This window comes from Pempheris klunzingeri, chromosome 6 (assembly GCF_042242105.1).
Source record: "Pempheris klunzingeri isolate RE-2024b chromosome 6, fPemKlu1.hap1, whole genome shotgun sequence".
NCBI classification, from domain to species: domain Eukaryota; kingdom Metazoa; phylum Chordata; class Actinopteri; order Acropomatiformes; family Pempheridae; genus Pempheris; species Pempheris klunzingeri.
Window position 1 is genome coordinate 25,887,792 of NC_092017.1, and position 288,358 is coordinate 26,176,149.

Consider the following 288,358-nt stretch of genomic DNA (forward strand, 5'->3'; position numbering starts at 1 on the left):
TTGACCTACTCTATAGAACACTCACTGAACTGTCCTGTACGTCCTTGGGGGAGGACTGGCCCGCCGGCACAGTGACCATTTGAGCCCAGAGGGTCAAAGCATTGATGGGAAACAGCAGCAACTCTTGTCTAATGTACAACTCAGTTTATTAAAACAAACCCACCGAAGCCCCGAACGAACCGTGTCTTCTCACTTTAACGTTAAATGGGAAATAGTCCTCTTGGTGGGCAGGGGTCCATTCACAAACATCGTTTAGGTCAACACTGACATACTACATTTTGTTTTCTTTTATAAATGTGATAGCATAGTTTACAGTGTCCTAAAATAGGAAAGAATGAACAGGATTGTTTTTCTCTTTGACTTTGTACATTTAAACACAATCTAATCATGTGTTATCACTGACGCAGTAGTGGGATGAAGCTAATGTCAGTTAACCAGTAATTCAATTATATCATTGCTCTGTGTAGTGGAGGTGTGCAGCAGATTTGTGTTTGTTTTAGTTGATTATATCACTACTTTTCACAGTACAATGATAACAAAATCCTTTACAAGAAGAAGACGAGAATGCATACCGTATATTCATATATAAAATGTGACACAGGATTTTTAAGCAGTTTAGACACAAAACCAAATTGGGCATTAGAGGAAATGATGATGTGCCCAAGATGGAAAGTTTATGGATTCTTCTTTCTCTTTTAGATAATTGAACACAACAACCCGTGTATTGGTTGTGGGAATACACAGGCAGCTCCAAGCCACAAAATATGCAAAATATGAATTCACCAACTTCCCATTAAGTATTCATAGTCTGCTCTTTATTTATTGAGTTCAGTTTCTTCTTTTTTTTTTTCTCTCATCACATCTGAAAGTCAAAAGGCATGAAGTGTCTCTCAGTCCCGACCCTCGAGCAAGAGCCACAGTTGTTCAGCATCTTGCTCACCCTTCTTCTCCTGCGCTGGTTACAGGCCCTCTGATATGAATCACTGTCGATAAATCAGCCCCACTGGTGACATCAGACATATGTCTCCTTTCTGCTGCGGGCGAGGTGATGACCTCACATGTGGTCACTGATGCAAACACAACCATGTCATTTTGGTGATGGCCGCGCACAGGGTCCAGTGGGAGCTAAGAGGGGGTCCGAGCTCCCAGGAAAGCAGTAAAATCATACATCTGCAGGGGTCATTACCAGCAGCCATTATTCTAATGACAAATAATGCATTTTTCAATGTAATGAGCATTATTTATGTTAAAAAGATAAAAAGGCTAAAAGGAAAAGAACTACACTCAGTGTTATCTCATGAATGACAGTGTGGCTACACTTCATCACCAAGGATACCTCTAACCTCTATGTGTGTGTGAGATGTTACAGTATACTGTAGCGCCACCTTGTGTCCAATATAAGACAGTGTACACTCAAAGTAAACCCATGAGAACTGACACAGCTCTCTCCAGAGAGACTTGGCTTTACCTTTATGTACATCAGACTTTATGGCAATTGTATACACAATATATACGTATGCAGGATCTAAATCCTACACCTTGTGATGCAAGCAGCGTGTTTTCTTGGTATCAAAGCAAAAACTAAACTCTTCCATCTTCAAAACCAAAATGTTATCCTTGTAAGATAAGAGGTATATCAGCTGTTCTTCCTGCTCTGAGTGCCAAATTGCTCTTTGCTCTTTTTAAAACCTACATTTAAGTCACATCCGCAGACCACTTGGTCATCTCAGACGGCCCTTTGCTCTCGATGGATTAATTATCAAATTGCAGCAATGCTGTTCTTATATTCCAGATGGGGGTGCAGAGCAACAATAACAACAAGAGCAGCTGTTTTAATGACAATATGACTTATAATGAATGACTAATAAAAACAGATATAGCTAGTATAGGTCAACTACTGGATCTTTCCACAACATAATCATAGCATGTCGGTATTCCATCCAACAGTTGTCAAGATTAGTGCAGCTATAAGTACAACAGACTGACCGACCATTAGTGTGGATGAAAATGAACCCCAATCCTAAATGTAACCCCCCCTGTGCAGGGTAGAGGTGCCTCTTCTTTGTGTCTCGTCTTTGTGCAACAGAGCTCTACCTGTGTATCATCACATAAAATAAGGAAAAGTTCTTTAAAACAAGAAAATTAAGGCTCTTGGGTTCCCACAAGTCCCTCTCCTCCTCACATCATAAGTTTTTTTAACTGTACTGTTCTGTGTCAATGCCCTGGGAGTCACTACTGAAATGGGTACATTTCACTCTTTTCACCTTTTGACAAATAAAACAGAGCTGTAGGATGTCACACTATTTACCAGTGTATACCATCCGGGCAGATAAAAGTGATAAACACTTTTTTCCACCATGAGAGACGTGTAGAGTGACTTTGGAAAGTAAATATATGGTCCTGGTTTTGAATGTCAACCTTCACCTCCACTGGCTTGGCTTCTCTTCTGAACTCGTGTTGTGAGGTTACAGTTTTCATGGTCACCCAACCATAACTGGATGTACAAACATTTTCAGATGAGACAAATTGCAAATTCTAAGTCAAACAGACTTTGACTCGAATTCTCATTTGTAAATAAACACAAAGCACACTCTGCTGGTCAAATACATGCTTCTCTCAAACGGAGCAGCATGCATCCAAAAGCTAAAAAGTAAGGATCAGTGCCAGCTGACATGTTGACTTCATGTTTGTGAAACATTTCATGCACCAATGTCTGCAGATAGAGAGGAGGAAAGTTTTATTTGTTTCAGGTGCTCATCCTTAACTTTCAGATTTTTCAGTTTGTTTTTTTTAACTCACTTAATGTAACCAACAGCCAACGTAACAAATTTCACTTCTTTAATCTGAGGAACATCATGTTCATAACCTATAATTTGCATTCCCTGCATTCTCTCCCAGAGACATACCAATAACCTCCATCATGACTCCAGTCAATCCTGCTGGACCTGTTCTTTGCCATCAATTTCAAGCACTTTGAATTGATTGGTACACATGAGCAATCATGTTTCAACAATTGTTACGCAAGTGTACCTGATAAAAGTTGCAACACAGCGGCAGTACAAGAAATGTCGATTTGTAGCCTGGTGACTCCATGGATTGTTTATTTTATTATGACAAAGGTCAAATGTTTCACTATCACCGCAGCGCCTGCACCCACTGCGAAAAGTAACATATTCGTCCCTTCAGTGCAGCTGTTGATGTACGAGGACCGAAAACTTTACAGGTGATTTTGGGTCAGAGTTTAGGAATGTGCTGAAGCATAATAGGCCCTTCGTGGCCATTTTATCCCCAGAGCCTCCTATAAACAGTCTAATGAACGCTATGACATAAGAGTGATGCTTTAAACAGCTGATAACATTCAGTTTTTCTTTCAGTATCTGCACATGGCTGCTGAAGCATTATTGAAATGAGGTCATAGCTATGGAATTGAAAGTATTTGGTTAAAGGAGGGGTAATGAAAGAAAAGAGTGAAATGAGACACAGACCTGGGCCTCTGAAGGTTTTATTCACCCACTCACCTCTCAGACATTCACACCATTACTATTTACTGTGCTGCATAAACATTGCACAGCTTAAGACAGCTGCATGACTGAAGAAAGTTGTTGTCTGGACAAACACTAAATAAGTCATTGTGGTGATTCATAAGGGTAGTATGCAGAGGTGTTAGGAGCATTCAGGTCCATTACTTAAGAAGTACCGAAGCGTCAATGGGAAAATACATTCAAAAACCCTACTTAGATAAAAAGTAGTAGTTTTATCACCACAGTGTTTTTATGGTATCAAAAGCAAAATGCGTACTACATGTTTTGCAGAATAAAGGCGTGTTTATAGCTGTGGGCCAGCAATGTCAGAGGAGATTTAAAGTTTAAAGCCTAATATTCCTTTTTAAAATCACAGAAATGCACCAGTCGACGGGAGGTCACTACAGCTGCATTCCTGTCTGCTTCACTGTGACATTTTCAATGTCCCAGAGGTGTTATTACATTTATTGGTGACAGTAGCTGTCTTGAGAAAGAGCAGTGTGTCTGGTTGGACTTACTGAGTGAACACCACTCTGTTTGATTATCTAACACCTTTCTTAACTCTTAGATTTCGACTACTGTGTTAACACTTTTCGTAAATGCTGCTTTCAGGAGCAAAGATTAAGTCTAAATTCAGAGGACAGAGTGGATCAAGTGACTACCAGCCTGCTGACTGTGCCTATTGATCCCAGAGAGGAGAATGTGGCTGCAGGGTTGATTATCTCCTGACTGATAAGCTCCATTGTGTAAGTCTGTACAGCAACTGATTGGTGGGCGGATATATCAACTGATGCAGCATTCCCACACAGGGGGTGTGTGTTTTCGGAGAGGGTGAAGGTCAATGGTTATGTTTACCTGAGATGCCAGGAGGGGCAGTGATTTTGTGAGTGGGTGTGCTGACAGTTAGCAGTCGGAGGATATAAAAGGTCACCCCGTCCCTCTCTGGGCATCTCTCCTAGCAGCCGTGTGTGCTCGTGTGAGTGTGTGTTTGACAGAGACGGACAGGGTCGTCCCGGGCTTTTACCATGAAGCACTGTGTGCTGTTTTCACTGTTGTTGGCGTTGGGGTGTGTGCACGTCCACGGTGCACCGGTGGAGCAGGATGGCATGGTGCAGGGGTCATGTGAAGACGCATCGGCGAAGGGTGCCGCCGAACAGGCTCTGATGAAGATCAACCAGGACCGGAAGGAGGGCTACGTCTTTGGCCTGCATCGCCTGTCCGACGTCCACATGATGAAACACGTGAGTCACTATGACACTGAACACAACACAACTTATTCGATGTTCTTGATGAAGTATTGTTTCTCTATAGAACAAACCAAGACTTTTTAGGAGGGGGGGGGGGGTGCTATTATTTGTTTATTTTTGATTATCAGGCTACTTACTTACAATCCATCTCTTTCAAACTACTTTGCATTTCCTTGCTGAGATTTGGAGATACAGAAACATCTAACCAATAGATTCCTTTAAATAAATCAGCAGGTTGTTCATGTCGTTGTAAACGGTGTGAGTGTAAAACATTGTAGGTTAAAGTTGATATATAAACATAAAGATGATGAATAGAAATTGACAGTTGGGTAATACAATGAGTGAAATGTTCAATCTTGTTTTCACTTATAGGGAAAAGGTTTAGATAATGAAATAATAAAGATTTAGATATAAATATGATTATAACAAATAGACTCAGAGGCCAAAACTGTCCAAATAAGTTCCAGCTTGCATTCAGGATTTAATAACCCAGATATCTAAGTCCTTGATTCCTTGATAAAACTCTCCATTGAAGCCTACACTGGTTCTTTCTCTGGTGACCAACCACAAATGTTTAATGGCAGTGAATCTATAGTGCTCCAGAGAAATGACAACAAGACAGTTAAAGTATTTTTACAGTTTCAGGACAACCTGAAAAACACTAAAAGAAAGCAAGATGATTGAAAGGGAAGTAACTGAGGGTGATGTTTGAAAAGAAAATTAGAAATCAGGATTCAGGCTTTTGGAGCTCATCAGACAGGTGATTATTGGTGAAAGATTATTTTAGGGGTGACAGTTGTCATCAGAACCGGTTTGTTAGGGCTTCATTTATCATCAGACTTTCTAAATCATCACACAATGACACATTTTCATAGCAAGTGGAAGATGATGATGATGTTACTGAATGTAATTATTATTATTATTATTATTATTATTATTATTAATAATATTGTCATGTGTGTCACAGGGAGAGACCGGCATGGTTTTCTACTTGACTCTGGATGTTGTTGAGACCAACTGCAGCGTTCTCAGCAAGAAGGACTGGAAGGAATGCGAGGCTCGTCCCACCCACGACACACCGGTTAGAAAACACACATTCACACACACACACACACACACACTTTTGCACGCTGTAATACTCGGGAAAATTCATTCACAGCCTTCCAACTAAAAAGTACAAGGCTTGTTTGGTCAAGTCTTAAAGTTTTTCATTATGAAGTCTCGATTTCATTCATTTAAATAGCTTTTCACTAAGTTGAAACAGGATGTCACGCTGTATCAATGTACCCAGCAGGACACTTTCGTTCTATAAGAAGTAGCTCTTTGGTACCATAACACATGTTGGTTGGAAATAAACATCTATAACTGAAGCCTTTTTGTAGATGTACAGCACACTAAAATACTGAATGCTTATTACTGTATTGGTCTTTGCAGGTATATGGACAGTGCAAAGCCGCCATCTACATGAATGTGGTGCACAGAGTGGTGCGTCTCTACAAATACGACTGTGTTGTCAGACCAGGTAAAAAAATATTACTAATAAAAGCAAATGCAGGCACTCGTGATTTCTTTTTTTTTTATTTATTTAATTGAAATTGAAGTTATCTGAAAAAGACAACTAGTCTCTACTACTCGCTGAGTTAATAATTGAAATTTGTAGGGTGAAACACATTTTACTCAGTTCAGTTTAAGGTTTGTTTTGGAAATAAGCAAAACATCTGACAGATTTCTTTTGCTTTTAATGAAAAAAATCTACTTTTAAGACTCCAAACATCAAATGAGACCGAGATCAATCTTGTGATATGTGCACAATCCAAATGGCTTTTCTCTCTGCTCAGTTCCTGCAGTTAGGGTGAGTCAGCTCTGTCCTGACTGTCCATCTCACGTGTCTTTCGATAACGCTGAGGTCCAGAAGGCTGTCACTCTCTCCCTGGAGCAGTTCAACGCGGAGAGAGGTTTGTCCAAACGCTTCGCACTGCTCAAAATCTCCCGTGCCACCAGCGGGGTAAGTTCTCCATATATCCAAAACACCAAGATATCACATGACTATTCTTAACACATGAGCAGAATATGGTGGCTAAACATTTACTGCAGAGGGTGATGTTGGCAAGAGGTAGGGATGTGGTTAATGCTTGAATTCTAAAAAAGACGAGACAAACTCAAAAATGAGAATGTAAAGTTGAACCAAATTAAAAAGACAATTTGTCCCAAAAACATTTCTGTGGTCAGCTTGGATTCACGTCAGCTATTGATTGAAAATTTACCAGGTTTCCACCGTGAAATTAGCATCAAATCATCAAACTCTCAAACCACTACTGCAGAAAAATCAACTTCTGTGTGAATAATTCATATGCTCACTATGTAACACACAGCATCTCTTTGACAATCATGGCCTACCTCTTTGAACTTCTATCTAACGTGTGTCCATTTGCCTGCAGCTCTTTAGCTCACCTACAGGATAATTGGACAAAAGTCTCATGTTGATATGCCCCTTCTTTGGTTAAAAGTTTTCTTTCTTTTTCTGTGTGTTTGTGTGTGTGTGTGTGTGTGTGTGTGTGTGCATCCAGATGGCCATGTCAATGTATTACCATGTACAGTACACCATCCAGGAGACCGTTTGCGAGAGCAAGAGCACAGAGGCAGCTGATAAGTGTCCTCTCATGGAGTGCGAGTTCGCTGTGAGTCATGATAAATTGTTATTTCACAGTATTTTTGTTCACTTTAAATCAATCAAATGGATTGTTTGTTTCACCTTCCAGGCTGTGTTTGTTGTTGCATGTTGAAAAGAGGCATAGCAACCCTCCATGTTAATGAGAGTATTGGTCCATCAGTTAAAGTTCAGTCCATTCATTACATCTACTACTTCTCTATTAAAATTAAAGACCAAAATGTATTCTACTTTTCAGTTTTAAGTAATAAACCCTTCTTCTTCTGCTCATAGACATGGACCAGTATGTTTTGGGTTCATATCAGTGAGCAAGTTCATCATAGCAAAGGATTACTCTGAAATTCAGCTTGTTTAATTATTAAACTCTAGTAAAGCCGCAGGCATAACCATTCCTCTGCTCCCTCCTTGCTCACATGTTTTCTCTTGTTCTTGTCTTCTCAGCACAAGGGCTTCTGTAAGGCATCCCTCTTCCACTCTCCCAGTGGTGAGGCTGAGACCAGTGTAGACTGTGAGATCTATGAGCCTGAGGTAAGACTCACCAGATAAAACACAATCTTACACTGATGTACTTGTTTTATTTCTTGTGTGAATTTACTTGAGACTTGGATTAAAACATTTACGTTTCAAGTCCAGTAAAGGCGGGTCTACAGATATTGAAGATTTATTATTAGTCCCAATTACATTGAAAAATGTGATGATGATCTCAGCTATGTAAACTCTATTTGCACCATTTGCATCACCAATTGCACTGAAAGACTTAAATTCATTCTCTGCATTCTTAATGCTTCAGGTCAGTAGCCATGGTGGATGTATTATCGGTCCAAACACTTTAGCATCAGTAATTTTATGTGACACGTGTTCTCCAGGCTGCCGAAAGAGAGAAGAAACAGCACCTGCTGGGCGGAGAGACTGACCACAGCCACAACGACTCGCATCCTCACAGCCACGCCCACGAACATGACCAAATGGACGCTGCCGACCAGACAAACCCACACGACCACGTGCATGACCACACCAAGAGCCACAGTCATCACGACAAAACCCACAAGCACGCTGACGGCAGCGACCACCACCACACACACGACCACGATGCAGACAGCGGCCACAGACACGCTCACGCCCACTCCCACGACCACGGGCACGGCCACGATCATGTGCACACTCATCACGCCAAGGCGCACAACCACAGCGGCGACCTGCCCAACCAGCACCACAAGTATGAGCACGCGGACGGCCAGTACACCCACGAGCACGACCACGAGCTTGCTCTGGACCACGACCACAAGCACGCTCACCTGCACGACCACGAGCACCACCACCATCACCACAACCACAGCCACGATGCCGAGACCCACGACCACCCAGAGGGCACGGTGAGGATGCTGCCCGCCATGGACCAGCCCATGACCCTGCCTTCCTTCCCTGATGTCCCCGCCGGTGGCCCTGAGGTTGGAGTCACCCTGCCTCTCAAGCCGGACCCCCAGATCCCCGGGCAGACAGAACCCACCATCCACGCCTTCCCCACCTCAGTCTCAGCCCAGTGTGTCCCTCCTCTGGCAGGAGAAACCCTGGTGGAGAAACTCTTCGCTGAGGACCCCATGTTCAAGCCAGCTGCATAAGGTGGCTCACAGAACTTGCTTGGGGACTGAACTGACCCTAAACAAACTCACACAAAGACACTGAAGTGTAGTTACAGCAAAACATTTAACTCATTTGCTCCAGACACATTGATAGACAATGTAACACACCACAACAGCTCACCGGGGGCCATTCCTCTGTGGTGGTTTATTATAAGCACGTGACATGTATCCTTTCTTGTCCCGCTTTACCTCAACTGGCTGCACAAAACAATAAATGTTATCACAAATACTCATCCAGTGTTGTTGTTTTTTTGTATTGCAAAATGATCAGCTTGTGGATGTGTGATAAACAGCTCAGATCTGCTGATAGTAGCAGGAGTAAATCAAAATTAAATGCATCAAAATATCTTTTTCAACAGGTTTTTTCCTGACAAAATCCATGTATATGTGTTCCTGTAGTACATCATGTAAATAATTAATTCAAATCAATCATCGTTTTTTTTTTTAATTAAACAGATTAAGAGCATTAAGTAATGTTGGCAGGTCTGAGTTTAGCGTCTTTATCTGTCTGTGTGAACGAGAAAAGCAGGATACAGGAATGAAGCAAAAAGTCCATAAAAATATGAAGCACCACAAAAAGTTATTCAATTGTGCAGATCTTCACAGGCTGTAGATTTCACTTGCAAAAGAACAAGTGAATTAAACTCATGACCACTGAGTTATTCCATTTAAAGTTATCACGTTGGTGTGGCACCATCTAGGGGTGAAGTTCTTCATGGGAAAATGGACTTCACATTTCTATATTTCAACTAAATTTGTTTGCAGTGGCATAATATGCTAAAAAATGTGACTCTTTACATGTAATCAACTAAGTTAGTTCTATGAAAATAGTGTGGAGCGTTAAAGGAGGAGTCACTGACATGTGGTGCAGCTTGATTATGAGATCCTGCTAATAGACGAACATAATCTCATGATGTCAAATCAAGATAATAGTGAACTTTTTGTAGTTTTTACACACCAGACTCAACAACAGCAGCTCTAGAACACCCACACAGTGCATGTACATGATCTTTGTGGACATTTATTGGTCACGTCAGCTTTATGCACTCAAACAGCAAACAGCTCTTATCTGTGTTCTGTTGCACTTAACCGGCTCATAACTGATAAATGCAGTTCTAGTTAGATACAAATCTGTAATTACACATTTTGTCCTGTCTAGTTAATAATGTAATTTGTGTAATAATGTGTGTTCAAGTTCATGTATTCATGGTCATTTTATAATCAGGTAAGATCACATGATGCTTTCAACTTAACATCATTACATTTTTAAATAAAGAAGAGCAAAAGCTTTTATTTTACCCCTTAGAGAAATATTCCACTGTAGAACATGATTCACAACTAGAACGATTTAAACATCCTTCAAAACCTTTTAAACCTCTCCTGCAGCATAACTCGGTCTGCTGTTATTCGGTATGTTCATTGTGCTCATCAAGATATAAATACATTTTAAACAAATGACAAAATGTCAGAGAAAACACAGCAAGTGGGACGGCTGTCTTATAAGGAAATACTGACTGAGTAAATAGTACTCTGCTTATGTTGCTGTGTGACACAGTGTAGAGTAGTCTGGCCAAAAAGGTCAAGGAAGGTGGTAGTGGTGATTTTATTCTACAGTGCTCCATTAAGTGCAACTTAAATTACAAAACAATACAAAAAATTATTTACAAAGAAGCTTAATTTCAAATTTAAATTGTAGCTACTCAAAGAAACTGTCACAGCCCTCACCTCTCAGTGGAGCCAGCCACATCTCTGCTCATTATATAGGGCGTCCAATTCACACCGTGCTCACTTCAGCTCTACCATTCTGCAGCAGGGTGACCTGTTCTGCACCCTGAATGCAAACAAATCTGCACATATCATCCTTGTACACACTACAAACTTCTAGGCGTTTCTAAATATTTCCCTGCAAGCTAAACAAGTGAAATCAATACTAGTTGATGCGTTTTAATACCAAAAGAAACATTTATCAAAAGGAAAAAAAACCCCTCCACTTGGTCTGACCCAATGATGTCACTCTGACATCACCAACACCATAAATTCAGGAAGTGCTGGGCCGGCCTGTTCTCTAAACACCACTCCCACATTGTGAGCCAAGACAAGTAAGTATGAACAAAGGAACAAACAATTGGACCACATTTGACCTGGAACTTAATAAAGGATAACTGAACTAATTAATGACTGTTTTCCTTTAATCCTTCCTGTGATCGATGTAAACTGTAACATAATACTAACACAAACAAACCCGGGATAGTGTGTGCTTCAATGTCACGCTATGGCCTGGTTAGATTAAAGTAAAACACACATAGGGAAAACAGTATGTAGCGTGAAAGTAGTCAGGGACAAGTGGTGTGAGGAGAAATGAGCGTTCTCACACACACAAACACTGAACAATTGATCCTTTGCTAATGTCGGACTAGAGGGGCTTAGCACAGGTCAATACTGCTTTTAGGATGGCTGCCCCTATAAAATGTTTACCCACAGTAGCTGGCTGTATTTGTTGGTATTGGGGTTAGTTAGCTGTTTGACTTTGGCATTTGGACCCAATGTAAGCAGTTAACTCCAACAAAGCTGCGTGTGTGGCAAAGGTGGAAGAGTTAGGGAGGGAATGAACATACAAATGGACAGTGAGGGATGCTGCAGTCGGTCTGCAGAGTTTCTAAATCTTGGTCTTTGTTTTCACCATGAGTCATAGTTCTTTTGTAACTGTTCTGAGTCCGAGGTGACAACAGCTTCCATCCTCTGCTCGGCCTAAAAAAAGAAACCTTTCACAATATACCTGATACCCAAAACACACAGTTCAGTGTAACCTGTTGCAGCATTTTCAACAATCATAGTGTCTCATCAAAGAAAGGGAATTAGATGTGCTATATCTGATATCTGCTTGTCTTTGACGGAGTTAATTTTCCCTGTTCACCAGTGCACTATGACCCCTCAGCCAGTCTGAGTCAGCCATTGGCCTACAGAGCAGCAGATAGCAACTGTTTGCTCTTCCTTTGGGAAAGAGGGTAAAGTCCAGAATCAGCCTGACGTTTGTCCAAACCGTGGCCAGAAAAACTTGGATTACAGGTCTTGGAAAGAAAGACTTGTTGACTGAGAGCTTTGTTTGTCTAAATGTTAAATTATCTTCCCACATAGGCTTTAGTTATTCAGTTGGGTAAAATTAGGGTTTTTATTTGGCCCGATCTGTGTGTGTGTGTGTGTGTGTGTGTGTATTAGAGGATGGGTGTGTACCTTCTGGTTCTGTGCCTGGCTGTGCTGCAGCAGGAGGGAAGAGCCAGCCCAGACCCTGCAAGCTGCAGTAGTCCTGAGGCAGTGAGGGTGGCCGAGGAAGCCCTGGAGCAAATCAACCAGGACCTTACAAGTGGATACATCCTAAGCCTCAACAGACTGTACGACCTCTCTCACACTGCAGAAAAGGTGAGGGCAAACACACACACACACACACACATGCACACACTAAAACATAAGCAGGGTTCAGCACAGTCTTACATCCTGAAAGATGCATCAGTGTTTACAGAAGGAAGGAAGGAAGCGAAGTGTGCAGAGCCTTAGAAAAAAAATACTAAGAAATAAGAAAATAATGTGAAAGGAAACATTTGGTGTGTGTGTCCGTGTCCGTCCAGGAGAAAGAGGGGTCACTCTACAAGCTCACCATTGATGTCATGGAGACCAAATGCCACATCATCAGCAGGAAACCATGGAAACAATGTATAGTCAGAGATATTGGTGAAGTCCCAGTAAGTACCACGTGGTGGTGCATCTTCTCTGCTGACTTATCTTATCTTCATCCCGAGGCCCAACTTTAACTCGCTTTAACACTTTGGATATGGTTTGAAATTGATGCCAAAATGATGCTTTAACATTTGCATATGCTTTTTTTTAAAATACGTTTTCACAAGTCAAAATTCCAGTCAGTGTGAAATCACTTTCCGGCCGAGGGAACCCCTGAGATTTGCCTATTTGATGATATGTGCATGTGTCTGTACCCTTCAGGTGTACGGGGAGTGTGAGGTATCTGTTCACGTCGACTCTCAAGTCAAACTTCAAAGCTACTCCTGTGCACTTCGTGAAGGTAGATCAATAGAGTCACTTAGACTCATGTGGGAGTTTCTTTTTTCTTTCGTTTGATAACACAAAAACACATTTAGAAAGTCTGTGATGGAGCAGCAACTTTGTTGGTGCTTCTTTGTAAATGTTAGTGAGGTGTGAAATTAAAGCTGCTGGTATGTATTGAATTCTCTTTGCCCTTTCCCAAATTATCTCCCGATGGCATCCATGAGTGATTATGCAGGGTTGCAGTTGGAAATTGAAGCGCATATACAGTATGTTACTGACAAAATACTATTAGTTTTATCCCTAACATTTTTTGAGTGAAGAAAAAACTTGGATAACACAAGCTGTCAGAAGGAAAGGTGAGATGCTGAAAACAACTGAAAAGGATATGAAAGCAGGATGGCGCTTAGGAAAGGACCATCTGTCACCGTACACCACTGAACAAACACTCTGCCTCAGCTACCTTCCACTGAGTTTTGACTCTGTTAATCCTTGTCTTTAGTTCCTGCCACTGCAGTGGTGGACGTGTGTCAGGACTGTCCCACAGCTGAGAACCTGAACGAGCCCGTCGTCAAGGAGACAGCCAATCTCTCCCTGCAGAGGTTCAATGAAGAGAGCGGCCTGGCCAACTACTTTACTCTGGAGAACGTTACAAAAGCCAGTTCACAGGTTATTAAGAGAAAAGACAACATAATCAAGTAATCAACTAAGCAATGACAGGACAGGCAGAGAGAGAGAGAGAGTGAGGAAACAGGTAAATGATAGCGTGGATCACCACCTGAGCAGAGGTGAGTGGGCAAAGAGAGAGCAGGGATATTCATTTTGAGTGGAGATTCTGTTTACAGAGATTACAGTTAATGTTTTCAAAAATTAAGACTTCCTCTTGTTGCAAAGAAGGTGATTATTAAGTTTAATCTTCTAGTCTTGAGGAGGATCGGCCACCTGAGATGGATTTAATTTCATAACCACCTGAGTGAGAAAGTGTGAGTTTTAGAAATCTTAACAGAATTACAATCTAAAACTTTCCGACCTAATTATTTTATGATTCTTCTTCAGGTGAGCAGTTCACAGGTGTGTGCTGTGTGTGTATATGCATTATGTCTTTGTGTGCTTTGTCAGTGGGTTGTTGGCCCATCCTATTTTGTGGAGTTCACCATTGTGGAGACGGTGTGTTCAAAGAAAACAGATGCCAGTGAACTGAGCCATTGCCCACCTATGGACTGTCAGTTTGCTGTGAGTCTCACACACACACACACACACACACACACACACGTTTCATGTGTTTTAATACACAAGTTATTGTACTTACCCTGCACAAGTTCTTCAAACAGCTCTTAGATCCTTGTTTTATCCTTGGGCCACACTTTTACATATTTTTCATTCAATAACTGGTACAAAAAGTTTTGGAACTGGTCCAGTAGATCACCTCAGCCAGAAAACAGGCTGTAATGTGATCCTTTGGGGCAACTGTGCCCATCCAAGTACATCCACTAAAAGTGCTTGTTTCTGCTGCTAGGGGGGCTCAGATTGTTAATACATGAAGGATCCCTTCACAGATACAACACTAGATAAACCATTGACGATCATATCTCTCGGTTCATTTAACTCACAGAACACAGGAATTACTAGTTGTGTTGCTGATAACACATAAAACGTAACGCATGATAACACAAACTAACCAATTGAGGCAGCAGTACACCAACTCCCTGCTTCTGTGAGATAAAAAACAAGGTCTGGTGTCTGGTGGCTTTGAACTGAGCGATGTGACGGCTGTTTCTGATGAAACAGTGGATCTTACAGGTCTGACTCTGTAGGGAACCTTTCTGTAATGTTGTCAGAAACTTGGAATAACAATCTGAGCCTGTCGGTGGCAAAAAACGAGCACTTTTAGTGGATGATTTGATCGTGCAGGATTAGCCTTCATTGCAGCCATCGTAGCCTGTTTGCAGCTTCCAGCTGAGGCGATCTACCGGACCAATTCCAACATTTTGAACTCAAATTATGTAAAAATATGGCCCTGCACTCTGCACTGTTTCTTGTGCGAAACCAAGTTGCTGGAGGTGCGTCGGTAAATCTTTTTATGGCTCTAAACATGATGCCACCACATGTTTCTTTTTCCCTCAGCATAGAGGCTTCTGCTCGGGCTCACACATGGCCCATGAGGAAGAGTTTGAAATCAGACTCTCTGTTGGAAAGAAGGACGGCTCATTTCAGAGTCACAAGCCTGTAGAGGTGAAGTGTGAGATCTACGAACCTCAGGTACTTGGCTTAGGTAGCTGCAGAGGTGCACCACAGACTTCACATTAATACATCTGAAAGTACTTCACTTCCTCTTCCCCTGTAGGCTGCTGCTGTGGAGGAGCAGCTCCATGTGACAGCAGACAGCGGGCACACTGCTCATGAGCATGACAACCACACGCACTTGCACCCCCATGAGCACACGCACTCAGCCACACCCAGCTCAGACCTCGCTGTGTCCAAGCCACGGGGCTCCCTCGGGACAGTGGTGGCCCAGCCTGCCCCCCTCAGGTCTTCCCCAGCAGCCAGCGCCTGTCCCGGCCCCCACAGACACAACCTGGGTTTACGGAAACTCAGGCTCTGATTGGCTGGACCAGGACGGCTGATCTTTGATCAGATATTTAAGCTACATGTTTCCATCATGTTATTGTTAGCTAAGAAAGACATTGTAACCTGGCACTATAATATGGGAGCGCAGTAGGTTACACCAACAATAATCCTTGTAAATAATCAGATCGCATTAATGGCTGATTAAAATATTAACATAGCAGGAAGCTGCATCATTGTCTCATGTCACACTGAATATGCAAATATATTAAAAATTAAACTTTTCCCATCTGAAATGACAAGTTAATCGTTATTTCACTAATTATGAAAGGTCACTTACAGTACACACACCTCAGTAGTTCATGTCAACAAGCCAAATCAAAGCAACAATAATATTAAGTAATAGACCAAAATGAAGTATTAAACTTGTTGAACTAGTTGTATTTCTCAAAAATACATCAGTTTCAGTAATTTCAGCATGACTTAATATAAAATTGATAATTTTGTTTAAGATTATTATTATTATTATTATTATTATTATTATTAAATCATTTGTGCATGTAATGTTTAGTACTTTATTTAGTAACTTAATATAGTTTCAATGAAAATAAGATGGCAGACACCTTTGTGGGCTGCATGGTTTATTCCATGCTGATAAAATTTAGGGATGTTTTAATCTGGCAGATTATATCAGTGAGAAAAAACATTTACAGTGTACAAGTGTGTGTTTCTGTTACTGATGTATTAACTGATACAAGTATCCCCTTAGTTCAACAATGTGTTAGATGAAAGTGAAAGCGTTCATCTTTCTGACTCAGGGTCATGTGTCCATGGAAAAAGGGAAGAACAAACAGGATAAATAACTGAACACATCAAATGACCAGAAAATCCAAATACGGTAAAGAACAACTAAACATGTCTTTTATTTTACTGTCTTTTGGTAAAATTGAGTAATTGTTGCCGTATGGCACCTTTAAAGGACCTTTTCAGGGTCCAGCTGGTGAGATGAGGAAACTGAAAAGCAGAGTCACATGTTGCTGATGTGAGATAAAGGACTGACAGTAAGGATAATGTCTTATTTTAAGGCACCATCCATGTATTATTATCCCAAGTACTAATGCTGTTTACCCTTTAGAGGACTGGTATCTGTGTGGGGGGGTCACAGCTGAGGTTGGTGACGATCAGGGTGGCACCCACACCGATACTGTGATACTCTTTTGGTTTAAAAATCATATATAAGTGTGTATCAACACTAAATCCCAACATGTCGCCAGTTTCTCATCCACCTTGGTGCTGCTGGAATAACTGCTGACAGCTTCAAACTGTATGTTTCTTTAGCTGTTTGAATATATTTCAATATTCCTGTGATTCGCCGTGCAAACACGAGCATTATGAAATAAACACATTATTGCGGCTGACTCTTACCTGAGGCCTCCACCTCCTTAATGATGAAAACCCTCCACACTTCTAAATATGAAATATCTTCCTCGCTCAATTAAGAGCCTCCCACTGAGATCAGATGATTATGACTCAGTTCAATGACTAATTAGAGTTCATCAGAAGGTAACAAAGACACAGTAATGCAGCATCAAAGTCTTGCTGTTCTACTCTGAGGAAAGATTCTGTAATATCAGGTTCATCAGTAGCTCGCCGTGATCGTATAGTGGTTAGTACTCTGCGTTGTGGCCGCAGCAACCCCGGTTCGAATCCGGGTCACGGCAGTGTTTTCTATAGCTGCAGCTCTTTCTGGAGAAAAGTGTTTGTGAGACACTGCTTGCTGTAAAAAATGACACGAAGCAGCAGTTCAGCAGAAAGTCCTGCCACAAATTGATTGAACTCTAATAGTAAAGTGCTGAGGTTTTATAACTTCGGGCAATTTCATTGGCAAATGCGCTTCAACAGCAGACTGTTGGATGTTTCACTGCACCACATTTTGTGTAGTTCAAGAGCTACAAGAATAAACAATAAGCACATAAAATGTTAAATATATTCATGTTAATGCACCTGGAAGTATGTACTATTTTGCTGTTCATGTTTTTGCTGTTAATGCTAATTCTGAAATGATAAATGTTGGATTTAAATTACATTGCTACTTTCTAAGTAAAGGAGTTGCACAGGCCTGCACAGTGCACCAGCTTGAGTTGATTAAAAAACAAGAAACAAACACAGCATGAAAAGTACATCTCAGGGAAAGTGACAGCTCAACAGGACCATGGATCAGTGATCACAACTTTACTGTAGAAGTGTCAGAAAGTTAGTTTTTATGCAATTTAGAAACTTGAACTTTAATTTAGAGACATTAGAAATACATAAAGTAAAAACTTAAAAGACAGGAAATGGCAGCAAGACAAATCCTCGGGGCACTTTGAGTCCTCTGTGTGGTAAAAAAAGCCTTTGAAAACGTACAGCTGGCACAGGAAGCTCTAGTGAGCCAGCTTACTTGTCTGTAATACTCCCTTTTAATACACAAAACCCAGAAAACAGCAACAGGTTTCGGTGCTCTGGTCCAACTAAAATGTGAGTTATTGTGTGTGCATCTCAATCTGAGTGTGAATGTGTGCGTGCAGACATTTCTCATCAAGACTTGTCCTCTTGGCTATTATATTACAGTAGACTGAAAGTGAATCACACCTCTTGCCCTTGATGGCTTTACTGCGGTGTTTTAGGCACCAGACTGAGTCGAGAGCCCACAACAGAAGAGCACCGCTGTGATTTGTGGCGACAGTTTCATGGGCCCGTTAAGGCCGAAGCGCACAATGTGCCTGGTCGACTGAGAGAATGTGAAGCAGCTCCGGAGGAGAACAAACCTATCAAGGCTCAGTCTCCAGGGGAAGCTGGCTGAATACAAATTCATCTATAAAAGAGTCCTCTGGCTGCCAAGTAACAAAGTGACTAATGTTACTTTTACACATCACAGAGCAACGCAATGAAAAGAAAACTGACTTATACAGGAGCAGTAGCTCTTACAGTACGTGTTGCAGTGCACTCTTGGCTTTGGACTTCATCTCTTTCTAATGTGCAAATAAATGTTTTGTTTTCTTTTAAAAGTTCAACTTAAATCACGATAAGGCAAGAAGTCAAAGACGCGAGCGTTTGTGTGAAAGTCAGCCCCACTTCACTGATGTTTTCTTACCTTAGAAATGATAAGACGTCGCTCTAACAGTCAGGAAAGAGGATAGATTATGAAGTAACTCAAATAATATGCAAATGTAATCAGCATTGTGCTGCTTTACCTCATGCTGTCTGACTGTTTCACTATTCTTATTTGTAGATGTCCAACTAAAATATCTAATCGTCTATTTTTCTAAATAGAGTTTAACTTCTTAACATGAATTTACTTATACATATGGTATATTTAGTGCTGTCACCTCACAGTAGGAAGGTTCTGGTTTGGTTTCTGTGTGGAGTTCTCCCCCGTGCAATTTCACATCATTGGTGCCTCTAAATTTGCCCATAGGTGTGAATGGGAGTGTGAGTGGTTGTCCGTCTTGATGTGTGGCTCCAGCCCCCCCTGAAAGGATGAGCAGTATGGATAATGGATGGAAGGTATTTCACAGATAACTTTGGTCGGTAGAAGTGTTCTGCCCTTTGTAATGTGTCCACATGGTGTCACCCTCGCTTCTGTTTTCACTTCACAGTACACCGAACAACCCACACCTCGGTCAGGATAGGATATAAGAAGGCACTGACATACACTTATTGATATATTTTGTCTGTTTCAGTGGTAATCAAAGTTGTAGTTGGGACCATTAGGGCTTCTCAAAATAAAGGGGGGGCTCACAGAGCTTCAAGCATGACTGTAGGCTCTTAGTTTAAACAGTTTTGAGTGACAAGTCTCTGATGGATGCTTCACTTTATCTCTTAAACTGCTCCACACAGCGCCCACCTCAGTATTATTGCACTGAGAATGTTCCAAACTTTTTTGGCATGCACATCATAAGCAACGCTTAAGAAGACCAGTGTGGTAGGTGCTGGGTGCTCTGGGACGTCGAAGAAGTTATTACAGAGTCCTCTGGAGTCATTGTCAGCCTAATTCGGTTCAACATTCTCCATGAAGGGATCCTCTTTTCCAACATCTAAGCCATCCAAGCGCCCGGTGTTAATCATCCTATTTATACTGTATACCCAGCTCTCCATTTAATGCCTCAACAAACACAACAAAGAGTCATTTAGCTGCAGTCCAAGCACATTACTTGATTAACATGGGTTTGGAAGAGCCGTGTATGTACACAGATAAAAGATTTAGTTGGCTTTGTTTGTGTATCAGAGGCAGTTTATCTGTTGTAATCTACCGCTGCGTGTGAGCTGCACTTTCTCTGTTCCTTTAATATCCCGTGTTGTAACACTGCTTCAGGCACAGTTCTAAATGTATTGCTGTCATCATTTGTCCCATTGCCTCCCTTCATGTCTGTCTTCTTCCCTGAAACTCTCCTAGGAGAAGTAGGTTTACTCCCCTCGTTGTGTGCCCCACATTCTTTGAAAATTGCCATTATTAATTCATCTTAAGAGGCCCTCAAGATGTGTAAGGCTGTGTGTGTGTGTGTGTGTGTGTGTGTGTGTGTGTGTGTGCACGGTCATTGTGTGTGTGCTTGCTCATGCTCGTGGGTGAGATAGGTGCTGGAGCGAGGGTATCCAGGCTGCGGGGCTCCGGCTGACACACTGACCTCACAGTGAATGGAGCCGGCACCAAAAGAGAGCCAAAGCTCTGCTGCACACTGCGGAACATGAAGCTGCTGCGTTCAGTTTGTGATGTGAGAAATACAAGCTTAGCGAGGACGGAGGAAAAGATTTTTCAGATATGGCCTGATTAGTGTGAAAATGGTCAGAATCGCCTCTATTTTACTATATTTTCTCACATCTTAATATTTTTATATTTGTTATATCCCTTGTTTTTGCACTACTTCTGTTACTGACACTCTTTTCTGCTGCTGTAACGAGTGAATTTCCTCAGTGTGGGATACATAAAGTCTCTCTTATCTCTTATCTTATCTTATATAAAGCATTACATTTACTGCCTGTCCACGGCATGCACAAAACCATCTGCTAATAATCCCACAATGCAATGCACAACTCTACAGCTGTCAGCAATAATGCAAAATGATGATGATGATGTGGAATTGACCAAAATCTCTACCTGTAACGATGCTATAATCACATAAAAATCTACTTTAAATGATGCAAATGATGCATTTTGGGTCTGCCATACCAAACATGAGAGTTTGTAGATGCTGTTAGACATTTTGAGATTCTGTCCCCCTGAACATCAGCTTTCAAACTGCAGCCATGCATTTATTTTTCAAAACACATGTTTTATGCAGTCTCTTGAGAGGCTGGGGCCCAGCATGCATTCAGCCTGAGTTTACTTTAAAGTTTTATCAAATCCTCACCTGAGAGCAAACACATCATTACATCTGACTTGTCTAATACGTGTAACACACTGGGGCTTATGTAGGATTACTGGTGTTGTTAAATAAAGGCCACCTCACGCACCGGCAGGCTGAGGTCTGCCCAAATTGTAAAAAGCTTTTGTGACGTAGCTCTGTCAGTCCTCTGCAGAGAGGGGCTAATGTAAGGCAGCCATGTTTTTGCTACAGTATGTGCCTATAAAAGCCTTATATGTTGCTTTTTGGCTTTAAAGTGGAACCATGCTGTTATTGTGCACTCATCTCCAAAACCTTCTTCGTGTAGGGAGCATATGCTTCAAAATCCAAAGCCCTAATCAACAGATCAACATGTATTTGAAGACCAGGCAGGGATTAGGTTGCTCGCTATCGTTTCTAAAGAGCCTTAAGAGCGCATGGGGTCCCTGAGAGGGGGACTGGTTGTATTCAATGATTCCTCATGCAGACACAGCATCTGTTCTTGTCTGGCGTTTAGCTGTTCGGCTCTCATGAGAGTAAGGTGTTCATGACCTCAAGAAAAAACGGTTACACTGCAATCTTAATGGAGACCTCCTTCAAAACACTGAAAAAAGAGGCAACAGTGTGAGCTCTGTGCGGGCCTCGCTGTCAGCATACGCTTGAAAACTTTTTGAACCTCAGAGATCTCGCATTGTTTCCGTTCAAGAATGCTTCCTCTACACAGCTTTCAAAATGAACACAGCTGATGAATTTCACTTCATTTTATTGCATTTCAAACCTTTATTCAATCAGGTAAGTACCACGGAGATCGAGATTCAATTTTCAAGGGAGACCTGAGTACATAATATCAATAAAACATTTTAAAATCTAAAAAGAATTTAAAACGTACAATTCAATTCAATTCAATTCAGTTTTATTTGTATAGCCCAATATCACAACAGAGTGTCTCATAGTGCTTTACAAAGTTCACTGAAATAAACAAGTACACTATAAATTGTGATGTTAAAATGCTTGAAAATGGTAAAAGTAATTCAGTAATGAATCAATAAAACAAGTTAAAAGATAAACACAACTAAAATCAGTTAGATTTTGACTAGATTTCTGAATTGAACCACTGGAAACAGAGTATCATGCTCCAAGATAACACTGCAATTCATTCTAAATGTAGGATATTCATTAATTTTCATGAGTGGCGATATGTATACACTTTCTGTTTACACTGCATATAGTTATGCAAGTCAATAACCCCGGGCCAAATGGTGCCCGACAAAATTTGGTGGCCAGATGCCAGTTTTGAACCCATAACATCCTGAGTAAATTACGAGCACCATCATCCTGCTATCAGGCCTCAGGACACCATTAGCAGCCGTACTTTATATATTTTCAAAGAGGTGCTGAGAATGTGAATTACTGCTGCCCCACTTCCCCTCCCCTGCCCTCCCCGCCTGGGACCACCTTCAGGGAAGCGCTGCGTCTTTATTCCCAGGGTGACACAGATGGTCTGTGCATTATACAACATGGCAACTGCATTAAACATGAACACGGCTCTGCTGCGTCTGCTGACCACATATCACCGTGCTGTATGGAGGCTCTCTCGTACGGGAGGTGCTTTTATTCCACATGCTTGAACAGAATGTGTGGATGGATGTTTTTTTTAAATGATCGGCAGCACGAGCATATTATCACTGTCCTACGTTGGCAACATCAGCTGTATGTTTGTGCCACAGTGGGAGTGTTTACACTGAAAGTATGAGAGGAAAGCCACTTTTTGTAGCATTGTTCAAGTCCCATATTGATATAACTGCACCTGCGGACAGTCAGATACACCTCTCATCTGTCTATGTGACTTTCCTCCACGCATACTTGCCTATTTAGCATACTCACATGCTTATTTCTATGAGATTAAGGTTAGAAAACTGAGTGTTTGATTAAAGCAGCCTGCACACTAATGATGCAAAAAGGGAAACAGTAATTGATTTCAGAGATTTAACAGACTTTCAGTTTACATTAAGGGGTTTATGTATAAATAATGGGATCGGCTCACAGACAGGGTGGTTTATAGAAGCCTTTCTTTGAACAATTGAGTGGTTTCATTTGATGTGCACATGGCAGAGAAAGAAAAAGTGAAAGCGAGACATTTCTTACATTTTAATCTTTTATGACCCCTCAGTAGGTACTAGCAGATCCGGCCAGTAGTTGGTAGCCTTGGCCTCTTTTATTTTAGTCACAGGTTTGCATTAGCCAACAGGTAATTTATCTTCCTTGTGTCCAAGACGCTGCACGTTAATGTGTCACCTCTGTTAATACCAAAGCGTCTGCAGAATAGAAATGTGGATCTACAGTAGGCCACTCCTTAGTTTGCATGAACGTTCAGGTTATTCCCATGAGTGCCTGTGTTTGCATGTGTGTGTGTGTGTGTGTGTGTGTGTGTGGAGGGTAGGAGGGGAGGAAGGGGGCAGGTACCAGACTGTGGGCCCCTCCTCCGCAGAGCCACGGCGGCCTCTGTTCCAATGGAAACAGGTGGGATTCCCGGACTCCTCCAATCACACCCTCCCTCAATGCTGGAGGTGGGTGGGGAGGGGGGCGGCGGGGAAAGAGGGGCAGGACCCAACCAACTTCCACACACTCACCACAGGAAAAGTCGGGAAAAGCACATCTGTCCCCGCGTGTCGCAGCTTCTGGTCGCCTGAGCGCGTTTTTTTTTGGAGCCGTCGCGGTGAACGTTCCTCTCCCCGGAGCGCCGCTCAACTTCTTCCCCGCCGCTTGGCCGCTGCTGACGGCGGAGCGGCGAGCGCTGCAACGCCGGGACGCTTCGCTGCGATGGAGAACATGCAACGTTACTAACCGGATTTGGAATTGTGTGTTTTTTTCTTTCTTTTCTCTCTGGATTACTCCCTGTTAAACCGCCCCGTTGGTGCTTTCCAGGTCTCCCCCCCCCCTCCTCTGATACTGCGGAGTACCAAACAGTTTGAAAATGCCTGGAAAAACCAAGTATAACCTCGTTGATGATGGGCATGATTTGAGGATCCCGTTGCACAACGAGGAAGCGTTCCAGCATGGGATCAACTTCGAGGCAAAGGTGAAGAAAAAAAAAAAAAAAATCCCATTTATAAAGTGGAGATAGTTAAAATGTAACGTGTTTTCGAGCACTGCCACCCTGAATTAACAGCTAAATATTCAATGCTTTATTGCCATTTATAGGTTTTATATTCAAAAAATGGACAAGATATGTGAAATAACGACTTTTTGGCCCTGGAATGTAATCCTGAGTCATTTGGCTGGCTGGTAAAGGAAGTTGGAGTCGTTGGGAGATTGAATGTAGAGTTGCGCATTACTTTGAGCGCACACTTGAACCGTTCAGGTAAATGAAGACCAGGTGAAATCCCACCATTGCTTGATTAACGTGTTGTCCGTCCCCCCCCCCCTCTCTGACAACAGTACATCGGCAGTCTGGACGTGACGCGGCCGAGCAGCAGAGTGGAGATTGTGGCTGCGATGAGAAGAATCAGGGTGAGTCGAATCTCGACGAAACTCCGTTTCAAATCTGGCACATTTTCCACGTCCCCGCTTGTCAGCTAATGAGTGTGTCTGCTAGGACAGGATACGACGTGTTTTACCATGAACCTTGACCCGCTGCTGTATTCGGCATGTGTGTGATTGTCTAAAGAGCAACATAACTCTGGAAAACATCAACTTTTTGAAATGTTTTACTGTCCTCCCTGGATGGAAGCCCGTGGGAACATGAGCCGACTAAGTTATGTAAATTGAAACATTGCTGACGTGCTTGTGGTTTGGTTTTTTATCTCTGATGCCGAATTGAGGAGAGCACCGTAATTGTAAAAGTGCACTGTTACTTTGGGGAATTTTGCCCGTTTGGCTGATAGAGAACTTTATTCAGCTGAACTATGAAATATTGTTTGACCAGATGCACAAATTGATTATCTGAATGACTTTTCCCATTGAATCTCCAGAGAATGGCATGACAGACGACCAAAGTAAGGCCCACAGTGGTTAGTCACACTACAGTGTCATCATTAGAGCTAGACGGTATGAATGATACTTATAAAAGCACCTTAGAGTTTATATGTGCAGACTTTGTCTGGTGTCGGACTTTTCTTGCCTGAGGTTTTGTCTCCCATGTGCTCCATCACTGTTTTGAAGTTTCCTTTGAAGCAATGCACTCGAGTGTGATCGCCCTCTCCCTCCGCCTCTCCCTCTTTCTGCTGTGTAAACCTAAGATTTACAGCTTTTTCAGCTCCACAAAGTAGACTTAATCTTAATCAGTGTGTCTGCCAACTCGGCAGCGGTGGGCTTAGCAACCTAATATAGGTTGTGCCAGTGGTGTGGAGGTATTTGAGGATTATGGTGATGAACTGGTAGGTGTGCTGGGATCAGTCGACGATTCCTTCAAAAGCACAGACGCCCGGCTACACAAGCACACGTTCGTCTGTATTGTATGATTTAAAGACTTTAAAGGAATTTGTAAGCAAAACTTTACAGCAACACAGCAGGGTTTTACAGAATCAGATATTTTTAGTTCTGTTTTCTATTACAGTGAGTGGAGGTGAACAATGCCAGTGGCAGTCTGAGTGCAGTCTGTATCCGCACATTGTTATGTGATGAAATTCATTACAGCGCACGACACCCTTCCTCAACCACACAGACGTACACACAGCTGAAAATAAGGTGCGAACTGTTCTCATTGCGCCTTTCAGAGAAGTGACCCGCTCCCATAAAGTGGACCTCCCAGTGTGCTGCTATGGCAGCAGCTGTTGTTGGCAGGAAAACTGGCTTTGGTTTGGCTCCTCCAGTGTGAAAATGGTTTGACTCTGGCTTGACAACACAATGGAGGGAAACCACAGGTATCTAACTTGGAAGAGAGGTCACACTGGACAGCGTGGGCCTGCTGCAGCAGCTCCGAAGGCATTTGTTTTACTTGGGTAGCAAGTGAGCCGAAGAGACTTAAAGTGAATGTTGATTTACGTAAAAAAAGAGAAAGTAAAGCCACAATGGAGGGAGCAAAGTTGTATTGGGAAATGAACAGTGATTGGCTTATTTGACAGTAAGAGCAGATAGTTTTCATATTGATTAACACATGCTCACACCATCGACACAACTCTCTGTTTAATTAGATATAATGTCGCCTAGTTTTTTTTTTTTTCTTTTCTATTCTGACTCAGACTCTGCTTGTGGATTCCACCTTTGATTGAAATCTCTTCAATAAATCATCAATGCTTTTATGTCGATCATCGTATGTTGTGAACTAGTGTGTGATCTGACTGCAACTGCGGACCTCAAAATGAGTGTGAAGTAATATCACGGTCTTGATTTATACTGGACAGATGCTATAAAAAGAGGTTTTCGTCACAGACATCAGTGTTTTTACTCATTAAACTGCCGGATATTTTTACTGTAAAGCAGCTCCAGAAAGTTCGAGGGAAGTGCTCGTTGGTAAAGACACAGATCAGCTCGATCTGTTGAGTTTTTTTCTTTCTCCATGATGATGAACAGAAAGATGTTTCCACACATCAGCGCACCTCCTCAGCAACCTCAAGAAGAAGCAGCTTAACGAAAGACGGAAAGTTTTTTTTTTTTTTCTTTTTACTTCTTCACTTTGTAAAAAAAAAAAGCCAAACCTGACACTCCTCCTGGCCGCACCAAGAACCTGTCTCTGCTTACCATTTCCAAAGTACTGAAGCAAGGACAGACTCGTCTAGTTTCTAGTTTGCACTTTCATGTAACTTTTGATGCCTTGTCGAGGTTCTAAAAGAAAGTTTTGCAAAATGATGTTCCCCACAGTCTCTTCACTTTTCCAAGATTTCAATCAGCCTCTCGTTCTGCACAGTCAGTCGGAGCTATGCTGGTTGCCAGGCGACCGGTTGATGTATGGCATCATTGTTCATTGTGTGCATGAGTCACCTGTGAGCCAGAAGCTGATAACAAACTAATGACATGGCAAAGCAGGAAATAGCTAACCACAGTGGAGCAATACGTGTAGCGCTGCACGACCAGGTGTCGCTTGTCGATCTGATAGGCACACACTGATACACACACACTGATACACACACATACACACACACACACACTGATACACGCATGCACTTTGTGTTGTGCATGCTGTTCTTGCAGATTTAATTACTCTTCTCAGAAATGAATGGGGGAAACTGTTGATTACAGATGGAAAAACAATTCAAGTTCAACTCGCTCCCAGTAGAAAAAAGTGTTGCTCAAAAAGTTGTATTTACTAATTCATCAAGTGTTTCTGGAATGATTATTTCCATTATTGATTAGCATTGTTTCATTTCTGCTCAAAAGATGAATTGACAAAATTGTTCATTCATTTTCTGTCTGCAAACAAACTGAATGATGGACTAACTATTGCAGAACTCTTTCCGATGTTCCCCGGCTGTGCGAGATAAACCATTACATATGGATTGAGAGAGAGAGAAAAACCACTAAATAGCCATTTAATCTTGCTTTTCTGTCGCCGTCAGATGAAATCCACACTGAGATTACCTTGCTGTGTAATATAAAGGCCCTTCTAAATTACACATATTACTATCATCATCTGACTGAGTGTGGCAGCAGCTTATCAGGTTAAAAGGAGAGGAGGCCTCTACAGTGAATTAAACAGATTAATTTCTCATTAATCTGGCTTTGCTGGCTGTAGGAAGATTGAGCAGCATGGGATGAGAAGATTAGATGTGTCTGAGGGGACGTCTGAGGGGACTGGAGTGGGAAACGGGGAGAAATAGCAATGTTTTGTCTGCAGCCGCCAATTAACTGTTGGTTAGAAAACACAATGGAAGTTTATTAATCTGGGATTCAATGTACACTTAAGTGTTCTCTTATCATAGAAACACTTTTCATGAGTGTGTAGTTATGTCGTGAGTGCACAAATTGACAGGAGGAAGGATATGTACATTTTAATGGTGCATCATTGGAGGGTTACAGGGTAAACGGTGTTGGTGAGGTGGCCGGTTGGGGGCCATCATCTGTACGGTGTTGACCTGTGACCTGTAAAGGCCACGTGATCCTGTAGCTCTGGTGATGCGTCTTTATCTACCACAGAGGTCTAATCTCACCCACACCACACATAAACAGCTACAGTAACTGTTTTCATATATCATATAGGTTAACGGTTAACTCTAGGTTTGCTTTAATTTTTTGCTAAATGATTATTCCACTAATAGTTTCAGCCGTTATTCTGACACTGACATTCATTTCAGTACATGAATAAAGAAGAGATAAAACTGTTAACAGATAAAATAACTAATGGAGAATGTTTTTTTTGGGCTGATTCAACGAATTATGTAAATCTGACAAATCGGGGAACTTTATAATGACAGAGTCCTTTGAATCCAGATTGATAAAATAATGATGAAAACTTTCTATCTAACTCTCCAAAGATAATTGATTTCTAGGGATGAAAAAAAGGCAAAAAAATCTTCACATTTTTAAAAGCTGTAACAAGCAAATGGTGTTTTTACTCAATAAATGACTGCAGTGATTAATAAATTTTTAAAATTCATAACTGCCTGCACTGATTGGACTCAGTTGATCGTTTTATAGAGTGCTTTTTTCCGCACTATGTATTGTGACATGATTATACAGGTCCACACAGAGGCTTTTCCAACACGACAAGTATAAAACCTTTTAGCATCACACTGAAAACTCAGATTACTTGGCAAGAAAATTGGTGACAACTTGGATCTTTTGCTAAGAAATTTGTGAAATTACAGCAAACACTGACTTATTATGAAATTGTCCCTGCAGGGATCAATACAGTAACACATTAACATGAGAAGCTGTAATCATTGCAGTGAGGCAGTGCTATTACCTGATACAGCTAAGCTGAATGACTCACTGAAGTAATTACATGGTTGTTTGTGCATTTGACGTAGACTGTGCATATAATACTCCAGCTACTGTGTGCAAAGGGAAATACACACATCCACTATTTGCACTCATAACGTGGCGGTTGTTGTATTTACTTAAGAACTGTCTCCGCATATTTCCCACCACCCCCTTTGTCTGGTATTTATAATGGCACCCTTATTTGTGAGCCCTCACAAGGATGTTTAAACACACATCCAGCAGGAAATAGGTGGGAATGACGGATAATCACAAGAACAAATGTCGGACAAATAAATGAAGTAGAAAGACGGATGAACTCTGCAGTGTTGTTTTGGCCATTGTCTTACATATCACCTTTTAATTAGTGACAGCTGGAGTTAACCTGTCTCAGTTTATTGACGTTAACAAGATATAGAAGCTCAACTGCCTATCCAGTTAATCCAGCTGGATTAATAACTGTGTTCCTCAGCTGACGTGTCTTGCATTAAGACAGTTTTTTGTCTTTACTTCATGATAAGTGCATTTTATCAGCACACAGCTCTGCCACACTATGCAGCCTCTTAAACACAGCAAGGACATTTGTGAGGCATTTCTTTTTTATAATAATGGAAATAATGTTTTGCATTCTATTTATGAAAGTGACTGACACGTAGAGAGATGCACGCTAACTCATTTACTCTAAAACTCACTGAAAAGTGGTTTCATCCATTAAAAAAAAAAAAAAAAAAGTGTCTTTAAAGAACCAGCTTTTACTGTGAAATATAACCAAAGCCAGTAACAATGAACATGTCCAGAAGCCACATGGGAACTCAGCCAATTCCAGTTTATTAAGAGCTTGGCAAACTTGGCTGCCATTCTCCACACACGCCTGTGCACTGTCCTCGCTCACCGCAGCAACAGTGGAGTAACGCCTCCGTTTAAACACATCTGAGTAACAGGCCGAGTCACTTTTCTGAAGCATGACGCTGCAGACGTAACACTGCCATGTCCTGTTTGGCCAGACGAAACAAAATCGTGTCTCTTGGGCTGCTTCCTTCTGTATTAGGGTTGGGCGATGATTTCTGCTGTCATACCATCTAGTCGTGCTTACTCGAGATTGCAGACAGGTGATGTGATCGCCAGGGAGTGGTGGGAGTCGGAGGGGGGGGTTGGGGGAATAATGTCATAGCACGCCAGTGAAATGTCAGCATGGATCAGTGTCTGACGGAGCTTTGAAATAATCAAACCTTTATGCTTTCTGTAGGCAATAGAGTTAAAGTTAAAGCCATGGAGTGTGAACATTTATTCAAAATATTTAACTTATCTTCATGATCAGATGAGGTGGAGAGTTTCCCATTGCGTGGCACAGGAGAGCGCAGCAGGCCCGGACTGCCCCTGTCGAGTTTTACACAGCAGCAGGAGCTATACATGCATCTCCAAATTCAGAATTTACATTTTTATGGGCAGGTGGTATTGATAATTATTAAGTATACAGTCAGGGCGACAGGATGTAATGGTAAATGACATTGACACAGAGATTCCAAGTTCATCCAGTCAGATCTTTTGGAATGAAGGAGCAACACCATTCAGGATCGGTCCAGCGCACTTTATCCCACTTAATATCACAGTCCGAATCTAATCCATAACATTAACTACTCTTATTAAGCTCAGAGCAAAGTTTTGGTGAGCGGGAACATGGAGAACGAGCCCAGTCTGTACTTGTCATCTGCCTCACACACACACACTAATCACACTTATTAAGTGTTAGATGAAGTGTCTTTAGGCAGGGGAGCGCAAAGCCCATCGAATTGTTGGAGGGTTTCTTCAATTGCACCCTTAGCTTCATATTTTTGTCCGTGACTGATGTTGCTCTCTGCCGTTTAATTCCCAGTGAATGGTGCCTTGAATGATGGTGCCCTTCACTCACAACTGGAGATGTTATTCATTCCCTGATTGAATACTGTCCACTGACCCCACACAGCTGTGGCTCTCTCTGCGTGCCATTTGTCATTGGGTGCCTAAAATTGCTCTTATTACGTGGGATTGGACTGATCAATCAATTTGGGCTTCAAATAAGTATTATTTTCCGTTATGGATTGATTAACTGATGCACCTTACTTCTAATAGTCTGGTTTCCTAGTGGCCAACATAATGTCTTCTGTGTTCTTATGTGCTAACAATACTAAAAGACCCAAAGATACTCAGTGTACTCTTAAACAATGAACCAAATATCCAAATAGCTGATGAATAATGTTCTGTTGATTGACCAATTAATCAACTCTTTGTCTTGGCTGTACAATCAATTACTGTCACATGCTGAGTGGAATGAGAGAGATCTGGTAACTTTCTTGCTTTGAAGCTTTAATTGTTCAGTCATTAGATATGTGGGCTCTGCTGTGGGATGTGGAGACTCTTTTATCGTAGGTGTGGTGACTTTTGGGAACCCTGTAAAGTATAATGCAAAAATGTTACAGCCACCATCTGCCTGATTCAGAACTTTCACTTCTAGAGAAGTTTAGAACAAGATGGAGAGTCTTTCAGTGCACCTCGCAGTGGAAAGCACAGAACAGGGCCATCTGCTAGTCCATAAAGGTTATCACCACATTTTTCAGACATGATGACCAGGGGCCTATTGAAAACCATGCAGTCTCAGACACCACAGCACACGATGGGATCTAGAACTTGTGCATGCGAAATGTGTTTTTCAGTCAATAAAACGGCATGAATTTTGCAAATTGTTATAAAAGGTTTTTCTCAGGGAAGATTAGAGGTTTGTTTGTCATCTCCCTGTGGTGAAGATTCTTGCTAATAAGATTCTTGTGTAATATCTTTCATTTTAAATCATCTTATTGTCTTCTTGGAGCCCTTTCTGTTGTCTGCCTTGAGCGCAGAGATATTGTTCAGAGGCTTTTTCTTAAGGTCACAGTTGAAAGGTCAAAAAGTGAGCCAAGAATGAGCCGTGCATGGTTCGTTACCCTCCCTCTCTTTACTGCTGCTACCCCTCTATGTCTGATTTTCTGCATTGGAGGTGGGTGGATTGTAGGATCAATTGAGCGTGATGGGTATTTGTGTCGCTTTTATCTACACACTTGCCACTTTCTCCTGTACTGACTTGCCGTCAGGCTGTAAATCCCACATAAGAGTGCATTTAAAAAGTGGCTAATGCTTAACTAGCTTTAGTTCACCAGATAGTAAATGGGTTGGTTCGGATATGCAGCCTGTGTGTGAGTCAGAGTAGAAACTGTCAAACCCTGAAAACGTGCTTCCTCTGTAGCTACCTATGAATTGGCTGCCTATTACAAGATGCATTATGGAAATTGCTTATAGCGAAAGGCACAAGTATGCAGAGCTAACATAAAAATCTTAATTAACTCAATTGCCAACAGAGTAATGATTTATTTGTCACTGCAGAAGGCAACCTTGCATGCCAGCAGATCTGAAAGGCAGAGTGAGGTAAATTGGTAAATTGGACATTGGTAAAGTGCACTCAACAAACCTAAGCAAGACCAGATGTCAGAGTCAGAGTCATCCACATTCGATGTTTAAGATGCAGTTTATTATGTATTTTATGTATCTTTCTTTTAATGAATCATTTGGATGAAGGTGTGCTGATGGTCCAGGAGTTTAAGGCACCGAACATGTTCTGTAACGTCCCCGATTCAAGGCCCTCGTTGCACTCTGGTCCCCGTGTTTCTCTCTCTCCTCTCATTCCCTGCCTTCTCTCTACTGTAGACTCACTAATAAAACATAAAATGGCCAAAAACACTCAGGTAAAACAGATCAGGTAGCTAGAATAGAAGAGCACCGACATTAGCAATATATGCTGCTTGTTGGCCTTTGAAGCTGGTTTAAAAGGTTCTTTACTCAGAGTGACGTTCATATTACGACAAAGTGTCCTCACCACTGGATTTGGAGGAGGGATTATTTTGAGTGGTGTAAATCTCTGTAAGTTTCCCTTATCATACTTGTCATAGAAGAAATTGCCTTTTTATAAACAAAATCTGTCCGTCCTTGCTTCTTCCTTCTTATCCTTGATGGGGTTGCAGCGGCCGCAGGCTCAGACGTTCTCGTGTCCAGCCACGTATTCCAGCTTCTCTGGGGGATCCCAAGGTGTTCCCAGGCCAAAATGGATCTAAATAATAATCCCTCCGCTGCGTTCTAAATCTGCCCCAGGTTCTTCTCTCAGTTGAATCAGCCTGGATTACCATGAGAGGAGGTGTCTGGGAGGCATGCTGATCAGATGCCTAAACCACTTCAACTCCCTCTGGATGTCCAAGCTCCTTACCCCCCCCCCTCTAAAGATTCACACATCCAGCGATTCGGCTGCATGCATCTGTAATTTCACTCTTTTGGTGAATACCCAGAGCTCATGGCCGAGTGTTTGGGGTGTAAATCGTCCTGTAAATTGGAAGCTTCACCTTCAGGCGCTGCTCATTTAGCACCATAACAACAACATACAGAATATGCTGTTATGTATGCTAACACATGCTGGCTGAAATAGGCTCAGGGTCGACGTTAATTCTTTTTCAAGGATTTGTGAGTATTTGTGTATTCTGCGCAGACAACCCATTCCCTTTTCGTTATGTACCCACTGTTACTGTACTGTAAACACACCTCCTGCCTGGTTTCCCCAGTGAGGCTCAGCGCTGTAGATCAAGCATCAATAACATTCGATCTTGACCATTCTGTCCCTCTTCAATACAGCGTTGTGTTTTTCTTTTTTCAAATCCTCCTAATCTTGCTCTCCAACTCTATTTGCACCCGACCCGAGGCTTTTATCACCTTTTTATTCTCTCCCCCTCTCTGTAAAGTTCGACGGCGCCCAGCCCCTTTCTGTCCCCCACGCTGTCCTTTTTCCTCGAACAATCTGTTAAGCCCTTCACATTGTCCTGCCCTTCATCAGAGGCCGAGTGAAACATTGGCTGATTCACGGTTTCTTTTCTCAGAAACGGGGGAGACTTTGTCAGCCCCTGCTGTAACTAATGGAGACACAGACTTAATTTGATCCCTCCCTTCTCATAATTAATGTCGGCCGTGCCACTGAAATAAATCTCGTCCCGCAGAATTTTTATTAACATTAAATAACCTCAAGATAAATATCCGAGAACCATGTCCTCCCATTTGCTCCTGCTTGTAGGAGAAGGGATTGTGCTGCTGACAATGTCGCTGTAGACTTTTTCTGTTTTATTTATTTCAGCCTTGTGTGGATATGCAACCAATAAATGACAGTAGATCTCATAAACTTTTAGGATCTTTTAGAGCAGATCGTGTACCTCTGCATTGGTGTACAGTATATTAACCGCTGGTTTCGGCAGTGTATTAATCCTGATCCAGTCAGTTAAAATGTTTGTGCATGATGAAGATATCCTCCTGTTTGAGGGGAACACACACCACCCTCCTTAGCCTCCAAGCTGGCAATGACAAAGTGGGAAAACAGCCCCAAACTGACTTGTCAGCAGTATTAACTGCACTCCAATTACATCTCTACCTCCTTTGATCCCTCCCTCCATCTTGCTTCACTTGTTCATCTTCTTTCTCTGACAAGATAATGTACTGTAATAGCACACAGATGCTGCAGGATTCCCTCCCAGCGCTCCATGTAGAATCCTTTTCCCGCCCCACACAGATACTACAAGCATCGCCTTGTGAACAACACGACTCTCCACCACCCCCCTGTAAATGTCAGCAATAAATTGGGAAATGAGTCTGGGTTGTGCCCTGAGCCAGGTGGTGAGACTGTGGTGATCTTGGAGATTTGGAGGGGGATGTTGAGTCGGTTGCAGCTTTGACACAGTTGCCCTGCAGCGTCAACATGGGAAGTTTCAGCAGAAAAGATGCTGCACATGGCAGAGAGCAGAAGTAGGAAAGGTCAACTTCAGAGGAACATCCCTGTGTTGTAGGGGTGGATGGTGCACTGGTGTCATAATCATCACCAGCGCGATGTTGTGCCACACAACAGGGATTATGCAATACCATCATAAATTAGTTTAAAAATAAATAACACGGCAGTAAAACGGCTGATTGAACAAAACAGAAAAGTCATGAATGTTTTTATTCATCCTCCTCCTGTGCACTGAAACCACTGAAGTCGTCTTCTTCAGTGTCGGAGTTGAAGAGCCTCAGAACATGTCTGTCACACACCTTTGGTGAAAAATATTTTGCGTGTCGTGCTGTGTTTTGCGTTGAGTGCACCAAAAACTAGCGTCGTCTTCTTTGCATTGACCTCTTGCGTCTGTCTCGTTTTTTGCACTTCCTGCGCCCCTGATGGCCGTTAGTGAAGAAAAATCTATAGATTAGCCGCATCGTTGTATAAGCCGCAGGGTTCAAAGCGTGGGGAAAAAGTAGCGGCTTATAGTCCGGTAAATACGGTATATGTCCTGTCATCTTCCTTCATCTTACATCTGGTGCATCTTTATGATATTTTAAGCTGAGAGAGAGTCCATTAAGCTTGCAGCACAACATGTGAAAGCAGCCGAATCTGTAACGTTTCTCCATGTGGTGCACCAGGGCCGATGTGGGACTAATTTTCAGCCGTCGAGTTTCATGCCTCAGACCACCCACCTCACTTCACAGCCTGTTATACTGGAGATTTATAATGATAGTGTTACTGTGCAAGTCTCTACAGCCCCTTGCCATTCACAGTGTATGTCTCTAGAACACCATCATCATCATTTCCAATTCAGTTTCAGACAGTAAGAAAAAGAGCAAAATAAAGTAAAACATACATATACATCCCTCAGACATGAATAAATGTGAATGTTTCTCTCTTTGGGAGTGCACTGGCCTCTGCAACTTAGTTCATAACAGTTTATTATAGATAGGCAAAGTATTGGACTGTTCTCTGCAACTGTGTTCCACAGTATAAGCTTTTAAGGACGCCATAGTCTATTTTTCCCTGTACATGAGTGTAGCTTCAAGGAAACATGGCCGACTGTAAAACAGAAAGAAGGCTTGAGCAGGGCATTGGTCTGTGCCACTTTGTTTATGACAGTGTCATCGTCCAAAGACATGAGACTTTCTTTCCAGTGCACTTTAGCATGAATGCCTCCAGCTGCTTTTGGGTTAAAGTGCTCCTGTTTTTTTTTTTTTTTTACTGTTGAGGAGCCTCTGTCACGGGCTACTGGTGTGGTGGACAGTGTAAATTGTAACTTGCAGGCCAGTCCAGTCACATGGCAGGCATCAGTTAGGAGAGGAGGAAGTTTTGCTCTTTAGTTCCTCATCCTGCTGTTCTCTGGAGGGTTCATCCTCACTTCGTTGTAACACCTCACTGGTTGTCCTGACAGTGTAACCCTTCAGAGCGGACATCCTTAGCCTGTCCCACTGGGATGCAAGACAGCTCATCATATAATGTGCACACTGTCGCTCTATTGTCAAACCTAAGCAGACCTTTCCTTATTTCCCAGGAAGCTGAGTTTGGGAGCCTGTGTTCCCCCACTTTAGAAAAGTTTCTTGGGTCCAGCCAGACAAAATCTGAGTAAAGTTTTGCATCAGCAGAAAACCTCCTATGAATGCTGTCTGTCACAGCGTCTACCATGACGTTGGGTACTTTGAACATGAAGTCAGTATCAGGTGATGCTAGTGGCTCATCTTCTACAGGCTCTCCTGCCATTTTCTTTTCTTTTTTGCTGACCCTTTTCTCACTCTGGACAGTCGGCATTTCCAGTTCACAGACTTCTCTCTCTTGCAGCTTTCCATTGGCCCACTCCACAAACTCGTCAGCTGCTCTCTTGACTCCTTTAATGTCCCTTGCAAACTTCCCCTTGTCTGTAACTATTTTAAAGAGGAGACGTATGTTCTGAAATGTGGAGGAAGATTTGAGCAGTGAGCACTCTTTCATACCTCAAAAGGCATTCCATGAATCTTCAGAAGGCCTTCTATGAATCCCTTTGCCTTGGCTCTCACAGTGGGTTTTTGTCTACTGTCTTCTGCAGTAGTATGTGAAGTCATCAGCACTTCAAAAAACAAGACTTCCTAAAGATTCCCGTGGCACCAAAACACTTTACTGAGAGAGGCTGTTCCTTAGTCCACCAACTAATTTCCCCTGTTGGACTCAGTCATCAGTGATGCTTGTCCTGACTCATCTCCTCCCACGTCCGCATATGCTCGTGTTGCTCTCTTATGAACATCGCTGTGTCATTAAGCAGGGAAAACAGTGATGCCCTTTCCACAACACTGTCCGATGTGTCTGCCGGTGCAACATTCAGAGGATGCACATGACACCACGTCTGAATTTGAGTAGGAGAGAAGTGTGGAGAACCCCCGATACTGTCCCTGCATATTAGCTGCACCATCCGTTGAGTCGCCCCCACATGTCATATTTAGCTCAAGGTGTACTTGTTTACGTCGCTCCGAGCCCCTTAGATAATTCACAGTCCACCGTAGCAACCAGTCCTTCACGAACGACAACTGTGACGTATATCTATATATGACAGAACACTGGTGCTTTGAGCCATTTGGACTGAAAACATACTGCCTGTCTGCCTAACTTCCTCTGCAGGAGAAGTTTTTATCATTTGGCTGATAATATCCACAACTTTGCTGATTTTTGTCTTTAGATAAGAGGGTAACAAAAGATCATCTGCCCTTTGCACCAGTTTCATGCTACTTCTCACTATTCTCTATGCAACTGTTTTGATTTTGTTGGAGGAAAACGTCATATTTGCTCAAGAATAGAAGCAATTCTAGGAACGCTGCTTTGATTAACATCAATGTCTGTCAAAGATATAAGCTGCCTCTGCTTCATCTCCCCTGTAGCTCAGGCCACATTTGCCTGTAGCTTTAATGACATCTGCAGTGTGCTCCATTATCTGTTGTTTCTTCTTCACTTGCTTGCTATGCAATGACATTTGGTTGCCAGTCATTTACATTTAGAAAGTAAGCCTCTGCATTATCTCTAGGGATCTTACTTCCAGGCTATTACTAACCAAGAGTGCAAATGCCAACCAGACAGACATTTGAGAGATTTTTTTTTCCTCCACAGCAAGTAAACCACTCGTCTTTTTGTGTTGAAAACTTTTGGTATAAGACGTTTTGTCATTTGTTCAGTATGATAACAGTCTGTCAGGGACTCTGCTGTGATTTCCAATTCCACAGGCAGCTGCGTTGTTTGTCTTGTCATTGTGGGTTATTTTCCAAAAACCGAGCATTATTCACATCAGCTTTACTGAAGATGTGGCGAGATGCACTTGAAGTCTCAGTGTCTGACAAACAGCCAAAGTAATCAAAAAGATGAATTTAAAACGTACACCATTGACCTGGCAGCCGAAATGATGCAAAAACATCAGGCGCTGCTTCTTTATTAGCAGTTATTTTATTAAAGTGTGTACGATGTACCCCGTCCCTCCACACTGCCAACACCTCTCTCTAAATTAAATGCTGTTGAAAGTCCCTACTACATTCCCATGTCTCTGTTTGATAAGGACACGTCGTTTAGTTAATATCAAAGTGTTAACTTTAGTCACATGAAACGACAGGCTTCTCCTCCCAAAACTTAAAAAAGAAATTGAATACCATGATAAAATATTGCCACCATCCAAAAAGTGAAAATAATCTTCAATCCTTAGTGACTTCCCACAAAGGCAAGCTGCTCAGGAGAGACACTTTTGAACTGAAACATTCCTGCCTAGCTTGTGTTTTTTGGCATAAAGTACGAGTGGGGGAAAAAGTTGACAACTTTTGCAGTGCAAGGCATCTGTCAAAGTGTAGCAGGCAAACAATGAGTGATAGTGACGCCTGCAGTGCACCTTGTGTTTCACGGTCTGAACGGGACCACATGGAGCAACAGACTTTCTGTTTTACTTCCTTAACGTTGGGTATGAACCCAACGTTACTTTTATATGGTGATGATGATGATGAGATGTGGGTTCATCCCTGACTGCTGCCAGTAAACATATTTCCAGAGACCTGTCCTTTAACAGCCGCGTTCCCTTTTCCTACTGGGGTCACTGTCTAACTGAGATTTTCACAGATTATGTGTAACCGGTGTGTTACATGTGTTTGTAATGTGATATGAGCTTTGTTTTTTGATGGTTCAGGTGTTAAAGTGAGCTCTTCAGTCCAGTGTGTCCCAAATGTTATTATTTTTTTACAGAAGGAAGGTGTTTGACCAACCAGGGAGCCAGAAAACTGATATTACCTTCAAATAAAGTCATCAGCTCTCTGTCAGCCCACCGTGAGGCAGTTTTTCATCTTTAGCCGTTGACCTTCAGCACTGTTGTCTTTACCTGCTGTAGTGTGAAAGTACAGGATACACTGCAGTTGGCACAAAGCAAACCTTTAATCAAACTATTTCAGTAGTGGATAATCATACAGGTCACACAGTGTCGAGCAAACATACCAAGACTTTCTGGTTCCAGTCTGTCAAATATTAGGATTTACTGCTTTTCTATGTTTTGTGTCCTTGTAAAGAGAATATCTTCAGGTTTTAGATTCTAGGTTGGACAAAACAAACATTTGACTAGAGATTTTTTTACTGAATAACTGACGAATTGATGTGGATTGATTAATTGAAATAATCACCAATGTCAGCTGAACCACTGGAGTTTGTCCTGTTGGTAACCAGGGTGGTCTGAAGACTTAGTGTGTGTGTGTGTCAGTGTGGCAGACCAGAGGAGCCTGAGGTGTGAGGACGCAGACAGTTGATGGCTGATGTTTAGCTGCTGTCTGGGTGGCTGTGTGTCTACTGCTCTGGGGTGCCACTCACCTCTCCCACCTTACCCCCCTTAATTTTCTGTCTGTCTGTCTTTCATGACACCATCTTACCCCTGTGCTGGACAGATGATACTGAATCTTTGGTGGGAATTACGAGCTGCAGACTGTCTGGCTCTTCTTCTGCTCGTCTTTGGCACATGTTTGCCTATTGATGTGCTAAAGTGTGTCTAGTCTAAGAAGATTCAAGGAAAACAAGCACTCAGACACAAATTACAATGAGGTTTTGGCTCCTGCATCCAGCAAGACTGCTCCTCGATTACACTCACTGGCTGACCACACACACACACACACACACACACACACATGATTTGCCATCTGTTGAGCTGAACTGCTCCCCTCCACTTTCACTGGCCTCTTTATTAGCCCAGCAGCATCCAGTTTGCAGTTGAAAGTGGAGTATTTATGAACGCCCTCAGGAGCAGCCGGAGCATCACAGACATCTAGAGCTGCGCAGGAACAAAGTTCTCCCTCTGGCTGCTTTTTCGACTCTACCTCCTCCTCTTTGGTGCCCTCTCATCTTTTCCTCTCATCCTTTTCGCTTACCTCTAGATTTCTCTTTTTAGGTTTCTCCTCCTCTCCTGCTGCCTCATCCTCAGCTGTCTGTCCCCCGTCTCCACCCCCCCTTTACTTTATCTGTCCTGCCTCCTCCTTTCACTCTAATCCTTCCCCTGCCCTCCTCCCTCTTTTCCGCCATTCTCATCCCAAGCTCCCCTTCCCCCCTTCACTCCTCCCCCTTTTATTCTTCTATCTTCTTGTCCCTCTCCTCTTCATTCTGCGTTCGTTTTTCCTCCCTCTTCATTCCTCCCCCCTCCATATCTTCACTCCGGCCCTTCTCTTTCACTTCATTATGCTCCTCTACCACCTCCGCTCCTCCTCTACTCCCTCCCTCCCTCCCTCCCCAGCGTAGTTTCGATCATTGTTGGAGAGCTTGCCTTCCCTGCATACCGCCTGCATACTTAGCATGGTTTTCATAGCTCAGCTCTCAGCGAGACTGACTCCTCCCCCCTGTACACACAGAGCATGTGCTTATCTCTGTGTTAACTAAAGGTGCACCAATTAGTCCAAGAGGTGAGGAATGGACCATTATTTACCTTTTGTGCATGGAAATGAAAACATTTAGGAAGTTGGCATGAAAAAATCCTTAAACTGCTCTAAACAGAACCAAATAACTCATCATCTCTTAGATTTTTCAGAGGCTGACGCTTGTACAGCACACATAAAGGCGACCGTGTCTTTCACACGCTGGAGGGAAAGGAGGACCTACTGTAACTGGATAGATATTGGACTTCTACCCACAGTGCACTTGTTTAGCCTCAGAACACTTGGATTAAGCTGCATGGTGTTTTTAGAGTCATTTCACGGTCAGGCTTTGGTCTTTTTTTGGAACTAGTCTGGAGTGAGCTGTTACTTTTTGAGTCAGCTCTGTCTGAGTTGAAGGCATTCCTGTTTCTTTGTAATGTTTTGCCTGGAAAAACATACAAAAGCATAGTTTGCGTACAAGACTTTGTACCTGTTCGTCCTGCACACTCACAGATTTGGATGTATGAAAGCAGCCACTTGGTGCCACAGTGCTGGGTGATAATGTTATGCAGTCATGTGCCGCTCCTAGGCTGACCTTGGAGCTGCCCTCATCTATCAGCGCCGGGCCTCGGCATTATCTCACCACCGCAACCGTCCCCCCTCCTATCTCCTCTCTCTGGCTGCGTCTCAATCCTGCAGCTGGCCCTCCTGTCGTTATCTGCTTCCCTCTGCTGTATCTTAATGCTGCCACTGGCCTATCCAAACACCTCTTCTAACCTTGGTTGTATTCCCAGTCCTCTCCATCCTCCACTCCTACTAACCTCCTCGCCTCCTTCTGCATTTCCTCAAGTCAAATTCAAGTGGACAAATAATGGCCCCCGTTTCCATTATTCCTTTTAAAATGGACGTTTTTGGGCTAGACGTCTCGTTGCTGTGCAACTTAAGGAAATATTGATGTTTGACAGCAAAGTTAATAACAGTGTTGAAACCATCATCTCCAGTACGCCCATGGAACAATTATTAGCTGCGATACAGCTGTCTTTTAGTTTCTCCTCGTCTGTTCCTGGGAAGGTTTCCTCCGGCTATAACAGCCACATGGGCTGCAGTGTCTTTTATGCACAAAAAAACTGAACGGGCTGAGGAGAGCATCAGAGCACATCTGCCAAGCATTGCTTCCAATGATTCCCCCCCTCCCTCCGCCTTTAAGATCAGCACAGATGAAAAGACAGTCAAGGAAATGGGATGATAGGGAAGTTAGAGAGACTGCTAGCTCCCCGGAGATTGTGTGTGTGGGGTGGGGGTGGGGGGTGCTGGAAGGATGAAATGATGTTGCCCTCCAATATGGTTTTAATGAAACCTTTTCCCCTCCACAGACACTTTCATTAAAGCTGCAGGCTGCTGCTGTCAGCCCTGCTTCACCCACAGCCACCGTGTGGATTAACTCCTCCTCAGGAACCCACGAACACACAAACATTCTTCATTCCATTATTTCTTTCTGTCTTTTGTCTTTTTCTGCTCTCTCTCAAACACTATTGTTGTTTCTGTCTCCAGTTTTTTCTCCATCTCTTGTTGTTTTTCTCCCCTTTTAACACTTTAGCTTGTTTCCATCTCTTTCTCACATTTAATTGGCAAAACAGTTTATCGAGAGCAACACGAAACAAAAAGCCACTTTTCTTATTTACATTCATGTGATTATATGGTTTAAAAATGTTTAATAGCAGAGAGAAATCTTTTAGGAATGATTTAAAGTTGTAATCAAATTTAATTTATGATGATATAAACCATCACTTAGAGGTAATTATGTGATCAACTGCCACTGTGAATGTTATTTTAGTCGTTCAGTTAAAGCCATGCCATTAAAACCACAATACCTGTACATCTCCCACTTACAAGTACCGCCACGTTTACTACTCATTTACCAAAAACTTGATAATATAATATATTGGAATCACTCAGAATCCTTAAAGTTACTCCAATTTATGTTTGTGTTGTTGTTAATCAGTTCCATAAGGAACACTAAAGGTAAACAAACCACCTGCGTCAGACTTGATTGATGTCAACAACAATTTTAGTGACCGATTAATGTTTCATTTATCAAATAAAGGCGCCACACTTCTGCAGGTTGAAGAATCTACTATGTGAAGTTTCATATTGCTGTGAATTGAATAATTTTGGACTTTGGTTGTGTAAAAACTATCAATCTGAAGACCTCACCTACAGATTACTGTATGCTGACATTTTATCAATTAAACGATTCATCGATTAATCAGGAAGAGGACAGAAATGGTCAGATAATCCGATAATGAAAAGAATCGTCCCTTGCAGCCGTATCTCCATCGTAATGATGGACGACAGTGACTGCATGGTTTGATATTAATCTTGGTATCAGCCCAAAATATCGTCCCACTCACTTCTCTGTCTCCCACCGTGGCCTCGCTCTCAGCTTTTCGCCGCGGTTTTTCACCCCGTGTGACGCGCCCGTCATTTTTCCTGCCGTACACGGTGTCACGGGGGGGGGGGGCAGGGAGAAGATGATGTATATCTTGCCGATTGTCTCATTCACAGCTCAGACGAGAGCACACCACTTAATTGATTCTAGTTTAGTCTGGGGGGAGCCGGCGTGGGGGGTAAAGTAGCATGGAGGCCATCCATCACTGTCATCGTCATCCATCATCCCAGTGCTGGAGGTAGGAAGGATTAAAAACACAAGTACACCCTCAAAGTGAGAAGCACTAACTCAGTGTCTCATCTCCTCCCTCTTGCCTTTTCATTTCCTCTCAGCCTGCCCACATTTGTACGCTCCCTCCTTTCTGCTTTCTGGGTCTCTCCAGGTCCTCAAAAGGTCTGCATACATCTTTAATCGGTGTTTGGCCGACATCCCATGCTGTGTTACCATGCAGCCCTTTGTGTCACATATATCCAGATAATGATCTAGTAAATTTGAGTTGTTGGGTGTGAGTTTAGGCACGATGCTGAAGATACCTCAGTTTTGAATAGTAAATTTGATTTATTTATGCAGCCAACCAGCAGTAGCTGATCGTGTTTGCCTCTAATAGGGAAGACAGCATAGAGTATAAGCATGCAAACAAGTTCTGAAAGCTTTCCCCAAACCTTTCTGCTTTTCAGTTGCAAAAATGATCTCGAATTTCATTTTAATGGACGTTAAATTATCTGAAAATTGCTGACATCCTTACTCTGGCTGTTTTTTCTGTTCTCTCTAGGTTTTTCTGTTAAACAGATGCACAGCAATTAGTAAACCATGAATTCACATGCCTGTCACACTGTGTTTCTGTGCTATAGGTATGCTGGCAGGGCCAATGTAAAGTTTTGGGCCGAGCTCAGCTGCTAACATTGGATTTCTGCAAATGCTGTATGATAAAAACATCTGCAGTTTCCACCACTGTCCTCTATTCAACACTTCTTTTTTTCTGCGTTGGTGAAGAGATAGATGATGCAGTTTGAAGGATCCTGAAAGTCCAATTATAACTTACTCCTCACCATGGTGATCGAGCCGGCTTTCTGTCCATTCAGCCAAGCTGCTGTTTCCCACCATATTAGTTTGGTTGTTGGGCTGTAAATGTCTGAATCATTTGGGCTTTTTGAGATCAGGTTTTTTGCCGCTGACAAGAATCGACCACAAGAATAGCTTAATGATTAAGAGACTGAGTGACACATGGAGTATGTGCTGGGCAGCAGCCAGGGACTCATGCCAGCCTTACATTATGGTGCTAGATGTGCATTAGAAAAAGCACTGAGAGTTTTCGGGACACAGGTCCACATGGAGTCAATTTATTGACCAGTCTCTGTTGTTTGGAGATGAGGACGTGAGCTGCAGAGAATAGCAGAGTGCTGTGTACTCAGCTGTTACTGAAGACAGGAATCCTGCCTGTTACTTCAGGCTGGCAGAGCTACAGCAGTGATATCTTTCTGTGCTGCGCTATTTCTATACTCACCACCATGTAGGATGACACGTGTATGTTGGCAAAGAAATTACTGAGTAACTAGTGGTTTAATTATGATTAATTATCATTACTTATTATGTGATTATGTCACAGTGGCTCTGTTTTTGAGAAGGAAATGGCTTTGAATATATATAATAGCACATTTGGTCTGTAGCCAGGTAACGAAAAAGGAAAGCAACGACCGTATGAAGGGGTTTTAAAAATACACCAATATGGTGTTTGACCTTCACTTAACTGTAACATCACACACATCCTGATAAAAAGCTGTAAGCCACAAACCCCCATTTGACAAGATTTCATGTTGCACAGTTTGTTTTACTCTAAAAGGGCAGATTTGGCACTTTAAGTTAATAAATGAATGAATGAATGTCTTTATTGTCATTGCAACAAGTACAACGAAATTGAAGGTGCGACCTCCTTTAGGTGCCATTAAGTCCACACCGGTCAGATTGTTAAAGCTGCGGTCTTTCTTGGCCAGCTACCTGCATTTTATTTTAATCTCGCATCAATGCACAGAATGTTTGGCAATGTTCTGTTTTTGAGCTCATTGAATTGATGTTGCTGTATGATGATACAATTACGGGTTAAAACACAGCACTTAGCATTGCAGCTTTCTTTGCATTAATTTAATTGAATGTGTTAATGGTCGACCTCTTCAACATAAAGATCCATAAAACGATACAGTCTCATTCTTACCACCTCCATTGAACCTGAGCCGTAAGCGAGTGTTCAGGGTGATCATTTTTCACAACCCTCATTCATTTGAAGTGGGTGATTAGCATTCTCTACTGCTTTCTCTGACTTTTGTGTCTCGACTCACGCACTCGAATATTCCTTTGACATTGTGTGCCTTTTCTGCTGATATGCTGCATTGCAGAGCAGTGCCTTTAGCCAACCCTTACACGCGTTCAGGCGGTCAGAATTACTTCCTGTTAACAAACTCCTGTCTGGTGTTGATATTCACATGAGTTATCCAGATCGATGATAACAAAATGCATTATGCACAGTGCTTGTCGTTTGCAGCAGATGTTTAAATATTTAATTTGGAAATTCAGTGTTTCCTCCATAGTCAGAACTCCCAGTGTTCATAAGTCGGTGAAGTGCAAAGTGAGAGGTTGTTATCCAGGTGCAAAGCTAACAAATCTAATGAATGCAGGAAACGGTCACTGAGGTATTTCAAATAGCAATGTTCTCAACACGTGCTAAGTTATAAGACCTGATGCTGCGAACAGAAAAGAGGTAAAAGCAAACAGACATGTGAAATGTCTGCATGGTTCAACTTTAAGACTCTTTGACATGCAGTGAGCTCTGAAAGTTGCAAAAACAAAGCCGTTAATCCGGTGCCCTTTTCATCCCGCAGGTGAGTAAAAATCACTTTTTGTGTCTGCTGTGACGTTTCCAGCTCATTTCCTGTTAACAAGCTCCTGTCTGGAGTTGATATTTACATGAGCTATCGAGATCAATAATAACCAAACTCATTCTGGCACTGCTTTTCATTTGCGGATGTTAAGATATTATAGTTGGATAAGCAGCTTTTCCTCTATATTCAGAACTCCTAGTGTTCGTAAATCACTGGAGAGCAAACTGAAAGGCTAGCCAAAACTATCCAGGTGTTGCTATTAGGTTACTATTAGTTGTCTAATGAATGCAGGAAATGGCCTTATAAAGAACCAGTGTGTATTAGTGGGGCATTTGTTTCTTTTCCAAGTGGGTAGAGGAGCTACAGTGGCCGAAGGATCCAGGCTCCGTTGCCTTTTCTTGTGTTGAATTAGAATGATCCTCCATTTGTCACAAATGGATTCTGCATCTTCATCTTCCAAGCTGCCACTTCAGTGGAAAAACGCCAAAAGACCGGGTTTGTCTGTTCTGTAGAAACATTGCAATGCTACATGGTGGACTCTGTGGAAGAGGACCTGCTCCCTGTGTAGATGCACTGAACCTTTAAGTATTTCAAATGACAATGTTGTCAAGACATCAAACTCTTTGACGTGCACCAAGTCCTCTAAGTTTCACTAAACACAACTCCACCAATCCAGCCCCCTTTTTTGTCCCACAGGTTTTTTCGAAAGACAAACTCGGCGTGAGGGAAAATCATTTTCTGGGTCTGCTGTGACTCTCCCAGCTCAGACTTGTCACACAAATTGCCCTTGCAAAGCAGTATGATGAAATTTCATCAGGATTTCTCTCTCCCCCTGCATTCTGTCGTGGAATCAGAATAACTTCAGGGGCAGCTTCAGACCCCGACTGCACTCGGTTAACCTCGCCAAAGTTTTCAAAACTGAGTCTAATGAATCAAGTTGTGCTGTGGGTTTTGAGCCATCAGAGGCCAGCTGCTGTGTTGATAAGGCAGCATCAGAGAGCAGACATCGCAGCACCCATGCACACAAGGAGCACGCATGATCAATCATTTAACAGATGCATGGCTGCTATGTTTGTGTGCCTGATTCGCTCTCACTGATCCAGGCTGCTTGTTTCAGTGATGTGGGGTTTTTATTTTTTTTATCTCATTAGCTGGTTGTGCGAAATAGAGCGGGTTAGAGGGCAGATCGTGGCTTCACGCCTGCCACCGAGGGAGACAAAATCCAAGAAGCAGAATATATGCCAGAAGAAGAGAAGGGATGGAGAAAGGGGGAAACTAGACTTATACAGAAGGTGAGAGAATAATGAAGGAAGGAGAACAAGTTTTCGAAACACAACACTGGTGGGACAGACCACAAACAGACTCTTGTAGAGTATTGATACAGTTATCATCCTAGTGCCATCTGTTTGGCCCATAATTCAATTCAGTTCAATTTATTTGTATAGCCCAATATCACAACAGAGTTGTCTCACAGTGCTTTGGAAAAAGTTCACTGAAATAAACAAGAAGTGTAAGCGAACAAACAATCAATAAAGAGTCCAGCAGTCGATGAGGCCAATGGATCAGTCCGATGGATCAGTCCGAGGCATCACCTGCCCTTTATGACCCTCCTTCTTCAGGAAGGAAAAACTCAAAAAACCCAGTGGGAAAAGAGAAACCTCCGGGAGCACCACAGTGAAGGAGAGATCCAGCTCCCAAGGACGGACAGGCTGTAGCCTTGGACAGACGCACATCCATTGGCTGATGGAGAACCACATCAGTGGGACCATAATACCATAATACCAATATGGGACTCAAAGGCACTTTTGTACCTGTTCCCAACGATCAAAACATTCTCCTACACCAAGAGGAAATTGTTCATCATAGTATGATACATAAGGTCCTCTCATAGTTGAAATCTTATTTTGTAATCAGATTTCTACACATTTGTTGTCAAAAACATGATTACAAGAGATGCAGCTTACAGTGTTGTTTTTAAGTCGGTTACCTGTTTTTTTTTGTCCAGTAAAATACTTCCAAGAGCACTTGGTAATGTCCTGTGATTGTGTGCTCTGTCATGATGAAGCTGTTCAATGACTGCACATAAAGTTCTGGTTACACTTTGCAGTTCCCAGCGTCTGACAGCCTCATGCTAGATACAAGTGTTAATGTGTTTTAAATGAAATGGTTGCACAAAACAGCTGCAGTTATTCCGTCACCCTCTGGGAACTGAAGGCTATTCAACCATTTGCACCTTTTTAAAACTTAAAAGCGTGAGCAAAACCAAAGCAAACCCTTTTCTACCACAATAATGGAGTATTAAGCCGTGGTGAAGTGAACAAGGTTTGTTTGTACTGAATCCTGTTCTTTTAGATTGATTTTCCTCACTTAAGAACCCCCTCTCAGTCAGCATTGAAAAAACTAAACACGCATTGTTCTATTTTGGCACACGCTTTGGTGTCGTGTTTACCCCGAGACAAGTCCCATATTAGCAGATGGAAAACAAAACATGCTGAAAGTAAGCCGGCAAACAACATGTCAGAGTATTACCATAAATCAACAGAGATCAATAGACCTATGTAATGTGATATTTATGCAGCGTGAATAAAATGAGATGTGAAAAGTCGTACTCACACGGGACGCTGAGCAAATACCAGCAAAATGGCAGGACATACACATAACAAGATGCTGCGGGAATGTGTACATTGTGTGTCTGTGTGTTGTGGGTGGGTGGGGGTGTGGGGGGGGTCTGTTGTGGGTACAGAAGTGCAGTTAGACTTGTTTTTGCAATGCTTAAGATGTGTGTAATGTCAACATTTCCACTCACCCTCCCTTCAATTTTGTGATAGCTGTCGTATAGTTAGTGTGTGTGTGTGTGTGTGTGTGTGTACTGGAAATATATGTCGGTTTCAGGAAGGAGATTTTATGGAGGGGAAATGGGAGAACAATACCTCTGGCCTCAGCACAGTCGGCTCAGCGGTGGGGCAGTGAGCTGCCTGACTGCGCTGCAAAAAATGACGCACTCAGCAGGAGAAATTCTTGTGTTCAGGCTCTAAATCTGCACTCTGCAAGATTTTATAGCAACAAGACCCCAAATGTAAAGCCCCAGTGGCTGCTACAGAAGGCTGTCAAATATAAAAACAGTTTTCAGGTTTACAGCACATCACTATTGGTAGAGTGTTGTTATGTGTTTGCACAGAACAACTTTTTTGAATTGGGTTAAACTAACTACTTTTGTTAGTCATGGTTACAATAGTAATAACTGGGTTAAGGTCCAGGACTGACCACAGTCATGGTTTGAAGAAATCAGTGCTGACTGTTGGGGAAATGGGAATTGTACAGCAGTGTACCATGTGTAAGTCTGATGGTTTGTTGACGTCCACGCTGTGCTTGCATCGGGATCAGTTTGGGCTCCAGGGTCTTGCTCAAGGGCGTTTCAGCATGTTGAGGAGGAGACACTGGGGATTGAACCAACACTCCTTATCCTTATCACCTGGTTGCTACGGGAGCTTCAGCTGCCCCCTTATCAGGAAACCCTCCATAAATGTATAAAAGGACACAGTACTTGTGTGACGTTGGTGTAGTTAGACACAATAGTTATCTGACAGAGAGCACAAATAGATGATTAAATACTTTATAAGGTCATTTTTTGCAGCGCTTCACTCCCTCTCTTTCTAATTTAAGAAAGGAACATAACAAGTGATGGACCTTGAAGGAAGAAAGAAAGGAAGTGGAGGAGGAAGTGGGTGAAGAGCTCTGAGACCAAACATCACTTAGATACTGATGGAGATAACAGAGCCACAAGCAGGAGAGCCAACACTGCAAGTGTCTTTGAACGACTAAAGTCATTTGTGGTTTAAGGTAAATTTTATAACTTCTCTACTTCAGGCCTCCTCAGTGGATGTTTTCTGTTCTTTAAACCATCTGAAACATCACTCTAAACTTCCCACGGTGCAGAGCGGTTGCAGAATTGAGCTGCTGGAATGCTGTTAGTGGCTACAGTCTGATCCTCAGTGCTCCTTGGAGCTAGTCTAATTTGCCATCTCACCAGAGACTCAGGATAATTAGTCCCAATGAGGGATTATCTTCCGGCTACTGCACATTTCTCATCGGCCAGACAAAATGGCCGCCCTGCGTGACCCCAGATGCCACAGATCTGTGGGTGAACTCTTGACTGGCTGGCAGGAAGGCTGGTTGGTTGAGACCGGCTGACCAGGTCCGGTTTAACTGACGAGCTTAAAGTGTCTCTCATCAATAAACAAAGCTATTGTGACAAAAAAACCAAACTTTTGCATTCATCAGTGTCAGAGTTGAATTGATGCATTACTGCCTAATCCCTTTGGTTTTGTGGTTTTCTTGTAGAGCTCTACATAATTCGCAAAAATCTTAATTGTCTTGTAAATAGTGTGTGTTGATGTTGCGGCCCCAACCGACATGAGAAGCCAAATGTTTAACGTTAGACTAACTAACTGTATGGGGGACTGATTGGCCGCCCAGCTGGGTTATTGGTTTAATGTCACAGGCAATGTGGAGGAGTGACTCTTAGACTGTTGGTAGACTTACAGGCCAAGGAGTTATGAAAAGTGCTGACTGAATTGCTCAGTGCAGTTAAGTCCAGCCGATGCACGTGAAAGCCTTTGGTCTGATTTTGCTCGGATACACTAATGCACAATCCCAGCGGAGGCAGAAATGAGCAGCTCAAGAGATATTGTCCACAAACAGCTGGCACTGCAGGCTTGTGAACATATTTACATTGTTTTGTGTGCATTCATAATAACAAATTACTCAGTAAGCTTAGTGGTCTGTTTTATGCTGACAGCACTGTTTCCACATGTGCTGGATTAACAACATCAGGAAAAAAACGTGTAACATGAAAAATTGACTCATTTGAAAGTTTTTAATCGAAGCGTTCCCGTTTTTAATCAAAATATTTAGTATCAGAAACCATTAATAACTATGACAAATCATGATAAACTAGATATAGAATTGAGTTTTATATACTTCAGCATGAAATATGAAGTAGCATTTTGTTTTAAAACATTATTTGTCATGTGGATTTCCCCTCACAGTCCAAAGAGGTGGAAGTAAAGTTAAGACAATAGGTTTAATTGTCAGTGTGAGCATGTGTGACTGTGTTTGACTGCACATGTTAAGTCATGTGTGGTAGGTACACTGCAGATTAAATCTAATATGCTAAACTGGCTGGTTTCCTGCCAAAAACCTAAAACTCAGCTGGTTTGGTTGTTGGAATATCCACACAGATGTTTGTCCTTGACATGAGCTGATGCTGACACCACTGTACAAACTCCACTGATAATATACCTTATGTTATTGGGCCAGATATCTGCATTTCAGCCCATCTTCCTCATTTTGGCCTCCTTGTGACCTTGTGGACAAACACTATGTCTTTTTTTTAATCTCTTGCAACTGTCAAGCTGTGACTCCTGGTGTGGACTCTTAAATTATCAGTGCACAGACAGGTTTACAGTCAACTAATGATTTCAGTGTTGGATGAATAGACGGACGGGCAGATGGGTGGATTGATGATTGATCTCTTCACATTATAAGCTCATAAATGGATGGATGCATTAACAACTGTAACAAATTCCTGCCTTGACTGGACAGTCTGAAATTTGACAGCAATTTTACACAGTGCAAACATGTTCTAAGGTCATGAAAGTAAACACAAGATAAGATAAACTTTTATTCGTCCCACATTGGGGAAATTTGCAAATTATGCAGCAGCAAAGAAAAAGAACACCAGTGCAAAGATAAGTTAAACAACAGGTGCCTCTGTAAGTAGAATATGATATGAATAGCATTAAAAAGCTATGCAGTACATACAAATATAACAAAGACTGCACTTTAGTCGAATGGATGAAGTGATGAATGGTAACACGGCAAGGTTCAAATGTCTGTTTACTGCTTCGAAGAATCTCTTTTAAAAATGTTTGTTTTATTTGAAGAAAGTGATTTTTGAATGTACAAAAAGGCTCTAAAGCAAAAATACCAACTACAGAGATGATGTTCCTTAGATGATACAGAATGAAAAGTGTTTATGTTTGTGTTTATAGTAATATTAGTCACATTTAATTGCTTGACTTGCACCACGCTGTCACTGTTAATTCGGCTGCCGTATATTCATTAGGAGATCCTTAGCGGTTGTACGGTTTTGAAGTCTGAGCTTAACATTATAACCTGTTGCTAAAATATTCATAAGCCCCACTGTGAGAGAGCTTTGAAGTGTGCCGGCACCTGTGGCAGAATTTTCTATGAAGAGGCTGCTGTTAAAAACACGCTGCATATCCTGTTTCCGTTTGAAACCACACAATGGCATTTATATTCCCCGAATCTTCCTGAAAAAACATTGGGGGGGGGGGGGGGGGACTGATAGCCCTGGCTTGTGTCACAGCTCTCTCAAGGGACGAGCTCAATTATGTGGCTGCTGTGAACAAAGGAGCTTGGCCAAGTTGAAGAATCTCTTGAGTTCCTGTGGCGAATATTCAGAAGACATTATGTGAATATGCAGCTTTCTACACAATTAAACAGTGGTAATTCAGGCCTACATCTCAAACGCTGCTCAGAATTTGTCAACAACATAATCCTGCTCCTGCGAAAAGGGTCTGAGTCAGAGCCTGACAAACAATAGTGGGTGAGCAATTTTTAGTTCAATGCAAAAGTCCTTTATTAGGAATCTTATCCTTTGTCCTCGCTGGCTCTCTATCTGAACAGTGGTGCATTATAGTGTATGATGACACAGGAGGACTGGGCTCATGGTAAAGGTCTTCCTGCTGCAGCACGCTATACTTCTTCTTTAGCTGTGCTATTAAACATTGATCGTGTGCTAATAAGGAGGATTGGGATGCGGTTCACTGACTCCCCCCCCTCTCCCATGACCACCCCGATGATGATTAATTGCCTGACTCAGTGAGCTGTGATAGCTTGGTTTATTCACATAATTATCCACCACAGATCACCTGTGTGCTTTTGCTCATTGATGACAACCAAAAGGCTTAGAATATAAATTGGGATCAACTAGAGTCAAATGTCAGCTAGAGCGGTTAGATTGGGTGTTCATTCTCTCAGTTTTTACTTGATATGCTTTGTAAACTGTGGCTCTCAGCTGCGCTTTGCTAAGATGCGAAGATTTTCCTTACATGCTTTAAAATGATTGAAGTCTAGTGTGATGCGATATGATGGGAGGTAGCACCACGTTCAGAGCTGCAGGTTCAAGGTCCTCACTGCATTAATAATGAGGTGGACAGTGTGAGTTCATGTAATATTTAGTTGGACATAAAGCTACCTTTGATTCATCTTTTTACCTCTTTAGTGTTCTGCTCTTTTTTAAAACCTCAATTAGGAATGAAAATACCTGAAAATAGTCTGAATTTGAATTAAGTCTTAATTAAAATAGGCAGTTACAACGCTGCTAGATAATCTGAGCAGCTGATACAGAAGAATCTGCAGCCACAGTCCACAATGTTTATAATTACAGCCTTTGGAAAGGGCCATTGCAAATAGCAATGGTGTTAATGTTGCTGTAGATTTGCCTGAATGCTCTTGTGTCCAAACCTTTCATTAAGTTTAACACATAATACAAGTAACCTGAACCAGTATTGTGAAAATGTACATAGATGAAGGTGTTGAATAGTGCTGCTAATGATAGTAGACTTCATTCAGAATGATTAAAAAAAAAAAGACACACAATTACAGCTCGACACTGTCCAGAAGGCTTGAAAATGAGCATTCAGATATTCGAGCAAGTTTGATTTGAGCAATTCATTGAAAGCATTAGTGGTAGTTTTTCTCAAAATTAAGTCTTTGTTTCCAGCAAACCTTGTTTCTTGGGATGTTCCCTTCACCCCTGACTTCTTTTTCATTGTTCACTTTCCTTTGAAATCTCCAATTCTGTTCACTTCACTTCACTTAACAGCAGAGAAGCATTTTGAATTGATTCCTTGGATTCTTTTGTAGTAGTTTAGAAATGGGGCCCTGCTACAATAGGAAAGGTTTTAGGCCACACTCTCCCACCTCACATAAGAGCTGTGACAATGAAACTAAAACCATAAATATACCACTAAGTGCATCTGAAATGCAACTAGTTACACAGCTTTAACTACAGGCTGTAGCTTGGCAAGTATCTGACTTTTGTTTTTTTTTTTAAGCATACATTTACATGTATGTTCCATGTTTCCATAATGTCTAGGATTAAGGCAGAGAGCTGCATTTTCAGAAAAAATAATTTGTTAGTGTTGTGCTCCCCTTTCTACTCTAACAAGGGAAGGGGTATTGATTAACACCTCCAGCCAGGTAGGGAGGTTTTGTGTTTTCTTCTTCTCTTGTCACTGGCTCAGCAAGTCCTGCTGCCATAGTCTGAGGCACAATTAAATTCTGCCAGGCGAGCACTTGTTTCCCGTTTTACTAGACAGGAAAACATTTTACATGGGCAGGGTTTCTTTGACAATCTGGGAAGTCAGCAGATCTTACAACATGTATCATTTTCAGCACAGAGCAAAATCTTCTACAAAATCTAGAAATGTGTTGCATGCCTGAAAGACATTTAAAAAGCACTTAAGAGCTTCAGTGTCACTATTAATACAAGCTTGTAAAACTTTTCTTTCTCTTCAATGTGAGGGATGACGTTGTCAGATTTTGCTCATGCACTATGAATCAGAGACTTCTATCCATTCTGTCTTTTTTTTTTTTTTTTCTCCTTTTGGTTTTTTTTATACACCAGCTTTAAATCTAGTGATGTTTCTGATGTGATTTCTTATGGCTGGCACAGCCTGTCCTCACTCATTTCAGCTCCATGTCATCTCAGCGTGAGACTAAGTGACATCCAATTGGAGAAATGAAACTAAGTGTCCCGCCTGGGTTGTCTGGTTCCCCAGGCGAGTGTCATGCGGAGCTGATCAACAGCAGGATGCTCGCAGCCTCTTGAACACTTGAACACTTTATTAAGATGGATCTGTGTAGCTCGCCTTGTATGGATGACAATGACACAGGCTGCATGTCTAAGCCTCAGGGCCAAGAGTGTAACATCTACCTCTGCATGAAGGCCTTTTCATTTCAGAGACAAATTGAGAAGGGCCAACTCCGTTAAGTGGCTTGTAAGCGCTTAGCAAGATTTAACACTTTTTTGGACGCTACATCCCTCCACCTCTCTCCAATCTTAACTCCCATTCCATTTCATGAGACCAATCTCTAATCTCCTTCTTTTCCTTCATTTTCTTATGATTTGTTTCTCCCTCCCAACTCTTCCTCTCTGTTAAAATACTATATCCGTAGTTATGAGCCAGAAATGAGAACATTTTCTCGATCTTTGGCAGGAGACACACATCATTTGCACTCTCCCTCTTCCCTGAGTGCTGGATCCAACTCCTGATCATGCTAATTAAAGTAGATATCACCACTGATGCTGAAAGAATTAAGAGATTTTCAAATTACACTCCCCCCCCCCCCCCAAATCTCTTTCGTCTCTTGTGTTTATCACACGATGGGTAATAGATTGAAAACGTGGATCTATTTGCATTACTAATTTTGTTAGGATAAAATGTTAACCATGCCCAAAGGCTCAGGCCAACTGTAGAAGGGAAAAGGAAAGTGAGTTTGACTCATGTGAGCGGTAATAATTAGAAGCCTACAGGTTTGAGAAGTGGTTTTGATACTGTGGGTACGTCGTTCATCCTAAGGAAACAGAAACCTCTGTGGGGAAAGGGAGAATTCATGATAGGTTCCTTGAATGAATGTTATATCCCTCCACTGCCTTAACTGCTCAGTGGCCAGCTGTAAAAAAAAAAAAAAACCACTGTGATTATACAAGTGTTTGTAAGAGAAGCTGTGTTTTGAGCTCAAGAGACTGACCTTGCTTAGCAAAACCTCCCCGAGAAATAAACATTTTATCTTTTTGGACTTGAGGTGGAAAAACAAGCTTTCTGTTTGAGCATGTGTATGCAGCTGTGCTCATTACATGTTGGAGGATTGTGGATGTGCTGTCTGGATGTTGACCTGTTGTTGGGCAAGCAGCCAACGTCATATTTAACAAGAAGGAACACACAGTTCCCGTGTTTCTGGCTTTATCTTTCCTCAATCCAACTTTGTCTGTATAATGACATGATCAAGTAAAAGGACTGTGATGGGATATAAACGAAGCAGGCCTGGTGTTTAAAATGGTCCCATACATTTATTTCATTTGATTCTGTGAACATATTAAAATAGCCAAACATATGGGCTCACTTTAGCCAAGTCACTCAAAACACAACTCTGGATAACTTGTTTTGTATCACTCTGTGCTTCATTCACACAACTTTGTGTCGAGCACTGGTGTATTTTAGAGGTGATGCCACCGCATACAGAGTAAATGGAAAGACACAATTAAATACATTTTCACCTGGGGCTAACAGGTGCGCTAACAAGTGCCAAGCAACATATGCAGTCCAGTGGTCCAATTTTGCAGGAATGAAGTACACTGAAAGTCACCATGCTGAATTCACAATTAGAAGATGGTTCTAGAGTTCTAATGTGAGTTGAATGTGCAATTTCGTTTTACGTGTGTCAACATGTTGATGCACTGCTTGTTAAAACAAAGAAAAGTTTAGTGGCTCTTGTGGGGGAAAAAAAAAAAGGCAATTCTGCAACTGTCAGATGGATTTTGTTGGCAGACAGCACATCTCTTTGTGCAGGCGAGGAATTAATGCCCCAAAGGCAGATTGAAAACCACTTGGACTCTTATTAACACCCGTTTAAGACCAACGAGTCCATCTCCGTCCCACTGCGAAGAGCTCATTTGTTTTGAACTATACTTTGAACTGTTACCCAATGACAAAGATGTCTACAGCTAATGCAATTTCCTAACCCCTGTCTCACTGCCAGGACTTTCAGTAGGCCTCAGTCCCATCCATCAGAACAAGCCTCATCAGGGCAAGCCAGGCAGTTGTATCAGAAATAATGTGCCCCTTATAATGGGATAGCCATAATGTACTTCACAGGTTGGGGTATTAACTGGAGTTCATACATCACCTGCATTGCAAGAACCGAGGGCTGGTTTGACATGGAGGCACCACTGGGATGATAGCGAGGTGTACTCTGCATACCATAGGTAGCTAATGATCAAGGTACGAATGGGAAAAGTAAAGTGGGTGAGTAGAGTTTTCCTCATGGGTGTTAATTAGAGATCAGGTTGTTTTAAAGTTTTTGCCCAAAGATACTTAAAATGTCTCAGATGGTGTTCAAACATGAGGGAAAAAACCTGGAAAGTCGGAGAGAGTTGGTATAGGAGAGAGAACTACCGTTGAGTAAATGACATTAAATGTCAAAAAGGAAATGGAAAGAGAGGGACACGAGTCCTTGGGACAACCCCTTTCCCCAAGAAGTGTTTCTTGCTGCGTTGGAATTTGTTGGAATGGGAATTTGAGGAGCTTCACTCCAACAACAAGATATCTGGTATCTCGAGTAAGCAGTATCCACTTTTTCCACATAGCTAAGCTTTGTAGTACAGAGCCAGCTGAAATGATAAAGAATTAATTAAAGAGTCAGTTGTCTTCTTGTAAAAGCAGAATGTACTTTTCCAAGTTTCTACTCGCAGAGATAGTTTGAGACGATTGTTTTCCACAGGCATCCTTTGCCTGAATGTAGTTTGGACTTACAGTGGACCTTTGGCAGCACACTGATGTATCGGCTGATCCACAACTTGTGGGTCCTGCAGATTGGTTCGGCTTTCTAGAAAATACCTTGGGTTTGAGGGGGCGGCTTTCAGAGTAAGTTAATTATACCTTACAGATACATTATGTGCAATATTCCACTTTCCACTTCTCTTTCCTTCTCTCTGTCACCTACAAGTTTTTTCTTTAAGTGGTATCCGTAGCTTTTGTTCACATCACCGATATAATGCATTTGCAGGTTGGGTTTAGGTGGTTAACACATACTTTTGCAGGTATGGCAGTGTAGATTGGCTGCCACATGGGTCAGGTTGGTGTTGGTATTAAGAAACCCTGACCCTGGCATCACGAGTATCCGCTCTGTCCATTTGCTTGATGTGACAACAATTCTAGAAAACTAATAGCTGTATTGACATTAAGTGCTCGCTCACTCCCCTGAAACGAAAGACTTTTTGCCATTAGACATCTGGGATGTGCATTCATGCTCTTAAGGGACAGAGAGCCGGGGTTTTTTGAGACCACATGACCTTTCCTGCATGGCTACTATAAGGTCAGCCTAAATTTACAGATGAGCATTAACAAGAAACTCAACACAAGACAAGTGGTCTGCAGTCTTTTGAGTCCTTTCTTGTTTTATGTTTTATTCTTGCTCTTTTTATTATACTGTCCTTTTTTATTTCAAAACTTTTTCTTACTTTTAGTTGTAGGAAGGTGTTGTCAGCTTTGGTTTTATTGCTGTAAAGTCAGCTTCAAGTTGCATCGAACAATTGTGCTGACTGATATCTTTGTGCTGACTGATATGCAGCAATACAGCGTTGTTTGTGTGTGCGGCTGAGTTTTCAGCTCTGTTTTTCTTACCCAACTGTACCAATAATACACAACAACACCTGCTGGGTGTTTGGTGACCTCATACTGGCAGTGGCACAGATATATGCCAAGAGAGAAGGCTGAGTACAAGAAAAGAAAATTGAGAAAATAAGGCAAAAAGATACACATTCCTACTTCAAAGTTAACATCATAATAAAAACCACCTATTTTCAGATTAATAGTGCACAAGAAGTGTGTTGACATGAGTCTGTGTTTGCCTCTAGAGACACTAGAAGGAAAATGATACCAATTGTCACCATGGTAAACAGGCATACGAAGAAGGAGGCTGTGTTATTATGCAAGCTTTGGAATATAGTCTATTTACAGTATGTGTAGGATCAGATTTAGGCACGCTCATGTCTGCTAGACGTGTGCTGTATATAGACCAGCATGCCAAACATTTCCTCATGTAAACCCAGTCATCTACTAGGCATCACGCGTACTAAATCATTGGGTCCAAGGAGAGATTTGCAAAGTCCTCTTTAGTCTGAATTGTTTTCTCACCATATTTAGTGTGCATATGTTCAGTGTTCCCCCTAGGAAGTTTTTCAGCAGCATTCTTAGACCTTTTCTTACAAAAACAATATCAGTCACAGTGAGAGTACCTGATTGAATGAAGGATAAATGAGAAACCCATGCAGCTTGTGCCATATGGCGGAACCTCTCCAATCTTGAAGCAAGATTGGAAACATAGAACTTGATGCACAGTGTTCCTTACGAGCCCAACTATTCCCTTTGGCTCTGGCTGCCAATAACAGCTCCCCGGGAGACAGTGAAGCGTGAAGCTGGTAGTGGAGAGGGAAAACTTCTGTAGGTCATCCAGGGCAAACACACACAGCCAGGCGCTCACACCTACACCAGAGGGGGAAAAAAAAAGTTACCTGTCAATGCTGGTAGTCAGGAGAAGATGGAAAAAAAAAAAAAAAAAACCTCCTGGGAGCAAACAAGACACACTCACATGCTCCTTCTCACCTTTCCAGTGACAATGTTCCCATTTTTTTCAATTACTGGGCTTCACATCTGCTGATCATTTTTCAGTCAAGCATGAAGCCTAGCCAGCCTGTCCCCGCTCAGCATCCACGCCATTCTTCACATTATGCAAATCAGGCGAGGATCAGAAGATTGGGAGAGGTCCCGCAATCTCAAGATCGACAATGGTGGCAATGATAATGAAGGTGATGGCAACAGAAGTCCAGTATGGTGGTGTCTGTTACCATAGTTACCATGCTAAGTTGCTTAAGGGTAACAGCTGGAGCTGTAGGAGGAAGTGTAATTGAAGAGAGAGGACACAGAGATAGAAAAAGCAGCTGAGGTGGAGACGGAGACGGATGATGAAGGCGCATATACAGAAAAATACACCCACTCCGCAAAGTGTTTTTCGATTTGGGCTGCGGTTAAAGTTCACTGTAAATTAATTCAGTAGTGTCCCGCACATAGAGGATCACTTGTGCTCTTGTCTTCTATGATGGAATCATGTGATCATGCAAAGGCAACATTTATTTGAAAAAGATGCTGATTTGCAGATGTCTTACAAATGTAAGTATCATTACTACCTCTGTTCCTGAGGCCTCTGTAAACACGTTCCAGAGATAATTTAATAATTAATTCACTAGTTAAAAGAGTTAACAGACACAAAAACACTGTGACAGATTTTCTTTTTAACTTCAAACAGTTAACATAGCCACAATCATTTTGTTCTCTGCAACATTAACTTTCCTGTTCACCTCCAAATTGTTGCGACAAAGTCAAAATCTACCAGGAATGAATCTGATTGCACTGTAAGATGATGCTGTATTACACAGTGCTTCTTTCACTGTTTAATAATGTTATAAATCATATTGATATTCATCGTTAGTGGTCCAGAATGACCAGATTCACCTTTGAAGACCAAAGAACACTACTTTACCCCCACTAAAGCTTCTCAGCAGCAGAATATGTCTAACACCATAAAATGAGGAAGAAAGTGAATTAACTCAGGCATGCCTATTTTGTGCACGCAGTGAATTCCTGAACTTCCACCAAGAAAGTTAGTCCTGTCTTGAGACCTGCGCTCATTAAGTCATATTAGCAGTCCTGTCATGTGCTGACCCAGCAGAGATTTGGCCCCTGCCCCTGTTAGGACACAACCCCAAATTTCAAAGGCATTGGTTTAGATAATGAGTAACAGTATTGTTTGGACAGTAATGAAGATCTCTCATTAGTGTTTGTGATTAAATATTATTTTCAGTCTCTTCAGTAAAATGAGATTAAGCCAGAGCTGGGCGTGGTGTGGTTTCACATTGCTTTAAATTCCCATCTGTTTGAAGCCTCTATACCATCACATTTAAAGTGCCCAGCTTTTTACCCAACTTATCTAACAACCTTGTGTAACAATAGAAAAAGTCCATTACAGTCTGGAAGCATTTTAGGACTTGAAGCAAGATACCACATGAATAAACTACCATGGAATGGTGACTGAATTGAATCAGTATTCTGCTTTATATCTATTCCCTTTTTACAGACGCTTTGGTAGATGTGTTTATCAAATACACACACCTGTTCCACTGGGGTATTTCACCTGTTTAGCTTAACTGTGTCTGTTTCTTTGACAACTGAGTCTAGCCAGCTACTCACTCTGACTGACTTCAAGTGTTACTGGAGGAGAAGAAAAAACAATTTCAGTTCAGCTCTGATGCCAGAGTTGGTAGTTGAGTAGCTGAGAGCGGCGCATCGGCCCGTGAGCTCGGCAAAGAGAAATCCAGCAAATGCTGTCAGCTTTGATACCATTCTTCCCGCTGAAGCTGAGGCTTTGAAAGGCACTCCAATTACAGTAACTTTGCCTTGCAAAGCAAAGCCCGTATCGCCGCCTAAGCCTGCCAGCCTGCCCTGGTTTATGCTCCTTATAAGTTCAAGAGAGCTGTCTGAGCATGGCTCTACCTGCGCGAGTGCACGGATGAATGAAAACTTGTGTGTCAAGTATGCGAGAGAGGCCCAGTGTAACTTTGGCGGCATGTCAGAGCATTTGCTGACAGAGAGAGTGGTGCAGGGGTCTATGGCTGCTCGCTGCCCAATTATATCAGCACATGGAGAAGATGAGTGGGAGAGAGGGGAGGTGACATGGCTTAAAGCAGGACCAGACATAAACAAAGAGACTTCTACTTGTTGTTTGTTGAATGACTCTGCTAAAACAGATGGCCATTTAAAACTGCTAGAACATACAGGAACACTCATTAGTCCACTGATTAGTCCACTTGACAGCTAATTTAGTAATCATGTACCATTTGTAGGATTCTGTTACTCAAGTGAAGAGTTGCAGCTTTTTCTCAATTTCATGCCTCTACAAAATGATGAGGACAAAATAATCAGTTGGAAGAAACTTTGGATCTTAATATGCAACAAGAGGAGGTGACACTCAGTGCACACAGACCAATGATTCAGATAAAAGCTGTTTATTTACCCTTGTTATGGTGAACAAAGTAATTTGACCATACTGAGAGTATGACTGACAGTGAGGAGGAGGAGGAGGAGGATTATGCTGCTGGAGTAAAAAAGAAAGTTTGAATCCACTGAAACCGAATGAATTCAAGGTGACAACATTCACTGGGCTCTGTATGACATTTACATTTACTGTGGATGGTTCTATGATTCTGATTTTTGACTCAACTGAACGGGTAGCAGTTTCTGAATCAGCAAGTCATATGTTGGTGTATTGAGCCAGTCTGGGCAGCGTTCAGGCTTCCTTGGTGGCAGCGTTTTTTTGGCTGAGGCACGCAGGTCTTTTCACTTCTCCCCACTTCACTCCCTGAAGAAGAAACAAACATCAGGAGCACATCAAGCTGCTGTTAGTTTGCGTGACCAGATGTGAAGGAATTTTATTTGAGTCCCTGTGTTGAAACGGGATACAAGGAGAGGCGTTTTTCAACCCCTGAAACCCTTTGGAATAAGTGAAAATGAGATTACTCCAATCTCTGTGAAGCAGTTGAATAATAATGTTGCAGCATTAAAGGAATTTGCTCAAAGGCGCTTTGACATAACTCTCTTAATCATGGCCTTTCTTATCAGGAGAAACATCGATGGGGGAAATTTACGATGCCCTCCGCTAATGAAAATGCCTCTATGTAATGTTTGATGTTTGCTTGTGTGGTAATTGATAACCATAGTGGCTTATTGGGGAATATTCTTAAGAAAGCATTACTGAATTACATCAGAATCTGCTTTCAAGACTGAGATTGTTTTTTTCTTTTTTCTACAAGCAATATGCAGAACTGAGCATCCTCTCTTTGTTTGTTCTGGGCTTATCTTTCAGTTTCTTATATTGTTTGAATCCTGTCGAGAAAGCCTTATGCAGAGCTGGGTTCTGCTCTGATGGAGGGGATCACCTAGGATCTCTATCGCTAATGCATTATTCTCCATCCCATTACCTGCCGGTGGAAAGGAGGCTGACGAGAACACAGAAAGCTTTTTTTCCCCTGCTAGGTTGTACTAAACTCTCCGATTTCCTGTCCTCAGTCTCCTGCCACATCAAGCTTTAAGTACTCTTTCCGCTGTAGACACAAAAAGCACCGTTTTTAATTAAGGTTTCACCGTTTCTTTCTCTCTTTCTGCCAGTCACAGAGCCCATCTCATCGGATTGAGGCAGCGCAATTTCTCCATGCTTTCCTATCAGCGTCGCACGTCCAAACCATTCAGGAATCTCACAGCTGAGCGCCGGACTTTTCATATTCAATCTTGTGCGAAACAGCTCGCCTTACCTTTCTCGCTCCCAATTTCCTGCAGTCTCGTAATTTTGTTTAGACAAAAGATTTCCCCCCTACTCCAAATCCATTGGAATTCAGCAGCAAGTGCCGTGAGGGAAATCCAATTCTGGCCATCAACCTACGGAGGGGAAGAATAAAGAAGGGCATTTGCATGGAGTGCGGGGGAAATGGTGTGTTGTGTGGGAGATGAGACAGAGAATTCCCCTGATTGCTTTGCTGATCTGGATATTGAATAGGTGCCGTGATGGAAGTTAATGAAGTGCTCACAGAAATTGCCCTGAGAAGAGGAACTGGCTAAATAAACCAATAAAAAAAATAAATAAGAAAGAACAAGAAGAGTATGAGCTTGATTTTACTTAAGTTATTTTTTCAGACCTTTTTCTGAAGCTTTCAGTACATAAGAGCTGCTTCCCAGAATGAAATTGGTTTGAAAGTTCATTGGAGTGTGACTATAGATCAGGTATAAAAGCATTTTCAAAGTGGAAACGTTGTAGTCGGAGTTATTGGAGGGTAATTGGAGCGATTTGTCCAGTTGAGGAAAAGTAAGAAAATAACAATAAATGTGTCACTGGAACCATAATCTTCTCTGGAGGTACAAATAACCGTGAAACCGCACAAATATGTTATATGTTTGGGAAGCAGTGGTAATGAGATGACTGTGGTTTACAACCCTGGGAAATAAACAGAGTATTAGACAGTTTATGCTGCATTTTTGAGCAGCAGGTGTCTCACACTGTCTGCGTTGTTCAGATGGAATAAACACGATTCCTCTATTGAAAACACCACCTGGTACATCTTATTTGGGGGAAATCATCTAACAGGAAGTTTTGTGTTTACAGTTGTGTTTACAGGGAAGTGAAAACCACCACAAGTTAACTGCAAACTAAACTAAATCAGCATTACTAGATTTTTCTGGCCACAGGGAAATAAAAATATTTGTTTTGGTGAATGTGCTACAGACAACATAGTTACCTATTTACACTGAGCACACACCCAGAGCAACATTAGCATTCAGTTGCAGTTGTGTTGCTGGCCACACGACAAATGCTAATCCATTATTCTCTTTCCCATCAGCCCTGTTTTGGTCTCTAACTTCTGAGGGAAACGCAGTTGATGATGCAGTATTTAGATTCAAATATATATCTATAAATACCACTTTAAACTTAAATTTGAGTGCTAATACAGTTAATCAATTCATTGATTAGACAGAAAATAAAGTCAAGTCGCCAAAACATCAAACATTTGCTGGTTCCAGCTTCTCAAATGTTTTTTCCCTCTATTTCTTAAATTGAATATATTCATTTGCAGACTGTTGTTCAGTGAAAACAAGCACTGAAGGTTTTAGGGCTTTGATACATTGAATAATAAAATCAAAATAGTAAAATTGATATAAACTATACATTTTATTTATAGAGCACTTTTAGTGAAAGTCAAAGACACGGTTAAAACAGGAACAGCAAAAAGATGAATCCCTCGTGAAAATAATCATTTGCTGTCCTAATTTTGATTTGATTTGTTTTTTGTTTTTTTTAATCTGTGATGATTATGTTAAAACTGAAGAATGCCTCTCTCTGCCTCTCTGCGCTGGAGCTTGCTCCCTTCTATGTTTCCCTGCTGGGAAACCAATGCTACAAGCTGATAAGATTGTCCAACATTGAGCCTCTGGCCACGACTCACCACAGCTCTGGTAATAAGACACAGGTCCTTACTGGCTCATAACAGCAATAGCATGTGATAAGATAGCAGAGCAGAACACAGGAACTCTTCTGCCTCTAGTGTCTTGAATATCAGTAACAGTGCAGAGGAGACATCCACTTGGTACAGTTACACAGTGTGTGTGTGTGTGTGTGTGTGTGTGTGTGTGTGTGTGTGTGAAGGTCCCCCACCCACCCCCGGCTCACTGTGAGCTTCCTCCCTTGTCAGGTTATTTCAGGCTTTGTTTGGCTTTTGGGTAGAATAATCTCACTGGAAGAGGAGCAACTGCTGGGAAAAAGTGTTTCCTGGAGCATCCATCCTCCTCATATGTGTGTCTTTTCTGTCTTTTCTGTGAGCCGTGACATCTGTCTCCTTGTTCCTCCTAGTCGAGCAGTTGCATTTGAGTGTATGTCTTTGCTTGTATATACATGCCTGCGAGCATCCATGATTGTGTGTATATCTTCCAGAGTTGGTGTGTTTTTACTGCAGGGGTGTGTGTGTCTTTCTGATAAGTGAACTTGTGGCAGCAGTGGCAGTTTGGAACAATAAAAAAGACCATTTCCTTGACTCTGCAGGGAGCAGGAATGCTGCGGTCATCAGTCCAATGGCCACATTACTGTATGCGCTTTAACCGGAGCCTTTATAGACGGAGCAGAAGTACTGACCCCTGTGACCAGCTGTCGCCGTCTTTGTTAGCTGCGGACAATAGGCCAGAAGGAAAAAGCCCTTTGCCTACAAGAAATAATGGTGAGAAGACAGAGACATTTTCAAGAGTGGAAAGTCTGGAAGTAGGGGGGCATTCATGCCTTGGTATCTAATTCTGGATGTATAACCACTTGGTGAAGGCTCTTATCCAAAGTGCCTTACATTAGCCTAATTAAATAACATTCCTAGTAAAAAAAATGCCCCGGTAGGAGAAAAACTCTGCACCCTGAAAGGTCTACCAAGTAAGCTGCAGCACCACTGATGAATCGTAGGAGATGATACCGCGAAGCTGTAAGACACGCTAGTGGTTAGAAACAATGATAGCCAGTTACATAACAGGCATTTTTGCATTTTCAGACTCGCAGTCTAGAAGTAAATAATAGCCAATGTGACATCCAAACAACCTTAATGGCCGATAATGAGCAACTGGTCTTGCCAAACAAAAGATGATTCTGCTCTGTTTTCCCTTCCTGTCTTGTTTCCTCAGCACACTCGGTGCAGCGGGGGAAGAGTGATACAGACACAACTGTCTTTGCAGATTATTCGGAGTAGTCGGTTATAAGAAATGAGTTTTGTAAACCAATTTGGCACTGGCTGACTGTTACTGAAATATTGTTGGGAAATTCTGATTAGTTGCCAGCTGTACCCATGCCTGCAGTGGTACGGTTGCACTGCATGCTGTTGTCCGTACCCACAAGTCCCAGTTTAGTGCTTCATTCTGGCACATTCTGATCTCCAAGCTGGTACAGCTGTGGTTGTTCGCTTGTGTGTTATGAACAAGAAGCAAACAAGGGACCAATTTACTGATTAAATGCTGGTAATGCTTATACTTCACTCAAAATATATTTTAAGTGCAACAACTTTATAGTTTATTTGTTTTGTGTTCATGTTAAGCTGGTGAATAAAGCTTTAAAAGGATATAGATAATTCTATTCTTTGAGGCTCAGGCTGTAATGCAGGTAAAGGTGGATGAGCTTCACATGGCAAAGCTATGCATGGAGCATGTTGCTTGATGTTTAGTGAAATGGGAGGCAGTTGCAGTTTGACTTGTGGTTTGCAATATGTATCAGCCCACAATTCCAAAGGTGACGATGTACCATTAAATGTATGGCAGTATGCCAAATGTCGACCCCATTGCCCGAAGCATTGTGCTGTATGGGTTCATTTCAGCAGCACTGACGTGTTATAGCAGCGTAAATGAAGCCAGCCACAGGCAAATTCCTGAAGAGATCTATGAGAATGGATTGGAAGTGAACTTTTGCATTACATTATATTACATTCATTTGGCAGAAGCTTTTGTCCAAGGTGACTCGGGGGGCGCATTCAAACCACATAGGAGCAAGAGCTGTGTAGTGTGGACCGTATCTCTTTTAAACAGATAACTAAAAGCATGTTCGGTGCTGCAGTACACGTGCTGGAGGAAAGAATCTTCAATGGGGGTAGTTGCTTAATCTGTCTCAACAGAATGATTCACATCCAAACCATACTTTACCACTGGAATGACTCCAGAATGTTGAAGTCCTCCAAGAATGTGTGTTCGAGTAACTTCAATCCCTCTGGAAATATGTGCCATGACCAGAGGATATCAGCTCACAGACGCTCAACAGCTTGAGCAAATCCGCGTGCAGGAATATGCGAAAATCCCTAAATCCAGATGTGCCAAGCTGATGCAGACACTAGCCAAACTATTGGAAGGTGTAAACGAACCCTACCTAGATTAAATACTTTTTTTTCTACAACTCGTATATCATCCTCATTTTCAGAACATAACTAATTAGAATTCAGGCAGCAGCTCCACATAATGCAGAAATGGTGTTCGACTACCTTAAGGCACCGTATCATTTTAGAGAGAATTGTGATATAGTCATGTGTTGGAATCCCCTTTCACGTTTGAAAGCTATATTTACCTAAGGCCTGGTGGACTATTATAGTGTATAATCTCCTCATTAAGCTGCCATAAATCTGCCTCTGGGTTCTCTTCAGACCTCCCTCGTTGGCAGGTGCCACTGTTTATAATCCCCTACTAATATTCCCCGTGTAATACTAAGTGTACATTGAGCTTTTTGTCAGCAAAACTCAAGCGGACTCTTCCTCAAAAGCGATGGCATTCCCCTAATCCAATACTAATTGCTCTTGTAGCAACACAGTTTACCATTGTTAATAATACTGTTGAGAAGGTACGTGACACATTTTATATGAAGCACTGCTTTATTAAATGGGAACTCTGCTAATGATGCACTTTGCAGTTCCCTATCAAACTAATGTTTCACCCCAAGGTGCATTTGAAGTGTACTAACAGGATGTCCGCCTTTAATGCCTGTCAGATACATTGTGGGCGACTCTATTAAACTGCCAATTAAAGCTGTAAGAGCTGATAATCCTTTACTGCGTCTTTTGAAGGGCTTTATCATGACAGCCAGTAACTGCTCAGCCCACGCTGTGATTTAATTCCAGCCAAGACCACCTTTTCCTCCCTGTAATTGGTTGTCTGGTGGCGCTGCTTTTTTTGCCTCCTGTTTGTGAGTGTGAGTGTGTGTGTGTGTGTGTCTCAACATGTGTGTTTCTTACTGAGGTGAGGTGATTTAAAGCTGCAGTGGGAGCCTGGGTAACACAATACTCGGCAAGTGTTTTGTGTTTCGTCGTTCTCTTGTGTTCTGGTGTTGTGAAAGTGGTCCAGGTCTTGGCTGGCTCTGCTGTCGAGGTTTCCAGTCCAATGTGTGGTGCAGCGATATGGATGAGTGTTAGCAAGGGGATGTGGTGTCTGACAACTTGGCTCTACAACAGTGTCCATACAGGATACCATGACTTTCTGAACCAACAACCCAAATCCCGATGGACTCGGCCAGCTTCTCAAACATTTGTTTTGGGGACTGCTGGTCACATCCTGTCTCCTACAGGGAGTCATTGTTGATTTCTTCTAACCATGACCACAGTCTTTCCATAAACCAAGTGCACACAGTAAAATAAAAGCGCCTACTAGACCTGATAATGGTTCCTCTGGTGGTTTCCTCTATGCTTTAGATGGATTGGATTCACAAATAACTGAGACACTTGCATGACTGAGATGCCAGTTTGTGTCTGGTTACAGTCCAGTGCTGCTCTGGTGTTCACTGACTACTGGATAGCTTTGGGTAAATTAGGGTGAAATACCAATGAACCCTGGAATTGGAAATAGCAGCCTCTTACCCACCTCTCATTTGTCACAGCCTATACACTACATAATGGTAGTACAGCGGTACTGTTTGCTTTACAACTTTAAACCTTTTTGCAGAAATGCAACAATTGATAAAAGAAAGTGGAGAAATCTTTAATTTGGATCCATCTCTGTCTGCATCCTCCTGTCTGTGCTTCTATTCTATTGCTCTCTTTGTGCACTTCCTTATTTGTTTGTTTTGTTTTTATTTTTAGCTTTTCTGATTTACTCAAACCACAGACATTACCTTCAGTCACTCAGACTATTAAATGGACCCGATGCTGGAATAAAAGTCTTTTATTAACTTCATGGTGAAAGACTCAAACTCTGCTGATATAGATTAAAAAAACTAAAATGAAGGTCTATGAGGGAAAGCCGTCAAACCACATCAAAGCTACTGTCGTCTGTGGACACACACACAGATTGCTGTTTGGCACGTGTGTGTGAGGAATTCAGAGTATGACTGACTGGCAGGTTTTGACATGGCAATGAGTGTGTCTCTCATCAGACCAGACGTTCACTGATGGAGAATCTTCACACAAGAAAGGCTGGTTTAGCTAAAGAGACAGTTTAAATCACTACCGTCTCTACCACCTAATTGCAGCCTATATTCACACACATTTGGCTCAGTGCTTGTTGGGAGTTGACCGTACTGTCATTCATTTTACCGAACATGACCTAATTCATGTCATTATATCACATTGAAACCAACTGTTTAGTTTATGTAGATTGGTTTTGGTATTTGAAATTACAAGCTGCCTCTTCAGCTGCAATACAATCAGCCAACTGAAAGCTTTTGTTGGCCTCCTCTCTCTGGTCCCAAACAGACTCTGTAGACATCGAAGACATTTGCTGTCACAGCCTTCTTTTTGTTGGGACTAGTCCATCTGAAAAGTACAAAGAGATAAGGAAACACTGTTGATTTCAGATTTGACATATATACAGACAGAAATAGACAGATAATGAGACGAAAGGCAGACAGAATCTGTCTTCCGTCCCTCTTGATATTACGCTGCGTTTGAGTCAAACGACTGGAGGAAGGGAAAAAGAGTTTTCATAACCTACTTTCTTGGCCCTTCAGGCTTTTCATCCTGCTCTTGCTTATTCAACAGGTTGCCTTGATACTGATGTGGGTTCTCAAGTGCCACCTCATCTTTCAATTACAATATCTGTGTTATTGATGTAAAAACGATGCTTGGCAAAAAAGTTACTTTACTTTGTGTCTCCAGTATAATGCAGCAGAAACTTTTTGACTATAGTAGAAATAGGGTTACTGTCCCAGTTCCAATATTTTATTGATACATAATATGAAATATTTAGTCAGGGTCAGAAAATCTGAGGCCACCACTGTGTCACATTTGGTACTGGCTTATTCTACCCAATCGGCTGTTAACCCCTCACCAAAACAGCGGTTGTCCAGTCATGGCTTAGGAGCTGTAACTAGGCACTGCAGGAGTGTCAAGCCAAAGTGGTGTGCATGGGGCTCTACTAAGACTTGCCACTTCAGAGGCCAAGGGGCATCATCTGTCTAGGTTTTTAGGGTCCTTTCAAGACTGAAACATCCACTGCATGGAAGCTGTTCCCAGATGCTAGTATTTCAGAGTTTGGTCTATGCTTAACAGCTCTGATCTGCTCTCTTTTCCATTTAGGGTAGTTTCCATACCAGCAACACCAGCCAAAACTGGCTCTAGTTATGTTTGGCAAACTTATCCTCAAAGCTTTTATTTTTCTTTTAAACATTTTTTGGCATCAATTGCTTTATCTGATAGCAGAGTGCAGGCACTGACAAGTCTGTTTGGAAAAAATTAAACATACTATTAAAAAAACAAACAAACAGTAAATCATAACTCTAATCGGTGTTGCTTGTTGAACATTTGAACAGTAATGTCTGATGTTACGTTTTTATCACCAGGCCGTACTAATACCAGCTTCATGCCGCACTAGAGAAACAGTGCCTCTCCTCATTTCCTTGTCTTCTCATGGATCATAAAGTGGTGAGGATGCTGACTTCTTGTCTGGGACATACAGCTTTAACGTCAGTCTTTTAGTGTATAATATGTGATATCATCTGCCAAATGCAGCATATTTAATACCCTAATAATAGTTTAAAGTAGTAGAATGATAATTTAAAGTAAGCATAATGATTAGAGTAGACATCTGGTAGTGGTATGTCTCATGAACTGCACACATGCTGCTCTAGAATAGAGAGCAACAGTAACTAAGGGGGTCAGGGCTTCAACTGGCAAAATGTCAATTGACTGTGATAATAGCTGAGTTTTACTTCACTTCTATTATTGATTTTCTATAAAATGACTGTTTTTAAACTGGTGTGCATCCATTATAAAGAAGAGTACAATAGAATTGCATTTGACATAACCAGTGGTTCCCCTTTCATTTGACATGTTCATCATCAAATAAAATCTATTCTGAGTGAAAGAAAGATGTAATCTCTCTAACCAGTGAGGGCCATTAGCCACTTCAGCTTTTATATGGCAGGGCCCTGAAAATGAGAGCACGCTGGAAGTGATTTGTCGATATACCAACTGCCTCTAAATTGAGTTTGTGTCTGTATCCTTTTGGGGAAGAGAGGGATTTCTCCTCTGACATGGTTCAATAAGAGCAAAGAAAAGCCTCCGTAACTCATCCTGCTCTTACGTCTGTAGGTGGAGGAAAACTGGAAAAGGTAAAAGCTGATAAGAAAGACTGATGGAAAGGCTGAAATTACCTGAAATGACATTAGCGGCTTACTTTGATCCATGCCTTTGATAGTAAATTGGTCCTCTGGAATCCATCGTCATATAATACATTTGTCTGCAAGATGATACATCTGCAATTCAGCTTCCCACAAACAAGTAGAGTATTGATCAATTTACACAGAAAATCCACGGACTCAACTGCACTACACCCATTGTAACAGAAGTAGAAGCCGTGCTAGCTGAAGAGATTTCTAATGAGACTATATAATGTATTTTTATCTTCTGTTTTAGACAGTAAGTCAGGTTTGTATTGATCGGCCTGACAGGAACCTCTCGCACTTTCAAGTGAGACTGAACGTGATATCTCTGATTCTTTAGACGCCATGATAAGCATCTGCTGGCTTTGACTGTCTGTGTCTCTGTACGAATCCATCCAACATGGGTACAAATGTATGACCTCAGAGGGAACAGATGGAAGGAGAGCAAAGAGATCGGTCCAACGGGAGGCAGAAAATGTGGAATCTAGGAACTGAGATGGGAAGACAGTGACAAAGCTTCAGAGCAGAAAGTCTTTAACTATGCATTAAGACTGTGACAGTCGACAGGAAAATGGATTCGCCTTGTTTCTTACAGGTCACAACAGGAAACTGTGCCATCAGTGTTGGAAAGTCTCATCCATCAAGCCTAAAGACTGAACTTCCTTTCAGAAGTTGGAGTTTTCACACTGGAGACGGTCCAGATGCTCAAATGTCTTCTTCAATGGATGCAGACCCTTTTTATGTTTTAGTGATGCATGTGGGCCCAAACTAGATTGCCGGCTTGGCAAAGACTTGTTTGTTGGTTGCCTATCAGTTTTTATGTTTGTTTTTTATATGCTTCAAAACGTGCTCATGAATCCAGTGAACAGGTGTTGGTGCAGAATACAGCAACTGACAACTCACTGCAAACTGCCGCTGTCACTGAACTAGCTTGGAGGAACCAACAGCAACGGCTTCCTCCTCACTTTTAATCAACTGTGCTCCTTTTTCATAAGCACACTACTCTATACAAGATGAAAAACTATGTGACTAAAAGTCTATTGACAATAGAACAAAATGTATGGACACCCCAATAATAGCATTTCGTCCCAAAACCGCTGTTACAGCCGTCACTCTTCAGTGCCAGATTTAGGACCCTGACTGCAGAAATGTTCAACCATTCAGCCGCAAAAAGCATTAGCCAGGTCATCCTCTGGTGTTCATTTTTGACATGGGAAAGGTACAATCAAAACCTCCAGAGCAGCCGCTGAGTGGACTTTTGATTGTTGTCCAGATTGCTTTGTTGAGTACTGGGTGGGTCTTATTTGTATGAAAGGACATGCTCAAAAGAGAACTTTTTTATAACAGTTTAATGTGAGTTTAAATTGTTTTTCCTAAGGAGTTGTATAATGTATTGCTTTTCTCGTTAGGCGCTAAAAGTACGGCCCGATTTGTATTTTTGTGGGAGTGTGTGTTTGTGTGTGGTGTTCCCACGCATGCCAGAGTATATTGAATAGCAAATTTTGGCTCTGATTCAAAGACACTGCTGCGTCACTGAGATTGATGAAACATGATGGACCCTGTAGCGTCTTAAACACAAATGGTTTTGGAAAATGAAATGCCTTTTCATAAACAACGTTGCTTGAGATTGAATCAGCCACCGGTCTGTGGAGAGAGAGGGAGGAGGGGGGGGGGCAGGGGTTGACGTGGAAAGAAAATACAAGGGAGGGGGGAGAGGGTGTGAGGAAAAAGAGAGAGAAAATATGATACAAGACAAGAGGGTGGCACACAAGGGGCCCGATGCTCCATCAATATGGCCGTGGGAATGGGAGTAAAAAATGACAGAGTGGTTAGAGAGGGGAAATGAACATACACAGATCCACTCGAATGACCAGCAGTAAAAGAATAAGATTAAGATGGATGGTTAAAAGGAGAGAGAAAGGGATGAAAGCTTTGTGGTTGGCAAGGAGGAGAGAAATATGTAGTACTGTAAGATTCTGAGGAAAAGTCTGGGGAGTTCATTTGGGAACTGGCTGTTGCTTTGGTACCCTTATAGAAAAAAAACATTTAATCCCATTGAACTGTTCTTTCCCCTGTAATTTTGAAGTGGAATTGTGCAAGCTCACCCATATCTGAGGTTTCCTGACCCCCAGATCTGTAGTCATGTATCAGGAGTTGGAGAATCTGTGCACTGGAAAATATCTTGGAGCTCATTTGTGGAGCTGTTGGATGTGATAATAATGAAATGTGATGATTTGAAATGATCTAGTCAAAGCTCACACATATTGTACAAGTACAGCTTGTTGTCAATGAAGGCCTGTGGGGCTGTTTTACTGTTAATTCAGTCGTGAAATCGAACAACAGGCCAAATGTGTCACCCGGTGTGCAACAAGCTGACGGACGAGCAGGTAGCTCTGACTGCAGGCAACACGGAGAAAAGTCAAACACTGTTTATTTCCATGAACTACCCACATTGTAATGATATACCGCCAGCTGAAAATCAGCAAAGCAGCTCTTTAAACTACTTTCAGAAAGCAAGTTGTTGCCTCCTCCCTCTGTTTCCGCTGCAAACACGAGGACAGCAGAAGTAGGCTGCAGCGGCACGGAGAGAGGAGGCGGCTGCCATTCTTGTGGATGCTCACGGGTATTTGTCACTGCGGTCTGATCTGATGATGGTCGAGCTTTTTTCAACTAGTGTGACCATGGAAACCACAGAGACCACATAGAGGAAAGCGATATATGAGCCGACGTGGCTGGCGCTCTCCTCAGCAGCAGTGGACGGACGTCTCAACCAACAGAAACAGTTTTGGAGCCACATTAGCTTCAAAGTGTATTTATCCAGTCTGAGCCAAGCTAATATTGCTGTGGTATTTATATGAAAGTGCCGTTCCCTCTACTTTAAGATCCAACCGGCTCTGTTTAGCTACACGATGATAGGATTAGAGCAGGTGGACAGCAGCAGCCTGTAGATATTGATCGCCCTATGCTGCTGTACAAATGTCCCGCTTGCTGTTTCCTCTCCTGTAGTTAATATGATGTCATAAATTCAAACAAACACACCTGACACCAAGAGATGCACAAGGAAAAATAGATAAAAGGATAATGATAAAATGGCTCCATTAGGAGTAATAATGGGGTAATAACTTTTTCATGAGTAACAAATAACACATCAGTTTCCAAATAAACAGATCATACCGACAGCTCCGGTCCAATTGTCATAACTTAAACATTGCAATATGTAGATTGTTATTTTTGCAGTTGTTAATTTCACCTTTCATTAAAATTTTGCGGCTCATACTGTGACAGCTTAGATGAACAATGTCAAACACAGTGTGTCTTGTGTAAAAGCTTTAGTGAACTTGTGGTGTAAATGAAGACACAGCTTCTCACTGCAGGAGCTCCAGCTTCTTCCTGTGGTGAAGAACAGATAGATTGAGTCTTTTGTGCTGGAGCAGCGGAGGCCCGGCTCGTCCTCGAACGGCTTTGATTGTTGGTTTTCTCTGTCTTCGCCCGGCATCCCTCGGGCTCCCCCCTGGGGGAAGCGTTGGACGTCTTGTCTGCTTCCTCCGAACCATATGTGTGGGTTTGCCCCATCTATAGTTAAGGTGTGCTGACGGTGTTAAAGCATATGTACTGTACTCCTGTTTGTCAGGGATTGAGTTAATGTTTCATTTAAAGCTACAGTGAGTGCTTATGTGTGTGCATATGCCAATTAATTTAATTATTCATTTAATTTTCGTTTTTATCTGACTTTTCTTGGACGCTTCTTAGGTTTTCCCGACGAACTCCCGCTCTATACCTTTTTTGATTTAAGCGCTTGGGCTTGATTTGGATACGAGCTGAACTGTTATACATAAATCACTGATCCTTGCACACCTCCAAACTATACTGTTGTTATATTTGGCCGTTCCAAGCACAAACTAAAGGTGATTTAACAGTGGAGCGCCTAAGGTTGTATGTAAGAACTCCAGATTTCGTGGATGTTGAAGTTGTAAAATGATGCAAAAAGAAAAGTTAAGGATGTGCTTCAGTAGAGAATATTTAGCTTCATCAGTCCAGTGAAATGAGCCCTTCAGTAGCACTGTAAGTGACAGATCATTAGCTCTTTCAGGGATCTCCATACTGATGTACATCGGATGTTTTTAAATGACACAGCTGACTGTTCTACTGGCTGAATGACTGATTCAAGCAGTATATTCAGGTGAAGGTTAAAACCACATACATATTAGTTCAAGTGCTTAATGGCAACACAACAATTTGCACATTTAAGAGACCTTGACTTTCAGTTTGTATAATTATGTGCTTAATGATCTGAGCTGTTAATTAAACTTTATATTCTAACTGTAGCATTTGCTCCTCCCTCGTCCTCTCTTGGGCTCCCTTTCTCTCCCCCTTTCCCTCTCTCTATTATTCTTTACAGCCCTCTTTATCCTCCTTCCTCTCTCTTGAGTAGACATGTCATTGAGATGGATCTGTGCTCGTGATTGGCCAGGGAGAGAACTCGCTGCCCAAAAGGCACTGGTTTGGAACAAACTGGCATGTGACATATTGGCTGAGTGTGGAGTCCTGGTTGACTTAGCAGAGCTGGGCAGCAGAAACTGTGTCCCCCTGTATAAAATACGGACAGGAAGTTGGAAAACAGCAGCACCATAATCACATCAGAAAGGCCTTTGTCAATGAGCTGAATAAATTGTTTGTGTAACAGAAAACCAGGTGGCCTTTACCACAGCAAACTCTCTCTCTGCTGCCCTGCTGAGATCATTGAACGGTCGAATTGACTGCCGCTGGTTGACCTCAGTGGTGTACTGTATGTGTGTGTTGGCATGTGCCTGCATGTTTATTTGAATCTTTTATTCAGCCCCCCGTACATTCATCCTCCTTCAATGAATTGCAGGCTTTTATTGTGCTCTCCTGGCTCTTGCCTGATATTTCTGTGAGTGAAAATAGCTCTGCTGGCTGAGGACCCTATTGTGTCGATGTGTTGGCGTCTTTGTTGCCAAAATGATGGATTATACTGGAAACAGGGGGAAAGGACCTTCAGGAAATAACGACCCGTTTATCAGGAAATGGTGGCTTCAAATGTTAGACGGACTTATTTGCATGATGGATGAGCCTATTTTTGAACTGAGGTATTCATTTCATTTTAGTTTGTTTACACGTGCGCTCATGTCCTGTCACTGCTCGGCACACTGATGCGGTCCATCTCCAAGCTGCTGCTCGTAAGCAAATCCTGTTGACTGTTCACCTGGGACATCCTGTAAGGTTTACTGTGCTCTTAATCATATGTGAATTTCTATTATCATTAGATATCAAATAAGTCAAATACGTTCACTTTTACATGCTTTTTCTAAACTGTGTAACCATTTCACAACCTTTGCCTGTCGGTGACGATGGATCCACAGTGAATCCTACATTTCTAACTGTGAAACATAATTAATCACAGCCTAATATCATAGGTTTTAATATAGCAGTTAAAGCAGTAAACTCACATTTACAAATATATGCAACTTTTTAATCCGAAGGTGCTCAGTATCCGTACTTGATAAATGAGATGCTTCTCAAAATTCAGTTATTTTTTTGTTAATTGGCCAGGTATTGAGAAATCAATCAAATAGTAATTGTTCACCAATAATTTCATTAAAACTAATAATTTCAGCTTTAAATCACACAGCTTGTATTATGACTTCTTTATGTTAACAGTCCAGACCAACATGATATTTAACCCCCATGAAAGACACTTTAACTTCAATGAAATGCTTAAAAAAAATATCTCATTAACAAAGTAAAAGCACTTTATGAGATCTTGAATAAAAGCACTGGCAGCTCGCAGCACACCTGGATTAATTAGGATCCAGTTGCTCTTGAGCAGCAGCTGTCAGTGTGACAGACAGAGACGAGGCTAAACTGAAGATGCACCACAGCTTTAGAGTTGTGTAAATGTGCACATATTTTCGAAAATATAGGACTCCTCAGCATCCCTGCAATTTTCTCACTGCTTTTTTTTTCTTCCTCTTGTGCCAGAAATTCTTGAGGCAGCTGTTAAAATGATGTATTTTACAGCATTTTAGGTGCAAATTCAGGAGGCTCATCCAGCAGAGACATTAGGGATTATCCTAAATGACCTAAACTGTGTTGTACGCTGTTATCTGTGCTCATTAAAACAACCTCACCGCCTCATCTGGTGCGAAGGTGCTGCATTTGGGGGGAAAAAAGTCAGACTGAATAAATTGCTAGTCGTGTAAAATGAATGCCACTGCGATTCCTCAAGTGCTGCACTTTCTGTGGTACAAGTGTTTTAATTGCATGCGTTCATATTCTCATATTATACAGATGAGGTGATATTATAAATCATATCGCTGCTGTATCTGAGAGTGGGGACACAAGGGAGAGTGTGAGCGGTGTGGTGGTTGGTATGGATTCACTGATGGGGACCTATTAGACAGGCTTATTACAGTTAAGTGTTTTCTGTCTTATTAAGCTGTATACACTCAGCCAGTCTAACCCTGCGTCAAATCTGTTTAAGTGCCGCTGTAATCATCTCTGTGGAGGTCAATCATACAATCCATCAGGCTTACCAACGTGTAAATCTTGCATGTGCAGTCAACATTACAGCAGATTACAACACAACCATAAAACCGCTCGTAAAACTGTGCCACACAAACGTTCGTGCACTTTGAGACGTGAGAATAATGGCTGGACTGCCGCAGCTTTCTCTATATCGCTGTATGAGAATATATTCTAAGAACCATGATAATAATAATAATAAATATCACATATCAAATGTGGTAATCTTTATGTCCAGGGTTTCTTGTAAAATTCAGAGTTTTGTGTCACATTCAGTCTCTCTAATCTTACCCACTTTCCTGTTCCCATCCTTAGAGAGTGACATTTTCAGGCCACGTGGAAGATGCGATAGCGTTGTAGTTGCTTGGAGAACCTCACATTTTTCAGGACAATTGAAGAAATGTGCCAGTCGATGAGTTGTTATCTTTGAAAGTGGATTTACAAAAGCCCGCATTGCTACGTGCATGCCATACATTCTTGCTGTCACTTTGCTTCGGGGGAACCAGCCTTCAACGAGCACTTAAGACCCTTTAAGTCGTTGAACAAATCGTAGATGTCGGTGGTGATTCAGAGGTTTGGAACCAGGCTAACTTGGTGTATTGTGAAGAACTTCTACCTCATGAATATTTGCAAAGGTTTCTGAAAAATAGCTTGAAACCTGAGTTGTTTGCATGAGTTTGTGTTCAGATTGGCTTTGGAAACTCTGTGGTACCTTGGACTTTGTGAGGGACTTGGTTAGCCAAAAGGTTTTTCAGTGACTCAAATGGAATAAAAAAGGGAAAAGATTGAAAAATCACACACACACACACACCTGTCTTTCTTTCTAAGGACATTCATTGATGTAATGCATTCCCTAGCCCCTTAACCGAACCTTAATCATCACAACTAAATGTCCAACCCCAACCCAAACAGTAACCTAATTCTAATTCTAACCTTAAAACCAAGTCTAATCCCTCTAATGGCCCTTTGAAGTTGTGAGGAAGAGGCAAAATGTTCTCTCTGTGACGGCGTAACACCAAAATCTGTTTTCATAACAACACAAAGTCATTTACTACACGACACATTACCTGTGAAAAGATTCAGAGAGCTGCGGTGTAGAATAAATCATCATTACAGGCCACTCGTCTGAAGAGAACAATGATTCCTCCTCAGTGTACAAACTGTAATTCACACTAAAACAAGTCCGTGTAAAACAATGATCGTTTTTCCGCTTGTATCGGCTTTCCTTGTGACAGCTCGTGTTGTTGCTGTTTAAAATATATGTCCTCCTTTTAATGAACCTTGTACACTTTGTCATAGAAAACTGCTGCACAACAAGCTCACTATTCTGTGTGTGTGTGTGAGTGAGTGTGTAGGTGAATGTGAGGTATTGTGACTACCTATAAAGTGAGGTTAAAGGTGTTGTATCTGGCACTACATGTCCTATTTAAGAAAAATACCCAAAGTAACAACTGAAGCACATATTTAGTGTTTCCACAGAATAGAGACTGAACTATCACTTCTCTCTTATTTATAATTAAGCTATTGATAGAGTGTTTAGTTTGGGGCAAAAACTCATACTCACGTCATGACATGAGTTTGAGAAAAGCTGCAAATCCCCTCATTGGAGAAGCTGGAACCCAATTTATTCTTATTTGATAGAGTGATGCCGACGACGACCTAAGTTCTGCATTCAGAAACTTCTGTTACACTGTGACCATTCACACAAAGAAAGCCACTTCAAGTCATTTAAAATCTTCTAGCTTTTACTTTCGTCTGTGTCGAGGGCACATCAGACTGTGTAGATGCCGAACGCTGAAAATGAATAGAAACAATGGCCTGACGATGAAGCTGAGCTGCACTCCTTCGCTGGCTACGAAGATTCGTTTTGTTTTCATTTGCTGTGTGTGTCAGGTGTGTGTGCTACTTCACTGCGTTCGTGTGAACTGGAGTCTTTCGTCTTTTTTTTTTTTTTTAACCATTGAAATGCAGCTAAATTAGAGAAAACCAAGTCAATATTAAATAAGTCCAGAGTGACACTACAGGGAACGGAGCAAAGAACTACTGACTGACGGCTATAATAACAGGAATATTGACAGATTGACTGACAGAAAGCGCCAGCGAGCAGTTGTGAAAACATGACGTATAAAGTTAAAAAAGCATCCAGATTAGATTTAGAGGTGATTGAAGGCTCAGTGATAAACACAATTTATAGAAGCACACCTTGACAGTGCAGAATTTGTGTCCCCAGTGCTGCCAGAAACCTTGAGTTTCTGCAGCTCCAAGTGAGACCGCAAGGTCACTTTAGGAAACTTGAAGAACTTTATTAAACAGAATACATACAGAGGTCAGTGTGTTTTTAATGGAGTGAACTTGTCCGTTTGTCTGGACAGCACTGTGTCACTGCTGCTGTTGCTTTCTCACGGTCTTTAACTTTCAATTTCTCACTTCCTCGCGCTGAGCACATTTACCAAAAAGCATCAATGGCTGAGACCCGAATTGAATGTGAGCCAACAGGGTGAATCTCACAGCATCTCAAGGTGTAAGGCTTCATGACGGAGGCTCATAACACAGTTGCTTCGCTGCATAGAATTACTGGCTAGTGCAGCGTAAATAAGCGTCCACTTTTAGAAACACAATAATGTGTCACCCGGCAAGACACGGCAAGTTGCCGACTCTGCGAGAGTGCTGACAGACGGAAATAGACGCACGGGCCGTACTGTGAGCTAATATCTCTGCGGGCTTCTGTGACAGGTGGTTCTATACCACTCAATTACATCCCGCTTGTTCAGAGTACCAGCAACATGCAGAGGATTGTGGGAGAGCGAGGTGGGCAGTCACCCAGCTGTGTTTGCATATGTCCTTGCTCTTAAACATACGCACAGGATTCCTACAATTACATAAAAGCCACTTTCTCTAGTTGTTTTACAACCGCTCTGTATTTAATATGCAAACAGTGTGTTTCCATGCTTTATTGACTGTGGTTGCCCGCTGCATTGCTGTTGTTAAACAGTGCTCACAGCTCCATTAGAGGAAGTGGAGGCGATGGAGGCTGTCTCAGTCTGATCTATGGTGTGTAAATTGACAGTGGCAGAGGTCTGTGGACCGTGGTGCGTTTGTTCAGCAGGGCTGTTTGTCATCTTCCAGGACAATTCTGTTCATTATTAGTGTGAAACGTTGAATTAGAGTAAATGGGAGTGCCTGCTCTATTATTATGATTCATAGATGGCAAGGTGTGACAGAATACAGCTTTTAAATGTTTCCCTGTATAATTCGAACGGTGGACCTGTCGCACTCTCCCTGCTGTCGGCCACAAAGCAGCTTTACCCGAGCACCCGGCTGGGGTCGAGTGCCTTGCTCAAAGGAATTTTATGGTCATTCAGTTTTTCCAAAAGACTTTAAGTGATTTCTCATCAGTATCTCTAGAGCTGGATGTAAATCCTCTTGTGGTGCTTTTTGAATACTGACCGTCATAGAACTGTTGAAAAACTGTCAAAGCACAAAGTTAGAAAACTTTAACATTTACACAACAGTTTTTTTCTTTATCTGTAGCAGGGCTACACCCTCTGGTTTGGCTAGTCAATATGCTCTTGTTTGTCCAAATCCTCACTGGTTTTCGCTGTTGTTACCGTCAAAAGGAGAAATGCCTTCTGAATCCACTATATTCATGTAGTCATTATGCTGCAATACTATAATTCACCACTAGTGGAGGACTGGCACTGGTTTGAACGGAGTGATTGATACGAGAGAGCAAAGAAGAACAGAAGAGGACACATGGACAGAGCAGTGAATGAATTTGCGTGGCTGTGGAACAATAGTCTGTTCCTCCCATCCCCAATAGCTTTGTTTTCCCCCCATCGACCAATTGATTGGTTGAAGAGTAGGTGGAATTTTTAATTTGCCAAAGTTTTCTTTTAACTACTTCGGCGAGGCAGCTGGATTCTTGAGATCACTATCAGACTAGAGTCCTTTCCACTTAACAAACCATCTGGCACGTTCAGGACATTTCATGGAAAATCGAGACTCTTAAATCCAAAGCGTGTACAGTGACAATAGGATTCCCAAACAACACAACTCACACAGTGTGTTTTCTGAGCATTAATCTGCATTTACGACGTCTGTCATGTGTTGTCAATGGGCAAAAACATTTCTATATTGGTAGTGAATTGCTGTAGCAGCATATTTGTAAGAATATATGGTTGCACATAAATGGAAACAAGAATGTAAAGATGGTATCACATGATACATTTTATACATTCACATATTATACGTACATATTCTTCAGCTGGAAACTATTAAAATTCTGTCAGTTGTATCCTTTGGCAATCCATGTTTTTACGTCCACAGCAGCTCTATTTCTACCTGTATGTCATGGCTTTTATTCCATTTTAATCTGGAGTTTGATCAAAATGTGCAAATGAGTATTTCTTTTTCTCATATTCTGATACTGTCCTTAAGCTCCGTAATGTTTGTTCTGCCTCCAGACTCATCAAATGGGCTGACCCATCTTCACACATTTGAGAGCCTGTTACAAAGTCAGCCTACCTTAAGCCTCTCAAATATTAAAACATCTCTGTCTGTCTGTCTGTCTGTCTTCTCTCTGCAGTATGAGTTCAAGGTGAAGAACATCAAGAAGAAGAAAGTCAACATTGTGGTTTCTGTAGATGGCGTGAAAGTCAACTTGAGGAAAAAGAAAAAAGTGAGTGACCTTTTTTGTTTGAACTCATTTCTTACCTGGAAAAGAAAATCTTCTTCTTGGGTGCATTTAATGTGTTTTGGGAACATAATTTGAAATCAGAAGGAGGTGATTGTTGATACTAGAGCAGTATATACTCCCAAGAAGAAGGCTTATCTGAATATTTTTCTTATTTATTATTTATATTATATTTTATATTATTATAGTTATAATGAGAGATTCTCGTGTTTTTATGTAGGTGGCAAATGTGCTTCTGATCTGATTCTGTCTAGGAGCAAATACGACATTACGTAATCTTCCAAATAGTGGATAAACCCACTCGACCACCAACACAACTGCCCCTAAGATTAAGATTTCTGTGCTTGGACAATGTGTGAAATGTGAACATTATAAGAAATTAATGTTTACAACATGCACAAAGAGTTTATTTAGATGGTATGTATGATGATAGCTGGCTGCATTAGCTGTCTTAAGTTCCTGCAGGTGTCCATTAAGAGATTGTTTATGAGATATTAACTCAAGTTATGAGAGATGGAGCCACTGTAGTCTAGTGAACAGTCTACTTTGTTTGGTCTGTCCTTGCCATAGAGCTCATCAGCTGCCCACAGATGTCAGGCTGATGTCAAGAAACACAAACAGGAGGAGCAGGTTAATTAAAAAGTGATTTGGCTTTGTGTGTGCTGAAACTATTACACTGGATGTCTCTCCTCTTCTAAGGTGAAGCCTCTGTCCAAAGACAGACGCGTTTTAAAAACCTACAGAACGATGGCAGCCTTGTAGCTTGTGCCACTCTTGTAGAATTACTGAGAAAACATTTTAGCACACGCAGGGATATGGTTCATGTCATATCCAGATAACGATACATATCACACGTTTTCTGTAAATTCAAAGTATGAGTTTATGCCACACACACCACCACACACAGACAGGGGCTGACATTTACACCTACATATTACAAGAAAATATCTTAAAAAGTAAAGTACATTTTTAAAGCCCAAAAATACTCAGTTTGAGACTTACTGCAAAATCTGGCCAATGGAAGCAAAAGCAGCTGATGCCTGTGGGAACACTGCAGTGAGGTCCATAATCCAGCTGCTGTGCTGCATTCGGCTCCTGGGGATGGATGGCCTGCAGGCTGGGTGGCTTGTTGGTGGATTTATGGAGTGGAGGATGAAGTTGTCGCAGGATAAAACTACAAACGATAGACTTTTTGACCTGTTACCAGGGGTTACCAGTAAGCCAACGGCTATCAGTCTTAGGACAGATTGTGGCTGTGATTTGTGACACGATGATAAACGACAAACAGCATCTGTTGTCATCTTGTCTTGTTTAGATCTAAAATATTGTGTTTGAATCTTTTTTGTAGTTTATTACTGTCACTTTACCAAACACCTTTGCTGAATGAAATGTGTGACGTGAGTATTTGGTGCTAAGTACTAGATATTGGGTGAGTCATTTTAGGGAACCTGTCCAGATCGATTTCCTGTATCCTAAGTGGAGGTGGTGATCGATCTGTGTCTTAATTAGACGGCAGACAGAGGTGAGGATGGAGACATGGCAAGAGAGCACAAACGGCTTGAGAAGAATTGAAAGTGTGTGGGCAGAAGTAGTTTAGTAAAGATAATGGATGAAAAGAGACGGGAGAGCTAAAAGATGAGAAAAGGTTGAGGAATAAACCGGAAGAAACTGGAGGCAGGAGCAATGAGACAGGAGACAAGTGGATCTGTGTTTCCAGGTGTGGTGAGGCTGACAGCTGGAATCCACAGAGACGGACTGGACTCAGCTTCACTCGTTCAGAATCACAGGAAGTATGACAGGCGGAAAACCAGCGGATGGGAACAAGGGGATTTTTCTTTTTTTCAGAAGCATGTTCATTGATTTAAACAAAAGGGCCAAACAATTAAGGATTAAAGAGGTCTTTTCCTACTTATCCTCAACATAAAACACATTCTCCACACGTACAAGAGAACCAAAAAACACCAACAACAGCAAAATATTGGAAACATCAAGTGCATGTGAAATAGAAATGCACCTGTTAGTCTATGGAGACCACATTGAAGGGCTTGGGCTCTGTTGTCCCCAATATAGTATATATTGAATATTAAAACATGTAAATGGTTTGTCCTTGAGCCAGAATCTTGTAATTTCTAAAGGGATAAGTTCCATAACACTCTGAATCCAGTGTGAGTCTGAAATACCTTGAAAAAGAACACATCTCCTTACATAAAAGAAGGAACCTTAAGCGGCTCCAGTGGGGACGAGCAAAGGTGATTGTACAGTGTGATTCATTTAGTGCTCACACCCATTCAGTTGTTCATCTCATGCCATTAATCACATTTTGAAAGCACTCACTGTTTTTCAAGTTTGCAGACTGCTCTCAAATGTATTTAATATTTAATACAAAACATTAGGTGCTGGCAATCCATCCCCTTATGATTCAACTGTTGATCTGTTCAGACAGATTATATGTGCAGGGGCAGAGACTCTTGTTGAATTGTGATACCAGTCAGGATGTTCATAGGGACACAAAGAAGCTTAGAGATCTGATTGGCTGCTGACAACTATTTTACTGTAAAAAGGTGAGCATTGGCAGATTTTCTCAGACAATTTGTTTTTGTCACTATCCATTTAGAAGTCAGGTTTCTTAGCACAGCAGGACCTCATATGTCCTGTTGCTCATTTTGCATTGTGTGTGGGTTGAGATGTACACAATAATAGCTTTAAATTCACTCTGCAAAGCTTAGCTAGAAAGTTTCTGCTAAAAAAATGTGAAATATAATACATCTAAATTGACGGAAGCTGTAATGTAAATAAGCTATTAGAATTCATGATCTTGATAAATTCTGGAGCTTAAAGAACATCTGTTGAAAGGTTACTTACCAAACATTAACGGAGTATTCAACTCCGTTAATCAACAAATTAAAACATTAAAAAATGGTACACTGAGATATGTGGGTTTTCTCTATTGCATGTATGTAGCAAAGGGAGATGTTTTGGCCTTGACTTGTTGTCACAGGCAGATGTACACCACAGATATTCATTAGTGTCTTGGTGAAAGGAGGCTTAATTGAGTCGTTTAAATTGTCCTCCAAGGAGCAGCCTATTCATTACACCAATGAAAATGCTCACTTATGGAAATGTGTCTGTGTGCATATCCACATTCTTGTGTATGAGAAGAGTGTGGGTGGGACATGATTTGGAGAATATGTGGAATATGGTGTATGCCACCCTTAATCTGACTTCTTAGCTGTTTATAGGGATTTGGTATAGTCGAGGTGGGACGTCGACGTTATCAGAAAGGGTTGATATTAGGTTACTAATTACTGAACTGGAATAACTTGAGAGATCAGTCGTGATTGAGTATGTCTGCAAACTATAATCTCCACTCAGCTATTGTACTTCTGCTTTGAAACTGAGGTCTGCCTGTGGGTCCGAGTAGCTGAGACCGTTGCCGACAGTAAATTGGTGGCTGCTGCTGCTGCTGCTGCTGCCAGTGATGGTGTTTTCCTCTGTATTTGGTTCTGTTTGGGTCCTCCGCAGTTTGGATGGGGTTTAAAACAGTGACAAAGTAGTAGTAGCTGCTTCGGGCACTGTGTCTAGAAGTTAGAGAACTTTTGTTCACTTTCTCCACGGTGTTTGGTGACTCAGCTAGAGCACTTGTATGGCTTGAAACTCTCTCATTTCTTCAAATGTTGATTAGAACAGAAATATAGCTTAGAATTCTTTACGTTACGCATGTCGCTAATGGTGGAAAAAAGCTAAATATTGTATATAAATACTCTAAAGAGTCTGTTTTGGATGAATTCAACAACTAGGACAGTTTTCTTTTCCCAACAGCAACAACAACGAGCTTTTTATTTGCTACATTTGTGCCTCTGACATGCTTCTTCCTGAGAGCAGCGGTGGCTGAGGCTCATGGGTATTGTAGATCTGGTCATGCGCCAAGGTGAAATAATTAAAACTGACAGTAATTACATAAACAAATCATTCTATGTTGAGAAACATTGAAGATATCATTCAAAGGAAACACTTAACTGAGAATTTACAGTTGAGAAAGTCAAGGAACCAGTGATCCCTATAAAGATCTGACTGTCCTTGGCTCCCTTTCAGATTCTGTCGATTTAAAAATGGATATATTTAAAAGTAATCATTTTGGGTCCAGGTAGGAAGGCTTTTCAGCGGCCCATGTTGGATCTTCTCTTGTCTGAAAACAAACCAAGAGAGAGATAATGTGATTTGAATGACCGTCCCTGCTGCGTTGTATTCATCGATGGGGTAAATATTAAAGCCGTTATAGAGGGTTCAATGTTAAATTAATTGGCTGGCTGAAATGAAAGGCTGGTTGATAGAAGGACATCTCTCCGCCGCCTGTTTTCTCATCTTGTTTTGCTCCCTGGCCCAAAAGCTGAAATGTCAAGTGTGATAGTCGGCGATCTATTTACATCTTTGAATGCCTCAGAGGCAATGAAAGACTGGAGACTGGTGTGATTGAATGATTAGGTCAACAAAGCTCTGTGGTGACTGAAATCAATATGAATAATTCCACTGTGCTCATGTGTTGACATTTTCATTATGCTGGAAGGTAGATTTAATCAAATGGACGGTCGGACAGACGGATGGACAGAAAAAAAAAAGAAGAAATGTAAATAAATGTCTCAAAGGTGGAGGTTTTATAATAATAGCTATAGCAGTAAATCTCTTGATTAAGGGACAGAATTGTAGGAGCTTATTTTTTTTAATCTTTCAGTCCTTAAACATCTTAAATATGCTGCGAACTAACTGTTTTGTTTTTGTTTATTTCCACAGAAGAAGGAGTGGACATGGGATGAGAGCAAGATGATGGTGATGCAGGATCCTATTTACAGGTAAGCCGGCCATCAGTTTATTTTGTTCAGAACATTTCACTCCTTTAGTGCAGCTGAAAATTCAAATTCATTCTGTTTTTTTTTTTAATCCTAATTGTAACGTCTTCAGTCCTCACAACTCACCGGGCCTCTTCCAAATGCATTATAATCCAAACTTGATTAAATGCTCCGTGGTGGCTCAGGAAATTAGAATCTTTTGTCTCTGTCACTGCAAGCGTTGACATTTTGGAGAAAGAAGGATATTGTAGTTCATTCGCGATAACTTTCACTGGCTGCACAACAGAGCAAGCACAAAGATTTCAGAAAAATACACGAGTTATTAGAAATTGTTGATGCATAAACATTGTATATCAGAGGGTAGAGGACCGCTGATAACATGGAATAAAGACGTGTGTTGTCAGAGATGGGTTTTGGCTGAACAGTGCTGCAATAGAGGCATTTTAATTTTAATAATGCATGTGATAAATGAGTGAAGCAATGATGATGAAAACGAGTCGTGAAATGCAAAAGTTTTAACACTTTCAACCACTTTGTAGCGTTTTTGGCAGATGCTTTTTGCACCTCTTCTTCCCAACATGCACCTAAGTGTAAATAGCCAATGTAGCTAACCCTAACTGAACCATTCTGCCACGACAACACATTAATCTGTGTTGGGATTTATTGGTCTTCATATGAATAACCAGACTGGGTGTTTATAGCCAAATAGCAACTGTCTCAATATTTGCAGGTGCAAAAAGACACTCTGTTCCCTCCTCCACTGCTGTACGTTGGGCATTGTCCAACCATTACAATGACCCTGAAAATTATTTTTAAGTTAACTCAGTATCCTTTTTAACAAGCCAGAGCTGTTCTCAGTGTATCACATCTTTCTACAGCGGCCGTCTGTTTTTGTTGGAGCAACACAGTTCTATCAAAATCACAGTGTGATGCTTTATCTACATCTTACAACAGCCCGAGTAGTTTCACAGGGGCTAAATTGAGGCAGCTCATTTGCTCCAAATGGTTTCGATCAAAGCACTGCGACCTCACCCTTCCTCGTCCTCCGTGGTTGTGGAGGTGGTTACGTTTGGGTGGGGGCTCTCTGATGGGTTCTCGATGCGCTTGTGTGGGGATGACTGCTTCATTACCGCGCCATCAGTTAACAGCATGAGGTCTTGAATCGCGTTGAATCGTTGGGGCTAGAAAAGGGTCTGGGTCTGTTCGCATCTAGGTATGACTGTTTCTTCAGCATATCCTGAAAAAAGCCCGCTGAAGAGTTTTATAAAGCGGCTTGAGGTCACTGACGGGTCTCTTTGTGTTTGCCTGGCCATTCTTACATGAACACAGGTCATAAATTACAGATTTTTTTCAAGGTGATTTTGGGTTTAAGGCATTTAATTGGAGAAAAATAATCCTGATAACATTTATATAGCTTAGGTTAAAGGGCACAAACAGTTTAGTCAGTTTATGTATTGAGAAATGAGAGGAATACTTTAGTATGTCTGCACCATTAATCTTGTACAAACACACACACACATGCATGCCGTCACACAGACGTCAAATCAGTGAAGGGTGCATGACTAAACTAGTAAGAGACAAACACTACATGAAAGTTCATATTCTGTATTGAATGACTCATATTTTATCCTCTCTCTCTCACTCACTCACACACACACACACACACACACACACACACACTGACACTCCCAGGCGGGCACAGCTCAGAAGTGCATCCAGGAGCCCAGTTGGGGCTTCTGGCTTTGGAAATGATTCTGTCAGAAAGATGGATTTCAGCCGGCTGTTTGTGTAAGCAACTCTGAGCTTAGAAATTCAGAAAGATTTTGTTTGGTCCGGGATGCCTTCGCTTGTCCCGCTCATCTTGTGCACAGATTTTGATATTACAGTCACAAAGTTTCCCCCCTGGAGGAGGCTGAGCACCGGGGGGGGGGGTGTGTGTGTGCAAAGCAGAGTGTGATAGGTAAGCCTCATCGATCAGCCGCTGTCGTCTGCTGAGTTGCGTCTGATGGATCCTGATGACATCTCATCTTTTCTGTTCAGCTTAGTCACTGGAAGGTGGCCCAACAGTAGTCTCACTCGCTCAGTAAATATTTGGTCTTTGTGATACAAGACCTCTAATCTTTTTCCTTGAAGGGTAAAGATTTATATTTCACACAAGTGTATAAATCTTCTGATGTTAGCAGACACTAGGGTTGGTTTTTTTTTTTTGATTTTCATCATGTTCATAGATCTTAATTTGAAGCACTGCCTGGTTGCAATTCTTGGTAACCTATTAAGAACAAACAGATAAAAATATATAGAAAACAATCAACCTTTACTCTATTTCCATGTTGTGGCATCTATTATATCAACACTTCCAGATTCTGCTTTGCAGGAAGTGGTTTGTCCCCCTCAGAGCACACGAAGGCCAGAGTCCCAATCGTTAAGACAAATTGCTTGTTGATTCTGACCCGACTGTGCTTTCCATCAGCAAACGTGTTGTGTAGGACCGCCTGCCAAACTTTCATTAGTTTTAGTTTTGGAGTTTTAGCTTGGTAGCTAATTTGTATTTTGGTTTTCAATAATTAACCTTGAATTTAGGTCCAAGTTGGTCCTGATAGTGTCGGCCTTCAAACTTCAACACTTCAAAACCACAACTGTCTGTAGTGTTTGAAGACACCGTCAGTGTTTCAGTCTTTTAACCCCAGTCTTAAGCACCTGCAGTTGTCCGTCATATAAATACACACTGGGATATACGTAATCAGTAATTAATCTGTAGCAATAAACACATTGAACGTGCTTGTCAATTAAAGAAGAGGTTCAGATTTTTTCCAGTCTTAATATGACACTAACACGCCATTGAGAGAGTTATTTTTCGCAGACTTGGATGGTGTTTCCTTGCTGAGCCACCGCAGAGGGATTGGTGCTGTCAGCCATGTGTCGGCCTCTTGATGCTGGTTTGTCCTGGAAACAAGCCGACTGTAGATGTGAATGCCAGAGCGTATCTGTCAGCTGCAGCTCTGCAAGGAAGTTGCATGTGTTGATAGAACTGAGAGAAAAAAATCTGAACCTCTGCTTGTTTCTTATAAAGTTTCATTTTCATCCTAATCCATTTTGGAACCAATCCCAATAGAGACCCAGGGTCTCAATACCCAACCTGAGCAGAAGCAGGTGTCAGATGGGGAGAGGTAGCCCACTGCTGCTGTGAACAGCTGTGGAAAACCCTGAGTCAGACCAGACGAGAGTGGGAGTGAGCCTCCGTGATTATCAGTCAGTGTATCCTCCGGTGGCCTTGACTGATAAAATGAAATGAAATTAACAATCCACATTCACAAATGAATACCTGTTAAGTTACAGCTTCCACAAGGCACTCCATGACCAGACAGCTGGGAGAGTACTGTAATATCTATGTCCTTTGCTTCTGTCAAAGTTATGATACACTGGAAGGCAATTTGTTATCAAAATGCAAGGAGTGCAGTTTATATCTCACAGTTTGGGCATTTTATATCCAAACTTTATATGAAAAGTGACCCCATGCAGAGTGCTGTCCAGGAAGATTAGTCTGCAAATGTGAATGTGGGAAAGACTTAGCAGGTATCAGCCTCACATCATTTATGTGTAAATTAGAACACTTCCCTCGGCCACTGGAAAAATCCCCATGTGAGGAAACATGGTGCAAATGCAAACTTTTTGTGATATATTTGAATTAATGTGCTCTAAAAGCTAATGTGATACATATTCAGGGAGCAAAATGCACATCAAAGATCTTCGCCTGTGTTAAAATGCTTGTGTGTGGGTTCTTCAGACTCATGGCGACTGGGCGCCGCATGTCTAAGTCATTTGGGAGGATTTAGCTGAGCGCTTTGCATTTCTTCTGTGCATCGCTTTTAATCTTCAGCTGCTTTATAGCTGCTGCTGCTGGCTCACTGCCACTGAGGCTGTCCGGCACGGCGAATGCCAGATTTGCGCTGGCAGTGATGGTATGGCAGCAATGGCACTTAATCGCATTTACACATTTACTTGTAAACACGTCTAAGGACACTTGTGGTAATATTCCACCAACTTCCAATTTCCAGAATCCTAACTTTAACTCTGACGTAACCCAGTGACAAAGAGAGGGACAACAAAATATCTTCACTCTGAGGTTCAAAAACTGTGTTTCTCAAAAGGAACGAATAACAAAACATGCATAAACATATATATAAGTGTGTCTGAGAAACATGCACACACAGGCAAACACAAGCTCACACTCATACATATTCATAAGTGTGCACACACACACTCACACACGCTTGAATGATTTATGTACTGTCCCATAAAACAAGCCTCATGGAGGTAGACAAGCAAACTAGAAGACTAGAAGGCTGTCCCATGCTGCACTATAGCTGTAAAAACATCTTCCTGTCACCACCACCTGCTAGAACAATGTAGCATCACTGTCAGCAGGCTGCTGTAGCTGTCGGACTCCTCCTCCCATCTGAGTGCCGCTACGTCTACCATCAGTACTCGTGGTAGTTATCGTGTGAATTGGTAGAGAACTTTTCAAAATCCAAGTCACAAAGTGCTTCACATCAGTACAACTGAACCAAAGTAAAACCAAGCACAATTGTCTTCATCAAAATTTCACGAGGAAATGTCAGAGGTGATGCTGGTGAAGAGAGGTGCAGACTGTTGTGTTCAAAAGTGACAAACACTCCAAGATGAGAAGGGTGATGACGAGCAGTCAAAGTGAAGCACTCTTTTTGAATTAGTGGGCCTCACTATTGTTCAGTGGATACAATCTGTATTGAGTGCATGTGTCATCATGTTGGTCCTTTGTTTGTGTTTGTGCCCACACTGGATGAGTGTTTGATTGGTGGCTGCTTTCAGCTGTCACTGACATCAAACTACTGTATAATCAGTCGCAGCAATCATATTATCTCACTTCTTAAGAGTGGGATTGTTGTAGATTATGGTATTGCCATGAGTTCTGTGATAATTATCAGTTTTTTTTGGTTTTTTTTGCAGTGATCACCTCAGACAGGATGCAGGATGTTTGCACTACGTGTCTTCTAATTCACTTTATTTTTACTAGAAACAAGACGTAACATCACACAGAACACATATTAAACCAAGTAAGAAAATATTGTTAGTAATGTTATTAATACTGAAATGAGTAAATAGAAACAAACAAATAAAGATAATTAAATAAGCACATAAATACACACATGGTAATTATTGGCATTACCATTATTTGTATCATATTACTATGACACACTGCAACATTAACATGCATGGTATGCACTGTATGATTATCAGTCTCCAGAGCAGGTATTACTGTACATACAGTATAGATACTGTATGATATAATGGGAAACACCTCATACTGATAGCACCTCATTGGGCAAACTTCATCCTACAGTTATCATAAATGTCATAAAACAAGTAAGACGCTCGAACCATCGTGTCTTATCACGTTTCAGTGGCTCACATATAGTAGTAACGTCTCTCCCGGGTGGCAGTGCTCTTCCAGCGGCATTTATCACTTCACCATCAGACATTTACCATAATGGTACTATGGTACTATGGCACAGGCTGTGTACTTTGCACACAGCCTGTGCTATGTCAATGCTAGAATAGTCGTCAGTAGTCAGTAGTGCAATGAGTTGATGATGATGCAGCTCACAGGCTGTGGCCTTGATGTGGACATGAGTGGGGAGCAGTTCAGCTCAAAAACTCTCTTATGGTTTCATTTGAAAGTTTTTTTTTTAGTGTTTTACAAGGAAAAAAGAAACTTAGTTGGAGAAAAGTGCATATATATATATATATATATATATATATATATATATATATATATATATATATATATATATATATATATATATATATATATATATATATATATATAAAGTATATTCGTATATTGTGTCATGTTGCTGACCATGTTCCTCTGTTTTAAATCATAACCTGCTCCACTTAGCAGCATGCATAGATTATACTAGCTGGATATTGGATAACAGCGGCTTGCGGCACACAGGCTGGTAGGATCATAGGTTTTCATGCACCATACTGCTGCTGATTCAAATGACAGAACACACACGCTGCCAGGTGGCGACGGCGGTGGCGCCAACTGCTTGCTTGTTTGAGAGCACCTTGAATGTTGCACGGCAACTAGAGGGATGCTCTGCTCCTGCAGGTTTCATCTCCTGCCGTCGTTGTCAGTGATGTTCTCAGCTGCTCTTCGCCTCTAGTATGACCATCATGTGTCCTTTTTGATTAGCGGCTTTGTTTGAATGTACGTGTACATTTAGGGCATTTACTGCCACATGTGCCACAGGTGAATAGACTTGACTCCACCAGCGTAGTACAAATACAGCAATCCTCTACAGCTCACTCAATCCTTAATCAAACACCTTCAGTTTGAACATTAATAGTAATATCAAATGGGCTTTTCTTTGGCCAACATGTACAGAACTATTAAGGCTGTAAACTGCATCAGGTCTCTAATAATAAAGTAGCTCTCAAAATACAGAAATTAGAAATTATTCCAATGTGATTTTTTTGGCTGAACATTTTATTTTCGAGTTTACTGTTCTGATTTTTTTTTTCTGTAAAGTCTGCTGAAAGAGAGCGCAGTAGAAAGAGATGAAGATGAATCCAGAATTGTTCTGTGACCTGCTTCATAAGATTCTTTTTGCCAGATTCATAAAGCTCTTGTGTATGTCTGAGGCGTGTGCATGTGAATCATCCATGTGCCAAGTCAGGGTCTCCTTCTTCTTTTTTTTTTATATTTGAACTACCACAAAAGAAATACTATATCATTGGAAATGAGTTTTTGAATAGAGTTGGAGCCTGACTCACACAAAGTGAGTAGCATGCTGCCCCAAATGATGGAGTGCACTGCCATGCGCTGTTCTCATTGTATATTTTCCAGTAGAGTGACCAAAATGATCTCCAATAATTAATGACCAAATCTGTTATAGAGGAGGTTCATGCTGCCATAATTTGGACCCGAGATGAGATTCAATTATACATCAGAGGAAATGTCTCCTCGACTCCTCAGCTGCACACACCATCTGTTTCGTATTATTCGCCCGTACGTCTGCAGAAACACTGGATGGCCACGAGTCATCAGACACTTGAATATATGAAATGGATCTTTAAATCAAGTCTTGTCATCTATTTGTTTTTCTTTCAGTGCACATAATGAATATTGCACAAGTAGTCATTTGCCCACTCAGATGAAACTTACTGTAAAACATTTTTTTCAAAATGACTTTGTCAAACGATCTTTGCAGTCTGAACCAGTCAATACACCAGTAGTACACTAGCTGCTTTAGAGGACCTGTGAGTCAGTTAAGATGATAAATAGTTATGAATTTACTGTGTGTGTGTGTGTGTGTGTATATATATATATATATATATATATATATATATATATATATATATATATATATATATACACAGCTTTTTTCAAAAACAAAATATGTGTTTTGTGTCTCCAAGTGAGTTTGTTGATGCAGTGCTCACTGCCCCTAAAAATAAACAAAGTATGACCAGATATGATAAGATATTCCTTTCCTTTATCAATCAAAATGCTGGTTTCACTGTAAATACTGACAGTTTACATTTCAACAACAGCAGAGGACACAGGTGCAGCGGTAAGAGAGCTTTACTGTTGCTGATGTCACGTAACATTTAAAGGTGCATCTGTCTGCTCTGTCTCTGAACACACACAGACAGAGCATGTGTGTGTGTGTGTGTGTGTGTGTGTGTGTGTGTGTGTGCACACTTTACGTTCCACCTGCCAGAGAGCCACGGCCTCGGGGCAGAAGCAGCAGACCGGCTCAGTCAGGAGTGAATCAGAAAGAAACACACACTGAATCTTTACAGTCTCTGAAGCGCACATACACACTTAACACACACTATTATGATTGGAAGCCACCCACCAGTTCAGAGCTGGAGCTGCAGGGCTGGGGGGCAAAGACCTCGGAGGGGTAAAACAACAGCACAGCCATGTCCAGAGTACTAAATAGTTTAATACTGCACGATCTATACACTTTTCCAACTTCTAAACTTTTATTTAGGAGTGTGTCTCCAAATCTGTTTTTCTTAAGCTTGAAATACAAAGTCAATGTTGTTATTTTCTTTTATTTAGCTTATTATCCTGTCTGGTCCCAAGCTGCTGACTGAGTCTGCATCTGGAAACCAAATGAGCACATCTACTTCTGTTTGATCTCTGCTCTGTCAGAACAGTCCAGACCCTACCCCACACAGACCGGCCAAATATATGGGTTATAAACTCTGGAATGCATATATTGTTATTCCTTATGGTTTTGGATGGTTTGATCAATAATTCAGACGTATGTAATGATCTCTTCTGATGTCAGAGATGGCTGAAATAATTCTTTGCAGACAGATATTTTAAGCATCCCCTAAATCTGTCAGTGTCTGTCAGGCTCACCAGAGGAAAAAAGGCTAACAGTTCACTTTTGGTCAAAGGTACAGCAAATCCGTACAGCGTACAACGCCCTCCGTCCTCAGACCATCGAATCAGATCAGGGACAACTCCCCGAAAGCAACAGAGGAAGGATCCTTCTCCCAGGACGGACAGGCGTGAAATAGATGTCACGTGTACAGAACAGGGCAACAAAATCCCAGTGGCCAGTATGCAAATTACAGCGATAGAGCCGGGCTGTTGGATGTTTGTGATTTGAGTTACACAATTATTCTTCAACCCACTTACCCAAACTTGGTCAAATTAGACTCTCGACCATTAGAGTAAGCTCTGAAAATGTCTCCAGTGTTTATAGTAATGTGCCATTTCTCATCAGATCACAGTACAGCAGATCCTTCCCATAGACGAGCGATTAAAACTTGCTCATAATGTCAGTTTTGAATTGGAAATTGTACAGTAAAACTAGTGACATTTTCTCCCCCAGAAGAGAAGGGTAATTACATTTTCATCTCAAAAGTACTGTGGACATAACAGTTTTCTGTGTGGACACGACCAAGTGGGCCGTGGATCACTAACACAAAGCATGGCTGCACCACGCAGTTATACATGACCTGAGAACTGTATTTGCCAGTGTGTCTCTGTGGGTGTGCATCAGAGTGATGCTGGAAGGGAGTGAGAGTGTGTGTATTTTATTTGTGTGTGTGTGTGTGTGTGTGTGTACATACAGGATCTGTCTCTGGTTATAACTTCTCCGGCCTTCATCTGTGGTAATTGCTGTCATACTCTGAAAAGCAGCCCGCCCTCTCTGACTTCCACCTTAACACTCTGTAATAGAAGTGTTTGGCTCTGCCCTTTATTCTCACTTCAAACCCCTCTGGTAAGAAGTTCACACACATCCAATTAAAGTCAATCTCGTGTTTGCATGTCCTAGAAACACCCTGATTACGAGATATGGAAAACAAGCTCCGATATGGAGCACGCGCACACACATTTTGCTTTGATATTTCAGCGTGCCCATGCCATGCTGATTACACGCTCATTGTGCACACATACCGTGAGCACACACACACACACACACGTGTAAAAGCCCATGAAGTTTCCCACAACCTCGTTCAGTCCTATACAATCGCCGTCTCTGCAGCATCCTTACCCGTCTGTGCTCTGAGCTAATGGACTGTCCAGTCGGATTTGATACTGCGCTCACTTCCCTGAAGGGGAAGAACTCAAAGAAGGAAAAAGAAACATTTCCCTTGGACAGAAAGTCTACCTGGAAATATAGCTGGTACCATTTGTAAGGGTCAGTTCACTCAAATTACAATTTGAGCTTATGACTCAACTGAAATACACACACACACACACACACACACAAACACATATATCTTTAATAATACTTTCGAAAAGACAAATTATTTATACTTGACTTTTCCCTCCAGTGGCCTTTCTTTGAAATGCTTTGAGTACTACAAAAACTATTACAGTCACCTCTGTTGTACTGGGGTTGCAGTAGAAATCCATGACAGGCATATATCAAGCCAAAACTCTATAAAAGACTAGATGCCACTTGGGTTGAGTGAGAAAATGCTTCTGCAATTTGTCAGCCACAACATTCATAGTAAGGAATTTGGAATCACATAGTAGTGAAAACATATCAGCAAGTCTGTTTGACCTTATGGGGGGTAGAGCTGCAGTATAGTATTATTGATTTTTAATTTTCAGGATTTGTTTGTTTGATAAAAACAGTGAATTAAGTGACCTACCCTCTGGCTGTTGGTAAAAACAAACACACCGCTGTGCTTCGTAGAGTCATACCAACTTATTTTGAAAATAACAAAGTCCCATCACCTTTTTAACTGCTCATAATATGGCATTTGAAACCAGCGTTTCACCATTTTCCCATTTCATTGCAAACTGGATACTCTGACTGGATTCTTCAAAGTTGTAGGCGTTTAATTGTTACTGTGATGTCCAGGAAAGCAGTTGTGCACACAGCCAGTCGAGTCTCTTCCCACACCCAGATCAGAGGGACCCTGTGGTTCACTGCATTATTACAGTGCTGGGCACCATCCAAATGCTGAGAAAAACAACGTGAGCCAGACTTTTATTTTATCATCGACAGTCTCAATGCATAACAGTGCCCCCCCCCCACGGCCTCTCCCAGCGTAAATCATGAACGGGAAGTTTAAAAAGAAGCACCACATCAAACAAAACATCTGTACGGCACCAGGTTTTGCCTCTGCAGCTGGTTCGGAGTCCTGTAATATTCCTCCAACTGCTGCTTTGTCGGATTTTCCTTTTTTTTTTTTAACAAGAAGTAATGAAACGCTTGACTATGCCGACAGCCATCATGTCTGTCCTGAGGAAACAGATGTCTCTGAAGAACTGTTGCTTTAATTTACATGATAACGAAGCTCTATTGATAGCTGACGTTTAATTGTGTATAAAATATGGGACACCTTCTCAATTCAAATGATGTTCTGAATCTCACAGTTAATTCTAGACACACACACACACACACACACACACATTTAATTGGAGTTAGTTGTTTTGTTGTGCAGGTTGTGTCCTTCCAGACGTTTCATTAGTTGTGCTCTCAGACGGCTGTATTAACATCCTGCTTTCTACTCATTTAAGTTCTTAGATTCTGTCTTCAATTTAATTCCCTTTTACCTCTGCACATGCTTTGTGAAGTTTTACTTTTGTCTCTCTGCAGCCTTCAGATGGCCAGAAAATAACAAAACTCAAGAAAAGAGATGTTTGTAGGCACAAAGCAGTCCAGCCATTTGCCAGAGTAACTTTTGTTCATGGCTTCTATAACGCTGATCACCCTGAAATGAAACTGTAACACTAGATTAGTTGTTTTGGAAAGAGGAAAGTGCCAGCCGAATGGCAGCACATTAGTTCTACAGGCCAGTAATTGTGTCTAAAGTGACCTTTAACTGTTGACGGTGCAGCTCAGAGAAAACAGCACTAACAGGAGAAAAGGCTGTGCAGCTGCCACAGTTATTGGATTTACTGTCCTTTCTAATCCAAACAAACAAACATATCTGGAAAGGTGTCTGTTTTTTCATCACCGCTCTTATACGACACCTAGTAGGCGTTTAAATGTAACATTCTTTATGTTTCTCATGGTCTACAGCTTCTCGTATGCAAAGATGCAATCCACTATATGTTTGGACTGATTCGGCATATTGATCATCTCAGTCCTCAACCGGATTAAAAGGACCCAGAGGGTTTAGTACAGTTATTACAATTGCTAACACTTAAAGAGATTGCATTCCCAGACAATGTTAGTGTCTGTATTAATTTATTTCTTCACACTGATCCGACCTCCTGCCGCTGCAGCAGCCACTTTAAACCTCTTTCAATTGAATGTAAATGAAGATGAAGACGGTTCAGTTCTAGTTTTGCTTCTCTCTGCCCAGCCACTGCTTTCCACTGCCTATGGGCTGTGTGTGTGTGTGTGTCTGTGTGTGTGTGTGTCTGTGTGTGTGTCTGTGTGTGTGTCTGTGTGTGTCTGTGTGTGTCTGTGTATGTGTCTGTGTTTGTCTGTGTGTGTCTGTGAACATGACCTTGATTTGTGTGTCTTAGAAGACAGTCCACATCCTCATGAGTAGATGTGGGTGTGTTGCTGACTACGACCCCACACACACACACACACACACACACACACACACACACACACACACACACACACACACACACACAGAGCACACACACACACAGAGCACACACACACACACACAGAGCACACACACACACAGAGCACACACACACACACACACACAGAACACACACACACACACAGAGCACACACACACACACACAGAACACACAGACACACACACACAGAGCACACACACACACACACAGAGCGCACACACACACACACACACACACACACACACAGAGCACACACACACACACACACACACACACACAGAGCACACACACACACACACACACACACACACACACACACACACACACACACACAGAACACACACACACACAGAGCACACACACACACACACACAGAGCACACACACACACACACACAGAACACACACACACACACACACACACACACACAGACACAGAACACACACACACGCACACACACACACACACAGAGCGCACACACACACACACACACACACACACACACACACACACAGAGCACACACACACACACACACACACACACACAGAGCACACACACACACACACACACACACACACACACACAGAACACACACACACACAGAGCACACACACACACACACACAGAACACACACACACACACACACACACACACACAGACACAGAACACACACACACGCACACACACACACACACAGAGCACACACACACTGATCAGTATTGAGAGCAGAAAACTGTGGTTGTCTTTGGGAGTGAGGACTTACTGTTGAGTCAGTTCTGCCCCTTTCTGTCATTTTTACACAAATATTCTCCACCTTATAGACACGACTGTATTCGATTTAAACTTGAGGCTCTCAATTTGTATTTCTTACTTTTTTTTGTTGCAGAAAAATACCAAAAATTCTGAAAAGGACATTTAAATATACATATTTTTCCTCCAGAAGTTGTTTCATTGGCTGCTGAAAGATTTATTGGCACTTCGTTATTTGACCTGCACTATTTATACCCGTCAGCATTGTCTCCCGGTGTTGTGGTGATTCTTTATTGGCCTGTTGGACGAATCAGTGTGTAACTGTGCATGTTTACACATGTGCATGATACAGCAGCATCGTGTCCGAGGCCGTTTGCAGTGAAACCATTTGCTGCAGTCATGCTCTGCATTTGTGTTTTCACACAGCTGTACTGTGAGCTTCTGTAAGGCTCGAGCTTCTAAAGACCTGACTGCGGTTGTAAGGAAGTTACCCTCCCACTCAACTGAGTTAATTTCCATAAACAGTCATCACAAGCGAGAGAGCTGCACACACTCATTCATATTTATTCACAGATGGACGCTGTGGAATAGATGTTGTGCTTAATTTGAGATCTGCCTTGACAGACTTAACATGTTGCTCCCCAAAGTTCATTCACATGAAATGAGAGAATGCATTACCACTGTAACGTATCATTAGATTGCAGATGCATCGCATTTGATTATTTTTACATATTCATTGGTAATTGAGTGAGTTTACTTATTTCATTTGAGTGTTTTACTGAAATTACAGCTCTGAATTGTCAGACAAGCTTGAAAACTCTGAAAGAAATATGAAATAGACCTTAAAGTTAAAATAGCTTTAACAGACTGTTATCAAGATGATAATTGTACCTCTAAGTGTAGAAAAGTTCCACAAATGTTTGTTCATGTTGGCTTAAGAATCAAGATTGAAAGATTATTCGTCACCTTGGGAAAAGCAATTGACCCAATCTCAGCACACAGTCCATTTGTAGCTGCTGCGGAGCTTTCACTGGTGTCTTCCATGGCACGTGTGATTATTATGACCTAACGGACATAATGAGGGTCAGCACAAAAAGGTTTTAAAGGTTTTAATGTCTCTAAACGAAGATAAGGGCCTCCTGTTTAACAGATGCTGGACCTGGTATCCCGCATGCAATGTTGAAGAATTACACTGACTTAAAAGAAGAGTGGGAGGGCGAGAGGAGTGGAAAGTAAAATGCTCCAGAGGGAGGAAGGGAGGGGAGTTATGGGAGAAGAGGTAGAGAAAAGGACACGGAGGAGTGGTAGGGCTGGAGCCTTATTAGTGTTTAGTAGGTGTGGTGAAGAAGGGAGGACAAGAGGGCAAAGTTAATGAGAAAACTTCACTGTGCAGCAGTTTAACTTCACTAACAGAGTTTTCAGCTTTCAGATGTTTTTACCTCTTACTTAAAGCCGACAAGGAATTTCTTGACAAACTCAGATGTGACTGTATGATTAGAATTATTAAATATATCTCAGAGTAGTTTTTTTGTCTGGGCAAATGATCAAAAAGCTCACATAAATTACACATTTTAATATGAATAATATGTTGCATTTCTCTGTATTCAGTATTGTACTTGAGTCCTTCATTAAATGTTAAATATGCAGAAACTTAGAAGTCTGTTTAAAACACATGACATCTTACTGTATGTGGTGGAAGAAGTCAGAATTACACTTTGAGCAGCAGCATCAACAGATTTCATGCCTCTCCATGTCTCCCTCTGTCTGTAATCTTGTATGCATGAGCTTCCTTTTTCTTTTCAGTTTCATCCCTGGGAGTCCAAATAATGTTTTATTGGTTTAGTTTTCTTTCTCCCTCTCACTCTTCTCCTCTTTTTGTTGTCATCTGAAAAGAAAGCGAGCCAGTGCGCTGCTTCATCTGCTCTTGAGTTAATAAAACTTCCATCACACATGCCATCCAGTTGGTGACCTTGCACGATGCTGTTGATGTTGATGCGTGCTGTGTTCTTATTTCAGTGTTATTTCAGTGTTGCTGATTGCACGAGTGTGTGTGTGTGTGCACATGCAGTAGCTCAAGAGCAAATATGCAGTTTTTGCAACAAGGACAACAAATGGCCTCTACAGGGAGGACAGGAGGGGGAAATGGAAGAAAACAAATTAAGGAAAACAAGTATTGAGAGAGAAACAATACAGATAAAGAGGAGGCTAAACAAGCAAGCTGTGGAATGGCAGCCCCTTAAGACAATTTAATTTCACAGCTGGATGTTGAGCAAAATTTATTGTAAAGTATAAACAAAGTAAAGGTTCCTGTTGGGCTGGACCAACACCCCCAGTAATCTCTCAGTTTGCAAGGAAGTGCTGCCTGAGACAGCTGATTTTACAAAAACCTCAATGAATATTCTACGATAGTCATAGTGCTGCAAAATGCAGGTGCTTATGGGGAAATTAAACTGATGTGTCATCCTTGTAAAACTCCAGGCATTTGTTATCTGTTAAAGGTTTTAGGGTCCGCTTTGCTTTGAGGCAGTGTGGACAGTATCTGTTAAGTGAGAGCCTTTGTTTTAGATACTCCAACATGTGCACATGACCAAAACCAGGCCCACACCCCTGAGGCAGAATACAGAAGTGCCACATGAATATTTCACCTGTCTTGATTAGTTAATAGGTTTGTGTTTACGTGAAAGAAAAGCGAGAGTTATGTTCAGTTTGTCTTCCCTGGCACGCTTCCTTACCTTTTAAAGTAAAATAATGCATCAAAGAATAAAAATGAGACTGTGTTTCTAACTTCTCCCGTTGACTTTAATAAGTCCAGTAGGAGCTCGCCTGTCTGCTTGATGATTAAGTCTGTTTTGTTGTGCTACTTTCAGATTTACCAAGTCAGTGCTATACATTTTCAGGGGTTTTTGTTGATGTGCCCACAGAGGGGTTGTGCTGATACAATAGCTCTCTGATAATGAACATTTAGAACCTCTTTTATAGTTATTTTTAATCAACATAATGTCTGATTAGTATGCTGTGTCATTAAGTTTTGTTTATCTCAGCAAATCCATGCTGTTCTGGAAAAAGATTGTAGGTTGAGGCTATTGCAGAAACGTGTCCGTGTAACACACAGGGAAAGGAACAGGCCTTGTTATTGTAATGCAGAACGTTGAGTCGTTTTCATTTCACACAGTCAAAAGCTTTTGCAAATGTCCTTTTGTTTATACTCATACTCCTTTAAGTCTACAGCTGAATTCAGAGGCAAATTATCCGTCGCAGTTATACGTCAAGAAACATCGAACTGACGAGCATCAACAGTTTAGATGTTTTCTAACATAACTGTCAAAAGTAAAGGAAAACTTCAAGCTTCATAATCGCTCACACACTGATGTGTTAGTGACGGGCTGCTTGGCTTTCGCTGCCAACATGGGGAGGAAAAAAACCACTCAGTCTCAGAGACAGGAGTGATAGTCAGTGAAAGACTGGACAGACGAGAAGAAGAATCGAGAGATAAAGGAGAGGGAGGTGAACCACAGGTGAACTGTGGCTCTGTACTGAAGCCTGATGAAGTGGATTTTAGAATAGCAGCTCCTCTCCTCCTCACAGCACACTGCAAAAACTAAACTCCTGGTCCTTTACACCCATAACATGTCCCACCTAGTCTAATGGATGCTGTAATTACTAATCAGAAGGCTTTAACTTTAGCATTGTGCAGCTGATAGACACTAAACCTGCCACTCATACCTTACAAATGGCACCAATAAGCCTTAAGAGGTCAGCCTAATTAACTATTAGAGTTTTAACACACCATAAATATAACTGGCATGTCAAGATCCACCTTTCTTTTCCCGCTTCAGTGCAATGAAGTAGCCATAGTTACACAAACGCCACCGCCTGTAGTTTGACCACATTTGCAGAGATTATAAAGTTTATCAGTGATTTGTTTGTTGCGTACAAATCCACTTGATCTCTCGGTGGTGGTTTGGTGGAAACTGGTTGGAAAGGATCTGTTTCAGGTCTCTTTAAGATGTTTCTGCTTTATTTGCCTCATTACATGAGCCCGCATCAGTCAGCCAAGGCCAAAGATATTCAATGTCCGCCAAAGAGCACCTGGTCGGTACTCTGCTGATGTTTTCATGGATCTACATAGGGATTCACAGAGTCAATGTTTTCAGGGTGACCTTAGTATGTAGCTATCCCATGTATGTTTCATGTTACTGGAGCTTTATAGATTTCAGGATGGTGAATGTTAGGAGGTGTTATGCATTTGTAATTCAGATGTGCTTGGCTTTTATTCCTGAATATGATGCTGCTGCTAACATACACACATCTAGGGTGTGATCTGGCGCAGGTGGGTTATTGTATTGATTCCCTCTAACTGTGTGATTGTCGATGCTGTGTGTGTGGTGCATTGCCTCTTAGCCTTTGATTTATAACAGCTGTGTTTCCCAGGCAGTAATTTATCAAAGGAAAAATGGCCGAGGCCTTCTACAACGAGCCCACTTCATTACTCAAACATCACATCACAGCCCCCCGCATGATAGACTGAGCCTGTTAACAAGTAGGGCTTATTAGCAAGGTTAGCTGTGTGTGAGCGAGCGTGTGTGTGGTCATTGAGTCTTGTTAATGCAGCATTACACTTCCTGTCAAAAGAGTGAGTTTCATGTATATCTGTTCATGCACATGTAGCCTTTTAACAGAAGCTAACTGTTTTCCTGGACGTGTGTTGCTGATGAAGACGAAGCTGCGACAGGTTAAATGTGAGGGAGTGTTTTGTCAGAGTCTCGACGCTCAGCCGAACTTACCGGATGACTCATGAATCATCTTGCTTTGCTCTGCTGCCTCGCTCTCTCTTCAGCTCCTTACTCATGCACGATCTAACCCTTCCTCCCTGCCACTCTCCATCGAGCTATTCACTCGTAATCCTTCGCTCACTCACTTTCTGCCTCTCTCCATCGTCTTATTTACTCTTAACTGTCCATCTCTCTATTTGACTCTCTGGGCTTTCAATCACATCTTTTGCTCTTTCAGTCGCTGGCTGCCTCATGCACTAAACTCTGCAGTCTCCTGATTTGATTCTCATAACCAATACATTTGAAATAGGCGCCATACGCCAGTCTTGGTGGCAAAGTCTTTTGCTTCTGGCTTCTTTTGAAGAAATTAATTTATGTTGTTTGCTACTTGGAAGAATCTTTAGATACAAACAAGAACAAATGTTTTGGGTAAAAATCGGGTAAAAATATCTGACAAATGCCACTGAGGTCAGGCAGGATGTGGTAACAGCTAAGGGATGGACCTCGACCTTGATAAAGATAAAATGATTGAAACAAATCACACCACTTCTACTTTTTAAATCCTAAATCAAAACTAAAAAACAACCGCAGCTCGACAGAATATATGGAGTTTGAGGTGAATATCAAAATAAAACAAATCATGACAGTTTGGCAGTGATGCCAAGAATTACAGTAGGTTATTAAAAAGTAGTGACAGATATGTTGTGAGCCAAGATATTTTATCACTGAGCAATAAACTTTACTATCACAGATGACATTAACAGTTGCCGTAAGATGGGGGTACATTTACAACTTAACCGTAAATTAGATGAGTGTAAATAACCACTGTAGATAGAAAAACTTCATCTAGGAAAACCTATAAAGCATTTTTGGATTGATTTATCTCTCTTCATACCTTTTCATACCAGCCAAGATTTCCCCCCTTTACTTTAACCCTTTCATGCACAGAGGTCATTACAGTGTGCAGCTCTTCAAAAGCTGTTTTCTTGTATATGCATGAGTTTTGATGACATAGCTGCACATCAGCCACTACTGCTGCAAGGAAGCTGCTCATTTTCTTCTGTTCAAACCTTCTATAAAAAGAAACTTTGCAGGTAAGAAAAATATGGGGACATCAAGTAACATCTAAGGAGTCATGCAGTTGCTAAATTTTCCAAATATTGATTTTATATTGGGAGGAAATCATGATTAATCACATGTCCACTGAATTCATAATTCATGCATGAAAGGGCTAACAAACCCCAGAAAGACCAAGGCTCAAATTTGTATTATTTGAATTCCTCATTCGTCAGCAATTATATGGCCTGTCAACTATATTTCCCATCATGAATATCTAAGCATTGATTTCAAAACTTTCTTCACACGGCCAGCAACACAATCCTGATGAGCTCTGGCTCCTTTTTGCATTTTCTACAGCCTAATTGTTGTCAAATATGAATACAGAGTCTATATACTGGAAACACTGGAGATACAAGTGTTCACTGCAGAATGTAAACAGTTACAAATAAAGTCACTGCATTCATTTTTGCCTCTGATGTCTTCGTTGTGTGACGCCATGATTGAGTAATAGGATGGTACCAGTTCATTTACAGGTTTAGTCTAACTGCTGGTGTCTCTGCACCTTTTCCTCTTTGGATTTCTCCATTTCTGATGTTAAACGTTGAGTGAAGAGAGAGGCACCTTTTAATCCAGAGGCACTGATGGAAAATCATTTCCAAGAGATGTAAGGGCAGATTTTCATTCAATTTTTTATCTCATTTGTAGATTTGCCCTCCAGAAGTCTCTGATTATCGAGATTATCTAAAATGAAAATTGATTAATGTAGGTGCTGGACTATTTGATAGAGAAGTTTTACCTCTTATTTAACTTCTAAGTTCTTCTCAATTCTAGCTGGCTTGTGTTGCCAAAGAGCCATGACTAAGTTGCAGTGCTACTATACCCATTGAGAGAGTAGGGAAGTTGTATGTAATCGTGAAAATTTTGTTGATTGCTGTAGCTGTTAACAGGAAAAGCAACCCCCCCCTGAAACACAAGATAAGAGGTTTCAGCCTTGGCAGTATTTGTAGTCTGATTTATTTAGCTGTTAACCATCTTTGATGCCTTTCATATCGAGCCTGCTTCTCTTATTCTAAGATCTGATCTATCTGACGCAGCTTCACCTGGAAATTTGGCAGCTTTTCCTGTTAGACACCCTTGATAGAGATGTATCTGAGCTGTCATCTTTGCTCTGCTTGGGGATTTGTCTGCTAAGCCAGTCAGCTAAACTCACTTTTGCTCACTCTGTGTTGAGCTTCAGTTGGCTCGCAGCATGTAATGTTGCTTTTTATCACCGCCTACAATTTTTGAATACGGTTCAGTTCTCTTTAGGCAACGGCTGGCAGAAGACCAGACCTTTTCCCCTGCTTTAGATTTCAAAAAGAGAAATCTTTGGGGACGTTGATTTTTATCATGTTGATTGGGGGTTGGTGGGGGTGAAAAGGGAGGCCAAAGAAAGAGCTGAAAGGGGAGACATCTAAAAGGTTTCTGCAAAGTGCAGCCGGATGGGAGCGGTCACTTTTCGAACAGTAGATGACACGACTTGATAAAAGAGACCCTGTTAACCCCCCCTGTGTTTGTTGACACAGACATGTTTCTACTACCCTCACTGAGCTGCGGCTACTGACCGCCGCCTGAATATGAAGTCCTCTGTTAACTGCATTGTCGCAGCAGTGCCAGTCATTAGCTATGGGAAGCAAATGGTGATGTTTAAAGCTACAGATGATGCTAACTTAGGCCTGCATGTTTTTCACAATAAGGATTTTAATGTTGGCAGCGTTAGACCCCTGTGAAGCTGGACGTTTTGAGGTGTGCTAACTCAATACAAATGTTGGTGACACTGAATTAATGAAAACAATGTTAGAATTCTCCTTTTAAAAAAAAATCAGCAACTAGTTTGATAACTGACTAACCTTTGCAAGCGTTTCATGTTCTCAAATGTGAAAATTTGCTGCTTTTCTTGGTTTAATTTATTTATTTGATTAATAAATTGAACATTTGATACTAGGATATTGTGATGGTACATGTTTCACTGTTTTCTAATATTTTATAGTTCTCATTGTTAGTCTTCCACACCAGCCGGATGGATTTCTCTATATTATTACTTCTCTGCTCCAGAAATCAAAATGAAACTCTTTACCTGCCGTCTCATTATCACTGTCATTATATTGCATCTGTTTCTGCACTCTACCACATGTAGGGAATATTTCAGGTAATGGGAAGCAAGACAAACCACTTCTAATGTTTTGTGAGACTCTGTAATATCACAAAAGTAATTTCTGCATGTGTGTGTGTGTGTGTGTGTGTGTGTGTGTGAGAGCCACTGCAGATAACTGTGTCTTGAATTTTGACAGCATGCTAAGCAGGGTTGACAAAGACACTGTCCATACCACGAGACCTCAGCTAGTCCGGCTCCCAGGGAAAAGGCCAATATAAATACCACAGAAATGTCACTGAGTGTATAGATGAGACCCCTGATACACAACAGATACACGTACACACAAATACACACACGTAGAAATCCAACATGGATGAAAAGTCGCCCAGACACACACAGTTATCCAACGTCTCACAGTGATAAATTACCCCGAATATACCAGCCGGCTCCCTAATTATGGCCCTAATTGCCCAATTAGGAAGCTGTTCTGTCTGAGGTTCTTCTCAAACTGTTGATATTCCAAGTTATCTATATCAAGCAACACGAACAGCTGGCTTCAGAGAGTCATTCACTCATTAACCTTCAAAACCCAGTAAAACATTGCAGCACTTAATTCTCAAACAATCTCAAACAATCAAAAGGGAGGTATAATTGTAATGATGATGAGTTGACTTATTGTGCTCTAATGAATGTTTGCATAGACGAGGCTACTTCGCTCTATGTTAAATTCTGTACATATTAGGTGGAGCTGCCACTTCAAGAGAATGTTAATTTATCCATTATGTTTTGTACATTTAATGACTGCAATCTCTAACAGGGTTTGTAAAAGTCTGCACGTCTTGTTTTCTAAATAATAATCTTGAAAGACAACCTTTGTGGTAATGAGCTTTAATCATCAAGCTCTGATAAAGGCCTCCAGGTCACAGCTGTAACATGGATGATTGGGATTTCTATGAGTAAGTGTGCTTCGGAAAACATTTCACTTCCTCCTGTTGGGGAACAAATTGTTGCCAGTGAACATGTTCCTGGCACAAATAACGTTTCTTACAAAATGCAGTAAGTTATTTGCTTACATTTATGGGTGATTGTTAAACACACACACACACACACTGCTGCTTTCATGAGGTCAAAACCAACGACCTTTAGTGTCCTCTATACATTATTGAGGAAATGATTTTCTGTGTACACATTAGTTCAGAGACAAAGACCATCCTTGTCTCATGGAAGCATCCAAAAGGTTTAGAGTCTGAACAGGACAGTTTCAAGCTTCTTGGTTTCAGTCATGTCACCATATTGTCATCTGCAGTGCTTTTTCTCTCCAGCAGTGTTCTTTTGTCACCATAAATTAGATCCAGTGCAGAGCTCAACTCATGCAATGTTCTCCCGCCTGCAGGTTTTTGTGTGTTATATCTCGTGCACTCCCTTTTGCTCCCAAACTTATTTCTTCCTATTTACCTGCTGTGCAGGATATTGTATGTCTCTCCCTATAGGGAGAATTCTATTATTATGTGAAAGTTTGCTCCCCCTGCATCTTTTTTCACAGGATATTTTTAGTTGTAATAGTTTTAGATTCTCTTTCGTCCTCACACTAGAAACACTATTGTCACTGGAGGTTTTTTTTAAACTCTAAATTAAAGTTTACCTAGCTCTTAATACGTGTCGCTGAACTTTCTGCTTCAAAGTCCCTTAGAGTAGAGAAGTCTATGAGGGAGCCAGTTCATTTTATTTATATAGTGCAGCTCCTCCCCAATCTAATCACAACTTTCGTCAACCCTTTTTTGAGCTTGAGAGCTATAACTTGGCCCCTTGCCTTTGGATTAAAACAAGCTTAAAATAGTGTTTATTTTTGTCGCATTGAAACCCCAGAGAAACGGGCTGAGTGCCTGTTTTGCATCTTAAGATACATTTAGAAATGCTGCCAGGCTCTGAATCATACCCGGATATATATATATATATATATATATATATATATATATATATATATATTTATGTATGTATATTTCTTTAATTTCTGACCTATTTTGTTCTACCTTTCAGGATATTCTACGTGTCTCATGACTCCCAGGATCTGAAGATTTTCAGCTACATCGCCAGAGATGGACAGAGTAATGTCTTCCGCTGCAATGTCTTCAAGTCCAAGAAGAAGGTAAGAAAGACAGAACTTTCAAGCTTTGAAATACACCTGAAATGATACGTATATGCAAAAGCCTAAATTGAGTTATCAAGTTAGGAAACTCCCTAATAATTTCTCATAAAGCCTGAAGGTATTATTTTTCTATAGATCAGCGCTCAGAACATGCTACAGTGGGATGCTCTATTTTATTGTTAAGTTGAATCCCAAAAAAGCTGTTTTTCCTCACTGTAAATATGTTTGGACGCACTCTGTCTGAATGGACTAAATGAAAGAGCGCATTACTCCTTCCTCATTAACAGCAGTTGTAGTGAGAGGCTTCTATTTGTGAGAAAAGCTTTTAAAATAAAAACTAACCTCAAACATATTAGGAAAAAGGCTGTAAATCTTTGTTTTTGTGAAGCATATGCATTAGAGAGGAACAGCTACACTGCTTGTGTGTTTAAGAAATGTATTGAATCAGCACATCACACTACTGTGTGTTCTTTGTAGACATAACAAAGTTTCTCTTATAGTGTGAAGTGAAGTAGATTTGTCAAGTTTCCTGGTGCACAGCGTTTGTTCTGATTTCATGTTGATTTGGTGAAGGAAATGATCTTTATCTTAACTCATTGACTTTTTTTTTTTTCTGTTTAATGGGAAGATGGGGAAAAAAAAGCTGCCACTAAGTGTTTCATCTCCAATGTTTTCACAGTCAGTTAGCTGTGTATTATTCCTCCTCCTGTCTTAAATCATGTCACTGTCTGCCTCACACCTGATAACCTATAATGAAGGGACACACGGCTGCCGGCCAGTAATAATTCCCTCTGACGCTCGAGGCTTGTCATTGTTGAGGTTTGATGAACAAGTTTGAGAACCCATTTGGGGTCGATGCGTTCCTGCAGAGCTGAGCTAAGCAGAGTCCAGCGGTGTGACACAGTTAAGGAATGTGCTCCACAGTTTTCCACTTTAGCTGCCAGTTTGCAGGACTCGATGGTTAAGTCCAGGGGTTAGCCGAGTGAAGCACACACTTCCTCATTATCTCTTACAGACAGGCCGACACTGACACATGAACACACACGTGCACGCACACTCCGACACACACACACTCTGTTTGGAAGACAAAATGGAAAGTGGCGCTTACCAAAATTCTGTGGAGCCACTATGGCCCCAAGGCCATTAAGCTGGAAACCAGTGTGTGTGTGTGCTTGTGTGTGTGTGTGTGTGTGTGTGTGAGTGTGAACATTGAGTGTTTTTTACAGCATAATGGGGATGGAGAAACTATGGTCCAGATTGTTTTAATAGAGAACATCATTATGTTTAGCAGTTACAGCTCTACTATGACCGTCCATGTCTGGGTAATATTTCAGACCATTAACGAGTTTGTCATAGCTGTTAAAAATACACAGTTTATGATGGCAAAACCAGCTTGAAAGCACCTGCTGTGGTTGCTCACAATGATAATAGAAAGTTTAATAGGCATTCTGCATTTTTTTTTATTCCGCTACAATAAAATCAGGAATAAAGTAAACAAATGTCTCTTCGGTGTATCTGTGATGGATATTTTCACCTGCTGTAAATACAACATTGCCACCGTATAAAGCTGATGTGGTAAACTTGTCGGCAAGCAGCTGCTTATTTACTCAACAGAGGCAACATTTACTCCATTTTTATCTTTGTTTTGGTCTCCACCACTTTCTGAGGGAAACATTTGGTTCTTTATATGTTATTTATAGTCATCTTGTACTGTTTGTCTGTTCTATAGTGTTTACCAGGTCACTTTGTTTAGTGCTTGGTCGTGTACAGTGCATTTATTTATTTTTTGCTGAAAACAGCTGCATGCATCAGCTGAAAACGACACTGATTAAAGCAGTAGGAGTGAACCAGGCCATAAAACTAAATAATGAGCTCTAAGATGCTAAAAGCTGAGGGGAACTACAGTACAATGCCTGGTAATTATCCTCTCTGTGTTTGTCACTACATATTAGACCTTTTCACATTACACAGTCATTTCATTCAGTGGTGATATAAAAGTATCGATTAGTGTAACTGTAAGTAAAACATTATGACTTAACATGATCAAATACAACATTAGGTCTAATATGCAACAAAGACTTGACATATATACATACAATGCATGGTCTGTTATTTGTTTACAGCAAATAAACATTATTTTAAGGGCTTAGTTTAATATCATTCATGCTTACAGTACTAGAAAAACAGTGGAGAAAACACTATTATTCTTTAAACCAAACAGTTTTTCTCAGTATCCTTCAGACCACAGAGGAAGGCAGCCCAGAGATAAGTACAGGAACCCCGGAAAGATTAGGAGAATGACAAGGACAGTAAGAGAATGAGACTCTCTTGGCATAATGAAAAACGAACAGACATATACATATGAAACATGCAATAAAACTGTCATGCCAAAGCAATGGTTTTGTGTGAGTGAGTTTTGACTTGTGGAAGGTTGCGGGTGCAAGATTAAGTAGAAGATTAAGCAGACTTTATTTCCCTCTGAAGTACCAGCAGTGAAAGAATGGCGGTGATTTAAATCACAGTGGCATAAAAAGGCTGTAGTGTCCCATGAGTTCTTACACTGAGACAAGCTGTGTGTGTCGCTCTCTCTCTCTCTCTCTCTCTTTCGGTCTTCCGTTCTGGCTCATACTCTCTCACGCCTTCCCTTTCTTTCTGCGATCGACAGTTTAAAGGAGGCTAATGAATGACCTGGCCATTATTATGCTGAAGTGAAGTGAGAGTGATAATGTGACCAGTGAGTGTTCATCAGAATACTGAGTGCTGCCTCGGCTGAGAGTGTGTGTGTGTGTGTGTGTGTCGCTGTGTAAACCTCTAAAATTAGTGCATTTTTGTGGGTTTTGTTTGATTGGAAGCAGATTTTGGTGAGAAATAACACTGAGGGGGTCAGGGCAGTTTGTCAACATGAAGGTCAGAGCCCACATCCAGTGGGGAGCCCAACTAAAAGTATTTTTTCAGGCTGATATTTGTAAAGCTGCCTCCTAATGCTCCACCAAATGTTAGTCCATGAGAGGAGCCTCAGTTGAAGTTTTCATTGGCCGCTTTGTCGCAGGAAATAAATAAACTCAAACTTAATTCTGCTCAGTTGTGAGTTGTCAGAGTTGTGTTATAGAAGATGCCAGAAACATTCAGTGTAAAAATGACAGTGAATTTTGAGCACTAAACTACACTGGAAGAATGAATACAAAATTCTATTCAACTTAAATGAAATGTATATAAAAACGAAGCCTATGAAACTTTCATTGCTTATCTCCAATTTCCTCTTGCGTACTTGTCAGTGGGTGAACCCCCGCCTGATGTCAGCTGGGATCGGCTCCAGCCCCTTAAGGATAAGCGGTACAGACGATCTATATTTGTGATCACTAAAGGATGAAGCCTTCCGGTCATCTTCAGGTGAAGCTTGCAGGCCCTGGCGCTGTGCGTCGCAGAGCCGTTCCAGCTCTAGATCATATCATGTGTCAGTGTCATTACATCCACTTTCCAATCTTTACTTCATATCTTCACCAATGAGGCTGTAACACATTAACAAGCCAAGCATGAAGAGATAAACATGAAGATAATAAAGATGATGCATAAAACCTGGTTACGGTCTTTTAAACCTAATAATTGACTACAGAACAACACATCCCGTCGCTGCTGCTAAATGGAAACCTTGCGGCTGACAGCTGTGCCTTTTATGTTTGTTATTGTTCTAATTATATTGATGGGCCACATGATTCAGTTTATCCGTAAGGGAGGTTATGCAAATGCACTTAACCTCCACTGGATTAAAACACATAACAGCACATACAGCACATAATGGAGCTTGGTGTATTAAAACAACAGTTTTTGGGCTGCATGTATTTGTGTATCTTCTGGTTATGGTGGATACAAACTCATCTGTTGTCCACAGCTGGTTGATGAGATAGAGAGAGAGTTGTGCGTCTTGTGTCAAATGTTAATTGAGTTCTCTCTCTCCGTGGATGGACGCCCTCCAACCATATGCTGTCATTCATTGTCGGCTAATGGCTTCAACTTGTTCAGCCTTGGATGCAGATGACACGTTGAATATTCTGCCTTCGAGGATGATTGAAATATGAAATGCATTTTGAATAATTCGCTGAGACTTTGCTCATACATCGAGAAGTACTGAGTGAGCTGCGGCATAAATAAAGCCCGTTTCAAGTTGTACGTTATGGTCTAAAATGATGGTTCAACTCCGAGAAGTGTGGTGGATTTCTATCTTAACACAGCGAGTCTTTAAATTTAGCTGGCTTGGATAAAGCTCCAGAACCTGACAGGGGATCAGTGATTTCTTCATTGACATTGAGGGGTGCTAATATAAAATGACACATGGCTTCTTCCTGACATATCGGTGATAAGGACTCGCATCATTCTAGACACGGCTTAGTTAAGATAATTGGATTTAATAGCCTTTCAGCACTTTTTATTGAATATCCATATCTCAATGAAATGATCTTGCTGTCTTAAGCCTTTTGTTTCTCCCTCTCTTTCTTGCCCACTCAATCTAATGTATGTTTTACTCCTCTGTCACGACATAGTGTATGTTTTCCTTCACACTGCTACTTTCCAGATACGGCATGTGAGTTGTGAGCTATATTGATCATGAGATCTCAGTCCTGAGACGTAAACACAGGAAGCAGTCAATAATGCTTCCTGGTTTTATAGGTCAATGTGCACTTTCTGTGAGACAAGATGAGGTTTAGTTTGTACAACAACCCTGCCAGTCCTGTCTGCTGCACTCTGTCTGTTTTTATCTCCAGTGTGTCTATTGCTGTGTCTCTATTTACAACTCACAGTGTAAGCTGCGGTGTCATGAAACTTGACCGACATTACCCTTGGCATCTACACGTTGCTGGTTATTTGAATGCAAAATGCCTGGTTTACAAGAGGCTCCCTGATGCACCGTTGGCTTTATTCTCTGTAAGGCTCCAGACAATCTCGCCTGAGGAGGAGGAGCAGGTTCATTCTGGCATTTAGGGCCACAGCAGGACTCATTTTTTATAGGCTGTGTCCTTATCCAGCCTCAGAACCGAGACTCAACTCAACCAGCTCTCTGTGAAGCGACACATGGGGCTTCATCACATTAATGTATATTAAATTATCCTTCCTTGTATCAGGATTTTTGGTTTCACAGAAACATGTTTCCTAACTTCTTTTAGAGGAAAAATCCTATATTATCTAAGGATAGAAACTGAGGTATTACAGAACCATCCCAACTGAAGAATTTAGCAAATTAGGAATGGCAGCGTCACTGTTGGTGCATCTGAACGACGCTGATAATGAAGACGGCGAACGGCACGAACACTGAAATATTAGGATTGAAAGGCTACTCGAACTGTACGATGCTTTAAATGTATCCTGGGCCTAGTAGTCCCCAAAAGGGTGTGGTTGCCTCTCTTGCACCTACACGAATAACGCTCGGACTAAAATTGAGCGCCAGTTTTTTCTTGTCCATTAGCAAGCTAGTTATCCAGTAACCACTGAAATAAGCCAACTGTTGGTTTTACATCTAAACACAGACAAGCGCTGACTGAAGGAACAAGTTTAAAGTTCTAGATAGATAGTATAGCAAGCATCCATGAGTTTAGAAATAGGAAGATATGATTTTCTTTAGTCTTTGAAACTTAAGTTAGGACAAGCAGTTGTTTCTGTAATGAGGCCCCTGAACTCTTTCTTTGGTAACAAGAGCCAATAATCACCATATTTTTTCATATCCATTCTTCCTGTGGGTAGAACAGTTTGGACAGGCCACCACTCTACACAGAGCTAACAGACATACAGTCCCACATCCACACTTACTTTCCAACCAATTTTTGAGTTCCTGTCAAGTTATTTTAACATTGCAATGTCTTTAATTTGAAATTTAGCTAAAGTTTTCCAAAGGTGCCATTTCTTTCAAATCAGTTTCTTTAATACAACCTGCCATAATGTCTATTTAGTTTCTCTGAATGGGTCAGTGCACATCAGCCTTCATCATTAGCCTCCTTCTGACGATAAGCTTCAGATGCTTTGCTGTTGTATTGGAAGGAAATTAATTAAATGATACTGACGTTTGAATGTCATTTAAACAGCTCAGGGGGAAAGGAGTAAAAAGAAAGAGAGACAGAAAGATTGAGAACATGAGAGAGAAATAGGAACTTTTATTTGGCAATTGTTTAACAGATTTGATGTAATTCTGTTTTTTAGTAGAAAGGTTTTTGTACCTAAACCTGTTTTAACAAAATATGATGAAACTTCTCAATGCATCAATGCTTAAAGCGGCCAAAAAAGAATATGAACAAGTCAAAAAATGTAGCTTAGATGTGGCCAAACACTTAATACTGTAATAATAGTGTGTGTGTGTGTGTAACACCACTATCCTTGAGGCAATTAAAGTGTTTGATGAACATCAGACCAGGTGATCGGGGAGGCTCAGCTCTCTAAATACAACTCAGTGGTTTAAGTTGCTCCAGGAAAACAGTTAATAAGAGGAGCAGAATAAATCAGAGGTAGTCCGCGCTGTAATCTCTTCTCTTATATACTGCACATACTGTGTGTGCACTGAGTGATGCATGTGTGAATTGTGGAGGGATGTGCTTTATATGTAAATACAGGATGAGGAGGAAATGAATGAGCTCATCAACGGGGGAGAGAGGCGTTGGAAAGACTTAGTAGTAACTCCCCTGCCATCCCCTCATTGTTTACCCTGCTTTTTCCTAGATTGCATTATATTCCCTTTTGTCCTTTATCTTTCCTGGTGCCAAGACTTCCAGCAAAAGCACCGCTGAACCTCTGTGGTAAGGGATAAATAATGTATCACGTTTTTTGACTGGGCTCTATCCTATAGACGAGAGAATATTCTGCTGCAGGGACCCAGCTCACTGGCAGCTTGATATATAGAGAAGAGAGAGAGAGAAAGACGGAGATACACAGAGGGTACAATTATACGGTTGGCTTGACAGAGAGGAAAAGTGATTGGTAGAGCGATAGAGACAGAAAGATAGCCAGACAGAGATGTTGACAGATGTCCAACTGAAGAACTATTTTGTGTCTTTGCAGCAGGATATATACAGGCTTCGCATTTGAGTGACAAATCTCTTAGCAGTCTTGTCAGCTGCCAAAATTGGAGATCCATTGGAGAATTTGCTCCGGGCGTAAAATGTCTAGATACAGGACAGTCATCCTGATAAAAAGTGAGTTAAGTTAAAAAAAAAAGAAAAGAAAGATTAGCGTCGGAAGGAGCTGTCCGTTTGACAAAGGTATACATAACACTGCAGACTCTGACAAGGCACATTTGTAAGGCGATAACGAGAGTCTTCACCAATAACTCTTGCACCAAACGACCAAACAGGGTCTTTCTCTGTACCTCCCATACACAGTGCTCCAAACAGGACCCGCAGTGAGCGTTTAGTGGTCTGACACCTTAGTGGTCACCTTTAACCAACCAAATCCACTTGGTTACTGTTAAAGGAAGATCGTGGTCATGGTCAAGGGGCTGACATTGACAAATATGATCCACAAAGTGGATCCATCCTTGGTAACAGATCCATGAGTTTGGTGGTTTATCAAATTTATAAATGTATTTGTGATATTGCGTATTTCATTTCATGCCCGTTTCCAATGTAGGGTTGGTTGATATGACAGTATAAACCGTGCAAAGCTAGAAATGAATCCACTGGTAGAGATTTGGCAATTACGTTTCTACCGCAGGAGCTTTTCTCACGTGATCTGATTGCAAATCCAGCTGCCTCACAAGGTAACGTGATTTGGGGAGACATAGAGGAGAAGAGTGAAATTGTAAATAGCCTCCAGAGCAGGAGGAGGAGTTAGTTTTTACTGGTTTGAATCTTTAGTTTTTAACAGTCTCATGAGAGGCAGTTGTTTTTGTTAATCAACAGCGATGTCTCGTGATTTTGGCCATATTGCTCACCCCCGTTCTAATGTGGTAGTCCATTTGGAATGAATGAAGAAGCAGTGTAATTGTCTGTTATGTTAACAAACTCGTGCTACTTGCACTTTTGCTACTCAGAGAGGACAGTAATTACTCCCAAGGCCATGAGAGGTCTACGGGGTTCAAACAAATGGCCAATGCTGTTTTTTTTATCTGCTGAAGACAGTTTCACACTTGATCCTCCTGATTGTAGCGTTACTGCTTTGAACTTTGCCTGAAAGTCATCCTAATTCAGTGCAATCAGGTCAAAACTGAAGTCCAAGTTATTGGTGCAGAAGAGCAAATTGACAAAATGCGCTTATGATTAAACATAATGTCACTGCCGGAATAGAAAAAAGGGATTTTATCGTTTATTCTGATCCAGTTTTCAAATCGCATAAAAAATGTAACCAAAATGTCCCTCTGTAATTTAAAGACCACGGCAAAGGTCAAAGCTTCTCTTTCTCCCAGAGAAACAGCGTGTGCATGCTTTTATTACAATTAGGCTTAAATAATTTAATACATGACTCTCCAGGCTCACCAAAAAGTCTATAAAACAATTTCAGTTTAAAAAAACGCTGCTGGCAGAGTTTAACTGGAACAAAGAACTGAGCTCTGGCTTCGAGGTTTCTTTGGGATAGATTTTTGACAACTCTGGCAACATTAAATATATTTTCACTTAACACTTTATAGTGGGAGTGCTCCAGTGATATGTCCCTGACCTCTGTTGACAGCTCAGATCTACAGACTGTCTGCTGCTCAGAGTACTAAACAGGCCCAGCGCCTGGTGAAAATACACACAGCCGGTGTTCTCCTCATTGTAAAACAATCAATCTGATTAGAGCTTTGTAGGTGGGATTAAGAATGAGGATGTCATTTTATGTGTCAGAAGCAGACTACAACACGGATGAAGTCTGGATGAGATGAGTACAGTTGAACAGGTTGTTGTTAGTTGGTGCATTTCTTTGATCGACCTGACAGACGTGAACGTTTCTGCATTGAGGTTGTTGAAAAGTTACGCTTTGGGTTTAAGTTAAACTTTTAAAAGGACAAACTGAGGAAGAGAGTCAGGTACACCAAAAAAAAGGGACGGAGGGGTAGAAACAGAGAGACACAGTTTTTGGTGTGTTCAATGTGTCCACCAGCATCTGCTCATGTGTCTTGGGTTGATTGATAACATTTCCACTACATTCAGTTAAGAGTTCATACAACTTCTGACAATGACACTGTGATTAATGGGCTGTAGTTTAGATCTAAGTAAGGCTCCACATTACAGCTTTAATGGCCTCAATTTGTTTTCATAGACTTGATGGGCTCCACTGAGTTTTCCCTGTCAGTTACAGTAGCTGCAGCAGGTCAGGGCTGCACTGGATGATCATTTGAGTCTAATCTGTTTATTTGAATATATGGAAAACATTTGTGCTTGCATCAGGGAGTCATTCCTGATTACTATGTACTTTAAGTACAGTGCTTTTTTTGTACAGCGTCTGTTGTTATGATAAATGGGCTGTACTTTTATAACGCTTTTCTCACCTTTTCGACCATTCAAAGCACTTTTATACTACATTCACACACATTCACATTGCTTCAGGAGCAATTTGGGTTTCAGTGTCCTGCCCATGCAGACTGGACGAGACGGGAAGGGAACCATCAACCTTTCGATAGCCACAGCCGCCCAATAGCCTCCTGCTGTTGGGAACAGTCTAGGGACACGTAGTTTTGGAAGTTTGATGATAAAAGCTTTTACTTCTCCCAGACTTCCGTTAAATTGGACTCCATACAGCCAAGAAAAAAGTGAACAAGTGACAACATGTTGTCAGTGACCGTCAGTGAGGTGTCATAGTTCCTGTAGAAGCCGTTGCTCTGATTATGTAAGATTCAGTAGGTTTCTAGCACATTTCTCAGATCTGGACATAAATTCTTGTTCTGCTGATACATAATAGCTGCTGGCTAATCACTATGAAAACAACATCAGCACTAAATGGAGCTGAGGCAGCATGTTTTAATGGAAAAACTAAATAATAATAATAAATTACACTGTGAGAACAGGAAGACTGCAGCCAAATCTCATCACTGTACAGAAAGTGAATATGTACGACCTCCCCCAACACCACCCTTGCCCCCCAAACCTAAAACCTCTATGGACTGAAGTCCAGGCCCAGAATCCCAGACATTTCTAAATCCAGTTATAATTTTTAATGTAATAAAACACTCAGATGTAGCTAATGAATTACATTTCTCAGGCTGGTCTCACATGATGGTCTGACACTGATCAGAACTGACTGCTCTGTGGGACAGGCTTCAGACTGGGCCAGAGTTGATAACCTGGACAAGGTAGGATTTTGTCCTTTGGAAAAGCCTTGATTCTCTTGTGGCTTTTAGGCCAGGCTGGATCTGTTCTGCTCATTGAGCTGAGGACGAGTGGTGTTAGGGGGCTAGGCATCAGTGCTTTAAAATGAAACCTTTTCTGCCTGTGCAGCTCTCTACTGTGACAAGAGATACTAGACAGAAGTCACCTAAGTCGCTTTCGTTTGACCTGCCTTTTCAGAGCAGGGCAGAAAGAGCAAGAGACGAGATAAGCAGACACTTCCAGCTCTTTGCGCCTCAGGACAAAGGAAACAGTCAAAAATATAAATGATGGGATATTCCACTGAGTTTACAGACAAACACAGTAAACACAGACGACCCCCCTCTGCCTGAGACTCGTTTTGTGTCATTATCAGGTGACACTGAATTAGTAACTGACTCTTTGACCCATCAGGATATTTTTTTGACTGCATTTCCTGTCTATTGTGTCTGTTTGATACAAAATAGGCATATTTCTGGGACAAATATGCATCCAGTCTGCGTCTGACGCTAGTGGAAAAAGGCTCAGTACATCTGAACTTCAATATTTCCTGGAGAAAAAAAAAAACCCTGGCACATGAGAAGTGACAGTGTTTTATCCTTTCTGGCTTGTTTGGAATGCCCATGAAGTGAACTGAGCTGCAAGAGCACCACCTACAGAAACTCAGTCAGAAAAAAAGACATCCCAATACTAAATAAAATGTTTTTTTAAGAACACTGCACAGCGACGAGTGTGTTGAACCAACCGGCCATATAAAGTAACCCAGAATTACATCTGCATTTCTTTGTCTGTCTCTTCCCACCCACCCAGAGTCAAGCCATGCGTATTGTTCGGACAGTCGGCCAGGCGTTCGAGGTTTGTCATAAACTGAGTCTGCAGCACACGCAGCAGAACGCAGATGGACAGGAGGACTGCCACAGCGAAAAGAACGGCAACGACTCCTCCATCAAAGGTACACACACACACACACACACACACACACACACACAGCATCCCTGCATTGTTGGCTTACTTTTTTATCAGAAGACGGAGTCACTTGTGCTTTTGCATGTTCACTTCTGTGTTGTAACTTCGAAGAATCACAAGGCAACACGTGACAGAATAGCTGCTGAAGAAGCAGGGTGAATATTTGTGACTGCTGCATTTTAATTTTAATAGTTTCTGAAAGGGGAAAACATAGCTGATGCAACCTTGTATTAGCTCCTTGAAGGTTCCTGAAGTCAAGTCCGTGACAAATGGAAAGAATGAAAAAACAACTATAAAGTGTTTCTTTATGAGGATATTTTTTATCCCTCATTTGTTGTTAAACCTTTGCCCAGAGTTGTTCTGGTGTTCCTCGGGTATCACTGAACACAGATACGTTTTCCAGCCAGGGGGTCAGTGAATATTTCTGTGGCAAAGGCAAGAAGAAATTATGGATTTCATTTACATAATTCTTTAACACCTTTCGTACACGAAATACAGCAGGTGATTTAACAGATGTAAACACAACAAAACATAAATCCTTTTCTGGACAAGCAAAACAATGGAGAAAATTCATGAGGCAGGCAGGCAGACGTGTGGGTGGAGTTGATGTAATGGTTCAGGGTTCCTTGTGCTAGAGCGGTGAATGTGCTGATGGAACAGACGGAGACTCTGTTTGATTGCAAAAATAAACTCTCTGAGACTCCCAGGATGGAGCAAAACAACGGTAACACGCCTGGCAGAGTAGCCAAGCTTGTGATACCGACTGTAGCTCCTCTGCTGCTGTGTGAATCTTCTGGCTCGTAGGTCTTCTCACAGTGTTACCTGGGTTTAAATCAATATCATCGTTAAAGAAGGTCCACGACAAAACGTTGTTACACTCAGCGTGTGGGAATCCAACCTTTTCCTTTCATGTTAGTCTTAATTAAAGAGGTACAGCCGTGAACTGAATTATACGTCTGAAGTGTGCATATCAAGGCTGGGTTGAGCTTAACATTTCATAATAAATGTATTAAAAAAATGATTTCCATTAGCTGAAAATGGTTCAACATGCCATCTCCTGTTTTAAATCAGCTTGAACCTTTCAGGACCGCTGCTGAGATGGAGTTGTTCAGCTGGGACCTGTCCGTCATGAATTTTCTGAAGGAAAAGAGATTAACACCCACGTTCGTTAAACCGTATTCATTTTCAAATATATGCTGATCGAGGGTTTCTGCAATTTAGCCTCACTAGTTAGAACGTTTGCTAGCATAAGCCCTCCTAATAGCATTAGCATTATGTAACCACTCACCGTTCACAGGCGTTTATGCTATGGTGAGAGAGAGAGGGAGAGAGAGACCTCCGGAGGGAGAGAGAAAGCAGAGAGCCAAGCTCTCTCTCCGCCGTGAGAGGGAGGTGAGAGCGCCAGCTTTGGGCATTACTAGGGCTTGAATTGATGCGGCTCAGGACCGCGGCCCTCCACCACATTAATGTCTGCTTCAGGGGATTCTGGAGGGGAAAAGTCCTCCACCTCCAAAGAGCCCTCTGCGGTGGAGGTGCCTTGTGATTCAGTGTCCAGGGGATCATATCAGTGAGCATCTCCTGCCTCACACAGCCGTGCTCCCTCCCCCTCCTCAGCCCCTTGGCTCTGTCTTCGGGGTGAAGCTACACTAACAAACGGATTATTACGCATCCGTGTCTGATTAAATGTATGAGCTTTCCCTGAAGGTTCATGTTTGATTAACGCTTTATATTTTGTATCATCAACATCCAAATATTTACAAGGTTATTATTTATCTCCAAAAAGGTGGCCTAACTGGTGCTCCGTCTATAAAGATGAAATCAAAGTTTTCATGAGCTGCAGTGTTACTTTTAAAGAAATTGAAGGAGGGCTGTAGGTTTTGTGTTTGGGACAGGAAGGAAGATTGAGTTGCAGGAAGACAAAGGATCCATTCACCTCAGTATCAACAAAGTTTCCATCCCAGATGTAGTGCAGAGCAGAGAGACCAAACAGATATTTTAAGGTCGTTGGAAAAAAAAAACTAAAAGAGAACCAAACTGTATCATCAAGGCCATGATGGAAAATTTATATTCAGTTTCCACCACGGCCTTGATGATACATTCCAAAAATAATGGGAAATCTGGAGTCTTGGCAACGTATTTCCTAGTCGGCAAACACACCTACAAACACCTACATATGTCCTCAGATAGCACAAACAGATTGTATTCTACCAGCGCTACACACACACACACACACATTTATATGCATAAACATATACATTCCTGACCGCATTGTGCCCAAGTTGGCAAGCAGGAGAGCAGGACGATGTCACGGATGAGTCAACCCGAAGAAAGAAACCACCACACAACTACACTGGTGGGCTGAGCTACTTTTATCCGTTGCCTCGTGCCCGGACAGGATGGGCTTCACTGCAGCACAGGGACACGTGGCGCTGAGTGGGGTCTGAGAGGACAGACATGGGGATTCAGCAGTTGTTGTAAGAGTCCACAAACAGAACTCTTTCACACCACCGTTCCAGTCTATTACAGCAGCCAGCACTGGTCACCCTCCCCACCCCGATCTGAGAGCGCCAGGCTGGGGTATGTTATCTCCAAATCCCCCCTCCAGCCCTCCAGAGACGAGCTCTCTTTCAGATGCTGATGAGCCCGGAGATCACACACACGCTGTAACTGTACGTCCATACATAGTGAAGGGACCCCACACATATACAAACTCAGGCCTATACACACTCTGTCATGGTGTGTTAGGCAACACAAGAGCTGTCATGCACAGCCAATGAGCTTATCTGGAGAACTAATTATCATGGCAGTGAAAGGAGAAGGGGTAGAAGAGTGGGAGATAGCGGATTAGGGAAACGGAAAGCTGGAAGAAAGCAGGAGTAGTGGAGGGGAGGAGGAAGCAGGGATGGATATTAAAGGAAAAGGGAGCTTGGGATCATGGAGGACGAAAGGAGCAAAAAAAGAAAAAGTAGAAGTGAATCAAAGAGGAGGAGAAAGACTGGAGAACGGGGTGAAGCAGCAGGGAGTCGGATGAAAAAGAGCAGAAAACATCATTTCAGAACAATCATACAAAATGCTGCAACATAAAATGACCAATATAATCTTATTAGCAAACAAATAACTGTGAAAAAAAGGACTTGCGTCACTGGAACTAATAAAACCCACTCTATGGAAACTGTGGAACAGTAATATAATCACTACAGTGCACATTAACATAAACCATAACGGCGCCACAGGCAGCTCAGTGATCACAGGATTAAAGCCTACAGGATATATGATGGAGTGTCCTACTGACTGGTCAGCAATCCCCAGCAATGTTAATATACTGAACAAATATGTACATAAGACCAGTCTACCTACAGCACTCTCATTCAGCTCGACTTTTACACTTACTTTTCCATACAGAGGACAAAATGTTCTAAATGTTAGTAGCTTGAATTACACACATCATTTCAGTTAGACCAACGGACCTCATAGGAGCATAACATAAATGTCATGTGAGGGCAGCTGGAGACTTTATTCATGATAGAAACAAGCAGTTAAAGAACTTGTTGAGGTGGATACTTCTTGTATTAAACAGAAAAAGTGCTTCAGTTCAGTAGTTTGCAAACAGAAATTGAATAACGTCACATTTTTTCTATCCGATGTCACTTATCCAACACAATTCACATTCATTTGAAAGGCTGGACCCGTGCTGTTCAATTTGAGTCTTTGCATTTCAAGTTCATGTACAAGTGAGGGCGGAGAGGTGAAGCCGGAGAGAGAGGGGGGGGGCGGGACAACAAGACATGTCAGAACAGACAGCAGGAAGAATGGAAGGACTGCACGGCGCTGATAGCTGCCCACAAAGAACGAGTGAGAGGAGTGGTAATGGAGAAGGAGTTGCGGGTGGTGCTGGCAGCAGGTTATCAAGCGTGAGGTTTGTGGGGGCAGGTGGAGGAGCGGGGTGCGGTGTGCCAGAGCCAGATTGTTAAGACGTGAGGTTTAAGTGAAATGGGAGGACAGGACTAATAGCTGAGTGCACAGTGGGAGCACAGAAGGGGACCACAAATGGAAGAAGAAGCATTTGTGAGGATGAAGGTGGAGGTGGGATGGACGGTGGAGGTGAGCGGTTGAAGGAGAGGAGGCAGAGAAAGATGGCACTGCAGCAGAGAAAATGAAAGGGGGGGGAAAGGAAGGAGGGAAACAGAAGGGGAAAATGTAGCAGATATGGACCTAATTGCACAGAAATGCATATTGAATACTCAATCAGATTTAGAATGAGTCAGTAAATCTGCAATGAAGTTTGTTAAAACGTGTGGCAAAGCAAATCAAACAGACTTGAAGCCGTTGACCTAATTTTCCGTTTCCCTTTTCATCAGGAGCTGCTGCGAGACGCAGTCTAGTTTGTGTTCGAGGTAAAACAATCAAACATATCAGTGACCTTGTAGCGAAAAAACGAGAATATTGCCAGAGGCGGAGGAAGAGAAGGAACACTGTGGTCATCAGTACTAGAGAGAAATGAAGAGAAGGAAGATTTCACCTCCTGAGTGTCTCTCTCGGGTCGTCGCTGCTCATTGTGACCCTTATATATGTGGGTGTTCAAACATCCCTGCACACCTCAGGTCTTCAGCAACCCTTTCATGGATTTTTCACAGAGAAGTGTGTAGCCTTTTAAAATGTATTCAGAAATAAAAAAATACAAATTTAATTGAATATTTAAGAAATAGTTTGACATGATAGGAATCTTCTAATTAATTTGAAGTAATCTTAATGATTACTTTTTTAATAAACTACTTGTTTGAGAGGCGGCCTCTAAACTTGAGGAAATACTAGTGATCGCCCACGAGTCTGGATACAAATAGCTTTGCCACTGAAGTGACCACGTCCCCAAAAGCTTCCAGTGCAATCATATATTTTTAGCACAGTCAAGTAGTCTGGAAGCAAATGCAGTTGTGAATAACTCTGTGCTCAAACAACAAATGCATCACATGAACTAGAATATTAACGCTGATGTTTCCCCTGCTATGCAATTTACTTTGAATTGGTTGAGATGAAGATACACGGCAACTTGGGGCTTTGTATTCAGGGGAAGAAGTGCTCCAACAGCTGTGACAAACAGGGTTATAGCTGTGGTCTGGTGAATTATCTGGTGAGGCAAATCAAATGCCCTTGAAATATTTAACAAAATTCAGCCTGCCAAAGGCAAAGAGAGTTCTGAGACGGGTTTTTTTTTTTGAACATCCGTTTAGTCAAATCAACCTTTTGCTAGACTTGCTGTGTTGACTTGTATGCTTATGTTTAGTCTTTATCAGTGTTATTCAAGTCTTCCAGTGTCTGCTCCATATTGCAGCAGCTTCTCTCAGTGTGTGACAGTGAACTGAACTGAATCGTTTAATAGAGATAAGATAAGATAAGATATTTCAAAAAGTCTAATTTAGCCAAAAAGCAGTCCAGTTTAGTTTTGACTAAAGAGGTCAAGTGGAACCCAGTTCCAAGGTAACACTTATCATTAATCAAATGCAGAAGAGGAATAGTAAGAATGCTCAAAGTGAACTGTTTTATTGTAGGCTGCATTGATTTAGTTTCATACACTGGCAGTATTGTTGATCTACATTGTTACCGACATCTGCGCCAGGGAAAACATGGAAAACATGGGCTGTATCCAATTTGTTCCACTTTGTGCCATTAAATATGTATCGACAGTAATGAGAATGCCGTTTATAAACTTAAAACACAAGGGGGGAGAGAAAATACTGGCTGCATTGTTTTATATTTACATTTGCATTGTATTATAACACTTTGTGTGGGAACTTAATCTCCACCGAACTGCTTGGACGTATTTAGTCTGTATAATCATGCATACTGTATAATGTGATTCTGTGGATAATGTTTCTTACTCGAATCCATTCATGTGTGTCCCATGTGTGCGTGTGTACATGCTCATGCCCACATGTGTGTATGCAGGCGTGCGTGCTTATCCACCTGTATGTGTGTGTACTTTCCTCGGCTCAGCTCGGGAGCTGATGGGTGAAGAGAAGTCAGCGACCGTCACAGAGGAGACGGATATCGATGCGGAGGAGGCGATCCAGGTGCCGACAGCAGAGGAGTTAAACAACAATAGAGGAGTGACTGATCTGGACGCCACAGCCAAGACACCTGACCTGAACCAGTCAGAGAGCAAAGTAAGTCATGCTGCATTTGTGAAAACCTTCTGCAGAACTTCCTGCAACAAGTTTTGATATTACTTCCCTACGGTGAGTATGGTTTATTCTGAATTGGATTAAGTAGATCTGGCATTTTATTTAAATTGAAAACTCTTAAAATGGTTTAGATGAATTTCTTTTCACTGAAAGATTACATTCATTAAGAGTCAAAGTAAATCTAATTTGGTTTTTATTCCAGCTTTCCTAGTTCTTAGACCTCAGTCCTTTCTGCCAGTTTGGTGGAAAGGTTACTGACCCTTTTGAGAAAGTAATGATTTTAGTAAATGCAAACCAGTCAGATAATAGTTTTCACATAATACCATGTGTTAATGAGCAGAGTTTAAAACACAAAGTCTAAGAGAAACACTGACTGTGATCTCGGTTCCTTCATTAGCAACTCTGGGCATCCTTTTTGAGAGGTGATGTTAGCTTTCATGTACTAACATCTGACGTTCTTGTGTCTTTCCGACATGATCGCACAAAGGTCAAAGCTCAGCTACCAGCCGTTCCCTAGACAGGTATTTGTAATAATAATAATAATGATAATCTTTTTTTTTAAACAGCACTTTTCTAAGTCCATGTTACAGCAAGCAGTTGATTAAAATAAAGCAGAAGGCAAATAAACCAAATAAAACACATAAAACCAACTGGCAGCTAAAGGGTTAGTCAATAAAATTGGGAAAAGCTGTAAGATAAAAGTATGTTTTAAGAAGAGTTTTAGAATAGGTCATTCCAAGTTGTGTCACCCCTCTATAATATAAAATAAGACATACTGTTGGTGGTAAAGGCGACCGACTCCTTTTTAAAGTGATATTTTAACGTGCTGACTTTCCTGCAGCACATCTTGCATTCAACATCATGAAAACCCGGGCGTAACAATGAAACCTGTTGGCACCCTGGTGACACAGAGGTTACGGCAGAGCCCATGAACCATAACAAAGCCGGTTTGTTGCATGTCATTACCCAGCCTCTCTCTCTCATCTAATTTCCATTAATTTCATCGCTGTCGGTTCTCCTTTAAATGCACGAAATGGCCAAAGAAATTTGCACAAAAAGGTTAAGAAATAATTACCTGAGCGTGAAATGTTATTGGCTTTTGTGCATAAAGTTAATTTTATTAATGTTAGAATTGGGATCTGGGTTAAGAAAGAAATGAAAGAAAGGTCCACACAAGGACAGCTCTAAAAATATGGCTGTGCATTAAAATCTAAAGTCAGTCCAGGTTAAGGGTTGGAAACCTGGCAGGAAATCAAATATGTGCTCAGTCGCTCCTGGTCAGGCTGACCCGAGTGTAATGGTGGATGTCCTGAGTTGACACAAGTCCTCAGATCTTCTGGTTTATTCCTTCTTGTCTTTGAGGCTTGAAGTGAAATTTTTTTTCTCTTTGATTCAAATATACAGTATTATATAATATATTAAGCACCGGTAAAATCAAGAGTGTCCGTGTTTATGTATGACATGAGCGTAGAAATAGCTCCCACTACTTGGTTTTTATTCAGAAGCTGTCAGCAATATGTTGGCAGCTGAGCTCCATTACAAGTATGCCAGTCATCCAGTTTATGTGTTTGTGCAGCCTCATAGTGTAAGAGATTTGATACGGCTCAGTCAGACCATCGGCTCTCTGGCCTGTGAAAACCCACCACCAGCAGTCTATCTATAACCAGAGAAATGCTGTCTGGACGTGTGAGAGTGCGGCTGTCTGGCTCAGCTGGCAGAGCACCACTCTAGCTGTTGTTTACTGGAATTTACAGTAGTATGCAGGGGCATAATTGTGCTTTTTTTTTTTTATTCGAGGCAGCAGTGGAGGGACGGTGAGGTCAGGGAGAGGGTCAGGTTATGTTTTATTACACTACTCTTTGGCTTCAGACCTTGGGCTCTGTTTCAAGTTGGCAACAATGGTGTATCATAATCATTTCATTCTGTTTTTATAGTTTATTACTTCCCACCACCTGGAGAAAGGAGGGCCTGGATTAGCTCCATTGGCTGCTCTGTGCCCTGCAAAATATTTTCATCCTCATAGTTATGTTACAATGAAATATTTGTTTATGTTCATTGCAGTTTGTTTTTTTCCCCATTTCCTATCCATTTAGAGAAATTGTTGCTTTTCATAGTTTCAAGATCCACCTGTGTCTTTAAATTTACTATCACCCAAATCTCTGCAATGTTATTGAATCCATACAAAGTGTTCACTCTGAATGCAAAATGCCATTTTCTCTATATAGCTGCCTAAAGCATCGATTTTTATGTAGGAAAATATAATCTATAGTTGTAACTTCCAACAAGAATCAGTTTGCTTTGAACAAAGTGCTTGTTGGATCGTCTAACAGCATCTGCAAATCTCCAACAGCAAAAGCAGGTGGGCTGCCCTCTGCCATGCTCGCCTCCTGTCTGATTATAGATAATCGGATAACATTGCCCTCTTGACACAGCCACTGGCCAAGTAAGCAGGGTTTAAGTTTCTCTCTTCAGCTCTCTTTTTTTTCTCCACACTATGCCATTTGTGTGACTAACTGTCAAACTATGAGACTATGCAGAAACAGAGATAGATACTTTGGTCTCCAGTGTCAAAGTCCTGTCATCATATTTCTTCCACAAAGTATTTGGCAAAGACGTTTAGAAATATGAACATGTAAAACACTTTGTAGGAGACAGGATGGAAGATAAGATAACACCCCATATACAGTATTTGCAAAGATGCACCACACTTCAAGCGATTGTCAGGTTTTCTGAAAGCTTTTTCTAAAGCTTGTGTTCATGTAGGTTTATTTCATATATTGTCACTATATTTTGTACATCAACAGATCAGAAATATAACTAAAGTAGTCATGACTGGTAGATTTACAAAACTGACCTTCTCTCCCAGCAGTAATGTGATGAAAATGTAAAATGATGCACAAGGATTCATCACCGGACAACAGAGAAGCTGAGTTGTGAAAAGTTGCCAACTTCTGTTGCAAGCTGCTGCATTAGCCAAATGCGCTGTTTTAGCCAAGCAATTATCTCAGAGGGCATATCTGCCAGCACAACCAATAAAATGTCTTGTGCTGTTACTTAGCCAATTACAGACTTGCATTATTTATGCTGTCTCCTGGTCAAACGGTCACATGCACCAAAACCAATTCAGGGGAATGTTTTTGTTTTTCAGTTCTTCGTGTTCTTTTTCACCTTGTCGCCAAGAGTCAAAAATACCCTTTTACAGGAAAAGCCCTAAACTGTAGTTAACTCTGGGTAATTAGGTAGTTCCTCAGGCATTTTCAATCTATGGTAAATAATTAAACAGACAAGCTGTTAGGCAACACTGCAGGCCAGAGTTTATTAAACTTTTCATCAGGACCCAAATGAGAACGTTATGTCACCTTAGGCTTCAAGCTCAGTGAGACATACCCGTTAAGTCACCACATGGAGCCTCACCAGAGCGGGCCCTGAGACCCATTTTGGGTCCTAAATCAGAGTTACAAAACCAAGCTATTGAGCTGTTTAACAGTCCTTGGGTCCCATTAACGTTAGAGTTATGAGACCTTTCATTACAGCCCCTGATTGAAAGCAACACGGCGTGAAATCACTGAAACAATGAGCGCTCGACGACGACCTCTATTCTGGGGTCATCGGAGGAAGTGTGTGTCTGTGTGCGTTACAGTTGGTGTGGTTATTTTTGCATGTACATGTACCTAATGCATTATTTTAATTTTTTTCTTGGACACATTTGTCACTCTTAACAGCTTGACAGATTAAATAGGAATGCTCTGGGACAAGTGGGGGAAGGTAACATTGAACAAGATGTGCGTGCAGCCGTGCGTCTTTACGTTAGTGCCCAGTGGGAATGGGTTTTTATTACACAACCGTGTGTGTGTATTTTCACAAGCAGAGAAATTTGATTCACTACAGGGTTCCTCTGGAAGCTCATGAAAGGGAAAGCAGCCTGTGAGTGTTAAAGTTCATTCTCTTCCTGTCAGCTCCCGTTAGACTGACAAATCCCCGGGCTCCCTGTGCTCAAACGATCCCGGAGGAGAGCACGCATCAATCCTACCTTGAGCTTTGTGTCCGAGGTTGAGTCAGGACGTTTACTTTTAAAAGGCTTGCCTCCGGTATCAGAAAGAGTATCACCACAAGACAAATTGGAGAAGACAAGTCACAGTTTAGAGATAACTGCATTTTACGCATTTCAAGAGGCTGCACTGGTTTTTTTTTTTTGTTAACAGACAGGTGCTCATTGACTTTTTCAACAAAAAGTCAGTGCTGTGAAGATGAATTGAAATAGACAACAGATCAGACTGTGCATGAAACACAGGCTCTCCTCCCTATCCAATTGACAGGGAGAAGAGGGGGGATGTATGCGCTCATATGTGCATGTGAGGCTCTACCACATAGACTTATATAGAGGCTTTGCCGCTGGCCCACTTTCAGGAGCAAACAGTCAGATCCATGAGTGCAGTGCTACAGGCAGCACTCCACTGATGGCACTCTTTCTGTTTCCCTCCCATCATCACTATGGCTGTTTTAAACCCTAAAGTAGTAGCACGGCCTAACGTGGACTGAACAGGTCTACCAGGCTAATGGGCCCAAGGGGTCAGTGTGCCCCTGGTCCAGAGCAAGTTACAGGGCTCAGTTAACAGTAAGGATGTCTTTATGTTATGGGAACATCATTTCCAAATAAATGATTAATCATTTCTGGAAAAGAGCTATGGAAAGTGGTGCTACTGACAGGGAATCTAGAGATTGTGTGACTTTTCAGTGAATAAATTCAAAGTACACAGAGGAAAACAGCAGGTCAGCTAAACATGCAAACATGTGAGATTGCAACAGTATAGAGAAAAACTTTTACCGAAGTAAATGAATGAACATGTACTTAAATAACACTATCAATATATATTTAAATTCTATATTCTAGTTCCTTCTGGGAAACGTCTTGCTAAATGGACTGCATGTATATAACACTTTTAGAATTTGATTAAAATACAAGTAAAACTAGTTAAGCAATTTAAATCAGAACAAGATCAAATCAGAACAGCAGAATATCTTTGCTTGAACCCACAGCTTACGTTTCTTTCATTGATTTCTTATGACAGGTTAGGAGGGTGGGGGGGGCCTTTGTCTCATTATCCAAGTGTCATTCAGTCTGTCCAATACACTGATCTAGTATGAAGTTCACACTTTTTGTCCCAATAGTACCGAGAATTGTTGTTTGTTCTGTGCAAACTTTTGTATTTTCAGAAGTAATAAACTCTGCAGCCTCACTTGTGTAGTTTTAGACTCATAACCTGGTTCGTTCTGTCGAAGAAGGTACTTATATGTTGTGTAGTTGGTATCGTAATATCGATCATGGCTGTGCATGCACAGTGTGTTTCAGTATTCAGTTACTGGTGAAAAGAGGAAGTCTTTTATGTCATGTAATTTATCTCATGCCAAATTAAGGTGGCAGGTGTTAACTCCGTTCACTGATTATTTTGTCTGCTGCTTTGTTTTACAACATTTGATGTTCTTTTTTCAATAATCAGCTCATTTAAATGGATGAAAATGAATGGTATTTGAGCAATTGATATGCAAAACTGACATTATTTTCCATTTTAAATTCTACGGATGGACCGCATCACTATCAAACACCCTCCAAACATGACCACAGTGTGAATGTCTTGCTGCCAAAGCTTGGGCAGTCATTGCTTTTATCCGGTGAGACCGTAAACATCCTGAATGCAGCTTTCACACATATGATTACTAACCCTGCCTCAGGACAACAGTGTGATGATGACACGAAGACTCATGTATGATTGAGGAAGGAGGTGGAAGCATGAAGTGAAGCCTAAATGTGAAATGGTAGAAATCACATTCTCTGTTTGTGTGTGTGTCAGTCTAGCAAAGATACTGCAGCGCCAGGAGAAGTAACAAGAGGTTAGGCGTGGAACAGCTACCTAAAATGTAATCGATATGTTTTTGCAGTTTGCTCACACAAACCACAGATGCTGCATGTGACTGTGAATTGGAGAAATAATTGCCCAAAAAAGGCTCTCGTATGCAGTGTGCTTAATGTGGGCAGTCACAAACGAAAAAATCTTAGGATTCATCCAAATCTCTACTCTATGGAAGCCCGTTTCCGCCAGTGAAAAAAAAAAAAAGATGAGATAAAAAGTCATAATTACGAGATAAAAAGTCGAAATTATGAGATAAAAAGTCATAATTACGAGATAAGAAAGTCATAATCACGAGATAAAAAGTCGAAATTACGAGATAAAAAGTCATAATTACGAGATAAAAAGTCGAAATTACGAGATAAAAAGTTGAAATTACGAGATAAAAAGTCATAATTACGATATAAATAGTCGAAATTACAAACAACGGTACAACTGAAGCGCAAGCGCATTTCCTTTCTCGTAATTTCGACTTTTTATCTCCTAATTATGACTTTTTATCTCGTAATTATGACTTTTTTTATCTCGTAATTATGACTTTTTATCTTGTGATTATGACTTTTTATCTCGTAATTTCGACTTTTTATCTCCAAATTATGACTTTTTTATATCGTAATTATGATTTTTTTATCTCGTAATTTCGACTTTTTATCTCGTAATTATGACTTTTTATCTCATCTTTTTTTTTTTCACTGGCAGAAACGGGCTTCCATACTACTCTCATTAGGAGAGTACAATATTTTGTAGGCATAAAGACGTGACTGTGTTTGTCTACTGAAGATGCAGAGGGGGCTTTGGTGGTGTAGAACAATGAGTCTAAGTGACTGGGGCACAAAGCTGACAAGAACAGATCATCTAGTGGACGTAGACTGGAGGCAGTGGACTTCTCAGTGAAGTATGGGAGTTATTTGAGATTATTTTTGTTTTAAAACATGTCTGGAAAGGATCTTATAAAGGCAGAATCAGTCTGGTCACAGACCCTGACCCCCCCCCCCCCCACCACCACCACCACCCACCCCGATCCGCAAGACCAGTTTTTGCCCTGTAGCCGCTACTCACATCCAGAAAGCTTACAAACCCCTGGTTTAGAGTCTCCCTCTATCCTGCACCCTTTCACCCAGAGCTAACAATAACATCCACTTCCCCTCAGTGTTAACTCATGACCTCAGCCACACACACACACACACACACACACACACACACACACACACACACACACACACACACACACACACACACACACACACACACACACACTGAACACTTGGCTGTTTTCTCTGGTTGTCTCCTCAGCAGCCTTAGAGGACAGAGACCTATCTTTCCAATACTCTTCGCAAACAAGCAGGCAATAAAAAGGCAGCCCCTCATCTCTTCACTCACTGTAAACTCAGTGGCTTTGTGTGAGAGAATCGCCTGACCCATCTGTATTGGAGAGACGAGGTACGGGGACTGCTTCCCCTGATAGCCTTGAGGTCTGATGATTTGAATTCTTTGTAGGTTTTTGTGTGTGTGTGTGTTGACTTGTACAGTTGTGATGAATGAACTTCCAGGATGCCAGCCAGTGAGGATCCACAAGGCCTGTTGCCCAAATCCTGTCATCATGCAGGGCTTAGCATTTTAGCATCTGTGCACATCTGCTTTCATACATGCAAATCTGGTAATAAATGTTTACCTGGATTCACCCCATGTAGGAGGCAGTTCAACCTGAGCCTCACACATGGGGATGTTCTCCTATGAGCTGTCAGCTGGTGATGGACCACACGGAGTGACCTTTTTACCTGTAGGCAGAGCTGAGTCAGTCCAGGATGGATCAGGATTTGGGGACGGGCTGAAAGGGTCGTCTTTTCTGAGTTATCAAACGATCGCGGGCTTTGTTTCGCCCCTTCTCTCCTTCTCTCTCTGTGTCTCTATCATTTGACTTTCCACTCCACTCTCATTTTGTGCTGACGTGGAGTATCTTTTTTTGTGTTCATGCCAGGAATGTTAAAGCATTCATTACAGAAGCCTCCCGTAGATGATTTAGATAATCATGTGCCACTCCACTTCTCAACCAGAGTTACAAAATCTTTTCAGCCGTTAAATTCTGGGATGCATTGCAGCCTTTGAAGATAATATGGACAGTTTAACACCCTTCAAAACAGGGAGTGCCTAATAAGTGTGCATGCAATCAGGCAGTACAAACTTTTATTAACACGTCTGAGTTTTACTCAGTCTGTTTTAACACAATTTACATATTAAAAATGACATTGCTTTGTGTCTTTAACTCGAAAGACAGAACAGTTAATGTTTTATTCTCTAACAATTTCACAACTAACACCAGGGGAATCTGTGCTTATTAACTCTGCTCAGTTATTATTATTATTGTGGTTCTGTTTCTTCACTCTTTCTAGAGGTCAGCTGGGCATCTGAATTCAGAATCTAAGCAGGTTTTCTTTTGTAATCCAAGACTATATGAAACGATTTAACTGATAAATTCAGTACTGAACATCTCAGTCACAGATCCGCTCCCGGGATGGAAGGAAATGTTCTTAGCAAACTATGAGATGGGCAAAAAGTGACATCAGGAGGTTTTAAGGTAACATAAACTGAATTTATTCCAACAGAAAAAGGATTTTTCCATTCAAGTCAATACAAACCCTGTTCGACCAAACATGGTGCAGAAGTCATTTTTCGCTCTGCAGAAGATATATAAATGAAATGACTCTGCGGACACCCATGGCTGCCCTGAATGCTCCAATGCAGAGCAGCACCTCATAGTTTCTATTGACTTTGAAGGAAAATATCTTTCTCTGTCAGAATAGAGATAATGCCTTTGTTACTCTACAGCCTCCTGACAGGCTTCTAATAATATAATATAAAGGCACAGAAATCCTAAATATTGTTGTACAACAAGCTTTAACAAGTTGTGTGAGTGTAGCCTCATGTCGGCGTTAAACTTGAGAATACCTTATCTGAAAGGCAACAGCCGTGCCACGTGATAGTTTGGTCAGCAGCAGATTGTTTGTGATTGTCACCCGATGTGATGAAGATTTGACCAGCGAGCCTGTTCACACCGAGAGCTCCAAAGCAAAGCGATGCTTTGATTTTCTTTCTGTAAGACCTTGTCAAAACTTGCTCTTAGAGAGTATACCATTGTTTAAATCATATTGAAATCGATCCCCATATAATTAAGTAGAAAAAATTGACGATACGTGATGTAAATTGCATTTCACCATCCAAAAGAGATTCAATGAAACAGCTTTATAACCCGCAGGTTCTTGGAGTATTATCAAATGCTTCATATCCCTGCAAGCTGTGCAACCTAAGATAAATGGGTAAACAAGTCAACAAGCCATAATAATTTATACAATTATTGAAATCGTGCTATAAATAAACAATAATAAGCGGAGATGTTATTTCAAATCATCATATTTGTCTAAATAAACACAAAAAAACATAATTATCCAAAGCAATTCTGAATCTAGAAACATTTTTTAGCCTTTGAGTTGATATTTTTATGAGCAGAGTGTAAAGGCGATTTGAGAGAATAGAAATACTTCCTCAGTGCCTACGGTGGTATTTTTGCTTATTGTCACTAATAAGCCAAGCTAGGATGACATGGTTGGTCCCAATAGATACCACGGAGCTTCTAGTTTAATTTGATCCAGCTTTAAAATGGAGCCATCTACACCTGCTGAAAGACTGTGTGATAAGAGCGGTGATAATGAAGGAAGTGTCTAGCAGAAAAAAAACAAATAAATACGGTGAAAGATGCCAAAACATGAGGGGAACTGCAGAGTGTGGTGATTATTCTGTGTGGGTTCATCACTACAAGCTGCTCCTTCTGCATACAAGTACTCATATGTTCCATCATTACTGTAAACATATTGATTATAAAGGCAAATACCTATTTAGATGCATGTAAACATCCTAACTGGGGTAGAATAATCCTGCAATTCTCTGTCTACAGAAAACCTTCCCACAGGGATTAAAGTTCTCAGGCACAATACGGAGTTTTAAATTCATAAAAGGCTCATTTCATCCCTTCTTTCCTGTTCCCAACATGCCTGACTTACTGCCATGTTAAACATCATGCATTACAGGCACGGTTTGATGTCACATACACTACTCACAAAAAGTTAGGGATATTCGACTTTCAGGTGAAATATATGGAAAATGTAAAAAGTGAATGCTACAGTGATATTATATCATGAAAGTAGGGCATTTAAGTAGAAGCATGCAATGGTGATTTCTTCATCTTAAACAATTTATTTGAAGAAAATCTACCAACAGTGGTAGGTATACCACAACAAAACATGTTCAGTGTCTCAATAAATTGGGACGTGGCCAAAGGACGTCCACTCCTCTCCTTTCTGTGACTCTTCCAGTCTCTGTATCACTGTTCCAACCTCCTGATGACACTCTGTGACCCTCTAAGCTCAGTGAACACCTCCGTCTGAGGACTTCCTGTTTGAAGCCTCCAGTGTTGAGGTGCTGCTGATCAACTGTTAGGTGTCGTCTTGGTCTCATGATGTCAGAATGTGAACAGCAGGATGAGGAGGACTGTTTAAATACCAATTCTAACTGAAGCAGGAAATGTATTGGTGGATTCATGGATCAAACCTGTTGTGAATGTTGCTGTTAAGCTTCTTGTTAGAGAACAGCAGCTGGTGCAGAAAGTACTGAGACACTGAACAGTTGGACATGTGCATTCAAAAGTTTAGAGAAGGTCACATTAAGTTCACCTGGAAAGGTGAGAATGCATTTTAGGTTCATCCTGAAATTTCACCTGAAAGCCGAATATCCCTAACTTTTAGTGAGGAGTGTATGTGAAGGTGCAGCAGCACAAGTTAGCGTTAAACAGTCAAACACGATGTGGGCAAATCCTATGAATTGATTTTTTTCATAAATACAGGAAAAGTTAACCCGAAGGTGTCAAAGTTTAATGTGAACGTACTAACCCTCTCTACTGTATTTACTATTATACAATGACTGGTACAGTTGCTGCTACGATCTGATACTACAGGCAGTAGTACAGTAGAGTGATTTCTGAGCCTTTTTCTCGAGAGCCCTTGAAAGTAGTAAATCTGGAGATAAGGCTGTCGGCAGTGAAGGAAGCCAGACCCTGTCTAACATCTTGGTGTTTTATTGCCTCTGTGTGTGAGTGTCCCTGTGTGTGTGTGTGTGTGGGAGGGGCAGCTAGTGTAATCACAGCTGGAGGAAGAGAAATAAAGACTTCCTTTAACCCATGTCATCTATCTTTAGTTTCCTTTCCGTCTCACTTTCCCCTTTCTTTTTTAAAACCCTCTTTTTCTTCCCTAGTTTCTTCCTCGCCTCTTTTGGAGTATAACGAAAGGCTTAAAGATAAAGGGGGACTCCAGCTGACTGCTAAGAACCTGTATTAGCATGTGTGTGTGTGTGTGTGGGGGGGAATTAGATGGTAATAGCGGAGTTTCCCTGTGGCAGGCCAGACTTGAGGAGTTAACATGAGGAATTTCAGTAGTAGGCCGTTTTTCTTCCTCTGTATCTCCCCCCCGCTCACTGTGAATGTTCCACCCTGCTGTCTTCTGTAATTTGCTTTGACTGCGGTTAACAACTTAAGGATTCAGGGGACAGGAATGGATTGTTGTTTGTCACTCTGTCCCGTGAACACGGTACAAAGGGGCTAAAACAGTGTTTGAATATGCAAGTCAACCTAACAAACCACTGTGTGTCTGCATATTTGTACATAAAGCTTCATAAAGTGTTTTCACTTTTTGTCTAAAACTGAAATCTCCTGGTTAAATAAAGGGAGTTTTTTTTGGTTTTTTTTATGACTGGACTTTCTGTATCCCCACACCTGCACAGAAAAAGAAGTGGTGTCTCTCAATAATCTTCATTCACTGAACGTCTCAAACAGCCATATTTTTCTGCCCTATTAAAACCCAAATGACAGTTCTTCATATGCTGCAACCCTTTCTAGCTCTGTCATCCATTTTTGAGAAGGCACTCCAGGCATCATGAAGTTCCTATGAATAATTTGTCATCCAATCCTCATAGCTGTTTGGACGTTTTTTGAAATTCCAGTGATTGGCTCAAGGGGATGCTGTAATTACAGGTCAAAATAAGGTGGCATATTTCAGTAAAGGATTTTGTTTGGCCTAGACCGTCCTGTTTCGTTGACTCTATATATATTTAGGTTGCTTCTTTAAAGTGCTGTTGAAGCTGCATGACAAGATTTGCAACCTCAGTAGGCAGAAATACTCTTGATATAATTAAATCAAGTTCTGAAGTCATTAAACTGCTCAGTCAGTATCTGATCTCTCCTGCAGCTGTGGTGAGGTTTTACCTGCCTGGTGTCAGACCTGTGAACTGCTGCTCCCTCATCTTCCATGATTTCAGGGTTTTAAATGAATGGAGTGAAACAAATTGATCAGTTTGATTAGTAAGCTGAGTTTTAACTCTAGGGAAACACACCAGGGTCTTATGCTGCAGATGCTAAGCTTTAGTCATTTGCGAATATTTCACTTGTGCTCTCTTTTGTTTGGTGCCGAGCAGGTAGCATATATGCATATACTGCTGAAACACTGCTTTCACTGTCATGTAGAGGTTGTGTTCAGAGCCTTGGGACTTTTACATGCAGTCTATGTTTCAGTAAATGAGCTAAAAGAGCCTGAAATCTACTTCTTCCGTTCCCTACCGCTGAGAATGCTTCCTGTGTCCACGCTGCTTGAAAGGCAAACATGTCACCATTTCTCCTCGCTGTTAGTTTGACTGCTGAATCATGTTGTTCACTCTTCCAGTTACTCACCCTTCCCTGTTTGCCTGAGAACGCCTGACACTCACCGTCTATAAGCTAAAACCGGGAATCCTGTTTAGTATTTTTTTTTACTTAGCAGGCTTAGTGTTCAGAGTGCAGTGTGCACATAGCATCTGTGGAAAAAAAGGTGAATGATGTGTCAGTTTAAAGAGCGAAACTGAGCTCATTTTATGTGATCTTACGTTCTTGCTCTTTCCTATAACGCACCCATACACACACACACACACACACACACACACACACACACACACACACACACACAAAGCCACTAGAGACTTCTGCCTCGCTATTCATTACGGGATGACACCAAACAACCTGTCAGCTTGGATAATTTGCTCACATTAACCTAAAAGATCCAGCTCAGACAGGCCATCAGTCACATATTCCTCTCATGGAGAGTGTGTGTGTGTGTGTGTGTGTGCCTGAGCACATGTGCATCATTGTCTGTGTGTTACCAGAAGGTGCTTGAGGACAGACAGATGGCGAAGTGTTTTGGCATCCTTAAGGCAGGTTCAGGTTCAATTTAATCATGTGTCGACCTGCCAAATCCAACACAACTACAGTCACTTCAAGTTGCCATGAATCTGAATCAGTGCACTTGTTTTGCCGCAGAAATGTTTATTCATATGTTTTTATGAACAGTGAGTTCATAGTTTTGGTTTGTAATGTACTGCTGTGGACGAGGACCACAGAAAAAAGCATTTTAGCCACCTAGAAAATTTACCCACAGAGAAAATAAGTTTCATTTTACGCAATATTTAGAATATTTTCACTGCTTTCACTCGCTGCCGTCAGCCAATCTTCTCAAAGGGGAATTGAGGCCATTCTCTCTTTCTCTTCACTCACTTCAAAGCCACCAGACCCCATTGACAAAAACAGTCCTTTTACCTCCTTTTACATGGGAGTTTGCTGAGCCACTGCTGCCCCCAGTGATGAACTAACATGTTAGTTTGGGTCCGAAGCTTTTAAAACACCAAAGTCACACAATAACACAAGCAAACTAAGATCGAGGAAGTGGTAGACTAGCAACTCCTGTTAGGTTTTTTTCTTTTTGTGAAAGAGAAAACTGTCTGAAAGCAACGTAAAGCAGTTAAAATAGTCTAAACTTAGTGTACACTTAAACTGATGTTGACTTTTTAGGTGGTTATAATACGTTTTTCCGCTCCTGCTGTCCACACGACGTTGCTTATTGTTTGTCAGCCTGCTTCTCAAATCTGGGCGACGCTGACCTCACTTACCTCATTCAACCCTACCTCAAGTAATCCATACTGTCCCTTTAAGGAGGAACATTTGCACCATGGCTTTCACGGTGTGTGTGTGTGTTCGGTAAAGGTGCCCTCACTGTATTCCTGTATCCACTGAACAATGGCAGGAAGTGGTTGAAACTGTCCACTTTGGACCGACGGCCAGTTTTCGGTATCTTTCGTTCCTCCCCACTTTTAGATGTTGCTAGCTTGGATTTAATATTTACCCTCAAAGGCCAATGGTGCTGATTAAGGCACCATATCTGCATAACACCAAGATATTTTTGAGTGGTTGAATGATGGAGAGGGCGCAATGTGTGACTGGTTACCAGAGCCTTGAAACAATTAGGATGCTTGATAGCATTAGATGAAGGAGAACTGAGTCCCAAAGCTCATTATTGTTGGAGTGGAGTGCTTCAGTGCTCCTGATCTGCATTCTCAGCAGCGCTCGTACCACACTGGTGCAACTAATCAGTAATTCAACATTTCAAATTCAGATTCTTGTTTTGATGATGACTTGTTCTCTAAGGAGTTTTATTGATGCTGTTTCTTGTCCTGATTATATTTATTTATTCATTAGTCATTTCTTTTCTGTTTTTGTGTATTTGCATCATCAGCCTCGTAACTTCTTGTAAGCAGAAGTTTTAAAAGCTAATATAGTGTAGTTGTGTAGTGTAGTTTTTCTGAACTTACTTTCAGACTGATATCACCTACCTGAAAACTTTTGCTTCTGCCAAACCATTCAGTGTACTTTTTTCTGTCTACCTGCAGAATGTGTCAGTTGTTCTAGGTCACTAAATATGCTGACTTCATCTCTCTCCTCTCCCGGGGTTCAGGCTTCAGAGGAGGCCTCTCTGCTCATGTCCAGCCCCAGGATGCTGCTCCCTGCATCTGGCACGCTGCCCCCAGGTGCCCCCCTGTCTGTCCACCACCAGATCCAGCTGCTCCAACAACAACTCCAGCAGCAACAACAACAAACACAAGTGGCGGTGGCACAGGTGCGTCTCTCCTGCATATACACAAAAAACTGTTGTGAGTTGAATGTGTCAACCAGAGAAAGTAATCAACTTTGAACCAAGCAGTGCTGAAAACATCACAGTAGTCTAAGCATACATAGCATACAGCTGCTGCTTATGACTTCTCCCTTAAATGTCTGTGAAATATACCAAAAAGCAAATATGTATTTTTTTATACCCCACTGTAGCTATATATTTGTCTTTATAGCAGTATAAGAGATGCATTTTATACTTGGCATGTTGCCTTTTGCACACAATTGCTATAATAACACTGTGGTGGTAATCAAAGGTCATATTGAGTATATGATGCCGTGGGAACTCTTGCACCGCTTTTCTGTTTCTCTGCAAGTATCTATATATAGATCTATAACAGAAACAGTAGGACGGGAATATTACTCACTTCTGCGTTCCTTCAGTTTTGTACATGTAAACACACACAGGCGTGCTTCCATACTACTAGAAGACCTACTTGTGCTTCTGTACGTGTCAGTGAGACCACTTTTAAAGTCTGAACCTTGAAGCAGTCCTTCCAAGTTGTGATGAATGGCCAAAATGTCCTGACTGGTCCTCACTATGTAGCACACACACACACACACGTTTAGTAGGTGAATCTCAAGAGGATCACCCAGTGTTGAAAACCAAGAATTTATGCAGAGAGAGAAAAGGCAGCTGTTTCCAGCTGCTTTCTGTCTCCATCACTCAGAGACACACTCCCTCTCACAGGTTAGGCTGAACCTACACAAGGCTACTTTTGAAAAGCTGTAATGAGCTTATATTAAATAAAAAAAAAATAAAAAAAAAAAGTAAGCCATTGCTGACCACACTACCCAAGAAAAAGAAACATGCGATCAATTGGAAAGATCTGGGGATGATTGACAGAGCAGATCACCACCTCCCTGCAATCCAATCTGGATTAGAAAAAAAAGTTAGCACAGAGAGCAGCCAGCGTCAGACATCAATCACCCAGCTTGAGTGGCTGCAGAGGGAGAAGTGAATAGTGACAGCGGTGGTTTCAGGCTTATGAGCTGGATCAACACACACACACTCACACACACACACACACAGTCAGTTTGTCAGCCTACTTGCTAAAGGCCTCGAGACTTGAAACTGTAATTTCACAACTCAGCACACCCTCTTTCTCATGCGCACTCACACACCCCCCACCTGACCCAGAAGTGTCCCAGATGGTTAAATACTGATGTCTCATGGCTTCCAGAGATGGATGCAGGGGTGCTGATTAAACCGCCTGTTCACACTGAACTTAGCTGTTCCCTTGCCTTGACCTGAACAATGTTACGCCGGCTGCTGCTACACCTGACAGCTCACACATTCAGACTGAGCGTGCCCAGACATAAATACCATTAATTATACCACCATGAAGCCAGAGGTCACTGGCCGCAGGCAGAGATACTGGTGTAGATTTTAAAACTGCTTTTGCTCCTGAAAGGAAGGATTTTTTTTTCTAATGTGGGATATTTCACATGAGTATGTGCTACCCCGAGGTGGTTCTCATGGTCCTGGTTCTGACCTTGGCTCTTTTGCCATTTAGCAAGGTTTCCCCAGTGGTCCTGGCTTGTCTAAGCTGATGCAGCAGCTCCACACAGCATCTAAATCAGTTTCCACTGCTTCTCTCTCTGTCTTTGATTCTTTCGAGCCTCATTTGTCTAGTGAGTCTAAGGCCGGTAACACACAGCCACAGTTTGCCTCTGATAACGGTCATAAATAGTCAAATATTTCACCTAATTTCATTATAAATGTCACAATAAATGAAGGGATTCTGTCCACAGAAACGTGACGGGGCCCTCGTGGACGTCCAAGCATATCTGTACATTCTTCCACACACACACTGAAGTGAATCTCAAGAGCATCACCCATTGTTACAAACCAAGTGTGCATCACGAGAGAGAAGGAAACTGTTTTGTGGCTGTTTTCTGTCTCTTTCGCTCTCAGACAAACTCCCCAAATCAGCTGTAATGAGGAGGAGAGCTCACTCCACCACTGAAGGTCAAACACTAGAAAGAACCAAGCTGATTAGTTCTGCTTAAATAAAGCGCTCTGTGGATGAAGACATAGAGGAGGAGAGGGATTACTTGGCTGACATGCCTGCACTTCTTCATATGTGTGTGTGTGTGTGTGTGTAGTGTTATTAAGAGTTCCAAAGTTTGTAGTGTTTTTGAAACAAATAGGCTTTCCCTCGTGTCTCCGCCTCAGTTTCACATCAGAAAATAAACTCACATTGATCTGTTTTCACTTTTCTGGCTTTTTCAAGTGATGAAAATATTTTTTGAACACCGAATGATCAAATTGAATCATTTTGAAGACGGACTTTTCTCTTGTTTATGATCTGACCATCTCAAACAGCAGGCCCCCGCTGATTTGAAGAGTTCTGAGGTGTGAGTGCAGCTCTGCCTTAACAGTGTGTCCGTACAATACCAATGCAAAAAGACACAACAGTGAATGAGACGTGCAGCCAGGAAAAACTGATTTATCTCAGGAAATGGGCATTTTGCATCAGTAATATTCAGCTGTTTTGACTCCGAAACAATCGCATCATAAGCAGCACTTTGATTTAATGAAAATCAGACTCGTTAAATCAAAGCGTGTGTGAGAGACATGAGTATTTGTTATCAGGGTTAGTGCTCACAGCAGTCCGTCATCACAACAGCAGCTAGGGAACAAGAAGCAGGAGCTGTTAGATGAAGAGGTTGTGCACATGGAAGTCCTCAGTGATATACCAGAACATACAGTACGATTAGCTTCAGTTTCATCTCAACATTCAGCGCTCATCCATCTGGACTTGTTAGGTTTTTCCATTTATTCATTCAGTTATTTGTTTTTTCTTTTGAGCTGAAACCTTTATTTGTTAATCTGCAACTATTTAGAGAATTGATGCAACTTTTGTCTCATGAATTGGTTCCAGCCTCCCTGATGTAAGAACGTGTTGCTTATATCTTCATGTCTTTTGATTATATAATGCATAAAAGCGGATCTGGTAGCTTTGATTTGCATATTTAACTGCTTCCTAATGTTTCGTAGACTAAACGAAGAACAGGTTAATCATTATAGAAACCATCAGATTTATGGAAAGTGATTGTTTTTCTTAGTTTGTCACCTGTCGTCTGTACTTTGATCATCTCAACACCTGTATTTCAAAGTGATGTTGCAACATGGCAGCATTTTTTTTTCATTCTCGTTCATCGTGAAAGAATTTTCTTGGATGGGAGATGCAGTGATTATTTTCACTGTTGCCCCTTTTGCACCGATGAAACCAGGCAACTGGAAAAATACTCTTGATGTCAAACCCTGCTGCAGAGCCTGAGCAGAGGTCACAGCAAATGGAGATAAAATAGCGAGCTGGCCAACGCTAATCACAAGTCACTCAGGGACGAGTGGAAGAGGAGATGTTTAATGAAGTCAGGGAAGTGAGGGAGTAAACCACGTTCACTCTACAGATACTCTTCTGTCGCTGCTTAATGAAATTTGACCCCTATCCACGTCTGTGTCTCTCTCTAGCTCGGTTACTGATCCTTCCTTACTCCATTCCCTCCCTTCAGTCCTTCCTTACTTCTCCTGCTTTTGTTTATTCAATACTTCCTTCTTTCTCTTCCTCTTATCTACATTTCAGCTTCCTTGTAATTATTGTCACCATTGTTTTCTCCCTCTGCTTCCCATCCTCCTTCCTACATTTCTTCCTTTTCTCCTGCCACATCCTACACTTTTGATTCATCCGTCTGTCCTTCATTTCTCCTTTTCCCCCTCTTTGCTCATACATCTTCCTTTCATCCCTCTTTTTGTCTCTGCCTGTTTTGACACATTCATTAACGCTCCCTCCCCTCTCCCACAATTTTCGCTTGGACTTCATCAACACTCTTGCGAGTTTCTTTATCACTGCAGCAGCAGAATGATCGTGTCCCCCTCAGTTTTATCCTCCAAAAACAAGATGGAGAAAGACAAACCAGAGTTGGAGGGGTTTCAGATACTTCCACATCAAAGGGACCTGGCGTGGGCAGGGAATGCGATGACGGTAATCCTGTGTGAAGAGTACATCCTCAGCAACCAACTATGCGGTCGCAACGCACAACCAACAAACCTAATCTACTTACACTACAAATGGGAGAGTCACTGTTTTTTAGTCTCGTCTGAAAAGGAAATCATATCATTTAAACGGCCTCATCTTCCCGTTTCTAGCATTTCTGCATTTTTACAAGATTAGGAGGTATTCCACATGTTCAGATTTTTCTTCTTTTATGTTCTCATTTTGTCTCCATATGTAGTGCCAGCTGCTCTTTGCTGTAGCGGTTTTGCAGAACAGTTTCCAGTGATGAGAGAATATTTCTGCTCGCAATATTGCACCATTGATGTTGAAGTTTGTATTTTGTTTTGAGCAGAAAACACACAGTAAAAGCTTGCGTGCACTGGGTGACGGCGGAATCGCTTTTTTTTTTGGTTTAACAAGTTGGCAGAGTGCTTTATGAAATATCAATGTTTTAACAAGAAAACAGTGTGCTGTATGAAATATCTAAAGTTATGTATCTTATGTTGAAATCAGTGAAATAGAGATGGTTTTGGCACTGTAAAGAAAATATGAAAGGAAGCCAGGAAGCAAAACTGTCAAACAGTTGTGAGAGAGGGAGCCGGGAAGAGGAAAATTGTCCTCAGGCACTGTTCTGTTCTGTTCTGGGTGTAGTTTAGAACAAAGAAAGCAATAAAATGGAAGATAGATGCTGCTCCCTAATTAGAGCTTTAAGGAGTCATTTGAGTTGCTTGAAGCTCCTTCAATTTCACGACACTCAGATAAGAGGGCTGAAAACACTGGCTAGCAGCAGGTTTACTACCAAGGGACCACCACAGTGAAACACAAGTGGAGCACCTTTTTAATTGGCTCTTTTGTCTGGGTTCTGCTTTTAGAAAGAGGTTTTAGATCTTCTCTTGTCAGGTTTTAAAAGGAATGTCGGCATTATTGTCTCTAAACTTGTGAGTTGAGGTCTGCGAGTGGGTTGTCAGACAGACGCTTCTGGCAGTCTGGTTAACTGTGTCCATACTTTGTGCATTTAACTGTGATCCCTAGATGTGGTTACACCCGTAATCTAGTCCTATCATACAAACAGAGACAGAGAATTTCCTGCAGACCGCATGAGTTGTTTTTATTAGGGCCCGAGCACCAAGCGGTGCGAGGACCCTATAGAAATGTGAGTAGGAAAAACGTGCAAGGGAGGAAATGTGCCAGTACCCAAGAACCAAGAGGTGTACGGACCCCATAGGCCCCGAGCACGAAGGGGCTGAAAAAATATATGAAATGCAAGCAACCAGGGGGCCGAAAACATAGTTGAAATGCAAGGAATTCTTCTTCTTCTTCTTCTTCTCCTCCTTTTCCCCAATGAATTGCATTTTGGGGGCCTAAACATGCACAAAAACTCATGAAAGTTTGCAGAAAATTCAGTCATGGTGAAAAATTCCATAATGCCCTGATTTTTTAAATTTTTTTATTGCATTGCCCTGAAAATACAGGTTTTACTGAAAACGGTCCATGTCACAGCCATAAAGTGCAGACCAGTGGACATAAGAGAGTCTCCTGAACACGTAGATGTAATCTAAGGTCTATCTGGTGAAATGAGCTCAAGAGAAGTGTTTCTCTCTCCCTCCTCTGTCATTTTAACATGGCAGTCAATGAGGCGTTCGGTCGGTGCTCCCGTCGCTCCGAGGCTCGTGGGACGCGCTGCGTGCGTTTCTGTGTGTTGTGAGTCACATGACTGCGTGTCCAAAGACTTAAGCTACATTTTGAGTGATAAACTGTGACTGTGGGTGAAACGGTTCGGCCAAACCAGCGAGTTAAAGACAAAAGTTTCATGTGATTTTTCCGCTCCTCCACACTCTAGCGATGACGTCACCCACTCTAGCGCGGCCACATACACACTCATGTAAAATGAGAAAAAGTTTAAAAAATGTTTAAAAGACGACTGTGATGAAGTGGTGAATGGCACAAAGGAGGTAGAGGTATGTGCTGAAAGAGGGAGAGATGATGAAAGTTTTAAAGCTTCAATGGAGTTTCTAGCTAAAAGCATGAAGGAGCTGCGAGGGCTAGAAGTCTTGAGATATCTTGTCTTGAGATATTTCTATGTGATGAACAATACTGGAAAAACTATTTTTCAAACAAAAACAAGTTTGTAAGTAACCAGAATGTTGGCTGAGGGTGTCACTGATGACCTCAGAGGCTTCCAGAATGTTGGCTAAGAATGAGAACCAGAATGAGGGTGTCTTTGATGACCTCAGAGGCTTCCAGAATGTTGAAACGATATATATAGAGACGAAACCCAAACTGAGCCGAGGGAGATAGACAGAGAGAGATAGACGAGAGAGATAGACAGAGAGAGATACACGTTCACCACACATCCAAGACACACCACCGTTCGAAGAACACTTCAACAACCATCGAAAACCCGTTACAACTGCGATCGCTTCCATTAAGAAGATCAATGAAAGCCAACAGCAGTCCAGTCGAGGCAATGCTGCCTGCGGGTCTCACCTGGGGAGAGATCATGGATTTGGAGGACGAAAAACAGGAGTTACTAGCTACACTACCTGTTGATGGCAGCAGCGCTGTCGAAAATATGGATTGGGAGTCCAATGAGGTCTCTCCTGCTCCGATGGGTGCAAGAGAGCCTCATGAAAACACCCAGAGGGAGCAGCCACCTCAAAACAACGGGGATGGCCAGCAACCTCAAATCAACGGGGATGGCCAGCCACCTCAAAACCACCGGGGTGGCGGCCGACCTCAAAACCACCGGGGTGGCCAGTCATCTCAGTACTACTGGGATTCCCGGTCATCTCGAAACCACCGGGGTGGCCAGTCATCTCAGTACTACTGGGATTCCCGGTCATCTCAAAACCACCAGGGTGGCCAGTCATCTCAAAACCACCGGGGTGGCCAGCCACCTCAAAACCACCAGGGTGGCCAGCCACCTCAAAACCACCGGGGTGGCCAGCCACCTCAAGGCCACCGGGGTGGCCAGCCACCTCAAGGCCACCGGGGTGGCCAGCCACCTCAAAACCACCAGGGTGGCCAGCCACCTCAAAACCACCAGGGTGGCCAGCCACCTCAAAACCACCAGGGTGGCCAGCCACCTCAAAGCCACCGGAGTGGCCAGCCACCTCAAAATCACCGGGGTGGCCAGTCATCTCAGAACCACCAGGGTGGCCAGCCATCTCAATACCACCAGGGTGGCCAGTCATCTCAGAACCACCAGGGTGGCCAGCCATCTCAGAACCACCAGGGTGGCCAGTCATCTCCATACTACGGGGGGAGGAATCCATCTCTGCACCAGCGTCTGCAGAAAGCCCTTACCGACCTTCACCATGAAAGAGGTTTGAGACGTAAGGAGCAGCAAACTTCTTACAATGAGAAGTACATGCGTGAAGAAGCAGAGTGGAAACTGAAGCAGCAGCAGAGCTTGAGGTTCGATCTAGACAAGGAGGTGGAGAGGCTCAAACAGGAAATCAACAGTCTCGCCCTCGCAGCCGAGCCCCTGGACGGGTCGAACAAAAACAAAGACGACCTGATCAAAGATCTCACAGATCAAGTCCAGGCTGAAAGGCAGAGAGCTGACCTCCTGAAAAAAGAACTGGAGGAACTCAGGCTTGAGTTTAACGAGAGAGTCACCAAAGTCCTGAGCCTGGAAGAAAGGCTGAAAGGCGAAAGAGACTCTCTGTTGGTCTTCAAACTAAAGATGCATGAACTGCAGAAACAAGTTGATACCTACAAAAACCCAATGATGCTCCAGGTGTGTGAGCAGATTGGAAAAACCCCCATTTCAGAGGTAAACAACTTGATCACAACTGACCTCCATGCACCACAGAACACTTCTGTCGCAGAGGAGGTTGCCCTTCCGGAGGAGTCCCAGGTCGCTCCACTGGAGGAGGCCCAAGTCACCGAAGAGGTCGCCCCACTTGAGGAGGCCCAAGTCACAGAGGAGGTCGCCCCACTTGAGGAGGCCCAAGTCACAGAGGAGGTCGCCCCACTGGAGGAGGCCCAAGTCACCGAAGAGGTCGCCCCACTGGAGGAGACCCAAGTCACCAAAGAGGTCGCCCCAAATGAGGAGGCCCAAGTCACCGAAGAGGTCGCCCCAAAGGAGGAGGCCCAAGTCACCAAAGAGGTCGCCCCAAAGGAGGAGGCCCAAGTCACCGAAGAGGTCGCCCCACTGGAGGAGGCCCAAGTCACCGAAGAGGTCGCCCCACTGGAGGAGGCCCAAGTCACCGAAGAGGTCGCCTCAAACGAGGAGGCCCAAGTCACCGAAGAGGTCGCCCCAAACGAGGAGGCCCAAGTCACCAAAGAGGTCGCCCCAAAGGAGGAGGCCCAAGTCACCGAAGAGGTCGCCCCACTGGAGGAGGCCCAAGTCACCAAAGAGGTCGCCCCAAACGAGGAGGCCCAAGTCACCGAAGAGGTCGCCCCACTGGAGGAGGCCCAAGTCACCGAAGAGGTCGCCCCACTGGAGGAGGCCCAAGTCACCGAAGAGGTCGCCCCAAAGGAGGAGGCCCAAGTCACCGAAGAGGTCGCCCCAAACGAGGAGGCCCAAGTCACCGAAGAGGTCGCCCCAAAGGAGGAGGCCCAAGTCACCGAAGAGGTCGCCCCACTTGAGGAGGCCCAAGTCACCGAAGAGGTCGCCCCACTGGAGGAGGCCCAAGTCACCAAAGAGGTCGCCCCAAACGAGGAGGCCCAAGTCACCGAAGAGGTCGCCCCAAAGGAGGAGGCCCAAGTCACCGAAGAGGTCGCCCCACTGGAGGAGGCCCAAGTCACCAAAGAGGTCGCCCCAAAGGAGGAGGCCCAAGTCACCGAAGAGGTCGCCCCAAACGAGGAGGCCCAAGTCACCGAAGAGGTCACCCCACTGGAGGTGACCCAAGTCAACAAGGAGGTCGCCCCAAAGGAGGAGGCCCAAGTCAACAAGGAAGTCTTCCCACTTGAAGAGGCCCAGGTCCCTGACGAGGTCACCCCACTGGGGGAGGGCCAAGTCACTGACGAGGTCGCCCCACTGGGGGAGGGCCAAGTCACTGATGAGGTCGCCCCACTGGGGGAGGCCCAAGTCACCGGCCAGCCGTCTTTGTGGAGGCGCTTCAAGAAAGCTCTAACACCGAAACACCGCCGCCAGTACAAGAACAAGAAGCAGAAAAAAGGAGGCGTGAAACAAGACACGGAGGTTCAGTTTCATGTCCTGACAGACGGGAGCGATCCGTCTGTCAGGATCTGATCTGTTCCTCTGTGTTTAAACTGGTTTTCTCCGGGTGCTCCGGTTTATCCAACATACAAAAAACAAACACGAGGTTCAGTTTCATGTCCTGACAGACGGGAGCGATCCGTCGGTCAGGATCTGATCTGTTCCTCCGTGTTTAAACTGGTTTTCTCCGGGTGCTCCGGTTTATCCAGCATACAAAAAAACAAACAAACAAAAAATATGAAATAATTTGAAATAAAAACTTAAATTAGAAATTAAATATTGATTTCCTGTGTAGTTGTTCCTCTGTAGAGCATCGTTCAGAACTCTTCAGACTGGTGTCTTACTGTTCATATTATACTGGGATACAATCAAGGACTGTTTACTGAGTATCAGCTGATCTGATTTGATTTAATGTTGCACATAAAAATAATATTATAATATTATAATATGTATCATATAATAAAATGACATGTCATTTTAATTTAATTGTCTAATTGTAGCATGAAGAAACAGTTCAACATTTTCAGAAATGTGCTATTTAGCTTCCTCTCCAAGAGTGAGATGAGGTCACTCCAGCACGTAACTCACCCTGAAACCACTGTGTTATTTTTACATTTCTGTTTGTGTTCACACTCAACCCAGACACAACCTGTTTTCATCTATGAGTTTTAGAGGTGTTCACAGGTGTGTTTTTGAACTCTGGACAGATCCAGGATGGCTGTTTCAGGTGTGTGATCTGGATGTACGACACATGCGGCCCATCTTCTGCTCTTAGTATGCGACGGTGTGAAGCGATGAGGTGTCACGTTTAACCACAAACAGCCGTTATATCGCTCTCTGCACACACACCAGACTACATTCACTAAAACAGGGATTTTACCACACAGAACACAGGAATCTACATATTCCTTCATAATCCTTTGTATGGATGAAAATGTCACAGTCAAGGTCCTCCCAAATTTAATCCTATCAAAAAATCCGTATTGAATATTGTATGTTTCAGTGAGTTAAGTGATAATCCAGTTCAGGTGGAGTCATTAAAAGACAATGAGATGGAAAAGAACATAACCAGTTAAATCTATCATTTCTCATCTCATCTCTCATGGTATCATTTTTTTTATTCCATATTTGGATTCCATCTGCTCTGCTTCCACATAAACTGGGTCTGACCATTGGCAGAATAAAACCAAATCTGACCTTGTGTCGCCGCATTACAATGAGGCGCTGTGCTCTTTTTTTGATCAGCTATCCAGATGACGAAGGAAGGTCTGACTTTTAAAAGAAAATGTTTTTTTTTTCCTACCTCACTTTGCTTATCTTTGCTCACAGCTGTTTGTGAATGAGATTATTCAGTGTCCTGTTACCAGGCGGTGTGGCTCAGGGAGACGTTCAACATGGACAGCGTCGGGACAAATGTGACACTTACTCCCAAGGCCTCAGTATAAACCATGCAGGAGTGGCTGATGCTCTATTAGAGTTGTCAGTAGTGCAGCATATGTCCAAGTCAAGCTCCACTCCTCCATAGCACACGATGGGGACCTGTCGGCTGTAAATTACACCACCAAAGTCATCATCAGGGCATCGGGCTTTACAAATGAGGGCTGCAGAGGCAGCCTGGCCTGAGCACAATCTGGAATCACCGCTATTTGTTTCTAAGTGCAAGGATAATGGAAGTAGATGACTGTCTTCCGACTGTCTTGTTTTTTTGTCTGGCGAGTCGATGTGAGGGAGGAGGGCGCAGAAGTGGAGGAGGTATGGAGGCCTTGGGACGGAAGGTGTGATTTTTGACTCCATCTGTGTCTCTCCCCGCCCCATTGGTTCGTTATTACGGTGGAGAGACAGCGATGGGGTTTCATCTTCGATAAATGCTGAAAACTGCTCTTATGGCCATGAAAGAAAAGGGGAAAAGAGGCGATGAGAGAGGTTTGTGAGAGAAATGAGACCTGGAAGAAGCAAAATTAACAGAAAAAAGAGTAACAAAAATGACCCTTTCTTCATATTTAGTTCGATTTTACAAATATTGCTGATGGCGAGCGGGTTTCACTGTTTTGATAGATTTGATCTTTTAATCTAATCAAGTCAGTGTAAGTCAGAATGAAATATATACATATGTAATGTGCTTTAAAAAAACAAAACTCTGCAGCATCGTCAGCTGAAAGTTTGTGTTAATGTCCATGTATTACAGATTTATAGTCACCCTGAAAATAAGAAGGAGATGGATGATAATGATCATAATAATAAAAGAAAATATGCAATAAAATAGGGGATAATGGTAAAAATATGCATTAGAAAAAACAATATTGTGCTGAATGATAAGATACAGCACTAATTCATCCAGCAGAACAATCTGATTTATTACCACAGTGAAATAAAACTGCATAGAAGACATTTGGACTTAAATTTGAGACTAAATATGAAGTATTTTCTGGATCATTTTCGTATTTCAGAATGTGACCTTGGCTTTTTTTCCTTATTTGTTATTTGGAGATGACAGCCTCCATGCTACCACGGCAACGAGGTCTGTGTTACCACATTAAGTTGAAATGAGAAATCAGTGGTTCAATACGAGTTATGACTCCACACGAGGCCCTGTGATTCACTGCTGCTCTTGTCAGCCCCTCACACCAATTTCCTTTGTAGAAATGTTATGGGCACCTGTTGAGAAGCATTCTAGTTTTGATTAAGCTATTAGAAAAAGTAGGAGACCTATTAAAGGTGACTTATTATGGGCATTCTCAGGTTCATACTTTTACGTGGGGGTCCTATTAGAATATGATTACATTATTTTTCTTATACTGGACAGGGCCGAGCAGGCGCCGCTCATCATCTCCCTCATCAGCTCTGCCCGTGTTTCCAGTGGGGAACCACATTAGCTGCACGACATGCCAACACCAAGTTCAACAGGCTAACCTGCCAAATAACCAGCAAAACGTATAACACTGCAAATCATACATCATTATGGGGACAACTCCATCATAAACAAACAGTTACTGGCATCAAACCTTCTCTCGTTGTCTGGTTGGCTTTACTGCATCATTACTTTAGTCCATCATTACGGCAGCCTGTGATGATCACAGTAGCTGCTCGTCACATCAGCCGTGCGACATCATGCTAACACCAAGTTCAACAGTCTGACCTGCCAGATACACAGTAAAACAGCATAAAACTTCCAGCTTCCAAGTCTGAAGGGTCACAGGCAATCGGTATCAATCCACCCTTCAGCTTGTGCCGTTTACAGCCGTCGTTAATAAAGCAGTCAGGGTAAAAGTCATTGTGGGAACATTTCTGTCATATTACTAAATTCCAAAATAAAGTAAATCAGCTGGGTCTTCACTTCCCCTGATGGTGGGAGACCATGAAGGACTGCTTGGTGGATTCAGGTTTTCAGTAGGCGGGACTGTCAGCAAGCTGAAGAAGGGCAGAGGGAAGTCCAAAGTTCAACAGACCTGTTTTTTTTTTTTTTTTTTCTTTACATAAGAAGTGGAGTCAAATCTGAATGACACTATTGCACTGACAATTAGTGAAAGATGGAGGTGGAGAAAAGGAGAGAGTTTGGTCTCTTCTTGTAGATTTGGGAATCTCTAGACACTCATTTCTGTAAATGATATTTAAAAGTGCATCTTTTTTCTGGATAGTAAAATGTTTAACAGTAAAACGTTCACCGCCATGAATGCATTGACACTGGATGAAAGCATTTTACACACTCTCTCCTTCAATACCTCTTTGGCTATTAGTCGGCTGACATTTGAATTCCTGCTGGACCACGTTCAGGGTTAAGCTCCATCAGACTATTGAGAGCCACACCACGAAACTCATTAGTGAGTGGGCTCCTTCAACACACTGGACTTCCTCTGAACCATTCTTGTGATTTGAAACCAGGAGAATTTCTTCTTTGAAATTTTTTAAAAGCAATTATGTGCTCTGGATAGGAGATGTCTGAATAGGGTGGGAGGTGGGGCCACTAACATTTGATTTGAGAGAGTACTTTGAAGTAAAAAAAAAAGGGGCGTCATTGCTGCTACAAAAGCTGCAGGAACGTGCGTATGCATATTTGGACATGTGTGCGCAGCGTGAATGGTGTCTGTCTCCCTTCCCTCACCCTCTTATATAAATGATTCAGAGAGTAATAGAAGTTTTATCCTTTCAGTCTTAAATTGAAATAGAGTTTCTGCTTTAATCTTGCAGTCCACAGCAGACTGTGGCATTAAGGTTACATGAGGATCAAAGCAGCCACTGGAGCTCTGCTACTCCTGTCATAAAAATTTAATAGAAGGATATAAAGCCACAGTAATTAAAAAGCTCTATATCTATCGCTCATGTTTTTTCAGTACGTTTTACCTGTCTGAGAGCGTGTATTGGCATTTTTGTTTGTATGCATAATAAAGAGAGCTCAAATATCAGAAAGTCAAAAGTAGTTAAAAACTTATCAGTCTGGCAATTTCTGTGATTAACTAACAAATCGTTTCGTCTGTAAAATCCCTGCAAATAGTGAAAAATGTCTCACATAATTTACCACAGCTCAAGGTGACATACTCGCATTGCAAACTGGTTTGCAAGATGTTATTGAAGGTCACCGTTTCCTTTATTGTCCTTAAATTGTCCTTAACTGAAGGAGTTGTTGGGTAGAAAAACAGATGTAACAAAAGACTAAATGAATCAGTAAGAAGTGCACACTTGCAAACACTGTTCACAAAAACATTTACACAGTTGTAAAACAAATTAATATTTGTTACAGCTGTGATTAATGGGAACCTGTGCCTCTTACTAGAATCATACTGAGAGTTCAATGCATGAGAAGCGTCACATATGTAGTAATCTTAAAGGTGTGCTGAATAGAATTAGCCAAGTATCAAAATCAAATCAATGTCCTTAGTGATGTGGTCAGTATCTAACTCTAAACTGCTTCATCACGCTGCTGCGTGTGAAACCTGCTGATCTTCAAACCTTAACTTCAGCCTCTGCTTTGTGCTCCTCGTGTTTGTGAGGTGAGTTTTTCTTCACACATCCCCTCTGGAGTGTCACCGATCGATCTGTCTCCCTCCAACTGGAAAAACAGTCTGGTTTTCCGTATTTTCTCGACACTGTTTTGAATAATTACCACACAGTAAAAATACAGTGTGATTGATCAGTCGCTGCCATTTGCTAAGCCGAGTCAGCAGGATCCTAAAGCCTCTCATCGCTGATCAATTTTAGGTGAGGGTCTAAATAATAGCTGCATTTGTTAAATAAATGCCTTTTGAAGTGTGCAGTGTAGCACCTTTGATCATTTCCATGTTTTATTTAGTACAAGTGTACTAATTACTTCTCAGAATCTACCCAGATGTTTCTCCCATATCTGATGAATTCCTCAGAAGCAACATTGATAGTTTTCTTACTTTAGCTAAGAAATGTGTTCCTTCCACTCCCCCCACAAAAATAATGATTCTCACATATTGGAAGAACTTTGAAGACAGGGTTGGGATCCTCCTCTGTTTATTTTCTTCTTCTTACTGCTCCCTTCTGTTTTCTCTTACTGATTGATTGATACTTGTATAACACATCCTTTTGCTTCATCAGTGTTAAACGGAGTCACCGCTGATTCATTGCTGCCTGCAAATGAGCTCGATGGAAAGACGTTTGAGAATTGGAGTGTACTCATTTTTTTTTTTATGATGTTGGAGGAGGCAGGCTGCATTTCAGGCCGGATATTAAACACTGCACAGAATCCCACAATGAAGCACAAAGTGTATTTTAATTCGCATATAAAGGCTTGAATTCCACAGAGCATTGGTGCCACAATTTCAGGCATTTAAAATGTATGCATTTATGCAACACTGCACCACAAAAACCAATGTACTGCTCACCACAGAGTGCATATGTTTTTCATGGAGGAGAAACATGAGGTCGAGCTCAACAAAGGCTTGCGGGACTTCGAGTCTGCGTTTGTTCTTTTGGTGTTGTCTTTGATCAAATATTTGAAACCAACAGCACTCACTCCTGATTTCCTTGACAAGCAATATATGTTTGAAGGGTCACACAGTTTGGCCTTCAAGTGGAGTGGTGTGTGTTTAGGGAATACAGATAAGGGGATGCAGTGGTGATTTTATGGTGGTGACCTGGGCAAAATGTTTGTGTGTGCTGCGCTGAGCATGTGTTCCTTTCCCTCCCAATTCTCTTCTCCTCTACATCTCTATCCTCCCCACCTCTTCCTGTACAGGTCCACCTGTTGAAGGACCAGCTGAGTGCGGAGGCCACGGCTCGGCTGGAGGCCCAGGCTCGAGTCCACCAGCTGCTGCTGCAGAACAAGGACCTGCTGCAGCACATCTCCCTGCTGGTTAAACAGATCCAGGAGCTGGAGACCAAAATGTCTGGACCAAACTCCAGTGAGTGGATCACACAGGAGACTCACACACCTACACAGAGTTTATATACATGAGAGCACGCTTGCGGACATGTAAAACTACTCACACAGGCATGTATATGTTTTATTTGAAGTACATTTTGTAATACTACCAATAGAGAATCAGCAAGGTGCATCCCCTTTAGCTATAATGGTCTAATTTTGACACAGTCAATAGACAGATTAACAGTAAGATATCCAGCATATGTTCGTAAGTGATGAATCAATTCAATGAAAAGTATATTCTGATCATTTGCTGTGCTTTAATGAATTCATAGTTAATTAATAGTTAAACCCTATGAAATAGAAAAACTTAGAAAGCCCTCTAAATGTTAAATGTTATTTCAACTAGATGAATTATTTAGAAACTTTTATTCTGCTTTAGGACCAAGTTTTGCATCATATTACACACAGATTTCTTCCACTCCAGTAAGAGCAGTAGTGAAGAAGGTAGAAAAGTGATCAAAACATATTGTGCAGCTAAACACACTCACTTCTCACTTAATTTCAGTGGCGTCTGTATTAATTATACCACAGTTCAGCTGTGAAATGGGATGAATTCAACTTTACGTAAAGACTACTACTACTTAAAGACCCAGTAGTCATAAATACTCATAAAACACAAAGTAAAATTCAGTTTTTTACTTAATCGAAACAGACAAGAGATGAATCAGCATGTTAGAAAGACTCTCTGTCCTGAAGATGAAGCCTCCTGGTCAACAGACCACCACTGTCAGGTAAAATCCTTTCATGTGACGGAGCAAACATCCAGTCACACATATCCATACTAAGCATGGCCTGCACACTGAGAGCACAGCCATACAGACAGCAGACAGACTGTCCTCTCCGCCGCCACTCTCCCCCGCAGCTTCGCATATTGTTAAGCCTGTTCATCAACTATTTAGCCAGACAATCTCTGCACTATCTAAGTCCAGCCTGCCCTCCAGTTGTCACCCCGTGAAGAAACAATACTTTATCTTATCAGCCAACATTGTAGAAATCTGTCATTGCCACCTCTGCGTGTTGGCCGTTTAAAAAGCAAGGTCGGAAAAACTGTTCTGTGGACACATTTGGAGGCAAATAAGTATAAATATACAATAAATATACAATCAAATTTAAAGCAAGAGACCTTTCCCATGACATAATGTGGCCTGAAGAACTAATAATATAAATATGGCTGCATTTCATCTGTACCGTGTCCGTTTCAGAGAGCTGGGGTTATGCATGTTGGATCCCTACCGAGGCTTATTGACACACTTAAATTGAAAGGAGCCATCGTTAATGTTGTTAGTTCCACCTGTCCTTTTCCTGCCGCCACAATCGAAAGTGTCCACCCTAAGAAAAGTCTATTTTACAGCATTTTTACGGCATTTAGTAGACTTTAACAGCGTGAAACACTGTCTGGGGTTGGTGAGAAGAGGTGGGGAGGTCCTATCCAGGAGGTTTAAGCCCAGTTCAGTGTGTGATGACTAGAAAGCCTCCTAAAAGAATACTCTTCTTAAAAAATATGTGTTTAGTATCCAGTATTTGAAAGGCTCCAGGCTCAAAGCTGTCTCTGAAAAGTCTCTTTGCTTTATTTAATTGGATATTAGCTGGAGTTAACAGTTACACAGGATATCAAAGTCCAAGAGGTTTATTATTATTTTACGGAAAAACTATGAGGAATGTTTACTAAGGCTGTTTTTACTGTAATTACTGTGTGGTGCTTTTATGTAAAGCGCTTTATAATTTGCACTTTACAGTCTCTTATTCACACCTATTCACTGATTCACAGTCACAGACCAGTGGCCATAGACTTGCATTGTTTTTTGTCACAACCCTTCGACATGAATCGTTCCCCTATGAGAATTTGATTCTTTTGATCCAATAACATTTGGAAAGTCTAGAAGAGAGGCAGGATTAGGTGATTTTATCCCCATTCAAGTCGGCAGAGGGATAACCGGAAGTTAGTCAGTAGTGCACCAGCTCTATGGGCCTCTCAAAGCAGAATATTTTAGTTAAACTTTTTTGCTTCATGCACCACTGAGCAGCTTTCATAGGAATGAGCAGGGCTCCACGTCTAATGCTGTATCCAGTTCTCTTTACACATCCATGACTGAACCACTGATTCAGCGATGCCATTAGAGGACAACACACTCTGCCTCCCGAGCCACAGCATAGCAGTGATAGTAGTACTTCCCAAGACTAACCATGTACATGAGGCCAGCTGCACTTCATCTGATTTGCATTAAGTGCTGTTAAATAAGACCTGATGTGGGGCTGTTTTGATGCACGTTGCACATGTCTGGAAAGGAATGGAGCACAAAAGAAAGTGTATTCTGCCACTAGAGTACATTCATCCTGCAAAAAGAAGGCTATTTGTTAGGAAATATTATATGGCTGTATGTCAGCTCGACAAAAAGATCAGTAATTGAAACCTTTTGACTACATTACGTCTTCAAACAGGTTAAAAAAAGTAATAAAACAGCTTTACTTAAGTGTTACATGCTGCTTCAGTCATATCGCACCGAGCAAGAGCAGCATTAAAAGTCAATAAAGACGCATCCAAACTGGGGACAACTGCAGGAAACAGAAAGGAATAGGAATGTGTCAGAAATAGCATGGCTCCTCTTCTGTCTTGTGCTGTAGTGCTGAGCCAGAGAGCTTCAGTAGAGGAAGGCAGAGTTCAGACCCAGAGCCAGTCTGGTGAGAACGCAGAGTCGTTGAAACTACTTTTGGAAGTACATCCACTAAAACTTTTCACCTTGCAGTTTTAGTAATAAATGATAAATTAGTTTGCCGGCAGAATTCCACATTTGAGAAATCCTCCCTCTGCTGTGCAGCGTTTTTGCATCTGACATTAATCCGTCACTCCAACTGGACCTCCTGGATCATTCATCATGTCTCACCAGTGCTGTAAACAACACAGCCCCCCCACCACCACCACCACCACCACCAACACAGTCCCCTGAGATGTTTTAACACAGTGCTGTCTTCTTTTTTTTTCGATCTGAATTCCCACCGCCGTTGTAATGCAAATTTTAGTCAATGTTTCTCTCTCGCTAACAGGTTCAGCCTGACTTTGTCACGCTCCGTATGTCTGATATAACAGCGCTGCAGATTTTACACGTACTTGTCCCCAGACTTTAAATGCCAGATGCACAATAGAGAGTAAGCAGATTATATCTATACTGCCGGGGTGGTTTGAGAAGTTTCTTCAGATATTTTGATAGATGTTGTGACTGATTTTGGAGACCACTGCCGTCCAGCATGAAGGAGCGAGCTACAAACCTTATGTTGGTTATTATTTGAGTATTCTTTTTAATGTATCCTTCTTTCATTTTAGAGTCTGTGGAAGCAAAACATGTTTCGCTGATCAGCCCTGGGGATGATGAAATACTAGGAAACGTGTTTTTTCCTTTCTTGCCCAAATACAGAAACATGTTGACTTATTGGCAGCTGATTTTGTTACAACTTTCAAGGGGCAGTACTTTGCTGTCCACTACATTTCACAGACATCTGTATCACAGACGTTATTCTTCTGCCGTGAACCAACAGATTAATTTAAATCAAGGCATAGTGGAATGATCTGTCTCTGCTCATTCATCACCTTCTGCTTCCTTTCTCCCTTTTCTTCCTCATTTCCCTTTTCCAGTGGGATCTCAGGACAGTTTGTTGGAGATCACCTTCCGGTCTACAGTACCTCCAGTTATCTGCGACCCCACAACGCCGAAGCCAGATGTGTCAGCCCTCAACCTGCCTGCACTGGGCACTACTGATGGGACGAGCAACGTCTTCTCATCCTCCAATGGGACTCTGGGCAGCCCCCTAGGTAGGGACCAGTGTCTTCTCAAACTGGAGTGTTTCCGTTTCCTCCCGGGGCCTCCGCCTCCTCGAATCCCCTCGCCTCCCCCGCTGCTCAAGGCCAACAGGCCAGAGAGCAAAGTTCAAGAAGTGTCTGAGGACACAGGAAAGTTGTTGTCCCGCGACGTCAAATCTCTTGGGTGCCTGGACTTTGCCAGGTTTCGTGAGTCAGGTATCGCCTCAGAGTACGAGTCGAACACAGACGACAGTGATGAGGATGAGGGGGAGGACGATGAGGAGGAGATGGAGATCTTTGGCTGGGGCACGGACGAGGAGACGCTGAGGCTGCTTAATGTTCTCAACAAACAGGGAACTCCTGACTGTCTGGGAGATGAAATAGCGGTGTAACGCACTAACCTGCTCCTCTGGACAATCCTCTCGAGACAAAACACAACAGTCTTGACCTTTTCTTTCCGTTCACTTCAAACTAATGGTAGGGATAACCATGTAGCGAACTAACCTCCGTCAGATGTGCACAATTATATATACATCACACCAATATATTGGTGTAATATAGTTGTAATTGCATATAAGAGAAAGGAGAGGCTCAAATAGGTGAGGAAATTCTCTGTATACAGCCAGAACTGAGGTGAGGACAACTGGAGTAGCCCTGATCTGTCAAACTACATGTTACAAGCTTGGTCGGTTATCATACAGATTCTGAACGTGTCAGTCACTCAGGCATTCATGACATTTGTTCCGTATAAAACTTTTAACTCCGCAGAGGGAAGGTTATCTGAGTTTTGCTGCCACTAGTGGCTGAATGCTATCATTTATATATTTATTTATTCATATATTGAAGTGGTTAAGTTGCTGTAAAACCATCCCTCTCCCCTCCAGTGTGTCTGTTTTGACACATCTCATACAAAAAGTATATATATTTTATTTATCAAATTATTTATTTACTAGTATTGCTATGTTGTATTATGTATCAAGACTGTCAGACGGTCCTGGATCAGGGCTACAGCGTGAGTTTGAAACGGAGCCAAAACTCCGACCTGATCCCTAAGCTGCAGCGCTCTGCGAATGAATGGAGGCGCCAGAACCCACTGGGGGTCTCCTGGTAAGTTTTAAAGTCGGTCTGAGTCCAAGCCGTCACACTCACGCAGAGAGTCAGCGCACATCGCCAGCTGTGTCTGTAACTGTCACATCTGTTGGGTGTTTTCTGCCAATAGGATGATAATTCGCTTCACATTCAGTCAGAGCACACTTTAAGAATATTAGTATCACCTGAAAAATCCCCTTATTGGTCTCACCCGTAACACCTGTCTCAAGAGACAGTTGTGTTAACCTGATCTCTACATTTCTTTCTTGAAAGCTGTTGCTTGTTTCCTTCCTTTTCTTTTGGCACAGACCTCTCATCCGTACATCACACACGCTCACACTCCCAAAATCTCCTCCCAGCTCTCTGTTGCTGAATTTCAATTTGAGTTTTGGGAGCAAACAACAAAATCAGGGACTTTACTGTAAAAGTCTTTCCTCCTTTCAGCAGTTTGTAAGTTCCATCATGAAGATGTCAGGATGTAGCATGAAGTCAGACCAAAAGCTGAGGTTAGTTCAGGGGCAAACTGTGGATTTGTCAGCAGGGGAAGTGGAGCTGTCAGTCACGCTGGCTGGAACTGGACGACAGGGTTTGGGATTGGAGAGACTGACGAGCTCTCGTCCTTGCTGAAGTTAAACGTGACTCTTCTGATGAGCAAAGATGAACACTTGAGCCACGTCCATGAGAGGGACAGCCCTTTCATGCTCAGCTCATAAATACTCAAGGACTATTTTTAGACAAATATCTGTATTTGTTCAGTGTGTGCAAACTTTGTTTTCTACATCGTCCCACAGAACTGTTGAACTGTTGAACTGCTCCATCCTTGACTTCTGCAGGCAGCCCCCTTTTTGTCTCCTCACAATCTGTTGACTTGGTAGTCAGAGCATGTTTGCACTCTTCTCACTTGTCCGCACATTTCCCTGCTTTTTAATTTATGTAAAGCTGGGATTAGTTGGACCTCGAGGAACGCTGTTTGTTTCTTTTATTCATCCCGTAAACAAAAACTCTTCGCTCATGCCAGAACAGCAGCTCACGGATGAAAGCTGAAAGTGGTCTCGTTTGTTTAAACCCAGCTCTGTGTACGGCCTCCAAGCACAATGCAGTATTAAAGTGTCTTTTTGTTTCACGTGGAAAGCTGCAGAGTTTTCTTTCTATGTACTGTAACCCCGGTTTATCAGAGCACGTCTGACAAATCAGTGCACGAAGGCCAGTACTTGGCAAAGGTAGATGCTGCAGAGATTTAAAGGGGAACCAGGCCAGTTCTCAATGTGCTCACTATCTTTTGCAAAGAGTTTTAGCCCGATAAGATCAAACCAATCTGGCAAAAGCTCAGTAAACTTACTCCCAGTTAGCCACTCTTTTTCTGAGGGTGTTTGTATAAATGGATAACAGAGATTCGATCTGAGATGTTATTTCTCTGAAAGTTTGTTTGGAAATTTATACCAACTTTGCTAAATCAAATCTCTGGAGAGTGTGCAAGGGCCAGTGGTTCCAGCATGCTTGAATTCATTTTCCCTAAAAATGGAAAAAAGACCAGATCTGAAAGAGACCTGAGGATAATTAAACTCGATCCAAACTGCAGGCAACCTGAACAGACAGATCACAGACAGCATGATACCTCACAAATTAGAAACTGTCAAAAACAGTGGAAGTTAGTTTTTGAGAAGAGACAGTTCACACTCTGTCTCACCCCATAAAACCATGTTTTTTTTTCTCCTGTGAGGATGATGACATGTCTGATCAGAGTCAGTAGTAAGTCCACTTTGATCTACTTGGGTGTTACATGTTGTCACACAGACCTGAGATCTAAAGCAATACAACAGGAACCTACTCTGATGAGAAAAGACTGAATTTAATTTAGATTCGCCCCAATTTGCGTCCTGGGTTTGGTTTACGGTTACTAGAGACCAAGTGGACCAGTGAAGATTGTCCCAAATACACTAACCAGAAGATTTGACATGTTGAATGATATAAATGCCCGTTGGTAATATGGTCTAAAGAAAGGACAGGAAATGAAAGTAGAGTCAGATCACGTGTGCAACCCGTCATCACATTTTCCAGTTTTCTTTTTATCTTAAAATTGAAACTAAACCAGAAACATCTGGCATAAATTACCTCAAACATATTTACAGATTACTCGACCCCACATAGACAACCACTGCGCTCTTAGCTTTTCTTTCTTTCTGTCGCCGTCAGTGAGAATTTGTCAGTTTCTTTGAAGCGCTCATTTCACACAGACAACAGGAAACACACAGATCAGACATGTGTGTCAAAATAGCAACAGTATGATGAAGGGTGTCTTCTAAAACTGACACCCTCTCCTCCACATCTGCTCTTCTCTTCCCCTTTTTTTCTCCTCTCTTTTCTCTTGTTTCTTTGGGTTTGATGTTTTTTTTTTTTATAATATGCCAATTAGAACTATGACAATAACACAGAAAAATCTGACTTTTCCAGGTACAAAATTGTACAAAGGTAGAAAAGTGACAGGAGTGTCAGGTAAGAAAGATGCTCACGGATAGAAGATATAAACAAACAGACGTCTCATCTTCAACTCAGACCTGTGAACTATTAAGTGGCATTTAAATCACATTTCAGCGACTGATTTAACCAACGTCAGATAGTTGAGGAAGAGCTGAAATGTAATGAAACAGCCCTTGAAATCTACAAAAAATATAGTCAGACTTGTTGCTCTAGATTGCAGTAAAATCGTTCAACACATCTCCACACTGATATTGCAATAATTTAAAAAGATGACCCCATCTCATGATTCAATAATCGTATTCAATTAAAGTATGTATTACATTGTCAAGCAAGAAATTACTTCAATATCAGACTCATTCACGTTTTTTGACTTGTGTAGAGATAGGTTATCCAGACGGGGCAGGAAGTATGAAAGTGATAATGTAAAGTTATTTTAGATTTAATTACATACACCCTCCCTCTCGTGCCCCTGTGCGACCATTTAATACGGAGTAAAGCAGAGAGAAAGTCTGTGGCGTCCAGCGGCTCAGCGCTCATCAGTCATCTTGAGAGTTGTCGCCTCTCAAGTGGAGCAGTTAATAAGTAAGGGACGATACCCAACAAGTACTTTTCTCAATTGCAATGAATGACAATGAATAACACAACACAAATTCCAAGCCGTTCCATTGGAAAGGACGTTGTCTTTGTGGTCCTGCTTCTTGGACCCCACACATGTCATTTCATGCACTAGAACAAAAGACACTTTGAAATTTTGTAGTTGGAAATATGTTCAACCAGTTAAAAAGAGTCGCTATGAGCTTGAGGACAAGATCATGAGATTAAGTTTAACCTGCCAAGTCTACATCGAATTTCTGAATCATCACCACATGCTGAGTCTTCTTTAGTCACCAAGTAAATCCATTCAAATCCAACCTAAAATGTGCTGCTAATTCGACAAAACTCCTCATCCCAGTGCCACCTTGCCAAGACTGCGTGACTTTGTCTCAATCGAATCCCCAAATTGTTTCCATTTTGCATCAAACGTTGGTCCAGACGTGTTGTGGAGCTGCGTCCCTGTCTTCAAAAGGTCCAGTCAAGCTTTCCTCACTCACTGTGTTTTCCTATTTCTTCTGTTCCTATAAGCACATTTTCATAAGTAAAAATAAAGTATTACAAAAGAGCACAAACTGTTTTCTGTTTCAGCATCTCGCCTTGTGTCGAAGCCACTGCCATGTTTTAACTTGCATTTCTTAACTCCCTAATCTTGACACTTTCTCTGTTTCTAGCCTCTTTGGTAAATCCTCTGTTTTCTCTCTTCCTCCTTCCATCTATATTTCTCTCGCATGTGTTCGACCTTAACCTTATTCTCCTGTCATCTCTCGAATCCAGCTCCTCCTCTAATGTCTCCAAAATGCCAGACATATTGTATTTCTAAACAGTTTTCTTGTCACTGATTTATCAGCAATCCAATGTTGTGCTGTTGAAAACATAAGTAAAGGCCTTGGTAGAGATGCTGGATGTCAGTAATCCCCATGTGAAGGACGTGTGGTGGAGTCAGGATTAGAAGAAGCAGCTTTGCAGAAGGTGTTGACTAATATTAACTAATATTTCTTTAGGAGGTTTAGTGAGATCACATGCAGAAGCAGAAGGGGAAATTGCTTTTGTGTATTTGTGTGATGGATCCAGTGAAGTTTGGAAGTTTGAACTTCATTCTTAACTACTTATTGATCCAGCCTCTAATGAATTTATGGGATACAGTCAAATTCTGCCAAACAAGGAGCTTTGTGTGTATGTGCGGTTGCTGATGAGCATATGTGAGGGCAGTGGTGGTGATCGACCAGACTTCAGTGTCAGCAAATAACTCCAACAATTGGCTCAAACCATAATGACTTTTCAGCATCCATAGAAGACCTTCTGGCAGCCACATTTGTGCTGCTGGGCTCTAGTGTAACAATAAGGATAAGATCTGTAGCTTCAGATCTCAGTTGGGGGGGGGCCCACGCATGTTTCTTTCATCAGACTTTCTGAAAAGCCGAAACGTGCTCACATTGGTTTTTATTTTTTTGATCATACTGTAAGATTCATGGGCGGCAGTTTCTGTACTGGATAGGAAAGTGTTTGAAGTCAAGCCTTTTTTCAGGTGTGTGCTTTGGTTTTCATTATTCATTTTGCGCCTTATTGAACTCAACTTGTTCATGAATAATGACAAACAATAAAAAGAATGAGCCAATGCCACAAAGTTGGATCCAAGCACAGCACACCTCTGTTTTAACCACTTGTCACTTTCTGACACTCTCATGATAACATACATGTTACTATGGTTACCCAATGATTTGGTCCCACTTATTATAAGAGTGCCTGGTATTTGAATGATTTTGAATTCACGCTGTGGTCGGCTTTGATTTTACACAAACATACTGCACCAGTGTTTTGCGTTGGGCATGCAGGGAGACCGTGCTCCTTAACTTAATAGACACCAGCCCAAACAAATCACATCAAACGTGCAAACCCACCAGAGTTCATTTAAACCAAAGCCAAATTGCGATTCTTTTTTTCTGAGGTAGTTCTGTTATAGATGAACCCAACTCTCTTTATACATCCCCGGAGAGAGAAATCAGAAATGACAAAGCAACCTTTTATTCCATTAGAGAACCGATCAAGGTTGTGACGACGCTTCCTGCATGACAACTACTGTATATTGAATACGTGAATCCTGAAAATACTGCAGCTCATGTATATTGAGCATATATATTTGGCTTCCATCAACAAATTAGATCCTCTCCAGAGAGCTCCATTTTAGGATAAAGAATTAGAAGTTATCTCAGTTGTTGACTAGAACCTTTGGCCCATAAATGTGTCTTATATTTAGTATTCAAGAGGTCTTTTAAGCAATTACATTCCTCTCTCTAGTGTCAGACACTATGCTTTAAACTGCTCAGCTGCTGACTGCAGTCTGATCTCAAATCTTTATCTCTGTCTCACTTTTGTGTGTCTCCCACTCGGTGGCTTCCTCCCTTCCTCTCAACTTTAATTAATTGTCTGATGGGGCTTGTCGTTGCCATGTGAGGGCCACGTTGCTGACCAGCCCGACCAAGCAGAGAGGGCTTTTGTGACTTGTATTGATTTCCCCCGTCACAGGCGTGTGTTGTTTGAAACTGGGGTTAACTACTGGGACAGCAAGGGAGCAGCACAGATCAATACAGTTCTTTACAAGCTCAGTCCGTCACCTGCAGGGAAATGTTCAAATACACACATAAACACACAACACATGTCTGACACAATCGTACCCGCGATATCAAATATATTTCAGCTGTTTGTTCCTTTAGGAGCACAACAGTGTTTTACTTTTTTATTGCTTTGGTAATGAAAGAAGTTAAAGCACTTTATTTTATTTTCGTAACTGTTTGAGGATGTTTGCTGCTTTTTTTAATACACATTACCCATTTTAAGGACAATGTGGAAGGAAAATGATCCTAAACATAAGACCCCAAACAGACTTGTTCTTCACCGGAGTCAGTCACATGACCATTTCACCAGACTGAATACCGAAAGCCTCCAAAACAAGCAAGAAGCAAAGATGGGAGCATCATGGGAGAAGATACCAAAGGGGAGATTTGCTAAACCCTCTAAAAAATTGTCTTACCACAATTCTTTGAATTTAGATTAGTTACAAAGGCTAACAATGTAAAGAGCCCAGTTCATCTGTTTTCTATAAAGTGCTGCAGCGGTTAATATAATAAGATCTGGAGCTGAGCTCTTCTAAGATGTGCTGCATGTCTGGAAAGCACTGAAGCTTTTCCACAGATGTTTAATCTTGCGTACAATTCAAGAAATGAATAAATCAGGTGTAGCATTTGTAAGAAATTCCACTTCCTTCCCCCTCGTTTTGGGTTGTTAAACAAGAATGTCTTCCCCAACACAACAAACTCACCAATATGACCTTGTTGCAACAGTAAGTGACGACAGACACCAATTTGATTGTCTACAACAGCAAGTCCTTATTTCAAAGAAACTCCTTCATGCATCAACTAGCATATAAATACAATATTGTTGTAAAGGACTCCTGTTAATCAATGTCATCAAAGTCGCTGGATGTCATTGTATCTGCACCCAACTACATCAGTGGGCGTCCTCACTGACCCTGAAGTTTCTGAATCGCTGCAGCCAGGTTCCAAAATCCTAAAACCAGACCGCATGGTGTTAATTCTGATATTTTCCCCCTAAAAAAATAAAAGTTTGTCAATCAAATAAAAGTGCGCACACAGTAAAACACAAACAGCAACTGGGCTTTAAGTGTGCGAGGAGTTGGCTTTGGCTGTTTTGTTAATGTGAAGTAGTGCAGACTGAGTCGCGGGGTTAGTGGGTCACATATAAACAAGCACTCACAACGGACCGTCACAGCATCACAGTGCTGAAATTAATGACTGTGTCTGTGCCAGTAGAGCATGGAATAAAGGACTTTAAAAGCTGAGGCATTAATCTTCTGAGCTCAGCATTAATGATGAGAGCCAAACAGGACTCCTCCTAACAGCCAAGAGTTGAACAAACTTATCTGCTGTGGGCTATATTAGTGTAAATGTGCGTACGTGTTGCCTGAGCATCTGTGTCATCCCCAACCAAACATATATTTCTAGGGTTTCAGGATACTTTAGGGTTCAAATAATGAGTCTGTAAGTCGACAGTAAAGGTAAAATTAACAATTCTCATCATCAGTTGTTTATTTATTAAGCAAAAATGGCAAATCTTTTTTATATTTCATAGACTCTAATGGTTAAAGATCAAAAATGCTTTAAACATTGGTGCCTTTCCAGTGTAAGCTTAGTCTGCTGTAGTTTGCACTACTGGCTGCTGCCCTCTACAGCATTACATCCGCAATCCCTGACTGCATTTCCCATCAGGTCGCTGGATTTGAACTGGCAACCCTCCACTCACATCTCTAACCTCTTGGCTGTCACTGCAAAGTCAGATTAGACTTCCTCGTGGAGGCGCTTTCCTCGTATTTTGCCTCATTAATAAGTGTGAGTGCACAGATAGAGGCGTCAGGGACTCGAGCAAAGCTGCGCTCGTGTTCTTTGGCTGTGTGTCGACATCTGGATGCGGTGGCACTTGGCTTTGATGCTCCTATGATGCACAGCTACAGGCCACGCTCAGTGGCGGCTTGGCATGGTACATAATCTGGAACATGTGGAGCTCCAAATGTACCGTAAGGGGCTAAAAGAGCAAAGAGATCTTGAATCACAGCACAGCTGAAGGCCTGTCCCGGCCACATCTGTCCGTCAGTCCATCTGTCCTCTCCCATTTCTTCCCTTTCTGAGCAGCTTTCTTTGTGTTTCTTCACAGATACGCTGACAAAAGCAAGCTGACAAATTTAACACACACTCTGCATTTAAAATGGACGTGAATGTCCCACTGAGACGAGCAAGAACTGAACGGAAAGACAAGAGACTCCTTTGATCATTTTTAGCCTTTAGTCAGTAATATTTAACTTTTTTAGTGCTTGATGTGTCATATTAAGACTCCAGATAAGACGCACTCAGACACGCTCCCCTTGATTCACTCCGTCTCGTTAAGAACAAACTCAGATTGAAGTCTGTTTGTCTTTGTGAGCCTCTTCATTCCTTTGATTAGCTGCTTCACTCACCTGTCAACATGTGTGCTTATGTTTGATCTTGGGTTATTTCTTTATGGTTTGGTCTTGATCCCTTAGTTCCAATCAAAGGAATCCTTAGTGTTGCAGCACATAATGATGGTTCAGACAATGGTATTCTTCCAATTTAATGTCAGCAGCTTTGTGTCTCTCACTTCCCTCTTTCATCATGACTTTGAGTTTGGCCAAGACCTGCACAGGTCGCTGACTGTCTAAATGGGAGCAAATCACTGCAGCAACGTTCAAAATATTGTGGAAAGGATGACGACAAAGAGAGGAGGCTGTTATAGCAGATGAATGCCCTTGGTTTGGAAACACTACGATCAATGATCACCTATCCTCGTTCAATTAAATTCATCATTCAAAATCTTGACTGCTGCCTTTTGGAAGACTCAAGGCTGACAACATAATTTCACATTTTGCAAACATCCTTACAAGGCTTGAAGCACAAGGCCAGAAATCACACAGCGAGACACAAAGAGAATCAGAAAGGAGGAGAAACCCGGTGCCTGGAACAACGGACTGGTTATTTTTTTGCTGTCTCATTTCCCTCGCTGCTTCATTCATGGCTACGCTCGTACTTCAGTCTCTCAGACGTTCACACTCCAGGGAGCCTTTGGGTCAGACGGACAGCGATGTGGCAAATGGCTGAATGAATTATTGATCTGAAGACTTTGATACGGAGCAGACTGAAGGCACCCAAACATGTCTGGCAACAACCTGCAGTCGTGTCGTCTGCTCATATTATGCCTTCCCATTTGTAAGAGAGGTGAAACCTGTATTCCAGTAGTGAAGTTATCTCGTAGTTTGGATTAAGATCAGTCTCCTCCGGTGTTGTAGTCAGTTGTGATTCTGAATTAATTACAGTGAATTAAATGAATTTTCTGATATAGTTTTGTAATTTTCAGTAAGTGCAGTGATCTCATTCCATGTGGGCTCTTACATGCATATGAAGAGGACAAGCATGATATTACCGTAATAGTGTAGCAAGTTAAGCTTCCCCAGCTGAGAAACTGTTCCCTCTAATTAGAGCACAACATGCTGTGGCTGCAATGCATTGTGGTCTGTTGAGGCTGCAGTACGTTGAATGGCTGAAACAGTATCTCCAGCATCTTGGCTTTTTCTTTGTGTGTCATTTTAAAATAGTGAGTGTGAAAAGATTTACTGGTGCTGTTTACTGTTGATGCAAGTCAGGAAATGGGAACAACACATAAAAAGTAGACTCAAAAGTGCAAAATACATCACTTATAGGCAATATTATATACATACATACATATAATATACATACAAGGATGCACAGCGTGATACATGACTGCTGGATTGAAGCTATTCTGCCGAGAAATGCGCCATAAAGGTTTGTGTTTTTGTGTGTGAAAGGTACAAAAGCAGCCTGCAGAGACTGCCAGTCCTCCCAGTGACTGTTCTTTTATGTTGATAACTGCACTAATGGATAAATAATAGTGGTTTGTCTGTCTGTCTGAGGTGCCGTAAAGATGATTTGAAGGTAAAAGGCTGAGACAGAGGTGTGCTGCAGTAATTGCTCCTCTGTTGAACAGTCAGGCAAGTCAGCTCACCTCATCTCGCGTCTGCATCCTGTTCTCAGTAGTCAGTGTTGGATTCAGTGGAGATTATGTGAGATTATTCACTGCATGGTTTAAATTCTGTAGCAGCGTTTCGTTAGTATTAGCTGTGATAGAGAATTTTAGTATCACACATTCAGAGGCTTGTTTCCAAGCTTTACTAGCATTAGTTTCTCTTGACAGTTTGGTGCTGTGTTGCCTAAATGCTGTTCTTGCCCCAAAGGGAACAAACCAAAGGCAAAACAGAGGTGCAGTTTGTAAAAAGGTTACTGCAGGTAGAGGAGGAAATGGTAGAAGAATAAGAGGAGGAAGAGGAGGAGGAGAGGACCGGTTGGTTTTGTTAATGGGACTCCTGTTTTCCCCTGAGACTGAGAGGTCAGACCAGGAGCCTCAGCCTGTCACCACAAGATAGATGCTGACTGATGATTTTGGGGGATAGAATTCAAAGTTTGCTGCCCTTCTCTGTTTACGATTAGGTAGAGCCTTTTTAAGAAAGAGGAGGGCAGGTCGGCTGTGACACAAGAGGAATAGAGGTCAGCTGTGTCGATGGAGCCTCTGGAGTTTATGCTGTACTGTCGGCTCCTCCTGATCCACGACCGAGTGCAGGAGAAAATGTGGCTAATTAGATTAGATAAAACTGAAACGATGTCCTAGGGGGGAAATAGGCTGTATATAAGATGGAGACAGCGGGTACAGAGGATAATTTAACTGATTAAAGGGAACATTGATAATATGTCAAAATATGGTGTCTTAATTTCAAGATGTGTTCAATCAATTAAGATTCCTGTAATTTTTTTTGGTTTTTTAATTAATGTGTGATTGATTTTATAAGCAGAAGGGGAAAATGCACATACTAATCAACCAATCTGTCAGAGGCAAAGATAGAAGTAGGGGAACACTCGCTGTCATGACACCCCAAAACCTTGTAAGATGATTTTGTCTGACTTTGACACCTGAAATGGTGGTTTGCATCCTGTCTCTATCAGCGTTGGCTTCTTTTAACCATGACTGTGATCTTCCTCTAAGCTTAGTTTAAGTTGCCTAAACTTAACTAGGCCTTGGTTAGACTCCTTTTAGAGCTGCAAGTAACAATTATGTTCATTAGAGGATATTTTCTTCATTAATCAAACAGTTTAAAGCCCAAAAATATTACATTTAGGATGTTCTGAGAAATAAAAAGACTGGAACCAGGAAATTGTTGGTCTTAAATCTTTTGTCATGACGATTATCTAATCGTTTCAGCTCTCTGACTCTTAAGTCTTCAGCTCTGGTTGGTTCGGCAGCACCTGTAGTAACTGGTTGTAACCCCGAGACTGTCTTAATAATAGAAGTCAGAAAATGTTGTTTGAAATCGAAAGTCTGTGTCTGGGGGGCTTTGAGCGGCAACAGAACAACAACAGGAGAAGTTACGCAACTCTCACAGATTTGATGTTGTCTTTATAAACCACACACCACACCACTACATGTCTTAAAGGTCCCATATTTTGTTCAGTTTTAAGTTCATCTTTGTATGTGGAGGTCCTGCTAGAGTTTTGTCACACCACACATGGTCGCTGCAGCCTCTGTCTGAACGCTCTGCTGCTTTAGACAATCTAAAGATGGAGCAGTAGAATCAGGACTGGATGGTTTACTTCATAGTTTCAGTGATCTCTGGGCACACCAGGGACACACATTTATGTTTAAAAGACATTAAAAAGCTTTGCATAATATGAGGCTTTTAGGTATTAGGAGTCTATACATTCTTTCTTTAGACAGAAAGTCATGAATGTTACATCTGGTGCTCCATAAAATTGGCAGTGGAATCCAGACGGTGCCAGTTTTCTGAGTAGAAAATGACTAAAATCGGACACAAAGTGATGAAGGCAGCATGTCAGAAACGTCTTCCATTAATCCTGTCCTGCACACAGTCCCTCTTCAGTCTGAGACAGCCCCCCCACCAGATCCCACCCACTTAAATCATTCATGTTATAATGAACCCAGGTAAAAAATTGATGAGCAGCTCTGCCTCTCATCTGCTTGTGACTGGGAGGTATTTTTCTTCCCTCCTTTCTCACCTCAGACATGATTGGCCCCACTTGCACTAATACCTTTTCTCACACACACACACACACACACATGGAGACACACATGCATATCTTAATGTGGTAAAGTGAGGAGCTCTGATTTAATACATCAGTGATAATGACCCTGTCTGGCCTGAGGATTAGTGTGTTTGTGTCTTCGAGTGAGTGTGCTTCAGGTCATCCTCTCGTCTCTCACACGGTGTCTCGCTCTGACGCAGATCTGTTGCACCAGAACATCTTTACATTTCTGTTCCTCTGGTCAACACGCAGTCAAGGGAAAATATTAGTACTGCAAGAACTGAATTATCACCATCATAGATGAGGATTTTGTTGTTCCACTGTTTTGCACATAAGTGACAGAATCACAATTTCTTCTTCTTCGTCTTTTTTCTTTACTTTTTTGAAAGAACTTTCTTAGCTGTCATCACCATCAAAGGACCTGTTTACTTTAAACTGTTTCAGACATCTTGAGGATGGAAACAGAACTTTTTTTTTCTATCTGAGCATCGTCTTTAAGTTAGAGCATACTTTCCCGGGCTTCACATTGCCGAATGTGCACAGGGATCATTCAGAAATGTTTGAGTAGCTTATGTACACGTACATATAACTTGTATAACTTTTACGTTTATGCTAATTGGTTTCTTTCAAAGCTAAAAAAAAGAAAACTGGGTGTTTTTCTGTTAACATTGTTCACAAACAAAAAATGCCACTTAATCTGTACACTACAGATCAGCGAAGAGAGGGAAAAGTCAGAGTGTCTGCAGGGCGCAGTGTGTGTGCTGTCTCGGTGACAGAAGTGGGTTACCCTCAGCAAAGAACAAAGCTAAGAGTTTGGCACTTTGATCGGTGATGCCAAAGCAGAGTCGAGCTAATTACAACCTCACGCTGGCTGCCTGACATACTTGAGCCAAAGTCACAGACAGGCTCCCTGTGAAGGGGTTAAAAGCTGGTTTGGCCAAGTGCGACTTCTTCATGAGCAAAACTGTAATCATAATTACATCATAATTCATCCATGTTCCTTATTAAAACTGAGGAAATTACAGCGCAGTGAAAAATACACACGACTGTGGAGCAAGAATCTGTAATGCGACGAGCTGAGGTGTCGATCTATGTCAGAAGTAATCACACTGTGATAAAACACTACATAGGATGTGTAACAAACCCTCAGTCAGTAATTAAACATGGTACTGTGGATACAGAGTATGTTGAATTAGTTTTACAGCTACAGACGATACCCAGTTAAATGCTGAAATGTCCAAGAGATATTAATGTACTTACAGTGAAGAGTTTTTTCACCTGCTACAAAGGTAAATCATCGTACTATTCCTTTAAAACTGCACTGTTGGCCAGTTCCCCTGTTTATCTTGTATGTATCAGCGGAAATGTAGGAAGGAATTGCACCTTGTACTCAAGAATCAACCAAAATAAATTGTATCTCATGCAATTTGGGCTCTCATACATATATATTACATAGAAATATACATATAAATGTGAGAAAGAGTTCCACAAATCAGTGTGTTGCACTGCAGAGCCGTGGCTTTGTGAAAGGGAGCAGCGCAGCAGTACTAGCGGGCAAGCTTGTGATTTTTACAAATCAATCAAAATCGATCCACTGGACGTTTCTACTCGAAATGATCAATTTTCCTGATCGATTTTATTCACGAGCCGTTTAAAGCTTAAAAGCACGTCTTTTTGTTGAAGGTGAAACAGAATAATGCTCTAGATAAGAGTTAAAATGACATCTTCCCACATGGACACAGTCGAGCAGTTCCCACATCTTTTGTAATCGTTCTGTAGGATTACCATCAATTTTCTTTTTAGGGCAGGTTTTCCAATTTTGTTGGTGTTGCAGAAGATTGCGTTATCACTTCAGCTGATTCAGTCTGGCCGTCTGCTGGCGCACAAGTGGAAGTGAGAGCTTTCTGCTCAAGTGCTGGTAACCACTTTGTTTTGAGTCCAGTAAATGTCTCTGTCTTGTTGTTCTCTCTCTCCTTTTGCTCTCCTTCCTGCTTATTCTGCAGGGTGCGGAAGTGACGGATTACATGTGAGGAAATCACTGAAATGAGCAACAAATCACCTTATATTGTGTGTGTGTGGGGGGATTACACACTGGATTACACCCTGAGAGTAGCCTTCCCAGCTCTGCTTTTCTAACAGCATGAACGTTCTGTATCTGTGTTTGTTTCTAATCTGACTGTTGTTTGAATAATGCTGTTAATCCATAGAAGCTCCTGAAGAAAGAAATCCTCCTTTTAGTGTTAACGAGCGGTAATTATTACAGATGGGATCCTTCAGGCACACACACACACACACACTAAAACACATAATAATCTGCAAATGTTACACAGTCCTCCAGACCTAAACAAACAAGCTGCAGGAGTTCTCGCTGATTACAGGCTGGTGGGGAGATGCAAGGCAAAGATACTCAATCATGTGAAATGTACACGCACATGCTGGTTCCTTCTGATCCGCTGCTGAGTTGGAAAGTAGTTATTGCAGTTTAGCGGCTTAGTCGACCCACTTATCAAGGCAATCAGCAGCTGAAGTTCAAAGCTGGAAACACAGACGCGATACACATACTTTTATATTCAGTGTGACTTACACATACTGGGGATATCATTATCTCTGATGTCCATAAATGTCCATTAACCTTCAAATCATAGAAAAAAGAAGCTCCTTTTAACTTGCCTGAGAATCACCAGATATTTTTCTTCAGTCTAAAAGTTGTTTGTGCATCTGTCAGTATTTTGCACACAGCAACTGCTAATTAGCAGCTTTTAATGCTGCTAATTTGCCCAAATGTAATCAAATACGGGCTAAAACACTCACAGCTCAAGTCGTAGCTCACAGCTAGCTCGCTGTCTCCATGGCTACAATATGTGTCCTGGGTTGGGGGGCTTAATAGTCAGCCATTAAAAACTGCCGACCCAGTACATACTAATAGTGATTTGTGTACCAATAGTACAAGCTAAAGTCAAATTTAGATTTTCTAATGCTGCATCCATTGTATTTTCTATTTAACATGTCATCGTTGGAGCTGTTTCACCGATGTCCAAAGCTTGTTTTGTAGTTTTTATGGTTGTGAGTTGCTCAGTTCTTTCTCTCCACTTAAACATGAAGTGGATTTGATTTGCATGTTGGTATTTTTAAATTCAAACCATGGGTGTCTTTGGTATACTCTACAAACCAGTGACTCAAGGACACGGTGCTCTTGTGTGAGTGGTTTTAACAGCCGTTTGTCAGGTAAAAACTTAATTCATTCACAGCATAAAACTGAATGTGTGACAGGCCTGCTGAAATATGCGCCACACTTTTGATTTAGAGCAGACTGGTGTCTGAAATATTGTCCCTGCTGAAGCTGCAATGCAGGATGATTTAACAATTATTTCTCTAATTTTAATGCTTCAGTAGGCAAGATTTGTTGAAAAAAATCCACCTGTTTCGTCAGCCTAAATCACAGTGGGGCTGCAGCACAGACGTCTGTCCCAGCTCCACTAATTGGGAGGACATAGATTAACTGTTGGAAACAAATTAAATTCTCAGTTGTGAGGTGGAGTCGCTGCTGGGAAATCTCGGCACAGGAAGTGATAAATCGAACAAAGCAACTGTTAATCAGCAGCGAACGAGCATTGTGTCAAGAGGAAACAGGACTCCCAAACATCAGATCTTTCAATTTGTGGGTTTTGATATAGCGTTGTCTCTGGAGAGAAGTGACAGTGCCTTTATTAATGATTCAATCCAGTGAGAGATAAAAGGAAGGAGCAGGCATTGTGATGGACCGGGAAGCTTTAGCTGCACATGGTGCCGCCCGTCTGCCTGGTGGTCACTTAAAAAGCACAAATTAAATAGAGAGAGATGCGGAGGAGGAGGAGAAAAACAGAATAAAGCTCACAGTATGAATAACAATGAAATACACGTCCTCTCTAATGCAATTTGACAAGATTGTGACCAAATAAAAAGCCATCGGCCTCTGATCACCAGAGTGTGCACTGCTGGCATCCAAACTAATGTCTTTATCCTGATTTCCAGTACACGTGATTAGTTACGGTACCTTACACCAGCCATTGTTGTCCACTGGAGTTAAAATGAGGTGCTGGTTGGATTGTACTCTGATCGGTCTTTGACCTTGTTTGCTGGTAACCTTTCAAATTCACAACTAACGAGACTGAGACGGCTGAGTGTGACGTAGCCTGAGAGCGAGCCAGAACGGACAACAAACTCAATAACGACATAATATTCACGTACAAAAACCCTCTTGATCATCAGATTTCTGCCTTTTGTGTGAAATGAAAACCAGAGTTCTCAGATGGTCTTCAATAGTCGTGTCGTTCTGTTTTACTGCTGCTTCAGTGATGTAAATCTGTGCTGCACTGATACTGATACACAGCTGTTGTCACTAAACCATGTGTGGTCAGACTTCGAGTCAGTTCCATGAACAATCTGATCTGCCATTTCCTGAACGCAGCAAACTGAATATCTAGAATGAAAAAGTACCATTTGTGAATAAATTTATACAATTTGATATCGTACACCCTCCACATCCCCAGTCTGACTCTGACCTTAGTTGCATGGCTTCCCTCTCTCTCCCTCTCTCTCCCTGCCATTTCATGTCTTAACCATCACTAACAAATGAAGGCAAAATGCCAACATTTAAGATCCTTAGAAAATCTGGCACCGCAGCCATGTCGAAATCATCATCCTTCTCCTGTATGATTAGCTGTAATTTAAATATCACTCACATTCAGCATTTCTCTGGTATATTTCTAACGTCATGTCCCTCGCTGCAGCTCGCTTGTGGGTACAAACTGACCTCTAGCCACCGTGGGTATACTGGCATTTGCACGCAGCACTTTATTTGACAGCCTCTGAGAAATCGCTAAATTTGCATTCGTTTAGAGTATAAAGGCGTCCTAAGAGCAAAGCGTTTCAGAGCTGGCTCAGGGGCGGCCAGTCCACCGGAGTAATGGTCATAAATAGTGATGATAAATCACATCTGTGTATAAATGAGCCAGACTGAGACACGTGGGCTCATTTCCAAACAGCAGGTTTCACCTTTTCAGCAGCGTGGCAGCATTCTGAAAGACGAGTTCAAAGGAGATGCGAAACATGAAATGTTTGTAATTATACTTATACTGCAGCAAACATCTTTCCCTCATATCGTCACCAAAGGGGCTCACAAAGTCCATACATTACTTCTCCATTAGGGGTTAAAGAGGGAGGAATATGTGGCCACATTGTCAGGTGGGATCAATAGGATGTTTTATAGCCTGTGTAAGGTGTTACCATCGATCACTCCATGACCTTGCTGTACAGTCCGTGCACCCTGAATGACCTTGGTAGACAGGCAGAGCATTGAACAAAGATGTAAGGCATGTAAATGAAGTTCCTTTTGTACCACAGTAACAGGCAAGAGGGTTTTTACAGCAGTGTGAAATCCCCCAGTTGAAACAAGGCACAGCCATTGAATATTTGTATTATGTTTCACCACTGTAAAACTGCAAGTAAAACAAATAAATGCTAACAGAGAAGAACAGTCAAGCCAGTGCACCATGTGGATCATGTGGTAAGCAGCCTAACAACTAGCTGACAGCCTTGCTAGCTAACAAGTAAGGAACCTGCAGCAAAATAAAAATTACAGCACCCAATGTTTGGTTTAATAAATAAATAATTGCAGACCAATAGCATCAAAGTCAAATTTATAAGAAGTCAAATCACAGCCGAACCTCATTAAAGCTGAAGGAAGTTTCTTACACTAAAGGTCACACCAGAAAGTAACATCCACACAACCTAGGAAAATATTTGATTCATTCAGTGAGGAGTTATTGAAGGTCGCAAAGCTCTGCAAGATAAAAAGGTTGCTTTTAAAACTTTATGTTGTGTTTTGGTGTCTGACAAACTCAGGGATTGTTGTGGGTACTTATTTCTGTCCTTTGCATCTTTTAAATGCGGTGCTGTTGCTAAGTGGCCTAATAGCACCAAGGTCGTGTTCGTACATGCGTCAGTGCTGCAGGAAGAGATGCACAGGGAGCCCCATGAGAGGAGTCAGTAGTGAAGTAAAACTTTAATCAAACACAATCTAAAACGTGCTTAAACAGATAGCAGGTGTTAATGTGGCTACCTGCACACAGTCTACTACTATAAGATTACATTTAGTGCAGGACCCACTGTTGCTTCACTCTGCACTTCTCTGCTGTGGTAATTGATTTGTGATTCGATGACTCCTATGAGCCTGCATGCTGTAAAGTCAGGGTGCATCCTTCTCTCTGTTCTCCTCACATCTTTCTCTCTATCCTTGGAGTCACTTCAAATGTCCTCTATATCATGTTGATTCATAACGCTGGGTCACATTTCCTCTGGCCTCTGGCTAATGCACTCTTGTAGATCTCTTGATTGTGACACTAAGTGAAATGCTTGCGTGTGCAAAGTGAAGTCAAGGTTACTGATTTTGACGCTCCATCTGATTCCAAATGGTGATATTTGTTCCCCATTTATCTGGCTGAGACACTGTACCTTTCAGATATGTGTATGCAGCTCAAGGTGCACTCTCGCCCATTACCTCCTCTGAATTATTCGCTTGTAGGAGACGAGCATTTTGTGACTAAGCAGAAACGGCTCGATAATGTGTATCTTCAGAGGGAAAATGATCTGAACTGTGATACTTCTATGTCTCATTAAATGCTTTCCGAGAAACGTTCCTCTCCAAGAGGTAAGATCTCCTGTCTGAGGTGGACTGACAACCACCTGAGCCCCCCTTTCTGTTCCCGATCCTGCATTTTGGTCCATTTCTACTTCATTTTCATAGTGTTTTTGCTGTTTATGTGCATGTGTCATTGCAAATGCCTTGAGTTTTGTTTTGTATTCTTTGATCAGTACATACAGTGATGCTGCACTGCCATCTGGCCCTCATATGTTGTATGCATTCTCATGAGATACCTTGAAATCTTGCTGTGATGATGCACCATCAGTTTGTTTTGTGCAAAGCTGCAGAGTGACACAGGATGGACATGACATGGAATGCGTAAAGGAATACTCCACCAAAATTGTACCTTTTAAAGTGTATCAAAGTGCTCGGTCCTCTTTGGGCTCGAGCATCTGCAGTGGATTCCAATTCAGAGCCAAATTTAAGAAACCATTTTACCAGTTCTGTGGAGTAATTCAGTTCATTTTCAGTGGAGTATTCCTTTCATTTCATCGAGTGAGTTTGTGCACCTCATTGTCAAAGGGAGCGTCCTGTTTGTGTCGTCTAGTGCTTGAAGGGTTTGCAGCTTTGCAACAACACATGCTGTTAAAAAGCAGATATGCCAACACCTTCACTTAAATACTGCCGTTTATTCACTCTTCTGTCTTCCTTGTCTCCTTTTTTCCCAGTTGATCAAAGTATGTTTGAGAACTCCATTGCCCAGCAGCAGAGTCCTCAGACCTCCAGGCCAGGCCAGACTTCGGCCCGACGCTCCCCAGCATCGGCTAATCCGAACCTGGGGTCCAGCTCTGTCGACTCTCCTTCCTCCGGAGGCCAACAGAGGCTTAAAAATGCCATTAATCTGGGCAAGGCTGTCGGTGCAAAGGTTAGTACGGCGCAAGCATTCGGTTCTGTTCACTAGTCATGTAGTGATTTAACTCTGGGATTACAGAGGAAATGTCATCGTTTTAGTAAAATGATTTAAAAATGATGATTAAATGATTACTTTCCTTCTCTTTCTTTCGTTTTTGTCTGTCTCACCTCTTTCTTTCTTTCTTTCAGGTCAATGACTTGTTAAGAAGAAAGGAGCCCAGCCACCTCGGGGACATTGGAGTCACTGAAGTTAACAAGAACGTTGGCGCTGTGTGGAGCTGCATGGATCAACTAAACCAGACCACTGCAAACAGGTACACACACACACACACACACACACACACACACACACACACACACACACACACACACACACACACAGACCTGTATTTCTAATTTAAACTAAAATAAACTTTACTCTTTGCCTTCAGCGCTGCTGGTTTCATTCCTGACTCAGGCAGTTTGTTTTTCTTTTCACCTCTCTGATTAAATGAATGAAATGAAAATCATAAATACCTAAATAAATATAGAAATCTGGCTCTGAACATCAAACCAACTGTAAAAAAATTAAAAAAAAATCTATTTTTCTGTTTTTGAGCTGTTTTTTTCCCTCCAAGTCAGTAATTCCGGTTGAGAAGATGTTAGAATGGAGGAAACAGAGCTTGTCTGCATTCTCTCCAGAGAGACAACTCCTCCGCTTGTTGCGTAGGATGCCGACTTCACTGATCACTTGCTCCCTTGGGACGCTGGATGGTTACAGACAGAGATATTTTCTGGCCGGTGCAGCACATCTGTGAAGCCTCTCCTCGTTTCTCTCCCACTGCGTACTCCGCTCAGCCACCGGCCTGCTCAGGTGACACTCCAGCTAGGATCGGAAGCTCGACCAAGAAGTAATACACAAGCACATCATATGCAACCTGTGCTTTCTCTGCTGTCTGAAGGACTTGCCCTTGTAACAGGGAGATCAAGGACAGTTGCCAACACCAAACACTTTGTGTCCTCTGCCTTGAGAATTGCCTTGTCAGGCTGTCAAGCCTGGTCTTCTATGATGCCTACTGAAGATGGAGCCTCCTGTTGCAGCATCACTTTCAGAGCAGGTTCACTGGGGATTACGCATTTCCACTGTAACTTCCTCAAGTGGCGCCGGTGTCTCAATGAGCTTTGACATGATATCCCAGCGTGCGGCACATCGACGGCTGATATGACCGTGCTCACTGACACTGACACTCAGTGCATGCTGCTCGTACGTCCTCTGCAGTGTGGGTAGTGTTTAGTTCGAGGTAGTCTGAACAGCATGGATGATGCTGTGTGTTGGGATGCCAAGCTCCTCTTGAATTGCTCTCAGCCTTTTTTTTTTTTTTTTTCTTTTGGCCAGCACTGACTGGCCAGAGTGACCTGCAGAGCTCTTCAGTGTGGCAACAATGCTCAGCACAGCTCTTTGACTGGAGAGGCCATTGTTGATTAGATGGAGAGCAGTTACAGCTCATTTCAGCCTCAGTAGCCTTCACCACGTTGGCGCCACCATCCCTTAGAACTAGAACCACACCGTCTGTGTCGGTTATCCAGGATAATGCCAAAAAATGTCTCTTGAGTGTGCTGTGCTGCATGTAATCCAGTCGTAGTCTTGGCATTTTGAACACCCTGCCGTCTGCTCCAGTCCTTTTGTATAAAATCCTGGATAAAGACGTGTGAGGCTCATCCGTGACTGAGTTGTGTCGCACCAGCAGCCATGTATGGTCCCTCTTCTGGAGTGATCAGAGTCTTCACCTTTGTCACAACCTCAGCGTATGTTTCATCAAGCATCTGCATTTGATAGAATTTCTCAGCAAGTCTCATAAGATGAAAACCAACGTCTCAGACCACTGTGAATGTGTGAAATTATCTATATTTCCCTAGTTGAGGAACTGTGACTTGTGTTTGGGACTTTTTCTGATTGCCGACATATTTTTTTCAAGGCGTCAGAATTGGCCTCTGGATGGCAACGCTGAAGGCGACTCCACAACTACTATGGGACCGATGGTCCCATGCTTATAAGTTTATCTCACACTCATCATTTTTCTTTTCCTGGGGCTATTTCAACAAAACAGTCCCATACAGGTGATTTGGTTTCCACAGCCTCCATCTGTTGTATAAGAAAAAAATGTCAATTAAGTCAATAAAAGAAATAAATAGATAAAAATATAGACATCCATGCTATTTTTAATTGTAACTATTCAATATCTATTGGAATCTACATGAATGATTGACATTGTCCTTTAATTTTGGGTTAAATGATACTGTGTTCCGACATTCGGGGGAAAGAAATGCAAAAACACTGTGTCATTCAGCATTGAAGAAGCCATAATAGTCTTATTTAAAAAGAGAATTAATGTCATGAATGGGTAGTTACTGTGCGTGGATGGATTATTTGGAGGAGAGAAAGCTAAATTGGAAATGAGGTTAAAACGGGTCAGATATGACTTGAATCACTTGAATGCTCCAACGTTTTCCCAGAGACTGCAAAGGTTTCGCCCACATTTTCTAACCCTGTTGAATACAGGGACAGAATAATGTGTTAATTTATGGCTGCCCCCTCCCCTGGTCGAGCAGCAGCCCTAGAGGCCACGCAGCCACAGGCCACTGCTGGAGCCAAGTTCCACTGATGATGATAGTTTGTAAAATGTCAGCCAAACCAGTTATCAGTCGACTTGTAGTCTGTATTTGGAGATTTGTTCCAGAAGCATTAATTTGTTGTCCCTCCAACTGAGGATCAGCCAAGCTGATTTTTTTAGCACCTATCTGTCTCCATTTACTGGACTGTGAATAGATTTAGTTTAATTTACCGGTGATGATCTGTAAAGATTTTGCTAGACAGCCAACCGATCCGGACGGGTGGAGCTGAGAGGTCTCACTAATAACTGACAGACTCCCCATTCCTGAAACGAGGGTGCAGGAGAAAGACTCAAACCCACAGCATGTTTGTTTTAGTCATTTTAGTCATCTATGAAAGTATTAGTTATTGTTAGTGACATTAAACATTGTACCAGCTGTTTAAAGAATACACATATGCAAACAGATTAAACAACATAGATATAGAAACGCTGATCCAACCCAAATTCTGTCTCTCAGCACTCTTGTACCTGTAGTTTTGGTGACTTAATGACATGTTACTGCTCTGACAGTAGATTTATGAGAGAGTCACTCAACACAAATCATGCTAAGTGCTACATCCAGCTTGCTCCTGGTTGAACACAGTCGTCCCTGACGCCGTGTGCTGTGTTGTTCCAGTAAGACACCACTTGACCCCGGTGTCTCTGCATCCCTGTCAGTAACACTGAACAGCAGCAGTAATTACGTTCTAAATAAGTTCTTTCTTCTCACTATGGGGTGTAGTTATAATGGCAGTTTTCTGTCATTGCAGGGAAACAGCTTGAATAATTGGTATGTTTAACACTGTTTATCACCCTCCTCCACACACACACACACACACACACACACACGCACGCTCAAACACTTAAAGTAACACGCTGTCAATGGTAGACATTCAGTGTACATATATATATATAATCAGTTTAAGCACACATTTGACGAGGTTAGTTGTGGTTCTATCAGCTCAAAAACGTACTCACATGCTTTTACATTTATATAAATATTATAAATAAATAATATTATAAATATAGTTATGCAGAACTGGCTGCTTACTCATGATTTAATACATGTTGTAAGATATATCCGGTCACGATAATCAATGTCACATGTCCATAAAAACACTCTACTTATTAGAATCTGTTTTCATTGTCTTAACTTCAGTATTTTGGGGAATGCAGACTTTCTTGGAGAGAGTTCGACGACGAGATCGATGCCGCTCTCATCTTTCCAGTCTTTTTGCTAAGTTACTGTAAGCTAACAGTCCTCTGGCTCCGGGTTCAGGTTTAACAGAGACAGACATGAGAGCAGTATTGATCTTCTCATCTCATTCTCTGCAAGAAAGCCAATCAGAGTATTTCCCAAAGTGGCCAACTGTTCCTCACATGTCCTCTCAGCCCAGTGAGATGACGGCATCAGTCAAGTCATACAGACGATACAGCACACAGGGATAACACACTCTCAGGAACAACACTATGAATTGCATCTCATGGTTTTTATTGTCTGAACGAAGGCTTAGAACACTTTACACAACTTCCCATGCCAAAAATACAACCTCACAAAATTTGAATCAGCAAAGCTGCCTGTGCAGGAGCTGAAACGAATAGTCTGTCAACAGAAAATGTATCAGCAGCTATATTAAGAATCCAATAACTGTTTGATTTACTTTTCAAGCAGAAATGCAACAAAACAACCTCTGGGCTCAGCTCCTTAAACGTGAGGGTGCACTTAAATTAGCTGTTTTAGGTCATTGTAAATGGAAATGTGTGGGTTTTGACCTGTCGATCGAACGATAACATTTAGAGACGTCACCCTGAGCCCTGGGAAACATTTTAATGACCAGATCACCAGATTAATCGATGATGCAAATGATTGTTAGTTGCAGCTCTAACCAGTTCACCTATTATGGTAATGGATGACCTTCTCTGTATGTCTAATTGCCTCTTTGTCTCTCTCTCTCTCTCTCTCTCTCCTCCTTCCCTCTCTCCTGTATTCCAGTCACATCTCTTCCTTCGACTCCTTCCCTCGGCTCGACCCGCCACCCCCATCGGGGAAGAAGCGCCTCCCTCGGGCACTGAAAACCACCCAGGACATGATGATCTCCTCCGACCCTGTGGTCTCCTCTCCGGACACTGCTGACTCTTCCTCCTTCCTCTCGTCTCCTGAGAAGACGCCCCTCATCGCCAAGGAGGAGCCGAGGAGCGGCGAGGAGCAGCAGCAGTGCGAGAAGGAGGACGAGGGGTCAGAGGAGATCGCGCTGCCGCCGGAGAATAAAGCTGCTGATGATTGGGAGACGACAGGAGGCAACAGCAAAGCCGATGGAGGGATAGATGGAGAAGAAGATGATGTGGGAAACCGGGGCACTGAAGGAGGCGTGGAGGAGCATCAGCCCCAGCTCCAGCTCTCCGTGCCCGACCTCATCAACAAGGATCCCCCAGTGGTGGAGCCCAGAGCGAAGCCCTGCGACGTCTGGCAGAAGGCGTCCGGGCCAGACTCCCGGCTGGCCTCCACTCCATGCTCGGGGAAAACTCCCTGCCGCATCAGCATGGGCGAGGACGTCCTTCAGGGGAATGGCGCCCCCTTCAGTAAAGCCACCTCAGTGAGCGCCGAAGACTCCGAGCCCCACCCAGACCTGCTGTCGTTTGAGTAACGAGCAGAGCCGAGGTCAGACACCAGTTCAGTATGTCTCAGAAAAAAACCTTTGGAACTTTTGCTTTTAATTTCAACTCCAGAGGTAATTCAAACAGACTGCGGATCAAATATTCACTGCCACTTTTAAATATAGAACTCGCCCTTTTACAGGGTTTGTTTGAGGCAAAGGGAACACGTGCTTCCAGGAACCATAACAGGGGAACTGTTTGGTGATTTATTTTTTAGGTGTTTGGATGAGTTTAAAGGTCCCGGTGATACAATCTGGTCCTCCAACATATAGCCGATCTTATGTCAGACACTGCCACTGTTGATCACATTAATTTCAGCATTTTATCACAGTGTGCATAGCATGTTTTAGCTCTTACAACAGGTCTATAACATATAATGTCGGCTTTAGGGATCCAGTAATACCAGATGATGTAATAATGAATGTAATCAAAGTAATGAAATGGGCTGAAAATGTCAAATCTTATCAATTAATTACTGACGACTTTAAAAAAACTTAAAAAAAACTTCATACTGATACAATTAATTCCCAAATAAGTAAAACAATTTTGCTTAAAAAGTTTTTATTTTGCTTATCAGAATTAAGTTATAATATTATCAAGCTTTTCATTTTAGGAACCCTATGAGACGTCTTTAAAACCAATTAAAGAGACATCTGTTCCATGATGGTCATCCTGTAAGTCCACAGTATACAAAAGCTGCTGCAATGAAACTAATAACTAGCTGCAATTAATATGAGTCACATGGCAACATGACTTACATCAGTATAATCACAGAGCCATCATCAGTAGAATAGTATTTCCAGCATGAGAATTTCTTGAAAACTGAATGCAGACTCAAAAGGAGAAGAAGGAAATGAGAGACAGAGGCTGAACGAATGTGGACATGTTAGAGATGGAAACGTGTTAAGGGAGTTCAGTTTCAGTTCAGACGCTACAATAAGTCAAGCAGCAGCACTGGAAACCTTTTGACTCTGAGCTTCATCCATAGTAAATCATGTCGGACCCCTTTTTGGTCCTGTAGGAGTTTGAGAACTTCTCATCTCCTGAGAGTGACCCCTTTAAAGCTCACAGCAAGGCAGAATATTGATCAGCATCCCAATCAGTAGGTTCTTTTGAACCAGATTATAAAGACTTTTTGGGACTCCAGCAGAAAAAGCTGCTGTTTTGTCTTTGCAGCCAAATTTTCTCACTTTTTGTCGCTGGAAGTAAATTCTGAAGTGCTAGAAAGGCTGGGAGTGCTGAGATCTCAAGTCCATGTGAAAAACATTGTAATTCACAATATTTAATGAGCAAAATACCAGGAGAAACACAATTAAGCAATTTGTTGGACATTGTCCTCTGAACTAACTGAACTCTCTAAAACACGACAGAGTCGGGGCAGACGGACGGACGGACGGACGGATGGGAGGATGAGTGTGTGGAGGGCGGGCTGGTGAAAAGTTGTTTTTGAGCAAAAGAAAGACAAGATAATGAGCTGTCAACAGAAAGAGATGAAAGGGGTTTATTTTATTCTAGCAAATCATTAAGTGACGGACCAAAGACACTAATTAGCGGCTCAGTCAGGCAGGTTGTTTTTGTCATATTGTGAAATTGCTCTGAAAGTTAATCTTCACTGAATTGTATATTTTATTGAGCTGTCTGAGCGAATAGAGAAGCAATAATTCATATAAAAGATATTTTTTTTTGTTCACTTCATCTACTAATGAATAATTGAACCAAAGTCAAAGAAGTTAAAAGACTTAATAACAATTCACATCCTTGTTTAAAGTCACCAGACCTCATCAGAGAGAGTAACAGAGTGCAGCGCAGCATTCAGATCCCAAACCCAGACCCTAAAAATGACCCGTCTTCTTCTGTGAGGTCCTGAAGCGACCTCTGTGAGTCACTGCGACCGCTGTGTCCTTTCAGGGATTTCCTGAAACTCAAAAAAAAAAAAAAAAAAAAAAAAGAGCCATGATTTCCCAGAAGACAGTGAGAGCCAGCTGTGGTTGTGGTCGGGTCGTGCGCAGCAGAATGAGAGGAATGTGGAGCTGGACTCAGAGAAAGGAGGCTTTGTCCCTCCCAGTGTGTCTCTCAGACTTTGTCTTACATTTCACAAGTTGTCCTGAAAGATCCAAGTAAATTTTAAAGCTGTGACAAAACAGCTGACGGCTAAACCAGATTAGAAAAAATAATTATCTTCAATAAGTGATCCTCAGGACTTCCTGTGGACAGTTTCTTTTTTTTCTAATCTTCAACTGGTTCTGAATGAAACCTGTTTGCAGTCAGTCAGGTCTGTGGACTGTACAGAACACCTGGGCTAATGTTTGTGGGAAAAACTGCAGAGTTTGTCACTTTGTCAATGTTTTGGAGAGCCCAAACAGAATTCATCTCCACTGTAAAGGAGTGGGAAAAGTCTCAGCATCTCCAAAAGGAAGCAATTTGCATCATTAGATAACACCAACACACTATAAGTGGAGAATGTTTTGACATTTGGGGGAACTAGCCCTTTAACACTTCGCCCATATATAAAAAAGGACATCAACATCATTTTGACAGAAGAATACTTTTATATTTTTGATGCTCCAGCTTTGTTTCTGTTATTATTAATTGAACCTGGTCATTTTAAAGCCCCTGTTTTAAAAGCCGGTTTGAAATTCTTCTTCTTCTCCTGACATTAAAACATTAATGACTAAATGTTCAATCAAAGTTTAAGTTTGGGGGGAAAAACACTGTCAGTTGTTATTTATTAGGAGTTCAACACTCTGCTGATATGCTTCATCAGGACTGGATGTGGTTTGATCACATTTGACTGACCAAATAAAAACCAAAAACCTGTCAACTGTCAACACATTTGTATTAAAATGCTGCTGAATGGAGGTTGGCCGCCCACAGATATGTGACATCACCATCTTTCAACTGAGTCCTGTCTAATTTAAACCAGTGAGAAAAGCTCAGAGAGAAACTCAAATATGCAAATATGTTTTCATGGTCTTACAACAAAAACCTGCACCGCTGCAGGTCTGAGATAATTACTACACACCTGGATACATCAGGTAAACACACACATATGATCAGACTGACAACAGCAGCGTGTAATTAGTAAAGTTAAAAGCAGTGAGACGCTCTGATTGGCTGCTCAGAGGGCGTCAGACTGTCTGAAATGCTTCGTTTCTTTTCTCTTAGCAAAGTCACAAGTGTAAAGAAAAGAAGCTAAGTGCGTTAGTGAGACGGTCGGAGCAGCTCGATCGAGTCATCGTGGCTCCTTTAAAACCACTAAAGTCGATTCCTCTTGTATTTTTCTGATGAAGGAACAGTGCTGTACATTTCATGGAAATATTCTATTCTTCTCTTTTTACAATATCTGTGAATATGCAAATTGTTTCTTGCTCTAACGAATGAAGGAAAAGTGATTTATTTTGATATTCAGTCTTAGAATCTAGTTATGGCAATCTGTTGTTTAGCTGCATCAGAAATCTGATAAAAGAAGAAATGATCTTTCTGTTTTTGTGTTATTGAATCTTTGTTTTTTTTTCTGACATAATTTCAGTAATGATGATGAATGAAGGAAGCTAAATGCCGCGCACAAGGCAGGAATGGGCCTGGGGCTGTTTTTATTGATTATATCTGAGAACTGTTGCAAATGATAAGAAATCTTAAATTTTTTATGTAATGAAAATATGCTACAAAAATCAAAAATGAATGATTTCTTTGTTATCTTTTTCTAAAAAGTGGGGATGTAACAACTCCTGTAATGAGTGTCATCTTTTAAACAAACTCTGGAAATAGACCTAATCATGACCATCATGCTTTGTGTGGTGACTTTGTGTCTTTTTAAAGATTAATGTGACCTTTTTTTCTGTCTGTAGAACAAAGATTCTCTTCATTTATTTTTGGCACATCCTGTCTTTTATGTCTTTTCCTTCATTTCATTCCTGCGACGATGGCAGCCAGGCTCCCGCTCAGCCCTGCCAGCAGACTTCCTGTTTTGACGGAGCTGATGTCCCGCTCAGAGTTAGCCGCGTGTTTTTTTTTTTTTTGCCTTCTGAATCTGTGTCAATCTTGTGCGTCCTCCCTCGTCTGTTTCTAGAGACGGCAGTGGCAGCGATTCAGGAGTCGAAGCTGCTCTGATGTTTAATTTATCCGTGTTTGTCCTAATTCACGGAAACCCTGGTCCTCCTCTTGGCATCGCTGTGTGTCGCCGGCCTCGTGTTTGTTGCCGTGTCAAGACGAGCCAAAGCCCCGCCAGGAATACGACGGAGGAAGAATCCCAGACTGGAGAGACGACTGTGGGTTGAGGCGGTTTATTTACCTCCACATCAGTGGTGTGAACAACCAATCAGATAAGACACACCGGTCATGTCACTGATTAATAATTCAAACATGATGCATTTATTCAGGCTCTACAAAGGAATCTAGGCCTCCATGCATAATGAATCACAAAGTGAGGGGGACAGTTAGCAGGCTGGATGAAGTCTGTACAGCCTAACGTTGTTTAGACAAGTTTCTATATCGCTTGTCCCAGTGAGAGTTTCTTGCAGAACTTGTGGAAAGAAGTTTTCCCCATAAACATAAACATCATGTTCAAGTTCTGCCATTAAAACAGTTTAACAGTTTCAGAACAACTAAAACTCACATTCAGCTACACTCACACGATGTGTTAATTCTTCAGAAACACTTTGGTTTAAAGTGAATGAGGATATTAGAGCGGACCCACAAGCTCAAAGGAAGACTCCAGTGATTTAGTAGTGGACTTCCACACAGCTGAGAGGCAGATTTTTAAAAACGGAAAAGCAGCAGAGGCTGTGAAATCATCACATCATTGCCAAAAATCATCAGATTTAGTTTCAGTTTGTGTCAAACTTTCCTTCAGAATCACAGAAGCTGTGAAAATACAGTCAGAGCATCTTTTGTCTTTAACATTTCTGAGCAAAACTGAATTCAGGGTCCAACTGGAGAGATTTGATTTGGTCATTCAAAAGTTTAGCCTGAACACTTTCTCTGTGAGTGATGTGAAGATAATGCACTTCATAAATGTTCTACCTTTCATTAGTAGGATGCCTCACTCATTAAGTGTTACTTTTGTGTTTTAGCTGGTTTAACAAACCCTAAAAGAGCAGCTCCATCCAGTCTGATAGTCTAATGCTTCTGCTTCTGCCTCCATCTAACGGGACTTTCATGATGCAGAACAAGATCATTTATTTAAACTCTATGTTTTGTTGTTATTTTGTGGCTGTAGAAGTTAAACCAAAACTTAACTTTGACCCCAAACCACACGATAGGATTCTGGCATTGATGGGAAGCAAAAGTAATTTTACTGTAGATAGGAATGATGGATTGTCCAGTGTTGTGTGTTTCCCATCTCCAGGAATAAAATCCAAAGCATGGTAGAAAATACAGGAGGAGACAAGACGAGCAGGTCAGAAAGTTAATGTTAACTGCACGACATCACGGCTGCTGCTGCTGCTGATGTGGTGTGTGGTCAGAGGTCCAGCAGACGTCAGAGCAGCACTTTCTCTGCTCTTTAAGACCACGAAAACACTTCGACGGGCCCCGTGTGATACTGTGTGAGGCGTCTCCAGAACACGTTGTTGTTTATGTGACAATGATTTTTGCACGAGTACGAAGCAGAGAGGGATCTGAAAGGAAGAAAAATGAGCGCAGCAATCAGACAGACTGTTTCCAGATCCTACAAAGCCGCCGTAAATGAGCTCTGCAACGAGCGTGAAAATGAATAATTAGATGTTTGTTGTGATTGTAAAAAAATAAGTGTGAGGCTGTTTCTCATTCTGTAATATCTCTGCCCCCCCACCCATACAAGATTAGTAAAGTCTGCGCACTGACGTGGAAAACTGTGATTCACCACATGAGGAGCTGAATGTCAAACTAATGGAAAAGTTGGGACTAACAGTGTGATGATAACAGCCGCCCTCTCTGTCTGAATGCCGTTCACATAGCGATATGTGAGCTGAACGTGTGCATGACAGCAAATACAGACAAAGACGTAGAGTAAGAGACAGATAGATGTCCGAAGAGGGAGATAAAACTTCCACTGATCTTCTCGTCGTTGCAGATGACCTTTCCCAGTGTAGCTTTAGCCTTTGGCCTTCCCTCCTGCTCCTCTGCACTGGGCTGCACCAGTTATTCATAAAACCGTCTCTTATCTTTGTGGAAAATTCTTCCAGCTATAGACAGAAATGTCCTAAATCAAGTTTCACCATTAGAAAACACTGTTCAGGCAGATGCAATCAACTATTTTAACAGTAAATAAATTAAAAACATTGCTTTATCATGTATAAGACACAGAATACTGATATATGTAAAAGGGTTGAAGCCTCCTCTCACTCATGGAGACATTTCCCTTGAGTTTTCTGAATGTTTGCCCACTGCAGAGCACCACACACACCTATCCATGGGTTTTAATCCTCCCTCGCTCTCATACACGGGCAGCGCTCTCAACCCTCAGGACTCTGCATTAGTCACTGCCAGCTGGCAGGATGGAGTTCTTATCAGGTTTATTGATCAGCATGGGAAAAGATTACAGCCCTGTGTGTGTTAGTGTGTGTGTGTGTGTGTGTGTGTGTGTGTGTGTGTGTGTGTGAGAGAGAAACGACCTGAGAGGACTCAGTGTTGACTCAATCAGGCACCACAAAGCCTCAAAACCGCTTCACCCACACTGTAATACCAAAATCTAATCATTAAACGTGCTGCTGCCAGATGACAACAACCGCCACAGCACATGATGCTGCACAAGTGTCGTACCGAAAGCTTTCAAGGGCCCCTGGTGATGACGGATCACTAATGGATGGCCTGATTAAAATATTAGATGAAGGAGCTTCATCCTCTCTGCCAGAGAAAGTGCTTTGTTTATCGTAATTCAATGGAACTGCACTTCAAGGTGGAAATCAGCGGTTTTCTGCCGCATAATAATCAGATACCTGTTTGTGGCTGGTGTGGCTGATCAGTATCTGTGACACGTGTCCCCTTAAAGAGAAAGAAAGTTGTAGGAGTTAAGAGAGAAAAGTGTTTTTTTATTCTTGTATTTTTATTTTAGTGTTGCTGTCTCTGCTTCCCTTTGGCTCAGATCAACAGGAAGCATCACAAGTCCCTCAGGTTTCCCTTCCTCTCTGTTGCTCTCCTTCTTCTTCCTGCTCCTCTCGTCCCGCCTGCCTCTCTCCGACAGGACCGATGACGTCTCAGACAGTAATTGTTCCCGTCTCTCACAGCCCAACGGTCTCTTGTCTCCCTGCCCGACTTTTTGTTCACTCACGACTGACCAAAAAGACCGAATGTGAGTCTTCCGGAAAAAAAAAAAAAGGGGTTTTCAGTGTTTGTCTCATTTACAGCCTCCTCTGTCCTTCCTTCATCCATCCATCTGTCATCCGGGAGGCTGTTGCAGCCTGTCAAAGCCCAGACGGGGCCTCCTTTATGGTGGAAGACTGTCAAAAGAAGGCCCTCTAAACAGGATGGGAGTGGCAGGATGCACAGACGGACGGTCAGACAGACTGAGGCAACACCGGTCAGTGCAGTGAAACAGGCCACAGGGGCCTTTACTGCAGAACCGGTTATTTAAACAAGCCATTAAATGCACCGCTGAGTCGGGGAAGAGAAACAGAAAGCTGTCGGTGAGGTATCGTCGTTTATTTTGTTTCCAGTGTAAATCAGTCGTTCCCACTGAGGGACAACGACAGATGTGTTTTATTTCATTTATTTAGTTACTTGTTTTAAAAAAGGCTTCATATGAAATGTGCATTATTTCCATTTCCATTAGATTAACTAAAAGAATCCAGTCCCTCACAAACACTCAGTGAAGTTTGTTTCCTTACAGCTGAATTTATTAACAGAGTGAACTTTTTGGGTTGTTTTATGGGGAACATTTTTTATTCACTTCTTTTTGTAAGTAATGCTCCCTTGTTTTTTTTTATACGTACTTTGATCCAGGCTGAAATACCTACTGGATGCATTTCTCTGACATTTCGTTTAGACGTTCAGGGTCCCCAGAGGATGTATCCTGCTCACTGTTTTTCAGTGAAACGTCTACGGAAGTATTTTACCGTGAATTTAGCTTTTAGATGTTCTTCGCTTTGTGTTTAGTACAAATGTTAGCTTGCTCACACGCTAAAGACGGTGAACTTTATTCCTCTGAGACATCACCAAGTTGGCATTCAGCTTGAAGCCATGCGGAGCCGCTGTACACTTGTTTTTCTAGACTGATGTTGCGTCCGTCTCTTTTATGACGTCTGTTTTCTCCATTCAGCACTTTCTCTCTGCTGTTTTAAGAAGTTCTACATAAAGTTACTTACTCACTGAAATATATATCTGAGAATATAGATTCCAAATGAGACATTTCACGGTAGACTGAACATCAAATGGCGTCCTAAATGTAACTTCCATATGGTCACAGTGGAGCGAGATGCTGGTCTGAGGTCAATGAAGCGAAGAGGACACATTCTTCAGACTGCAGCGTGGTGAACGCTCTGCTCTCCACTCTGGTGGTTTGGGTCTGTGGTTTTTTCTTTAGGAAGAAGTTCAGTTTTCTTCATGTATGCCCCTCACTGTCAGTCACTGTCAGTCATGTGCACTCACCACAAACAGTGTGCACCACTTCCTCTACGGATCTGAAATATACAGTGTGTCGGCTTTCTATACAAAACTTCATCTTCTGTTGACTGCAGAGCTGCAGTGATTAGCTGATTAATCAAGTAGTTGTCATTTGAATCATTTTGCAAGAAAAAAACAATACAATTATCTGATTTAAGCCTCTAGGATGTAAAAATATTTTTCTTCTGTGCCAGTAAACTGTATATCTTTGGGTTGTGGACAAAACAAGACATTTGTTGAGGCTTAAATCTAAAGGTGACCAAGCTTAAGGGGACATGGCTCGCAAATCAGGTCACTTCTTCTTAAAACCCATTTTTACAGACTCACTTTCATGTGATTTTGTCTTTTTCATTTTATCTACTATTGTTTTTTTTTATTATTGCTCTTATTTTCACTTGTATGTATTTATATTTGCACTTTTTAAAGCTCTCATGTCTCCTATCTCCTCTCCTTCTTCTGTATTTTTCTCTCTTTTCTTCTAAATTCATTGTAATCCTTGCTTTGGTTTGGTTTTTCTTCTTTGGTATCCAGTTTTGCTTCGTCTGTCAAAGCACTTTGTTAAGTTTTTAAAGGTGCTAAACAAATAAAGTTATCAGTATTATTATTTGAGGAAAACACCTTTTGGGAGACACTCATCAACATTTTCACAATTTTCTGGACCAAACCACGAAATTGATCAACATATTAATTAATAATGAGAATAATCATCAGTTGCAGTCTCAGTTTACTGTATCTCAGCTTCCTCCACAATACTAAATGACCATCTGATACTAAGCTCAGTATATCATACAAGTCTAAACAGTTCTATCTAGTGGGCAACTGAAATCATTACATCTTCAGAAAAGTGATCCAGTGACCGAAGAATAAAATGAAAATGAACTCATCACTAACTCTGTTGTAAATAATCAGCAAATCAATCAACAAAGCTAAACATTCTGGCCATCAAAGCTATCGTCACGCAGAAAAACAAATGTCTTTTTTTCTCTGGTGAATCACAGTAGTTTGTCGGCCATGTTGGATTATTACAGGGAATTATAAAGCATATTTAAAAACAATAGTTGACCTAAAGTGGTGTCACAATAGTTAAAACCACAAGACAACAGAGTAGAAACACATTAAGTTTAACCTAGAAAAGGACAAAACAATACTTTATTATTAACCCTTTATTTAAACAGTCTTTTGAGATTGGGATCTCTTGACCTGTGTACAATCAAAAACAATAATCAATTAAACAGAGGAGATGCACAATATAATTTACAAAATTAACAAAAACAAATCAAGTGTGATTGCAAGTATATAAATATACCTTTTAAAATAAACCTTTTAAAATGTTCAAATGAAATGACAGCTAACGTTGACCTGACATTGTAAGTGCTGTGTTTAACTGGGCACTTTTACAGTAGAGCCTTATAGATAACTAGTATACAGTGCTGCTCCCTCCTGTCAGTTAAAGAGGGCCACAAACACAATAAAAACAACAGGAAGAAGAAGAAAGGCTCTCATGCTGAATCAAAAGCTGAGGAATAAAAATGTGTTTTTTAGTGGAATTTAAGGTAAATGAAAGAATAAGACAGCAGATAGTAGATTGAAGGAAACACCAGCTCTGTGTGTTGTTTTATATTGTTAATGTAGTTTCAAGTTTCAGACTCAGTGTCTAACCAGCAGGGGGCAGTCACACTCAAACTGAGATGCTTCTCTGAGTCCATCCAGACTTCCTGTTCCTCTCACCTGCTGTCAGGCCTCCAGGTGAGTCAGCTGAAGCTCAAACTGAGACAAATCGGTTTAATTTACAGCCACAGAGTTTAGAAAACACGGTGTTGGTCTACAACAACTTTGTTATTGTTCTGGAGATCAGCAAGTTTCTCCTTAAATAAGTTAAAGTGAAGATTTAAGCGTCCCAGGTAGTATTTTTCTTATCAATTATTTAATTTAATTCGTTTTAATCTTCTACTTATCATGTTTGCAGCTTATTGGTTGTTTCAAAGCGGTTTTATTGATCATAAAGTGGAAATATGCTGCAGGTCCTGAACATTTCATGCATGCACAATTAAAGGACCATGGCAATGTTTTTTTTTTTTTAATATTACTATTCAGTTTACTACAAATCATAATTCATCTACCAAAGCATGTTGGGATGTGGTTTTACTGTATTTCAGGCAGACAAAACCGACATTGCACCCAATGAATGAAACACTGACTGCAGAACACTTTGCATAGTGACCAGACACTTAAAGGAAATTAAGTCAGCAATGTGACGTCAACGCCACCAGACTCCATTGACAAAAACAGTAATTTAACCTCACAGAGTACTGGAGTTTGCTGTACTGTCGCTACCTCCATCTGCTAGTTTGTCTGTATTATTGTGTGTTTTTAGAGCTTAGTTCTGATTCAACACAATATTTGTGTGACACAATAACACAAGAAAACTTAACCGATTAAGGCAGCAGTGGATCAGCAGTGCATGTGTTTTGCGAGGTAAAATTACTGTTTTTGTCTACTGAGTCTGGTGAGTTTGAAGAGAGCAGTAAAGCAGGCTGTTTGTGGTTTTAAACTAAAAGGGTCTTTGGGGTCTTTTCCATAATGGTGTCAGACATTTCAAACAACAGTCAGAGCACTTTTATTGGATGTACTTTGACCGGTGCGGTTTCCCCAGGCAGATTAGTACGTTAGAGTTTGTGAAGCATGCTTATTTTGATCACTAAAGTGTAAATAATTTAGCTGATAAATATTTCAGTGGCTCCAAATTAATACCAGAAATGATTACTACCAGGCCACATTGGACACTTCGTATTGAATTTTAGAGCTTTGTATATTTAATGTTAATATGTTTATGGCTTCCCTCTAAATCAATGCCAACATGTATCAGCACACCTGACCAATAGGACGCAGCTACTTCTAACTTCTATTGGATTTTAGTGCTCTTCATGAGTCCTGATTTGTTTGTTGTGTTATTTTCACTTGCTTCAATGTGATGTTCAATTGCTTAAAGTCAATATCAAGATGTATTTCTAACCAGGACAAACAGGACACACCTATTTATATTTACTCTGTGAATATTTATGAACATTCATATGTAAAGTATGAATTCTTTATGAAGATCTTTTATGGAAAATTCAAGATTTCTGTTCAGCATCTTCCATGTAATGTGAGGCGGTGACATTTAAATGAATGAATCACTGAACACCTCTTTTATAGTGCTGTTTTTATATTATGTAAATATGTTTTATAGAAGATTCATTCTTTTTTTATAGCCTCCATGAGATGTGAAGCAGCAGCTGTACTTCACAGGTGCAGTTTAGAGCAATGCTTCCCCTTCGGGTGCTTTGCTGGTCTTGATTTTTATGGTGTTTGAAGTGCACGACTTAAAATCACGTTTTATCCATTTGACTTTGGTTTGTTCTTTATTAAGAGACCGTGGACAGCCTTACATCCATTAAATATGCATTGTTTTGAGGCACTAAAGAGATTAAGATTCATTTTATGGCTAAATTATTCATCTCAGTTTGCTGCTTCTCTGAAGTGTTCCAATTATTTTTCACAATTTTTTTGATGAAATGGACAAATGGAGATTTTTTCTTCCCATGTTTAGGTTTAATTTTCTTCCTGTTTCCACAATGTTAGAGCTGCTTTGTATTTTCTGTGTTCAATAATGTGACTCTGGTCCTTCTCCTTCCTTTTAAGGTGAACTTTTCTCTTCACTTGTCCCACGATGCACGTCTGCTCTTCCTCTTTGCATTGACACCCAGAGGAGTCCATCTCCAGCACGGGGTGAAGACCAGCTTCAGTCAGCCTCTCAGGTCAGTGACTTTGTTTTATTTAGAAAAATGACTCCAACTACAGCCCCTCTTATCTCAGGTGTTCCACTAAATAAGTAGAGATTTCAGTGACGAAAGGCCAATCATGTTTCAGCACTTTGATTAGATTAACTGAAATAAGGCACAAAGAGCCTTTAATTGCATGAATAGAAACAAGAGTGAAGGCAAAGGACTAAATATGTAAAGATGATGAATCAGTAATCAAAAGTTAATTCTCATTGTAGTCAAATGTATAAATGTGATTCTAATTTGTTTTATGAACCTTTGATCTAGTTTTCTGTACTGTATTTATTATAGTCCAGCCGTGCAGATGAGTTTGGCTTCATTTGTCATCCCAAAACTACAGAGGTAAATACTCCCGACTCCCATAGCCTTTATAAAGGGCAGCAGGGGACGACTCCACAGGGTCCAAACAGGAGTCTGATTGATTTATTACCTCAATAGACACTTTCCTGATGAGTTTATGGTCTCAGGCAACAGTTTTAAGTCTTGTTCAATACAGCATGATGAGCGTTTAGTAAATTATGGTCCAGCGTAGAGTTAAACAGATGATAAAGCAGGGTTTGCTTTAGGATGAGGGAAACTTCTGAACTTTCACAGGACCAAACTCGAGCCTACATCCACTTCTTATATACAGTCTAAGTTGGCACCATAACAAAATTAGTGTTTAAATGGTACATTTTGATTTTGTGAGCACTACAAACTCTTTTCTCCTGTTGCATTGAGGTGGAAGCAACAAATTAAACTAAAACTCTCTAAGTGTGAACTGGTCCCTGAAACAAGACTAAACTTTTATTTTCCCTTTTCTACCAATCAGACAGCGGCATCAGTGCAAGAGTTTGGATTTTATTATCATTAACCGTTGACACAATCAGCAGAGAGACGAGGCGTGACAAAAGACAGACGGAGACACACTGGAATCAGATCTTGTTGAAAGCTGCTACGTCGACACTCTGGACCTGAAACAGACAGGAGACACTTGGGTGAGTTTAAAGGTTAAGGTTTAATATCTGATGCTGCTCATGTGGGAGTCCTTCATTTTGAATTCTTGAATATCATTGGGTCTCAAGAGTTTGGTCTATATAAATAAAGATTTATTCAAGATTGAACCCAAGATTTCTAGAGCAACAGTAGCAGGTTTATTCTCTTGGCTCCCTCACATCTCAGGACATGTTCTATGATTTAAGACTTCTCTCAAACTGTTTGACCTACACTCTGAGCTTCTGTTTCACCCTCCTTTTCACTAATATTGGCAGCCCTGTGCTCTTAAACCTTTACCCTGGCTTCCACTTACTGATAGAGAAGACTTTAAAGTGCTGCTGCTGGTTTATAAATCTCTCAGGCAAAAACTCTTTTTATCTCCTCGGAGTATTAAACCCTACGATCTTTGGGAAACAGTCAGCTGGTAGAAGCTCGAGTCAGAACCGAACAAGGTGAAGCTGCTTATTTACGAACATCCTGATGATCTCAAATGCACCTTAAAACCATATGGTCACATTTAAAACTCTTCCTCTCATATGACTCTTAATTAGAGTGGTTTTTCTAACTATTTAATTTATTCTATGTAACTTATTCTGTCTATTTCTTTTTATACCTAATTGTTTTAAATGTCATTCTACTGTGAAACACTTTTCAAATGTGTTGCATTAATAAAGCTGTTTAATAAACACCTGTCATACAACAGTCCTGTGAAAGATTATTCCCAAGACTGCTTTAGTTTGGGTTTAGTGTTCTTATTACTGCATCCTGGGAGCTGAGTGCAGTCTAGCTGTCATTTCTTAAGATGTCTGAGGAGTGACGATAGAAGCATGTTTAAATTGAGCCTTTCAGTTAGAGAGTTTAACTGCTTCTTTGGCCAAAACTCACCAAATGATCAACCACTGTGGTCACTAGAGCTGCAACAATTAGTCGTCAACTATTACGTTTGATAAAACGTTTAATTGATTAAGAAAAAATATTTCTGAATTCTTCGATTTCAGCTTCTGAAATGTGAATATTTTCTGGTTTCTTCACTCCTCTGACAGAAAGCTGAATATCTTTGGCTTGTGGACAAAACAAGACATTTGAGTTTTGGTAAAACATTTTCTGGACCTAACGACTAATCGTAGTGGTCACAACGACTGAATAACAGCTAATTGTTAGCACGGACAGAGTAACAGACAACATTTAAACTGTGTGACGTAAAGAGGTGTACCGCACAGTACTTACATAGTCTTCAAACTTGGTAATTTCCTCCTCCAGCATGTCTGTTCCCACCTTGTCGTCCTCCACCACACATGCGATCTGGAGCTTCTTGATGCCGTAACCCACAGGAACCAGCTTGGACATGCCCCATAACAGGCCGTCAGCCTGCACCGAGCGCACGCACTCCTCCAGCTTACCCATGTCGGTTTCATCGTCCCACTGGGAAAAGGCAGCGGAGGAGAGGTGATGGGCGTCAGTCTCAGACTTAAACAACAAAAAGCATTAAAGCCGTTTCTTCTCCGTGGTTCTGGAGCAGACTTACAGGTTTGACATCCAATAGGATGGAAGACTTGGCGATGATGCTCGGCTTCTTGGCCTTCTTCTCTGCGTACGCTTTCAATCTCTCCTCTTTGAGTTTCTCTGCCTCTTCATCGTCATCACTCCCAAACAGGTCAATATCATCATCATCCTCCTCCTCCTCCTGTTCTTCATCTTCTTTAACCGGGGCGCTGGACTTCTGCTGGACGGAGGTGCCCTGAACGAGTGAAAGTATTCATGAACTGGACCTCAACTGAAGAAATAAAAACACAAGATGACCGACTGAGGAAAAGCTCACATTTGTGTAGCGGACTGACGGAGTGGGAGCCGGGGTTACAGCCACAGCAGATTTTTCCAGAACTGTTACCCGACACTCCAGTTTGGAAAGTGCAGCGCTCAAGCCATCCACCACTAAACGAACAAGAGCACAGTCAGAGAGTCTTACATGACGTGTGGAGAAATAAAAACCTGCAGTGACACATCATGGTAGGAAAGTCTTGTGTATAAAAAATTTAAAAAAAAAGGAACACAAGTGCATCAACAATCACGTTTTCTAGATGACAGACTGAGACAACTGCTTTGGATAACAGAGGTAAGATGATAAGACACAGAATATTTAATTAATCTACTTCAGGTTTAAATAATTGATTAATCCTTGAAGTCCTTTCTCAAATTAAAATCACTAAATATTTGCCAGTTACAGCTTCTCAAACATGAAGGTTATTTTCCCCAATTTCTATCATTTAAGATCAAATCTTTGGTTTATTAGCAACATTAAAAAACAATATAAGATTAATAATAACTTAGTTAGGGCTCAGGTAAATGGACAATGACCATTTGTCTTTCTTAAAATTAATAGACCGAACAGTTATTTAACTTTAAAAGCACAATTTAGTTGATTAGGGCTCCGGGAAATTATGCTTTTAGTATTTTTATTAATTAACTTTTTCAATAACAATAAAGAAAATAAAGAGGGATGACCATTACAAGTTTCCAAAACCAGGTAGGTCATCTAGCAATCGCTCACTTTGACTGAACAACAGTTATTACAATGAGATGGAGGATAAACTTGTATTTTTTACTTGTATTAGAGAAGCTGGAACCCACAAATGTTTACTCAAAGTAGCTGCTTGTCAAAGTAATTCCGTCAGCACTATATTTGATTGCTCTATTAATACCCACATAGTGCCTGAGGATGCTAAAATAGCCTTCACACAGGAAAAAAAACAACAAAATGCATTAATATTTGATCAAAGCCGACAAACAAACCCACCTTTGTGTAAGCACTGGTTCTCCAGCTCCAGGCTCTTGATGCGGGCGATGAGTTCCGTTTGATCGGCTCCAACGCTGCTGCTCTGCACAGTGAAAGACAAAGACAGAAGGAAACCGGCGCGGCTTAGAGAGTGACGGCAACATCTAACGGCCAAACCAGAATATTAGTCCTTGCATCAAACCCAGGACTACTGAGGAGACCCCACATGTGAACACGCAACACACAGCCAGCACCCATCTACAGCCAGGCCACGGCAGCAGAAACACAGGAGCTGTAGATGGAGCCTGAAATGTAGCTTTAGGTGGGGGGCAGCAGCACTCCACACAAACGGATTTAAAAGCCGACTAAAGGTTGAGCACTAATAAACGCAGGAAGGTGCTTCCAGGGACACACGAGGGTTGGTGGCACTTACAAGCTGGGACTGTTGGCTCGCTGAAGGTTGACCAGACCCTCTGTTGCACAGTGTAGTCTTCAGCTGGGGGAGGGAGGGGATTTCAAGCATGAAAACAAAAAAAAAAAAGGGAAGAAGGAAGGAGGAACAGAGCTGAATGAAGTAAACGCAGAAGGAGTTCTACTGAGGAGTGCAAAAGAAGGAAAACAGGTCAACCCAAAAGAATCACCGTAGAGCTGAGAGGTTAAAGGAAGATCACAGAAAGGCAGCGACATCCACCCACACCCGTCTCTCTGTGGAGTAATGTTTGGACGGCTTCAGCCCAGTGCCAGGCTTCTACTTTAAGTACTGGAAGCTCGAATATGTCAAGCGAATCGTAATCATGTTCAGATCAGTAGAAACGCCTCAGACCAAAGATCTTCCTACTTAATGAGATTAATTATTTGTCTTCAATCGTGTGTTTTTTGGGGTGTCAGAAAATGGTTTGAGTTCCAGGGCTGAGACAGAAAGTAAAATTAACACCGTGCTGCATTACAGAGAAATAAAATCGTAATAATGAGCCTTTGAAATCTGAATCTTAAACTTCGGTATGAAGCGAGCTGCTTGTTAACAGTGATGCTGGTGGTAAAACAGGTAATGATGCTGAATGTGCTGGAACAAGACTGAACATTTTGTTAATTTATTTCAACACAGAACACACAACTTCTTTTTTTTTTTTTTTTTCTGTGACCGACCAATGAAAACTTAGCGAAGTCTCTTCTCATCGACCAACTGTTTGGTGTACAATTAGGGGGCAGCCCTACAGATTACATGTTCCATATCCTAAAAGGTGCCGTTGCCCTTATTACCAACAGCCATAACATGTCATGATTAAAAGGAAGAGAAAAGTAACTGGTCTTAAAGTTTCCCAACAGACAATGTTGTGTTGTATTTCATGTTCTTGGCACTGAGAGGCCAATAAAAAGCATTGACACAATACAGACTAGAGGGTTTTTAAGGGTTTTTGGCTGAATATGGGTTTGTTAAGACGAGAATTTTATGATCTACAAATCTGTAAGCAGGGGAACATAAACAGAACACTTACACAAGTTGCGACAGGCTAAATGAAAAGGAGAAGATTTGATTTTTAGAGAAGAAATCATTATTCCAATGCCTTAGATCCTGTTTTATTTCTAAATGTTCCTACTTTGTGGTGAAGGAATCACATACCTGGACGACTACATTACTCAGATGCACTCAGCAGACACTCAATCAGAAAACTACGGCGTCATTTGAAGTTTCTTTTACAGTGTTTTCTCAGATCAGATCCTCAGCCCATAAAATAGTGTCACAAGCAAGGAAAATGTTAATGCAGATATGTTTTATCCCTTCTGAGCAGATTTTTTCCAGTGGTAGCGTTCTTAATGTTCCACAGTCATTTCCCAGTGAGGTTGGAGATGTGGAAAAGGAGCGGCGTACAGATACAACCGTCAGCATGTGTGACCCTGGCTCACTGGTGGCTGCAGCTCGTCAAGATACTCTCGTCAAACTGTAATCACCGTTTATGGAGTACAGCATAGCCTGTCTTTACACGTGTCCCGTTATCGTGGACGTTTCAAAAGCAGCGTGCTGTGTACTGTGGGTCAAATGTGACCTCGACTGCTTGGGCTACAAGTGCAGCGCTCGAGTCAAAGTGGAAAATGTGAGATAAGAGGCAGATACAGCACATTTACAGACACAGCATGTACTTACTCCTGCTAGAGATTTCTGGATATTCTCTCGGGCTCGAGCAATATCTTGCAGAATGGTGTTAGCTCCGACATCCTTGAAGAAAATCAACAAAAGTCCACAGATTCAATGTGCAATGTGTCTCTGTTAGATGGGTTATGTCAGTCTTGTACATTTGCCTTCTCCTCCATTCATCACATGGCTTTTATGCGCAGTGTGGATAGATTGCATCAAGATTTAAAAACTGTGGGTCTGACAAAAGAATGAAGTCTGAAATCTTGTTCTTCCTACAAACATGTGAAGTAATGTAATATGTTGTAAAAAAAATAATAAGTAAAATGTAGATTAGATTCATACATTAGATTTTTTTTGGAAAACACATTTGGTACTGGTAGAAGCAGAACTTCAAGAATTAACAAAAACATTGCAGGAGCAACAGCTTCAATGAAAAGGTGAGCTAAAGCCCAGAGGAAGTGTTGCTGGGTACCTGTATTGGTTGCGAGGAACCGTTCATGCGCTCGTAGAAGCATCTTTCTGCTTCGTCGTAGCGAGGTTTGTCAAACCAGATCTTCTCCTGCACCAGGAAGTCCGCTGAACTCATGGTGCTACAGGGGAGAGAGCAAGGAAGGACAAGAGAGGGATGTATGAACAGGACACAGGAGGTCAGGGAAAAAGGAAAAGAACAATCTGTATTACTTCTACTAATCTTACTTAGAATCACTTCATGTGCGATTTACTGGCACAATTTTAGATTTGATAGCTGCAAAATCATAACGGCTTATTAAATGTATTCTTCTACCTGCACTCCCCACAAATAAACCACCCCAACGCAACTATGAAAAAAAATTAATTAAAAAAAAAAAGCTTTAAATGGAGCCGAGTTGGCAAAACACAACGATGGTTCATACAAACAACAGTCATTCAGGAAAATTTAAAAGACCATGAGGAATGAAGAATCACCGAACCAAGATGAATGAGAAAATAATTAGATGATCAGGGAAAAACAAAATGTCCACTCATTCAAAAAAGAAAAAGATAAAAGAAAAGAAAGGGAAGTCACATGGTTACAAAGAGAAACACAATGACAGATTAAACTGAAACATCTGGAGCAGCTCCATTCTCCCGGTTTGGTCATACTTGTCCCTCAGTGGGGTCGTGGAGGCAGCTGATGCCGCTCCCGCCCTCCGACCCTTCTTCGCCACCACAGCTTCAGTCCCACTGTAACCATGGAAACGGCTCTCCGCAGCATCATACCGCCACTTGTCCAGCCACACCGGCTCGCTGTCCGGGTGAATGAAGTAGCAGACTCCAGCGCCGGACACTTCCTCCTTCTCTGGGACCTCCGCTGGCTCCTCCTCCTCCTGGATAGGGAGCAGAGCGTGGAAGACTTCTGCTTTGCCCTGAGGGACCACCCGTTTTTCCTCCACCACCGCTTCCTCTTCTTCTTCCTCCTCCTCCTCCACAAGGCTTTGAGGGTGGTCGCTAGTTCTGGAAGTGGAGGTGCAGCTGGACCGTTTGGAGGAGTTGTTACTGTAGAGATTCTGGTAGAAAGCTGCTTCGGCGCGGTCGTACAGTGGTTTCTCCAGCCACACATCTCTAAGCAGCTCCACAGGCATGCAGGGCAGTCCGTTAATCGACTGCCGATTGGTCGGCGTGACAGCTGCTTGTTGGATGACGGGGGTTGCGGGAGTCGGGGCTAGAGATTGATATCCTTCATCTGGTGTTCTGGGTGTGATGGAGCGGTTCGGCTGGGATGGGAGGTCCAGAGAGTTAGGAACGGCCAGCTGCATGGACTGTTCAACAAAGCGGCATTCAGCTTGGTCAAAGGTCGTCTTGTTCGCCCACACGCCCTGGACAACATGGTGGCAGGCCACCTGATCGCCATGGTGGCACACCGGTGCTGAGGAAGATGGAGCCACGGTGGATGGAGAGTTTGAGTGTTTGCCTCGTGCCGGCGGTGACCGGTTGGACTGGGTGGTCCCATTGGAGGAGCTAGCCAACCAGCACTGGTAGAGGCTCTCAGCTCGCTCGTAGACGCTGCGCTCAAACCACACATTAGCACACTCAGACTGCAGGCCCATCAGCCCGGCACGGGGGTCAGGTACTAGGCTGGTCATTTTGTCTGGCTTCTCCTCATTCTTGGGCTTACTGTCGACCCTCTCCTCGGGGCGACTCTCAGGATTGGCGGAACGTTTCTTGCGGCGGCGGCTTTTCCCACTGCGCTTCCCATCTCCGTTCAAGCTGCCGCTCTCTGGGGATGACGACGCCGTCTCTCCATTTCTCTGCCCTGCTTCAGCCTTGTTCCGACACCCCAGTGCTGGGTTTGCGGACCGGTCCACCTGACAATGGCTGGGAGGCTGATCATGCTCCGACTGATCCAGTGCAGAGCACTGGGAGATCTTCTTAGACATCATCTTTGATCCGTAGCAGGAAAAAAAAAAAAAGAGAATAACAGGTACAGGCTTTTTGATTAGTTAGAGACGCAGGAAGGTTGAGACACATAGGGATTGATGTGTTCGACTCAGCACTACAAATGAATCTTTCACCATGATGTACAGCAGTATGTACGATGATACACTACAAAATAGGGTCAACAAATCAGTCCCAGAGAAATGCAAAACGCATGCAGGAAATTAGAGGAAAACCATGCAGATGAAGTAAAATTTCGAATGAATGGAGTCTACACATTTATGATTTGTCAAGAGTCAGGAGCATCCAGAGTAAAGTACAGCAGACATTGAATGCTGAAGCTGGGAGAGCATCCAGCTAAGCTCATATCATACAAACTCAAGAATGTACGTAGGTGCTAGAAAATGAGCGCAGCCTTTCATGATTCTGAGCCTAAATGCCAGTTGGAGATCATCATAAGTGAAGTCAAAAGCACAGAAATATCAGTATGAGTTGCAGCTTTGCCAGCTACTCAGTGATTTCCCAACCAAACCACTGATTTACACTAGGGCTGCAACCAGCAATTATGTTCATTCATACAGATTAATCTGTAGATTACTGTCTCAATTAATCATTTGATCTACAAAACAGTGAGAAAAGCCTGTTACAATATCAAGTGTTTTGTTCCAACACTTCAAAACCCAAAAACGTTAAATTTACTTTAATGTAAGACCAAGCAAAGCTGCAAGTAGTCCTCACATTCAAGTACCTTTCACATGTTTCCGTACAAAATTACTTAAATGATTAACTACATTTTCTGTCAAATAATCAATTGTATAATACACACTTACAAATAAATCCTTGTAAATACCCAACACTGCTTGGAAAGACGTTACAGGTCTACAGTTGTGACAACATGTATTTCTGATTTTAACTGAGACTAAAATATGTATGAAAACATGAGCACAGAGCGGTTAAAGCTTATTAAGCCAGATGGAAAGTGTCACTCCTTTGTGCTCAGTGACGCAGTAGCTTTCTGCAGTGTTATATAGATATATAGAAGTGTGCTCATCCTGTATATTCTGTGTATACTAATGCAGTTAGCATTAACTGTGCTGTTTGATTATGACTTTCATAAGATGATAACACTTAAATTAGAGCCATTTTTCATTATAAATGGTTTACAGAAAAATTTAATTCACGTCAAACTAAAAGAAAAAAGACTTGACAGATCTCGACACGATGACATGAGAGCATGCAAACACGGTGCAACATGTCTGTAACATAATACTTAATGACACTGACTTAAAGCAAAAGTCACATGCTGATGAGCTGCATGCTCATGCAAACAAACGATTCATTCAGTAGATACTGAGGTTGCAGTCTGTCACACACTGTGCAAGCCATGCCGTGTTGATGACGCTACATTATTCTGGCGGAATACAGGAAATGCATTCCCTTAAGTGTTTCACCATGTGGATGTTAGTAATATTGCTACTGAAGAACGCTGACACACCTCTAAAAGGGCTTTCGACACTGTTCTGGGAAGGCATTTCCTGGTTCATGAGACAATCTTATTCAAGCTCTGAACTCACCTTCCTCGGTAAAAGGTGCTGAGCTTAAACTAGTATCAGAAGTCAAATGCTCAACACGTTCTTTTCATCCAGTTAACCGCAAGCCATTGAAAAAGAAATTGAACAATCACCACCTTGCGAAGCAATGAAAGTGATACAGAAGGGTATAACTACGGACAAAAGGGCAAAACACAACTGAAACAAGGTACATCATGTCAGCGTTATTAGTAATACTCACTTGTCAAATTCTGAATGCAAGATGAGAGGAAAGAAGCTACGTGTTAAAGAGTTCTCTAAATAAATACCTCAACATGAAAGTCTGCCTTCTTACTTTTGCTCTCTTTTAGTCTTGGATGTATGATGAAGACTTGTATTACAAATCGAAAGGCTTTGATCGTAAGCAGGAACTTCAAGAAACAACTTGGATGCATCCCAAAGCTTCCCCCCCCCTTTATTTGCTCTTCTCTTTAAACGAAGGGCACAAGGGAGAGTTTATTTAACGCATCCTCATCACAAATAATCATTTGCTGTTAAAGCAGTCCGATCAAAATCCTTTACGATCATCAAAATCAAGAATGTATGGGAGTTTTCAGTACCCACCCCTTGTGATGCATCCGTTAATACTTTGACATCTCTTCCCTGTCTGTGGCACTCAAACATGTTCGTACTGAGATCTTTGAAAGAGGGATCACCAATATTTCACTTCCAGAAAGATTAAATAAAGTCCTACAGCAGCTGGGCACAGTGAGATTTTACTGCGACGGGAGGATACAAAAGACTATTTTAAGCAGCATATTAATTCACATTTGGCGCTCTCGTGAGTATTTCTGGCAGCATGATGGTGAACACGGGCTCGGCTAAAAATAAACTACAGCGTCCGTGTTAATCGTACGGAGGGAGCATGTCACTCAGTTCAGCGGAGGGGTTGATTGATCTAGGGCTGTGCGATGTGACCAAAAATCAATACATATCAGGGTGCAGCATGCTTTCTGTAAACTCAGTGAATGATGGAAAGGTCTAGTTCTTGACAAATTAAAGGTAGACACTCATATCTGATTCAAGTCTCCTGCAGCGTCTGAGTCTGGGCTTTGTTTTGAGCACTCGACTATACTTTTGCATGTCTCTCTTCTTGTGTAGCTGGTAAAATAAGTTAGCGGTGTTAGTGAGGCCTGTCTGCAGCATGACGGGCAAAGTATGGCTCCCCTCTTTTTCAATACGAACTCTTCTGTGTTGCCTACACGCAAATGCCCTGCCTGCATCCGTGCTGTACGGAAGAAACGCAAAATGATGTCAAGGTAAACGACAGAGCATAAACTAAATAAACCTTTTTCTATCATCGCACAGCCCAGCACTGATCTGATTTAATAGTTTTTGGACAACAGTGGACCTCTGTGGCACAGATTTGACACATCTGGCTTTGGATACATAGGCAGTGCTTATTAGCATCGTCACATCACTGTCGGTTTTTGATGATAATACAGAAAAATAAAAATATATCACCAGCTTTACCTTTTAAATTCAGTGAATATCCCCATGTCGTCGTGATTTGGGAGGGTTGCCTCAAATAACCAATGTTTAAACTATCCAGTGTCCTATTTGCATTGCATTTGAATACTGCAGGCAAATATTATTTACTTTGGCATTATTGACCCTCTAGTGAGCAGTTTACCTGCCTCATAAAGAAGGTCAATTGAGGTCAGATGCATTAGGAAGCTGGCTACACCCAAGCCAGTGTGATTCAGCAAAGCAGAAGCTGAACTTACCACTTCTACACAGCCCACTAATATCTAATTAATATTAATTTAACCTAAAATAACATCCACAGCCTCTCCACACCACCAAGCCTTCCTCAGCCTCAAACCTGGAAGCACCAGCTTTTGTTCATGGAGACAACAAGAGGACTTAAGCACTTTCACTGAGAGGTCACCAAGTGTGTAAAGTCATGAGGAGAAGCTTGTGGTGCCGGATGCTGCAGGACAAAAGACAGGCAGGTGCAGGTGTCACCCTAAACAAGCAGGGCTGCCATCACCCAAAGGTGCGCCCTGCTAACCTCAACATTAGCCACCTTTCATCATCTTCAAGGGGCTCCTAGCTAGCAGCGTGTTAGCATTCAACTTGGCGACAAAAATATAAGAGTGGTTTATTGTAAAAAAAAAATGTGAGTCTACGGCGTTAGTTTTTCTATTTTGACGTTTATATAAAATGTCAGTGCGGAACAGCGGCCGCTGAAGCCGGTGGGAGGCCGGCGAGGACGCCGCTCAGGCGGCGTTAGCACTAGCAAGAAGCCCCGTCCAGCTAGCCGTGAGCTAGCATCGGCTAACACGACTCCCAGCTGCCGGTAAACCGACGAATATCCACTAATTTCCCCCCAAATGTCCCTTTAATGAGCCCCAGCACTGACCCACAGACTGTCAGTCAGCGTTAACGGTACTTACTGCTGTGCTTTTTTGTCGTGTCGCTGTGAGATCAGAGGCCGGCGGATAAAACGTGTGCGTCTCCAGCAGAGAGTGAAGAGGAGGAGGAGGAGGAGGAGGAGGAAGAGGAGGAGGAGGAAGCAAGGAGCAGCAGAGGGTGTGTGATCTTAGAGGGTGGGGGAGGCTATCACTCATCAATGATTCATGATGCCTTGTGTTAAACCTCATGCATGTTGCTGCCTCTTGGTGTTGGTGAAACCAGATGTGACCTCTAAGGGTCATTTACTTTGAAGGACTTTGTCCCAGTGTGATGTGAGTGGAAATCAAGAAGCTTGATCATTTACTTCACTTTCACTTCTTGTGCTCACTAAGCATCATCTTGTACTGAACTGGACAATATTATAACATAATATAGTCTTAAGATTAGCTCATGAGCTCTTATGTCATCTAGGAGGCTATAAAAGATGTTTAATGTTTGTCTCCTATTATTGTACAATAATACTTTTTAATCTGTTTGGTACATTATCATTAAGTGTTGAGTCAGTGGCAGACAATCTTCCACCACAGCGTCTTTACTCTTTATTCTTTATTATATGTTGGATAAGGATGTAAAACTAATTTCCCCGTATCCTAAACCAGTCAGTGACAAAGCAGAAAGACTTTTATCATCTATGAATAGAAATAAAATTATCTTTCCGTCTCAGATTTACTAATCTTAAATCTATGTTTTGAGGCCTTTGTTGTTTTTGCTCATGGAAGCACGACGATCACAAAATGTGTGAAAGTCAGTGAAACAGTTCTGGAGACTTCAATCATATCACCTGATCTTCATCAGCAGAAGTTCATGATGACCAGCTCAAAACCTCAACTGGACCTTGTGGTCAGTTTAGATTATTTTAATCTTAACAAACATTAGATGTCTGGTCAATAAATAAAAACACAAAAAAAACAGTGAGAAACACCCATCGATTTCTTGAAACTACTCGTTTAGTCTGAACAGTCCGACATCCCCAAATACTTAGTTTGTACAGATATAAAACTGAGAACACACAGACTGAGAAGCTACAACCAGATGTTTAGTAAAATAACTTGCTGCCATTCAGTGTGAATTTAGTCTGTTTTCTATCTTCCTCTTGCTTCTGCTCACTGAGAATTTAAGCGTCCAAAAGGTCAGATGATGGCCGACTTTCAAACCTCGGCTTACTTCCAACAAAACAAGGCACTGCACAAAAGGGAGCTGGTTCACATGACACTTTATGAAAACCAATTCTACACACTTGGCATCATGGATTCATGAGTATTTATCTCAACATTGTGTTTTACACAAAGCCAGCGGCTAGAAGTTAACTACACCAGAGGCAGAAACTATCAGCTGCTGCAAAACCAGAGGATCAATTATCCCAAATTTAAGTTTTACGCTTCATTCGGTCAAATATTAAATACTATATTTTTAATAGAATTAAATACATCCGCACACTCCACATTACATGCACAGAATAACCCAATCATGGCTAATTAGGCATTACTCCAAACCTGCACTTTATACAAGCTGCTTCTTGGACTGATTAATAGATGAAGTCTATTTATTTCTGTCCCCAAGAAATGTGACCAAAATAGAACTTCTAAGCACCTTTGCACAACTATGGGTTCAATCAAATGTACACTTGCATTAAGCCCGAATCAGAAAAGACTGGGTTATTGGTGTGCATGAAAAAAAGTAACCACTTTCTCAAATAAACCACAGCGGTCATGATCAAATAATTTACTCGTCAGTGTCCATGTCAAGATTAAGACATTATTACCTTGTTGGTGACAACAAATCTCTCTGACATAAAAAACAAACACGACGTATGAACTGCACTTGTTTAAGGGAACATAAACAGGGAAAGGATTGAATTAAAAACGTGAAAAGTCCTGTTTGTGATCGGCTGAACCAAAAGCTCAGTTTGCCGTTTGGCTTGAATTAAGTCCATTGAGTGGGTATTAAAAAGGCAGCCATCATTTCCTGGATCCTGCAGCCGACTTTCGGCCGAGCTCCCTGGCTCTCTCCGTGGCAGACTCCACGGCGCTCATGGTGGACGCCCTCACGCCGCCCTGCTCCAGGGTGTGGAGCCCGTAGATGGTTGTTCCTCCCGGGGTGCAGACCTCAGAGCGGAGCTGAGCTGGATGCTTCCCAGAGTCCCGCAACAATCTCCCAGCACCCTGCAATGGGTGGAATATAAACCAAGTTAGTGATGGCGGGTTCGAATATTGTGCTTGTGTACATGAAGCGAGAAAGAGTCAAGTGTTTTTAGTAATATTTAAGACGCTGATGTTGCTACAGTGACACAGAAGAGACCAGAGACTGACCAGAACAGTTTGAGATGCGATGCTGTGTGCCAGAGCACTGGGCATTCCCATTTTAACAGCTCCTTCTGCCAGCGCTTCAGCAAACAGATACACCTGCACAGACGGATCACATGCATCAGAATCAAAAGGGGCTCAAAGACCTTTTTCTGGCTGGTCCATAAATAGACACACACACACACACACACACACACACACACACACACACACACACACACACACTGATGATTTTACGTTAATGCAAAGTAAACTAGTCCTTAAGGAGCTGTTCTGATGCTCCTCTGAAACTTAACCTAAACAGCTCCTCCACCACAGGCACCATCATTGTTGGATGTGTGTCTGTAAAGAGTCGTTACTTTACTGAAGCTGACTGAGGATTTAAAGTGGACCAACAGCCACTGATGATTTTAGTTTGTATTCTGTCTCAGTAAAACATGAAAAGGAAGAATATGTCTGCAATGTTTTATTTTAACCAAGTCTACTTTTACTTGATTTTTGCTACTTCTTATTTTATTTATTCTGTTTTCATTAAATGTATCTTCCATTCTACACTATGTGTTCTGTGTTATGGTTTTAATTAGTATTTATGTTCATTTGATGTCTGTTTCATGGAAAGCACACGTGTAATTTCCTTGTTGTAAAGCCCTTTGTGACGCATTTCATGTATGAAAGGTGCTGTACAAAGAAAATGGAGAGGTGCTATATGAGTGGATTTGGTTCCTTAAGAGTGTTTAAGATTGTTTTGACTAGATGCATTAATACTCTGTGGTAATGTGGTGCACGTAGAGTTAACAATAATGTGCCTTGACAATAAAAGCAGATTTAATCTTCCTTGTGTTTATGCAACATCAGGAACTTTAAAGTCTGTAAAAGCTGACTCTCATGTTGAAGTGAAGAACAAACCAAAGCGAACAATCCTTGGACACTCACAAAAGCGACTCCGCTCCCGCTCAGCCCAGTGTGGATGTCAATCCAGGCCTCAGGCCCCTCCTCCACCAAACCACAGCGGTGCAACAAGGAGCGAAGCAGAGCTCCATCCTCCGCTTTTGCATGGGATCCCCGTGCAAACAGGAGGGCCCCCTCCTGGACTAAACATGGGAGATTTGGCATCAGCCTGATGGCAACCGAATTCTCTGGCAAGAGCTTGGAATTGGAAGAAAAACGAGAACATTACTCATCTTTGAATCACTACAGAACCACCATTCAGTTTAAAAAAACATTATACACGGGCCAGAGCACTCACATCCTCCAGCGTTGCAAGTGTTACTCCTGCTGCGACAGACACAACAATGTGCCGGTCAGTGACGTGCTGTGAGATCTCATTGAGAACTAGTGGAACCAGGTGAGGTTTGACTGCTACAAAAACCACATCCGACCCACAGACCACCTCCACGTTGGAGTGAGTCACGGCAATCCCGAGCTCCTGAAAGCCAACGGAAGGGGGTGTTACTGACCCATATCTGCACCTGCATGTTGAAACGCTCACACAAAAATGACTCCGTGCCCCCAGATAAAGAGGAGTTATCTTATATAAGTAGAATGAATTGATTCATCGTATTCATTCATGTCCTGATGCTACGGCGGCCTGCTGAGGTGCTCTCATACTAAATGAAAATAAAAAATCACAGCGGTTAGATTGTTATAAATGTAACAGCGTCTGGGTTAGAGCTGCCTCTCTGATAACAGACTAATTATGATTTTCAAGCAAACACACTCTGGTTCTAGCTTCACAGTGTAAATGTGACATCCTCAGATTACGGACAGTTTGTCATGCAAAACAATTAATTGAGGAAACTGGTGTTTTGGTTGGTTGTGTTGACAGTGAACTACCTAAAGATATCTTTGGGTTTGGGACTGTTGGTCGACTTGAAGAAGCAGCTGGCACACACTACTTTGACGTGACAGCAATTATACCTGCATTTTTCACTATTTCAAACGTTATAATCACAAAACAATCATTTTAAAAAGTTGTCTGATTGATTAATGATGAAAATTAATTAAAGTTAGACACAGCCCTGATTTTGTCAGTTTAATAAAGTTTCATTTTTGGACTAAGAAAGCCGCCCACCTCTGAGCCAGATTCTGTTCAAGGTCCGCCTGGTACTTGCTCATCCTCAATTTTGAATTCTTTAATCACTGAGACTCTTAATTCGAGAGTTTGGCCTTGATTTGCTCTTTATAACACTTGTTGAATTTGCGCTCTAAATAAAGATGATTATTGACTGACAAATTGACAACATGAACTGCTAATTGCTGTGCAGGAGTTACTACTTTGTATCCTGAAATTACCATATTGTGTGCACACATTAAAAAAACAATGTGGACACCTACAGGAAACAGAAAGTCAGCATTACAATGGTTTGGTTTGCAAGACAACTTTCCATTCACAAGGAACCTGATCTTAGAAACAGTAACCATGATGCTAAACTACTTGCTGCTCTGCAACCCAATCCATCCTGCTGACAGATAAGGAGGAAAAGGTACCTGAAAGCGTCCCTGGTTCCTGGAGGATGGTGCACTCACTTTGACGTTCACAGGAAGAACATTTCCTTTAACGGGAGGAAACAAAGAGACGGTTAACTCCTTTTACTTGAAACCTCTCTGCTCTGTTGCAACAGCTTTCTGCCGACTCACCAGCCAGGATGCCTTTAGCGATGCCGTAGGCCATGTTCCCTGCGCCGATGAAACCGATCTTCAGCTGCGAGTCCATCTCAGGGTCCATTTTGATCTGAAGAAAAGACGAGAACAGAGTTGAGTGGAAACAACAACACGTTACATTACAGGGGTGTGAACCACAATACTACACACCAGTAACAATGGTAACACACATTATCACACATGTACATCACCATTGTGTTATAAACAATTATACTGCAAGACAATTAATGCTGCAATGATCCCTCAGTTCATCGATAGAAACTGAAACTGTTTTTCAAGCAAATACGCCAAAAAAAATCCACTATTTCCATCAACTCAACTGTGAGGAGTTGATGCTTCTTTATCATAAATAATCTTACAATTAATATCTTTGGGTTTTAGACTGTTGCATCGCTTTCTCCACTAATTCTCTAATATTTTATAGACAAACCGCGAAGACTGATGGCAGCAATAAAGTTTTAGTTGTATCTTTTGCAGACCACTGAGACAAAATAATAATAATGTGCACAATCTTAGCTTTTTAAACAGTAAAGCAGCAGCATGTAAAAAAAAAAAAAAAAGCTGAATCGCCATGAAGAAACACCCAAAGACTGTCTGAAGTACAGGAGAGAGACATGCTTGCCTCATTCAAGATTATCAGAACCAAAAACATTAGTTTCTGTACTATACTATGTATAGTATATACATGGAGCCAGACACGGCTGGTTTCAGTGCATCAACACCTTGTAGAGACACAGGGACGTGTTGTGACGGTCGACTGTGTTTAAATTGACACAAGAAACCAGATTACAGTGAGAAATCAGGTTAAGACAAAAAAAAAAAAAAAAAAAAATCAGATAGCATATTAAATCCTGGTTGACAGTTGGTCAGTAATCAGATTTCTCCCCCTTCCCTCCCCTTCCCTCCCCCCTGTCGCTGCTGCCAAAGCATAGTCGCCCTGTCCTGGGTTGTTCTGCCATGCAGCTGCATCCTTAACCCAGTTAACAGTTTACGGGGGAGAGAAAGCTGGTCGTCTACAGCAGAGACACAGAGCAAGTCTGTCGGTTAATTTCTCCCTTGAGCTCGTAACCTGATGATGTTTCAGAGAGCATGTTACTGCAAACAGTCGGGAGCAGTCAACGTCCCTGAAACACACCTCCAGCATCAACACAGAGCAAATGGACCAAAAACTATTTTAGCATGTTGAAAACCCAAACATTTGCTTGCTCCAGCTCGTCAAAGAGAGTTTCTGCTTTCCTATTTTACGGTTGTAGATGGATTATATTTGGATTTCTGCTGTCAGGTGTCTCGTGTGGCTCTGACAGCTCGTGATGAGCATTTTAGAAAACTCAAAAGAAAAAAGAAAAACCCCACAGATGAAACTATAGACGTATAGAAATGGCAACAATGGTGCTGCTGGGGCAAATTACTGTCCTCACTCCAGTTTTATTAGGGCCAAGACAAAACCAATGCAGTCCAGAAATCCTTCATTCATGAATGTTTGAATGTCGAAAAGGTGCCGATTCAACTTTAAAGTCATTTTGGAGGCTCTAGTTCATTCTTTTTCTGGAAAATACTTTCTTTCATGCAGAAGCAATGATTACTAGAAGTGTTGTGAATCTCATGTGCAGATTCTCCCTTGAAAAAGAGCTTTTGAGCTTTTGAGCCCACTGAAGCGCTGCAGAAGTGTTTCTAATATCTAGTCTAGCCTCCCTGCTGTAAATGGGGAGGGCAGAATATATTAGAAACACCTTTCAATACAGCAAAAGCCAAACATCACTGCAATGAAGGCAGGTTTTTTATTATTATTATTATTATTATTATTATTACAGGGCTGCTGAGTTTCACTGCATTGTTTCCAGTTAGATGTGCTTGAATAAATGAGTGCATGTCAGAGCAGGCACACAGCTGGAGGGGGTGTGGATGGATGGATGGATGCATGCATCTATAGACAACACACGAAAGAAATGACACTGGTGTGATCTCATGACAGACTACACATCGCAGCCACGGTGTCACCCCTACAATTAAATCCAGGTTCTGAGAGGAATTGTCCGGGCAGGGCTGCGGCCAGTGCAGCACGGATGCTTCTCCATCCGAGTCCTCTGTCACCTCATCATTCCGGTCAGAGTTGACCCCAGCTCCGACCAGAGGGTGCCTGGACTCCATGATAGCTACCATCGTCTTCTCGTACCGCCACCAGCCCTGTATTTTGGTCGGCGCCGGGGAGTCGGGCTCCCTCTTGCACTTGTAATACGCACTTTTGAGAAGTTTCCAGCGAAACTTTAACTGGTCCACAGATCTGTGGTAACCAGCCGCTGTCATCCTCCTGTGCGCAACCTTGAAGAGTTTGTTATTCCTCACTTTCCTACCGTCTAAGCACTTCTTCATGTCCAGCTCCTTGAGGATTTCCAGAAACAATTCCGTCTCCTTCACGTCCCAGTTCTGCTTCTTGATACCGGAGTCGTCCATTGTTTGTAGCGGCGTAGCCTCGTTAGCTCGTCGGCTAGCGAGCGTTAGCCCAACGGTAGAATGTCCACACGGCTAGGATGCTAATTAGGTGCTAGCATGACTGATGCCGCGCCGTTTCTAGCTTTTTTAAAAAATTAGCTCTGTTTAAACCTACATGTCGTGAAAACTGTGGCGTTGAAATGCTTTTTTAAAAAAAAATCCTGCAGAGAAAACTAGCCCCGCTGCCGCATCTAGCTAGGGACAGCTAGAAAATAATCCAGGACAGATTAGATTAGAAATACAATGCACGTGTTTCTTGTTGACTGGACAACCATAAAATAACACGGAGTGACATAAACACGATGTCAGGCGATGCTTTTGGAAAAACACCGGCTGACCCTGGTGGGTGGAGATTTATTCACCTGGTGTTTCTCAGATTTGCTGATGTCCAAGGTTTTGTAAAGCTCAAACTGTGGCTTAATTCAGCCGGTCTGTCGGGTCGGATACACGCGGAGGATCCACAAAACATCCAGTGGAGCTCCGGTGAACTATCGATGCGTTTGTTTCTCACTCCTGCGCTGCACAGCCAACCGGGCGGCGCTTTCAGCATCCTCTGCCGCACATTCCGCACACGATCCCGCACATTTTTCCCCACCACCAACAACACCAAACCACCGTGTAATCCGTGACTTAAATCCAGCACACCTCTACGTGCGTCCCCTTAAAAAATGCGAGTGTTTCCATTGGCTGCGTCCTCGGCGTAAAGGGCGGAGAGGTGGAGGTCTAAAAAACAAAAAAAACAAAAATCAACTGTCATTCCGATCAGCTGTGTGCGGGAGCAGCTGCTGAGGACTTTCCTGCAGGATTAAACAGGTACATGATTTAGAAATATTTAAATGTGTGCTTACAGCTACTTTAACCTTAAGTCTTTTTAGTGCGACAAAGTTTATTATGAGTTTTAATACCAGTGCTTACTGCTGTCCTGCAGCCTGCTGCTTCCATCAGACGAAAAAGAGATTTAAAATAGCTTTCTGGTAGATTTGAAGGTGTGTGTTTCCTTTGGGAAACGTATAATGTTGCATGTAAATGACTTAAACAGTGCGTGGATGATGCTTTGGATCCTTTTCTGCAGGAGGTGTTCTGTATGAGCAGGACATGCCTGGGCAAGCCTCAGTGTGCTGCTTCAAACACATGAATGAATGAATTAATTAAGTTTTTATGGTTATCTCTTGCGTGCATGCATGCTCACTTGTTGTGGTATGTCTGGTAGACACCATACTTTGATATAAGACAGATCCAGACTGCTGCACATACATTTTGAACAACCATTCAAACATGTTGGCTCTGTTGTTGTTGTTGTTGTTGTCGCCATCTAGTGATACATAACATAACATCTGAACATTTTTAGGAAAGTGCATCTTTTTCCTGCCAGTTAAATTTGAATTTTAGAAAGATGTAAGTCAGCACAGGGATTTCTGATGGTGATGGACAGAAGAGTGTGGAAGAAATAATCTATCTTTGTTACACCCATGGGGAAAGGTAATCAGTTACATACTGTAGGTGTAATAAGATATGTGGAAGAGACTGTGGATCATTCAAGATCAGTCACTTTTTCTTTTTTAAGATGTCAGAAAATAACTGCTGGGAAATGAAGAGTTAAGAGGAACAAATCTTTATCTCCTGATTTCTCACGAGTGTCACAGTAAGCAAGAAAATACCTGGTTAAAAGCTAATATAAGCAATTAGGGAAAAGTAGGTCCCCTGACTCGGGGCCAGGAATGTTGAGTAAATTATGCTTTTTTTGTGTGTTGTGTTCCAGACATGGGCCGTCTCCAGATCCACCACCTGTGTCTGCTGCTGTTCAGCCTGCTGGTCCTTCAGTGCCCTGCAGTCTGCGGCCTGTTTGAGTGGCTGAGGCGTCCAGAGGCACCTCCAGCAGCAGCAGCAGCTCCTCCTCCTCCAGCAGGAGTCCCCTCTGCTCTTCTCACAAAGGATGCTCAGTTTGAGATGGTCACTGCCGACGAGAAGTTTTTGGCTGAGGCAAAGCATTTGCAGATCGGCTTGTTGGACAGCTGCCATTACAAGGTAAAGCTGAGCCTGTGGGACTTGAAATTCAGGCTTTGTGAATCCAACAAGGCTCAAATCATGACTTTATTATATTTATGTGATCATAAGTAAGGCTGCAACACTTATTCTTGGATTGTAAGTGACATTTTGCCTGTTTTAAAATCAAAGGTGATATTAAATGTGGACATTCACAACGATTAAAAAGAAAAAGCAGAAAATCCTCATATTTGAAATGTTGGAACCTGCTAATATTTAGGATTTTAGACTCCTGTAAACTGTAAAACTCTTCAGCTCATGGTAGCAGTCCTCACAGCTCATTTGCCTCAGCAGGTTCTCAGTCGCTCTGGTGTGTCTTGACCATTTGACTAAAACGCTGTGGCCTGTTTCCAGGTGGTTGCCCAGCTGAAGGCGAGCTGTGACGGCCTGTCGGAGGAGCAGCTGGCGAAGCTTGGAGTCGCACTGTTTAACTGCCAGGCGGAGACTGAGGGGCGCTGGACCTACCCGTGTACGGAGGAAATGGTAAAACATGAAATGGCTTCAAAAGATTTTCGCTCTTCAGGCTTTGTGGAGCTATTGTTAACGTGCCTTTTGATGTTTCAGAGTATTAAAGAGTGCACAGCAGACATGGATTCAGACACGTGGAACGCTTACCACATAGTGAGCAACAGAGCGCGCTCCGTTTGCTACTCGACCCGCCAGCAGCTCTTCCGGCGCCGAGCGGAGCACACTGTCAACACCCTCATCTCCACGGCCACAAGCCAGCTGGACGCAATGAGGGACCTGAAGGTAGGCTTCAGCTCTCTGCTGTGCACAGCCTGCCGTGGAGGATCAGATCCTGCGTTGCTCTGATCACAGTGCTCTCTAACAGGAGGGGCAGGTGGAGCTGAGGGAGCTGACTGCGGCCTCCTTGGACAAGCTGCTGGACGGCCACAGCGCTCTGCAGGCCCAGCAGGGGAAACTGTACGAGGGCCAGGGGCAAATGGAGACTTCACTGAGGGACAACCTGGAGCGTCTGGGCCAGGAAAAAGCCCTCATCGCCTCTGGACAGGAGCTGGTAGCCCAGCTCATCCAGGGCATTACAGCCAAAATGGGTGAGGGCTTCCACATGTTCATGTCTTTCACACAGGGGAAAATATTTAGCATTTGGTTTATTCAGCACAGTATTGGAGCTGAAGCGTGCCTGTCTGAAGCGTTGACACCTGCGTTCGAGCTGAGGTTGCTTCTTAGTATCTGAAAGCACAGAAGGAGCACAATTCTTTTTACTACAGCAATAAAATGTGTTCGTACATTTTCATCTGCATCAAAAGAGGCGAAATCCTCGACAAGCATCATGTGCAGTTATTTCTTTACTGAATACACTAGTTGTGAGACAATGGCTAAAGTATTCAAATGGTCTGTCTTAGCAGGAAGAAACTATTACCAGTCACAGAGTACAACATAGTAATTGACCTTTAAAGTACACCAGTGAGCCCAACAAGCAACTTAGCAGTTGTATAGGTAACACATTAGCGTCGCATTGCTAGTATCAAAGTGGTAAACTGATTGGAGGAAAAATGAAAGCTGACCTGCGTCCTCCTTCTCTTCTTCTTCTTCTTCTCCTCCTTTAGAGAATGTGAGTGAGCATCTGCAGATCCAAGGCTCGGAGGTGCACGACCGCCACAATGAGATCGTTAAAGACCTGGCGGACGTCAGACACCAAGCTCAGGACATCTACCAAAAAATCGGTAATCACAACGGGTCATCACAAATCTCAACCGTCCTTTAAACCTTGTAGCTCTAATCGGTTCTGTGTCCAATCAGACCACAGCATGCTGGAGTTTCTGCAGTACCAGGACCAGACCTCGCAGTACTACGCCGACCTGATGAACAAACTGGAGCGCATGAACAGCACCCTGGGGTCCATGCTGCACTATCTGGACGGCATGCAGAGCCGGATTGAGGAAAGGCTTCACATGATCCAGGGCTACCTTGGCTGGGCAGGTGAGACCTGAGACCCACAATGCAGTGCGACGAGTGCTTGTCCACCTTTTTTTGTTATATTTTCTGCTACAAAAGAAATTAAAATAATCTTTCCTACAATGATTAAATATAGCAAACAGTGATTAGTATTCATAATGTCCACAGTCTAAATCCAGCTTTTTGTTCAATCTAGAGTGGGTACGATTGATTGATCAGCATCTCAAATATGCTGATTTGATGCTTTTCTCTGTAATTATGATAAACTGAATATCTTTGAATTTTAGGCCGCTGGCTGGACATAACTAACAATTGTAACAAGTCACCTCAGGCTCTGGGTTTTAACGCGTTTCTGACATTTCATAGACTGAACAAGCGATCGATGTCAATAGATAATAAACAGACTGACTGACATCTTAAGTTAGGTTGCACATTTGAACGTGTATTAACGGATCCTACAGTCAAGCATTCAGATGACCACATCAGCCAGATATTATCCTGTGTATGTGTTTTTCATGGACTGATCCCACTTCCCCTCGTGCCTCCCGTGATTACAGGTCTGAGTCTGACGGCCATGTGGACGTGCGTTGCGCACACAGGCTACTTCGTCTTGTGTGCGGTCCTGCTGACGTTCCTGCGCTGTCCGGGCTTCTCCCGAGCGATGCTGCTGCTCACCGTGCCTCTGAACGCAGCGGCCGAGCTCAACCAGCAGCCAGCGCTGGATCTCACCAGCCTCAGCCTGCTGCTGCTCTCTCTCTCTCTGGGTACCGACTTACAGCTGCTCACAGGGCAAATGTACTGTCTCAGATATTGTCATGTATTTGTCTCTAGTTTTTTTTTTTTTTTTCTTCTTATATTTCTGCAGGCCACTGGTTTGTGAATCAGCTGTGGTCCTGCTTCCAGTTCAGAGGAAAGCCGGCCGCCCCGATGCCACTGCCCCCATGTGACATCGTGGAGCCACAGAAGGAGCCGGTTTCATCCTGCCACTCATATCCAGCATCCTCTACACCACAGAAGTGAGTCTTAGAATTAATTAAACCACATAACCTTGATTAATTATTCTATCAAATGTCAGACAGTTGTTAAAAAATGCCTTGTATGAATTGGAAAATACTAGACAATACGCTGTCTTTGCTTTAAAATGGCTCAAATTGTTACTTTTGTAGTAGTTGCAGATTATTTTTAAGTTGATTATTAATATTTCTGCGTTAAGTGCTACATGTACATGTACAAACATTAAAACAGCAGATAAGTGCTCTCATTTCTTTGTAGTTGTTTAGTTTGATGTGATGTGTCTCATTCTTCTTGCCATCAGAAGTGAAAAGGGCCGTTTCATGGAGCAAGACGACCTCTTGAATCAGGACAGCTTCATATCAGGTTTGAAATATAAACTCTACTGTCACGCTTATATTTTACACATAGTTTCCTGAATAGATTCAGTTACTCATGTTTGCTCTCCCTTATGTCTTGTGTGTTCAGGTGACCTTGGCATATCTGTAGTGTCTCCCCTTCACAGGAAGCCGATGCTGGAGTCCAGGTTTATGCCGATTATTGGCACGCCCAATCACTCCAGTCCCAGGCTTGTACCACAGGTAGCTCCTTCAACTGGGGACGAATCAAGTGAATGTGAATATGTGAAAGATAACTCAGTGCTTCATGATCAACAGGTGCCCTCACAAATGCTGTGGTTTTATGTTTTAGGCTCTGGTCGGTGACATCCCCCCAAGGAACCTGGGGGTGGTTTTGGATGCAGTGAACGACTCGCGTGATTTAGTGAATGACTCCCGAAGTGCAAGTCCCAGTCCATCTGTAGCCAGCAACAGGTGAGGCCTTTCGACTTTCTCACCACATATTAGAGCCTCACATGTGTAACCAGAGACACTTTGCTGGAAATAAACGGACTTTTCTGTCCCTGTTCTCCGTGGCAGCTCTCTAGCAGGCCGTCAGCTGTGCAGCGGCATCACAAAAACGGGGAAGGCCTGTAAGAAGAGAGCTGTGCCGGGACAGGAGTACTGCAGAGTCCACGAAGGGGGGCACACCTCCTACGTCCACTCCTGAAAAACTCTACTTTTAAATTTTTTAGTTTGTCAGCTCTCACTGTGTTGTCTTTTTATGTTCTGCCTGCTTTGCTTGAAGATGACTTCTGCTAAATGAGCTTTACACTTTGTATTTTTATCTCCTCGTTATTAACTGTATATTTTTAAGTTAATAAATTATTTCTTTACCTATGAATCTGTCTGATCATATATTTAAACTGCAGTAATCCCAAAAGCTGAAAACCTACAGAATTCTCAAAACATTATCAGAAATCTAAATAAAAAATTCAGACAAGAGAAATTGTAGGTATAAAACATTTATTTTGCTCAGTGCCACTAAGTAAAAAACATCCAAGCCACCAGTTAAACTTCACATATAACCTGTCTGTTCATTAAATACAGTACGTCAAGGCCCGGTGATTTAACTTCAAACCCTTCAAGAATGAAGGTAATTTAATAATAAAATGCTGAAACTGTAGGAAGGAATTTATACTTGATAGACAATTATTGATCGCCAGCACCTGGATTCTCAGATTGAAGCAGTCAATAAACACTGAAAATGAGAAACACTAGCAAAGTGAAAAAAATTCTACATACAGGAAGTAGAATAGGATTCCCACAACTACATACATACATAGTTTATTATACCTAAAGAGAAACAAGTCTGCAGCAGTATAACACGATGTGGACGTGCAGACGTTAATTCAAAGTGAGAGATTCAGTCCAGCTCACTGAGTGACACACTTCTGTGCACAGGAACCACGTTGTTCTCTTCACCTCCGAAGCCACCGCCGCCTCTATTCACCTTCTCTTCCAAATGGATCCGTGATCCGCTCACCGATCGACAAGCGTGATTTCAACGTACGTTCGACGTAACTGTTCAGCCGTGGTTTCACTTCCGGGCTGAGTCGTAGTTGGCAACAAACCAATCACAGGTTTCCTTTAAAGCTGTAAGAGAGAGCGAGGAGGGTCAATGACGGTAGACAGCAAACGGAATCAAAACAGACTTCTAGCTTTAATCACAAATGTAAAATGTTTGCACTGATGATCTCTTAACAGCCACGTAAACACACACACACACACACACAAACCAGTAAGTCAGTCCCACCTTGTTTGAAGGGTGTGAAGGTGAAGTCTGGCAGGTAGTGGCGCAGCTTTGCATTGCTGGCTGTCTTTTTGAACTGGCCGTCTGCCTTACTGGTATCAAACTGAAGGTCAAAGGTCAAGGAAACTACATGGAAACCTCCAGGAGATTAGAAATTAAAGTCCATCAAGTACAAATGACATAACAGTCTGAACCAGCCGCTTCTGTCAGGTCATTACAGTTGTTTCTGAATGTAAACTGATCAGATAGACAGCGCAGTAAAGAATTGAAGCTTTTATATTTTTTTTTTATGTTTTTATGCATTAATTTAGAAAAACAAGCATCTCCTACCCAAATACCCATATCTAAGGTGGGATTCACAAAATGTTTGACGTGCTTTAGACATTGATCAGTAATAAAGCTGAATATATGCATTTTGTAGTCCGGCTACCCACCAGCATGCTCTTTATACTGGTGGTCAACACATCCAAACAGCCTGAGTAAAACCTGGGACCTCATCAAGTCTTGAACACGGATTAGTACAGAACCTGTTGCAACTCTAAAACTCTGCTGCACGATTAAAAGGATACCACCACTTCTCCTTTAAAGTCCAGAGCTTGCACAACCGCTTCTGCTGCTTCTTTGATGGACACTTCATCTTCCTCTCCCACTGGAACCAGCCAGCACGACACAGGCATTAGTATAAATGTAGTTCAGCCTTCACTCACTCTTAGATATGTTAGATATGCTGTGAACGAGGACTCACCAGAGAGGATGACCGGGTCAACCTCTGGATACTCTCTCAAGACCCACAGGAAGAGTCGAGCCAGATCCAAAGAGTAAATGAACTGTCTTCTAGGTGTGCCGGAGCCCCAGACGACCAGAGGCTTCCCCTCCTCTAATCACACACACAAACGAGAACATGATTTCTAAGGTTGCATGTATGAACATTATACGGTGCTGCAGCGCGTCATATAACCTAATATCTAAATGACACACTGTTTTTTAATCACAGTCATTACAAAAAAAGGCAACAGCACAACTTAATAAAAGGTAAATGAGCTGCATTCTTGTCATTTCGACTGCTCAAAGCACTTTTACATCACATCCCCATTCACACATGAAGTGAAGCTGCTTCAGGAGCAGGTTGGGCTTCAGCGTCTTGCCCAAAGACACCTCAACATGCTCAGTTAGAGGAGCCGGGGATCAAACTGTAGCTCTTCTGACTCTCAGATCATATATATACATTTTCCTGAAACAAAATTTGCAGTTCACTTAAAAACCATGTATGAAAATGTCCAGTTAGGTGGTGATGCAGGGCCGTGATGGCACTGTTTTTTTTCTTAACATGGCGGCAAAGCAATCTACCCCCCCAGACACACACAAAAAGAATCCCCCATATGTTCAATGGACTTCCTCTGTAAGCTATAGCAATATATACCAATATACTGCTGTGGATGGGGGCAGCAGAGAAGTATGTTTTACCCACCTAGAAAAAAGCCTCATCTAAGAAGAAAATCAATATTAGTGTACTTGATATTTAGAATATTTCCACTCTACATGGCTGTCAGACAGCCCTTTCCTTTGCCACTGCATTTTCTCAACTACAGAACCTGCACTGCTTGAGTTTCTAGTTTCTCTAGAAGCCCTTGAGCATAGGATGGGTGACAGTCCTGTAACTTTCACGAGCGTCACATGGCCGCGGTATTATGGTCATGTGCTTCTCGTCGTTAAACAGCACCAGTGCGTGTAGGGAAATGTGACTTACTCTGAGCAGTGTAAGCCTTGTGTATGAGGCCCGGCAGCACATGGCCATCCTCAATGCTGAAGTTGTCATGGGGACCAAACACATTAGTGGGAATCACAGCTGTATAGCAACGCCCATGCTGCTGGAAATACGCCCTGTTAAACACACACACACACACACACACACACACAGTTTTACTGCCAGTTCTTGTTCACGTGCTCGTGTGAATTCACAAAACCAAAAACTAAATTCAGACCTGTTATGAACATCGATCATTCTCTTTGCGTAGGCGTAGCCGAAGTTTGACTCGTGAGGTGGACCATTATGGATCTTGTACAAATAAGTAAATTGAAGTTAGTCCTCTTTTACAACATTAACCAGTTCATGCCAGCTAACAGCGCACACATGGGAGCTTTGTACCATGCTCTCGTCGATTGGGTAGGTGGTCTTATCAGGGAAGATGCAGGTGGACAGGCAGGAGACAACCTTGACCGTGCCAACTTTATGTGCTGCCTGCAGCACGTTATCATTGATGTAGATATTGTTTCTCTGGAGGGGACAAACACATCAGTAGCAAAGATTCAACACAAAGCAAATCTGTGCTAGTTTATCAAAAAAAATGCAACTTCCTCATACCCAGAAGTCCAAGTTGTATTTCATGTTCTTGAACAGCCCCCCAACCATAGCAGCCAGGTGAATGACGTGGGTTGGCCGATGCTTTTCAAACACCGCCCATGTCTCCTCAAAGCTCCTGCAGAGAGGCCAGGCCACAAGAAGGCTTAATGAGGACAAGTGCAAAGACAGTCTCTGAACTTCATCAGTGCCAAAGCGTGCGCTTGCATGCTGGAGGAAGTTTGTTCTCACATCAGGTTGGCATCTTTGGAGGAGAGGAATATCCATTCCTCCCCCTCCTTGGCTCCCCCCTCCTCTTTAACCACATGCTGTATGGCCCTGCCCACCAGCCCAGACCCTCCTGTCACCAACACCCGGAAAGGACCGGCGTGATCGTCCTGACAGTTCATCTACAGGAGGCAAGAACACACACACACACACACACACACACACACACACACACACACACACACACACACACACACAGGTGTTTGCTTGTGATAGTGAGGGTGTGTTTCACTACACTAGGGAGCAGTCACAGGTGGGTGTGTTGCAGCTCCACCCATGCTCAGGTAATGCCACGTCACTTAGCAGCTCACATCAGGAGGTTTTATTACAAACATTTAACACGTGAGGAGTCATGACAACAAACTAGTTACCGCTATACTAAGACAAACTAACTAACTATCACTACCTGACTTGCTATAGCTGTCTTAGTTAGCTCACCTCTATTACCAGGTAATGTATACTAACGGTGTTACCTGCCTGTCACCAGAGGAGACCACCACACCTGCACAACCAGCCGGACAAGCTAACGTTGTTAGCCAAAGTTGGTGTTAGCCTCGTTAGCAGCTAGGTCACTCCACTAAGTAAACCTAAACTAAAGGTGGCATCTACCTCGTAAGTTAGTTACTTAACAGGGCGACACCCCAGTGCAGTGAAACAACGTTAAGTGTGAAGGAAACTAATGAGTAAAGTAGTTGTTTCTCACCCGTTAGCTGCACTCAGCACGGACAGGAAGAACGGAGCCGGTGTCAAGGCGGAGCGGTGATCCCCGCTTCCGGTTACGGCCTTCAAAATAAAGTTCTGCTGAATGCAAGCAGGGGCTCAAATACAGATGGACATGCTGAGGTGTTTTAATCTATTAATATACACAGTTTCGCTTGATAATTATCTTTCCCACAGTATTTTGATTCTATCTATCTATCTATCTATCTATCTATCTATCTATCTATCTATCTATCTATCTATCTATCTATCTATAATATGTGTGTGTGTGTGTGTGTGTGTGTGTGCACATACTAGCCTCTAGAGCACATATAGATATATTCATTCTCTAAAGAAGAACCCTGGAGCTATTAAGCTTGTTAGAAATTGTTTTGGTCAGTGTTGGTGCACTGATCCAAGTGGTAGTAGTAGTACTAGTAGTAGTAGTAGTAGAAGTAGTAATAGTAGTAGAAGTAGTGGTAGTAGTGGTGTGGTCTTATTGCTGTACATATTGTGTCCCAGAAACTCATTATTGTGAGTCCTCTCTGCCCCTCAGTGGACAGAATGTGAGTTGGTGCAGCCTCAGAGGCTTTTGTTCTCACTTTTCACCAAACCTGAGCAGGTTTCACTGGGGTCACCTGGAGTTTACAGGGTATACAGAAGCACCTCAGTGTGTGCTTTACTGCTGGCTTTTCATTTGTTTTACTGAGAATGCTGTTTCAGACTTTTATCTCTTTTGAATTCCATGTTTCAAAGCTGTTTTTTCACAGCTCAGTTGAGTTATGCACTGCCATTTAAATGATTGTTAACTGAGTCACCAACTCTAAGAGTTTACGAGATTGTGACAAAAAAAAATCTCTTGTAGATTTATCATCGTTCATTTTTTATTTTCCTTTGTATGTTTTACATTTTAAAATACTTCAATCCATGAAAAATTGATTCTTTCTGCCAGACAATAATAATACAAAGCTTCAGTTTAGCCACATTAAATAAAAATCTTTCTGTCTAATATGACTTCAGTGAATGGAACATGAATTTTAATAATTTATGAATTGAAAATTGTGAATTGAAAACATTTATTTTTATTATCTTAGATGCGCTTTATATTACAATAGAGTCTGCAATAAAAAAAAGCTATCAAAGAGACTGAATAAGGAGTGTGTATTCAAATTGCTGATGGGTGTGTACACTGTTGGGTTCAGGAAAAGGTTAATGTTAGCAGAAGACCCTGTAATGAGAAAAGCAGTTGTCTCATCTATTGCTGAGGCATGAATTATGAATTATACAATACACAAGTGTACACGACTGAGTCCTAGTCCAGCTTGGTTTATTGTTCTGTTTGTTGTTCAATAAATCTATCACATGTCCGACTTTGGAAAGACTGTGAATGTTTCACTGATTGAAGTAAACAGATCTCATCTCAACGCTGGAAGAACTCCATATATTTAGCTCCATATTTAAGGACGCAGTCAGTTTAAAAGTGTCTTGCTTTATTTTTCACTTACACAGGCAGAGTATTATAACCCATCAATTCAAACTCATTCATTAATTGTTTGAATAACTACATCTACGATTTCAGTGCAAAGGCAGGCAAAAAATACAGTTCTTCAATTCCCAAAACATTACAGATAATAAAGCCTTCATTTTGAGGATTTTGCATATTTTGGCCCGACTTCTTCCCCTGCTGCATTCTGTCTACTGAGGAGACGAGAACCTGCCGAGGAAGAGGATGGACTTGGTCTTATTGTGCCTGATGAAGAAGAGGAAGGGGTGGTCCGCTGTGAAGTGTTCCTCCCTGAACATACAGTACACTGCCATGCCTGCTGTGGCCGCCGCCGCCTCCGTGCCCTCCTCGTTCACCTCCACAAAGGCCTTGTGGGCCACCGTAGACAGGAAGAGTCCCCCTTCGCCGTTCATGCCAGACAAGTCAGCCTTCGCCGCACAAAACACGTCGGTCATGCCCAGTTTGGCCAGCGGCTCGTTCAGCTCGTAGTCTTCCTCCAGCTTGAACTTGGGCAGGTGAACGAGGACTTCTGAGTGGACGTCCATGTTTTCCCTGTTGGTCCATTCGTCCAGCCTCTCCAGTGTTAGTGCATGCTCCAGCTGCAATAAAAAAAACCCACATACACTGTATTGCATCTGTGGCCTATATTTGCATTAAGACTGCTTGTTAAATCCTACAATCATCAGCTGAGTCGCTGTTGTCTCATTGTCTTTGTTTAGCAGGTGTTCAGCAGCTTCTATTACATCCCCTGCAAGCCTAGTTTGCTTTTAGCTGCTAAAAAGGACACATATGACAACATTAGTATTTATTTGGCCACCTGATGAGGTGAAGTTCAGTATTTAGTTCTGTGGCCATCTCCACTGACTTTATCTGGCTTCTGTTAGGTGTTCACATTATTTTAGTAGTCCTGTTGTCGTACTTGTTGTATGTTTGCCGTTTAGTGTTGGACAGGTGTTAAAGTGCAGCTCGTTGCTGGAGGTGAGGTTGATAATAGCAGTGAGTGACTGAACCACAAAGTAAATGTGACGTATAACCAAAACAATTAGCTAACAGATGCTAAAATGCTCTGAGGAATTGCAGAGTCTGATGATGATTCTCTGTGGGTTCATCGCTACGAGGGGCATCATTTATATTACAGTCAATTGATTCATTGTTAATAAAAAATGTTTTGATTGTGGCAGCTTTAAAGGGTGCTTGCAGAGTTTTAGAAATGTGGAGCTGTTTCCCCATTTTGTCCCAAATATGTTAGAAGGAAGGAAATGCATCTGATCCGGTTGTTAGACCTTAAGGATACACACAATGTGCTTTGGTGAGTAACACTGACTGTGAACCCTCACAGTGAACCAAAGTGCACTGGAAAAGCAGCATTTTCTGTGGAGGTGGTGGTTTCTGTGTTGTGTACCTTCAGGAGACAGCCAGAGCTGTCCTCAGGCAGTAGGATGAACATGCTGAGCTCATCATCTACATATGGCAGCTCCAGGATCTGCAGACTGAGCTCAGGAATGTAGTTGTAGGGCAGCTTCTTCATCTGGTACATCATCTGGACCTGTTTGGTCTCATTCTGCAAGAAACACAACAAGGGAATCCAGGTGACGGGATCACATTAGCAAGTCTGTACTTAGTTGGCTTTCTGTGTGTAATGAAGCAAAATCTGAAATGAATCACCTGGTTGACTTTAAAGGGCATCTCTTTGGTATTTGCCTCATCAAAGCGGTTCATCCATGTTCCCTTGAAGTAAATGGCATTAACCAGAGCCAGTCTGGTCATAGTGCTGACTGTTCCTGGCTTCAGGAGTTCTTTAATCTTATCTGAACAGGAATACAAAGACAAAGCAACCAAAGAACACTGATTCACAGACTTTACAAGTTTGTAAAGGAAAGATTGTGTGTCAGCTCCAGATGTAAATTCTCACTTTCAGTGTGCTGCTCGACCCAGCTGTTGATCTCAGCTCTGCAGGCCTCCGGAGCCCCGATGAAATCAACGGCCTTCAGGTCTGCCTGGTAGAACTTCTGTGTGGCTTCGAGGAATTGCTGCAGAGAGCAGATACCATCTTGTCACAATTCAGCCGTATAATGTAACCGATTCAGTCTAAATGATCTGCGTCTGCTGCGATAAGCGTAAAACTGAAAAACCCACCGGGAGGAAGTTGGCAGTGTTTTCTCCGTAGAGACGGTTGGCTAGTTTCAGGATGTACGATGCAGATGGGGAGTTGATTTGAGCATTAAGCGCCTCGAAGTCAGCGTGGACGCCGTCGCCGGCGCTGAACGAGAGGGCCTGTGTGAAAGTTTGGGACAACAGACTTTATTCCTGGATTCAAACATTGTGCTACACAGCTTATGTTGTTTTACAAGCCTATTATTGGATGGTGGCAGCATGGTATTCAAAAATAACCTTACTGTTAATTGTCTGTCAAGCCTGTTTAATTCGTTAATCAAATTTGTGACGTGATGTCGTCAAGCCTCCGTGCTTTCATGATGTATCTGTCCCTTTCCTTCAGTAGGTGAGCTTTTTATTTTTTATGTGCCTTTAGTTGTCTGTAATTGTAACGTTTAGTGTCTGTAGTTGTTTTAATCTTCGTAAATTACAGGACCAAAAGTGTGCAGATGGACGTGTCCCGATAGTAGCAGGACTATTTTTTTTTACGGCCCCTTGGTTCCAATAAAGGGACATTTTAATGCTACAGGATGTGATTATATTTTAGATGTAATCTCTTTTACTCTTACAGTTTTCCCTCGACAGTTTGGGAGAAGGCTGTTTTCTGTCTGTGCCCCAAGCAAAAAGCCAGATCAGATAAAGAAATGCAAGCCCAGCCTTATCAGTCATCGCTAACTGGACCACTGGAAAGGATTAAACCCTTCCCTCCTAGAAGAGTGGAGGAGGTTTTGGCAGCAGATGAACGTCCATTATTTTGGAATGATGCGTTCAATGACATATGGGTGTTGTGTTTATATCTACTCATACTTTTCTATATTCTTTTGTATGCTGTTGTGTTTTGTCTATTCAGTCAGTCATCATCAGTAAAGTAAAGCTGGTGTAACACAGAAGTCATTAATCAGAATAAAGAAGGAGAAGAGCTCTGGGGATTTACAGCAGCCCGTCAAAAGCAGTTCAACAGGTTTCATGAACAGAAACTGCAACTTCCGGTTTTTACAATCTTCTGCTTTACAGTGAACAGTACTCTACTTGTTTGAGAAGTGTTTAAAGGTCAAAGTACAGGTGTCATTAGACCTCGCCTGTCCTGAGACACACCTTTCAGCCTATGCCTCGATGCACAGCCGGGCCAATAGCCTAAACTTCAGATCTCACACGCCTTCTTACTTTTACAATTAGGATACGAGTCGCGCAGGGAAGTCAGGAGATGGAGGAAGTGCACATGAAAGAGAGACAGTGTGCTGACCTGTGCCATCTGAGCGGCGGTGTCTCCTTTAGCGCCCAGGAAAACCATGGCCAGGGCTGAGCTGATGCTCAACGGGGACACAAAGAGGTTCCCGGTGGGATTGGCTTGGCTCAGAGTGCGGAACAGCTCCAAGGCAAAACTTGTGTTTGAGCTGCTGATGGTGGCCATGATTGGTGATGTGTGGTTTTCCTGTAATGAGCAGAGACGTTCTCATTTAAACAGACAGGCACCTGAACCACATTTCACCTCTCATGTGTTTAAATCAAACTAAAACCTTGAATACATTTTCCTCCTGACAGACATGACACGAGGAAAGAGAACCTCTACATTTCAAACCTTAAAACACTGATAAAATCAGAAATTCAATTCAAATACTAACTGAATACAGACCTTGGTTAGGTGTCTCCTTTTCTCCTTCCCTCTTCTGTCGATCTCTACTGTCAAATAAAGGCAAATACCAAAAATAATTTAGATTAGAACCTGTGAAGCCCTCATGTACATAGCTTTATATGGGAAAAAAGTGAAAAAGTGAAAAACGCTCTTGGAAAAAAATCACATATTTCACCCAAAGCACATGATAATGAGACTTTTTAAAGTAATCACAACTATTACTTATTTATTCAGGCTGTTATATCTTAAATATCTGTTTAATCTGTTATATCTGTTAATAACACTTGTATGTATGTATTTCCCTTTAACTCATTGTTATTACCTGCCTCTACATGCACTGTACTCTTCTTTCCCCACTTTACATCTCTGACTAGTAACTTTAATACTGAAGCCTGTGGAGGTGCGTTCAGGTACCCGGAAATAAACCCGCACCCAAAGCGCCGCAAAGTGCGGATGGGCTCCAGGCCTGCCGCCTCCATGGTTATTACTTTACCTGTTCTCACCCCCCCTGCAGCCTCCTTTCTGAAGCAGCTCTGCCCGCACACCGCCGACGTGTGAGCCAGTGAAGGCAAAACCTAGAGACAGGTACAAGTCCGAGACACCCCCACCCCACTGGAGAGTAGCGATGCTCCTGCCGTGGTTAAACCCTGAGGTCCACCGCTGCGCATTTATACGGAGCACAAACTGAGCTTATTGTCAGTGGGAGGGACGCGTGACTGGGCGATGAGCCACCGCCTGCTGACAAACAAGCTTTACACCGAGGAAGGACACAAATGGAGCTGTGGACAAGTGTGCAAAAACATCCAGCTCAGCTCTGCATGCTGGGATCTTTGAGTTTAGTCCTTTTATTCTAATTCTTTTTTCTAAGGATGGATTCAAAGGCGTAGACAGAAATATGAGACCATGTGTCCAGAACCCCACCCTCCTCACATCCTCCTCTCTGAAGCCACAAACCAAACTCTGCTGAATCCTCAGAGCTTTTAAACATCACAACACTGCCAGTGATTCACTGTTATTCTGCAGGAAATGTTTAACTCCCTCATTTAGTTGGTAATTTTCTCTTTCCTCCATCTGCATGACAGAAATCTAAGATGATTTGCATGTTTGTAATCTTGCAATATAGATGCCTTCATGTGCTGTAGGACACCTGAGAGCTCCTGTTTCACTAAACTAATGAGGAAATCTTTTCTATGTAACCCTCTGCCATCATTATGACAGATATGATTCATTACATTTCACAGATAACTATCATACTTTTTACTCTAATAGGTTTATTTTGACAGCTGTGATTATGTCGCAGGATCGGATTAATTCAAATTATAAGTAGGTATAACTCAGTTCTGATTATTATCCCACTCACATGAACACATGAATGCATCAATGCCTGTGATTCAATAATATAATATATGTTAGTCAGAAGTTAAACTGTGTGCAGGATGCGTACTTTTACTTTTGAGGCTTCCAGCCCATTTTGCTGCTGTATAATAGTTTTACTATTAATAGAAAACATTAAGGGACAAAGAATCAAATGATTCAGAACATCAGTCTAAACTTTTAAACAAAATCAGGCCTCATTCTGTCATTTTTAGTCTAGTTATGTCAATATTTTAACTTTATTTAACTTCAGTATAAACTTGTGGTTTGCTCAGAGGAGTAGAAGGTTGTTCTTGTGAAATGTTGCATCCTGTAGAAAGGCGTATCAGTGTGAGATTATATCTTGTCCGCACTCGGCGTGGAGGATTGCAGTAGGCTGTAGCCATGGCAACCACTGACACATGATAAACATTTCTGATTCACGGTGACCTTTTGGACTCCAGACCTCTGTTACATAACCACCGTCCTATAGGCTGTCCTACTATAGGAGCCCTCCTCCTCTCTGCTCTTCCTTCCTACACTTATTATTGCAACATTACACTTGGTTACATCAAAACGATGCTCCTCCTGATGCTTTAGTTCGGAAAAATAGGTATATTTTACTGCTTTTTCATTTAAACATGCCATAATGCTCCGTCGATCAGCGTTAAATAGCTAATATCACCCCATAAAATCACACTCTGAAGTGAGGCTTCATAGTTTAGGTGGGAAATAGAAATCACAGAATGAGTATCTTAAACAAGCCTATTAATCTGATCATAACTCTGAGAGGTAATGAGACTTTTTTCTTCCCATCAACACACATGTAATGTCCTCTCCTGTCTTCACTAGAGGGAGACAGAGCGATGTGCTTGTCTCAGCTGTCTTGTCCCTCCTTTGATTTCTCTTCTCTTCACTCATACAAATGAATCTGAACATTAAATAAAACTGTCACTGTCAAACCACAGAAATCACAGAGCGAGTTTGACATTGTCTTTTTTTCTTCTTCAGTAAAGATCTAAAAGCGACAACCGAGGAGATGCTTATGGGCAGAATAAAGAAAAGTAAAAGCAGCAAATGCAAGTAAACACCCTGCATTTAAGATCTCTCAGTAAAAGTGTTATCAAGAAAATGTACTGGAAGTGTTACAGGTACCAAGTAAACCGGTTATCGATTCTGCAAACAGAACAAATGAACGAGACAGGGCAGCAACAATAAACCTTCTCTTTATAACTCATTCACAGACCAGCTATTAAAGTCAAACTCCTAATTTCATGTTGTTCAGTGTTCTTACTGAATTACAGTTTATATTTTAATTCACCAAATCTTAATAAACAATAACAATGTTTATATCCTAACCATGAATAACATTACCAGTCCTGTTCCAGTCACAGGTTTCGTTGTGTGAGCATCCATCCATTGTTTTTAAATGTAACATAACCATCTTAGCATATTTTAACAATATTTACATATACAACAGCATCATAAAATATTTGTGTATAATATTTTGTGCTAATATGCTGATGGCCAGTAACAGATATTCATTACGTTATATATACATACATTCTGCTACCATCCTCTTTACAGACAACCCAACTCAAACATCAATCGATATGTTCACAAAGTAAACACAAGTAGACCACAAAAGTATAAAAGCAAAACTCTCAGCATGCAGATAAAATGTTCTCTGTTAGATTATTACATGTTCTACTATCAGACTGTTACTGTGCTGTAGCTGGCTGCAGTGGAGCTTTCATTCATTTATACTGTTGGTGTTTTAATTTACTATCTAACGCTGCATTGTCTTTGATAAGCTCATAATTGGGTTTTTAAATATCCATATTTATAAGTAAAGAGTACAGTGGACTAGAAGAATAAAGTAAAGGTCAGAACTGTGCATTTCATGTTCTTTTCCCCAGTTTTAGTTTATTTTATGTAATAAAACACCAATCTTATCTCCTCTTGCCACAGTTTTCACAGACTCCACTACAACCTTCCCCCTGCTCATCCTTCCCCCCTGAGTGGGAAGCTCACATGGCAGTTCTGTTCTTTCAGTCGACATTGGCATTTCCATTAGCGGCAGCACCGTTTGATCATGTCAACGTGGTCCGTCATCACAAGGCCCCCGATCTGTTCGCACAGTCGTCAGCCGTGAGGGGGAGCTTGAACGTGGGAACAGGTTTCAGCCTTGAGGCAGGCCTCACGTGAAGCAGTGCAAGGTGCAGCCAATGCGGCAGGAAAGTTACTGCAGCTGCTCGGCTCCACAGTCACTTTATCTGAACGGCTAACAAACGTTATTTTTGGTCCTCACATGGGGGTCAAGGGGGATTTCTGTGGAAGATAAAATAGGTTTAAATAGATGTTTATGTTACACAAATTTAATAAGAACACTTGAAATATTACAGTGATCTCATGCATAGTTTTCAACTAAAAGGAAATAAGATATTTAAGTCACAGTATAAACTCTGTATATGATTGTTGCAGCATTTGATTTAAAAGATATGAAGGTATCTGATGCTGAGTGAAATATTACATCAAGCCACATAGCCGCCCAACGCAGAGAAGCTGAAACATCTGCAGCCTTATTTTGGACAGTTTGTGAATTGTGTAATGAAGATTTATTAAGGTTGATAAAAACAGAATTACGATGGTGTGATCTGCATTTCATACAGTAGAGTCAGCATCCTGTTATCAGCATCAAAACTCATGATTTGACTCTTTTCTTTTCTTGTTTCTGTCCACATTTTTCATTTCCTTTATCACTCTAGAGGTGTTTTACAAGTACTTTTCTCAGACGCACCTAAAGGGCCACAGAGAACATTACTTACAAGCCATGTAGTCGTGTTCAGGACCAGTGAAGTGAAGCCTGTGATCTTTTTAATGACCAGCAGGGGGCGACTGTGCTGGTTGCAGAAAGAGCTGCGATTATTTGTAAGTTTATGAGAAAATAAATCCACTTCTCACTTTTATTACCTTAGAAAACACTTTCCTCATGAGTTTACAGTCTCAGTCATTAGTTTCAATTCTTCCTCAAAGCTGAATGATTTTAATTTTTGTAATTATGGTCCCATTTAGTAAAATAGAGGATAAAGCAGGGTGTGCTGCAGGGCGTAAAATATGACCTGTTAAACCAGTAGGGTGCTCCTTTAAATGGATATTCAGCATTTTGTGCATTTCTTTATCAGAATCAAAGTCCTCAATCAATCAATCAATCAATCAAAAAGTCAGAATTAGCATTAACCCCTTGTTGCCTGTTGTCGCGAATTCGCCTCTAACCTCTTCCGGTCTTGATGCATATTCTATGTATACATTATATATACATAGATGCATACATACATAAATAAATATATATATATATATATATTCTATGCGTATAAAGATTCAAAGCGTTTATTGTCATGTGTACAGTGTAGAAACGGGTTTCCCTGTACAATGAAAATCTTACTTTGCCATCCGCACTGAATGCCAAAGAGTGAAAAAGAAGAGGATAGAATAAAATATAAAAACATATAAATATAAACTACTATTGCTAGATATAAATATATTATATACATATATATTATATTATACTATTATTTTATTGTACTAGTCTATGCTGTGCTATATGAATGAATCAAATGAACAATCTCCACTTCATTTAGCATCTGCTTGAATACAAAAACACAAATAATCAATTTTTTTATATGATTGTAAATAAATTCAGGCAGCAAGGGGTTAAGGGCATCCAACAGCAGAATCAAAAAACACTAAAGACATGCAGAAGTTGTCTGTAGTCTGGTCTTCCTCTCTGTATTTAAAGATCCATCAGTTTGAGAGTGATTGTGAATTCTACAGACTGCGCCTTTAACCGACCTTGAGGTTGACGGTGGCGCACTTCTCTCTTCAATATGTTGAATATGTTACACTTGATACAAGCAGAGAGGGCTTGTTGGCAGAGTATCTTACATTTGCTAAGTCTCATCTCAGTGGTATTTGACTTATTTACGAGTGTGGGATGAAAGTAGAGCGGCAGCAGGGGATGATGAAGGCCGTGTGTGTGTGTGTGTGTGTGTGTGTGTGTGTGCACTGTTAAACTTACTCTACCTTTGTCCTTCAGCCGGCACATGAAGGACACTCTAATGCCCACAGTTAAACAGTTCTAAACTGTCAGGGACCACCTCCAGGAGCACAAATTACAAAACAAATAGTGGTGTGTATCCCCTAAAGCCGGCCCGCTGGGCTGCAGCAGCCACGACGCAGGAGGCCTCAGCTGAGAAAACACAAGTCTGAGTAAGGTGGTTTTGTGGAAGAAAAAATGTTAGAGACCGAGTAAACAGATGCGCTGCGGTGAGTTGTTTGTTCCACAACAACGCTGTATGTGAGTGTTAAGCCGAGGTCTAACAGCTTACCTGTACTGAGCATGAATTTATGGGACATTAAATATAACTTGATCCCAACCCTGAGCTGTTCTCAGGCGCCTGAGTCCTTGGATGAAGCCAGAGGTTACAGAGTTTGACCGGTCACTTGCTTTGCCTTTGAAAACTAAATAAAAGGAGCAGTTCAGCACTCAGGGAAAGGCGCTCGTTGGCTTTGTTTTCCGAAAGTGACACGAGAAGATAGAAATCAGAGCCGTATGATGAAGCTTCAGCTCATCGTTCATCCGTCCGCCTCACAGCTTCACTGTCTTAGCTCACTCTCGTATTTAATGATTATTATATGTTGCTGTAACTGTCTGCTAACAGCTTCACCATATGAACATACAAGGTGATAAATAATGTTTCTGCTTCCTCCAAGTGGCCTGAAAACAACAGTCACTGCAGGTTTAAATGTGGAGTCAGGACGTGTTTAACCCAGTTTAGCACAAAGACTGGTTTTTACGTATCTGTTTGAATCCTGACTTAACAAATCAGATGAGTATAAATGAGTGAGCAGTACAGGTACAGGCCCGACGCAGCTAGACCACATCCGGACTCCATCATTTATTAGGTGTCGACCCTGTCAGCTGTCCCAGGTCATCTGAAGAAGTGTGTTTTCCAAGAAGTACTCAAGTAAAAGGTCCTGAAATGTAATCAAGGTATAAAAGGAAAAGGTAGATTTCTTACATTTCTCTCACATAATCCCATAGATGGGGAAATGTCACTGTCGTCCATGACGATACTAGTTCTCCCTTCATGGGCGTCACATTGAGTCAGACACCTTTTCTCCACAGTGGAGCCTCGCTCTCGTCTGTTTGGTCTCGTTACGTCTCTCATAGGCAGCGATGTGAGTTGTGTCGTGTCCACCTGATGAGTGCAAGACCAATATTTGTACCTTTAGATATTCAGCTTTCTTTTTGTCTTTAACTCCACCTGTCTGCCGTTAGGTGCTGTGCAGGTAGTGCTCAGAGTAAATATCAATCAGACATCAATGGTGCCGTGAAACCAAAAACTATAGCCTGAAAAATAACGGAGCTTTAGATAAAACTCGTGCAGTGAGGGTTCACGAGAGCGACTCTGTATCTGCATGTACACAATATATGTGGGTGAGTCTACATCTGACTGAATAGTTGCTGAACACACAGTATCATGGTGCATAGTTCACGACATATCACCAGATACCACCTTAGCTGCACGCTCACCAAACTGACCTCATCTAAACACATGACTCTTTCCTCAGACGCAATCAAATAAGGTGTTACGCATTTGATACAGATTCAGCCGCACTGTTTGTACCAGCCGAGGGTGAATATAGCGTACCGGCTCTTTCTGTTTCAGATTTCTCCGATTTCTCCGGCTATGTAGCGAAGCACTTACTGTACTTTCCACCAAAGGGCTTGTTTGTGATCACACAAGCTCTTCTTAGTTCAGCTGGAGACACAGTATATTTAAAGTGTATCATAGCAGGGTTTTTAATTCTCCTGACCGCAAGTGTCCCAGTATCAGCGAGTATTGAACTAGGTGCAAGTAATTTTTTAGATTTGTGTGCATTGTCACAAATTTTCCATATTTCTTGTGACACTCTGCACAACTTTCAAACGAATGTATTTAAATTGGAAGTATATTTCATAGGTTTTTTCCGTTACCACTACAGAAACAATACCGGTGTGGTTAGGTGTGGGCGCCAAAACTATGTGGTTTAGGAAAAGATGATGGTTTTGAGTTAAGATAAGCACGTTAGTTACACAAAATACATATGTAGTGTAAGTTAAGAAGGCAGTAACTTCTGGATTTCACAGAAACAGCGGGATCTATTGGCATTGTTTCCGTGGTGCTAGCATGTAATTTAACCCATGATGTGCCACCACCATGTAATGCAGCGTCAAGAGGTTGTGGTCATTTCATGTCTGAATAGTCTACCATAAACCAGTAGTGTTGACCCAGAGGTTGACAGACATGTGTAATCAGTTCAGAAAGTGTGAAAGCAGGTACAGACAAATTGGATATTTATCATAAAGGTGTGGAAGTTTGTCTGGAATGTGGCTCACAAGTAAAAAAAAAACACACAGTCAAAATACTTTGGATTAAAAAAGAAGTTTATAGTTAATGTTGAACGCTGGGTGAAGTCGCTCCGACAGAGGAGCGACTGCAACTGGCTCAGTGAAGGGCATCAAGCACCAACTGGACTTCCTGGTTTTCCAGTCTATTTATTTACCACTTCATCATCGCTCAACTGTAACCAGGCAGCAGAACCATAAATGTGCTGCCGATTTCTAGACATGAGATCATGTCAGTGTACTGTACCGACCATACACCCCAGGTCAAGGCAAACGCGGGTGCCCTCAGTTGTGTCAGCTGAGGGAAGTGGCCCCTGCAGCCAGCCGCCGTGGTCAGCTGGCATGCCACCCTCATTGTGTGCCCACACAGCTGTGACCTTCTCAGGGATCACCAAGCAATCTGCCTCCCTTATTGAGTGGACGCTGTCACCCGTCAGACTCCAAAGTGTGCCTCTTCCTTTCTGCAGCTCGCGTGCGGTCAGCGCCTGAAAGATTTACACTTCATTTGATTCATTTGATCCTTTGCGAAAATCGTGATATGATACATCTTTAAAACTCTGCCGCAATCATACCAGACAGTTTACACCGCACATCAGGCCGAAAATACCTCACAGTAAACGCAGCTCTTAAAGCTGACCTGACTGTACGCCCAGAGTGGCTGCTGCAGGACTTCTTGTGACTCTGTCATAGTCTACACATGTATGACTGCAAGATTTGTGTGTTTATTATTTGTATTTATTGATCATTCTAGATTTATTACTCTCTGACAAATGTTTTTATAGTTTTATCTCTGTGTTTTATTTCTATGGTATAATTACTTCCACCTTTTTAAATGCTTTTTGTAGGTATAGTCATGAAGTACATGTATTTTTCATTGTTATTGTGTAAAGAGCATGTGTTGGATAAGTAATAAGGAAAATAAGTCAAATTTTTTTAAGCTGGACAAAACTGAAAACACAGAATAGCTCAAAATTAGATTTGTTTTATTCTACAAATGACTTTAATGTGCAGTTTTTCTATTTAATTAACCTTGATTACATTTTAAATGAAATAGAGAACTGTTGAAACATATAAAACATATAAATACAAATAAACAGGACTGTCTATCATGACACTTCATGACACTTTTGGGAAATTTTGCTCTTCAAAAGTTGGTTCAGTGAATTGTCTTTTCCCACGTTGGCATGTCACGGTGTTTTGCTGAATGTGCAAATGAATAACAGGTGTTTTGTGGCTGTGTGTTAAACTCAGACGTGCTGGTTCTTGAAAGGCCCAGTTTAAACTAGACTGTGGGGGAGAAGGCAGGTGGTGGTGGTGGTGGTGGTGGTCAGCTCAGCTGTCTGTTAAACTGTGTTAAAAATGTGATTGCTGTTTAAAAAGGTCTCCACTGATCAAACCTTTAAACAATATGTGTGTCTGGCCCACTTTATCTGTAGCTCTGAGTGTTCCTGCAGCTTCCACTCATCTTTTATTACGTACAAAAAAAAAAGGCTACGATATCGATTGCTGTACAAAGAACTGAAATACACTACTACAGTACTACTGTGTTGTCGTGTTTTCTGTGGCCAAACACTACTATTGTCCCTAGATAATCTAATTGAGTGTGAGCTAAATTTAGCACAACTGGAATACAAACATTTGGCCCAGGGCGGCACACTTGGGCGGACGTAAAGCACTGTTAAACCCTGCAGCAACAGGCACCGGTGTAACCAATTAGCACAGAGACAAGGTGGGGGGGCCGGGAGGGAGACAGAGGAGTGAGGGACGAGCCATGTCAGGACCGAAGACTAAAGACTGAGCTCACTAATGGGAAGGTCAAGACAACAACAGATGATGATGACAGCAGATGATAATGAGACAATCCTGTGGGAGGCCGGTGCACAGGAAGAGCTGGTTTCCTTCCAAAATGTTGTTCTTTTGCTGGTTTACACTAAAGAAACGAATCCATTGATTGAAAAGAATGATCTGATGAACTTCTTCTTTGTGTTTAGTAATCTGTTTCATGTGGCTCAGTGTGTTTCAGTTATTTTTTTGTATATATAAACACAAGGAACTCACATTTGCCTTCTTTCTAAGAATGTTTTTGTCAGTGTTGTGATGTGTTTGTTATCATTTTATTGATATTTCTTATCACATTTATATTGAAGGGACGAACTTTCCGGTCTTTTCCACCACTCAAAGTGCTTCAACACTACATTCACCTTCTCACACGTCTTTTAAACGCTGATGGCAGGTCGCCATCATTCCCACACACGCTCCACATAACTGGGGGTTCAGCATCTGGTCCAAGGACACTTTAACATGCGGACTGGGTCAAGCTGCTGATCTTCTGATTGGTGGACGACCGGCTCTACCTCTGAACCACAGCCGCTGCTACTGGATGGATGTCTTTCTTTTCTTCAAGTGTAACTTCACTGTTCACTCAAGTGCCCTCAGCAGGCAGATGTTTTTATATATATATATATATAATAGCTCTAAAAGCTGACAGCACACTGCCCAGCTCCAACCGGAGAAACACAGCGGAGCACTTAGCAGCTAAAGAGCCAAATGTTCCCCTCAGGAGTTGGCAGAGACCATAACCGAGCTAAAAGGAGGGTGAAAACTTGGTTTAAATGAATGTTCACGCTGCTCCGTGTCTGTGGGATTAATGCTGGTTTCAACAACACTAAACCACAGGGAGGATTTTTTTATATCATCTCCTGCCACTGCTTTGTGTTTCTTACCATTTATTCTACTTTACTTTCATTCTATTAAGTCTGCACATATTTTGTAACGGGCATATGATTATTGATATTTGTGGCCTATTTAATGTTTGAATATGTGTGATGATGTGATGAAAAAAAGGAAAAGACTGCATGAAAACAGTCGGTGTCTTTGCTCCTTCCTTTTTCAGCCCCCTGCCTCCCCCACGCTGTATCTCTCTCCCCCTCTCAGTCTATCATCCCTCCTCTTGCAGAGACACATGGCACTCTGGCGTGCCCCTCGTTCCATTATAACAAGTCACATTCCCTGGAACACTTCCTCCGCTCTGTCCCTGCTTTTGGTCCCTGGGTCCCAGAGCAGACTGCCCCACCCTCCACCCTCCACCCTCTTCCCACACACCCTCTCTGTCCCCCTCCTCACCCGCCCCCCTCTGGTGCTTATCCCTGGGCGTCTGTGGCTCCCACTGCAGAGAGCCACAGGCAGCCAGAGCTTCCCACCGAGCCGTCTCTCCTCATCCCGTCGCACTGGATCAGTTTGTCCCGGCTGCCTGGTTTCTGTGAAGGCGGAGGAGAGCATCCAGGACCGGGAACCGAAAAACCCAAACCAGTGAAGGAAGAGAGGAGACCTGGACGGACTCCATCACCCATGAGAGACATGGGAGGAAAGGAGAAGAAGGTTTTGGTCATAGCAAATGTGTCCAACTACCAAGGGTGAGTCCTGCTTTTCCCACGCTGACAGTTAAACACAGAAATCTGGTATATTAAAGAACACCAGGGACCGTGTATGCGACCTATCCCACCTGCCTATTTGTGTTATTCCTGAGAAATGCAAAGCTATCTTAAACTTACATAATGACCATGTCTTGAATTTTAACACCTCTTTTCCTGCCGTATCAGTTACATTCAGTGCAAGGTGCCACTTGTCAACTTACCCGGCGAGCTGATTTATTTAGCGCCTGCTTCGTTTGGAAAAAACATTTGACAAAACGCTTTTTCTTTTATATATTTTAAATGTGGAGTTTAAAAAGAAACCAAAAACAACCTGAAATATCTTAAAGCTATGGAAAAAAAATCAGATTTTCATGCAATAGCTCAACAAACTGGGCAAAAACTGTTCTTTGTTTTAGATAAGAGAGAGAATCATTTCTTTTATTCTATGTTTCTGAGTCAAATTACTTAATTTCATTGCAAAGCAGAACGTAACTCCATCTGCTGTGGACTAAAATAAGAGTTCTGCTTTGTTCTTGGCGAAATGGAAAAGCACACTGAGTGGAAGCTCTACAGTTACAGTCTTCTGCAGAGGTTGCTGAGCTTGTTGTCAGCGTGAAGCACTGGAGAGGCTGTGGGCACCAAATATGTCTGTTGGGGCCCAAATGAGTGCTTGTGCGTAACGATAGAATGATTTCCCAAGAAGCCTGCAGGGGGTTAGTTGGTTATTTTACATACATGCACTCCATATGTTATTTATGTTGGGTATGACGCTCACAGCAGGATTTCAGGGTCGCCCTGGGTTACTGAACAATTTGGCTCTGTCCTGAGAGAACGTCCTCCGTCCAACTATTTGCATTGGACACTGCAGAGCGCAATGGTGATGATACGTTGATCATGACTTGGCTTTAGCTCCAATGAAAGCTACAGCGAGCTGGCGAGAGGGAGAGGGGAGAATGTTTGAGTTTGGATGGAGAAAAATAAACCTGTTGATCACTTGATATTATCGTGTCGAGCAGTCAACGTTGTTTAATTTGATGTCCTCTCTAATGAATGGACAGCGTGTCCTTTAGCAGAGAGACTTTGCAGATCTACACTTGAGGCCCCTTTGGAAGTGTTTTTAAACTTTAACTTTGTGTTGACTCCTCCACCTTGTGTTTTCCATATTTGAACTTTGCTTTCTTTGCGAGACCAAAGACAAATCAGGTTGGATGATGAAGTTCTGAACTATGCTATTCTCTTCTCCACACACACACACACACACACACACACTCAAAGACACCTCCCCCACATTCCTATGGTTTATAGGCTTTGATGGCTGTTTCCATGAGACTACTAAACCAGGACAGCAGAGGCCCCTGAGGGAGAGATAGCACCCCGGGGTGAAGACTGTCCATTCGAGGCCGCCCCTCCTACACAGGACCAGGCCCTCTGCACTGATTTGATGCTTGGAAAAGGCCCCTAATCTGCCCCGTTGCTGTTTTCGTACCACACTCACATGTAACAAACAACCCTGGCAAAGTTAGACCATATGTAAACCCCCTTTTGCATAACGATGTAACGTATACATGAATCCATGCACATGTGCACACAGCACAAGCAAACAGACTGTCTCCCCTCACCACTTAGTGTTATCTCAGCTGAGAGTGACTGCAGTGACTGTTTACCTAGCAGCACATACACAGAGCACAGAAGGTGAAATTTCCTCACTCGCTCGGACTAATTGTGCAACATTTAAGCCAAGCTTGTTATTCTAGACCAGCTCAGGTTAAGACGGAGAGGCCGACCTCTCAGGGATGCTGTCTTAGCTTTGTATAATTAGTAACACAAGTTTTTGTCTCATATATTAAGGGCAAAGACACTCAGACACTTTGGGAAGTGCAGTTGAGAATGTCGCCATGGTTTTGAAATGTCCGAAGCGTATTTACTCGAGATTAAAGCCTGAAAGCAAGAAATGGCTGCCTCAGTCAAAGGTAAAAAAAGAAAGGAGAAGAAAGAAGAACACCTTCCAACAAAAATCCCAAACTCTCTTGTTTAAGCTACAAAGATAGTTACCAACACAAGCACAAGTCGTCTGTTTTTTTTAGTTAGGAAAGAATGGAGGGCAAAGCTCTCACAGCTGTTGATAATCAAGAAATAAGCTGCCTGTCAAAACACATTTCTAATTTCTACGCCGTTCAAATACACAAGATGTGTAAATACACAAGCACAACCTTTAAGGACAGATTAGCCTTTTTCACCCGCTTACAGTCGCAAAAGTAGCCCATTAGTGAATCATTTGTGTAAAATAATTACTTATTTAAAATGTAAAAGTCCACAAAGTATTGATTGAATCATTTTATTAGAATGACAATGACTTCGGGCCTGATTAGCACCACTATGCTCCCACTGCATGACTTTTCTCTCTTTATGACCCAGGTACTGTTTTGTGTCCTTTACAACACATAATTAGTGTCACAGAGGAGCGCGGCATTGTCACCTGTTGTTACTGTCTTTCATGGGGCCTTTCTTTTTAACGCTCTCCATTGTCCCCCGGCTTGTACCTTGCACAATTAGCCTGTTACAATAAACCCGTAGCTATGTATAGACTCTGAGGTAGCATTTGGCCACAGTCCTGAACATGAAGATGATACCAAAAACATCCTGATGGTGTCCCCTCCAATTAGCGTTATCATCAGAATCAAATCTTATCATACATGTGGTTTTTCTTATGCCTTTAACCCCCATGCACGGTCGCTATGAATAGATTTGGGGTTATTTAATGTGTGTGGGCGGGTTTTAACACTGATGTTTCCTCTCATCACTTTGCTCTTGGCACTTTTGACATTTTAGGGGGGGGTCTGAACGATGACAATCCTTTTTTTCTCCGGCTCTTTACTCATCTAAAGATACACCCGAGGACTCACACGTGGTCCTCTGGGTCTTCATGATTCATTGCTGCTTTAAGAGGTATGAGACACTTGCGGTTCATCCTATCAGTTACATGGAAGGATTATGATGGAGAAGACAGATAGGAACCCCCTTGCCGTTTTATAGAGGGGGATTACCGGGGGCCGCCAAGCAAAGTAAACATACACAAACTACAGCATTGCTCAGACAGAGACACACACTCGCTACTTGCACGCATAAAACACAGCCACATGCCACGCACAATGCCCTTATGTAACGGGTGGTCAAAGCAACAACTGCAGTGGGCCACAGCGACCACAGAGGAGAGCAGCCTATTCAGCTGTAAGGCAACAAGCATCGTCTCTTAATGGTTTTTCATCAGTGGAGGTTTTCCATTTCTGGTGATAGTGTGCACCTTGACCCTCGCCTTGTACTACTGAGCACCCAAAATAAAGCCCTTTAAAGTGAGTGACCCGGGGTCAACCACCCTCCGGGGAGCACCGGTGCGCTCCCGGTCTGGGAGCAGTCCCAGCTCCAGCCGACAGCGTCCAAACAGGCATGACTGTTCTTGAAAGGATGTCTTCAAAACAGGGACAGGACGGGTGGTGGTCAGGTCGGACAGCTGCTGTGTCTCACAGGGACAGCAGGCTCATCTAAGTAGCTCGTTCAAGTAAAAATGGTAAATATTACAAAATATTACAAATAAGACGCATGAATTTAATTTGTTGTTAGAAATTAAAATACACATGTGCTTAAATAACATTGTCATTTTAAAGAACTGTCCCTTTAAAAGTGTTAGATTATTGATGTGTTAAAGTAGATCTGAAATATGCATCAGTTAGAGGAAAATTAGCATTTAAGATGTTCTTTTAATTACCAACAGCAACATTTTGTGAGCTCAAATTAGCCATCAGATGCATGTAGTGAAGTAAAACTACTAATAGTTGTTCATTAGTAATATAAACTAATCTGCTATGACAGGTATCTGAATGGATTAATGGCACTTACAGATGCACAGTTTGTGAACTGTTGATCGATTTGATTGTTCCTTATGTTCTGTGAACATGACGTGGCTACAACTACTATCATCATGCACCAGTTTTATAAGGAGTCTGGTCACTTTGCCTCAGCAAATTATGACAATGGTTTTTGATTAATGAGAGATGTAGCCTGCAAGGGTGCATCTGCCCTGCTGTCCTAGTGTCTCATAGAAAGCTGCACTGTGTGTCCTGTTGTTGTACCGTTATAAAATCCAATAGAGAGATTCTATGACTTTATCCCGACATGTTTCATTGTTTTAAAGATCCTTTACATTGGATCATTGCACTTTACTACCTTTTAATGAACAATGTAAGTCACTGAGTTCTGTAAATGAAGCTGATTCAGTGTAAATCCATCCCTGTTCCCACCCAGAGGAAAAGAAGTAGAAATGAAAATAAAGGAAAACAATTACAGATTTTAAAGATGTGACAATTGTAAATAGATTAACAAATGTAAAAAGGCCAACATAAGGAACAGTAACAGGTGCATCCCCTGCCACTCTTTCGGTTTTAGCACTGGAATTGAAATCCTACCCTGAGAAAGCCCTGATGCTGAAAAACAGCCCTGGCTGCTACAAGCGCTCTGCATCGGGGGGCTCATGCACCACACTGAAACTACAGCCACTCTCTGACCTCTGTAATTGTCAAGCAAAGACAGGACATTTACACCCTGGAGGTAAAAATATCCCCAGTGATCTTCCATGACTCCCCCGGAGGCTCAACAGGTAGAGCGCAGCAGAAAGCCAGCTGTCGCCAGCAGGCGTCAGGGCGGATTTCTCCACCACACCATCAGTCATCCAATTTGGATCAGAGATGCTGCCGCTCCTCCTGGATTACTGGAGGCCTGGATGAAAGCATGTGGAGGGCACTGCTTTTTCAACACTGTAGATAAAAGCAGGCTGATAGATTAGGACGGAGATTTTGTCACACTGCTTCTAGCAATACAGCGATCTATTTAATTTCATCGGTTGCATTAGACAAGTGTAAACTATGGTGCAAATCACAGAACAGGGCTGCTTTATGGCAGCGTAGGGATTACAAGATCAAGTACCATGATAGTTCAAGTATTCGAGTCACTGTGTGCCAAAAACAGATGAAATGATTAATTATAAATGATAAATGGTTTTTCAAATGAATGCTCAGAGGATTTCCGATATCATTTATGTTACTTTAATAACTGTGATTAGGGCTGTAATTTAAAATCATAGTTAATCCCACAGATTATTGATTATATTCTCTATTAATTGCCCATAATAAAAAAAAAAACCATTATACTTTCAGAAAGTTCAGGGTGATGTTTTCAGTTTGTTTTATTACAATCAAGACTCCAAAAACAAATGTTTCAGCTCTAATTGTGACCAAAAACTTGTGGGTCAGTTTTCAGTACAGTCAGTACTTCACATTCATAAAAGAATTAGAGAAGTAGGAGTAGTTTATATTAGATATATATAGATAATGAATATTAAAGCACAACCAAAGGTGCGAAGTGATGCCTTCAACTCGCTTGTTTAGCCTGTTTAACCAGTCAGAAAACAAATATAATAGATTTATAAAGTATTAAATCAGGAAGGATCTGGAGTTTTGTGCCCTGAAAGATTAATTAAATTGTCTAAATTAATTTTAAGTTGATGAACTAGTTGCTTTCATGCTTTCTAATCATTTCAGCAGGTGCTGCGTTGATGGATTCATGATAAGTGTAATGATATCTTATGAGAAGATGAGGGTTAATAGAGGTTGTTGTAATTCCAGGTCAGACAAGAAGAGTCCATGTAATGAGTCTGTTTCTGGCAAGAACAATGGAAAACTCCCATCATCCGCCGTACCGCCGCCGATACCCATGTCCCCCATCGTTGAGAAGATGGAGGGGCTGAAGGCCATTCGCAACCGCAGCAACGGCCTCCGTCTGGGCCGGCTGGCCTTCTACCGGCACCTGGAGAAGGTGGAGACCATGCGCTGCTTCTGGGAGCTCAAACATGTGGAGCTGGAGGGAGGAAACCAGCAGGTAATGTTCTCTATTGACCCTTTTCACCCTCACAGAACCATCACACCCACTCTGTTCCATAAATCATTGATTCCTGAGGATAAAAAACACTCTTCTATGTTCCTCCTTTGCTCCCTTTTAACGTTCCTCCTTTACTTTCTTGCTCGAGGACTCTTCAGTAGAATAAATTCTTACAAACTGATACACTTGGGTATTTTGAGTTACTCCGGTGAACTCTTTCACCTTGCTGCTATATTTACACGATTAAATCTTGGCATGCTCGTTTGCCAAAATGCACACCGATCACTGGCCCACTTATATCATATGCATACATTGCAAAGGTGCATTTATTTATATACAGTATAATATGATATGATTTCTGTACCATAGTGAAAATGATGGAAACACAGCTGAAAGATGGAAAATATTCAGCAGTAATAAAAAAGATTTCTGATCCAAATTGGCTGAAACAAAACACACCGGTCTGGTTCTTTTCTTAGGTTTCTAGGCCAGCAGAATATAATATCACACCATACATGTATTAATGGCTGTGGGACTGCATGAGAACGTCTTTGTTGTGCCCCCTGATGGCAGCACTGCCAAGTGTTTCATCTGCGCAGAGGGGAGGAAGGAGGGAACTGAAATAACCCACAGCGAACTCTATCCCAGTTCTCTGCACCTGTTGGCAGCCACAACATCGTCCCCAGACAGGTGGGGAGAGAGAAAGCTCACTAGAGGGAGCTGCAGAGCTTTTAATGTTTTTTTTTTATTGTCTGTTTGAACTTCCTCAACTCACAGCCTGTTGGACACACACACACACACAGATTTGGTGCTTGGTCAGTGCATGCAGATGTAGTCGCCACAAGATGGCGGCCCTGGGCCAGCTTGCGTGGCTCATTTAGAGGATCGCTAGCGTGCACTCTGATATGAGTTGATGTTAATGTCATCTGAGTTCCTGAGACGATGTTAAACGTTTCAGATGCTCATGTGATGTCAAGCAAGTCCAACTCAACTTATACGGCATCTTTCATGCAGCTCACAGCCCGACGTTTAAAACAGCACAGACAAAAAGGCAAAAGCAAGAGGAGACGACAGCAAATAGCATTTTTCAGTGACAAATAACACTGCAAAAAAATATCACTTTTAATGGTAATAGAGCATCTTGTGGTACATATATTATTAGAAATATACAACCGATGAAGTAAGATCTTTAACTGCCACGAGAACCAATCCAATATCTGATATGTAGTCTGTATAAAAAGCCCAGCAGCTGTTTGATCTCACTGCTACTGTATGTCTAAACCGTAAGTGATGAAATGTTGCACAAAGTGTTTGCATTGTGAGCATTTCTGCGTTATGTTGGGAACTTGCTGTATTTATCTGTTGTCTCACTGTAAATCAGAGGTGCTTTCCAAGTGGCCACCGGACAGCGCTCAGCTCAGGGAAATGTTCCAGTTACATACAAGGCACCGCATGTAATTTTAGACCGTCAGCACATCGCAGGGCCCAGTGAACTCACCTTCCACTGCGTCTCTGAACTCTGACCTCAGCTGCACCTTTGCTCCACCACCTGTCCCCCTATTCCCTCCGCCTTTCTGCTTTTGCCACTGCAAACTGTTCCTCTCTGTTATCAGGAACATGCAGGACCCACGAGCTCTGCAGAGGTTCTCCTCATATTCCCACTGGGGAGTCTTCCCCCTCCCAGCGGTCCTGCTCCGTAACCTCTTTGACCCCCAGCTGTTGCTGCTTGTTAAATCGTGCTTGCTTTGGACTCCTGTACTCTAAAATAGTCTACTTTAAAGAATGTGGAACACCTGAAAACTATAACAAGAGGAATTTCCTGACACCCTGCTAACATTTTTTTGTTTCTTTATTTCAAACACGTCAGTAAATAGAATTCTGTTCTGTTTTGGTAATTTTCTAAATCAAAATACTGACGATCAATAGCATTAACCAGTGTTTGTAGTAGGAGAGTAAGTGAAAAACATATAAAGATCTTTTAGATCTTTAACAATTTATAAACAATATAACAATTTCAAACAAAAACAAGGAGGGGTGGTTGATATTTCAGTATAATTTCCTCAAAAAAAGAAAAAATAATCCCATCCTCAACCTGAGGTCACATCCAAATATTCAATAAATAGATATAAAGGATCAGCTCCATTCAGAGGGATAGCTAGACTTAGACTTAGACTTTCTTTATTGCTATTGCTGTTGCACACACAGAGGCACTTACGTCCAGAGAGGACACTCTGCACTCTCCTGTATCTATTTATCTGTCTACAGGTACTGAATAATTATTTTTGTGTTTATTTCCTCATTTCTAATATATAATTGTGCTATTTATTTGTCTCTCTCTCTCTCGCCTTCTTCATCATAGTGTAATTTATGACTTTACACACCCAACCAAACCTTTAGCTTTGTCTTCACCTGGGTGTATACACACACACACACACACACTACAGCAGTGAAAACAGCATAAATGCTCCTTCAGCGCTCAAAGCCTGCAGCATGTGGCCACAGAACAGACAAACTTAGCACCACACAGGTGTTTGTTTACATGCATGCACGACTGTCAGCTTGTCTGCCATTGTGTGCATCTGCAGCGACGTCTGTTCATGAGTGTGTCCGTCTGTGAGGTACAGAGAGGCGAAGCGACCGCCTGGCAGATATACTTAGGAGTATGCACGCATGCATGCATGAAGTGCTGTGTCCGAAGTTAAAGGATACCGCAGGGGTCTCACTAACATACCAGTAGCTGCAGCAGGCATCTGATTCTGCGTACAGAGGCGACACCCTGAACCCAACACCACCTGTCCCTTTCTCGTCTCAGAGACAGCATGTTCTCTCCTTTTAGGTCTGGGGGTGGGAGGCAGGGTGGACGCCGGGTGGAGGGTGAATGGTTAGCTTGGTGGGCAGGTGATTTGACAGCACAGACCCTTCGTTCCGGTCAGAGTCTGCAGTGAACAACAGATTGAGAATTCAATGCACAGCTACGGGAGCCCGACTATTTCATAATCAACACCCGCTGTCTCGCCCCATGTCAACAACTTGTTGCCCGCCACCTAGACCCCTTCCCCACAGGCGGCTGAGAGGCTGAGATAAGACAGGCAGCCTGTGCAGGCGGACAGCAGGGACAGGAGGGGGAAGGTTTCCATCATGGAGAGCTTCCTGAGGGATAAGGATGTTTGGATATTAGGGAGTGTCTGTCTGGTGGCCACCTTCTTGTGGCGACGACTGTGGAAATTATTGTCCCGCAAGAAGACAGGGAGCACCACATTGTCTACTGACACACAGGTAATTACAGCAGGTGGAGTTTGGGTCGGTGCACCTGTGCTACATGTGAGCAGGTGGATTTGGGAACATGCCAGAGGTTCATTCAGTCAAACTATACAGGAAGGAGTGTCAGACTGTCTGCATGCATGTTTGTGCTTTGATCTTCTCAACAACAACAGTTCATCTGATCGATTTCACACTTGGCGGTTGTGCTGCTGTGGATCCAAGGAAGTGCAGTGCTGAGCGCAGCCTCTTTAGATGTACTGAGAGGGGACTCTTGTTAATTATTACTCTGCCAAAGGGCATGCTGGGTACAGCTTGCTCTCTGCCGCTCTCTGCATTACATTCAAGAACAGACTGGAGATGTTACATTGTAGTAAAGTCAAACGTTTCAATCATCAGTGATGTAACTTTTGTTCCCAGAAATAGGCAGGTACCATTTAGCTCGCAGTCAGCTATGACTATAAAAAGATGGATAAGAAAAGGCGGGTTTGCATGAAAGCTGCAAGCAGCAATACTGGAGGCCAAGCATTGGCACAGGTCGAAATGAGCCGCAGAATGGTTCCAAATAATGAAAGAAATCATTCAAGAAATCAAGAAACAAATCTTCGTTAATTGTACTCAGCCGTCATGCTGTGGATTGACAAGCTGCTGACCTGCATGAACTGGAAGTAATACGGATGTTATCACATTATCACCTGAACTAACGCTGTCTTACCGACAAAGTGATGCAATCTAGACGTGATGCTTTTCTCACCAATGAAGTTGTGTTTTCCTGTTCCTGCAGGAAATCCTGCTGAAGGATCCAGGATTTCTTAGCATTACAACTAAGAGCATTGTTGGACTTTTTCAGTATTTTCCCATGAAATGATAGAACTATGTGAATAAAAAAAAATACTGGTGGTTTTCTATCACAGCCTGCATTTTGACGCAGGTCTGTGTCATGAACATCCTGGACACGAATGTGTCAACAAGCCTTTACTCTCCTCACGTTTTCTGGACTTTAAATAGGCTAGACTAGGATTAGAAGAATCACCAAACTAATAAAATCACCCTGGTGAAGGCTAGATGGCTGAAAATGTTGGAGAGGAGTTACACAAGGTGTTGGATATTAATTCTAAGAGATTTAGAGGATTTTGCAGTGTTGGAAGATAAAACCATAAAGGGAAAATATTCTTTTTGGCTGCGTTTAGGCCTCCATACTTCATGATAAAGCTCTGGCTAGTGGAGCAGAGCCGTAGTTGGATTAGTTGATTATCTTGCATTTGACATTGGAAAGATCTGACCTGATGTGATCTGATCTGAGCTCAGCTATGCTATGCTGGTTTTATCTGCGGGTGACCTAGCGTGTGAAGAGGAGTTGTGTTTCTGCTGTGAACAGGCTCAGAAGTGGTCTTCCCACTTCATGAAGAAGAGTATTGAACGCCACTATATTCCAGTAATTGGCTGTATTCTGGCAGTAAAGCTGAGGTATCATCATCATCTGGAACATTTCTGCTGTTGGGTTGAGCTGCTGCATGAACTGAACATGTTGCTTTGACAAAACAGGGCAACAACGACAGCCTCTGGCAAGTGAGGCAGCATTTCATACATCTGTAGCCAGTGTGTGAGGACAGGCCAGTCACTGGAAAACATAACGTCATCTTACACCACCGGCAGTGACATCTAAATTCTGTCCAACAGTACTTAACTCCACCGCTCCATCCAGGCGAGCCCGTGCCCTCTACACCGCGCATACCGTGTCTGGTATAAACCAGTTTATTATGCTAACATAATCCAGCAGGAAGCAACTGTAGTTGACGCCTCATAAAGTGAGGGAGCTGTGGTGCTCTGAGCAGATGAAGCCTGTCACTGTCAGCTCAATATTTTTATTAGTCTCAGTCTTCTTGTCTCTGCTGACGGTGGGCTTATTACAGCCGGATTTATAACTCTATTTATCAGTTTTAGCCCAAATGTGTCAAGTTTCAAGATGAATAAATGTCTATTTTATCTAAAGTATTAGATCAGGCCGATCCAACGACATTCAGTGTCAAGTCTGAACTTTAAAGCTGACTTCCGATGACCTTTCTTTACTTTGAACTCTGGATACACTTCAGATCATCTTCAGTTGACGGAGGATTGCAGTGAGAATGTTCTTCATCTACTTTAGATTAAAGGTATAGTTCTGATGTTTGGATGTCTTATATCTTAGCTACAGGTGATGGCACGCCCCCCAGTTAGGAGGAGCAGGCAGGAGTCCTGACAGGAAGCTAAGCAATGTACTGCTGTGGATGGGGGCTACTGTGTTCTGTAAAATGATTGGTTTTGTCAGTGGAGTCTGGCTTTGGAGAGAAAAATATTCTAAATGTTACATACACTTAAACTGATGCTGCTTTTCTGGTTAAAATATATTTTTCTGCTGCTCCTTTCCACATTAGTTCATTGCTCAGTGTCTCTGCTTCTCCAAACTGTGGGGGTGTGCTGACCGCCATCTCCTGTAGGTAATACACTGACTGTGGATAAGTACCTCACACAACCATCCATTCCTTGTCTACACCCTTAATCCTTCAGGCGGGGTTCAACCTGGACTGGAGACAGACAACCATTCATGCTCACACTCACATCAAGCTAGAGTCACCAGTTAAGCTAACCTGCATGTCTTTGGACTGTGGGAGGAAGCCAGAGAACCCAGAGAGAACCCACAACAACTGAACTATACCTTTAACACAGAGAGCCAGCCTGCAGCATCCTGGCAGCAATATATTTGTGAGGAAAGTTAAAAGACCTGTTAGTAATATATGAACCAAATTACTAATAATATGCTGTTTTGTCCCTGCAACAAGATACTGAACAGGAGAAACTGCTTCTTCAGTCGACTGTTTTCTGTTTTCTGACCATTTTTTAGAGAGTAATCTGCAGATTTGAGCCCTTTATTTGAGTTCAACTGTTAAAATTCCACCAATGTAATAAAACTTTTTGTCGTGAAGCTAAACTAATGATTCTAACTACATCATCAAGATCAAAAAAAGAGAAGTCTGACTCTGAGCATGAGTGTACAAAGGAGTAACGTTTTGTAAGAGGCCTGTACAGAGTAAACTGTAGCTTGTGCTAATGCGTGTGAGTGGGACTAATGTGAGAAGGGCTTCTCCTGCCTCAGATTCTCACACTCACATAGCTCAGACCAAATTAGCACACAAACAAATACAGGAGGGATGGAAGGACACTGCCAGTGATTAGCTTCGTTTGATAGATTGGATCATTTATAAGGATAAAGACTTCAGTGTCTCAAGTCCCTAATTTGAAGTATTTCCAGCCGGACATTAAGAAAGTAGGAATTATTTAACTGAACACATCACAATTACCAGTTTTTGATGTAAAACACAAACACTGGAATCTCACAGAAAGATCCGCAGAGCATTTGCTCATTAATTTGCATTTAATCCACAAAATGATTCCTATTATCTAACTTGTATTATGCTCAGGACTAAGTCTTATTTCCACACAGTTGTTAATGTAAATGTTTGAACATTTATATACCCACTACCTACGGGTGCATGATGGAATGACCACTGAAGGCTTTTTAGGTCTTTAGTGTTAAAAATTAACATCAATAACGTCTAAATTTTCACATTTTATGGCAGAATTAGATCAGAATTGGGTCAGAAAAGCTAAAAAAAAGTTAAAAGTCGGGGCTTTAAAGAAGTATTTCTGGCTTTACTGTTAATATTACTACTTAGCACAGTTACAGTTTTCTATAGTTACAACATTTTTTCCTCAAACGCTGTATTGTTACATGGTTGAGTGACAAAAGTGACAAAATACACATTCATATCAGTAATTCAGTCGACTGGTTGCACTCATAACCTGTTTATCATGTAAGATGAAGGAAAATGGGCCTTCAGTGAGCTTTATTTTTTAAACAAAGCAATTTAAATTGTACTCGATCCTCAGCTCTCCTGGCGCCCTGTTTCTTCCTGTGTGTCTCTCCCTGGTATGAGGACCCCGGGGGAATGTACTGTTTTCGCCTGGACTCATGCGGCCTTTCAGTTGGTGTCCACTTTCAGCCGTTTGCATAACTCATTACCAGCGCAGCACTGATACACAGCGGTGGGGCCTAATGCGCACAAGCACACACACATTTTCTGAAGTTGTGTGGTGACTTGCAGAAATCTGTCAGGTTAAATTTACTGTCTTTTCTTTTGAGTTTGAGTGTTTGCTGAAAATGTGAGTGTGACTTTTCCGTGACACTGATATTAAAGGAAAATTATGGGCGACACACATATTTACACCCTCGACCAGAGACCAGGTTATGATACACTGAGCCAGTAACAAACCTCAGAACATGACAGCAACACCACAGTGGAAAATGCAGAGGTAGAAGTGAGGATTGTATGTTACAGTGGTGGCAGGAGGTGCTGTGACTGAAATCACACCCGATTTGCTTCCCAGCAAACTTTATTTTTACACGTTCACAACATTAACAACATTTATCTTTGAAAAAAAAAAAAAGTCACTGGACAAAGCTTTGCTGCAGGTAAAAATTAAAATTACAATTAAGATAAATGCAAGACTAAGTACTTACTGATGTAAGGTTTGCGTTGCAGCATCAGTGGAATATGAGAAGCAGCAGAAACCTAAATTAAATTGAGCCACATACAGTACAGAAAAACACGAGGTGGCCAAAGCCTGCAAAGGAGTTCAGGCTCCAAAACAGCATCAGCAGCACTAACATGTTGGTGGCGACATGTTTTAAGCTTTTTCCCAATAATTTATACAACAGACTCAGTCCAGTAAGTGAAGTTCTGGTCATTTATGAGTTAAAGCTGAGATGCATTTCTAGTGTTACACTTTAGTTAAAGTTGTTTCAACAGCATCCAAATGATTCCAGCCAGAACAAACTACTCTTTTAAATATAATCATATAATGTATTTCACAGTGTAAAAGAACTTTAAATGTGCTTTATATCTTAATCTCTTGTCATTGAACAGATGTCAAGGAAAGATTTATGACTAAAGATATGGATACGCAGTAATAATTAGGCACCAGAAAGTTGAACCAGTTCCTCTCTGGTGTCAGAACTGTCAGTTTTAATCCAGATTAGCACAGTTTCATCTGGACATCTTTAGAATCACTAATTTCTAGTTTGCAGCAGAACAGTGCGGCATCTTAGTTAGACTGCCCTTTATCAAAAGGATAATTGGATGTATGTTGCTGTGTGATGAATATATCATGTGTATCTGAGGCATCACTCTAAAATAACAATATAAGCAGGCACAGTGTTCATTAAGCAGATTCCATATCTATGCAAGTTGATTTTTATGCAGACGATGGCTGATTTTACGGGAAAAGCCGTTTGAAAGTTTAATGCACGCTGATATTTGCTCAAAACATGATATTTACGGTTTTCAGGCTTGTTACTAAGAGAGTGCAGACTCAGTGAATGAGAGCAGACTAAATGAAGCTGAACTGAACTTTGGGCCAACATGGAGTCACAGCTGGCCGTCAGATTGATATTTGACTGCAGGTGGTGTTTACGATCCGTCACTATGTACAGTAAATACATGGCAAGTATTGACTAGTTGCATTGGTGTGAAAACGTGTGTGCAGGAGGTTAGTTGGTCAGAGTTCAAGGTAAAGCGGAGAACAGCCGACTGTGACCCTCCACCAAAAAATGCCCTCCTGTTGCCTCCAAATGCCCAAGTGGTCTTTAGCAGGGTCTGTGGTCCTCTTCTGCCCCCCAGTGGTAGCAGCACAGAACTGCACCTTATGTATGATTCCAATATCAAGTAGTCTGGTGCTGATTTAATGTGTTTCAGCTCATTTAATTCACTTAATATCACTGCTTACGTAGTTTTTGCACCAGATTTGGATTAATGGATGATGTTTTTAAATCTGCGCTCAGGTTTTTCATTACAGGGAACATCATTTTATCCTTGACGTTGTTGTCATAGTTAGTAAATTACTGTATGCAGCACGGACAGTGCAACAATAGATCAATAAGGGTCAATGCAACGATAAAGATGCACAACTTGACTAATTCACATGCACATTTTCCAAATAAGTGATAACATGCAACACAAAGACACATGCACACCTATAAAGGTGAATTTAGAAAGAACAAAATCCAATTTAAGATAATAAAACAATGACAAGAGAAAATCATTAATGGTATTTTTGTTATGAGGCAATCATGTGACATATCTTGGAGTGAATTCAGGCAGTGAGAAGCTATTTTCTATACATTTCTCTTTGCTTTGCTTTGAAAGGTCAAAGTTAGAACCTTGCTTAAGGGCTTTTTATTTGTTCAACCTTTATTTATCCAAGAATTCTCCTTACTTTTTAACCTTTTTTCTGTGCGAGCCAAGACAGCACAGCAGTTGCAGTTTAGACAGAAATAAAACACGACAGGGAATAAAATCATCAAACACACAAGGAGGAGACTGAGTTCTCAGTTACATGGACTTTTAACACGGCTATATGTTTTTTTTCCAAGGGGACTAGTACAGTATATTCCTGGTAAGGATGCCACCTGTTAGGACTTGGTCCTCTTGTTCAAGGACTCAAACCAAAACACTTTGTCATGTTAATAGTTTTCATCAATTCATTGTTATGTTATAGCAACAAAAAAATGTTGATTAATTTATTCTTATCAAGTTTGCACCCCCGCTTTGTGCAGACAGAAGGACATATGAGATCCTCTGCTTCAATTCTACGCTAAGCTGTGCTGGTTTTATATGTCTGTATGGTTGTGTGTGTGTGTTTTGACAGTCCTTCCACGAGGTCAGAGGTCACCAGTAATCATGAATCTTTCAAACATGGGTCCTGTCACGCCCAGTTGTCTTCGTGTTGCGTAACGTTGAGACGGAGCAGCAAACTCGTAACAACTGAGGGAAGTGGGCTTGTGTGCATCTATTTAGGAGTCTGGACACATACTTGTTTGGCTTATGTAACAGATTTTACAGGCTGGGCCTCCCCAGCACAAACACACACACACTTTCCTGACGTCATACAGCATCTCTATTCCATGAAAGGAATTTTTTTCGCGTCTGTAGGAGGTCATAACAGAGAGAGCTGAGCGAACGTTATCACAGCGGCCGAACTGTGAAAGTACAGACTGTCATCAGCCGATGGCGACACATGCAGGTCTGTCAGATAGAAAAGCAGCAGGTGGAGCTGCAAAGATAACGTGCAGCTTTTTTTTCCATTGTCGTGCACTCGCCAGACATCCGTCCTCTACCAACAACGGAAAAAGTACTGAGTTATTATACCCCATAAAAAGAGAAATTTAACGCAGCCTCAACCCTGCAAAACCTCCCAGTGATTCCATCTGTAGCATTGCATGCTATAATATCCAGCACGGTTCACACCCACAGACCTGGATCTGAGTTCTGGACATGACACAGAGGTTTCTTAGGATACCAAACTAGAGTGAAATGTGTTAAATAGATTGTGTAACACTTGCTGAATATTTCCACTCCATGAATCTGCCGGCCGGCTGGTTTGAACCTGGAGCCTTTCTGTGTGGCTGCATGTTCTCCCCGTGCTCGGACGGGTTCCTCCCTCCGGCTAGGTGAAGTTAGTTGGTGTCTCTAAGCTGCCGACGAGTGTGAGCGTGAATGGTTGTCTGTCTCTATGTGTTGGCCCTGTGGTTGGTGGTACCCCACCTGCAACCCCCGTGACCCTTAAGGATAATACTGCTTACTGCTTAGGAAATAGATGGATGTAAAGGTGCAGCTATAAAAACTTGGTGTCTTAGGTTTGAATATTTGGTCAGATGTCACAAGTCAGCTGCCGCACATAAATATTGTGCTCTGCATGACTGGCTATAAAATGTAAATAACAAAAGCCTTGCATAAGCTGATATTGTTTCTGCTGAGCAGCCAAAAATAGTGTTTGCTGTTAATATGATTGAGAAAAGTAGGTTGAGTAATATTTCAAGGTTTGGTGCATTTTCCAGTCATCCACCACAAGTTCAAGTGCATTTTAATTTACTAACCTGAAGTGAAACCCGCTGGTGGTGAACTCGGAGAACGACCTTTTGAACGCAGTTATTTGAATGCAATTATTTTTGGTCTCGGTGAGGCTCTGTGGGGCGAGTCATGATGATGGTATGGTGAATCTTTTGTAGACAGGGATGCCATTTAGGGGGGGGGGAAGCCCTGGATGATTCATTGGAGCAGGGCCCTGGAACATGCCGGAGATCAGAGAGCTGTCACTGAGCTGTTGTCAGGTGGACCAAAATGTCTGGTCTATCACTAGGCCCCCCCGGTAGTCTGTCTTCAGGGGTGGGTATCACTGCTCTGTGGGTGGGACGTACATGACTAGAGATTAGTGATTAAAGATCAGACTGCATGTTATTTGCAAAATAATATTTGTTTATCAAAAGCTTTGTTGAATGCTCGGTTCTGTGTAGCAGACCGCTGCTATGCATGCAGTTCTGATAGATGGAGGAAATAATGAAATAATTTCTAAATCAATTCAATATTTTATAATATTTTTACTTTTTAAGTCAAAAATTTGATGTAAATTGATTGATTTCTTCTGTAGGAAGCTGTGCCAGAAGCGAGGTAACGTGCAGCAGGATGCAAAGTGTTCCGTTATCCCTTACATAAAAGACATAAAAGTCTTTCCTCTTCTGCTTTTATTTCGGCTTTTGCTTGCCCGGCTACAGTGTTTTGGAATGAGGCACACGTTTGTAGCGTGTCACACTGTCTATTATTGTGGCTCTGGGCTAACGCTTGTCGCATTCACGTTGTTCAGGCCATTGCACCGGAGTGATATTGGATTACTGGGACAGTCTGTGGCACTAGAATAAGCATTATGTATTGTCTGTGTCTTCCTGCTGAGTAACTCTATATGTGGTGAGAGTGGCGTGGCTGCGTCAGTCTCATTCCTAAACAGTGCGTCTATACCGCACTGGATCTCAGCTTTCCATGGAGCCTTTTCTAACTGGGGATTTCAGAGATTGTCCAACAGGGTACAGTTAAACCTCCCGGTACCCTCAACACCAGACTAATCAACCACCACCCTGCTCCTCTTCTCCTGACTCACGTAGCATCTGTTTTGCTGGATTGTTTTTTAGTCGTCCAATTATTTGTCTTTAATTCTATCAGCCATCCACCACTAGTGGTCCAATATAAAGTCCAGTAGGAAAACAGGATGAGGTTGAAGCGAAGAACATGACAAGAGGGAATGGCATTTCCTTCTCTGCATTGTTGTCCATTATTGTCGATATCCAGCACCCGTGAGTGCGTTAAGGCTCGTACACCATGGCTACTTACTGCAGGGATAAATGAATACAGTGTTTAAAGGAGGCATCTGCTTATTTTCAGGTTCATAATAGAATATGATGTTCATTGTTTTAGCTCCTGTCTCTTTCAGGCCTAGAGAAGCCCAGTCCGCTCTAACCTGCCAAATAAACGCGAAACAACTTTAAAACACAGCAAAACAGCTTCGAAGACTGAAGGAGGGTTACGGACAGCCGGTATTGATCCATCTTTAAGCTTCAGTATTCCAGAGTAAAATCACATTTTACACAAACACGCACACCTGACATGTTTTTACACACATTTACTAAAAGATGGAACAGAAGAGAAGGAGAAAGGATGATCTTGGCACACTAGAGAATATTATGTCATTTATTATTAATATTATTAATAGCATTTTTGCACAGTATGTCTACTTTAAAGCTGCACAAATCAGTACTTACTTATATCAACAATGGAATGACTATGTGTGATGTGGAGAGAGTTACTAGCCCACAAGAATTAGAACCAATTCTGCTGATGATTCCCTGAAGTCTGTGGGGCATTTTAACATCTTTCAGCTCATTGTTTTGTTTTCACAGCCAACTTTACTGTTTCAGTTCACTCTCACTGCTCTAATCAAACATGTTTACAGCTGCTGCAGCCATTTATTTTAGTGTTAATGGACTTAAAACTGACTTGTCTAGAACAAACGACAAACAGAGTTAATAGCTGGTGAACATAGTGCAGCATTTAATAGTTAAAGAGTAAGATATTTCCCTCAGGAGTTGTTGAAGACCAAAAAAAAAAGCTAAAATTAGAGTAGATTTTGATCTGACATGACTCCAAGTTAATGTTTATTATCCATTTTGTCTGCTAGATGTGGAAACAGGCAACTGCTGTCCAAAACGTCTGCCATAACAACTTCAAAATGATAATAATATTTAATAATTAACTGTGTCTGTTATCAAAATAAGAATAAGAGGCTGGCACACTTAGATGAAGTAAATCTATACCCAAAGAAGTCTTTAATTTAGTTTTAGACTAATTTGGGGTGAACTGGCCCTTTAAATTCCTGGATAGCTATACTACAAAGGTGCTGCAGTGCTCTGACAAACAAAGGCATGGCATTAATGTTTGTGTGTTAAACTTAGTGTGGAATCTGTTTCTCTGATCAGTGATCTCCTTTGTCCATTCGGTGCAGAACCGTGTTTTTCCACACTGTGTTCTATACTGTGTGTCTGCACAGTGTCCTCTTTCATTCTCACCTTAGCTGGTAAACGGGCACTGGGGATACGAGTGTTAACCCTGACAGCTGACGAGCTGTTTGCACAGGGAACAGTACGAGGGACAAACAGAGTACAGGTCAGGTTTTTCCGGTGTTGACAGATGGGTGCCACCATATAGGCGCCGGCGCTTTGTCACCCTGCCTATTCCAGATACCTCTGAACTGAGACGTGGAAAAGTTTGAGGTCAGCGTGCGCAGTCAGACACGTCTCAATAAGTGTCAATCGTTTGTGTGTGATGTTCGTGAATATGGACTTATGTGTCGGTATCCACGTCCATATGTGTGTCATTTCATCCTCTTCAAATCTCAGCAACAACACATGTCACAGCAAGTTTCCTCTCCCACAATCCTCTTCTGCTGTGCATCCACAGTTGTTCGGTGTCAGGGGTGTCACCTGCTTCCTGTTTTCTTCCGTTGTCTTCTCCCTCATGTTGCATGGACAGTCAGTGAGTCTGTACTGGGAAACTTGCAGGCTCTTTCCAAACAATCTTTTTCAAACTCTTTGCAAAATGTTGAAGTGGAAACCCTCTGATTCAGACTCAGTGAGCTTTAAATAGGTTGGATATTACAAAGAAGTATTGAGATGTCAGTCAGTCAGTAGAATATTAAATGAGAAACTATATTAACTAAATAAACAAGTGGTCTAATATTCATATTCAACATTCATTTTAAAAAACTATACTATACTATAATGTCGTGTATAGCAGTGTTCTGTATTTTGCAAAGTTTTAATGTAGGGATTACCTTAAATTGTGATTTTTGAATCAGGGACTATTGTTTTTGTTGAGTTTAGGGGTTGTCATCTTTTTTTGTGGGTCCGTTTGTAGGCTATATAAAAAGAAAATCACACTCAAACGACAATATTGAACAAAGTAGATTGTAGAAAAGTGTAGATTAAAATATTGCATGATTAAAATGTCTCAGAATATGTATATATATATATATATATATATATAAAGCTATAATAAATATCAAGTTTATAATAAATATAATAAATATCCCAAGAGCAACAACAAGAGCACAATTTTCCCGATATTAAACAGACTTCAGTTTTCTTGAGTGAAGAACAAGTTTTTTGTGAAACAGACTGAACTCAGGGAATTTGTGACAATTACACAACTGTCACATCCAAATCAGTTCTGAGAACCGTGTGGCATCTGACGAGGCTCAGAAATACCCACAATGCCTGTGTTTTTAACAGGGGTCCAAGTGGTTAACAGTGGTTAGGTTTTTGCGCCCTTGCACCTGTCAGCCCACTTCCTGCTCTGTGACAATGTGAAAACCATATACTTCTGTATAGAATCTGAAAATACTACGAATGTTTTGTGAAATATACTTCATACTCACAACTCAAAACATCTGTTGAAATTTTAGCACATGTTCTGAAAGATCCCATCCGGCGCTCTTCTGTTCTTTGTTATTGGATGTGGCTTCAATTTATTTGTCTTATTTTTTACGGCGTCATATTTCAGTCCCAGATTCTTCGAATTCTATCACCTGACTGAAGGGCTTTTGAAGTGTCTCAAATGTCACATTGCGATCCTCTCCAGCATCTCCCCCCTAACCCACATCAATCCCCAACTGCACACCCGAGCCTTCAGCTCTTATCACTGGCCACTCGGTCCCTGACGTCCACAGGGGGCTGCACTTTAATTTGGAGGACAGCCATTTGCTATTCTTAAAACTCAACTCTGTGGTGCAGTGTTGAGGGAGAGATCTCTGTTCTCCCTCATGGTCTTTTCCTTCTGCCTGTAGCTTTGTCTGGTAATATGGCTTTTGTTGTTTCCTGAAAAGGCTTGATTGGTGAGTGCAAAGTTTTTGTTTTTAGTGAGGAGGTCTGCTGTAAATCAGCCATGAGTTCCACCCTTGTCAACTCTTTGGCCAAAGTCTATGATCCAAACCCTCTTCATGGTCAGAAGCCTGTTGGAAGGAAGTTTTCTTTCAATGGATCAGACAAGACCTCACCCTCATCATCCCCTTCCTCATCTCATGATGCCGCCCTGCGCTGCATGGAGAGCCGAATGGACTCCCTGAGCTCTCAGATGGAGCGCTTGCTGAGCATGCAGCAGACCGTCTTGACCCAGCTGGATGGCTTGTCCCAAGACGTCAGGAGCTTGAGTCAGGATCGGGCCTCTATGCATGAAGAGGGCCGTGAGGGGGGACGTGGTTCGGGGGTGGAGGAGGCATGCACGGAGCTGCGTGGGGCTGTGGAAAGGGCCACTGAGCGGATTGAAAGTCACGGACGCAGGCTGGAAGGGGTGGAGAAGCTGGTGGAGGGCACCCAGCAGGTGATCAGCTTCATTGGGGAGGTGGTGAAGAACTCCAGGCTGGTGGGGCTGCTGTTTAAACAGCCTGGAAAGAAGCCTAACAAGAAGGTGAGAGGTTCATCAACATTACAGGCAAGATTTTCCTGCAAGAAGTGGCCCAAAACATCCTCGAGATCAAGCGTTATCTGTTTTGTGCTCTCGTCTCCAACATAGAGGACTTAGAGGAAGGTGCAGTGAAATGTTCCCATAGTGCTTCTATTACTGTTTGCTGTGTAGCAGCATAGTGAGAGGTCTAATTGCATTGTGATGATAGTCGGCAGATGCATTAAATGCTGTCTGAGAGGTTGCAAATGACATTCTCTTGATGTAATAAGTGACCTGTTTGCAGTGACATTATGAAGCTAAAGCTGCGTACAGCACATCTTCGAATGAGAGAGATCTTTAAGAGGTTTTTAAATTCCTTCTCGGCATGTACGCCTCCAGCTCATTCCTCTCAGTTCTGATACGGCTCCTTGTTAGTCTATTATTAGCTCTGCTGTACTTCGACACGTCGCTCCCTGTAATGTTAAGTAATTTCCCAGCGTGCAGTGATTGTCATTCGCCTCCGAGGTGTAACTGATTAGAGTCAGACTTGTTATCTTATAAAACATGCCTTTATCAGCAGTGGGTTTGGGCTGCTGCAGCTGCACAGTGTCAGCTCAGCATTAGGTGACATTACTGCATTGATTGATTTGACGGGCTTGCGTCCTTGTATGAAGCCACACATAGTCTGCATCACATTGTGCATTGTGTTTGTTGTTGTTGATGCTTGGAGCAAGATGAAGAATGTACCACGGGCTGTTGCACTGCTTTAACCGCTCTGTCTTTGCAGAATATCTGCACATGTTTCTGTATGAGATGGAATATCTTGCATACTTGAATCCTGCTGATTGAGAGGCTGTTTTTAGGAATGGGTCTGTGTCTGAGTTTATTACACCAGAGAAACTGTAGCAAGGAAAACCTGAACCTTTTCTGCCATCCTGTAAAAACATCAGTGTCATGCATGCAATAGTTCATTGATATTGCTCATCTACAGTATTATGATCTTTTATCACTGTATAATATGTTGGAAAGTGTGAATCCAACAGTTTCCTGTCTTGTGCAGCATTTGATCTGCTGCAGATGACACTTGAGAAACACTTTCTTTCTGTCTATTGTGCAAATGGCAGCTCATTTGTAACTACTCTTAGACTCCTGGCTCCATAACATTTGACAAGTGGAAAAGAACTGCTGCTAATACGAGTCCTCATGCCGGAGTTAAGACTTTTAAACCTGGTTCAAGTTCAGTCTATGTTTGAAACTGTGTGGCTCCATTGTCTAATGCTTGATCTCTGTTTCCTCTTTCCACAACAAGGCAAAGGATGACAAGGATAAAACCAAACTGAGCCTGAAGGGCTTGAAGACTCAGAAGAAGAGAAAACCTCTGGACACATCAGGTGGGCTCAAACAAAAACTGTTTATATTCAGGAATCTATTAGAGTTATGTGATTATGAACTTAAGTGTTGGACAAATCTAAATCTAAACCTTATGATCCACATATAGCAGAATTTTTGTCATTGTCATAAGTATAGCCTGTGGTTGCACGTCTGTCTGTCTGTCCCTCTTCTGTTGCTCTTCCTGAGGTTTCTTTCTTTTCTTTTTACCAGTTAAAATGTTTTTTTCGGGGGATTATTTCCCTATCTGAATTGGCGCTCTAAGGATAGAGGGTGTTGTGTATTATACAGACTGTGAAGACGGCTGAGGCAAATTATGATTTGTGATTTTTGGCTAAACAATTAAAATTTGACGTAACTTTACTTGACTATCTGTACAAAATCTAACGTGGACATGATGGACAAACTGACTTTGTGTGGTTCAAAATGCTGTGTAGAATATATACTAATAAATATCATGCATCAGTTTCATCCTTGTCAGGGTTAATCATTCAAAACACACTGAAAACTAGACGTTTAGAAGTTTAAATGTAATGCATGGTGGTGATAATCCCTAACAGTTTCTTGTTTTGGTTTTTTTCCCACGTCAGACACGAATGAGCCCGTGCTGCAGGAACAGGTGGAAAAGCTCAACAGGCAGAACACCGAGCATTCCCATGGAAAAGCAGAGGCGGACAATCAGAGGGGCGAGGACAGGGGAAGTCAGGAGCTGGCAGAGCTGATCCTGGACAGACCGCACGTCTCTGCCGTCCAGTCAGAGGAGAGGAAGAAGTCAGCTAAGGAGAGAGAAGAGCAAGGGGAGGGGGGTGTCTTTGAGGACGCAGAGTCAGAGGAGAGGGAGGAAAAGGCAGAAGATGCACAGACTGGACAAGCTGAGGATGATGGGAAGAAAAAGCATAAAGGAGAGGCAGAAGAGCTGTCAGAATCAGAGACGAGTGTCACTGGAGACGACTGCAAGACCTCCGTCCCGCCTCAGGAAAGGTATTTATTTTCAGTTCTTTATTTCTTTATTCATGTAAGTCAGAAAAGTATTAACCCTTTGAGGGTCTTCAGCACTTTCTAGTGTGTTATGATTTTTATTTTTAGCATATTTTATCAGTTTTTCATGCATATTGCTTATAATTTTGCAAGATGGTGAATTTTTCAGAGTTCTCAATTTTTTTCATGTATTTTTTGTGTATTTTAGACCATAAAATGATGCGCATCATGACAAAAACATGGCAATTTAAGGGTTAATTTTTAAAAAAACTAATTAAAATTTGATATGTATGATTAGGGCTGATGCTGGTCTAAAAAACTATTTTAAAAAAACTTAAAAAAAAGAAAGATTTTTAACATTTTTATGGCTTGTTTTTATGCATACACATTTATGTGTGTAAGGATCTTTAACGTGATTATTTCTGAGGACCTTCAAGGGGTTAAAAGGTTGGAGAGTTTTCTTTAATGTTTTCTGTTGACGTGCAGCTCTGAGGAGGTCGGAGACGTGGCCACGTGCAGCAAACGTCGAGTTACAGAAGAAGACCTGATGAAGGACGACCTCAAAAAAAGCAGAGTTGATGACGGCGAAGTGGAACACGCTGATGGAGAGGTGGTGGAGGGGGGTGAGCCACAGGCCCCCAAATCTGAAGAAGTAAAGACAGAGGTGGAAGAGGAGGGGAAAGAGGGAGAGTCGACAGTGAAGGAATTTATCATCGGTGAGACGTGACATATTTACAGCTTATGAATGCGAACACTGAGGACATGTCCTGGGTTTCAGAGGGGACGCAGGGGATTTCTTAACTTGTTATCACGTCTGACTTTTACATTTGGTGGCAATTAAGTGTGGAAATATTCTATAATTAATTTATTTTGAAATTAAGGCCTTTGCTCAAATTAGTCAAGTCCTCCAGGCTGTTTTTAGGAATGAGTCTGTGTCTGAGTTTATTACACCAGAGAAACTGTAGCAAGGAAAACCTGAACCTTTTCTGCCATCCTGTAAAAACATCAGTGTCATGCATGCAATATTTCATTGATATTGCTCATCTACAGTATTATGATTTTTTTTTATCACTGTATAATATGTTGGAAAGTGTGAATCCAACAGTTTCCTGTCTTGTGCAGTATTTGATCTGCTGCAGATGACACTTGAGAAACACTTTCTTTCTGTCTATTGTGCAAATGGCAGCAGATTTGTAACTACTCTTAGACTCCTGGCTCCATAACATTTGACAAGTGGAAAAGAACTGCTGCTAATACGAGTCCTCATGCCGGAGTTAAGACTTTTAAACCTGGTTCAAGTTCAGTCTATGTTTGAAACTGTGTGGCTCCATTGTCTAATGCTTGATCTCTGTTTCCTCTTTCCACAACAAGGCAAAGGATGACAAGAAATTAGTCAAGTCCTGTTGCACATGCTCTTATATAACAACATTAACTCAACTTTTTTTCTTTTATTTGGTTAAAATTAAATGCAAAGTTTGTAATACATTTAAGATAAGATAAGATAATCCTTAATGAGTCCCACGACGGGGAAATGTACCATTTCTACATCGAGACATGCTTTCTTTGCAACTTGCTTGTTAGTGGGTGACATTTAACTTGTAGTTCCTCAGACTTTGAAGCATATCCAGTGTCATAACACCCTTTCTCTTCAAGCGTCAGCAACATGTCAGTCGGCACAGCTGGTAGAGGAGATAATGAGGCATTGACACGCTGCTATTTTGATCCACTTTGTTTCTAGGGACCGAGCGTCCTCTTCCTCGGTCTCTGCTGCACGCTCGCTCTTTTCAGCAGCAGCAAATTCTTCTTACTAATTTTGTCTACATTTGTTAATGCTTTCTTCAGACTCAAGCCCTCCACCGTTAGCACCTTTCGACCACCGCATCGTGACTCCCAAACCCCACCAGATCGCCACCTATTACACCATCAACAGAGACGAGGTCCTGGGGGGGTGAGTGACAGAGAACCACAGAATGCCCAGCTCTCAGGAGTTTATTTTAATTTCTCTCAGTTACAGCCACAGATATTTCAACGCATCGGCCCTCTCTAATGAAATAACAGAGGATCTGACACCTTGTGTAGGGACGGCTAATAGTTTTTTCCAAGACCTTTTTATTGCCCCCTAAAGGGCAGATGATTGCAAGTCTCAGGGGGCACTTGCGAAATAGCGGGCCTCTCTGATGTAATAGACTAGTGCTAAATCCTGCCTCTCGAACCGGAGATTACCCCTAAACACGCAAGCACATTTCTCAGATCACTCACATAATGGCACAATACATAGCCCTAATTACTGTGTGACTATGTACTGTGTAATGAGAGTAAATCTACTTTTGTTTGGCATATAAAAGTTAGAAAACAGTAAAAACAGTGTCCAGACATTTGTCCAACGAGCAAAAATCGGAAGAGTGGTTATCTAAAACAGAAAAAAGCTGCTTCTTCTTTGCTCGAGCAATTCCTTAAATTCTAATTCAAGCAGGTATAGATAATGAATTTGTTCATTTTCAGTTGATCTGTAATCCTTTCAGCACTACAAGTAATGTTTTAAAACCCCCAAAATCCCCAATCTCATCTATGTGTTTGCTTTCCTTTCATTAGAGGACGTTTCGGACAAGTCCACAAGTGCATGGAGAACTCATCTGGTCTGACGCTGGCTGCCAAGATCATCAAAGCCAGGAGCCAGAAAGAGAAGGTGCAGTAATGACCGGCCAAGGAATGCCGAATACGAAACAGAATACATGTTCAGCAATAGCGCTGGGATGCCAGTTTCCCCAGACAGTCTAATGGATGGTTACTTTTATCACTGCTAAGCACCATAAAGGATTACATTTTAAAAATAGATGCAGCTCGACAGCTCGGAGGGCGTGGGCATGTGGCCGTTCGTCAGCCTCATTGTGTCTGTCTTGTTTCGGGGGTCATCTGAAAGTGATGTGAGAGCCGCCTGATGTCCGAGCATAGCTTTGTGGACACATCGTCATCCGAGACGCTCAAAAAGCTCAGAGATGACCAAAAGCCCAAATCCTTGTCTGGCTGGTGTAGCTGTCAGTGATCATACGTGCCAAAACTGACTTTGTTGTTGAGTTCTGGCTCAGTGGAGTCCAATGTAAGCTGGTAACTACTTTCTAAATAAAACTCCACGACTCCTATGATACACAGGATTTACACAGAAGTTACAGAGAAGATGCTGATGCTGAGGGTTTAGATCCTTAACATTTTGTCCATGCTCCATATGAGGGTGCTTGATTCCAGCCTTGTCTCCTAGAAATGATGTTAATACACAACTAATTTGCAACAGCAGCTATGTTTTTAGGGAAATTTAATGCTGTTTGAACTGCGTTTTCTATTAAAATAATGAGGAAATGTTGTTAATTAACGAACCTAAAATGATGATGCTGAATGTTATCAGTGAAATGTTGCCTAAACTTAACCAGAAACCAGAGTGCGGATGTGAACTCTGGACTGTGGTTTGACAGTTCTGCACTGTCTACACACCCTCCACATAAATATAGAATTTCATTCACTCAAAGAAATGTCAGCAAAACTAATTATAAAGATATTAAAGTAATTTACATATGTCATTTCCGGGAGACGGGGCTGTTGATTCAGATCCCTTCAGCCCGTCAGCGTCAAATGTTACTTAGACTTAACTAATGTTATTTAATATAGTTTCCTACATTTTCCCAGTTTACCAGCCAACAGTCTGCTTCTATGGCTTATAGCACTTTGCATGTTTGTCCCTGCTGAACTGTCCGTCTGTGCGTTCATGTGTGTGTTCTGTTTGTCCGTCTGTCTCTCAGGAGGTGGTGAGGAACGAGATCCAGGTGATGAACCAGCTGAACCACGCCAACCTCATCCAGCTGTACGCTGCCTTCGAGTCTCGCCACGACATCATTCTGGTCATGGAATAGTAAGTCCGGGTTCCTGCCTGCATGTGGGTGTACAGGCTACAGGCTCTTTTCTCGCCGTGATTGTGAGTTTGCCTCCGTTTGTGTCGCAGTGTGGAGGGAGGGGAGCTGTTTGACCGCATCATTGATGAGAACTACAACCTGACAGAGCTGGACACGGTGCTGTTTATACGCCAGATCTGTGAGGGGCTGCAGTACATGCATAAGATGTACATCCTACACCTTGACCTGAAGGTAAACCTGCCTCAGTTACCCAAACCTACCTAAAATGTAGTTTTCCATTATTTATACTGTTTTTAGCTCAGCCTCACTTTTTAGTCTCATTAAACTGCTGTAAATACTCCACTAGATAAAACAATAAAACAATTGTTAAGGCTTTTAAAAAACATAAAAAATGTCCCTCCTTTGGATGACAAGATGCTTTATTGTAAAAAATGTGACAAACAATGTTTCCTGTCCTGTCTTAGTTACAATTTCTCTTGTCTATATCCAGGATTTGTCTAAAAAACAGTTTACAAAACTGACTTTAAACTGAATTGTACTTCTTTAAACTTCGTCGCTTTTGTTCTTTTTCAGCCAGAGAACATTCTTTGTGTCAGCAGAGCCACTAATAAGATTAAAATCATTGACTTCGGCCTGGCCAGGAGGTAAAATCTTGTATTTACACTTACAATCTTTGACACTGCACCTTTAACAACAGGCCCAGATTCATCTCCTGTGTCTCTAACAGGTACAAGCCCAGGGAGAAGCTGAGGGTCAACTTTGGGACGCCTGAATTTTTAGCTCCTGAAGTGATCAACTATGAGTTTGTTTCATTCCCCACAGACATGTGGAGCCTTGGCGTCATTACTTACATGCTGTGAGTTGTAGATCCTCAGTCACATAAGCATGCATATAAAGAGATGCACAGCAGCGTCCCTGACCTGTGCTTCCTCTCGGTCCAGGCTCAGCGGCTTGTCTCCGTTTCTGGGGGATGACGACAACGAGACGTTGAACAACATCCTGGCGTGTCAGTGGAACTTTGAGGAGGAGGAGTTCGCGGACATCTCTGACGAGGCCAAAGACTTCATCACCCTCCTGCTGGTGAAGAGCAAGAGCTGGAGGATGAGCGCGGCAGAGTCCCTCAGACACCCCTGGCTGTCAGACCGGAGTCTGCACTATCGACTAAATCAGAAGGTAAAGACCTGTGTTTTGCATATGAGACCGCCGTAATGCACAGAGCACATGATCTCTGCCACCTTGTCCCGTCCGCAGGAGATGTCAGTAGCACCATGTAAAACACCACAGCTGGTCAGAAGTCTCATTGCTCCTCTGTGGGTTAAGTTTCAGGTGGCACGCTGCTTATTTAAATGAAAGCAATCAGGAAATCGGGACTTTAAATGTTAAAGCTAAAGAAAGAATATTATAAAATGGAATGTAAGCTGTAATAAAAGAACAGCTTTCACAGTTAGTGCAGTAGATATCAGTCAGTAGAGATGTAACAGGAGACCAGTGAGGAGAGAGAGAGAGAGAGAGAGAGAGAGAGAGAGAGAGATTGGGGCTTTTATTTAGAGAATTGATTATGCACTAATTCACTGGATCTTCTCTCACTGCAGAAAAACAAGTGCCACTCCACACACGCTCCCTCTCCAGAGAAGTAGACAGGTAAGACTCTTCATTTCCAAACTACAAGTTCTGTCTTCACCATCTGTCTTTTTATTGACTGAGAACCTGAAATCTGCATGTTTTCTGTTTTCTGTTTCTCCCCCAGAAACACTGTGAGGCCCTCAGCATGCCTTCTGACATTGTGGGGCCCTGAAGCCCAACACTGGACCAATGCTGCTGTACCTGTATGGCAACTGGATAACTACTCTCTGCTTCGCATCCTCATCTTAGCTTAGCTCTGTAGCTCGTAGTTCTGACCTGAGGCCAGCAGGGGAAAAAAAAAAGACTTTTTTAACGTTGCCTTCGAGGCACAAACCATCTGCTGGCATGGAGAGCACAAAACTTCAGACTGAGCCAGTGAGGACTCTCTAACTCTATGGTACGTAAGAACCGCCTGTATCACAACAGGGAATCCACAATATTAGAGACTAAAAGCCTGAATTACTCGTCACTTCTATAACTTCCTCATGTATTTCTGGAAAAGTTAAGAGAAACTGAAAATCAGCAGTTTCACATCAATTGTTCTCCCTCTGACAGTCATCAGTTTGTCATACTGGCCTGGTTTGTTGCATGCTTTGCACTTTTTGGCCTATTTCTTCAAGATTTAGCAAACAATTTTAAAGACAACATAGACTGAATGCTATTATTTATATAATATATTTTTGTGAATACAGTTTTTTCTTTCTTTCTTTCTTTCTTTCTTTTGATTTAAGTCTTATAAAAATGTTATTCTTTCTTGAACATAAGGTAAAAAAATACATGTAGAACTTGGGTGAAGTTGAAGTCACACTGAATTAATTTATTTTGTATATAACACCACACAATGTGCTCCCATTCCCCTGAAAAGTGACAATATCTCAATGACTGAATACTTCCCGGTTACTGATATATTCATCCCACACCTCTGGTGCATTTTCACTGTAGACTGGATCGCCTTCCGTATGCGTTCACGCCACTAGCTCGCCTTTGCTTCGGCAGTTTGGAGTAGCCCTCTCACCTTCCATGAAGGCATAACGAACAACAGAATACTACCTATGAATGATTCATGTTTATGGCTGGAGTGGATTCTTACGTTCATTTATTCACTGGTTCTGCATCAGACTGTACTTGAAATGCAAAGCTTTTATTCAAGATGGGAATTGTTTCAGGGGAGATAAACAGGATTTCACTTAGCTCTGCACATTCTGAATGTGTAAATGCACAGTTGAGCTTGATGGAGAGCCAACAACAGAGCAGAGGGGGGTCTCAGTCAGTGATTTGATTGTGTGAGACGGGAGGTTGGGTGAATATTCGTCACTCAGTTGTTGGTTGCTCTACTTGGAAATGGAAAAAGCTTTGTGATCTTGATTACTTGTTTATTTGAATTTATGGTACTTTTTTCAAAATTGTTTGTGTAATGATAAGACATAAATAAATGTAGAATATAAACAAGCAAACAAATAAAGCACATTAGAAACCATTTCCATTTCTTACAGTGTGTTTCTTTGGAAATAAAAAGCAGGGCTTTCTTTGCATGATGGTTATTGTGAAGTTTGTGTATCTATCTATATATGTATATATATATATATATATAGATACACTGTTGCCCATAAAGTTGGAATAAAATATTTTTTACCTCTTCTCATGAAATGATTGTGACAATATGATTTATTTTTGATAAATAAAGTGTATATCTTCTCAACTTTATTGATCAAACTCTTCCAAACATATCACAGTGAAACTTAAACCACAATAAACCTTTGCAAACTGTGGATTCAGGCTTTAACAACATTGGGGGTATTGAACAATTATTCCAACTTTATGGGAAACAGTGTATATATCTATATATATATACATCTGGAAAACAAATATTTGGAAATTATGTTTCAAAGGCACTAATAAGACTTCCTGTTTGGATATCTTGCCTCCAGAATGAAAGTGGAAAATTGATGAGAAGTGATGATGCTTAAAAATGAAGCTGTCCAAACCTCATTTAACAACTGAGATCCCACCACATCCCCCTCCGATCAAACACCCCTCTGTGCTCAGTGAGGCACTGAGACAAAGAGAGTGTGTGAAAGTCAAGACGACTCAGAGCAGAAAATACGGGGGCCTTTCTAATCACCTGATGTGCAGAAGCAGCAAATTTTTTCCCATAAACATGCCACACATGAAGCCGGATTTATGTGTATGTGTTTTGAAATCTATTTCCATCGACACAGCTAACTTTTCACATTCATCCAAACATCGGATTGCTGTCTCAAATATTAGCTTCATTCATCAGCGTAAATCAAACCTTCCAGGCACGTTGGAGCTCTGGGAGAGAAGAGGAAATCCAGCTCCAACCAGAGTTCAATCAGTTAACACAAACAATTTCACAACCTCATCTCAATTGTTCAGATGTTCAGTTCTGTCTGAAGTTTCAGTGAAACACACAGAGCCACATTCTTTCTGTTCAGTTATGGAATAGAGAGCATATTGGAACACCTGCAGACTTAAAGGCTGATGTTACTGAACACAGGCTGTTTTTCTGAGCTCATGAAGAGTTGACTTGGTATATAAAGTCGATCTATTGTTATAGAAGCATTAAGTAGTTCAAATCTAAACATCTTCTGCAGTTAAATGCAGCATGCACATCAATGCAGCAGTAATATTGATCTGAAAATCTAAAAATACATTTACTTTTGATACTTTTAATACATTTCGCTGATAATACTTTTACTTCTAAGTTTTGAATGCAGGACTTTTACTTGTCGTAAAGTATCTCCATGCCGTGGAATTAGTACTTTTACTTAAGTAAACGATCTGAACACTTCTTCCTCCAGCGCAGCCATCGGAGGTCGAGACAATGAAAGCTTAAAATGGCAAATATAGCTGTCGATTTTCTCAGGTTGTGTGAGTGAGACATGTACAGAACAATTGTGCACAAAGAAAAGAAGAGGGGAAGTCTTTTTTTTCATTGTGTTGTCAGTGAACCATTTGGGAAACTTACTTTTTCCACAGTTTGTTTGTGGATTCAGTCCCTTCAGAAGGGGTGTGTGGATGCCAAGGAGAGGGGGTGGGGAGGTCAAATTGGATCTTGGTGAACAACAAAAGAGTAACTAGCTGCTAGAGTTGCTAGCTGCTCTGTGAGCGTGAGCGTCCATCTCCTGCTCTCATACGTGGAACTTAACCCTGCACTCTTCAGCGTTCCCACACACAACACATGTGTTAGGAATGAGGGTTTCTGCACAGCGGTGGACACACAGTGAGAGTCGAATACCTCGAAACACACAGCGAGACACCTGACATCCAAACAAGAGAAGAGAAGAAGAGCAGCTCGGAGCTGTAACAGAGCTGTGTGTTGCTCTCTTTTGATCAGGCAGGGTGGATGAGCAGACCGCTGTGCTTCTCAGGACCCCGGGCACTTGCCTTTTTTCTTCTTATAAGATGATGTTTACTCTAGACTGTAATGAAATCACACCTCCCATCATGCTGGGCGCTCTGGGAAGTCGAGCAGCGAGAGAGTGCTTTCACAACACTGCTGACAGTCTCAGCTGGAGCAGATGTCATACATGCTCAAATGTACAAGAATAATAAGAGATTAGGAGCAGCTCTTAGTGTTTGATCGCTCCTGTTAAGATAACGTCTCCAGTGATGTGGAAATAATTCCTCCGTCAGGGTTGATGTGAAGTTCTGCTCGTGAAATTGTATTTATTTTGGCATACTGACAAAGTCTATTCTGTATCAAATGCAGCCAATAAACCCACATTTTCCTTTTAGATTTCCCCCTTAAATAAGGTTAGAAAGCAGTATGTTCTGTTTTTGGTCAAATCCAAGCTGCTTCAGCATTGCAGCAAATAAAATCTTAATCTATAATAGTCCATGTATTTTTTATGGTTCCAGCCAACATATTTGGTATTTCTAGAGACTGAGTCTGAATAAAGACCAACATGCATCTGTAAATGAGGAGGATATGATGTGAAACCAACACATAGTGATGATAGATGACACTGTACTTATTTTTTGGGAGCTCTGTTTTCTCATCTTCACTGTTTGGGTTCACAGATCATTTCACACGCTATTACATGTACAGAATGTCAACTACATGCTTAATGCAGAGCCACAAGGGACTCATATTTCACTGCTTCTCTGACTGAAAAAAGCTATTTCTACCTATTTAGCTTCTACATCCTCTGACTTTGCATACAGACTCAAAGCTGTGACCTGGTTTCACACAAACACGTGTTAAAATGCAAAGGTGTAAGAGTCAACAGGACTAAAAAGAAAAGACACTGTGATACCCAACAACACGAATATTCAGTTTTTTGAACGCTACCTCTCGCTAACGAGACAGATAATGGTCAGAGAGGAATTATTCTTGTAAACTTTTGGTCCATCGGCAGCATATTATCTGAATGAAAATGTCCAGCATACTGCAAAAAGTATTAAAGAAATAAAATGGTTACTGTACAGGATGAAATAATGAATTGTTTCCTAATTTCATGGTTATATTACACATTTCATCCATTGAATTATATCTTTTACTATGTCTATAGGAACCCCATTCACATTGGAAAACACTCAATGAAACATATACATACTTGCAGCCAAGGCTACAATTTCCTCTGCATTTGTCCATCAATGATATAAAGTGTTCACATCCGCATCAAAACACATTTTATTTTACGATCATAGAATACCAGTGTTATTTTTAGAATTTAAATAAATGCAAAAGGCCTAAATTTCATGACAAAAAGTGCAAACAAGTGCAAACATTTAAATTTTTGGAAAGAAACAGTCTATTTGCACACTGAAACTACACATAGTTCTTTGACTAATGGCTCTAAAGTTCCAACAAACATTAATTAAATCTTAAAAACCTTATTTTTTTGAGAAGTACAAACAACACATAACACAAAGCGACCTCTGCCAGGTCAAAAACAGAAACTGCATTTCTCCCTCCATCCTGCTGGGGGCGCTGTGAATAACGACCTGCAGCCCTTCGCAAGAGGCCCGACCCTCTTTAATGACGTCTCCTCTGCTGCCACCACATGCTCTCTTCCCATTGGCTGATTTCACGCGCGCTTCCTGCTACGTAGTGCTCTGTCGCATCGGTGTGTGGTTTGGTTTACGGATGTTGAGGAGGCTCGTCTGGCACTCTCACTGTAAACACACACCGGTTTATCTTCGTTTTTTAAATCCGGTCTGTGGGTCGTTTTAGACAGCAGACTGTGAACATCCAGCCGGTCAGAGATGGCCCAGTGCTCCGAGCCCGCTAACGTTAGCTCCGCGGTGAACGGAGAGCCGAAGAAGGCGCGGAAGGTGGCCGTGATCACCGGCATCACCGGACAGGTAACGTTACCCAATCAGACTCCAGCAGTAGCATCTCCTTACACTGCATGAATGAATGAATGTCTTAACCCTGCTGCTTTTAAAAAAACACCTTAAAGTCTCTGTGGTCGTCATTAATGTGAAGAGGAGACGTTTGTTTACATGAGTGCTGAAAACAGCAGCATGTCTCTTTAAGAGTCTCTCCTGTCTGTAGCTCTGCTGTCTGACCTGTGGTAATCCCTTTAATTTACTTAAATTAGATAAATTACACTCAGATTGTGCCCGAGGCTGCAAAATTAATGCCAGAAGGAAAGAGCAATGTATATTTTCCCAGAATAAATCATTCCTATACTACTCTGTACTATCAAAGGGATGCTGCCTTTGCAAAGTTAGTGGTGTTTTTCCATATTTTAGCAGCTAAACAGCAGCAAACAGTTGTGCAAGCAGTTGGTCACAAGATATAGGATAAGATAAGATATTCCTTTATTAGTCCCACTATGGGGAAATGTACAATGTCACAGCAGACATGAGGAGATATAAAGATGTGTACAGTTAAGACAGAGGAAGTATAGAAATAGAAACAATAGAATATGAATATAAAGAGAGAGAGAGAAGGGGGAGATATTAGAAAGTATTGCACAGTGAGAGGTGGGGTCTCACTCTCACCTGCACTCCTGCATCTTTACATAAAGGACCACAGTGGAAATAAGTCTTTGCTCATTGTGTTGCTCTTGACATGTTGTGTAGTTGTGTGTGTGTGATTTAGTGCCCCCTTCAATATGGTTTAGATCCTTCACACAATGTTTCTATCACAATTAGGGCTGCAACAACAATTATTTACCTTTTTGATTATTCTGTTTTCTTTATTAATTGTAATTAAAATTACTAGAGCCCACGATCGGCCAAAGTTGTTGCTTTGTCAAAACTACTGATTTCCTGTTTGCTCTATAAAACCGAACAGCAGAACAGCAGAAACAGTATCCCAGAGCCCGAGGCGACCTCATCAGATGTCTTTGTCCGTCCAACAAATGGTCCAAAACCCCCAAATATTCCATTTATTATAATGCTAAACCAGCACATTTCCACATCTGAGAACCTGAAACAACCAGATTTTTGGTTGAAAAGGACTTCTCTGATCAGTGGAATATGATGGTCATGATTTTAAAATATTTGATTAGTTGTGGGATTGTAAAAAAAACTATGCAGCTATTGTCTTTTCCCTTGTTTTTACCGGAGCCTGGTAGTACTCGTCAGGAGCAGTAGCTTGATCCGGGGCATTGATATGAAGTCTGATCTCTGTAAAGATGTGGGCACTCTGATTTTTCATTGCTTAGACTGCCTGAGTCCCTTTTCATCCTGTGATCCTCCTGCGATCAGACATCAGCTTCAAGCAGCCTTATGTACAAGCTGGGTTAGCCTAGCTCTCATCCTGGCTCTCTCTTCGGAAAATTTATAGAATGATAACATGAGCTACTGCAAAAAAACAGATGTGTTTTCCCCTTGTTGAACAGTAAACTAAACTCAAATAAATGCTTGACATTTCTCTCACAAGAAAGGATTTTAAAAATCCAGCTTTATGATAAAAGCTGTATATTCAGTGCGTGAAGGCTTCAGGAAGTCTCTGATCCTCCCTGTCTGCTTCCCTCTTGACCATAAAATTGCAGATAACAACACAATAGATGACTTATCACATGGAGCTGAGTTTGAACACATTAATTCATGGTGCAGTGTGTCAGTAGAGATGCAGGCAGTACAAAGTCCAGCTGATATTGTTGTTAATACTCCCACAGATTTAACAGTTTGTGGACATGATGCAAAGAGGCAGTCAGAACCAGGCTGGGTATCCTTTGGCACTTTTATTGGTACCTGACTGAAAGTTTATTTTGCATCTTTGCATCTTGTTCCGTGAGTGACTTAAACCAGCACATGATGAAAATGTTAGTCTGGTCCCAGCAGTTCAAATGCTCTTTCTAATTTCCACTTAAACCTGCGGTAACTTTTTTTTTTTTTTTTTGGTGTAAACAAGCTGTGAGCACAACACCAATATATTATCACATATTTCGCTGATGTGGTGAAGTTGCTAGTGCATTTCTAATGTTTAATATACAGCAGATATGGAGCGACATTATGTTTGTTACGGAAGGTTCTGTCTTGGGTAGCTGCTGAAACGGACCCTGACAGAAAGCCGTCCACCTCTGAGCCTCTTTCTTTTTCCAGGTTTCTTCCCGTTAAAGGGGAAAGTTTTTCCTGCCACTGTTGCCTGATATAATATCTGATGCTGCTCAAGTGGGGATTCTTGAGTCCGTAATTTTGAATTCCTGAATCCGTAATTAAAGAGTTCGGTCTAGACCCGCTCTTCATGGAAAGCGTCTTGAGATAACACTGTTATGAATTGGCGCTCTATAAATAAAGATTGATTGATTGATAGATGCTCCACTACGCTCACCTGCTACTGTGCAACTGTCTGTCTGCTGTTTGGTGCTGGAAAGATTATGTACGTCGTCGTCGCCGGATATTATGATCAATCACTTTGAAGCAATGAGTTAGAGTTGGTTTGTGTTGGATTAGATGAAGGGCAGAGCGGATGCTGAGGTTCAGAGTCCTGTGCTGATGTTTGGTCTGTGCTGGTTGTTTTTATTTAGTTATTTTTAACACTTTGGTTTGTTTCTTTGGCCAAACAACATGCAGTATCAGATAAAGAGGGATTATCTAATTCTGTATGGGATGTAGGGGAAGGCAGGCACAAGCTGTTTGACCACATTCTGCAGCTGCTGTGGCTGCTGTGCCATTTTTAAGGCGCAGCACATTAAGTGCTCCGTGCACCTGTTTTATTTTAACACCTGATGGATCATGACCCAAATAAACCATGTGAACAATGGGCAGAGAGGAGTGATAGCTTTCCTGAACTGGCCTAACTGGTATTCATGCACAGAGGGAATGATGGTGATGTGATGATCATGTTCAAGGGTGTTTGCTATGAAGTTACTCATATGTCTTTGTCTGCTGTAGTTTCTTTGTCTGGGTTCATTTAGTCAAACACACCTGAGTCCATTCAGTGTTATGGCAAGAGACCACAGAGGATGAAACACTGGGTTTCATTTATACATCACAGGTTGGATTTTATGCATATTTGCCCCATTTTTATTTACTCAAGTTTAAGTTGCACATTTTTATTTCACATTTGATTATTTTATCTTTATGCAGTTATTATTATTATTAATTGGTAATTTTTTCCCAGATGAAGTTTTTGTGAAATTGTTCTAACTTGTGTTTATTGTGACTGCCATCTATGATAATAAAGTTTATCAAGAACTATAAATGTACATGCCCCGCACTTTACATATATTTTATCATAACCCAAAATTGAGGAATCCTTGGTTCATCGTCATCATCGTCAGGTTTCAGCCTTTAAAAGTTCAGTACTGTTCAGTCTGTACTTAGTACACCTGTTTTTATCTTCTTCCTCATCCGGTTTTGTGTTGCTCTGTGGACAGAAGTGCAGTGTGTGTCCAAAATTAATGGTTTTATATGAAAGCAATAGACATAATTTCTTTTATTAAAAGAAAATATCTCAACCCAGCAGTCCCTTAGAGGTTTAAATTAAACCACTCAATCGTTTTTTGTCTCTTAATAACTCATATTTGGGCCTATGTGCCGACAATATGAACTGCGAGACAATTCAAATCTGTAAATCTGTAGATGTTTTTGCTTTTTACACGTTATGTGGCACCTATCCATTGTTTGCATGAGTACCTGGATTTGTCAGGTCTGCAATCCTATATTTTACCTATAAATGTAGTTAAATTACATAAAATGGTCAATATATCAAACAATATTGCCAATAAATGTATCCATATCGACTGTTCTGATTGATTGCATCACTGGACATTCAGTATCAGTATCGCTGCTGTTTTCTGTGGCAGTCATGTTAGTCATGTTCCATTTGGTGGCTCTGAAGCTTCATGTCATGAAAAGCCAGATTACACAGCATCTGATTTTTTTTTTTACAGCATGATTTTTCCTTAAACGAGCGGCAGCAACCTTTCGGTGACAGCTTCATCGATGTTTTTGTGTTGGATTCCTGGAGTTGATTTCCACCGGAGCCGACAAGCAGCAGGGAATAAGCGGAGGAATGGGGAACGCTTCATGGTACGAGGGGAAAGTTGTCAGCTGACCGTGCGCAGAATGCAGCCCTGGAAAGACATCTATCGGAGGTCTTGGAAAGTAATTTTCAGCCTCTCGCATTCCTTTGTCACATAGCACTTTCCAAAGCTCCTTCTCCCCTCACCGTCTGTAACAGAAAATAAAGAATAATAGCGTTAATTCATTTTTATTCTGCCGGTCATGGAGATCCTGCTGAATACTGAGAGCCCGTGCAGGAGGCAAGCAGCAAGCATCTGGATAGACCATCTCAGAAGTCACTAGCCGGGGTGTCAGGGTCACAGTGATGCCATAAATTGCCTGGCTAACTACTGTTCATAAATTTCAGGGCAGCATGCTGCTCAGTCTGAATGTCTTTGACTGCTGTCTCAGTGTGAAGTATTGGGGCGAGAGGGTGTGAGTTATGGGAGACCACCTGAGTGCCAAGGCAGAGCCGCAGAGCCAGGCAGGGGCTCTGGCTGATAGTGCTGTTTTACGAGCCGGGGTTACGAAGAGGACAGGTTCGGCCTCGCTCGACAGTAAAACTTTATTTTGGCTTTGAGATTCACACTTCTTTCCTCGGCTCCTCGGGTTGGGAAAACAACGTAGCGCTGCGATACGACCCCTCGAGCTCTTTGATGCTCATCCTACAAGCCTCTTTTCTTCATCCTTCCTTGGCGTTTGATACACTTCTCTCATTCCGCCCTCTCCTCCTTCCACTGTTAGCAGCACAGGATCTGAGCCAGTGCCAGCAATAATAATCATAAAGCTAAGAATCCATGCGCACGTCTCCTCTGTCGCTCATAACGGCTGCTGATGGCTCCTTCAAGGCTGATTCCTCCTCTGAATGAAGTCTGCTAACTTGCAGTTCGACAGGAAGAGACGCGCTTTGAGCTGCAGTTTGTGGTTAAAAAGCTGAATTAACTTTAACAGGTGGACTGCAGGCCTTTCAGTGATGCACCACATCCTCCTACATCATTTTATGTAGCTGAAGAGGCCTTTAGAAGAAACTGACATACTTTTCCTTCATTGCTATAAGAATATAAATCCCACACAGGACGTGTTTTCAGTGTTGCTGAGTTATGTAGACATAGAACATTAAATAAAGCACGAAAAGAGCATAAAGTGTAAGTGTTTTTAATTTGTAAAGCATGAATACATAGATGTGTGCCATCGTTCAAATTATTATCAGACCGTTATAAACTCACAAAACACTGAACTGTCTGCGACTGAACAGTTCGAGGACTTAAAATGTCTCCATGGTGCCAGAACAGAGCTGGACTATGAATCTTTTACTGCCCTAAATAGACTCTTGTCAGTCTCACTGCAGTTATGAGTAGATTAATTGTCCAGATGTCATCAAAAATGTTTTATAATTAAACTGAGGACAGCTGCAACAACCAATAACATTTAGCCTGAAGTTTAGCCAACCTCTCTTTAGCCCAGAGTCCGGCGCAGACATGCAGAATCTGAATGTGAGGCCGTACTTTGAAGGAAATGTCTTTGATTGCAGCAGGTGGAGGATTATGGGCCTCGTTTGAATAGTGAAGGAGGCGCAAACGGAGCAAAAAGGAGCAAAAGCCCTTTCATTTTACCCACCGGTGATGCTCTTTTGGGTACTAGCATCCTCCCAGTTGTATAGCGGCCATACTGTTCATACATCCACTGAACTACTAGTCGCTTAAACCACTTGTCAGGTCACGTAGTCAAACCATATGTTTCTTTAGTCGCTCCCGTTGATCTCACATCTCTTCAGGGCGTCTGATTACTGAATCATATTGGTAACCAGGAAGCTGTGTTCATTTATTTAAGCGACACACACGAGTTGCACCTAAAGCAGGCGGCGTAGATCCAGGCTGCCCTTCACACAGCTCACCAAATGTTCCTACTTACTGCTGCGTGTGTGTGTTTATGTGTTTGCATGTGCTTGTGGGTGTTGTGGTCTGTGATTACAGCTTCATTAAAC

The 288,358-nt window shown here is 41.8% G+C and overlaps 10 protein-coding genes and 1 non-coding gene across 13 annotated transcripts in view; 7 read left to right on the forward strand and 4 right to left on the reverse strand.

Annotated features, from left to right (window-relative positions):
- Positions 1-4,546: 4,546 nt before the first annotated feature.
- Positions 4,547-9,055, forward strand: LOC139203024 (histidine-rich glycoprotein-like). Its single transcript, XM_070832655.1, has 7 exons — positions 4,547-4,762; positions 5,736-5,849; positions 6,203-6,290; positions 6,607-6,773; positions 7,336-7,446; positions 7,878-7,964; positions 8,303-9,055. Exons 1-7 carry the CDS (start codon positions 4,547-4,549, stop codon positions 9,053-9,055), a joined length of 1,536 nt encoding a protein of 511 aa, XP_070688756.1.
- Positions 9,056-12,051: 2,996 nt separating this feature from the next.
- LOC139203026 (fetuin-B-like) lies at positions 12,052-15,776 on the forward strand. The gene is made up of 8 exons (XM_070832656.1): positions 12,052-12,142; positions 12,293-12,493; positions 12,700-12,813; positions 13,070-13,148; positions 13,632-13,798; positions 14,249-14,362; positions 15,254-15,388; positions 15,474-15,776. Exons 2-8 carry the CDS (start codon positions 12,296-12,298, stop codon positions 15,729-15,731), a joined length of 1,065 nt encoding a protein of 354 aa, XP_070688757.1. The 5' UTR covers positions 12,052-12,142; positions 12,293-12,295; the 3' UTR covers positions 15,732-15,776.
- A 1,567-nt stretch (positions 15,777-17,343) lies between these two features.
- On the forward strand, positions 17,344-17,415 carry trnah-gug (transfer RNA histidin (anticodon GUG)). The gene has a single exon. It is a non-coding gene; the product is annotated as a tRNA-His (tRNA).
- A 6,597-nt stretch (positions 17,416-24,012) lies between these two features.
- Positions 24,013-187,959, forward strand: nos1apa (nitric oxide synthase 1 (neuronal) adaptor protein a). The gene is made up of 13 exons (XM_070832417.1): positions 24,013-24,133; positions 24,493-24,564; positions 82,637-82,729; positions 87,533-87,591; positions 110,419-110,527; positions 121,594-121,735; positions 127,741-127,910; positions 142,693-142,854; positions 158,275-158,440; positions 162,092-162,268; positions 182,461-182,657; positions 182,834-182,958; positions 187,268-187,959. Exons 1-13 carry the CDS (start codon positions 24,029-24,031, stop codon positions 187,917-187,919), a joined length of 2,229 nt encoding a protein of 742 aa, XP_070688518.1. The 5' UTR covers positions 24,013-24,028; the 3' UTR covers positions 187,920-187,959.
- A 13,191-nt stretch (positions 187,960-201,150) lies between these two features.
- eef1db (eukaryotic translation elongation factor 1 delta b (guanine nucleotide exchange protein)) lies at positions 201,151-212,684 on the reverse strand. Of its 2 annotated transcripts, XM_070832757.1 has the most exons (9): positions 212,595-212,684; positions 206,685-206,802; positions 206,222-206,293; positions 204,512-204,574; positions 204,100-204,181; positions 203,125-203,237; positions 202,831-203,043; positions 202,533-202,727; positions 201,151-201,283 (listed from the first exon to the last, which is right to left on the reverse strand). In XM_070832757.1, the coding sequence occupies exons 2-9, from the start codon at positions 206,796-206,798 to the stop codon at positions 201,245-201,247; spliced, it is 891 nt and encodes a 296-aa protein (XP_070688858.1). In that variant the 5' UTR covers positions 206,799-206,802; positions 212,595-212,684; the 3' UTR covers positions 201,151-201,244. The 2 variants fall into 2 exon arrangements, with proteins under 2 accessions (XP_070688858.1, XP_070688859.1); XM_070832758.1 differs by lacking the exon at positions 204,512-204,574.
- A 1,010-nt stretch (positions 212,685-213,694) lies between these two features.
- On the reverse strand, positions 213,695-220,417 carry pycr3 (pyrroline-5-carboxylate reductase 3). The gene is made up of 7 exons (XM_070832269.1): positions 219,582-220,417; positions 217,554-217,647; positions 217,404-217,468; positions 216,163-216,342; positions 215,850-216,062; positions 214,923-215,015; positions 213,695-214,775 (listed from the first exon to the last, which is right to left on the reverse strand). Exons 1-7 carry the CDS (start codon positions 220,026-220,028, stop codon positions 214,572-214,574), a joined length of 1,296 nt encoding a protein of 431 aa, XP_070688370.1. The 5' UTR covers positions 220,029-220,417; the 3' UTR covers positions 213,695-214,571.
- Positions 220,418-220,800: 383 nt separating this feature from the next.
- Positions 220,801-226,112, forward strand: bmb (brambleberry). The gene is made up of 13 exons (XM_070832666.1): positions 220,801-220,880; positions 221,827-222,092; positions 222,465-222,593; positions 222,675-222,860; positions 222,943-223,165; positions 223,682-223,798; positions 223,875-224,054; positions 224,588-224,794; positions 224,896-225,046; positions 225,346-225,407; positions 225,510-225,622; positions 225,732-225,853; positions 225,959-226,112. The coding sequence occupies exons 2-13, from the start codon at positions 221,829-221,831 to the stop codon at positions 226,086-226,088; spliced, it is 1,884 nt and encodes a 627-aa protein (XP_070688767.1). The 5' UTR covers positions 220,801-220,880; positions 221,827-221,828; the 3' UTR covers positions 226,089-226,112.
- A 283-nt stretch (positions 226,113-226,395) lies between these two features.
- LOC139202601 (GDP-L-fucose synthase-like) lies at positions 226,396-230,555 on the reverse strand. The gene is made up of 10 exons (XM_070832136.1): positions 230,501-230,555; positions 229,762-229,919; positions 229,534-229,648; positions 229,318-229,446; positions 229,154-229,227; positions 228,919-229,052; positions 227,917-228,048; positions 227,741-227,820; positions 227,175-227,274; positions 226,396-227,014 (listed from the first exon to the last, which is right to left on the reverse strand). Exons 2-10 carry the CDS (start codon positions 229,917-229,919, stop codon positions 226,959-226,961), a joined length of 978 nt encoding a protein of 325 aa, XP_070688237.1. The 5' UTR covers positions 230,501-230,555; the 3' UTR covers positions 226,396-226,958.
- A 1,414-nt stretch (positions 230,556-231,969) lies between these two features.
- LOC139202361 (leukocyte elastase inhibitor-like) lies at positions 231,970-235,802 on the reverse strand. The gene is made up of 7 exons (XM_070831815.1): positions 235,788-235,802; positions 235,398-235,586; positions 234,137-234,274; positions 233,913-234,030; positions 233,666-233,808; positions 233,403-233,561; positions 231,970-232,599 (listed from the first exon to the last, which is right to left on the reverse strand). Exons 2-7 carry the CDS (start codon positions 235,563-235,565, stop codon positions 232,192-232,194), a joined length of 1,134 nt encoding a protein of 377 aa, XP_070687916.1. The 5' UTR covers positions 235,566-235,586; positions 235,788-235,802; the 3' UTR covers positions 231,970-232,191.
- A 20,058-nt stretch (positions 235,803-255,860) lies between these two features.
- On the forward strand, positions 255,861-278,407 carry mylk4b (myosin light chain kinase family, member 4b). 2 transcript variants are annotated; one of them, XM_070832521.1, is made up of 13 exons: positions 255,861-256,208; positions 270,360-270,441; positions 271,030-271,420; positions 271,904-272,133; positions 273,260-273,365; positions 274,010-274,103; positions 275,209-275,318; positions 275,409-275,550; positions 275,893-275,963; positions 276,047-276,175; positions 276,261-276,492; positions 276,912-276,960; positions 277,067-278,407. In XM_070832521.1, exons 1-12 carry the CDS (start codon positions 256,071-256,073, stop codon positions 276,954-276,956), a joined length of 1,770 nt encoding a protein of 589 aa, XP_070688622.1. In that variant the 5' UTR covers positions 255,861-256,070; the 3' UTR covers positions 276,957-276,960; positions 277,067-278,407. The 2 variants fall into 2 exon arrangements, with proteins under 2 accessions (XP_070688622.1, XP_070688621.1); XM_070832520.1 differs by lacking the exon at positions 255,861-256,208 and adding an exon at positions 268,553-269,074.
- A 3,650-nt stretch (positions 278,408-282,057) lies between these two features.
- gmds (GDP-mannose 4,6-dehydratase) overlaps positions 282,058-288,358 on the forward strand; it is a 157,728-nt gene continuing 151,427 nt past the window's right edge. The window contains exon 1 of the mRNA XM_070832522.1: positions 282,058-282,273. Coding sequence (XP_070688623.1) covers positions 282,175-282,273 — 99 coding nt within the window. The 5' untranslated portion in view covers positions 282,058-282,174. The remainder of the gene's footprint in view (positions 282,274-288,358) is intronic.

Bases quoted from the DNA above. Each gene is read 5' to 3' on its own strand.
- LOC139203024 (XM_070832655.1), top strand. From the start codon at position 4,547: ATGAAGCACTGTGTGCTGTTTTCACTGTTGTTGGCGTTGGGGTGTGTG. The intron at 6,291-6,606 runs GTAAAAAAATAT...CTCTCTGCTCAG, and splicing joins CGACTGTGTTGTCAGACCAG to TTCCTGCAGTTAGGGTGAGT. The intron at 7,447-7,877 runs GTGAGTCATGAT...TTGTCTTCTCAG, and splicing joins TCATGGAGTGCGAGTTCGCT to CACAAGGGCTTCTGTAAGGC.
- LOC139203026 (XM_070832656.1), top strand. From the start codon at position 12,296: ATGGGTGTGTACCTTCTGGTTCTGTGCCTGGCTGTGCTGCAGCAGGAG. The intron at 12,814-13,069 runs GTAAGTACCACG...TGTACCCTTCAG, and splicing joins GAGATATTGGTGAAGTCCCA to GTGTACGGGGAGTGTGAGGT. The intron at 14,363-15,253 runs GTGAGTCTCACA...TTTTTCCCTCAG, and splicing joins CTATGGACTGTCAGTTTGCT to CATAGAGGCTTCTGCTCGGG.
- nos1apa (XM_070832417.1), top strand. From the start codon at position 24,029: ATGCCTGGAAAAACCAAGTATAACCTCGTTGATGATGGGCATGATTTG. The intron at 24,565-82,636 runs GTGAGTCGAATC...TTCTCTCTGCAG, and splicing joins CTGCGATGAGAAGAATCAGG to TATGAGTTCAAGGTGAAGAA. The intron at 142,855-158,274 runs GTGCGTCTCTCC...CTTCCTGTACAG, and splicing joins CACAAGTGGCGGTGGCACAG to GTCCACCTGTTGAAGGACCA.
- eef1db (XM_070832757.1), bottom strand. From the start codon at position 206,798: ATGAGTTCAGCGGACTTCCTGGTGCAGGAGAAGATCTGGTTTGACAAA. The intron at 203,044-203,124 runs GTGAGCTTTTCC...TCACTCGTTCAG, and splicing joins CGTCAGTCCGCTACACAAAT to GGCACCTCCGTCCAGCAGAA. The intron at 201,284-202,532 runs GTAAGTACTGTG...TGTCTGTTTCAG, and splicing joins TTACCAAGTTTGAAGACTAT to GTCCAGAGTGTCGACGTAGC.
- pycr3 (XM_070832269.1), bottom strand. From the start codon at position 220,028: ATGGACGACTCCGGTATCAAGAAGCAGAACTGGGACGTGAAGGAGACG. The intron at 217,469-217,553 runs GTGAGTCGGCAG...CTCCCGTTAAAG, and splicing joins CGCTAAAGGCATCCTGGCTG to GAAATGTTCTTCCTGTGAAC. The intron at 216,343-217,403 runs GTACCTTTTCCT...GTTGGCTTTCAG, and splicing joins GGAACCAGGGACGCTTTCAG to GAGCTCGGGATTGCCGTGAC.
- bmb (XM_070832666.1), top strand. From the start codon at position 221,829: ATGGGCCGTCTCCAGATCCACCACCTGTGTCTGCTGCTGTTCAGCCTG. The intron at 222,861-222,942 runs GTAGGCTTCAGC...GCTCTCTAACAG, and splicing joins ACGCAATGAGGGACCTGAAG to GAGGGGCAGGTGGAGCTGAG. The intron at 223,799-223,874 runs GTAATCACAACG...GTGTCCAATCAG, and splicing joins GGACATCTACCAAAAAATCG to ACCACAGCATGCTGGAGTTT.
- LOC139202601 (XM_070832136.1), bottom strand. From the start codon at position 229,919: ATGAACTGTCAGGACGATCACGCCGGTCCTTTCCGGGTGTTGGTGACA. The intron at 229,053-229,153 runs GTCTGAATTTAG...TGTGTTTAACAG, and splicing joins ATGATCGATGTTCATAACAG to GGCGTATTTCCAGCAGCATG. The intron at 228,049-228,918 runs GTAAGTCACATT...GTGTGTGATTAG, and splicing joins CAAGGCTTACACTGCTCAGA to AGGAGGGGAAGCCTCTGGTC.
- LOC139202361 (XM_070831815.1), bottom strand. From the start codon at position 235,565: ATGGCCACCATCAGCAGCTCAAACACAAGTTTTGCCTTGGAGCTGTTC. The intron at 233,809-233,912 runs GTGAGAATTTAC...ATTCCTGTTCAG, and splicing joins GGTCGAGCAGCACACTGAAA to ATAAGATTAAAGAACTCCTG. The intron at 232,600-233,402 runs GTACACAACACA...TTTTTATTGCAG, and splicing joins GCTCTGGCTGTCTCCTGAAG to CTGGAGCATGCACTAACACT.
- mylk4b (XM_070832520.1), top strand. From the start codon at position 268,553: ATGAGTTCCACCCTTGTCAACTCTTTGGCCAAAGTCTATGATCCAAAC. The intron at 271,421-271,903 runs GTATTTATTTTC...GTTGACGTGCAG, and splicing joins TCCGTCCCGCCTCAGGAAAG to CTCTGAGGAGGTCGGAGACG. The intron at 275,551-275,892 runs GTAAACCTGCCT...GTTCTTTTTCAG, and splicing joins TCCTACACCTTGACCTGAAG to CCAGAGAACATTCTTTGTGT.